General features: G+C 45.4%; 19 protein-coding genes and 3 long non-coding RNA genes across 70 annotated transcripts in view; 8 read left to right on the top strand and 14 right to left on the bottom strand.

Moving 5' to 3' along the window:
- Positions 1–9,883, top strand: part of acvr2ab (activin A receptor type 2Ab) — a 44,045-nt gene extending 34,162 nt beyond the window's left edge. For both annotated transcript variants that reach the window (XM_086041553.1, XM_086041561.1), the window contains 6 exons: positions 196–339; positions 2,846–2,991; positions 3,142–3,256; positions 3,327–3,465; positions 3,558–3,688; positions 5,268–9,883. In XM_086041553.1, coding sequence (XP_085897679.1) covers positions 196–339; positions 2,846–2,991; positions 3,142–3,256; positions 3,327–3,465; positions 3,558–3,688; positions 5,268–5,462 — 870 coding nt within the window. In that variant the 3' untranslated portion in view covers positions 5,463–9,883. The remainder of the gene's footprint in view (positions 1–195; positions 340–2,845; positions 2,992–3,141; positions 3,257–3,326; positions 3,466–3,557; positions 3,689–5,267) is intronic.
- Positions 9,884–12,325: 2,442 nt separating this feature from the next.
- orc4 (origin recognition complex, subunit 4) lies at positions 12,326–16,124 on the bottom strand. The gene is made up of 14 exons (XM_086045573.1): positions 15,983–16,124; positions 15,457–15,525; positions 15,298–15,374; positions 15,126–15,216; positions 14,958–15,033; positions 14,790–14,875; positions 13,968–14,016; positions 13,725–13,876; positions 13,351–13,524; positions 13,187–13,273; positions 12,984–13,092; positions 12,819–12,914; positions 12,680–12,747; positions 12,326–12,601 (listed from the first exon to the last, which is right to left on the bottom strand). The coding sequence occupies exons 2-14, from the start codon at positions 15,511–15,513 to the stop codon at positions 12,419–12,421; spliced, it is 1,305 nt and encodes a 434-aa protein (XP_085901699.1). The 5' UTR covers positions 15,514–15,525; positions 15,983–16,124; the 3' UTR covers positions 12,326–12,418.
- A 1,607-nt stretch (positions 16,125–17,731) lies between these two features.
- mbd5 (methyl-CpG binding domain protein 5) lies at positions 17,732–37,964 on the top strand. Of its 4 annotated transcripts, none has more exons than XM_086041526.1 (10): positions 17,789–17,938; positions 19,970–20,215; positions 20,331–20,501; positions 23,547–23,649; positions 26,724–26,898; positions 27,080–29,428; positions 33,823–34,007; positions 34,088–35,200; positions 36,182–36,255; positions 36,361–37,964. In XM_086041526.1, exons 3-10 carry the CDS (start codon positions 20,392–20,394, stop codon positions 36,587–36,589), a joined length of 4,338 nt encoding a protein of 1,445 aa, XP_085897652.1. In that variant the 5' UTR covers positions 17,789–17,938; positions 19,970–20,215; positions 20,331–20,391; the 3' UTR covers positions 36,590–37,964. The 4 variants fall into 4 exon arrangements, with proteins under 4 accessions (XP_085897658.1, XP_085897652.1, XP_085897666.1 ...); XM_086041540.1 differs by having other exon boundaries at positions 19,970–20,501; positions 36,361–36,436; positions 36,527–37,964; XM_086041532.1 differs by having other exon boundaries at positions 17,732–17,842; positions 19,970–20,501.
- Positions 37,965–41,684: 3,720 nt separating this feature from the next.
- Positions 41,685–78,075, bottom strand: LOC147154111 (plakophilin-4-like). 4 transcript variants are annotated; one of them, XM_086041505.1, is made up of 22 exons: positions 77,772–78,075; positions 76,704–76,941; positions 71,241–71,353; positions 70,775–70,809; positions 70,074–70,184; positions 67,876–68,033; positions 65,776–66,232; positions 64,568–64,738; positions 63,645–63,846; positions 62,805–62,937; positions 61,509–61,722; positions 60,186–60,369; positions 47,975–48,092; positions 47,073–47,312; positions 46,824–46,997; positions 46,524–46,674; positions 45,221–45,413; positions 45,059–45,143; positions 44,023–44,140; positions 43,820–43,951; positions 43,371–43,444; positions 41,685–42,776 (listed from the first exon to the last, which is right to left on the bottom strand). In XM_086041505.1, the coding sequence occupies exons 2-22, from the start codon at positions 76,833–76,835 to the stop codon at positions 42,522–42,524; spliced, it is 3,450 nt and encodes a 1,149-aa protein (XP_085897631.1). In that variant the 5' UTR covers positions 76,836–76,941; positions 77,772–78,075; the 3' UTR covers positions 41,685–42,521. The 4 variants fall into 4 exon arrangements, with proteins under 4 accessions (XP_085897631.1, XP_085897612.1, XP_085897604.1 ...); XM_086041486.1 differs by having other exon boundaries at positions 47,118–47,312; positions 76,704–77,049; positions 77,772–78,074; XM_086041478.1 differs by having other exon boundaries at positions 47,118–47,312; positions 77,772–78,074.
- A 1,115-nt stretch (positions 78,076–79,190) lies between these two features.
- On the bottom strand, positions 79,191–83,436 carry c1h7orf57 (chromosome 1 C7orf57 homolog). The gene is made up of 8 exons (XM_086041464.1): positions 83,347–83,436; positions 81,835–81,889; positions 81,570–81,743; positions 81,404–81,491; positions 80,919–81,048; positions 80,588–80,652; positions 80,403–80,503; positions 79,191–80,099 (listed from the first exon to the last, which is right to left on the bottom strand). The coding sequence occupies exons 2-8, from the start codon at positions 81,875–81,877 to the stop codon at positions 80,041–80,043; spliced, it is 660 nt and encodes a 219-aa protein (XP_085897590.1). The 5' UTR covers positions 81,878–81,889; positions 83,347–83,436; the 3' UTR covers positions 79,191–80,040.
- Positions 83,437–84,816: 1,380 nt separating this feature from the next.
- LOC147154109 (four and a half LIM domains protein 2-like) lies at positions 84,817–87,939 on the bottom strand. Of its 2 annotated transcripts, XM_086041435.1 has the most exons (5): positions 87,366–87,939; positions 87,113–87,290; positions 86,171–86,340; positions 85,486–85,672; positions 84,817–85,216 (listed from the first exon to the last, which is right to left on the bottom strand). In XM_086041435.1, exons 1-5 carry the CDS (start codon positions 87,519–87,521, stop codon positions 85,065–85,067), a joined length of 843 nt encoding a protein of 280 aa, XP_085897561.1. In that variant the 5' UTR covers positions 87,522–87,939; the 3' UTR covers positions 84,817–85,064. The 2 variants fall into 2 exon arrangements, with proteins under 2 accessions (XP_085897561.1, XP_085897551.1); XM_086041425.1 differs by having other exon boundaries at positions 87,113–87,939.
- Positions 87,940–88,080: 141 nt separating this feature from the next.
- LOC147154107 (collagen alpha-1(XVIII) chain-like) lies at positions 88,081–109,038 on the bottom strand. 2 transcript variants are annotated; one of them, XM_086041286.1, is made up of 41 exons: positions 108,132–109,038; positions 102,215–102,756; positions 100,853–100,936; positions 100,707–100,766; positions 100,527–100,602; positions 99,788–99,918; positions 99,686–99,703; positions 99,397–99,585; positions 99,289–99,315; positions 99,151–99,213; positions 98,991–99,074; positions 98,850–98,900; positions 98,401–98,541; positions 98,272–98,325; positions 98,129–98,173; positions 96,821–96,952; positions 96,576–96,623; positions 96,465–96,491; positions 96,258–96,356; positions 96,100–96,135; positions 95,450–95,533; positions 95,256–95,288; positions 95,131–95,166; positions 94,983–95,042; positions 94,272–94,349; positions 94,143–94,178; positions 93,984–94,037; positions 93,474–93,545; positions 93,344–93,394; positions 93,169–93,199; positions 93,041–93,094; positions 92,923–92,957; positions 92,707–92,832; positions 91,738–91,888; positions 91,592–91,659; positions 91,192–91,320; positions 91,068–91,100; positions 90,341–90,766; positions 90,057–90,254; positions 89,786–89,895; positions 88,081–89,388 (listed from the first exon to the last, which is right to left on the bottom strand). In XM_086041286.1, the coding sequence occupies exons 1-41, from the start codon at positions 108,976–108,978 to the stop codon at positions 89,175–89,177; spliced, it is 4,833 nt and encodes a 1,610-aa protein (XP_085897412.1). In that variant the 5' UTR covers positions 108,979–109,038; the 3' UTR covers positions 88,081–89,174. The 2 variants fall into 2 exon arrangements, with proteins under 2 accessions (XP_085897412.1, XP_085897422.1); XM_086041296.1 differs by lacking the exon at positions 95,256–95,288.
- Positions 97,930–99,133, top strand: LOC147154108 (uncharacterized). Its single transcript, XR_015088199.1, has 2 exons — positions 97,930–98,050; positions 98,292–99,133. It is a non-coding gene; the product is annotated as an uncharacterized LOC147154108 (long non-coding RNA).
- An 8,538-nt stretch (positions 109,039–117,576) lies between the features above and the next one.
- On the bottom strand, positions 117,577–132,087 carry abi2b (abl-interactor 2b). Of its 13 annotated transcripts, XM_086041325.1 has the most exons (13): positions 131,651–132,087; positions 131,341–131,532; positions 128,186–128,353; positions 127,842–128,018; positions 126,924–126,941; positions 126,507–126,610; positions 125,373–125,519; positions 124,589–124,713; positions 124,190–124,390; positions 123,549–123,713; positions 122,862–122,945; positions 120,820–121,005; positions 117,577–119,228 (listed from the first exon to the last, which is right to left on the bottom strand). In XM_086041325.1, exons 1-13 carry the CDS (start codon positions 131,723–131,725, stop codon positions 119,053–119,055), a joined length of 1,818 nt encoding a protein of 605 aa, XP_085897451.1. In that variant the 5' UTR covers positions 131,726–132,087; the 3' UTR covers positions 117,577–119,052. The 13 variants fall into 13 exon arrangements, with proteins under 13 accessions (XP_085897451.1, XP_085897436.1, XP_085897466.1 ...); XM_086041310.1 differs by lacking the exon at positions 131,651–132,087 and having other exon boundaries at positions 124,589–124,710; positions 131,341–131,541; XM_086041340.1 differs by lacking the exons at positions 125,373–125,519; positions 131,651–132,087 and having other exon boundaries at positions 131,341–131,541.
- On the top strand, positions 131,016–133,235 carry LOC147154105 (uncharacterized). The gene is made up of 3 exons (XR_015088198.1): positions 131,016–131,280; positions 132,367–132,466; positions 133,073–133,235. It is a non-coding gene; the product is annotated as an uncharacterized LOC147154105 (long non-coding RNA).
- cyp20a1 (cytochrome P450, family 20, subfamily A, polypeptide 1) lies at positions 132,462–137,769 on the bottom strand. The gene is made up of 13 exons (XM_086041413.1): positions 137,524–137,769; positions 136,555–136,604; positions 136,261–136,427; positions 136,036–136,181; positions 135,758–135,925; positions 135,579–135,657; positions 134,455–134,567; positions 134,307–134,361; positions 134,103–134,223; positions 133,897–134,008; positions 133,510–133,574; positions 133,273–133,362; positions 132,462–133,195 (listed from the first exon to the last, which is right to left on the bottom strand). Exons 1-13 carry the CDS (start codon positions 137,593–137,595, stop codon positions 133,039–133,041), a joined length of 1,395 nt encoding a protein of 464 aa, XP_085897539.1. The 5' UTR covers positions 137,596–137,769; the 3' UTR covers positions 132,462–133,038.
- A 706-nt stretch (positions 137,770–138,475) lies between these two features.
- On the bottom strand, positions 138,476–146,026 carry LOC147154103 (transmembrane protein 237B-like). 4 transcript variants are annotated; one of them, XM_086041255.1, is made up of 14 exons: positions 145,853–146,026; positions 145,584–145,619; positions 144,088–144,119; positions 143,975–143,988; positions 143,830–143,892; positions 143,623–143,751; positions 142,939–143,029; positions 142,707–142,864; positions 141,599–141,731; positions 140,495–140,686; positions 139,123–139,196; positions 138,943–139,030; positions 138,692–138,813; positions 138,476–138,619 (listed from the first exon to the last, which is right to left on the bottom strand). In XM_086041255.1, the coding sequence occupies exons 1-14, from the start codon at positions 145,871–145,873 to the stop codon at positions 138,555–138,557; spliced, it is 1,218 nt and encodes a 405-aa protein (XP_085897381.1). In that variant the 5' UTR covers positions 145,874–146,026; the 3' UTR covers positions 138,476–138,554. The 4 variants fall into 4 exon arrangements, with proteins under 4 accessions (XP_085897381.1, XP_085897372.1, XP_085897392.1 ...); XM_086041246.1 differs by lacking the exons at positions 145,584–145,619; positions 145,853–146,026 and adding an exon at positions 144,210–144,288 and having other exon boundaries at positions 144,084–144,119; XM_086041266.1 differs by lacking the exons at positions 145,584–145,619; positions 145,853–146,026 and adding an exon at positions 144,210–144,277.
- Positions 146,027–146,080: 54 nt separating this feature from the next.
- On the bottom strand, positions 146,081–157,029 carry mpp4b (MAGUK p55 scaffold protein 4b). Of its 5 annotated transcripts, none has more exons than XM_086041216.1 (22): positions 156,763–157,006; positions 156,197–156,297; positions 155,953–156,074; positions 155,633–155,710; positions 155,472–155,555; positions 155,255–155,386; positions 153,069–153,150; positions 151,859–151,944; positions 151,094–151,165; positions 150,342–150,538; positions 150,207–150,256; positions 149,398–149,415; positions 149,277–149,318; positions 149,179–149,199; positions 149,032–149,046; positions 148,698–148,739; positions 148,409–148,582; positions 148,248–148,328; positions 148,024–148,117; positions 147,279–147,387; positions 147,054–147,188; positions 146,081–146,955 (listed from the first exon to the last, which is right to left on the bottom strand). In XM_086041216.1, exons 2-22 carry the CDS (start codon positions 156,258–156,260, stop codon positions 146,764–146,766), a joined length of 1,890 nt encoding a protein of 629 aa, XP_085897342.1. In that variant the 5' UTR covers positions 156,261–156,297; positions 156,763–157,006; the 3' UTR covers positions 146,081–146,763. The 5 variants fall into 5 exon arrangements, 3 of the variants coding, with proteins under 3 accessions (XP_085897342.1, XP_085897332.1, XP_085897351.1); XM_086041206.1 differs by having other exon boundaries at positions 151,094–151,168; positions 156,763–157,005; XM_086041225.1 differs by lacking the exon at positions 149,398–149,415 and having other exon boundaries at positions 151,094–151,168; positions 156,763–157,005.
- Positions 157,030–157,261: 232 nt separating this feature from the next.
- als2b (alsin Rho guanine nucleotide exchange factor ALS2 b) lies at positions 157,262–186,062 on the bottom strand. 4 transcript variants are annotated; one of them, XM_086041163.1, is made up of 34 exons: positions 185,879–186,062; positions 185,578–185,708; positions 182,361–182,506; positions 181,304–182,283; positions 180,283–180,619; positions 179,045–179,219; positions 178,858–178,954; positions 177,954–178,031; positions 177,642–177,857; positions 177,123–177,294; positions 176,858–177,047; positions 176,686–176,751; positions 175,568–175,730; positions 174,728–174,859; positions 173,513–173,641; positions 173,375–173,398; positions 172,659–172,729; positions 172,490–172,559; positions 172,221–172,393; positions 172,093–172,158; positions 171,920–172,018; positions 170,832–170,996; positions 170,633–170,744; positions 168,322–168,399; positions 166,493–166,626; positions 163,571–163,735; positions 163,362–163,479; positions 162,800–162,957; positions 162,268–162,582; positions 162,136–162,187; positions 161,998–162,059; positions 161,056–161,205; positions 160,870–160,966; positions 157,262–159,532 (listed from the first exon to the last, which is right to left on the bottom strand). In XM_086041163.1, exons 2-34 carry the CDS (start codon positions 185,595–185,597, stop codon positions 159,494–159,496), a joined length of 5,049 nt encoding a protein of 1,682 aa, XP_085897289.1. In that variant the 5' UTR covers positions 185,598–185,708; positions 185,879–186,062; the 3' UTR covers positions 157,262–159,493. The 4 variants fall into 4 exon arrangements, with proteins under 4 accessions (XP_085897289.1, XP_085897299.1, XP_085897308.1 ...); XM_086041173.1 differs by having other exon boundaries at positions 172,490–172,556; XM_086041182.1 differs by lacking the exon at positions 173,375–173,398.
- Positions 186,063–189,482: 3,420 nt separating this feature from the next.
- On the bottom strand, positions 189,483–194,120 carry LOC147154100 (D-beta-hydroxybutyrate dehydrogenase, mitochondrial-like). Of its 5 annotated transcripts, XM_086041152.1 has the most exons (6): positions 192,916–193,160; positions 192,667–192,724; positions 191,876–192,289; positions 191,596–191,748; positions 191,375–191,508; positions 189,483–190,227 (listed from the first exon to the last, which is right to left on the bottom strand). In XM_086041152.1, the coding sequence occupies exons 3-6, from the start codon at positions 192,228–192,230 to the stop codon at positions 189,862–189,864; spliced, it is 1,008 nt and encodes a 335-aa protein (XP_085897278.1). In that variant the 5' UTR covers positions 192,231–192,289; positions 192,667–192,724; positions 192,916–193,160; the 3' UTR covers positions 189,483–189,861. The 5 variants fall into 5 exon arrangements, with proteins under 5 accessions (XP_085897278.1, XP_085897270.1, XP_085897243.1 ...); XM_086041144.1 differs by lacking the exons at positions 192,667–192,724; positions 192,916–193,160 and adding an exon at positions 193,439–194,120; XM_086041117.1 differs by lacking the exons at positions 192,667–192,724; positions 192,916–193,160 and adding an exon at positions 193,167–193,406.
- A 132-nt stretch (positions 194,121–194,252) lies between these two features.
- Positions 194,253–220,190, bottom strand: LOC147154099 (inositol polyphosphate-4-phosphatase type I A-like). Of its 9 annotated transcripts, none has more exons than XM_086041069.1 (27): positions 220,042–220,190; positions 216,149–216,243; positions 212,908–213,152; positions 212,323–212,367; positions 212,121–212,239; positions 211,911–212,027; positions 211,746–211,825; positions 211,562–211,673; positions 211,358–211,448; positions 208,888–209,035; positions 208,677–208,807; positions 207,767–207,871; positions 207,568–207,676; positions 207,357–207,374; positions 205,874–206,060; positions 205,573–205,788; positions 204,972–205,113; positions 204,295–204,462; positions 203,763–203,837; positions 202,527–202,699; positions 202,281–202,404; positions 201,754–201,821; positions 201,309–201,508; positions 200,990–201,087; positions 200,794–200,906; positions 199,485–199,639; positions 194,253–195,978 (listed from the first exon to the last, which is right to left on the bottom strand). In XM_086041069.1, the coding sequence occupies exons 3-27, from the start codon at positions 213,011–213,013 to the stop codon at positions 195,846–195,848; spliced, it is 3,033 nt and encodes a 1,010-aa protein (XP_085897195.1). In that variant the 5' UTR covers positions 213,014–213,152; positions 216,149–216,243; positions 220,042–220,190; the 3' UTR covers positions 194,253–195,845. The 9 variants fall into 9 exon arrangements, with proteins under 9 accessions (XP_085897195.1, XP_085897231.1, XP_085897212.1 ...); XM_086041105.1 differs by having other exon boundaries at positions 205,874–206,057; XM_086041037.1 differs by lacking the exon at positions 194,253–195,978 and adding an exon at positions 196,186–198,291.
- A 1,684-nt stretch (positions 220,191–221,874) lies between these two features.
- LOC147154098 (sodium/hydrogen exchanger 2-like) lies at positions 221,875–228,676 on the top strand. The gene is made up of 13 exons (XM_086040965.1): positions 221,875–222,377; positions 222,473–222,798; positions 222,913–223,050; positions 223,287–223,537; positions 224,970–225,187; positions 225,255–225,454; positions 225,520–225,609; positions 225,690–225,760; positions 225,843–226,010; positions 227,342–227,447; positions 227,730–227,846; positions 227,947–228,040; positions 228,111–228,676. The coding sequence occupies exons 1-13, from the start codon at positions 222,101–222,103 to the stop codon at positions 228,455–228,457; spliced, it is 2,403 nt and encodes an 800-aa protein (XP_085897091.1). The 5' UTR covers positions 221,875–222,100; the 3' UTR covers positions 228,458–228,676.
- Positions 228,677–228,841: 165 nt separating this feature from the next.
- LOC147154097 (inactive dipeptidyl peptidase 10-like) lies at positions 228,842–254,106 on the top strand. 5 transcript variants are annotated; one of them, XM_086040990.1, is made up of 27 exons: positions 228,842–230,279; positions 238,510–238,624; positions 239,098–239,193; positions 243,751–243,845; positions 243,940–244,014; positions 244,472–244,524; positions 244,615–244,696; positions 245,408–245,528; positions 246,204–246,358; positions 246,776–246,873; positions 246,940–247,063; positions 247,236–247,274; positions 247,357–247,464; positions 247,539–247,624; positions 248,235–248,282; positions 248,372–248,490; positions 248,615–248,662; positions 249,268–249,366; positions 249,451–249,520; positions 249,953–250,081; positions 250,174–250,239; positions 250,455–250,509; positions 251,018–251,117; positions 251,246–251,304; positions 252,180–252,252; positions 252,375–252,448; positions 252,529–254,106. In XM_086040990.1, the coding sequence occupies exons 1-27, from the start codon at positions 230,220–230,222 to the stop codon at positions 252,658–252,660; spliced, it is 2,379 nt and encodes a 792-aa protein (XP_085897116.1). In that variant the 5' UTR covers positions 228,842–230,219; the 3' UTR covers positions 252,661–254,106. The 5 variants fall into 5 exon arrangements, with proteins under 5 accessions (XP_085897116.1, XP_085897102.1, XP_085897133.1 ...); XM_086040976.1 differs by having other exon boundaries at positions 249,448–249,520; XM_086040999.1 differs by lacking the exon at positions 228,842–230,279 and adding an exon at positions 236,221–236,394.
- Positions 254,107–254,819: 713 nt separating this feature from the next.
- On the bottom strand, positions 254,820–260,292 carry LOC147154096 (tubulin alpha chain-like). Its single transcript, XM_086041019.1, has 4 exons — positions 260,117–260,292; positions 258,056–258,278; positions 257,119–257,267; positions 254,820–255,991 (listed from the first exon to the last, which is right to left on the bottom strand). Exons 1-4 carry the CDS (start codon positions 260,117–260,119, stop codon positions 255,014–255,016), a joined length of 1,353 nt encoding a protein of 450 aa, XP_085897145.1. The 5' UTR covers positions 260,120–260,292; the 3' UTR covers positions 254,820–255,013.
- Positions 258,539–260,487, top strand: LOC147154095 (uncharacterized). Its single transcript, XR_015088161.1, has 3 exons — positions 258,539–258,624; positions 258,805–258,890; positions 258,993–260,487. It is a non-coding gene; the product is annotated as an uncharacterized LOC147154095 (long non-coding RNA).
- Positions 260,488–265,734: 5,247 nt separating this feature from the next.
- LOC147154094 (nuclear receptor subfamily 4 group A member 2-like) lies at positions 265,735–271,650 on the bottom strand. Its single transcript, XM_086045559.1, has 7 exons — positions 271,514–271,650; positions 270,314–271,131; positions 268,554–268,683; positions 268,316–268,473; positions 268,037–268,236; positions 267,367–267,545; positions 265,735–266,429 (listed from the first exon to the last, which is right to left on the bottom strand). The coding sequence occupies exons 2-7, from the start codon at positions 271,124–271,126 to the stop codon at positions 266,182–266,184; spliced, it is 1,728 nt and encodes a 575-aa protein (XP_085901685.1). The 5' UTR covers positions 271,127–271,131; positions 271,514–271,650; the 3' UTR covers positions 265,735–266,181.
- A 2,640-nt stretch (positions 271,651–274,290) lies between these two features.
- Positions 274,291–277,973, top strand: part of gpd2 (glycerol-3-phosphate dehydrogenase 2 (mitochondrial)) — a 16,840-nt gene continuing 13,157 nt past the window's right edge. Inside the window, exons 1-3 of one of the 2 annotated variants that reach the window (XM_086040936.1) lie at positions 274,291–274,402; positions 275,954–276,077; positions 277,120–277,226. In XM_086040936.1, the coding sequence (XP_085897062.1) occupies positions 277,125–277,226 (102 nt within the window). In that variant the 5' untranslated portion in view covers positions 274,291–274,402; positions 275,954–276,077; positions 277,120–277,124. The remainder of the gene's footprint in view (positions 274,403–275,953; positions 276,078–277,119; positions 277,227–277,973) is intronic. The other variant, XM_086040943.1, reaches the window with a different exon arrangement.

Raw genomic sequence — 277,973 nt, 5'->3', positions numbered from 1 at the left:
GGGATAGAATGAGTTAAGAGTTCAAGCTTCAATTTTCTAAGGTCCTAGTTTATTCCAATGTTTTCCCACAGCAAATTTTCCAGCTTTGAGAACTGCCTCAATTTGGCAACCGCTCCAAACGTCATGTTGAAAACCCCAACTTTGCTTTTGTGACTTGACCGCAGGCATATAACAGCCTTGTCTTGAATCTTGTAGGACAAGCTGTCTTGGCAGAACGAGTACGAGATTTACAGCGTGAGTGGCATGAAGCATGAAAATATCCTCCACTTCATCGGCGTGGAGAAGAGGAACAACAACCTGGACTTGGAGCTGTGGCTCATCACCACCTACCATGACAAGGTGGGCTGCCTGGAAAACGTTCTTCTCCTGTTCAAGTTAAATCGTGTGACGCCAGTCAAGTCACACAAATCGTATATTCAAACAAAATGACAAACTGAATAATATGAAGTTCAGATCTTCCTTAGACAACCGCCGTTATGCCGTTCTTAATATTCAATAAAATAAAAAAAAAACACAACGAAACGCAAATTCCAAAATGATTTACCGGTAATAATAATTGACTAAGAATGTCAAAGTATATATTTTTTCATGAATCTGACTGGATGGGCAGTCTGTCAATCTGGGTGGGCCTGTGCACACATCATTGTGCCTGTGCACCATTGTAGCTATGCCACCTTCTTGATTTGAAAGATTCTAGGCGCACTGTATCGTGCACTCGTCTTTCTACTTGGAAAACATTTGCGTTGAAGGACTTTTTGGCAAGGTTGCACTCAACGGAGTACATCACAGTGAAGTGGCTCGTAAATCAGCCCCTGTAATTGTTTTCTCAGCAGGGATCTTTTGAGGATTCATAACTCAGATCTACACAGCTCCTCCTTCGTGCAATTTTCAAGAGCGGCCCTGAAAATGCTGAAATGTTCATCAGCCATCAGTTGGTTGGAGCCGGGATTGTTCGTGACTCCTGACCGATGATTTATGCTTGAGTAGGTTCGGGTGCAAGGGTCGAATATAACATGTAGCGGCTCACCGACAAAGCCGCATGGACCGACCTGCAAACGAGCCTCTCTTTTGCTTTTTCTGGCCCAGTTCCCGTCCGGACACGTGGGCTTGTTCTGGGAACTCAGGTCATCTGCGTACAAAACGGTCTTTTCAAAGTTATTTGAAACAAACAAAAACAAAAAAATGCATATTTTGTTCAAAACAGAACAACAAAGGGATGAGTGGAATCTCCACAGAGACTGCTTGCCCTCTTGTGGTCACAGGTGTAGAAACATCAGCATTGAACTGCCAGAAGAAATTCTTTGTGGAATTTGACCTAACACTGCCGATGCATGAGTGTTTGTAACCGCCCTATTATCTTTGGGCTCAATTGACGCCATTTCATGTCGATCATCTCTCGGTTGACATTTGTCTTTTCTTCTTGTTTCTTGACTTTCCCTTATTTAATGGGGACAACTGTGTTGACAGAAAATGAAGATATGGTTTCAGTGTCCTGTTCAATTTGTCCCCCAGCGTTTCTGTAGCTGTAAAAAAAAAAAAACACACACACACACACACACACACACACTTAAAGACCTTTAGGGCGTAAACAGAACCATAACTGTATGTTCAATTTTGTCCCCAAGCGTTTCTGTAGCTGTAAAAAAAAAAAAAAAAAAACCCACATTTAAACATCTTAAGGGTTCTAATAGAACCATAACTGTAACTCATAGTTTACACATTCATTGACTGATTCTAAAGCATTTCTCTAGGTGCTGTTTTTCTCTTTCTACTCTCAACTGATAATGGCATCGAAGAAATGTTTTCCATCAGTAGTACGTGTCACAGTGACAGAAAGGAGAATATTTTTCTGTCTGTTTACAATAAGCCTCCTCCTCCGATAAGAGCGATGCCATTACTGTGCCATTGTCTAGCGACAACCGGCAAACGCTGTACTTCGGCTGCACGTTGTGAAAATGGAAAGTTGTGGTCCGTCTCCCAACTTGAACAACAGGGTGGACTTTGAGGTGCTTAATGACATCCAAATGGTTCCAGATAAGCACAGTCAGCAATGTCCAAGACATAAGATCACCATTTGAGGTCTTCACAACGCAATAAATTGAAAAAGATTGACTGGACGTGACCATTTGTAGGCAAGGTGCGTGCAGCGGGGACACTTGAAAAGACTTGGATGGGACCCACTTGAAATCGTAGATTGGGTTGCTCATTTTTGACACAGTTGGTGTGAAAGGGTGAACGTTTAAAAGACTGGAAGGGCAGAATTTTGAACAAGCATGCCTCTCCTCTCAACCCAATCTGTATCCTAAACTTTGAAAACAGACGAAATATTTAGTATTGCATAGAGCAATCCGTGAGTCAGTGCACAAATGTACTTTTTTAAAAAAAAATTTTTATCCTGAACAGAATACATGTTACTATTCTTGATAACAGTATTTCATTCCCAATTGATGTTTTTCCATTTGTCTAAGATGTTTTATTTACAGTTCTTCATTTCAGGGCTAATGTTCAATATTTTGGAGAACTAACGGTTCATTTCTCTTTTGAATTAGTATGCTCGAATATCATTATATCAGTGGCAAAACATCAACGATGACATCGTTTGCTGAGATAAAATAGTCAATATATTGCCCCCCAAAATTTGCGACGGGTCTATCTGACGGAAAATTGGCCAACAGTTTGATATATGAGCACTCTCTGGAAATGTCAATTGCTGAAAAAACGGTCAACTTTCTCGTCAATTTAAAGGCAATAGGGAACTAAATAATAAATGTTCAACTTTGGATATGGATATGATGTGATGGATCGAGCAGCCGAGCAAAGAGTGACGGATGGCTCCCACTGACAGGGCTCCCTGACAGACTATCTGAAGGCCAACGTGGTGTCCTGGAATGAGCTGTGCCACATCACTCAGACGGCCGCCCGAGGTCTGGCCTACCTCCACGAAGACATCCCCGGACACAAAGACGGACACAAGCCCTCCGTTGCTCACAGGTGCTCCGGCCGGACCTCTCAATCAGTCTATCGTTTGCTTTTATTTCATTTTTGAAATGGCAATTGAAAAGCAGGAAAATGACAAAGACTGGATTGAGAGTTGCTACTTGGTGCTTGCTGTCATCCTCGACCTCGGCGCTTGCGTTTCAGGGACATCAAGAGCAAGAACGTGCTCCTGAAGAACAACCTCACGGCTTGCATCGCTGATTTTGGTCTTGCGCTAAAATTCGAAGCCGGAAAATCGGCAGGGGACACACATGGCCAGGTATGCTTCGGAGACATCCCTCGCGCCGTGCGCCTCGGACCTTCTAAGCGTGTCTGCTTTGGGCCTGCAGGTGGGTACGCGGCGTTACATGGCTCCTGAGGTCCTGGAGGGAGCCATCAACTTCCAGCGGGACTCCTTTCTGCGCATTGACATGTACGCCTTCGGCCTTGTCCTGTGGGAGCTGGCGTCGCGATGCACTGCTGCGGACGGTGAGCCGCGTTGCCTGCCGATTGGCCCTCGCCGGGCGCCGCGAGGTTGTAACGATACAGCCGAGGTTAATCGGGGAATCGTGCGCCGCCAGGCCCGGTCGACGAGTACATGCTGCCGTTCGAGGAGGAGGTGGGTCAGCATCCGTCTCTGGAGGACATGCAGGAGGTGGTTGTGCACAAGAAGCTGCGACCCTGCCTTCGAGACTGCTGGCAGAAACACACGGTGCCAACGCTCTTTTTTTTCTTATTGCACTTTGTCTTCATCCTTTTTTTTTTTTGCAGCAGCAGCAGCATTTTCAACATACACTGCTCAAGAAAAGTTTGGGAAATTGGGCTTTTGGGTGAAATTTTCCGGATAAATCTAAAATGCACGATAGCCTTTACAGCTCAACTGAATTTGACCATCTCTCCACTTGTGAATGCACGTCCAACTGTTCCATGTTTCAGGAGTTGGCTGTTTGATTCACGAATGAACCCGTACATTTCCTGGTTCAATTCAAATTGGAAGCTGTGCCGCCCCAGCTGACAATTGGTTCGGAGTGCCTCGCCGTCAAACAGGATGATGTCAGAGTGAAATGGCTACTTTGTTTGCCGCTTTATTCTTTTATTTACGGCAAGTCGCAAACCATGTTAATCTTCAATCACGGTACACGTTAAATTTCTTTTGGCCGTTTATTGTCGCTCTCGACAGCTCAATACCACCATACGGCCACAACCGCTGCGGCCATCGAAGCCTCGCCAAGAAAAATAGACTCATGACGGACCGAATAAGGAGTTTGCGTCAATGCTTAATACGTCTAGTTTAAATGTATTTCCGTCAACCGTCAGCGGTGGATAGACGGACCGGTCGGTCCATCAGAGAGATGGAAGGCCCGGCCGGCTCTGTGTTTTAGGGATTGCTATGATATGACCGCCGAAAGTCAGAAAGCCGTGTAAGCGGAGGTCCTTACTATCAGACACTGACTAGCTGGTCATGTGCATTCAAACGTTTAGGTCAGGTCAAATGAACTTCGCCTGTCAAGGTTAAGCCATTAAGGACGGGAGCGCATGAGCGCATTGCTACCACTAGAGCAGGGAGCGCTGTTGTCATTCTACCTTCAAAGCCGGGAGAGCGGATACGTCGGTGTCTTTTTTGAATCCAATTCTCCGTCTCTTAGCCAATTGAATGCATCAGAATATACACGTGAGGGTGGCGCGAGACCGCGAAGGATGTCGTGGAATTTTTTCGAGCCGTAGGTAGGCTAATGGCGGACGCCGTCGATGGCCCGGAGCTCTGATTAAAGTAAGTAACGGCAGTGCTATACAGACGACGTGCACGACCAGCGGAACCAGTCGAACGTGATATGATAGGGTTTGTTGACAATGACGATATTGAAGTCTTTGTAACGGAATAGATGGTAATCACCACTTGATTTTTTTTTTATTAAAATGGTGCTTCACTTGCACTGACACGTTATTTTTACATCTTCGATTGAAACAGCAAATAATAATCAATTCTGCCTGTGTGAAAGCCACATGTCTAAGCTTGAATTCTTTTGGAATGATGTTTCTGTCTGCTACAGGGGCGGAGATATGAATCATTTTGTAAGTGTTGCATTTCCGGGAGAACTTCAGGTTTTCAAGGGCAATTCCAAAGGCCACCGACGGTTTTGGGGAGCTGTTGAGAAAGGCGCTTTAGTCCTCAATGGGTTAAAGTGCATTTGAGGCTCATGCCCAAAGCTGAATAGCCTTCGCTTGCAAAGAGTGTAGATGCCACATGTTTCTGTCTGTGACAGTCCTGTTGATCTCGTGGCGTCCCTCAGGGTCTCGCCATGCTCTGCGAAACCATCGAAGACTGCTGGGACCACGAGGCCGAAGCCCGACTGTCCGCCGGCTGCGTAGAGGAGCGCATCGGCCAAATGCAGCGACAGGCTCCAATCAACGGGCCCGAGGAGATCGTCACCGTCGTCACCATGGTGACCAACGTGGACCTCCCGCCCAAGGAGTCCAGCTTATGATCAGCCAACGCGCCACCGGACGAGCATCAGTTGAGGGGGACGAGAAGCCGACCCTGGTTGGTCGGTTGGCCGGCCGGCTGGCTGGCCGGCCGAGGCCGCGTTTTCTTTGGTCGTTCTGGTTTGGTCGTCCTTTTTGTTTTTTGGGGGCTTTCTTTTTGTCAAGTACCGGCCGCTACTCGCGCTCAGGACATACCATGTGCCCACCTCACCGCATCAAATGATCTCCACCTCATGTCGACGTGTGTGCCTGAAGACTTGAACACTTTCCACCAGTCGGGCGATTTAGGACGGAGCGAGCGAGCGAGCGAGTGACGGCGCCGAAACGGCGAGAGACTCAACAGACAAGACAGTTGGATCGTGTTTTTATGTACAACCCGTCGGAGGGTCAACTGGATCTTCTACGGTGAGAAAAGACCTTGCGCATTTGCAGAATTTCACCAAACTCTCAAAAAAAGAAAGAAAATGGGCATGTGGCTCGATACCGTCGCTGTTTTCTTGTGCGTGTTTTTTGTTTTTGAAGTATCGACTAACATTCTGCCAATAAGCAACGGCGTTTGAATGTTTCTAGTGTAATGCTGCTGTACATAGTGTATTATGAACCCAGTCAACTTGTTAATCCATCTTATTTTAAGGGAGCGGGGTGGGATGGGGTGGAAGGGGCCGGGGTGACCCATTTTTCAAGCATTGCGATGATAAAAACCATAGACCTCCTTCAACCGGGTATACCTCAGTTCAGATGGACACATGTGATTAGTCCCTCTCACTGTTCACAGTTTCTGCTCACGCACGCACCCTTTCCACACAAGCTTCATTGCATCCTAACCGTATAGCCCTTGTTGGTGCTCATGGGTAATGTAGTCAGCAGACGTGGCCGCACAACAGCGAGTGTTCCCGCTCCTTTGCTTGTCCATTGAAGCCGAAGTCAACCCCAACATTTTCTTTGCGAGAATATGTTCTAGGCAGGCCCACCGGTGGAAACGGGACATTCAGATTAATATTGCGTTTGTGGAATGTGACTTGAGCGGCAAAATGCACCTGTTTTTTGGCCGTCTCAGGGGCCGGCCGTTTTGCCGCCCGCTGTCGACTGAAAATGACGTCGCAGTTGCTCGGGGCTCAGCTTCAGAAAACAGGTGCGCCGAGGTGAGCCACTGCGATGTCATTTTCGGTCGACAGCAAGCGACGAAACGGCCGCCCCCGGAGTTGGCCGAGAATGGGCGGATTTCGCTGCTTAACTCCTATTGCACAAACACAGTATTAATCAGAAGGCCACGTTTAGACTTGCGAAGGCGCAGACGACAAGAATTTTGACTTCTCCGTAAATACCCTGCCCATTTTGTTAGCTCGCATTGTTTTTTTTCTTACAGTTGATTAGTTTAGCGCTGCCCTCGGCAAAAGGTAGTAGTCAAAATCTTAGAGCACTGTCAAGTTTTTCCTTTCATTTGTAAAATTGTTAGTGTTGTCTGATTTTTTTATTATTATTATTATATAGCCTAAATGACAAGAGTTAATCACCCCTTGTTTGTTTTCGAGGTTTCAGGTTTGAAGTGCGTTTTTGAGGAAGGTTCCGAAGGTGCCAGCCCTTTTTTGGACACGTATTCAGCAGAGCCAGCTCGATTGCTCGATTGCACACATCTCATTTGACTACTATTAAGGGTTTTCGCTCTCTGTTTATACGCCTCAGGAATCTTTGCTAGCCATCCTCACTGTCGCCCTTCTCAGAGCCGACCGAGTTTGTCAGGTCGCGACTCGTTGCTCTTCTTCTCGCCTCATCTCGACACAAATGCTGGACGGAAAAGTCACAGGACTGCCGGTCATTGTTCAATTCAGGTTCCGGCGTGAGCTGGCCGACCGAGGCGTCGTACCGGGTCTGGCTTCCGCACTGGTTGTGACTTTTAACGCCGCGCCTTTCATCGTCAAATCAAGTCACCCGAATCGTAACTATCCAGGTTGGGTTCGCGCCAAACAAAACTGCCAGTCATGTCGCCGTTTTCTTAGCGCAAGTCGCCGCCCCAAACCAAACACGTCACGTCACGTCACGTCTGTGCTGCCATCAGACGAGAGCAGACAGGGAGCGCATCTTTCATCCTGGTGCCATTTCTTCCACCGTAGTTCCTCTTGTAGATGTCAGGCCAAACGGATGTATCTGTCGCTGCTGTAGGAGCAACAGCGGCTTTTTTTTTTTTTCTTCTTCTTCTTCTTCTTAATATACACCCCCAACTTTTTCTTTGCTCCGATGGACATCAAACACTGGTGCCGGTAAAACTGCAGTCTCTCCTCGAGCTTTGGGTTTGTTTCACATGATGCGGTTTCAAATCAGTAGATGAGATGGGGGGGCCTTTTTGAAGGCAGACACAGTTTGCCCTTTTGAAAGCATCTAAAAATGAGCAGAGCTGTGGACTGTTCCTTTGTTCGTTTGTTTGTTTGTTTGTTTGTTTTCCCGCCATGATTCAAAACTACCGGTAAAGTCAGGCAGATCCCAAACTTGGAATGAAACGTATGCACATTTCAGCAGCGCGGTAGACCTGAAGGAAGTCAAAGCCATCAATGTACATTGTTACTGTAGCATGATCTTTGTATCAGCGCAACTTCTTCTTCTTCTGCTGCTGCTGCTGTTGCTGCTCCTTGATTGGCCGATAGTTTATTGCCCTCTGAAAGCTTGGCACTACCTCACTCACAGGGATTTCAGGAAGTGTGGCAAGGAAACCAAATTGAAAACTCTCCTGTGCTCAAGTCTTGACAATTTCAAATAGCTCCCAGCTCGTCTCGCTCCCCTTTAGAAAGCAAAATGACGATGATGATGAGCGCTTCAAAGCACGTCTTCTTTCCGGCATCTGCCTGTTCAGTGACTTCAAACTGCATCAGTGAAACTGTCCCAAAACAGCATTCAGGGATTCAGTACTATGCTTTTCTACCTTCTGGCAAGTTATATGCAACCAGTGCCGCAAACGACTCAACACTTGAGCTGCAAGAGTGACTCTCAGTACACACACAAACAACTTGTAGCATTCAATTTTGATTTTAGTCCTTGCATATTGATGTGATGTATTTATTTTTTACTCAAAGACCTGAAGTTAGGGGCACGTAGCTCAGTTGCAACTCAAACTCTGCAGAGTTGGCACGGGTTCAGCTTGTTGTTTGGGGGATCCTTGCGTGTAATTCAGGACGTACGTACTTCAGTTGGTTCGTTCAGAACAGATGCAAACTGCTCCTTCCTCTTTAGTCTCCGTACAAAGACCGCAGATGAATGTTGTTGCGACTCGTAGGTTGCGGTTTGCTGTACTTTTTTTCGCCGTTGTGGTAGAAAACAGTAAAACTGTCGCGGGTTCATTCATACGCCTCCTGACGAAACCGCAATCGGCCGGTGGCTCATCCGATCAAACCGCGGGGGGAAGCGATTCAAAATGAGGTCACGGGAGGACAATCTCACAAATCGGCCCGACTCTTGGCTCCGCTGCCGTTCAGTAGGAATAGTTCAAGGTGTCCGAATGGATTTTCCCAGCCAGAAGCTTGACATTTTCTATCCTGACTTCCTCTCGGCCAGCAGCCGACCTTGCTGCGCTTCTGAATACCAGTCAATCGTTTGTGTCTTGTTGCCCTGCTATTTGAAACAGTCGAGGACCTGTACAGACATGAGAACATATTAAATCAAGTATATACTCTGAGCTGAATCTTTATAAGTGTGTGTGAAAAATCTGTGTTTCCTATACAGTACATTCATTTATTCTTCTTGTATTTTGCTTTCAACTGTCCATCACAGTTGAGCTTTGTGTAAGCTAGAGGCTCATTGGAGTACTTTGCAAATGATTCCAGAAAGCACCTTCGGCGGTGTTCCTCGGGGAACCCGAGCAGGTTCCCCAGACAGTTGCAATACTCTAGATGTGATCATGAAATCATCTGCTCCCGGTGTTCCATTCCACCGCCTCAACTTCCTGCTTGTCCCTGCTGTCGCTACCAATTCAAGAGGAAGCATTGATCTCCAATGACCTCATTACTAAGACTGTGATGGTTTGGTTGCCAGATCGGAAGTTTGTTTAAAAAAAAAGAAAAAAAAGAAAGAAAAACAAAAAACACTACAAGTTTATGACCCCACTATTCCTGAGGTTCTCTGAAATGCAGCGCTGATCGAAGACATGCAACCTCTCATGGGGAGAACACAAAAGGTTTTCTTGTTCCCCTTTAGAACTCTTACACAGGATCGTTTTCTTTGGGCTCACCGGTCATGGTAGATAGATACGAGATGGAATGTGTGTGTATTTTCATGTCGGTGACAAAAGAGACGAAAGCCAATCGGCAACTTTGGACTCATCCTGGAAGAGACTAGACTGATCTGTGATCGGCGCTGTAACTGGTGTGAGCCGGTGGAGGTTTTTAATCCGTTGAAGTGATCCACGTGATGTAAATAAATGTTTCTAGATTGTGAATTTTGATGTTTGCCTTTTTTCCTGCATGCACACATGTCCAAAATGTCGATTTTTTTTTTTTTTTTTTTTCGTCACACTTCACATCTCTTTATGCAGAGCCAAAAATACGTATTTGTAATGTGACACCCAAATACGTTAGGTACGCTGGCACAATCTAATGAGGGCTTTTCTGTATAAAAACCCCCAAAAATTCTTTCTTTACAAAACTGTGAATGCTTAGTTTTTTTGTTTGTTTTTTTACTGCGATAGATTCCAGAATGTTAATATGTTGCATCGTGATGCAAATTGAAGCTATTCTACCTCAATATGAAGGATTGGGTTCTCGTCTCATGTCCTGCAAAAAAACGACTTAGGTTCCCCGAAGACTCTAAATTGTCTGTGGTCCAGATGTACCCCGCCACTCACACCGTTGCCTCCTCCCTCTAATTCTCTCTTAGTTGGCAAATGTGGTTTTAGGTTTGTGGTTTGGATCGCCACGGCATTACGCTGTGACTTGTTTCTAATATTTTGACTCTCAACTGTTGCTGAATGATATTGACAAATTATTTAAAACAGCCTTCAGCATGATACAGTTCGATGACTAGAAAGTACAACCATAATAAATATTGGTCATTACAGAATTGTTTTTTGCAAACCAGACCTTATATTCTAATTTGATTCGGCCTGAACCAACCGTCAATAGATGACAATTTTGAAAAAAGATGTGAAAAATAGATGGACTTACTTTAGTTTAGCCATGGTTACAGCAATTAGCTTGATGGTTTTATTTAGTCATGTTCCTCACTTTTTCTCTTCCGCCAGATGGCTAAATAGCTAACAGGTGTGTGTTGAGCCAACTTGATAGTGTCAGGTTTGTTGTGGTTTTTTTGTTTGTTGTTGTTGTTGTTGTTTGTTTCATGTTTTGCTCTGTGTTTCTGTGTCTGCCTCGTCATGATTATTGTGTCCACCTGTGTGCCTTCCACTTCCTAGTGTTAGCCAATCAGCTCCGTCCTACCCCCTGTGTCTTGTGCACGTATTTCTTGTTGTCTCGTCAGTATGCTTGTACGGAATTGAAGTTCCTAGTTTTTGTTCAGTCCCTGTCGGGTCAGTGTCTTAGCTGGTCTTTGGGTGTGTGTGTGTGTGTGTGTGTGTGTGTGTGTGTGGGTGCGCGTGCGCGTGCGTGTGCGTGTCTCCGAGTTTTATGGATTGCTTTATTCAGAGTTCAGCCATGCTTCCCCGGTCACGTCAAGCTCTGCTTCCTCCCAGTCAGGCCAAGCCCATTTCCCCCGGTCACGTCATGCCCCGCGTCCTGAGACACGTCCATCCCTGCTTCTCCAGTCACGTCCAGCTCCACTTCTTCTGTCACGTATTGTTAAAAACACCCAAACCAACCCCCTACCTCACAAATTCCTGCATTTGGCTCCTCCACATCAGTCCGAACCCGAGCGTGACAGAGAGCATAATTGCTGATTTGAATGTTGTATATCATCGCTGTCCTGTGAAAAACACTTGTCCATTTTTTTAAATTCATTTTCATATTTTTACGTGATGTTCCTGCATTACAGACATTGCATTGAAGTGAAAATTAGAAAAAAAAAAAAATAACATAAATGCTTTTCTCAGGACAGCGCCGATATGCAAGTTTGCCATCAAGAGGGAGGGAAGACTTCGACTACTTGTAAACGTCTGTTGCTGTATTTTGGCATGAATTATTTGAAATTGATTTTTGAATTTGAAAGCCTTTGCTGTTCGGACCCCAGTGCTTTGGTATGCCCTACCCACGAATATTAGAGGTGCTACCTCAGTAGAGCTAAACTAACTAAAGACGTATTTGTACACTTCTGCATTTAGTTGAACTATTTGTTTTGGCCTCTTGACTGCCGCTTCTATTCCTTTCTCTGCCCCCTTTTGCCAGGCTTGGGAATTAGGTGATGAGGACCGAAATGGAGGTCGCTCTTTCGATCCCACAGCAACTGAGCGCTGCAAGATCGGAGGTTGACCACATCCTCGGAGGCGCTGCTATGGGAGGTGTCTACATTGACCAACTGGGCAGGGACCCGCTTCGCCAAAGTCGTCTTCCTGCAGCACTTCATTCGATTGACTTATTTTAACCAACATTCTGGAGTATCATAATTTGGGCTCCTGTTTTGTACTGATGTCGCCCACTCGGCATCCATTGCAGCCTCACCATCCCGGAAGGGGGGTTCCCCCCATCTGTGGTCCCTACTCAAGGTTTGTTCCCCAGATGTTTTTTTTTTTTTTTAATGTTTTTCCTTGCCCGTCTGGGGGTTAAGACCAGTGGATGTCGTTAATATGTTGGCAGCTATGGGCATGTGAAGCCCTTTGAGACGTTCTTGTGATTAAGTGGTTTCTAAATAAATTTGAGTTGACTTGAAAAAACGTGGAGGGGTGTGGGGGTCATTCAGGAATGCCCCTTACATTAAAACCTCCCTGACAGCATCATTGGAAAAGTAACTTTATTATTTTAGAAAGAAAATAGTACAATGCTAAAATGACACATTCTCTCTCTCTCTGACACTTGTGAGGATTTGGATCCTAACCGAACGCAGACATGCCCCACTGTTTGATATCTGTGGGGCACTGCGGGTACTTGTGCAGGGCCTCTATGATCTGACTGCCGTCCAGTGCCAGTTTCATCAGCTGGTATTCCCGCTGCGTTTTGGCTGAAGAGGCGTCAACAGGTCGGATCACCTCCAGCTGCTGGAGGTGCTCAAAGGCCTGCGGGAAGCAAAAAAAAAAAAAAGGCGCTGGTAACAAATGCTTGCGGGTTAGAGAAGCTCGGGCGTTTGCGGCCACCTTCATGACAACAGGCTGCTCAAAGTTGTACATGGAGTTGGACTTTCTCTGCAGGAACTTCTTGAACTCTGGAAATAACAAGGGGTCAAAGAAAGAGAAGCGGAGCCATCGCGTTTGTTGGCATGTTAATCACGCGCACCGTTGTGAACCATCTGGAAGTTGAAGGGCTCGCCTTCGTAGACGTCATTGAGGTGCTTCATGGCGATGGCCAGGCACAGCTCCAGGATGGAAAGACCTGAAGGCAAGCGGGATGAGCGGCGGCCGATGTCAAACGTCAACGACGGCCTTCCGGCGGCTATTTTACCACGGAGCATATTGGACTTGGCATCGCTGAAACACAGTCTGCCGGCTTCCAGTACGTCAGCAGGCTTAATGGTGGGATGTACGCTGGAGATGCGACTCAAACACAACATCTGGAAGGGAAAGGGGGGAAAAAAAGAAAAGTGCCTCGAGATGTACCCCGGAGAATTTTGGAGAAAGCCACGTCAGAGGTTCTGATTCCCTCACCAGCAGCGTGTGCAAAGAGCGCAAGTCTTTACTGGAGTTAAAATGTCTGCGCAAAATCTCCTCCGCCGCTTTGTCTTGACAAACGCTCTGGAGACAAAACACGAGCGCAAACGCTGACAAGACTCTTGCTGACGTTTGAGCGCGCCGCCGTCTGTTTGCCGTACCTGCACGCCGCGGTTCCAGTCCTGCGCGAACCTCCCGTCGGGGAAGTCGTCGGGCAGGCTGAGCTGGGCTGCCACTCGCTCCAGGTACTGAGTGAAGCTCAGGCCGCTCAGCAGGTGGATCTGACGATGGGAAAAGCGCGATTTGACCCGCTTCTCCAGCAACTCCAGCACATCCTGGCAACAACCGCAAACACCTCCGCTCACGTCATCGTGCGATGATGCATTTCATTTCCTGGGGACCTCAACGGCACTGATTCAATGGAATGAACGGCCACTCCCATTTAAAAAAAAAAAAAAAAAAAGTATTTTTTTTTTTTTTCCCCAAGAAACATTGTCAGAATTTTGAATGTAAAAAAAGAAGAATGTGAACTGACCAGCCTGCAGGTGAGGCCGACCACAGCGACCGGCGCCTGAGCCGACTGAGACACATCCAACAAGTTGTAGAGCAGAGTTTGGTTCTTGTGGTGAGCGAACAGGTCAAACTCATCCAGGACGAACAAGACGGGTCGCGTGTTGCTGCGGTCTCCTGCGCACAAAGTGGTGTCAAAGCAGCGACGGCGGGAGAAAAAAACCAACGCCACAGATTCACTTGCGGCATCTGCCAGTTGCCATCTGACCTTTCTTCAGCGCCTCCAGCAGGAAGACCAAGTTCTCGGCAAAGCTCCCCTGAAAGCAATCGCATTCACGTCAACGTCCATGTAGCGCTTGACTTGTTTTATGTTGTCCCCATTTCTTGAAACAGCGGAGCCGTGGAGCATTTCATCATGTCCGTAAACGACGGCCACCACTTCCAACGGGACAGGATGGGAAGCAAACCTATAGGCGGTTCCGTTTACTTGTGTTGCAATCGGTTAAAGCGCCGCCTTTTGCCACCGAGATGTTTGTGTGATGACTTGACGTCGGACGGCAGAGGGAAGAAGCAATGGATGCCCGCACAGTCGGTCGTCTATTGTCGTTGCAATAACTTGCAAAAATCAAGAAAAGGCAAGGGCTGTCTGTACATTTGAATGTGCAGACATAACATGGAGTGTTTCTTCCAGGAGCAAAGTCAGCATGCAGCAAAAATGAGACAATTCCACATGTTCAGTCAGGGGTGTTCTCACTTTTGTTGCACGGACATGAATGGCTGTGTTGACTTCAAATTTAAGGGGATAGTACATTTACAGATGTACAAGTTGTACGCTTTCCACATAATTGGTACAGGTGGGAACACCTTTTCAAACATATACGCCATACATTGCGAATCTGCACGGCCAATGTCGATTTCATCATGTTTCCTTTTTTTTTTTTCTTCCACGTTTGTGCGAAGTTGTAAATGTAGGGGTGGGGAATTTTGTATTCTCCAATCTAAAAAAAAAACCTGTTACCCAACAGAAAGTAACCTCATATGACATTGTTATATTACATTCACTTTTTCACTGAATACTGCCGACACTCACGAACACTTTGTCCCCAACAACATTTTCCAGGTTGAGTTGTCGCGTTATTTCTTTCATGGCTATTCGGTCGTCAGTCTGCAAGAGGCCTGCGCCGACAGACAAAAGATGTGTTGAACTGGACTGGAGCAAGGGAGAGCTCAATATACTGGGACGAATCAGGCGACATACCGTTGAGATGGACCTGCAGGAGGTTCTCCTGCACTTCCTTGTCCTGCAGCAGGTCTCTTAACACGCACTTGAGGAGCTGCGGACAAAAGCACAACAACGGTGAATGGGACTGAACCACGCCCAGATGGAGAAAAAAAAAGTGCGTTGGCGGTTCTGATGTGATCTCACCGCAGTTTTCCCTGATGCCCTGGGACCTACGATGAGTACAGAGTTACTTTCTCCGTGGATGGCAGTTCGCTGGAGCAACCCCAGCAAGTGTCTGCAATGACGACATGAATTCGGAGAGATGCGATCAGGTGCACAGCACGACGCTCCGGACAGAGAGCAAGTTCAAATGTACTTGTGCTGGGCCTCTGATGCCTCAAGCCTACTGGGGAGCTGATCGTGGCAAAGTCGCTCCCTCAGACACTTGTGAAGCTGTGATCGAAAACACACATTGAAGACGCTCAGTCACTCTTGCTGCAGATGAGGAGCCGTACTCGAAAGAAAGTCAACAGACCTCTGTAATACATTCTTCGATTGGCTTCCGAGCACTTTTGGCCTTTCGTTTACTCATGATCACGTGACTCTGGAAGGAACGTGCCAAGGGAAAAAAAGAGAACATTTGAGAAAAATGACAGATTTATATTGAATAGAACCTTGCATGCAATGCCACCGTTCAAATACACTCTGTCAGCAAGAAACATCTGCCCATTTCTCCTTAAGCGAGGTCATACTATGACTCAACACACATGAACAGCCAGTTATCCTCATCACAAAGTGACATATTGATCGATGTCTTATTACGCCAATTTTACATTTTGAACAAGCTTTTGGTGGCACGTCCATGCAAACGTGTTTTCGGATCGATCCTTTCTAAATGCATCCTTTCTAAATTAACTCGTACCACGTTGCCATAGTCACGTTGACATTTTGAACAAGCTTTTGGCGGAGCGCCCATGCAAACGTGTTTTCGGTTCGATCTTTTCTAAATATATTCTTTCTAAATTAACTCGTACCACGTTGACACATTCACGTTGATTTACCCAAAATCACTCGTCAGGTCCTAATCCAAAACACACCCAAATATAGTGACTCAATCTCCCAGAGTCTGAAAACAAAACTTGGCGGGGGAGAAATTAAATACAGTACGTCTATGTACTTCCTGCTTTTTACTGCAGTTCCGTTGTTGTCGTCGCTGATTGGCTGCGAATCGTCCCTGCGACATCGTCCCGCCCACTTGGAAATGTAACAACACACAAATGAAAACGAGTTCATGAGGACCACATGTAGTTCCCCTTAATGTCCACACCATAGCGCTGTGCGTAAACGCTTTCGATTACAATGGGGGAAGAAACTATTAACCGCACAGTACTTGTAGTTCTTCATTATGGCCCCACGATGGCGCAAATTAACCCAATTGGAATAAGGTAGATCCCGTCACCAAACATTTTGAAACTGATGGCTTACTACACAGGTGTCAAGCTCCGGGCCTAGAGGGCCGCTTTCCTGCATGTTTCCCAATTCTTGCTGCAACACACCTGTTTCAAATGATCAGGATAGTATCAGGCTCCTTCAGAGCTGGCTGACGAGCTTGATCATTTGAATCGGGTATGTTGCAGCAAGGAGAGATGGAAAACATGCAGGAAAGCGGCAGAAACCCCTTGTGGACCCGAGTTTGACACCTATGGCTGACTGCGTGGGTACGGTTTAATGTGACGGGGGGGGGGGGGGGGGTACCAGTTTAATTGAACACTTCTAAAATAAATTAGCTCCAAATACTTTTGATAATCTTGTTATTAACATATTTCTTTACGTGAAGACGAAAATCATCATAAAGCTTCTGCATAAATGATTGGGAAAGTGATCAATACGTAACATTTTATTTTATTTTATCTCAATTTATAAATCTCTGCCAGTGTTCACCTTTTTAAATGATCACATCTACAACATTCCTTGCCAATCATAATGTCCCATCACGAGTGAGCTATTTGCAGAACAGACCCGCGGGTTTCTGGTCCTTGGGAGTTACCTGGTGCCCGTGGGCATCATCAGGTGGGTGACCCCTGATATATTCATTCCTTGAGGGAAATTGGATCGTCTAAAAAACGCAAAATTCACAATGACACACAAAAAAGAGCAGCCAAGAAAGACAAACAAATACAAAACCAGCACTTAAGGGGTCCCAATGAAACATGTACATCAATCTGAGCCAGAAGAAAGAGTACACAGATAATTACAGTGTTACCTGTTGGCCGTATAAGTATAAACACAGCCCAATTGCCATCTCAAAGGCCAAACATTAGAAGGAATACTGTAATGACAGTGAATATGTAATGACGTACATACATACATAATAACAACATAATAAAACAATATATATTGACATATAAAAGCCACTAAAATCAAATCAAACATGAGAGTATTTGACTCCAGAGAGTTCAATGGCATGCTGTGATTGATTTAAATGGCAAATATGTGTTTCAACAGGTCATCGAGTTGGTTACTATGCTTTGAGATTAGTTCATTCCCCCTTTGTGACTACTGTAATATTTATTGTATGTATGAGCCTTACATGATTATATTACACATGTATCGTGATTCCCAATACAATTGCTATTATATTTATGAGATCATTTTGTGTATTATTATTATTGTTATTATTATTGTTATTATTATTATTATTGTTATTATTATTATTATTATTATGATTATTATTATTATATTCTTAGGAAGGGTATTCAATCAATTTAGTCAGATAGATGGCTAGCTGATGGCGTGTTGGGGGAGCATCACCTCTTCTCTGTGCTGGCCGTCGCCAGCACGCATGCGCAGTCGGGCTCTCCATCATTTCCAAGATCCCAGTGTTGGAGAACCAGCAGAGGCAGATAGAACAGAACTAATGGGTAGGTTGCCTTTTCTCCCAACCTTAAGATCAGAAAGAGCCCTCGCTTGGACTATTCGCTCTTCTATGGCCACTGTGCATTCACTGCGGGACTCGGGTAAGAACGAAGTGTACCGTGGGGACGTGTTTGACGAGGGCATTGAACCGCTGTAGCTGAAAGCGTCTCTTGTGTGTCTGCAGACGCAAAGGCTTTGCACGGCTAGCTAATGGCAGCTAGTCGGGCCTAGCCGTGGCCTTGCGTTGGCCCCTCGGCTCCAAAGCCGTCGCGGGCCAGGCTACGCTCCTCTTCGACATTTTCACGTCGGAATATAGCACAGGCGTCTCCCCGCTCCACCCCGGCGACGGCTCGCTGAACGCAGGCGTCGTGGACGTTGTCCACTTGGGCCACGGTGCGTTTTGGTTCCATCGAGCTATCGCTGGGCTAACGGCGGCTAGACAGCTGACGCTTGGCATGCTAACCCCCAGCTAGCCCCAGTAGTGACCACTGCATCGGAGACGAGCCTGCTCGTGTTTTGTTGACACCGTCACTTGCTCCGACTGTGGCGTTGGCTCCTTAAGCGATCATTGTACCGCGACGCAATTCAGAGAATCACACACCGTGCATAGGATGTTCTTGGCAGCACCTGGCTGGCTAATGCTAAATTGCTAAGTGGGAACTCTTTGGTCCCAATTGTTGGTGAACGAAAGACATTTGGGCTTCGTTCACCTGCTGGCGGACAGTTGACTGCTCGAGTTGCCTCTCACTCTCGCGTTTGCGTTAGCCTCGCCTCGCTAAAGGTGAGCTCTGTACTGCGATGATCGCCTTATCACTTTGCTTGCTCAAATGACTTGTCAGGATAATGAGCAGCTCACTGACAACATTAAACTAGCAAACACCTTTATTTCACTGTGCTTGCTTAACCTTGGCCACCGAGGCCACACACGAGAAGAAGTGATGACGTCTCTAGGGCCCATAATGTGTAGAAAATTGAATTTTGAGGTCGGGCTGCAGCTATTGAATATTTTAGGCATCAAGTATCTTCGGAATTTTCAAACAGCTTAACTGAAAATAATATTTTTGCTTGGTTAAAGAGCAATCATGAATGGACAATACAAAATAAGACATTTCGCTCACTAATGATTGGCCAATTGGTTTCATCTATTTTATTTTATTTTTTTTAGACAATCAACCGTTTTTATTCAGTTAAAATCTTTGCTCTTTCAACCCGCCATGCTCAATAGCTGTGGCTATCCTGTAATGGTCCTTCCAAGATACATTTGTCAGCCGAAAAAGACAAAAAATAATGAGCTAATTTGCATTACTTTGACTAAAATGACATAATAGTACAGAAGGTTCATGACTGTGCGTTTATGGTGTTTACCTGACGGGAATAATACTAATATCCCTCATAAGATATTGATGTTTTGCTGCGTTCAAAGTCAAATCAAGACACCTGCTGTACATTGCAGCGAATGTATCCATCACCCAAGAGTGGACCACTCTTTCTTGTTCCACCACACAATGCTTTCTGCGAGAAGTGATCAACTACAAACTGCTCTGTTAACTTTACCATGTTTTTATTGTCATCTTTTTCACTCTACAGCTATTAAACGCTATCCTTTAACATATTCCAAATATCCTTCAACTCTGATAGACCTGTTACGATCATTTTTGTTGCATTCGACATACTCTGAATAGTTTCGCCCCTATTTTTTGAGTCCCAGGTGGCACCCCTCTTTAAGTGTACAATTCAGAGAGTTGTTGAGTGAGCGTATTTTCTCTGACATGAATGATAACAAAATCATTTTGATTGTTTTCTTCATTGAATAGTGGTGCTTTCTCTGATCACCGGCTGCCACGCTTACTGCTACATTTCTTACCAGCACAAGGCCCCCCCCTCCCCTCTTGTGTAGTTGTATTGCTGGCTTTGCTGCCAGCCAGCCGCTCCACTTATGAGTCAGCAGCACCAGCGGTTGCGGGGATGCTTTGTCACTCACAGACTCAAACAAGCAGCTCGCTATAGCAGGCCGAAAACATTTCCTGCAGACTGTTTGCCCCCCCCCCCCTCCTCCAAATACAAGATCATATGATTACATATGTTACATTTCCACTTTGTCTAATTGATGTACACTTGTTCGACCCGTACAGGAACCGTGGGAATACCACTACCCAGCTGCCTCTGGGAAGCAACATGTTGAACTCGGCCCGCTTGTTCATCTGACACAAAGGACAAATGGTACCAAAAATTTAAGGTGCAGGTGTGCGTGTGTGGGGGGCCGTGTCGAGCGCGCCCGTTCCTGATCATCTTTCCGAGTGGGATGGCTCTGAAGGACAAGAGGCAGTAATGGAGGTCTGTGTGGCAATCGACACTGCAACCATGAAGCAGCTAAAAGGGTAGGGTCAACCTACCCGACCGTCGCCACCCCCCGCCGCCCCAGCCCACCCTCAAGAGTCCTCTACTGTAGCCACCCTGCTGACTATTGGAAGACAAAGATGGCGTGCGTTGCAGAGACGGTGGTGGATGTCTGACAGAAGTACCTCTGAGGTGTGAGCGCAAATCCAGTTGAGCAATGAATGGCGGAAAGGAGTGTGAGGCGGGTGATGAGAGGCAGGCCGTCCCTGTCCAAGTCCCCATTGGCTGGCAGCGCAAGAGGGAGCATGGCGGCATCCTGTATGTCAGGTAGGAACAGCATGCATCCTCAAGGGAAAGTTGCCTTACACACCATATAACACCTGATCAACATCGTGCATGTGGTATTACAAATGCATCCATGTTTCTGAATGATTTCAATACTGTATTTGAAGGAATACCATTACAATGGCATGAAATAGTAAATAGCACTTGAGTGCTGGTCGCTCATTGTTTGACACGACGTCGTCATGGCCTTGCTAAGCTTTCACAATGTAGGCCACGTCATAATGTTTGTAATCAATAAGTGGCAGGATACCTCCTGGTGGCAAGAAAATGATTGATGACCACTGACCTGAACTGAAATACTATGACAAAAACGTGTTGTGTTTGGGGTAGCGGCATCCGATATCCCCATAATTGTATTTTTTAATGTTTTTGATTTTTTTTTGGGGGGGGGGGGGGGGATATTTCAACTTATTTATTTCAAAATAAATAAAGCAGGACCTGTGAGGTAGGAGGACAAAGGTATCCATTTCTAAAGGGACAACCTGGGAACCAAAACTCCATTGTCTGTTTTGTGGAAGGTATTTTCTCTCAGGTATGTCGAAAGTGATTGAATGGCTTGTCTTTGACTGTGTCCAAATTCGTCTGCTGCGTCTTCCAAAGGACCTTCGAATAAACCGTGGCGACTTTGGACAGGCCTTTAGTTTATTTGAGCTCATCCACGCGTGTCCGTTTGGAGTGGAAACGCAAATTCGGATTCTGTCACTCGGGAATTTTCACAGCCGGCCAATCAGCAGCCAGCGTCAGGCGGGGGCGGGACTTTACTGCGCGTACTGCCATGCTATTGCCGTTGACAAATGAGGCAGCGTAGAAGAAGGGCGGAGCATCGTAGGCTAGGAAAGTGTGCTTTAAAGCAGCCTTGGCTCAGGACCGTCTCCATGGAAACGAAGGCCAAATTTGAAGGCTGCATTTGAAGGCCGACTGAAATTGAACAACGTCGTGCGGTTGAGGCGCACCGGACGTTACGTCATATGGCCATCAAATTCGGCCTTTGGAGGACAAACGTGGACACAGCCTTCGAGTACTTGAGCACAACACAATAGCGTGACTGTTAGCTAATGTCAGCCCTACAGCTCGCTGTGCATTCCACCATCAAAAGAGCACCTCTGTGCCAACACAAGCAAATTAAGTAGCCCGTCCTTCAATAATCATGTTAACTATGTCAGATTTTTCCACCGCCTTTTTGAATCAACTTACCCGTTCAAATGTACATTACAGACGACGTTCCGTCCCTGCAAAGCAATTGGCGTCACGAAATATCTTTTATTTTTACAACTGACGCGACACTTTCAAACTACAAGGCTAACGCCATTCAATCCATTCAGCCCGTTTATTCAATTGCGCTGCCTATCAAATGACATGTAAGTTTTGTATTTTTTTAACTTGTGGTGGGATGGAAGAACGCTTGCGTCATTTCCCAACTGGGCGTTTGTGTGACGTCATGTATAAATGATGCAAACCGTAAAGATTTGACAGTGCCAGCAGTCACCTAACGCTACAAATGTGGCAGCTAGTTTACAAGCCACAGTCACAATCACTTTGCTTTGTCTTTTCAAATAAAATCCCCTAAATCGTTACCGGAGAAAACAGACCTGGGGTCTACATGGGGCTTCCAGGCCACAAGCCAGAAAGCAAGCTGTGGGTTCAATTCCCACTGACAAGTGCTTTCCTTTTTTTTCAATTGTCTTATTATTGATCATGTTACAGCACTTATTGCTCTCTACCAACACACCAAACTTGTAGTCTGTATTTTCTTTCAATATTGTCAAGGTTTGAGGTCTTGCCACCTGGTATCGGTTGCACGATTACCGCACTGAGGGACAAGACAAGACAAGTGAGGCCAAGTTGTATACAGCTCCTGTTTTGTACTGATAATGTTTTCCAGAAGCAAACTTGTCTATGTTCCTTTGAAAGATATGTTACTAGAGCCCTCTTCAACCCACAGGTGGGGGAGACCTCTCCATTGGGTTAGGGAAAAATGTCCAATTTTTCCTCAGTGAATGGCCTCCACTCTAGTAGACACCCTACTTCAAGTTATCAACAGCTCCTCCACATTTCTCCTCACACAAAAAAAATGCACTAGAAAAGAGAGAGCCGTTCATATTTTTTTGACTGTCATGTAACTATTTTAGGATAACAAAATATTAGACACAGCACAGCTCTTGTATTGGTTGATATTGTCAAATATATAATTAGAGTCATTAATTGTCGGGGAGAAAAAGTACAAAAAGGAATTTGGGCAAATAAAGAAATTCCCTTCTGCCTTTCAGTTAATAAAAAAATTATGATCAATCGTTACTTTTATTACTACTACGACATATTCTTGTGAGATCATTTGATTGTTGTGTGGTGTATTCAGCATCCACATTTTCTTGAGGCGGGTGGTGAACGTTGTTTTTTTTTTTTATTGTAATTTTTTTTTGCTGCAACCTGAAGACCGCAGCTCTCCAGTTTTGAGCACATCTGAATCCAGTCATAATCCACTCAGCTGCCACTGATGGTGTCGGCCTGACGGTTGTGTCGCTGGCAGGCCTCATGTCGTCTTGAACACGCTGTTTCGCTCATCATAATGAGCGAAACAGTTGGCCAGCGTCAAGTTTATTTTTAGTGCTGGAAAGAATCCCGTCTGCATCTTTGACCGTGGCCTGAAACTGTCACTATGCGCATGCACACACATTGACTCGTGTTTTTGTATGTTGCATATATGCGGTTGAATAAAAATCACAGCCCAACTCGTTTGAGTTAAAGCGTTGGATTGCTCCATTCGCAGTTTTGGATGCACAAATGCAAACATGCCAATGTAACACAACAGATGTAAATAGGAACGCTCATTGTCTTGGTGATTTTTTTTTTTCTCCCCCCCCCCCTTCTTCCCAGTTAAGTATTTCACTCACAGTCAAGTCTTGTTCTGTGCAGAAATAGAAAACCTTGAATGCAAATCATTTTCATTGAATTTTCAAATTTTCTGAACGGTGTGTTCTGAATATAGCATGTATGTTTCATTTCTTATTTTTTTTGTACTGCGTGCAGTCCCAGTGGCTCAGTGCTCTCCAGTTTGGATCAGGTGAAGAACTACCTTCTAACAGATGGAACCTGCAAATGTGGTCTGGAATGCCCACTCATCCTCCACAAGGTAATTTACTGCAACCTCTTATGCAATATTACGTTAGAAATATGCAAATCACTGGAATGCATCCAGCATTTGAAAGCTATGTGTGTGGTGTCATAACTGCTAGAATATGTGTTTGGATAATTTTCTGATGCTTCAATTGGAAAAGGTAAGAATCTAATACAGGCAGTCCTCGAATTACGACGTACGCGACCTACGATGTTTCGACTTTATGACGCCCGTGCCTCCTCCTCCATCTTGTCCCCGGCACCATAGTGACTACGTTTACATGCAGTCAATATTCGGGTTGAAGTCAAAATTCCGATTTCTGAAGCATTCTGAAAATCCCGTTTACATGATTGAGCGGACAGAGCTGCTCCTGCATTTGAATGAGCCACTGTGTACGGCGACGCACAGCGTCGTGACTCAAACCGATGTCATTTCCGCTTGTTACTTTCAACAGTCAATAAAACACTTGACATTCATGTCACTCACCACACGAATGAAGCTGCCGGTTTCCTCCTCGCTCCAAAAGTGTGCTTTTGTGTTGCGTCTCTGAGCTCGTTTACCTCTGCTTGTGTATTTGCGATGGATTTTGCGCCAAACAAGGCATTTCCGCATACAAGCACTTCTTGTACTACAAAGACCGGCATTCCTTGCGGTTGAGCCATGAGCATGCGCAGAGCGTCTCGATCGTGTCTGTTAGCGCACCGGTAGTATCGTTGCCAATTTCGCCCTCCTCTCCTCCTTCTCTATCCACTTCTCAGCAGTAATGCTAAGTACAGCATCTTCTGTTTTTTATTTTAATGTATTTTCATTTTTTATACAAAGTATTTTGACGTAAATTTAAACTTGAACGATGAAATCCGTTATATGCGGAAATTTGTGTTACATCGCCAGTGTAGGAACGGAACTCGTTCGTAAAATGAGGACTCCCTGTACACATAAAAATCCAATCAATTTTGCACCTTTGTGAAATTCAGGGGTGCACATAACTGGTGCGCATTATAGGCTGACATTTATCCCGCGGGTCCCCGGAATCCCATGGGATGGTAGTCAACTTTACTTTAATCACGGGACTGTACAGGATAAAAAGTGGACTGAAGTTAGCCAAAAGAACTGCACGGCCCACAGGGCAATGGTGCTTCCTGTTGCATGGAATTAGGGTCAATGATCCATCAGTTAGGCTCACAGAATTGGCAGGGAAATCACAAGTGAGTAAACTGAAAAATTTAGTCTTTATTTTATTTTATTTTTATTTTTTTTTTATATAGCTGACCTCCAAAATGTTAGCTGTACGGAAGTGGCAGTCATTGTGAACGGGAGCAGGATGGGATGGGAGTTGATTTCAGGAGACAGGATGGGGAAGGTTTTGGTCATATCTAGGCCTGCACGATATGTCGTTTGAACATCGCAATTGCGATGTGCGCATGCGTGATCGTCACATCGTAAGACGTGCGATGTTTTAACTTTTTTTTTTTTTTCTTAGAACAAGCAAACTTTTGTTTTGCTTCATAAAAGCAGCAAGCTACTCCGTGCTCTTACACAGCCTGTCTCGCTCACGCCCTCCCTCCTGCCAATCAGTCACCGGCCCCTCCCCCTCCACTCTCACAGCCGCTGCTGTCTGCTCTGAGACGACATGGAGGAGGAGGAGACGACGGCAGAAGCGGCAGTGGATTTAGTCAACATCCGAAATATGAAAGTATTTTGCCTATAAAAAGGAAGATTCGGAACAAAAAAAACATCCTTTGCCAACAGTGTCTCACCGACCGTTGTTGCTGCACTCGCCATCACAAGCCCCTGTATGAGCAGTTCAAACTAAGAAGTGGGACCCGAGGTGAAACTTCATCCGCTCAAAAAACAATCACAGACGCCTTTGCCAGCATAACTCCTCACGATAAGAAGTCCAAACAGCACCGAAAAATCACGGATGCAATATGTTTTACATACCGTTTTAGTTATGGTTATATTTTTGTAAAACAACTCGGGCGCTAGTACACCTGCTTTTGAATTTTTAAATATTTTATAGTTTAGTTTAAAGATGTTTATAACTCTGCTTCTGCTTTAGAGGTTTTTTATTTTCTTCTATTTTTTGAAATGACTCAAGGGACTGGTGCACCTGCTATTTTTTTGTTTTGTTTTGTTTAAAATGTTTAATATTTTGCTGCTGTTTACATTGAAGTGTGAAACGCAATGTTAAATAATCTATTATGTTACAGAGACATGGCCTCCGTGATCCCTTTTTTTACAGCAATCCTTAGTCTGGATTAAACGATATTATATGAATACAATGATGCCATGGCGAGTTAAACAAATGATTCCCAAACAAATCTATTCAAGTCATCTGGTGAAAATTCTTCTACTTTAAATATCGCAATATATATCGCAAACCCCCCCAAAAATCGCAATGTCATTTTTTTCCAATATCGTGCAGCCTAGTCACATCGTGGTTTCGTCCAGAACGGGACAGGATTTTTTTCTGTGGGAGTGGGATGGGACAGGAGTGAAAATCTTCTTTTAGTCATCTGAAGCAGTTCAGTTATCAGCACGTCGTGTGTTAGATGAACTGACTTTATGAACACAAAACAAGACAGCCCTCTTCTCTACTCATCCTCAGTCGCCGAGGCAAACCAATTTATTCACATTTCTGAGATTTAAAGATGCTCAAAATGCTTCTTAATACTCCCGCGGGCGACATCCGCGAGCCGGGGCAAACTGTACTTCACCGTTCGCAATGAGTGCAAATGACTACCTGCTTATTTATTGTTTCATCTGTATTTTTGAAGAATATGAATTCCCCACCCACAGGGCTTGACTCTTGACACACGCACGCGTCCCCTCTGCTGCTCACTGCACTGCACTGAGCGGGATTATGCACGGCCGGTCATTCTGCGCATGCGTCAAATATTTTGATGGCATCAATTAACAAGATTACAAAACGTAATTACCGCCGGATAATGCGATACGTTTGACAAGCACTACCGCAAATAAACTGAAAAACATCAAGCACCACACCAGCGGAATATTCCTCTCTCCTCAAAGAAATGTATGTATGGATTGATTGAATTGATCCCCGAGTCAGCATTCTCATTGGTCAGGTGTTCAACTTTGACCCGGGGGCGATGGTCAAGCAGAGGACAGCGGAGGATGTGAAATCGGACGAGGACGTCACCAAACTTTGCATTCACAAGAGGAAACTTCTGGCGGTGGCTACGCTGCACAAGAGCATGGAGAGTCACCCTCCCCTCACGCTAACAACAAGTCCTGTCGGAGGTACGTCTCGACTCTCGAGCATGGGAAGGTTTCTCCGGAGAGAGAGGACGCACAGCCGGCTTCTCGGAGGTCCTCTCGCTCATCGAAAAAGAGTCCAAACATGCGGCGTCGGTCACTTTGTCTGTTTTGTGCCAAGATGTCAGCATGACATCCAATTGACTGTGCTTTGTTTGGCTTGAAGGTACGTCGTCCGTGGTTGTGTCGCATTCCGCGAGTCATCGAGCAATAAGGACGAAATGCCACGATGCGCTGCCCAACGCTGCCGGCCCCGACTGCATCAATGCGTACAAGATGGCGATGGCAGCCGGCCACCAGCAGCTGATGTTTCCGCCTCAGGAGCTCGGCGGAGGCCAGCAGCCAGATCTCTGCGCCGGCTACTCCAGGCCGCAGAGGTTGCCCGGCAGTGATCCGGGCCCCAAATCCCCATACCGGGTTGGCTACGGAGGCATGTTGAGCCCACCCATCTCCAACGCTAAACATTGTGGCGATGGCTCCCAGTCCCCCTGTACGGACACTCTGGCTAGCCCAGACGGCTTTCAAAGAACCAATCCTTGTGCATTTACAGGCGCTGGCAGTCCCAGCTCGGCTTCCATCCACGGCAACTCCAGGATGCCTCTTTCTCCACCTGGCATGATGCTCCACGGCTCCCCTGTGAGCCAAGCGGCCTGTGCCATGACGAGAAGGACTAGCACACCGCTCTCCCCCACAGCCACTGCCAAAAGCCCCGTCATGAACAATATGCCGCGTGGAAACTTCCCCTACGGTATGGACATGCCCGCTGCAGCCTTCCACCACAAGGCACAGCCTCCTGTGCATCCCGTACCGCCGCCGCCGCCGCCGCTGCCGCTGCCGCTGCCGCCGCCACCACCTGCTCCTTCTGTGCCACCCTCCTGTGTCCTGCAGAAAAGGCAGTTGACATCTGAAAAGGACCCCTTGGGTATCCTGGACCCGATCCCCAGCAAGCCTCTTAGCCAGCCCCCAGCCAACACCCCAAACTTCCAGCCTAACATCCACACTCAGGTATCAATGATGAATGTAAACATCCCCCCTCCTGCCATTGTCCCCTTGCCAAGTAACTTACCTTTGCCCACGGTCAAGCCCGGGCCTGTGGGCCACGGTGGCCAAGTTCCAAGGACTCAACAGAGTGGTGCCGCGTCCTCCGTGTCGCCATCCCCGGTCACCTCCCCAGTTCACATGGCGGGATCGGCCCTTGGACGAGTGGAAGCTTCGCCCCATCGCTCGCGCTCCTCTTCGACCTCTTCTGACCACGGGAACTTTGCCGTGCCGTCGGGGCACCAGGCTCCGTGCGGCACCCTGAAGGTCCCCCCTCGATCCCCCAGGTCGGCCATGGGCTCTCCCAGGCCGGCCCTGCCCTCCAGCCCCTCCGCCAACAAAACGGACTCGCTCCACCAGTACAGAGATCCGCAGCTGCTTTCGTCCGTCGGCGCCCTTCAGCACAACAACGCCACATACTCACCCACCTCCTCGTCCTCCTCTTCCTCTTTGCCCGCACCTAGCGCTTCCCAGAAGGGCCAGGCAGGACTGCTGAGGATGCCGCTAAACCAGATTCTCAACCAACAGAATGCCGCCTCCTTCCCGGCCAGCAGCCTCCTGTCAGCAGCGGCCAAAGCACAGCTAGCACATCAAAACAAACACAGCACTACTGGTGCGGCTGCCGCCGGTCTCGCGGGCGCCGGAGCAAACGGAGGGGGCGGCGGTCACCCCGGCATGGAAGGACACAGCACTTTAAACTCTATGCTCCCGCCAAACTTCACCATGCTGCTCAACTGCCCCGAGGGTCAGAGCGGTCGAGCGGCTCTGCGGGACAAGCTGATGGCTCAGCAGAGGGACCCCGTGCGCAAACGAAAGCAATCATCAGGTAGCGCGTCCGTCAACCACCACGACAACAGTAACATGGTCTACAACGCGCTGAACAAAGCGAGCATGGGCGGAGCCCAAATGGCAGCTCCCGGCGCAGAGCAGATGCGTAAGGTCAGCCGTCTTGGGAACCTCCCAGCCAACACCTCCATGGCCCAACTGCTGCAGTCCATGAGCGGCCAGAGCCCCCACAACATCGGCGGCAACAGCCACCACCCTGGCCTCAGCCCAGGCCCTTCTCCTCAAGGAGGTGCTCAGCTCCACTACAGTGACTCCGCCTCCAAGGTCCCCGGCGGCCCCCAGCAGAACCTCATGAGCCAACAGAGGCTGAGGCTCCAAGTCGATGGCATGCAGCGCTGTCCGAATACGGACGCCGCGGGAGGTCACTTGGGCTCGCGGCCAGCTCAGTTCCCTGACGTGATGGCCCAGATGAAGGCCTCCACCTTGAGTAACTGCGGGCCTCGCGCTCCCGCGAGCGCACTGCTAGGCCCCGACGGCAGGCCACCGGGACGCCCGCACGCCAATCCCCCGCCGCTATCCCATTCTGGGCCTCGCCCCTCGCAGCACAACCTCCATCACAGTGTAGGGCAGGCCAACATGGCGGTCATGCCGGGCGGAGACGGAGGCTGCGCCAAGAACATGTCGGACGCAGGTGAGAAGCGACAATCTCAAGCTGTGATCTTTCGTCACATCGCAGCGGTGTTTGTGTCTTGGCTTGCTGACGTAACAATTTAACCACAACCGGCGCAAGCGTGTGACTGTAGACTTGCCGTCTGTCGTCGTTCCACAAGTCCACTCCCCGTTTTCATCATAATCCGCCAGCGGCGTCAATGTGTTTGTCGGTTTGCGAGCCAAAACCAAACCAAAGGATTTAGCGGTGTCATTCAGGCTCCGCCAGTCATTCTGAGCTAACGAGTCGGCCCAACATCAGTTGGGGCTACTTGTTTGTCAGTCAGTCAGTCAGTGTGTCTCTTGGTTGGTCTTTGCATGCTTGTTGACCAGCACTCGACGGTATAAAAAGATGGACGTAAAAGCCGCATCATGCTTTAAGGAAAATGGCCCACATAGGCCACCCCATCGAGCTTCTTGTAGCGGGTCGCTATAGCAACGATAGACCCTGACTAGGGAGCAGAGTGAAGCCTTTGACGAGGGTTTGAAGCATACTGTTTGTATGAGGTAGCGTGCGCAACACTGACAACTTGAGCTTGTGCTTACATCTTTTGAATCTCTTCGATTGTTTTGACGGGACCGATTTATTTATTTATTTTTTCCGACCGCTGTAGAAGTGAACGTACTCATTGTGCACCTTGTGCTTGTCCTTGTACGCTTTATATTGGAAATGTGGTATAATCTGAGTTTTGCTGTCGGACGTGCTTGGTCACCTATTCTCACTATGCCAGTCAAGTAATTGAAATTCAGGTGGTCCTTTTGGGGTCAGGATATAATGTCGTTTGTTACATGTAGGGGGCATGTTAAAGGCTTATGGGGAGTGCATTGCACAAAGTGGACATCTGCATATTAATTGACCCTTTAAATCTTATTATACTTTTACCCATCGAAGGCGAACGCGTTAATTCATTAACAAAATTGAATTCCCTGCACGACAACCTCCGCAAAAAAGACAAAAATTGTTTAACCAAATGGTGCATATATATCTGCTGCAGACGGTTCAGATGAGTCATGATGCCACCGTTCAAGAGCATTGAAAGCTCTTTGCAACTAGCTTTTTAGCATTAGCCTCTGTAGCCATCTGTGTCTCAGTCATCAGCAAATACCCCAAAGAACTGGGGGTGGGGGGTTACAATGAACGTTGTAAACCCCCAGCCACAGACACCCCGCCACCTAGCTGACCAGCCCACATCCCCCCAGCAGGCGAAAATCACACTGGCTGACCCCCAACCACCCCCAACCCCCACCCCACCCCCCAAGCAAACTCTACCGACAAGCTTCCTGGCAGCGGACAGCACCACCAATCATCACTCGGTTTCCATGGTAACATCCCCCGGCAACAGCCGTCACTATATCATAGCAGTGGCGGAGGAAGGGGGAAGGGGGTCGGCCGTGTCGTTGCTCCTAGCGTCGGGAAGGAAGAAAAGAGGAGGGGAAAAAAAAAAAAAAAGAACACACACAGCTGCCCTTCAGCTACGCGGTATCATACCAGCTGCTCTCTCGCCACCGCACACACGCTTGTCTGCTTCGGCTTTGTCTGCGGAACACTGCTGCTCCGTTGGCTTCATTTACAAATGCCTGATGCTTTTTTTTTTTCCCCTCCCCCCCAAATGCTTACTAGTTGTACTGGACAATTAGCCATCACGGACTCGTCCAGAAATAATTCAAAATAGGACTGGTGTTCAGCGATATTAGTCAACAAACACACGACACGGTGCAGAAAGAACAAAAAGATGGGAGTTTCTATGTGCAACTTTCACCTTTTGTGTTCTTCAACTAGATTGTCTCCCGGCCCGTTTGTCTCAAGGCGACGTCCTGTGGACCGACCGGGTAAAGCCTCTCTCATATTGAGTGTGCAGCAAGCAAGCGTCAGCAAATGTACAACATTTTATTTAAAGCACCGCTGTGTCATATGTCAGTTTTTGTTGATTATGGCGGCGCCATGTGGACAAAAGCGGTAGTGTTCTGACAAAAGTCAACCACATTCCATGTGCTTCAGCGCGTAGTGTTGAAATCCTGAGCTCTCGCTGGCTTGCAAGTTGGACTGAATGCCATTTCTATTTCCAGTGGCTGAGTGAAAGATGAATGGCAATGAGCTAATGAATCTAATTTTGTTCAAACAATACTTTTTGTTTTGTTTTGGGGCTTCTGCCGTGACACCAGTAATATCGCGTAGACGTTCGAATTGACTTCTGTCCTTATAGCGAAAGGAGGAAGTGAGTGCCGTAAAGCAATTGAGGACATCTGTATTTTTTTGGGGGTGTGCCAGGGTTGCTCCCATCCTCCTCAAAGTTGCCTATTGCCAGTAAAATTGATACAGACCCCTCTAGGGCATGACAAAAGTCCCATTCAACTACTTGTAAGTCAATGTTTCATCGAAGGAGTTGTGAAAACATTTTATTACGGTCGAATTCTTGCCCAGTGCTGCTTTAACACAAAAGAATGACAGTCACATAACCAGCTTTTAGTTAAAAACAAATAATTACATCCATAACTAGACAAAACAATGTGATCAAACACACATGGACCATTTGCTGTATTTCCTCTCAGTGCAAAAATGAAACCCAGGAACCTTTTGTGTGCGTCTGCAACTCTTCAGCTGTACGGCAAATTTAGCGTGCACGCTGCACACACACACACACACACAGGCAGAATACAATACAATACAATTTTATTTATACAGCTAGAGCTGTCACAAAGCACTTTACAAACAATACAATAAATAGAACAAAAACAATAAAAGGCTGTGATACATGTATGTAGCGTCAGTTGAAAAAGGCACTTGGCTTTGGCTCAAAATAACATCATGTATGCAAATTCACATCCAGGATTTTTTCGCTGTTGCTCTTGTCACAAATGCATTTGGACATTCTCGTGCTTTCCATCACAAAGAAAAGTTGATCGTTGAATATTATCGCCAGTAGTTCACAGACTCTTTAGTAAAATGCACGACGGCAAGGTGCTCAGCTGAGACGGCAAGTAAGTTAGCGAAGGCTTTTGCTTTTCAGTGCATAAGCAGACCGACTTATGCCCTCGTCAGACTACACGAATGTAGTCCGACTTTGGGCCGACAGACGTGTCGTGTCGCAGGCAAACGTAGTGTTGTTGTCGTTTTCAGAGGTGGGAAATCCAGGTCCAGAAAGTCAAAAGCCTGCCACATCTTGTCTTGAGCCACAGGCGCTTCGAATCCACTGAGCTCGTTTAGCTGCCGGTTGAGTGGAAGCACCTGCGGCTCAAGCCGAACCGTGGCAGGCTTTTGACTTTCCGGACCTCTGGTCGGTTTGAGTTGTCTTGGCGCTTCGTAGCCTGTGCAGTGTGACATGCTCAACGATTGGTCGTTTGGCATCTGTGACGCTTCACGACCACCTCCGCGAAAGTCTGGCATGTCAGAAATGTTGCACGTCTTGCCGCGTATTGTGACTTGTCTTACGTCAGCCTTCCATCGGTTCTTCGGCATTGGCCACTAGCAAGACGAAGTCGTCCCACTACTTATGACGAGCGACTGTCGGGGATGTGGGGCGCACAAACAAACAAGCACGGTGTCATTAACTCATTCGCTGCCAGACATTTTCAGACCCTCTTTTACACTCAGGTTTGAAAAAAAAATACATCTAAGTTCCTGGGATTGAATGGCTGGACTGTAAAAAGACAAGAAAATTCGTCAGTGGCTGTGAATGATTTAAACGCATTTGTTACCTCAAGTTCTTTTTGGAGGATACGCAGTCTGTGCTGCCCCCTCCCCACCATCCAGGAACGGGTCCGTAGTCTTTTTTTTTTTTTTTTTTTTGCCTTTTCTGAACTTCTGAACAACGCGCATGCGCACAACAACGCCTCCATTGACATGACTGACAGCTGCTTGTCCCGCCTCCGCGATGGGCCTGCGCCGGTGGACAGAATCCTGACTGAAGCACGCGACGATTGGGCGGGGTCTGATCGGTGACGGAATTGTAGTGTGACGTCCCGTCCGGTCCAACACACAGAACGATATCATCTTTTAGTCTGACAGGGCGACAAAAAAGTGGCACAGTCTGAGAAGGCCTTCACACGTTCCAAGTACGCTCTCTCGTCTTTATAAACAACTACCTACCTTGTCCTCTCGTTGTATGTCTTGTGTGAGCCGTATCCGAGTTTGTCTGTTGATGTATCCGCTGCCAAGGATGTCAAATCATCTTTCCTCAGTCCAGCAAAGTCTTACAAAATATCACTCGGTTTAGCTCGGATGAACCGATGTCGTTGTCTTCTCGGCGTTTCTGCCTTAATCGTTTCCTATGACCGACCCTGCTTTCCTGCATGTTGCGTCCAGCGCACTGCCGGAAAGCAGCGTGGCCTTTGCCCGCCATGTCTGACGTGTGCTACGCGGTCCTCGTTACTCGGCAGGAACCCCGCCTTCCCTCGGCCTTCAGCCTCACGTCAACAGCGGCAGAGGACGGCTGTACAAGCACCAGGGCGGGGCCCCCCTTCCCGCCTACCAGGCTCAGCAGCACTTCCCCGACAAGCCGCCTTACGCGGACGGCGGCAATGGCAACGTTGACTCCATGGTTTGCCTCTACCAGACTTACCAGGTGGGATGACTGGTTTGCTTTTGAGGGCTGCGCCAACCTGCGCAGGCGTTCCGTGCTAAATATGCTTTTGCGATTTACAGCAGGGGATGATGCCACACCCCCAGTTCAGCGAGGGGCAGCCACACCAGGGCGAAGTCTTGCGGGCCGGAACGCCCGGCTCCGACAGGGCCCCGCCCGGCAGAGGCTCGGAGTCTGTGGATGCCATCTACAGGGCTGTGGTGGACGCCGCCAGTAAGGGGATGCAAGTGACCATCACCACCACAGTAAGTGGGAGCACACAGTCCGGCCCCGTGCCTGCCCTCAGCGCCATGAGTGCCTTCACTGCCTCCATCGGGGAGCCCGTCAACCTCCCCCAGGTGGTCAGTGCGGTTGTGCGCGGGGAAGGCGAGCTTTTGCCCCAGCCAGCCAGGACCAGGCAGGTGAGGCCAATGGAAGGTCAAAAGAACACGGATGCGGGCAAGGGCACTCCGGAGGCCGGCGACTACTTCCGCTCGCCCGGCCGTGGAACTCCAAGGGGGCAGTGGGACGGGGAAGTCCATCGCGGCGGCGGCGGCGGCTTCGATGCGCACGGCAACAGCGGCGTCTGGGGTGGGGAGGAGTTCCTGGAGTGCTCCACCCAGGTTCGCAGCAGCCCCCGCATGGAGCGCCGCACGCCCCCCTGCTCCACCAACGGCTCCAATGACCACAGTGTGGCCTCGGCTCACGGCAAGAGCTTCCTTGACGACGGCTACCGCTTCAACAACTGCAGCCGGACACCCTCCAACTACAAGGAGCGTCTGGAGCAGACGGTGGAGCGTTGCGCTCACATGAACGGCACCGCCCCGCTCTTCAACAGCCGGGCTTACGGAGAGGTTCTCGGGCCCCCCCGGCAGGAACCGACGGCTGACGACCAGTCTCCCAGCTCCTCGACCAGCCTCGAGGGGCCGCTAGCCAGCGCCAAAGATTACAGCCACTACAACGGCCACTTCAACGGCATGGCGCCCAGCCCCTCGGACACCAAGAGCCTGAGCAGCGAGGAGGACCTGCGGCAGCCCGACTCGCCTTCCTCAGAGCTGCTCCACTACCGGTCCAGGACCTTCAACATGGGAGAGCTGGTGTGGGGCCAGCTGAAGGGCTTCCCCCCTTGGCCGGCCAAGCTGGCCGGGGATGAGCAGGTGCACGGTGCTGCCGTGCAACTGCGAGATCAGGCCAAGGTGAGACAACTGCTCTGCCACAGATTTCGCACATCGCCGCTTTTCGCTTTGCTCACATATGTGAAGCCCTTTGAGACTCTCCTGTGATTAAGGGCTAGATAAATACATTTGACTTGACTTGACTCACCGCACACAAGATCAACAAAGTTGGAACTCGCGGACGCGACACGAGTTAGCAGCGACACATATTGGCTCTTTTAGCCAATCAAGGTAGATGGAAACAAAGCTTTTCGGCTAGTCAAAAGCATGCAAAAGTGAGACAGTGGCCTCAGGTTTGACGCATTATGGAGAACGTTTCTTTTCAGACAAAAGCTTTCAACTGGCACAGCGTGTTCCGCAGACTTCAACGGTACTGTGAGAACTTCCGCTTCTGCTTTTGTATGTACAGTGCATAGGCAAAGTCTACACACCCCTGTTCGAATGGCAGGTTTTTGTGATGTGGAAAAAAAACGCATTTAGTCCGGCAACGGTGAGGCGTCCATGCCGTGATGAGTCGTTCGTTTCGAATATTGCCCGGCGGGGGCGGGGGGTGCTAGTGGTAGTTTGTCGAAGTTGGTCATTGCAAACGCTAACGGTAGCCCATTTCAAATGATAGGCGGACCGGCCTATAGGCGATTACTCATTGGTCTGGACGGACAAAACGGCAGATAAGCAGACGGCAATAAACAAACTGTGAATTTTGAGTAAAATGCCCAGCTCGATGTGCTTACCCTCTCAATTTTTTTTTCTTTCTTTTCTTTTCCAATTGCTACAGCAAAATTGAACTGGATGTCATTTTCTTGAATCAGAAAAACCTGGTGTTTGAACAGGGGTGTGTAGACTTTTACTCTACACTGTATGTCTATGATGAGAGACTGCTCAAAATCCTCTTATGTAATTCAGATCATGTGAATTGCGGATGGGAGTCATTTTTAGTCCGTTGACTCACGGATGGGAGGAGCCGTAGGACAAACGATGACGTGTGGTCTTGTGTCCACCCAGGTTGAGCCCGAGAAGCTGAAAACTTTAACACACGACTTGGAGGCACTTGACCGCGCTGCCAAAAGAGGCTTGAAGTAAGCAGCATCGCCGCGACCTCCCGCAGCCGCGCAACATCAAACGAGAACGCGTCCCGCTAGACGGAATGTCAATGAAGTCGTTCGTAAATGTTTGTTTACCAGGCCGGGGAAACTGAATAATCACTTGGAAGCTGCTATCCACGAGGCCATGAGCGAGCTGGACAAAATGTCGGCCACGGTGAGCCCAGCGGCCGAGTTGTTGCCTGTTTTGCGGGGTGCTCCCGTCTTTCTCTGTTCTCGGTCACGTTCTTGCTCTCCCTGCCGCCAGATCCCGTCAAGAGATAGACAGGCCAAGATGCCCAAGCCCAAGAGGAGGAAGATCTCCAGATAGCAATGAATGTGTCATCCTTCTCCTCCTCCTCCTCCTCCTCATCATCATCGTCATGCTGCCGTCTGAGCTGTCCCAGGTGCTACACAATGACGCTGCGTGTCCCCTCGCTGCGCCGCGACGTCATCATTGACTTGACTTGCTGACTTTTGAGGTGCTGGAACGTCCAATCACCATTTTTACTGTCGTACAAAGAAAGAAATGGAAAGAACCGTCAAAAAGGTTGCAATTTGTCTACAGCTTACTGAAGTAACTATTTTTTTCTAGGATAAGACAATTAAAAAAGACAAAAAAAATAATAATAAAGAAGCTATGAGCGTTACCTTACATATTTAAGACAAATAGACAGTCCAAATATTTCTGATACATTTTCATGATGTAAATAGGCAATCCTGAAATGTCATATTATTAAGAAATGTATGTAAATATTGTAAGATGTACTGTACAAGCGTACCTAATGCACATTTTATCTTTTGTTGTACAAAAACAAAGCAGAAGTGTACCAATGTCTTGGTTTCTATTCAGACGTGCGTTTGCATCGGACCGCACGTGCGCGATAAAAACACAAACGGCTTTTATATGACAAGCACTACGACCGTTGCTTTGAGTTTGCTTTTGTACACCGGCCGTGGACAAAGTTCTGTTTCTTCATACCTGAAAGTGTTCATGGAAAAAAAAAAAAAATACAGAATGAACTTTACCAGCAGAAAGTGTTCAGCCTTTCCGCAAATGCGAATGTTGCTAAAGCTTCTTCACAAAGCAGAATCATCATCATCATCATCATCATCATCAACATCATCATCATCGTCGCCGTCGTCATCATCGTGACCGGTCTTGCACTTCCAGAGTTTCATGACTTGAAAATTTGGGGATTTCTCTACTTTGATGTTTGAGGTCACAATTGCTTTTTTTTGTGTGTGGATTGTTGCGTTTTGTCCAAACTTGTCATTCAAATGTCATTGTTTTTTTTCCCTACGTTAATGATGATCAAAATTAACACTCAAGGGGTGAGAGATTCTCACATTTTGGGGCCTTGTATTCCGTTTTCCTCAGTTTGCTTGTTGTAAATTATTCCTGTACAGTTCTTCATATTTATTTTAAGCTTTACAAATACCCTAGATGGCAATAACACTACCAAGAGTTAAAAACTCAAGCCTTATATGTGTATATGTATGTTGTTGTTTTTGTTTTTTACAGAAGACTAGATCACATATTCATTCTTAAGGTCCCCTTTTTTATTTAAGAAGTGAGCTTAACAGAAGACACTTTGTCAACAAGGCTACTTGTTTTTGTCCCATAATGTTTTATTTATGAAAATGCTTATGTGAGAAAGGAGGAGGACGCTGTCCACGTTGGTAATAAATGTCGTTTTACACTACTTCGAGTTCCAAGTAGACGTCATGGCTTGTTCAGTCACATCCTAGCCAACCACCTGAAATCACCACAGAATGAAATAAGTGCAATAAACCAGTGAGAGGAGATCAAAGCTCGCCTCCAACACTGCTCACACGAGTCATCGATGTCCTTTTCAATACATTCAAGAATGTCGTTTAGCTGGTACTGCCTCAACGTCGAACCTCTGCAAAGAGCAACAGTACTTGCCCTTCCCTGGCCCAGTAGTGTATTCGTGTGCACTCCTCACACGGGGACTTCCACTTGGCCGATAAGCGAATTTGTTCCCCGTCGAACAAAAAGTGCAGCGGCGCCTCGAGGTCCCAACTCAATCACCACAGACAAACGAAGGCGCGCTTTGAGGAACAAACAACAGTCCCGAGGCGACGGTCGTGTGCAACTTGAAGACATTTATGGCTAAATCTCAACCTGACGTCCACAGCCACCAGTGGAAGTCCTCAAAGTGTTCACCTTAAAGCCATAGTCAACTCAAACGCATTTTTTTTTTCAAGAATATGTTCCCAGCAGGCCCACTGGTTGAAACACGCCATTCTGATTAGTATTGCATTTGTGGAATATGAGTTAAGCAGTAAAATCCAGCCCTTTTTTTAGCCATCTCGGGGGCGCGGCCATTTTGTCACTTCTGTCAACTGAAGATGATGTCACAACTGCTCAGGACTCAGGTAACGACCAATCGCGGCTAAGCTTCAGACAACAGATGAGCCGTGATTGGTCGTTACCTGAGCAACTGTGATGTCATTTTCAGTGACAGAAAAAATGGCCGCCCCCGGAGATGGCTAAAAATGGGCGGATTAACTCTTATTCCACGAACACAATATTTATCAGAATGCCTTGTTTCAACTAGTGGGATTGCATCGTACATATTCTTGAAAAAAATCTGCTTGGGTTGACTTCCTCGTTAAAATGCATCGGCATAGTCGAGGTCGAGGAAATCATCCAGCTGTTTTGGTGAACACAAAACTCTTTGGGTAAAGTTCATTCTGTCTCCCGTGTGTGTTTGTTGACATGTGCTCCAGCTCAAAGTTGCTGAGCGTGCAGGTGTTTGTTGACCGCGACTTTTTTTCCTTTTTTTTTTTTTTTTTTAGTCCTTTTCACTTTGAATCATCCTCTTCCAACCTGTCATTGTCAGTATTTATGTTTTCAACCTGTGAGTATATATTGCCTCACTAATATATACTTGACAGACGAGATTTGTGTGAGGTATGATGTGCGCTTGATTGCTCCAATTCTTTTCTGCATTTCTATGGCCTAGATTTACAGTATAGTTTGTCAAGAGTCCATTATTTTGATATTGTTTGGACTTTTTTAATGGTTTGATGTACGCATCATTTTTGTAAATATTGGGACACATGACAGATCATGCAGTGATGTAACATTTGGAACGATGTTGCACAGATGTCTTAAGATATTAAAAAATGGTCACACTTACAACCTGCTTGCTTTTTTCGTTTCCCTTTCGGTATTGCACTTGATGGGTGGCTCTCATTGTCTTCCAATATTGAATTGCTCTGGTCAACGTCTCTCTGAGCAATTGGGGGGCTTTTCTCGATGAAGGTACGCAAACGAAACAACACGTACAAATGCACAAAAGGTAGCATCTCTTTTCGTTCTGCGCCCTCTCGTGTCCGAAGTGTGGATTGACTACTGTTGTCCCTGAAGACTTGTTGGCAAAGTGGGTATAGAAACAGTACTGTGCATTTGATGAGAGATGTATATAAATGTGGATGTATATATACACACACACACACATATATATATGTATGTATGTATATATATATGTATGTATATATATATATATATATATATATATATATATATATATATATATATATATATATATTTGGTTTAGAGGAAAGGAACGTAATTTAAATATACCATGTTTTCTGTGTTAAATCAACCCCTTTGTTGCATATCGTGAAAACGACATCTTCATCTTCAACACCGCTTATCATTTTCAGAAAATTTCGGGTTTTCCTCGTTTTCTACTGCACTACAGTGGCGCAAATGAATGACGCAATCCCGAGTTTGAGAAGTAGATTTGCATTCTGCTGACTGTGGAGAAGTACATTCCTGCTCACTGTTATTGGCACGGCTTCATTTTTTTTTTTTTTGCATGATGTCTACAATATAAATACAGGGGAATGTATCAAATTTATATCATCAGGATCTTTTAATTGGATGTCCAAACTCATTTACTGACAAAAACGTTTTTATATGTCTTTTCAAAGTCCAGCCACTCAATCCCAGGAATTTATTTATAATTTCTTTCAAACAGTAGGGGTAAAAGAGGGGTCTGAAAATGTCTGGCAGTTAATGAGTTAAGAATTTTTTTTTCGATTAATATTGTAATTTCAAAGAAGAAACAATCGGTGATGAAAGCTTCCAAATGTTTCTTGAGCCATCCATACGTTTCTTTCACTTGTCAGCTGCTATTTTCTCCCAGTCTTCCTTTGCAAGTTGTTCAAAGTCTCGAATTTTTCCAGGTTTCTTTTCCCCAATAGCAGATCGCAGCTCATAGCAAAGATTTTCAATCGGAAAGAGGCTTTCTCGTTAAGACCACTTTTGTCCTGCCTAGAGGACATCAAAGACCGGATGTCCCTGAATTTCCTAAATTTCAACGAAAAGAAAACAGAACTTATGGTGTTTGGTCCCAGTGGCTCGTCTCCATCCCACCCTGTTGACCTAGGCCCCCTGTCTTCATATCTAAAGCCAACAATCCCAAACTTGGGTTTTAAAATGGACAGTGATTTTAAATTGGACCAGCAAATCAGCACTGTTGTAAAGTCGAGCTTCTTTCACCTTAGACAGCCGGCGAAGGTAAAGCCCCTCCTTTCCCATCGGCACTTAGAAAAAGTCACCCATGCCTTTGTTACATCTCGGCTAGATGACTGCAATGCGCTTTATTTTGGAGTCAGCCAGTCCTCCCTCAAACGTCTCCAGTTGGTCCAAAATGCTGCTGCCCGCCTACTAAGCGGAGCTCGGAAGATGGAGCGCATAGCACCGATTCTGGCCTCCCTTCACTGGCTCCCAGTGCATTTCAGGGTTCCATTTAAGATTCTCCTATTTGTCTTGAAACCATGAAATGGCCTGGCCCCGGCGTACCTCTCCGAGCTCCTCCAGCCCTACGCGTGCACCTTTCCGCAACCTCAGGTCTGCGGACCAGGCGCTGCTCGAGGTGCCGAGGACCAAGCGGAGCCTCAGAGGGGGTCGAGCCTTTTCGACTGCTGGTCCTTCCCACTGGAATGAGCTCCCATTGGTTGTTAGGCAAGCCCCCTCTCTCTGTCCATTTTTAAAACCCGGTTGAAGACGCATTTCTATATTCTCGGGCTTTTGATCAGACCTGGAATTTTGGGCTCTTTTCCGGTGTCAATCGTATTTGTGGTTTATGTTCATTTATTGGCTTTGTTTATTTATATTCTATATATTATTTATTTATAGCTATATTAATACGTGTATCACAGCCTTTATTGTTTTATATTTATTTATTGTCTACTGTTTGTAAAGTGCTTGGTTACAGCTCTAGCTGTTACGAAATGCCTACGAGCAATACTGTAAAAGAGCGTTAGACTGTGGTACAGTGCTACTGTACCAATAAGAAATCATTCTTGAGGTTGCCTTAACAACCTGCACAATGTCCAAACTGGAATTGAAGTTTTAAAAAATGAAAGCAAACAAACAAAAAAAGCATAATTTGCCATTTTTATTTGATCATTTTGTCACATCTTTTTTCACTACTCATATACACTATTTCCATTTGTAAGACTGCACGTAATCTTCGTCAGCAGTTTTTCGACAGAACAGACAGCTTTGTTAGCTTGCTTGGGTCACAAGTAAATAATAAATAATTCATAAATAATATAAAAGTCTTTTTTCACATGGTCACATATAAAGTATTACAGATTGAATACAACAATTCAACATGATGGTTCCAACGTCGGATTTGTACAAATAGATATTTTTCCACATACTTGGATATACTACTGCACTTTTGGCCAACAGACACGAAAGCGACGAGTTCTCTCTTTCTCTCCTCATCGGCGAGTGTATTCCCTTCAAAGCTGGGGCAGAAAACCTTGAAACACTTTTGGGGGTGACTTGGGATCAAGTCTGCCGCTGTTGCACGACGCGGCGGCCTCCCCTCTCCAATTCCCAATTTTGGTGGCGGGGTCGCCCCGCCTGCCCACTCTGACATGATTCGCGTTAATGAAGCCAAAAGACTGCACATTTTCACCGCAGAGAAAAAGGTTGCATTAGACAAACACAAAGTCAGGCCCGGCTTTGGAAGAGCACCTTCCACCGAGCTCTTTGGACCCGATTGACGACTTGAGAGAAATGAGCTTTTTGAAGACTGGCCGCTAAGTGAAGCCTTACTTCCAACGCTCGCCAGCAGGAGACAGACACAAACTGCTGCCGTTTTGCTTCACATTTTCGTACTAGTCTAAGGAACGTGTGGTTGAACATTTGCTGACATTTGGAGCGCTGAGCAGTCGGCAGTCTTATGCGCCGGGCAGACGTTGTCTTTTTACACCCAGGAGTCGGGGGATCCGCTGAACTTGTTGGCCCTGTTTGAAGGCCTCCGTGTGGTGGAGTAGAAGTCCACGTAGTTGGTGTTGCTTTTGAATTGGAGTGGCTGGCCGCCGCCGTAGCTGTCGGGGGAGGGCGGGCTCAGGTGGACCGCGTCGTCCTCGTACCGCTCCGCCCCGTAATCTTGCGGGGACGACAGGTACAGTCTGTTGTAGTTCTTCCTGTCTGGTTCATCGTAGAACGGCTCCGAGTGCTGGGGGCGGGGGGGGGGGGGCAAACGGTGGTCAGTTTCATTTAAATCACAACACCAGTATACTTTAAAGTGGAGGTCAACCCAAACATATTTTTCCAGAATAGCCCGCTAGTTGAAATACGGCATTCTGACGAATATTGCATTTGTGGGACAGAAGTTAAGCAGCAAAATGCGCCCGCTTTTAACCATCTCAGGGGGCGGCCATTTTGTCTCTTGTGCCGACTGAAGATGACATCACAGTTGCTCAGGGCTCGGGTAATCAGCAATCACGGCTCACCTGTTTTCTGAAGCTGAGCTATGATTGGTCGCTATCTTAGCCCTGAGCAAGTGCGACGTCATCTTCAGTCGACATAAGTGACAAAATGGCCGCCCCCTGAGCTAGCTAAAAACGGGTGGATTTCTCATCTTCCGCAAATGCAATAATAGCCAGAATGCCGTGTTTAGACTCGTAGAACATATTTTTGTAAAGAATTTTTGGGGATTGACTTCCCCGTCAACTAGTGCGTTAGCATACTTGGAGGTAGACTCGGTAGTCCACTAAAAGAGCCTGTGCGCAAGCTTTTAATAAGAACCGTGTACACTTTCTTTTCTTACCTGGGCCCTTCTTAGCTCGTCTCCAGACTGCGAGCTGTATGTGCCGATGAAATAAGCGTTTTTCTTCTCAGACCCTGAATAATCACAAACACAAATGTGATACGACCTGCCATGAAAAGAGTGAGTGCTTCGCAATAAGATGAAACGAGGTGATACAGTCAAGAAAACACAGGTCGAATCTTTGTGTGCAACCATTTCCAAAAGACCTTTTCAAAATGTTGGCAAACAGCAGGCACCAGGCAGTGTTTATATTCCTCCCAGCCTGTCTTGATGAAAAGATTTTGACAGTTGAACTTTGATGTCGAACACAATCTGCCGCAGGACGCTGGTCGACCTCCAAACAATTTTTTTTTTAGTTTCCGGGGTCAAATTAGAATACAGGCAACTTCCGAAATGAGTTTGACCGAAAAAAGAAAAAAGAAAAAAAAAAGGCCAAAATTCATCCAAACCTGTGTACTGATGTTTGTGTAAATTGTTGTCGCCGTAGTAGGTGTCGAGTTGCATAGATGACTGCGCTCTGGGGTAGTTTGAGCTGTGCCTCCTGATGCCCAGCATCGCCGGCGAGGATGTGGCGCTACCGCCTGAGGAAGCACAGAGCGCATTCAGAGCAGAGACCACGCCGCGATTGTCTTCGGCCGGACGGTTCTCTCACCGGACTGGATGACGGGCGACATGTGAATGGGGCTGGTGGGCAGCGTCGGCTGCGAGCGGTAGCGGTCTCGCTCCAAAGTGGACACCGGTGTGACAAAGTGAGTGTAGCTCCATCCGTCCTGCGCGGAAGAGTGCAAGTCATCGGTTTCGCGCCTCACGTTAAAGCCACCAAAGCGAGTCAAATCCCGACGAAATGACTGTCAAGCAAGTTGAGTCATTACTTAGGTTAACCCCCCCCCCAAAATTCTTTACAGTAAAATGTTGTATGCAGCTCCACTGGCCTAAGCACGGCATTCTGATTACAAATGCGTTTGTGGAATATGAGTTAAGCAGTAAAATGCACCCCTTTTAGTCCATCTCACGGGGCGGCCATTTTGTCACTTGCTGTCGACTGAAAATGACATCGCAACGACACGGAACGACCGATCACAGCTCGCCTGTTTTCTAAAGCTGAGCCGTGATTGGTCGTTACCTGAGCAGTTGTGATGTCATTTTCAGTAAAGCGTAAGTGACAAAATGGATAAAAACACATCCACATTTTGGTGTTTAATTTGTATTCCACAAACAATATTGATCAGCATATGGCGTTTGGACTAGTGAGGCTGCATAGAACATGTTATTGGTAAGAACATGTTTGGGGTGAAGGTTAGGCTAAAATGGTTAACCCTAACCCTTATTCATATCTTTTTCAAAAGTATGACAAATTGCAGCAGCATATTACGCAACATGCAAGTCCAATTTGGGATTTCCAAAAAAAAAAAAAAAAAAATCACATTAAAACGGAAGTGAAACCAAACATATTTTTTTCAACAATATGTTGCCAGCAGGCCCACTAGATTAACGCGATGTCTGTAACGCGGATTCACGTAAAAAGAAGCAAAATGCAAAAAAAAAAAAGAGGTGGGAGAGGTGTTTTTCACAGGCCAGCGACGATTGAGTGGATTCACTCAAGATGAAGCTGAATGTAAAACCGGGCCGAAAGTCTCCCACGCAGCGGCGCCTTCCGTTGCCATTTGTTTTGCGCGGAGGCCTCTGACCTGTTTGTAGAGACTCCTCAGCTCTCTGTACTGCCACAGCGTGTTCAACACTTGAGCAGCCGCCTTCATAAGCTTCATGGAGTACCTGCAACAGGATGATGACATGTGTTGTTTCTTTGGGACTTGACGGCAGCGTCCCAACGCTCGGCTGCCGCGGCGCACCCTTTGCCGCGTCCTTTGCTGATCTCCACCAGCTTCTCGATGCCGCCGCTGTCGGCCAGCGCTTTGGCGTTCTCCATGTTGCGGCTGGCGACCTCGTGCAGGGTGCAGCAGACGGACGCCACCGTGTCATCGGACAGCGCCGACGGATTTGCGCCAGGCAGCCGGTTGATCAGATCCCGCATCGCGTACTTCCCTGAAACACGTCACCTCTTTGTGTTCCGGCACTAAGTCGTTACTTTGCCGCTGCTCGTGCGGAACAGGCTCACGCGGGTAGGTCACTTTGAAACACGATCCACTCGTCTAAAGTCTCGTTGTCTTTTTGACCATGCAAACATGCTCCGTCAGCAGCCCGGGTACCCATCCGTCATCCGTCATCCGTCGTCCGTCATCCGTCACCCGTCCATCCGTCCATCCGTCAATCCGCCATCCGTCACCCGTCACCCGTCATTCGTCATTCGTTTATTTTTCTGCCGGGCCAAACATCTGTCAGTCAGTCTGTCATGTTATGTTATGTTATTTTGACCCCGCTTCCGTCAGTAAAAATCAAAGGTCCACCAGTGCGTCAATCGCCACGCCGGAAAAAAAGGCCCAACAGATGAAAAATCCGTCCATGTTCTGAACCGATTTGATGAAAATGGTAAATGGAGCGCACGCTCTACATTATAATGTGCGGGCTTGCTGCTCGGACAGCATTACACTCACATACATTTGACATTTCACATAGCCAACGCTTTGTATTGAAGTGCAGCCTGCTGCAGATTTAACTCTTAAAAGTTTGCTTGCTTCCTTAACCAGAATCCCGTGCCACATTGTTGCCAAAGGTACAATCCCGGTGGATTAAAATGCTTCCTAGTGTGCATACCGAAGCGAAATAATGACAAAATGTTTTATTTCCGTCTCTCTTCAGTAAAACGGGCATCCGTCATTGACGGATAGACGGACCGGTCCGTCGGTCAGACGGAGTGCCCAGCTCTGCTTGCTTCACATATCTTTACATCTTTACGAAGTCTCATATCACCTTTTCGAAATCAAGAATGGGTGAAGAACAACAGAAAATGGCCCTTCCGTTATCCTTCCGTTTTTCTGTTTCGGGCCCTTGTTCGAAAACGTTCGGACACCCTCCCCTTGATGTTGCTCGGTAATTCTACGTCGTGCTTCCCGTAAATCGATCCTTGTCTTCTCCCGGGGCTAGCTTTTGAGACGAAAAGCTTGCCGGGAAAGAAATGTAGGAAAATCAGCGACGCATTGAGTTGAGAACGATCAACAATGAGAAAATCGGTTTCAAACGCGGCTTTGCGCCTACCTATGAGCTCCTTGTTGCGTCCGTCGAGCGCCATGTTGCGCAGGGCGGTGGCGACGGAGCAGACGACGCGGTCGTTGTCCATCCTCAGCAGCTCCACCAGGATGGGCAAACCTTTCTCCTTGCGCACCGCCGCTCGCATGTAGGCCGAGAACTGGAAACAAGAGCAGGGAAAGTCATCGCACCGCTTTTCTCGCGCTCTTAGAAGCAACTAGAGCGTACTTGCACTTTTTCTCAAGACTGTACAGTAAACTTTTGCTGGTGGAAAAGCAAGTGAACGTGAATAGTGTATTCATAGGAGACCTTCCAGTTTCCTGCCGAGAGGTTTTGCAGCGATCCGGCGGCCCCCTCCAGCGTGGCGGCATTGGAGCTCTCGGCCAGCAAGTTGAGGTACGGTTTGACCACCGTTGGGTGCCACAGCAGCTCGGCGCCCCTCAGCGCCTGAGGAAAGCCGGGAATGGGCCCCGGGCCGTCCCACTGCTCAGAACAGGCGCACAAACAACATCCTGCTTGGTGCCTGGTAAAGTCGTTCAAAAATCACACTCGGACAACGTGAGGAAACTCGGGAGCGGCGATGATATTATCTTGTCGGTTCACTTTTTCCTCGGGCCAGTCGCTCCTCTTCCTCCCGCGCCTCCTCTTCCCCCAGCAGATGTAGTCCAAGTCCTTGGCCGTGGACGAGAACCCCAAGAGGGCGTCCAGCTCCTGGTTGCCGAGGAGACGAGAGGACGGCATCTCCACCTCCAGCCGGTAGGAGAGGTTCCTCAGCGTGCACACGCTGTTCTCCACGATCTGAGGAGGGTTCAAGAAAAACAAGACCATTCGGCGGACGCCAACAATCTTCCGGGTGGCGGGAAAGTCGTTGACCTGAACGGAAACCATCCCCCAAAAAACAGATCTAGTCCAAAAAGGTTGACTTTTTCATTTTCTTGCGTGGCGCATATCCTGAGTGGATGTCTTGAGCGGTTGAAGAGAGAAGCTCGCCGGACTGCCTTTTAAAAGATTCGCTTGGCCCGTCAGAGTCATTCAGCGAAACGCAACGTGGAGCCGGCCGGCTCCCGGGAGGCCGCAGCATCCGAAGAGCGCCACTGCGCCATTCGCCCGAGCGACAGAAAAGGCTATTTATTATTAGCCACGCCCACAACGTGAATGGTTACCACCACGTCTATTGTTATATTCAACTCGTTTTTGTATCGTTTGCTGATTCCTTTCCGAGCACTTCAGCTTATGTAACATCTTCTTTCTCACGGACGCCTCGCACATTTCAACTAGCGAAAAAGGCAAAAGCCAATCAAACGGAGCAGGACGTTTGCACTGGTGCGGTGCCGTCGGGGAAAGCGGAGGCGTTTCTACTGCGTTCCGTCGCAGGATTAGTTCAAGTCTTGCTTTTCTCCTTCGTGCGCTTTCCATGGAGCAAATGCAAGTGGGCATGCGCGCGCGCGCGTTTGCGTCACCTTGCTGTCGTAGTCGGAGGTATTGACGCAGGCTTTCAGGATGTGAAGCAGGGAGTCTACCAGACCCTCACAGCAGCGCAGCTGACCCCTCGCCTCTTCGCCTGCCGAGCTCAAGTTCCTGCGGCGCGCACGCACAAACACAGAGAAAAAGACGGCGGAAACGCTGAAAGTCTGTTCCAACAGCTCCGCTAACTTCATCCTTTATTGCTGTTATGGGACCATTTCACATTTATTGTGTTATGCTTTAAATCATAATTATAATATTTATACCAATAATAAAAATAACACCTGTATTTATATTGGATCAATAAAAAATATATACGCAACACTTAGGGTTTGAAACTAGGGTTAGAGTTTCAAAGTAGGGTTTGAAATTAGGGTTAGGGTTTCAGAGTAGGGTTTGAAACGAGGGTTAGGGTTTCAAAGTAGGGTTTGAAACTAGGGTTAGGGTTTCATAGTAGGGTTTGAAACTAGGGTTAGGGTTTCAAAGTAGGGTTTGAAACTAGGGTTAGGGTTTCAAAGTATGGTTTGAAACTAGGGTTAGGGTTTCAAAGTAGGGTTTGAAACTAGGGTTAGGGTTTCAAAGTATGGTTTGAAATTAGGGTTAGGGTTTCAAATTAAGGTTTGAAACTAGGGTTAGGGTTTGAAACTAGGATTAGGGTTTCAAAGTAGGGTTTGAAACTAAGACAAAGGTTTCAAGGTAGGGTTTGAAACTTGGGTTAGGGTTTCAAAGTAGGGTTTGAAATTAGGGTTAGGGTTTCAAATTAAGGTTTGAAACTAGGGTTAGGGTTGGAAAGTAGGGTTTGAAACTAGGGTTAGGGTTTCAAATTAGGGTTTGAAACTAGGGTTAGGGTTTCAAAGTATGGTTTGAAACTAGGGTTAAGGTTTCAAAGTAGGGTTTGAAACTAGGGTTAGGGTTGGAAAGTAGGGTTTGAAACTAGGGTTAGGGTTTCAAAGTAGGGTTTGAAACTAGGGGTAGGGTTTCAAAGTAGGGTTTGAAACTAGGGGTAGGGTTTCAAAGTAGGGTTTGAAACTAGGGTTAGGGTTTCAAAGTAGGGTTTGAAACTAGGGTTAGGGTTTCAAAGTAGGGTTTGAAATTAGGGTTAGGGTTTCAAATTACAGTTTGAAACTAGGGTTAGGGTTTCAAAGTAGGGTTTGAAACTAGGGTTAGGGTTTGAAAGTAGGGTTTGAAATTAGGGTTAGGGTTTCATAGTAGGGTTTGAAACTAGGGTTAGGGTTTCAAAGTAGGGTTTGAAACTAAGACAAAGGTTTCAAGGTAGGGTTTGAAACTAGGGTTAGGGTTTCAAAGTAGGGTTTGACATTAGGGTTAGGGTTTCAAAGTAGGGTTTGAAACTAGGGTTAGGGTTTCATAGTAGGGTTTGAAACTAGGGTTAGGGTTTCAAAGTAGGGTTTGAAACTAGGGTTAGGGTTTCAAAGTATGGTTTGAAACTAGGGTTAGGGTTTCAAAGTAGGGTTTGAAACTAGGGTTAGGGTTTCAAAGTAGGGTTTGAAACTAGGATTAAGGTTTCAAAGTAGGGTTTGAAACTAAGACAAAGGTTTCAAGGTAGGGTTTGAAACTAGGGTTAGGGTTTCAAAGTAGGGTTTGACATTAGGGTTAGGGTTTCAAATTAAGGTTTGAAACTAGGGTTAGGGTTTCAAAGTAGGGTTTGAAACTAGGGTTAGGGTTTCATAGTAGGGTTTGAAACTAGGGTTAGGGTTTCAAAGTAGGGTTTGAAACTAGGGTTAGGGTTTCAAAGTATGGTTTGAAACTAGGGTTAGGGTTTCAAAGTAGGGTTTGAAACTAGGGTTAGGGTTTCAAAGTATGGTTTGAAATTAGGGTTAGGGTTTCAAAGTAGGGTTTGAAATTAGGGTTAGGGTTTCAAAGTAGGGTTTGAAACTAGGGTTAGGGTTTCAAAGTAGGGTTTGAAACTAGGTTTAGGGTTTGAAAGTAGGGTTTGAAACTAGGGTTAGGGTTTCAAAGTAGGGTTTGAAACTAGGGTTAGGGTTTGAAAGTAGGGTTTGAAACTAGGGTTAGGGTTTCAAAGTAGGGTTTGAAACTAGGGTTAGGGTTTCAAAGTTCAATTTGAAACTAGGGTTAGGGTTTCAAATTAGGGTTTGAAACAAGGGTTAGGGTTTCAAAGTACAGTTTGAAACTAGGATTAAGGTTTCAAAGTAGGGTTTGAAACTAGGGTTAGGGGTTCAAAGTAGGGTTGGAAACTAGGGTTAGGGTTTCAAATTAGGGTTTGAAACAAGGGTTAGGGTTTCAAAGTACAGTTTGAAACTAGGATTAAGGTTTCAAAGTAGGGTTTGAAACTAGGGTTAGGGTTTCAAAGTAGGGTTTGAAACTAGGGTTAGGGGTTCAAAGTAGGGTTTGAAACTAGGGTTAGGGTTTCAAAGTAGGGTTTGAAATTAGGGTTAGGGTTTCAAAGTAGGGTTTGAAACTAGGGTTAGGGGTTCAAAGTAGGGTTGGAAACTAGGGTTAGGGTTTCAAAGTAGGGTTTGAAAATAGGGTTAGGGTTTCAAAGTAGGGTTTGAAACTAGGGTTAGGGGTTCAAAGTACAATTTGAAACTAGGGTTAGGGTTTCAAATTAGGGTTTGAAACTAGGGTTAGGGTTTCAAAGTAGGGTTTGAAATTAGAGTTAGGGTTTCAAATTAGGGTTTGAAACTAGGGTTAGGGTTTGAAAGTAGGGTTTGAAACTAGGGTTAGGGTTTCAAAGTAGGGTTTGAAACTAGGGTTAGGGTTTCAAATTAGGGTTTGAAACAAGGGTTAGGGTTTCAAATTAGGGTTTGAAACAAGGGTTCGGATTTAAAAGTAGGGTTTGAAAATAGGGTTAGGGTTTCAAAGTAGGGTTTGAAACTAGGGTTAGGGGTTCAAAGTAGGGTTTGAAACTAGGGTTAGGGTTTCAAATTAGGGTTTGAAACTAGGGTTAGGGTTTCAAAGTAGGGTTTGAAACTAGGGTTAGGGGTTCAAAGTAGGGTTTGAAATTAGGGTTAGGGTTTCAAAGTAGGGTTTGAAACTAGGGTTAGGGTTTCAAAGTAGGGTTTGAAAATAGGGTTAGGGTTTCAAAGTAGGGTTTGAAAATAGGGTTAGGGTTTCAAAGTAGGGTTTGAAACTAGGGTTAGAGTTTCAAATTAGGGTTTGAAACTAGGGTTAGGGTTTCAAAGTAGGGTTTGAAATTAGAGTTAGGGTTTCAAATTAGGGTTTGAAACTAGGGTAAGGGTTTGAAAGTAGGGTTTGAAACTAGGGTTAGGGTTTCAAAGTAGGGTTTGAAACTAGGGTTAGGGTTTCAAATTAGGGTTTGAAACAAGGGTTAGGGTTTCAAATTAGGGTTTGAAACAAGGGTTCGGATTTAAAAGTAGGGTTTGAAACTAGGGTTAGGGGTTCAAAGTAGGATTTGAAACTAGGGTTCGGATTTAAGAGTAGGGTTTGAAACTAGGGTTAGGGGTTCAAAGTAGGGTTTGAAACTAGGGTTAGGGTTTCAAATTAGGGTTTGAAACTAGGGTTAGGGTTTCAAAGTAGGGTTTGAAACTAGGGTTAGGGTTTCAAAGTAGGGTTTGAAATTAGGGTTAGGGTTTCAAAATAGGGTTTGAAACTAGGGTTAGGGTTTCAAAGTAGGGTTTGAAACTAGGGTTAGGGGTTCAAAGTAGGGTTTGAAACTAGGGTTAGGGTTTCAAAGTAGGGTTTGAAATTAGGGTTAGGGTTTCAAATTACAGTTTGAAACTAGGGTTAGGGTTTCAAAGTAGGGTTTGAAACTAGGGTTAGGGTTTGAAATTAGGGTTTGAAATTAGGGTTAGGGTTTCATAGTAGGGTTTGAAACTAGGGTTAGGGTTTCAAAGTAGGGTTTGAAACTAAGACAAAGGTTTCAAGGTAGGGTTTGAAACTAGGGTTAGGGTTTCAAAGTAGGGTTTGACATTAGGGTTAGGGTTTCAAAGTAGGGTTTGAAACTAGGGTTAGGGTTTCATAGTAGGGTTTGAAACTAGGGTTAGGGTTTCAAAGTAGGGTTTGAAACTAGGGTTAGGGTTTCAAAGTATGGTTTGAAACTAGGGTTAGGGTTTCAAAGTAGGGTTTGAAACTAGGGTTAGGGTTTCAAAGTATGGTTTGAAATTAGGGTTAGGGTTTCAAATTAAGGTTTGAAACTAGGGTTAGGGTTTCAAAGTAGGGTTTGAAACTAGGGTTAGGGTTTCATAGTAGGGTTTGAAACTAGGGTTAGGGTTTCAAAGTAGGGTTTGAAACTAGGGTTAGGGTTTCAAAGTATGGTTTGAAACTAGGGTTAGGGTTTCAAAGTAGGGTTTGAAACTAGGGTTAGGGTTTCAAAGTAGGGTTTGAAACTAGGATTAAGGTTTCAAAGTAGGGTTTGAAACTAAGACAAAGGTTTCAAGGTAGGGTTTGAAACTAGGGTTAGGGTTTCAAAGTAGGGTTTGACATTAGGGTTAGGGTTTCAAATTAAGGTTTGAAACTAGGGTTAGGGTTTCAAAGTAGGGTTTGAAACTAGGGTTAGGGTTTCATAGTAGGGTTTGAAACTAGGGTTAGGGTTTCAAAGTAGGGTTTGAAACTAGGGTTAGGGTTTCAAAGTATGGTTTGAAACTAGGGTTAGGGTTTCAAAGTAGGGTTTGAAACTAGGGTTAGGGTTTCAAAGTATGGTTTGAAATTAGGGTTAGGGTTTCAAAGTAGGGTTTGAAATTAGGGTTAGGGTTTCAAAGTAGGGTTTGAAACTAGGGTTAGGGTTTCAAAGTAGGGTTTGAAACTAGGTTTAGGGTTTGAAAGTAGGGTTTGAAACTAGGGTTAGGGTTTCAAAGTAGGGTTTGAAACTAGGGTTAGGGTTTGAAAGTAGGGTTTGAAACTAGGGTTAGGGTTTCAAATTAGGGTTTGAAACAAGGGTTAGGGTTTCAAAGTACAGTTTGAAACTAGGATTAAGGTTTCAAAGTAGGGTTTGAAACTAGGGTTAGGGTTTGAAAGTAGGGTTTGAAACTAGGGTTAGGGTTTCAAATTAGGGTTTGAAACAAGGGTTAGGGTTTCAAAGTACAGTTTGAAACTAGGATTAAGGTTTCAAAGTAGGGTTTGAAAATAGGGTTAAGGTTTCAAAGTAGGGTTTGAAACTAGGGTTAGGGGTTCAAAGTACAATTTGAAACTAGGGTTAGGGTTTCAAATTAGGGTTTGAAACTAGGGTTAGGGTATCAAAGTAGGGTTTAAAACTAGGGTTAGGGGTTCAAAGTAGGGTTTGAAACTAGGGTTAGGGTTTCAAAGTAGGGTTTGAAAATAGGGTTAGGGTTTCAAAGTAGGGTTTGAAACTAGGGTTAGGGGTTCAAAGTAGGGTTTGAAACTAGGGTTAGGGTTTCAAATTAGGGTTTGAAACTAGGGTTAGGGTTTCAAAGTAGGGTTTGAAACTAGGGTTAGGGGTTCAAAGTAGGGTTTGAAATTAGGGTTAGGGTTTCAAAGTAGGGTTTGAAACTAGGGTTAGGGTTTCAAAGTAGGGTTTGAAAATAGGGTTAGGGTTTCAAAGTAGGGTTTGAAAATAGGGTTAGGGTTTCAAAGTAGGGTTTGAAACTAGGGTTAGAGTTTCAAATTAGGGTTTGAAACTAGGGTTAGGGTTTCAAAGTAGGGTTTGAAATTAGAGTTAGGGTTTCAAATTAGGGTTTGAAACTAGGGTTAGGGTTTGAAAGTAGGGTTTGAAACTAGGGTTAGGGTTTCAAAGTAGGGTTTGAAACTAGGGTTAGGGTTTCAAATTAGGGTTTGAAACAAGGGTTAGGGTTTCAAATTAGGGTTTGAAACAAGGGTTCGGATTTAAAAGTAGGGTTTGAAACTAGGGTTAGGGGTTCAAAGTAGGATTTGAAACTAGGGTTCGGATTTAAGAGTAGGGTTTGAAACTAGGGTTAGGGTTTCAAAGTAGGGTTTGAAACTAGGGTTAGGGTTTCAAAGTAGGGTTTGAAACTAGGGTTAGGGTTTCAAAGTAGGGTTTGAAACTAGGGTTAGGGTTTCAAAGTTCAATTTGAAACTAGGGTTAGGGTTTCAAATTAGGGTTTGAAACAAGGGTTAGGGTTTCAAAGTACAGTTTGAAACTAGGATTAAGGTTTCAAAGTAGGGTTTGAAACTAGGGTTAGGGGTTCAAAGTAGGGTTGGAAACTAGGGTTAGGGTTTCAAATTAGGGTTTGAAACAAGGGTTAGGGTTTCAAAGTACAGTTTGGAACTAGGATTAAGGTTTCAAAGTAGGGTTTGAAACTAGGGTTAGGGTTTCAAAGTAGGGTTTGAAACTAGGGTTAGGGTTTCAAATTAGGGTTTGAAACAAGGGTTAGGGTTGCAAAGTACGGTTTGAAACTAGGATTAAGGTTTCAAAGTAGGGTTTGAAACTAGGGTTAGGGGTTCAAATTAGGGTTTGAAACTAGGGTTAGGGTTTCAAAGTACGGTTTGAAACTAGGGTTAAGGTTTGAAAGTAGGGTTTGAAACTGGGGTTAGGGTTTCAAAGTACAGTTTGAAACTAGGATTAAGGTTTCAAAGTAGGGTTTGAAAATAGGGTTAAGGTTTCAAAGTAGGGTTTGAAACTAGGGTTAGGGGTTCAAAGTACAATTTGAAACTAGGGTTAGGGTTTCAAATTAGGGTTTGAAACTAGGGTTAGGGTATCAAAGTAGGGTTTAAAACTAGGGTTAGGGGTTCAAAGTAGGGTTTGAAACTAGGGTTAGGGTTTCAAAGTAGGGTTTGAAAATAGGGTTAGGGTTTCAAAGTAGGGTTTGAAACTAGGGTTAGGGGTTCAAAGTAGGGTTTGAAACTAGGGTTAGGGTTTCAAATTAGGGTTTGAAACTAGGGTTAGGGTTTCAAAGTAGGGTTTGAAACTAGGGTTAGGGGTTCAAAGTAGGGTTTGAAATTAGGGTTAGGGTTTCAAAGTAGGGTTTGAAACTAGGGTTAGGGTTTCAAAGTAGGGTTTGAAAATAGGGTTAGGGTTTCAAAGTAGGGTTTGAAAATAGGGTTAGGGTTTCAAAGTAGGGTTTGAAACTAGGGTTAGAGTTTCAAATTAGGGTTTGAAACTAGGGTTAGGGTTTCAAAGTAGGGTTTGAAATTAGAGTTAGGGTTTCAAATTAGGGTTTGAAACTAGGGTTAGGGTTTGAAAGTAGGGTTTGAAACTAGGGTTAGGGTTTCAAAGTAGGGTTTGAAACTAGGGTTAGGGTTTCAAATTAGGGTTTGAAACAAGGGTTAGGGTTTCAAATTAGGGTTTGAAACAAGGGTTCGGATTTAAAAGTAGGGTTTGAAACTAGGGTTAGGGGTTCAAAGTAGGATTTGAAACTAGGGTTCGGATTTAAGAGTAGGGTTTGAAACTAGGGTTAGGGTTTCAAAGTAGGGTTTGAAACTAGGGTTAGGGTTTCAAAGTAGGGTTTGAAACTAGGGTTAGGGTTTCAAAGTAGGGTTTGAAACTAGGGTTAGGGTTTCAAAGTTCAATTTGAAACTAGGGTTAGGGTTTCAAATTAGGGTTTGAAACAAGGGTTAGGGTTTCAAAGTACAGTTTGAAACTAGGATTAAGGTTTCAAAGTAGGGTTTGAAACTAGGGTTAGGGGTTCAAAGTAGGGTTGGAAACTAGGGTTAGGGTTTCAAATTAGGGTTTGAAACAAGGGTTAGGGTTTCAAAGTACAGTTTGGAACTAGGATTAAGGTTTCAAAGTAGGGTTTGAAACTAGGGTTAGGGTTTCAAAGTAGGGTTTGAAACTAGGGTTAGGGTTTCAAATTAGGGTTTGAAACAAGGGTTAGGGTTTCAAAGTACGGTTTGAAACTAGGATTAAGGTTTCAAAGTAGGGTTTGAAACTAGGGTTAGGGGTTCAAATTAGGGTTTGAAACTAGGGTTAGGGTTTCAAAGTACGGTTTGAAACTAGGGTTAAGGTTTGAAAGTAGGGTTTGAAACTGGGGTTAGGGTTTCAAATTAGGGTTTGAAACTAGGGTTAGGGTTTCAAAGTAGGATTTGAAACTAGGGTTCGGATTTAAAAGTAGGGTTTGAAACTAGGGTTAGGGGTTCAAAGTAGGATTTGAAACTAGGGTTCGGATTTAAGAGTAGGGTTTGAAACTAGGGTTAGGGGTTCAAAGTAGGGTTTGAAACTAGGGTTAGGGTTTCAAATTAGGGTTTGAAACTAGGGTTAGGGTTTCAAAGTAGGGTTTGAAACTAGGGATAGGGTTTCAAAGTAGGGTTTGAAATTAGGGTTAGGGTTTCAAAGTAGGGTTTGAAACTAGGGTTAGGGTTTCAAAGTAGGGTTTGAAACTAGGGTTAGGGGTTCAAAGTAGGGTTTGAAACTAGGGTTAGGGTTTCAAAGTAGGGTTTGAAATTAGGGTTAGGGTTTCAAAGTAGGGTTTGAAACTAGGGTTAGGGTTTCAAAGTAGGGTTTGAAACTAGGGTTAGTGTTTCAAAGTACGGTTTGAATCTAGGGTTAAGGTTTGAAAGTAGGGTTTGAAACTGGGGTTAGGGTTTCAAATTAGGGCTTGAAACTAGGGTTAGGGTTTCAAAGTACAGTTTGAAACTAGGATTAAGGTTTCAAAGTAGGGTTTGAAACTAGGGTTAGGGGTTCAAAGTAGGGTTGGAAACTAGGGTTAGGGTTTCAAATTAGGGTTTGAAACAAGGGTTAGGGTTTCAAAGTACAGTTTGGAACTAGGATTAAGGTTTCAAAGTAGGGTTTGAAACGGGTTAGGGTTTCAAAGTAGGGTTTGAAACTAGGGTTAGGGTTTCAAATTAGGGTTTGAAACAAGGGTTAGGGTTTCAAAGTACGGTTTGAAACTAGGGTTAGGGTTTCAAAGTAGGGTTTGAAACTAGGGTTAGGGTTTCAAAGTAGGGTTTGAAACTAGGGTTAGGGTTTCAAAGTAGGGTTTGAAATTAGGGTTAGGGGTTCAAAGTAGGGTTTGAAACTAGGGTTAGGGTTTCAAAGTAGGGTTTGAAACTAGGTTTAGGGTTTGAAAGTAGGGTTTGAAACTAGGGTTAGGGTTTCAAAGTAGGGTTTGAAACTAGGGTTAGGGTTTCAAAGTAGGGTTTGAAACTAGGGTTAGGGGTTCAAAGTAGGGTTTGAAACTAGGGTTAGGGTTTCAAATTAGGGTTTGAAACTAGGGTTAGGGTTTCAAAGTAGGGTTTGAAACTAGGGTTAGGGGTTCAAAGTAGGGTTTGAAACTAGGGTTAGGGTTTCAAAGTAGGGTTTGAAATTAGGGTTAGGGTTTCAAAGTAGGGTTTGAAACTAGGGTTAGGGTTTCAAATTAGGGTTTGAAACTAGGGTTAGGGTTTCAAAGTAGGGTTTGAAACTAGGGTTAGGGTTTCAAAGTAGGGTTTGAAACTAGGGTTAGGGTTTCAAAGTAGGGTTTGAAATTAGGGTTAGGGTTTCAAAGTAGGGTTTGAAACTAGGGTTAGGGTTTCAAAGTAGGGTTTGAAACTAGGGTTAGGGTTTCAAAGTAGGGTTTGAAACTAGGTTTAGGGTTTGAAAGTAGGGTTTGAAACTAGGGTTAGGGTTTCAAAGTAGGGTTTGAAACTAGGGTTAGGGTTTCAAAGTAGGGTTTGAAACTAGGGTTAGGGGTTCAAAGTAGGGTTTGAAACTAGGGTTAGGGTTTCAAATTAGGGTTTGAAACTAGGGTTAGGGTTTCAAATTAGGGTTTGAAACTAGGGTTAGGGTTTCAAAGTAGGGTTTGAAACTAGGGTTAGGGTTTGAAAGTAGGGTTTGAAACTAGGGTTAGGGTTTCAAAGTAGGGTTTGAAACTAGGGTTAGGGTTTCAAAGTAGGGTTTGAAACTAGGTTTAGGGTTTGAAAGTAGGGTTTGAAACTAGGGTTAGGGTTTCAAAGTAGGGTTTGAAACTAGGGTTAGGGGTTCAAAGTAGGGTTTGAAACTAGGGTTAGGGTTTCAAAGTAGGGTTTGAAATTAGGGTTAGGGTTTCAAAGTAGGGTTTGAAACTAGGGTTAGGGTTTCAAAGTAGGGTTTGAAAATAGGGTTAGGGTTTCAAAGTAGGGTTTGAAACTAGGGTTAGGGTTTCAAAGTAGGGTTTGAAACTAGGGTTAGGGGTTCAAAGTAGGGTTTGAAACTAGGGTTAGGGTTTCAAAGTAGGGTTTGAAATTAGGGTTAGGGTTTCAAAGTAGGGTTTGAAACTAGGGTTAGGGGTTCAAAGTAGGGTTTGAAACTAGGGTTAGGGTTTCAAAGTAGGGTTTGAAACTAGGGTTAGGGTTTCAAAGAAGGGTTTGAAACTAGGGTTAGGGTTTCAAAGTAGGGTTTGAAAATAGGGTTAGGGTTTCAAAGTAGGGTTTGAAATTAGGGTTAGGGTTTCAAAGTAGGGTTTGAAACTAGGGTTAGGGGTTCAAAGTAGGGTTTGAAACTAGGGTTAGGGTTTCAAAGTAGGGTTTGAAACTAGGGTTAGGGTTTCAAAGTAGGGTTTGAAACTAGGGTTAGGGTTTCAAAGTAGGGTTTGAAAATAGGGTTAGGGTTTCAAAGTAGGGTTTGAAATTAGGGTTAGGGGTTCAAAGTAGGGTTTGAAACTAGGGTTAGGGTTTCAAAGTAGGGTTTGAAATTAGGGTTAGGGTTTCAAATTAGGGTTTGAAACTAGGGTTAGGGTTTCAAATTAGGGTTTGAAACTAGGGTTAGGGTTTCAAAGTAGGGTTTGAAACTAGGGTTAGGGTTTGAAAGTAGGGTTTGAAACTAGGGTTAGGGTTTCAAAGTAGGGTTTGAAACTAGGGTTAGGGTTTCAAAGTAGGGTTTGAAACTAGGTTTAGGGTTTGAAAGTAGGGTTTGAAACTAGGGTTAGGGTTTCAAAGTAGGGTTTGAAACTAGGGTTAGGGGTTCAAAGTAGGGTTTGAAACTAGGGTTAGGGTTTCAAAGTAGGGTTTGAAATTAGGGTTAGGGTTTCAAAGTAGGGTTTGAAACTAGGGTTAGGGTTTCAAAGTAGGGTTTGAAAATAGGGTTAGGGTTTCAAAGTAGGGTTTGAAACTAGGGTTAGGGTTTCAAAGTAGGGTTTGAAACTAGGGTTAGGGGTTCAAAGTAGGGTTTGAAACTAGGGTTAGGGTTTCAAAGTAGGGTTTGAAATTAGGGTTAGGGTTTCAAAGTAGGGTTTGAAACTAGGGTTAGGGGTTCAAAGTAGGGTTTGAAACTAGGGTTAGGGTTTCAAAGTAGGGTTTGAAACTAGGGTTAGGGTTTCAAAGAAGGGTTTGAAACTAGGGTTAGGGTTTCAAAGTAGGGTTTGAAAATAGGGTTAGGGTTTCAAAGTAGGGTTTGAAATTAGGGTTAGGGTTTCAAAGTAGGGTTTGAAACTAGGGTTAGGGGTTCAAAGTAGGGTTTGAAACTAGGGTTAGGGTTTCAAAGTAGGGTTTGAAACTAGGGTTAGGGTTTCAAAGTAGGGTTTGAAACTAGGGTTAGGGTTTCAAAGTAGGGTTTGAAAATAGGGTTAGGGTTTCAAAGTAGGGTTTGAAATTAGGGTTAGGGGTTCAAAGTAGGGTTTGAAACTAGGGTTAGGGTTTCAAAGTAGGGTTTGAAATTAGGGTTAGGGTTTCAAAGTAGGGTTTGAAACTAGGGTTAGGGTTTCAAAGTAGGGTTTGAAACTAGGGTTAGGGTTTCAAAGTAGGGTTTGAAAATAGGGTTAGGGTTTCAAAGTAGGGTTTGAAATTAGGGTTAGGGGTTCAAAGTAGGGTTTGAAACTAGGGTTAGGGTTTCAAATTAGGGTTTGAAACTAGGTTTAGGGGTTCAAAGTAAGGTTTGAAACTAGGGTTAGGGTTTCAAAGTAGGGTTTGAAACTAGGGTTAGGGTTTCAAAGTAGGGTTTGAAACTAGGGTTAGGGTTTGAAAGTAGGGTTTGAAACTAGGGTTAGGGTTTCAAAGTAGGGTTTGAAACTAGGGTTAGGGTTTCAAAGTAGGGTTTGAAACTAGGGTTAGGGTTTCAAAGTAGGGTTTGAAACTAGGGTTAGGGTTTCAAAGTTGGGTTTGAAACTAGGGTTAGGGTTTCAAAGTAGGGTTTGAAACTAGGTTTAGGGTTTGAAAGTAGGGTTTGAAACTAGGGTTAGGGTTTCAAAGTAGGGTTTGAAACTAGGGTTCGGATTTAAAAGTAGGGTTTGAAACTAGGGTTAGGGTTTCAAAGTAGGGTTTGAAACTAGGGTTAGGGTTTCAAATTAGGGTTTGAAACTAGGGTTCGCGTTTCAAAGTAGGGTTTGAAAGAAGATTAGTGGGGTTGAAACAAGATTTTTAAAAAACAGCGGTTTTGAATCACTGGATTTATGTGGTCTGTCTCACCTTAGGCAGCCGGTGGTGTTTCGCAGCAGCAGGGAAGACTGGAACTTGATCTTGTGTTGCTCACGGTGCGACAGGCTGCTCCAGCCTGAGTGCGGGATGACCACCGTGTTGGTCAGGGTGCTCAGGGCGTCGCGAATGATGGTCATCTTCACCGCGTCGCAGGAGGACAGGTTCCACAGGACCCCTGGACAAGTCAAGTCACGTTTATTCGTACAGCAGCACAAGTCAAATCACAAGCAAGCAATTCACAACGCAAAGTTAAAAAGGCACTTTGCACATTGACCAGGTCAAGAACAACCCTTGTCAAAAATAAAAGCGCCAGCCGCTTTCTACACTTTCTATACTTTCTACATTGCATCACTTTTTCTCCATAAAATAGTCAAGCCCCCCCTTGACTGCACTTAATGCTATGTCCGTCTTCAATGATGCTTTCCGACCAAAGGAAGGCCAAATGTGAAGAAGGAAACCACAAAATGGGATTTTAATCTGCATCCCGATTCAAACCTCGGTCTGATCAGGTCGTGGCCAACTGTCTACGGGATGTAAAAAGACTTCCCTGTGTTTTCAAATTGCGCCGCGAGTCACTTGGAGTGTCGGAACCGTCTGGTGTCTCCTGGTTTTAAGCGGCACGTGCGGCGTGGCTGCAAAGCTGTCACCAGCATCCTGTTTCGCCGCCACGTTATCTTGCATCTATTCTGATATGCACTCGCTCAAAACACAGCAGCCACTCTCGCCAGCCACAAAACAGCTGATGCGCACATTGCTGCACTCACTGCCAGTCTGGACATTGGACCACTGCTCAGCCAGTCTGCGTCACGCAGTTGTCTTCTTAAAACCTGGACCCTCTTTCTTGTGTGTTTTTGTACAGATACAAAACTACGCTCGAGAAAGGCATTCGGGGGTAGGTCACACACTGCTCCAATGCCGACCATAATGTCCAAGGGAATGATGCTCACAAAACTGCAAAGCCTAAGCCGTCAAATGCTCACCTGTTTTCTGAAGCTGAGCCACGATCGGTCGTTATCTGAGCCCTGAGCAACTTTGACGTCATCTTCAGTCGACAGAAGTGACAAAATGGCCGCCCCCTGAGCTAGCTAAAAATGGGCGGATTTCTCATATTCCACAAACGCAATATTAATCAGAATGCCGCGTTTCAACTAGTGGGCATGCAGAGAACATATTCTGAACCCAAAAAAAAAACCATGGGTCGAGAGAGCTTGAGGCTTGAGCGTTGAGCGATCACTTGGTGTCCGGCAGCATCCCAACTGTCGGGCGGTCAAACAGTTTCCAAAGGTTATGAAGCCATCGATGTTCCAGACGTACCAGTGACCAGCTCACGAACGTCATTGTCGGTGGTCTTCCTGAGGAGGCGCAAGAGTGCCGGCACGCCACCGCAGTTCCTCAGCGCCACCTTGTTGTTGTCTGTGGCTTTGCCGTACACAAGGTTCCTCAAAGCCCCGCAGGCACTCTTCTGCACTTCGCACGCCTTGTTGTCAAGCAGATCCACCAGGTGCTGGATCCCTCCCAGGTGACACACCTGCGGAGAGACCAAAGACCACTGAAGCTGTGGCTAACGTGCCTCCCCATGATGCCGACGCTGACTCGGTTCATACCATCTCCCGTGGCCGCAAAGTAATCACACGCGCCCAGTATCTGTCCTTGTGTTAGGCATCAGAGCTGTCACCAGCATCCTGTTTCACCGCCACCTTATCTTGCATCTATTCTGGCTGCAGTTATTTATTGCACGCAGGCATCTGTACCGAAAACATTCGCAATCTGGCGGCAAAACCGGTCTCTGTATTTACGATCACTTTCTTGTCTCCTCAAATAAACGCTTAACCGACACGGGCCTAGTCGTTGTTTGACCAGCTATCGCTTAGCTAAGTGTGCTTAGTGTGCTTATTGTGTGAATTGGGTCTGTTTTGTAGTGAAAGATTGTTAGTGTCTCTTGCAAAGCTTGCATTTTGCCATTTTTTTCCAAATCAGATTAAAAAACAAAACCCCCCAAAAAGACCCATAACTTTAGATTCAAACCGATTGAACTGCCTCCGTGAGAGCTAACCCCGACTAAACATGCTAATGATTACAGATGAGATATCCTAAGCATTCTCTCTGCATTCAATCCTGTCCGAAAGCATCTCTTTTCCCTACGAAAAGCGACGTGTTCCCAGACGGCTGGCGGCCAAGGACGCATCAGACGTCGACGTGCGACCAACCGAACCAAATGGAGTGTCCCGTCACACAAGGCTGCCGATTGGACTGCAGTTATTTATTGCACAGGAATGAGATGACAGGGAAGAGTATCAGAGCGCAGACAGCTTTGGCGACAATCTTTTCTAAATTTTAGTTGGAGCAGATGGTGCTTTGGCTGAGTGAGGATGCCAGCATCTCACAAAAGTTAGAAAAAAAAAAGCTCAGGCAGAGAATGTACTTTGAGGATGACGGACTAGCATGCGCCATTCCGTCTGCATATTTGAACCATTCATTTGACTTTTTTCCTCCCGGCGTTGCTTACGGACATTCTTGCACTTGAATTTCTTAAAGGTGCTAAAAACAATGCAAGTGCAAGAGATCCAATTTGAATGTGAAACATGGCCTTTTCCGCGCCTGCCGCCTCACCTCGACTTTGACCCTGTTGTCTCCGAAACACAGGTGCTGCAGATAAGCGGCGGCATTGGCCTGCACCGACGCAAAATGGTGCTGCAGCATGTGGATGACCTCTGGCAGCTCGGGGTCTCGCCACGCAAACTCCCTTGGCGGGCAAAAAGAGCAAAAGGATGCATTGAGTTCCTCTTTATCTTCGTTGCACACCTGTTCGACCAAGTCGGCGCTACCTGACTGATGACTTCAATTCAGTCAGTGACCGTGCTCGGAACTCATACAGTTGTATTGGCATGGAGCGTATCGCAAGTACAGAGCAACAAAACTCATTTTACAGTTTCAACCCGCCCAAGGAACATGAACAGTGACAGCTGGAACGGGAGGACTGACGGGTGGCCCACTGGTCCCCCAATTCCTTAGTTGAGGAAAAGGGAAATAGACGATGACATAGATGGAAAAAAAAAAAAAGGGCTTCCCACTATGCTGGGTCTGACTATTTTTTTTCAAGTTTCCCTTCTATCGCTTATCGCCTACAAAATGGCCGTCCGTCATAGGCGGATAGGCGGACCGGTCGGTCACATCGGCGGAATGCTCAGCTCTGCTGATATCTCCTAAAAATGTCACATTCGATTGACTTCAACTTCAGTACACAAAATGGCAACCAATTTCAATCAAATCTTCAACCCAGTCTGCTGGGTCAAAATGATGAACCCGGCTTTGGGTAAGTCACTCTGCTCAAAATCCACAGCTACCCAGCAAGTGGCTTAGGAAAACACGGCTCCATTTTGTTTTGTGCGTACTGAAACCTGGCCAAATGTGAGCACTTGGTTTTTTGTTTTGTTTTTTTCACATGTGCACCTGGGGTCTTTGTGGATGCTCTCGATGGATGGCGTGCGGGTGACCATCCGCTCCACCAGCTCCGAGTGCTGATGCGAGTAGAGCGGCTCGCCGGGGACCCTGAAGGAGTCCACGTACACGGCCGCATTGCTCGGCCCGTAGCTGCTTCTTTGGTATGGCAGAGTGCTGCAATGGCTTGTGGCCCGGCGCAGGGTCCCGACACCTGGACCAAAACAATCAGACAAAGATATACCGGGTTGAAACGAAAGGTCATCTTCTGCTCTCTTGAGGCTCCAAAGTCCCATGAGAGCAGCTCACAAATGTATCTTGTATATTTTTCTAAAAAAGTCACACCAAAACACATCAAGTCAAGTGACATTGTTCTCTAAACAAGCATGTGGCAAAAGAGATGCTTTCAGACTATATGGACAAGAGTAATTCAGTTTGGCAACAATGACTCGTGTGTGTGTGTGTGTGTGTATACAATTAAAATCTTTTATGACACATGATAATATAAACCAGTTCAAAGCATTCAAAGAAGAATCAAGTAGAATTATTCAATCTGGTTTGCGTCAGCATTTCTGTTTTTTTTGTCGTCAAGACTCTCTTCAACATTTCTGCAAGTGTTAACTGGTAGTACTAAAGGTACATGCAATGTAATGCCCTAGCTTTTAAGCAACTTTGCGTGTTTGATAACACTTGGCCATCGAAAATCGAGTGGTCCGTATGCTCATGACACCATTTTCAGTATTTTGTTCTTTTTCAGCTCCTCCCATTAAGGATAATGTCACGGTTTGACATTGGTAAGCAGGAATTTCTTTCATTTCATATGAAGGGGGGGGGGGGGGGGGTAAGGGGTAGGGGAGGGAACAAGAAAATTGGAATCGGAACAAATCGGACACCAACCGGCACCTTAAAGATGGAGATGGGTAGCGTTGCAGTACCTGCGCCTGTCCCGTAGAGGGAGCCCTGCAGTTCTTGGGAGGGGCTGTGATACAAGGGGCTGTGGAAGGAGTGGTCATCGAAAACTGGGGTCATGTGAGAATCCGGAGACAACGCCGCCCTCAGGTCCGGGTCAATCCCGCCTGACTGACCGGCATAGGAGCTGTGAAGGCCTGCGGGAGCACACGCAACAAACACATACTTGTTCACGCTGCATACAGAGCAGCACATCGGACAAACTGCGTTCACCCAAAATCCTCAGCAGATCAATATGAATAAATAAAGGATGTAGCCACGCTGCTCTAAAACATTTGGGGGGGGGAGTATAGACTTATGTCTTTCCTGTCCTTTTTTTTTTTAACATATGCTCCAGAGAATAATGTGGAAAAAAAAGTTTTTGGCAGCTCTCAATCTTGTTACCTAATCTATTGTACCAGTGCTGAGCAATCACATTTGAAGTACAGTATGTGCATCCGTCTATTGCTCATCTTCTCTCTGTAATCCGGGATGATGCTGGACGTCATAAACAACCGGGAATAAGGACTTCGATGACGTGTTAGGCCACTTAGTAGAAAACCACTCAGCTGGAGGACAGGAGGCATTTCATTGTAGTTGACTGCCTCTCAAACATACACACACACTCATCTTTCTCCTCCTTTCTCGCTCGCGTGCTCAAGCACAACAAATGCGTCCGAAGGGTGCGAGAGCGCATGTGCGCTGGGCACTGTGAACACCAAGAAGAAAGAGCGCAAGTATAATAAAGCCCATGCCGATGGCCGTCTAAAGCCTTTGGCGGCGGCCGGATGACAATCGGCTGATGGCTTTGTGACAGAGACCTCGCTATGTGGGTCAGCGGGAGAGGCTTAGCGATGTGACCGAAGAGCCAATGGCTGCTGCGGCACGAGCCGCGGCCTACAACTACAACTGAAGCACAATCCGATGTATGATTCAAAAGGGCGACTTTGGTTGCCATCATAATCATCATCCGGATTGTCTTTTACGTGAAAAGCCTCCCGGCGCGAGATAGTTGACACGTGCGAACGTCTGTCTCGGCCATTTGGGTTGCGAGCGAGAGCAACTGGATAGAGGGGCTGAGCCAGGAGACAACAATGGGCACAACACGGCAGTCGTGACAACAACAAAAGCAACGATATCGCGCGTCTCAGTTTCAGCTGACTTGAATTTGTGGCATCACATGATCTTGACCGACCGATGAGGCTGTCGGGGCGGGGCAGGGCGCTCCTCTGGTACAGGCCATACGGGTCAGCTCCGTAGGCCAGGGACTGGCTCTGTCTGGGCAGCGTGGAGCCGTAATGCTGCGGGACCGCCGTCATGCCAGAGCGCAGGGGTGAGCCCAGCAAACCCCTCCCCTCGATGAGGGAGAGGGTGGAGCCCAGGCGGCCGCCGGCGCCGCCCGCTCCTCGGCCGCCGAGGCCCGCTGCGCCGTCGCCCGGCGAGGAGGGTGACGGGCAGGAGGGCGGCATGCTGCTTCCGGGGAAAACCGTGGCCAGCGGCTTGGGCTCTGAGAGGATGGGGGAGTCGTAGGTGCTGCCCTGGGACGTTCGCAACGATATGCGAGACGGCGAGACCGTGCCGGCGGTGGCGAAGCCGGGAGACTGGCTCCTGGAAGGGACGGATGCCATCCGGCGCAGCATTCGGCCAGACGGCTGCCGGGAGAAAGACAAAAAAAAAATGGATTCTGATTTTCAAACCACAATTACGCTTTGGGCTTCTTGCTGGTCACAACTCGCTTTCATTTTTTTTTTTTTTGGAACCCTTTCACCTCTGTTAATGACACTTCCCAAGATTTAAAGCGGAAGTCAACGCAAACATGTTTTTTTGAAAATATGTTCTATGCAAGCCCACTAGTTGAAACAAGGCATTCTGATTAACATTGCGTTTGTGGAATAAGAGTTAATCAGCCCGTTTTTCTCATTGGGCGGCCACTTTGTCACTTGTGTCGACTGAAAATGACATCACAGATGCTCAGGGCTCAGATAACAACCAATGGCGGCTCAGCTTCAGAAAACAGGTGAGCCGTGAATGCTCGTTACCTGAGCCCCGAGCAGTTGTGATGTCATTTTCAGTTGACAGAAGTCACAAAATGGCCGCCCCCTGAGATGGCCAACAACGGGTGGATTTCTCATATTCTACAAATGCAATATGAATCAGAATGCCATATTTGAACTATTGGGCCTGCATGGAACATATTCTTGAAAAAAATAGGTTTGGGTTGACTTCCCCTTACATAAGTCTGTTATTGTAATTTCCAACTACAGCTCTTTAAATATCAATCGTATAGTATAGTATAGTGCTTGCATCAAATTGTGCCTGTGGCTTTGCCTTGAGCACTTTTGGCCAATTGAAACTCAGGAAACCTCATTTGGATTGAGTCATACAATTTGCATGAAATGATTTTCTTTCTAGAGTCAACACTTGAAAGTTTTTGTAGTTCTTCTACCTGAGAACATCACTTATCAAGGGAACACTCTCATGTAATAGTCTTGGTTTCCAAAAGAGACATTTAGTGGCTTACTACACTCCAACAGAGAAAATTAATGACTCAATTTTGATTTTACGAAGTGGAGATGGAGAAGAATTACATGCAGTCTAATTTAAGATAGGGAAGCTCTCTCTGCTGGTTGTAGAAAGACCATAGCATTACCATTATAAAAAAAAATAATAATAAAACGTGGCCATGATTGTTTTCCAATCTTTGCATTGTGCAAACAAACTGGAATTGCAAGGGTTAAATATACACAATATATATATATATATATATATATATATATATATATATATATACATTTTATACTAATGTTAGGTCATAACTGTATGCCACAAATAAGTGAAAAATGATACACTACAGCGGTGCCTTGAGATACAAGTGCCTTAATGAAGGAGTCAATCTAGATACAAGCTGTCCCTTGGCCAATTATTTGTCTTGCGACGCTAGCAAACATTTGGCGGCAGCAAACTTCACATTACCCAGCCACCGTCCGTTCACATTGGTTTGCTTGCGGTGGAAGGACAATATCAGTTTGGCCGGTTTGCACCAAAGAAGAAGAACAGCTACAAGGACGGGTAAACGTCAAGTTTTGGGTGTTATGAGGAGAGCAACTCTTATTACTGTGTGGCTTTCCGCAGTACAACACGGAAGAGAGCAATTTTTATTGAGAAAACATGAAAGGAAAAACAATGTCGGCTGCGCCACTGCATGCCTCTTTGCATGGCCAAAAATGGCCACGTAAAAAAAATGGTAGGGGAAGAAAACTCCAACCAGCCTTCATCGCAGTCAGACCGAACCCACCTGCCCGGCGGACGCTTGACCCTCGGCTCTTGGGCTTCTCGAAAGGGAGGCCCGGGGCTCGGAACGCACAACGTTCTGGTTGCTGTAGTAACTGACGCTGCTGTCCTGATAGCCGCTGTCTGAATAGGACGTCACGTGAGCCGAGTGGCCGCCCGAGCCTGCGAGGGGAGCAGGAAACATCGCTCAGACAGCAGCGGGCAGCGGGCAGCGGGTTTGACTCGTTAGCATTTCATCTCACTTGGCTCGAAAGGTGCAAAAGGCAAGGACGCGATACGGACATCTGCATTAAGCCTCCATGCTCGCACGGTGACAATGTGCGCCGCGCACGCAGCTCGGTGGCTGGCCTACTTTCCACTGAAGCCAAAGCAGGAGTAAGCTTGCGGGGGATGTTTTTATTTCCGGACGCAGGACGGAATCAAATGAGAGCAAATGCGCTATCAAAGCTTTGCTCAGCAGATGTCGTATGATTACTTCTCAGCTTGTGACGGTCCCATGATGCTGAAATCTGATGAAAGAGTTGAAAAATCTGTTTCATCCCGTTTTATAGGCTGTTCAAAGGCTCTGGCAAAACGTACAACCGGAGGTCTTCAAACATGAGACGACATCGCAGTTTCTGCCGTCCTCCGAAAGAAGCGGCGCCGTTCTTTTGCCAGATTCAGGCCAACTGCTCACATCCTGATCTTATCCATCCCGCCCGCTTTCCTTGTCCTTCAACTTCTCCTTCCACGCTCATGTGTTCCAAGCAACCTGGAGGTCGCCGTGTGCGCTTCTTTCTGCGTATCCGGGTCTTCCTCCGCTGCGCAACAAAGCAGAGAATCTTTCTCTGTTCCTCATACGCTTTGGGGAGCCAAATGATGGCTCTTCTTGTCTTTCCAACTGATTGTGCAGCGACATAGCCGCAACTCAGAGGCCTCAAGCAAATACTCCGCACTAAAGATTTGAGCAGTTGTTTGTTTAGTTTCAATTTCAGATGGATCTCTTTTGGCTTCCAGAATCCAATTCGCTGACTGGTGGCATTTTGTGCATCTGCTAATCGGCCATCAATCTCAGGGTGGATCGTCCGTATCCATTCTGATCAAGGAGCAAACGTACTTCAAACGTATTTCATTCCACTCGGGTGCATTCTCCAAAAAATCAAATGTACGGACCACCTTTCTTTAATTTTGTGGAAAATGACATTGAGTCAAGGTGAGATGAAAAGCTGCTTTGTTCCCCTCAACATGGGAAGAGACAGCACGGTAGACTAACTTTGACACCACTTTTCATGCAACGGCGAGTTTCGCTGATGGAAATCTCCAGCGTGAAACATCTTTGGTGGCCTGTTGCTTTAAATCATGCTGCCGTAAACTATTAGGAGTGAAATGCATCACCGTTCTCTTTGCAAACGTTGGTCGGCGCCAACCTATGCTTCAGGTGGGTTAAAGGTCGCATCAAGGCGCCTTTGTTAAAGCGGAAATCAACTCAAAAATGGTCTTCTATGTGCCTCCGCTAGTCCAAACACGGCATTCCGATGAATGTTGCGTTTGTGGAATATGAGTTAAGCAGCTAAATCCACCCGTTTTCATCCATCTCAGGGGGCGGCCATTTTGTCACGCGCTGTCGACTGAAAATGACATCACAGTCGCTCAGGGCTCAGGTAACGACCAATCACGGCTCAACCTCCGAAAACATTAGAGCCGTCATTGGTTGTTACCTGAGCCCTGAGCAGTTGTAATGTCATTTTCAGTCAACAGCAAGTGACAAAATGGCAATGGAGAAAAATGGGTGGATATTCCGCAAACACAATATCGCTCAGAATGCCATGTTTCAACACGTGGGTCTGCATAGAACATGTTCTTGAATAAAATATCTTTGGGTTGACTTCCCCTTGAAGCATTTTTACAATTCAAACAACTTTTGGGGTCCTTGTTCATTGCTTCCATGCACATGAATTTGTGTGTGTCCCAAAAGTCCTTCTAAATTCCTCGAAAGCGCCGCGCATGGCCTCAATCCTGTTTTTGAGCATGCAATCCCAGTCATGTCATAGCGGATAGCCCACGTCGCTCGTCCACCTACAAATGCGGTGGGACGTGCTCCGGTCTCTTTCACCTGTCTGCCGGTGACGCATCACCCCCAACGGGAATCCGTCGCGTGTGGCATTCCCGTTTCGGGGTTGAGATTTCAGCGCTAGGGTGACCGCGTGTGCACAAGCGACAGACCCTCACTGTCATGCAGGGATGCGCGGTCCGCTTCAGGCGGGTACAGTCCCTCCTCTGCCTCCGCGCGACGGCCTTGGCGTGCCGATGACACCGTGCCCTGCGAGTCTCCTCCTGCAAACGCACGCAGACATCGCAGCTCAAAAAGACACGTTTTTACGTCCACATTTCATGGTGATTTTTCTCTGTAAAATGATGTTTGCAAAATCTGTAAAAAGTCCATCTCATCGTCTGAATTCTGCAAATCCGACAAATGGAAAGCTGGTTTGAAATATTTTCCAGTGGTGCTGTTTGACAGCAGGTGAGAAGTGGATGTGCTTTCCAGCTTTGATTGTGTCTCAACTGTACCCTCCAAAAACAGTTGGCTTAAAAATAACACAATTTGGGTCGAAAATATGGACCAATCCACTCCTTGGGTCAATTTGAGCCAAGGTTATGGGTTGTTTTTGCAGAAAACGACCCCAAAATTGGGCTGTTTTATACAAAACAACGGAAAAAAGTGGGTCAAATGACCCAATTAATGGATCGGTCCATTTTTGACTGAAAATTGTGTTATTTTTGATCCAACTGTTTTTAGAGTGTAGAATAGTTATGTGAGAGAAATATGTAAAAAAAAAAAAAAAAATACAGATTTTAGGGGATTGCAGTATATGTTTTATGAAAAATACTACGACAAATGTGTAACAGAAAGAGAGAATTCATACCCGCAGATCTCCAAGCAAATGACTTCTCAGACGAGCTTGAGCAAGAAGACAGAAAGTTGTCAGTGTGAATCAAAGCTCATTATGAATCTGCAGACCCCCAAAATACAATTGTGTGCTCCGGAACACTCAAACCTCCGAGGTCAAAGGCATTCGATGATCTGGAGGTCAACCAAAGCCGATCCAGTACACCAAGTCACACCAAAACCCAGAGTTCAAAGCATCACATGCATGAGACAGTTCAGCGAGGGCTTCACATTCAACAACTCAGGAACTGAATTGACCACTATTGAATAAAACGATGTGCATGGATGTTTTTAGTGTGTGTGTGTCTTTCTGTGATGCAAGCACAGAATGGTATGAATGGTTGAAGATGTGAACAAATTTGAAGAAATGTGAGGTCATTCCAGAAGTGATTTTGTCCAGCCTCAGAGGCTCCACTACACTTTGCAGAAAAAGAAGTTGTTACCTGCTGCTGTCTGCCACCGGCGACTCGGCTCCCAGCATGCAGCGCTCCAGCTGGCTCGCCACGATCTGACGCTCTTCCTCCAACTCCCGCGTCAGACGCTCAAACTGCAGCTCCTGTGGGCGCACATCCACAGCCGTGATGTGCGTTGGAAGCATCCGTCGACAGGCCCACTTGATGCCTATTATTTCTTGAACCCTTACATAGACTTCATTTTCAATTCACTTGTCAAGAGAACCTGTCCTACGATGCAGGAACGCAGGCAAGGAGGGGCGATTGTCAGTGCGCCCCAGTGTGGTGCTTTGGGGCTTCCGTGCTCTGCTCAATGGCACTTGGGCATTTCTCAGGAGGCAGCAGTCCCAACCGCCATATTTTGTCGTCTAGAACACCATTCAAGCATTCTACCCTCGGCTCCTATATGGACTAAGTAAACAGAAGACTGAAATGCATCTATAGTACTTACAATTAATCCAATCAAGTGAACTCTTGGACGGACAGTTTGAATAACTGACGATCTAGAGCTCACTGGAAAAACATACAATTCTGGAATTTTACGCGATAATTACGTAAGCGCCTCGTGTTCGTGCACTCCAAAGTCCCAAAAGAGACCTAAATCCAGTTTCCATCTCAGGGTAGACGCATTGTTGTATTTGGGTCGGCTGCTCATGTGATAAACGCAACCTTGACAGTGTCGGATGGCGTGCGGCCGTCGCCGTGCTCGTCGCAAAAGGTTGCGTGGACCTTCGAAGTGGCAGCCGGTGGCAAGTTGCTGCAGGCTTGCATGACTTTTGGGTTTTGGTTTCTTTAAAAACAATTTATAAATGAAAATGGACTTGTTTGCTAATAAAATCAACTGATATGTCCGATCAATAGAGTATTTCATTATCTAGTGGTGGGTCGCATGGGGGAAAAAACACCTACGGACAAGCACGACTCTAATCTCATCAAAATTCAGGAAATTCAATTTGTTAATAGTCAGTAAAGAGATCCTGTTTTTGTCTGGTATTTACAAAGGACACTAGAAGGACCACCATAAGGACACTAAGGACACCTATTCAATAATTATTTGATCAACCGAAGGTTGGACTGAACCCCTTGGTTTCATTCCCCCTCAATCGTAATTCTTCATTCTTCAATTCTTCACTCACCCGCTTATATTTTTTGACAATTCTGTCCTTCACACGGACGTCTTTGTATTCGACGGCCTGATGATGCCGCATCAAGACCAACTCGGGTTCAGCATCTTTCTCAAGGACACTTCGACATGGTCACAGGGGCGGGGGTTGTATCCAAGTAGGCACGTCGGTTGCACTTTCCATTTAGCCTTTTGCTGGAAACCTTGGCATCACTTCAATATTACATTTAGAGGCCATCAATTTGGGAATGACTTGACCATATCTTGGAGATCAAGAAGCTCCTCGGACACAGCCTTTCAAAAGTCACAGAAACCACAGTTAAGCTTGTTCCAAATGTTCACATTTTCACGGGAGCGCTGTTGCGTCATTCTACCTTTAAAGCCGGGAGAGCGGATACGCCGGTGTCTTTTTTTAATTCAATTCTCCGTCTCCTAGCCAATTAAATGCATCAGAATATACACGTGAGGGTGTCGCGAGACCTCGGAGGATGTCGTGGAGTTTTTCGAGCCGTAGGGAGGCTAATGGCGGACGTCGTCGATCGCCCGGAGCTCTGATAAGTAACGGCAGTGCCATACAGACGACCAGCGGAACCGGTCGAACGTGATATGATACGGTTTGTAGACAATGACGATATTGACTTCTTTGTAACAGAATAGAGGATGGTAATTACCACTCGATTTTTTTTTTGTAATTAAAATCAGTCAGTCTATTGCACTGTCACGTTATTTTTACATCTTCGATTGAAACAGTAAATAATCATCAATTCTGCCTGTGTGAAAGCCACGTCTAAGCTCTTTAATTCTTTTGGAATGATGTTTCTGTCTGCTACAGGGGCAGAAATATGAATCATTTTGTAAGTGTTGAATTTCTGGGAGAACTTCAGGTTTTCAAGGGTAATTCCAAAGGCGACGGACGGTTTTGGGGAACTGTTGAGACAGGCGCTTTAGTCCTTAATGGGTTAAAGGAAGAGAAAATAATAATTCACTCTTAAGGTCTTGGGGCTACTCTTGCTTTGTAAGCCCAAAAGCCTGGACACAGTGGCTATTTGTATTGTTTGCGTGCTCGTGTTCATCGTAAATGTCCGGTAATGGGAGAAATCACAAGAGGGAAAGCAGCTGCGTCGCCCACGTTCACCTTGATGGAGAAAAATGCAACACATGCCTGCTTTCCGCTTCGCTATCCCTCCACTCTGTCTACCCACAAACATGACCCACTGATGCACTCAAACACTTTTGATTTTCCAAACGCCCACCTTTTAATGGAAAGCAACAGGCACGCCTCTCTGAACAAGTGAAAAGGCATTTGGAGAGCTGGGAGAAGTCAGTAAGTGGATGCGCCAGGCAGAGGCTGGGGCCCGGAGTCACATGACACAACATTTTTCGCTCGTGCAGAATGTTTATTATTCAATTGGAATTCCTCCTTAGCCATCTAAGTTACACGTCAAAGATCACCAACGGATAGCAAACAAGTGTATAGATCTTGGAAGGCAAGTATTTTCCTCGAAATGCTTGTGACTGTCATGCTGTTTGTTTCTGTTTCCAAGGCTCAAAATAAGCGGTTTATGATCGCAGTTTGGGAGTCAAAATGAGCATTTTACACCTCATCAAAACACATTGAATAGCAAAACTGAGAATCAACTGCCAAGGCGGTGACAAAAAGCTTCGCTGGCCCGGACGCCCCTTGAATGGAACCGCCCTGGCGGCATGGCACAACAATTGGGGGATGGATGCCCTGATGCGCACGGATGCACGGTTGTGGGTGTAAGGCGGTCTCCAATTGCACACATGCACAGTTGACGACATCATCGGCAAGGGGAGATCTTGCAGTTTAGCTGCCAATGTTTGGCACAAACCCCAGCGAGTCTATTTGAGTTTCCACAATGTCAAGCGCGGCTTGCCCTGCGACTGCCCCGATTTTAATGCAAATGAGGGATGCCTGTACGACTCGGCTAGGTTCCATCCCACAACGGCGCAAACTCCCCGTTACGTCCAATTCTTCTTGACTTGCTTGCTCAAACTTGTTCATGCTTTTATTTTCAGTAGGCCATATTTGGTGTTTTTATAGGTCTTCATCAAAAATCAATCAGGCAACTGCAGCTGAGCCAAAATGCTGCCGCCAGAGTCCTTACAAACACCAGGAAAGTGGACCACATCACACCTGTCCTCAAATCACTACGCCGGCTTCCTGTGAGTCAAAGAATTGATTTGAAAATCTTGCTGCTGGTTTATACATCTCGAAATGGTCTTGGAGCAAAATACATGCAAGATGTGTTAGTAGCCTGTGACGCATCCGGACCCCTTAGGTGGTCTGGGACAGGCCTCGTCACTTGTGTGTTCCCAGAACCACAACTAAACAAAGTGAAGCCGCATTTACTCACCGCGCTCCTCACCATTCATTCTCATGACTCGATGCTTGATTCTGTTGTTTTCACCCTCATTTGCACACTCTCTTTTCATTTAGCGAAACTGATGCTTGGTTTATATCATTTGAATCGAATTATTTTAGATGATTTTGTTCTGATGTTTGATCTTGTTAGGATCTTAAGATTCTGTTTCTCTTTCGCTAATGCCTTTAATGTTTTACGTAAAGCACTTTGAACATGAAATCCATCCATTATCCAAAGCGCTTCTCCTCAGGGGCGTCGCGACGTGCTGGAGCCTGCCAATCACGCTCACAATCACACCGAGGGGCAATTTAGAGAGTCCAATCAACCTAGCATGCATGTTTTTGCAATGTGGGAGGAAACCGCAGTACCCGGAGAAAAGCCACGCAGGCACGGGGGAAATATGCAAACTCCACACACTCCTAGCTTGATTTTTGCCACATGCTTGTAACTTGAAGGTTAAGACGCGAGACTTGCGCCTCTGGCGCCAGGTAACTTGCGGCGACCGACGAGGTCTTGCGACCTGGAGTCAGCGGGAAGCTGTGGTTTGCAGCGGCGCCACGTGAGAGCCAGTCATCCGGCTCTGTTCAAGCAAGGTCAAGGTTCTGTGCGCCGATGTGACCCTGCCGTTGCTCTATTGAACCCCCTCAAGAGCTTTTAGCTGAGTGCGCACGTTGTTTTTTTCAAGCACCATGCATCTTTTTCTTACATTGTGAGCGTGCATTGATCTCCAGATCTGGCCTACATCTGCTTGCCGATGCTGGCCATCTGATAACACTGCAGCTTATTTTCTCCACAACTAAGATTACTGGCTTCAGTTTATCTGAGCAGAGTGCAATATCGACTTCTGAGAGAATGATGGTGACTTTATGGCATCGATTTCACTCCCTGGCCGGGACGTCTGCCTGTACCTCAAAAGGAGTAAAAAGCAAAGAAATAGTGCCATGTGTGGGAACTTGGAGGTACTAATGATACGTCTATGATCCATTCGACAAGGCAAAAATGTCATCCTAAGCAAAGGCCGTTTAGATTCAACATCAGAGCTACAGTTTGATCATCTGACAGCAGTGTGTGAAGGAGTGATGGTTGATCAGGCGCGTGCGTCCCTGCGACTTTGGACACGGCGAGCCGACTGTGGATCTGAAAACACTGCGAATGCGTAGGGCCGCGTGCGCATACTCTCAAAAGCCCAGAATTGAATTGAATACGCCAAAGACCACCCTTGTCTTGATTAGCTTCACTATTCTTCTTCCTTTCAGTCAAGTCAAGTGGTATCTCAAAGGCAATTCACAACACAAGTTATCTCAAGGTAACCTGACACATAGAGCGAGCCAAGAACAACACGCCTCACATATTAACTCCTTCACTGCCGGACATTTTCAGACCCTCTTTAACCTTAACGTTTGAAATAAATATAAATACGTCCCTGAGATTGAATGGCTGGACTGTGAAAAAACAAATAAATATGTCCTCGGCAGTGAATGAGTTCAAGAAAACCAACCTAACCCCGCATGAGCAAGCACTTGCAAGCAGGGAAAACTTCCTGGAAGGAAGAACCCTCCAACGGAACCCAAACTCCGCGGGATGGAAAGAAAGAGTCGAGGGACAGCGGGTAGACCGATGAGAAAAGCCATGAGCCACCGGTGGAGGGATAAGAGAACAATGGGCACAACAACAGATGTTCCAGCAACAGTCCCATAATGACAATGTTTATTCACACAAAACATCAAACTGCCTTAAAGGATGCAAAGTTTGATCCAAATATGGAACTGAAATCATCAGAACCTGAAACGTGTATGGGACTTGCTACATGCGTACATTTGACAGAGGCGCAGCTTCCTCCGGGAGATGAAGACAAGGATGCGGGCGGGTGGCGCGGACGTGCACGCAAGCACGGCGAGGGAGTCCAATCCACAGCGAGCGTGCATGCGTGTGTTGCCATCTCACCTGTTCCTTGACGGAAGCCAGCAGGTTGGTGGTGGTGGTGGTGGTGGTGTTGTTGTTGACGTTGGAGGCGCCGCCGCCCGGCCCGTCTCCCACCGCCATCGGCCCTTCTCCTTGTGAGTGCACTTCCTCCATCTCTGCTACCTTGAGGCCGTCCAGTCCAGACTCGGGCTGCTGCTGCTGCTGCTGCTGCTGCTGCGGCGGCGGCGGCTGCTGCTGCTGCTGCTGCTGAGGTGGCGTCCTTGAGACGGAAAGAACGTGTGGACTTGGGCGTCTTTCAATTTACACAGGCTATGGAGCTTTTTGTGATTCAGCCACCGTCGTAATCCTGCTGGGATTCATTCGGACGCTTCAGAAAAAATGAGAAAAAGACTCACTGGTCAACCTCATGTAATGTCCAAATTCTTAATCCTTTGCATCCCCGCAGGTTTATGTTTTCAATGGCACATGTGATCGCATACAGCCCTGGGGGGCGGGAATACAATAAAATGAATAAACCACTGCAAAATGATGTGTTTCTACAAACAAATGCCCTGCCAACAAACCATCACCGAGATGCAAAGAAACTAAAGTGTCATTTTTTGTAGACGTCTATATGGTTGTGACACACAAAACCAGTAGCATTATTAAGAAGTCCTCTTATTATTCTTACGTGGATTTTTTTTTCCCCGAGCTGTCTCAATCAATCAATAAGACTAGATGTGAAGCATATACAATGACTGCTGCAAGTGCAGTCGTGCACGCACACTACACGGAGGGCATTTTATTTCGCGAAGCGTCCTCCGGCAAAGCAAGGACGAGGTCGCCAACGACTCGCCGGAGCCGACGCGAGGAAGGCAGCTGCAGTGAAACGGAGCCTCCATGCCTCCATGCCTGTTTGCCCGTTTGCCCGTTTGCCCGTTTGCCCGTTTGCCCGTTTGACCGTTTGCCTGGCTGGCCGGCCGGCTGGCTGGCCGGCTGGACGGCCGGCCGGCTGGCTGGCCGGCTGGATCGTCCCTCCCCGGGCCGCCCCGCGCTCGTTCGCACACGCCGAAGAGTCTGCCTGGCAAAGCGGCTGTCGGTGCGACTCACCAGCCAGATGTTGCTGTTGGAAGCAGGCCACACCTGGCACGCTCCGTCCACTTAGGCAGCCATCCTCCTCATCCTCCACAGCCGCGACAGCGGCTACATTTCCAAAACGACCAAAAAATCCAAATAAAAACAAGTATCCGCACGCTGTAATTGCGCCTTATTGTATGTTGTACGTTTCAAACAGAGCCCGACTCTGCGCGTGCGTCCACGGGTTGTAATAATGAATAACGATATACTGTATGCACTTCAACCTCTGGTGGCGTCCGCGCGGAAATCTGCCGCCCGCCCACCAACCGCGGAGCCAGTGTTACCGATGAGCGGCGTGACGTCACCATGCGGCGATGGATTGTTTTCTGATCAGTGGGTCGATCGACCGTCGATTCGCCTTTGCAAGTTTGCAGAGGACGCGTGCCCGCACTGGAAAATGCATTTAACGTGATATCGAATAATAATAATAATAATAATAATAATAATAATAATGATTTGATTTATGAAACAAAATATATCGTAAACATCTCATTTTGATACAGCAGCACCTACTATATACACATTAACAGTATGCTTTTTTTTCAGGACTCAACCGCCTAGTGAGAAGTTAGAACTAAAAATATCAAATGTGGACTTTTCCGCTTTTGTATGAAATTCGATCAATGCGACGTTTTACGATCACGTAAAACAAACTGAAATGGACTTTTGTGAAAACTTTTAACACTAATATATGGAATCCTCTTTGCTCCTCTCTGGACCGTAGGACCTTAATTATGTTGCCAAACGGATATTGAACTTGCCGGGCATAATTCCAAAAAGGTACAATATATTTGATGCTAATCATCAAAAGAACGCCCTACCTAGAGTGACGCATGCGCGGTGGAAGAATCATGCTTTGGGGTTGTTGTTTCTTTCAGCTGGAACTGGGGTCTTAGTCAAGGTAGATCATGGAATTATGAACAGTTTCAAATAGGTGGTGTTGGCACATAACCAAACGCTCAGGCTTCTGCTAGAAAGCATGTCAGGAAAAGCATACTCAAACAGCTCAAATGGATGTGTGGCTATTTTGAGGCCCTTTACTCAGTGGCTGACTACCATGTCAAATGAGTTTGTGATTGGCTAATTCTGCACACAGCCATTATTTCGGTTCTTTTTCCCCCCAGTCCAGTTGTACAGCAGCTTATAGGTAACATTAATGGTGGAAAAACATTTGGAAATGATTTATCTTGGTCTCATTTCATCTCAGTCATAAACCCATTTGAAAGATGCTAGCGTTGTGATTTGGTATGAAAAAAAAATTAAATCGGCATGTTTTGTGATTAGAAATGGGAATGCTTTAAGTCTTAGTATTCCCAGTGAGGCCATGTAGTAAAATGAGGAACACCAAATGAGACTAACACTGGTAATAACGATGGAGAAAGACGAAAGCAGTACATGCACATGCCCATTTATTGAAATAAAACGTGTGTGTGACGAAGCACATATAGGTGAGTCAGTCCAGGTGTGTGTGCTTTCCCACTTTGGTTAGTTCCAACTTGTCACAGTTCAACTAGTGAATTACACAAACGGTAAATTAAATAGTGCTTCAAAAAAAATAAAACCCTCAAACCTACTTAACGAATAAGAAGAGAAGATGAACATCATTGCACTGTATATGTGTGTGGTTACAGGGCTGTTCAATGCATGTTTAGCTTGTCGGTCTGCAAAATATCAGTCAGTAAGTAAGACAATGTCGCCATCGAACACTTGGCGCAGCCGCATCTCTACTATGACTCATTTTTATTCTGCTTACAGACAGAACAGGAGACATCGGGTGAATACAGCATTAAACAAATATTTTGCAGAAGTGGAATCTAAACATCACTTTGCTGGAGCGGCTTTGCAGTCAGCTCGCAACTGCAGCTCAAACACACACACACACACACACACACACAGACTTAATTTTACTTCACTTGAACGCAAATAAATTAGCACAGCACATCAAGAACGGACTTGCTGGATCTTGGCACGATTAGGCCGGCCAATTGAGCAGCTCAAAAAGCATGCTTGGAGATGGAAACGTTTTAAGAGAACCAAACGATTAGTTGTCCGCACGGCTCGCAAGTGACCTGTCAAATGGAGGAACTGCGTTACAAAAACAAAACAACATCACCACATCTACTCAATTAAATGCTTTATCCAAAGCAAAGCAAATCAACGGAAGGGCTCATCCCTCTGCATAAACATGAGCACAAACAGTCAGTGTTTGAGCGAGTCAGTGTGAGAACAGCGACTGGATGCACTAATCCAGGTCATCCGCATCCTCCGTCGCTACGGTGCTCGTTTGCTCCGAGGTCACACCTGCAAAACAACCCCACAAAGACACATGAGTTCCGGGTGATTGCAATGACTACGCGATCAAACATACATAATGAACCTGATTTACTGAAGGTTCGCATGTGCAAAAAGACAGGAGCAAACTTGATTGCGCAAGCAAAAAGATGCGGAAGTTGATCGACCGACCGACCGACCGCGCGCTCCCAAAAACGCTTTTGCCAAACAGGCAAAATTGCCGCGCAGTTTTTTTTGTGAGCGCGCAAATTTAGCGCCCGCTATTTGGGATCTTTGTAAACCAGGCCCAAAACGTCGTGACGTATGTCGTACTTGAGGCATCGTCGTCATTGGGAGACTTCTTTTTCTCCTCCACGTAGCCGTGACTCAGCAGCTTGGACATGCTGACGGGGGCCGTTTGCTTAATGTGAGAACTGTGCAGACAAGAGAGAAAGGCAAACTTCAGCGAAACCCTCATCCCGTCATCTCCATCCGTGTGGCCGTGGGGTCGTACTCACGTTCTCTTGTACTTGTTGCTCACAGACAGCCCCTCCATCTGAGTGGCGGGACCATCAGGGGACATCTGCAGGAGGAAAAGGTGAGCCGGCTTATCGTGCAATCACTTCACTGACATGCATGATGGGGGGCGCGGGGGGGGGGGGGGGGGGGAAGTGTGGCGATGGACCATGAATGATGAAGCAACTGACTACGGATGAAAGTAAACAGGAAACACAGCCTGTGGTGACACCATGATGATGGAGCAAACTCATATTAGCAGCAAAACGGAGGGCAACGGGGGAGGGAGGCCAATAATGAAAGAAAACAGGGCGACTCTTTTGACGTCTTCACCTTATCTTTATCATGAGTAAATATATCAGTCTCTCTTTCCCAGGACGAACTGTTATCAGTGCCAAACGGTGCAAGCAAAGGCTGCTTGCCGCCCTTCGCCTGGCCGTTGGGAGACGTTGCGTTGCTGCCGCTGTAAATACAAAACCACCGTGACAAACCATGAGCCGCACATCGCATTCTGCGGCTTGGAAATGTCATCAATGTGCACGCCGGCTCAAGTTGCCCGCCGACAATTTGTGAAAAAGGCTTTTATCTTTTGTCTCGGGCCTACCAATGAGCGGCACTGTGACGTAAGGACGCATCATACAAGATCACACATTTTTTTTAAATCCACAACAAAAAAGACTTTTGTCGATACGTTAAACTCCCTTAACATTAATAATGTGGCATCTATCTATCCATTTATCTATCTTGTTTAGTGGCACTTTTGTTTTTTTTCCCCCCATGTTGAGATGAAGCAAGAAGTTCCCTTTGTTAAGATTTACCTGTTTGAGTCGTCACCTGAGAACCAGTTGTTGGGATTGTAGGCTGCCTTGGGCCTGTCATCCGCGTCGGCGTCATGGCTCAACAGCCCTACGGCGCACAAATAATCACATTTCCAAACATTTCATCACAGTAAGTAGCACCACGTAGTCAATGAATTAGGATTACCTTTATGCCCGCCTTGCTTTGCAAGTTTGACGTAGTCGGAGTCGGATTCAAAGATGCCAACCCGCCGTCCGCTGATCCTCTCGACCGCCGTGCTTTCCTCAGCAGTCTGGGACAGACCGGGAATCTGAGACGTTGGTCCAGTCGCGCCACTGGCTGCCGCTCCTGGCTTTATGCCTGCAATGAAGTGACAATTTCTATTTGATCCAAACCAAACCATAAAATGTCAGCTTCGAGCCAGAAAATTTAGGGGGTTTTGTATTATTACCTCCAGGCTTGGTCCTTCGATGGTTGGGTACAACAGCACTCATAGTGAGATAAATCTGAGGACCAAAGTGGGCATTACATAATTTAAGGAATTTAGTAACAAAATTAAATAAAATACATACGTACTTGTACCGTATAGATGTACAGTATAAAACAAGTGTGCCTGCAGACCAAAACCGGCCGGTCGAAAAAAGGGTTACTGCGGTACTCAGGTGATCTGCCACTTTCTTATTCATTTTAAATGGTTCTCACTTCATGTGGTTCAGGTGGCAATTTAAGTTGTGATCATTAATATGCACATGTAGAAAATGGAGTTAAAATAATTCCTAAATATTGAAGTTATTTCCTTTTATGCTACAATGCTATATCAAATTGGTGACTTCATGTTTTGTGACTATATACAATTATTGTGTGTGTTATAATGCACACAATAAACTTTAGGAAATCACACATTCTTCTTAAACAATATCTGAGGTTGTTTATATGTTGTATCAGGATAGCTCACTAAAAATAGACCTGTAATTATACATGGACTCGTAAAAATGCTCCACTACTACAAATTATACTACTGAAATTATGAATGGCTAAAAAAATTAACAATTCTTTTGATTGCTACGCTGTAACTTGGTTAACTATGGCAGGTTTATAGTAGAAATAATACATAACACTCTTGCTGAAAATATTTCAAAATGTTTGATTAAAACACAACACATTTTCATCATTGAAAGACATTATCAAGTATCGGTACACTGTACTGGCAAGTACTCAATTTAAAGTACTAGCACTCGGTCTGAAAAAAGTGGTATTGGTGCAAACCTCATAAAACAAATATATCCCTAATGTACTTGTACAAAGGGAAGCCCACCACTTTATAGTTAATATCATTAATGCTAAGAAATGACTGACATCAAATTCGGCCGGATGTGAAGTTTTATACAGTACAGTATTGCGTTTTGTATTACGCAACGGTAGAGCAACAGGCGCCCCCTGTCGGCGGTTTACCGAACCTCCTAACCAAGAAGACGTTCATCATGCTATTGAATTGATGAAAATTTGAATGAATAAAGAAAGCTTGCAAAATATGTGTTTGATGAAGGAAAGCAAAACAAATACCCGCCCCCCAAAAAGGTTTTGAAGCAGTAAAAAAAAAGCAATGATGTACTGTACTAACGTGTAATGACATCATGCTGGTGAGATTACTTTCGGCTCATTTAATTTAATTTTGACCGGGTGAAATGATCAAACGTCTCCCTGAAAACTGCAATCGAACAAGAAAGGGCAACAATGCTAACGACAGCTCAGTTTCGTTGGAGGAGCAGCCGCAACATATTGTAGAGACACTAATAGAGTGCTATATGAAACAATGCCTTGTTAATGCGTTTAGCCGCCTAGTAGCTGGCCCGTCAGCGCAGAAACGACGCAATCAGTCAGTACGTGCAACAACATAAATATATTGCATAATCGCTTGATAAAAGAATTGCTGTAATGCAGATGCACTGTTGGAGAAATTTACCGTCTGCTGCTTGTTAGTCTGCAAAGAAAAGGGACGAGCGAATATGGGCAGAAGCCACTTCCTGTCACTTCAGCGACAACTTCCGTTACAAGTCAAAGATCGCCTACTAAAATAAGACCTCTCTTAGTTTGATTATTCTCTGTTCAAGTTGGCGTTCCCACAAATGCCATTGAAAATTGGTCACTAGTGACTCATCTTTCAACTTGTCTTCATATTAAAACAGACATATTATCCCCCCCACACACACACGTTTGAAACCATTTCCCAGGTGTCTTCGAACAAAATATATAATAATATTATTTTATTTTTATTTTGAGGGGGGGGGGGGATTTCGAATCTGCTCTCCTTTTTTTCTGCCTTGAAAATTGCGAATAGAACTGAAGCAGAGTCATGCAGAGAGACGAGCTGTCATTGTGAAGAACAGGTGTCTGAGCAAGCACAAAAGCAATCAGCCCAAAACAGCTCCTTGTCACAGAATTCACCCTCATGCCCTGCGGCTGGCGTGACTGTCCTTGTGTGGCCTAACTGAGGACAAACAGACACTCCAAGTCTTTTGATTCCTTCTTCCCAACTGCTCACTGACTCCCCTCATTTTCAGTGAATTGTTTTTCTTTTAAGTGTTCGTATTTGTTCTGTGTTGCATCGTCTTGTTCTTTCTTTTTTATCTCATTGGAACCATTTCTTTGTTTATTTCAACCTGTCCCGTGAGTAAAATAATTATTGACGTAATGACCTTGTCCTATTCTTTGCTGAGGCTGAATGTGCATTGGACCTGGAAGTTGCAAATCAATTGTCCACGCCAAGACCAATCAACTTGTCTGTATCTGAATTGCCCAACACAAACACCAAATTTCCACGCCATTTGTCATTCTCACCGGCGGGTTCAGATGGATTCATTTTGATTTTTTAACTGGGTTTTTTTTCTTCTATGAAAATGATAAATTCCAAAACCTTTGGGGAATGTCAGACAGTGCATCTCCGAACACAACACATTTTCATCATTTTCAAGACAGCCGATCACGTTTTTCCCGCAGGAAGTATCCTGGCGTCTATTATTTGCACGGACCGTGACAGCATTATTGTACTTTGCTTTTGGGCTCGCTTAACTCTATTCAGAGTTATCAAATGATCCACTTGCATCCCTCCCGATTGGCTGCATCTCCTGCTCTCAGGCCACTTCTCTGCAAGTCTTCCCGGACCCTCACATCCATAAATCTTTGCTTTGCCTCACAGGACTTTTCAGGTAGACTATACTATAGGGAGCTAACTCCAATTGTACTTGGTCGCTGATTTAATTTCACACTTGTGGTTGACCAGGTACTGCGCAGACCCAGATGTTTGTACACGAGCAAATAACAAGTCGGTGATGTCCCCTAAAGCTAATGTTGATTTTCTGTGATTAGCAGCAATATTTTCACAAATGATGACACAAGGCTGACTTTGCTCTGGTCTTTATTTATTGCAATAAAAATGATGCCACAAGAACGAATAGAGCACTACGGTTTCTAATTTCAAACTACATATGTAAACAGACTGATTATGATCTAAAGCACAACTTGTGACAAACAAGCATTTCTTATTAATAGGACTGCAGTCGGTGCATGCAAAACAAGCGATCACGCAGGGCCTAACGTGTGAGAAAGCAATCGCGGACACTAAAAAGGAAGCAAATGTGAGGGCCGAAGAATTTGGCTGGAGCTTGTGTCACAGCCACTCGGTCACATGTCTTTGCCGCAGTCGAGGCAGAAGACGTCATCGCCGAATGTCAGGAAACCTCGGCCCACCAGGGACACGCAGCACCTCTTGCAGTTGAAGCAGTTGTTGTGCCATTGGCGCTCCTGGAACGAGATGTACTTGCTGCCCCCGAGACCTGGAACAAAAGCGCATTTGTGATGAGGCTCGAGCTCGGACACGCGCTCACGACATCGTCTCCCCATCACAATAATGCAATCAGTCGGAATTCACTATTATCCCCCGTCATCAAAAGGCAAGCGTGTCAACTGTCGTCACAAGTCAGTTCAACGTAATGGAGCAGTTCAAGCGCAGTGGTAATCAGAATTTTAGTGGAATCAAATAGCATTTATCAACATAATTATTCAGGTTCTTTGTTCGGCATTAAAGCGACAGGCGCTCGTTCACCGCTGATTGGGGTGGTGCAGTAGGCACATTTCTTCGCAAAGAGGTTGCCGAAACAGTCGAAGCAGAAGGCCAGCTCGTCTCGAGAAGTGAAACGTTGCCCCGCTAGTTGCTGCTTGCATCCATTGCAAACAAAGCATTCTTTATGCCAGGGCTGGGCGCGGTAGTTCACTCCTCCAGTGGTGATGGGCTGAAAGAAAAACACAGCACACAGTGGACATGCGTGTCCCCCTCAGTCATTCAGCTCCTGAAGCGCTCAACGTTTTTCAAGGAGACTGCCTGACACTTTGGAGCAAAATAGAAAGGATGGCTATATTTGATATGCTCTGGGAACTTTGTTCTTTCGGCCCACCGAACAACATTTTTTTCGGAAGATGTCTTTTTAATGAAGACATATCACTGAAATGTATAAAGTACATCATCAAAGTGGTTTTATGACTTATAATTATTGTACGTTGGGACAAGCTGAAAGTGGCAACGGTAACAATTGCGCGCGTGTTAGGTCATGCACCGGCCGTCCAACCGCTGCAGGCTTCGAGGCCGGTCCCTAGAAAAAGGTTGACCGATAATAGACACCGCCACTATTGCGAAAACTGATAAGATGGAGTACTTGGAAGTCAAGGTAGCTGTGTAATTGGCAAACAAGTCATGCGCTGTGTGTGTGTGTGTGCGTGTGCGTTTGTCCTACCTTCTTACAGCGGACGCATTGTTGAGCAAAGTGCTCCTCGTAGCAGCGCAGGCAGTAGTTGTTGGCAGCCTTCTGGACAAAGCTCCTGGTGCCGATGGGCTGCTGGCAGCTTTTGCAAATGAAGCAACTCTCATGCCAGCTGAGGCCCTTATGCTCCATCTTCTTCGAGCCTTTGAAGAAATGGTGTGGAACCGGCAACGAGTAGAAATGGCCTCAAATGACAAGTACCTACTCAACAATTCGGTCGGCTAACCTTTATTGAGCCGAGGCACATAGTTCACATTGGAAAAAAAAAAAATCACGGCACCAGTGTGTCAAAATTACCCGTTGATACTTATTTGAACCAACAGTGATTCTTTTCTCTTTGTAAAAAATCTTTTTAATGCATCTGTGCCAACCACGTATGGTAACAAGCAGAACAATGAAACGCTCTGCCAGGAGGTAGAAAATTATTTACGAGTTTTTCCGATGTGAAATATGTGCCTTGGCCACGGTCTAATTGATATCTTGAGAAATCACCAACATGGTCAGTGACTTCTTTTAAATTATAAGGTTAAAATAATTTGAGGAAATGTGTCATTTCAGAAGAGAGTATCAACGGGTAGCCTTTTGCATTATTCACTACCCAAGAAGTAACTATAGCTGAGTTTGAAAAAGGTTGGTGACCCCTGCACGGTGGTATTTGAAAATAAAATTACAAATTTTCGCACTGAAACGATACAAAAAAAAAAAAAAGCGAATCCAATGTCAGCAAACGTTTGAGCTGTGAATTTCTTGAGAGGGGGTTATAGTAACTTCTTCCTGAGTTTGCCGTGTTGTTTTTTTCTTTTCTGCTTCTATCATCCAGTGGCATCCGCAACCACTTTGTGGGCCTCTGATTGTTGTTCGAATTACTCAAAGGAAATATAAATATGCAAACGCGCGGGCAAAGGCCCGTCTCACCTGGCATTATAGTCCTTAGGCATTGGTGGCACTTTGCTGAGAACTCGTTGGTGTAGCATGTGGAGCAGATGAGCGCGTCCTCGCTGGTGGCGGCGAAAGCCCGATCCACCAGAGACCGGCTGCACCGGACGCAGCGGAAACATTCACCGTGCCAGTGGAGGCCCTTGAAGGACACATCCTGGTGGAGAGGCGGAAGGCAAGCCGTCGGTTTGCCAAGCGGTGGGCAGGCGGGCGCGGAGCGTCGGCGGCTCACCTTGCTGGTGCAGCCGATGAGCTGGTGGCACTCCTCGCAGCTGCTGCACCACAACGTCTCGTAGCATTTGATGCAGTGTGGCGTTTCGGCCTTCAGGACAAACTTTTGCCCATAAAGGGACTCTTTACACTCGCTGCACTTGGGAGCTTCAGCCATCTACATCCAAACGTTTGTGAAACAATACTTGGGTTGTCATTGATTCGCTGTGACAATTAGAAGGAGAGCTGCGCAAATCTATAAGCAGTATGTTAGCATTTTCCAAAATCCGTACCACCATTTTCTTTCCATTCTAACTTACAATGTACGTTTGCCTTACATTGGCTGACCTGCTTCAAATATCTGCTTGAGTATTGTTGGCGCGCAGGTCCTGTTTGATTAAGTCAGAGAACGAAGAAGGCAGAAGGAGGATTCTTGGGACAACCAATGCATACGCTGCTTTCGCCGTGTGTTAAATTGTCCCTTTCTGCAAGAATTTCCGATCATCTTGAAGCTCAGCCCGCATGGCCACATACATCTCATCGAGGCAATTTTCTCTCTAAGCTTTTTTAGCATCCTACTCTTCATCACGACGCATGTGCTCGTCCCTTCCTGCAGTCAAGTATAAAGCGAAGCATTGAAAAGCCAAGTAGAGGTCATACCTGTTGGCAGGCAGCTGCAGTCGGAGCAAACGCAGAGCCATGCGCTCCTTTGCCTTATAAGAGTGGAGGGGCCGGGACAGTGGTTGACAGACATATTTTAATTCAAGTCAAGTGTTTGGTCAGAAGTACAAAAGATGGAATAATTGTATTCACAATTTCTGCAGAATTGGCCTCTAATTATATAATAGTACCAAGAATTTAGTTTGATAAGTGGCATATTAAGAAATATTTGTCACGAGCAGTCAATTCCCCTTTTTTGGACAGCTGCTCTACTGTCCTCCCCTTTGAAAGCCAGGCACCAAACTAGATACAAGCTGCTTTACAAATTATTACAAAATTGGCTGGATTGTCAGGTATGGAAGTGCTCATTTATCACGTGTGCGTGCGTGCGTGCGTGCGTGTGATACAAAGGCTACAACGTGTCACTAACTGCAGTGTATTTACTGCTCCCAATTGAGAGACAGCGCTTTCATGGGTTTACACATTTTTGGGTCGTCATCATCATCATCATCATCATCAACCTGGCTAATGGATGAACCATAGCTGATTTTTTTTTTTTTTTGTAAAAAGACAAACGTAAAATAAGAAAAGGCACTCTTGTAGAAAAAATATTTTAAAAAAGCCCTCTTATTCCATACAGTATATGCTTCTTTTTTTTCAACCACTGAGTTCTACAAATTGCTTTTCTTGTTCAGTTACTGATTTGTTCTCCCAATTCCTTGCATCTACAGCTCTGGAAAAAAAGAAAGAAAACGAGCCCCCCCAAAAAATTTTTGGAACCTTTTTTGGTATCTTGACAGTTTCTGCAAATGAAAGTCCTGAATGAGAGTATTTGAAATTTGCAAGTGATGATACCAGTAGTTTATAGAATAAAACGACATTTTTGATTTTACTCAAACATAAAATGTACCTATAAATAGCAAAATCAGAGAAAGTCATAGTTTTGGAGTGGTCTCTTCTTTTTTTTTTCCCCCTAGAGCTGTCGGCGACACTTTAGTCGCCTCCTTGGAACGGCAGGACACTGTTCGCTCACATATACGATCGTCTTGTTTAGCACCATCTAATCTACTTGCAATGCAAAAACAAAAAAAAAACAACAATTGTAAATCAAGAAAACAAACACCATGTGTAGTCCCAAGCAGGTTTCTCTCCATGCCATGCACGTGTGCGTTTATCTCCTGCCGTGGCCAATATAGCTGTTCTCCACGCACAGCACCGCGTAGGAGCTGGAACAGCTGCTGGAAGTCTGCTGGAGCAGACCGCCGCTGTGCAGCGGCGACGCCTTGCCGCTCAGTACGTGACTACTCATGCGCCACGACTCGCAGAAGCCGTCGACCTGCCGCTGACCGTTGCCGGCCGAGCCGTGCCACATCATCTTCTCGGGCCTGGCAAAAGCGCACAACACACACTTCTGGTTGAGAAGATGCAATTTCTGCAAACGTCCTTGTCAGTGTCAGTAGGTCATGTAACTCAAGCTGAACTCGTGCCTGCATGCGAAATGCCCTCAAACGATGACTTTCATGCCCAGGGATCGAAATACGCGAGCGCAACTGTTCTGTATGTTAGCTTCCCTGATTTCAAAATGGTCCGAAGGTTCTGGCCATGTGTCAAGCCCGTGCTTGATGAGCGGGTGTACCGTGCTTCTCCCCCTAAATCGTTTTGGGATTGTAATTCCACTTCATCTGCCCTGAGAGCCTCAGCAGGACAAGTGCTTGTAATTGTTAGTAATGATGAAGAAAATGCAAAAGTGTTCGACGGCGTGATGTTGTGGAGCAGACGTACCATGTGCTGTCGCGGAGCACATCTTTCCCATCAAAAGAGTAGATTGGGACGCTGTCCTTGATAGTGCCACCGTTAAAAATTGCGTCCCAGTTGTCAAACAAAACCTCATCCTGACGAGACAAAACAATCGTTTTTTTTGTGTGTGTGTGTGGGGGGGGCACTTTTAACATTTAAAAAGCACAGACATGTTCACCATGAATACACACTCAAATATACAAAGCAGCTGATCAGTGGTCATCGAATATTGGCCATTTGTTAGCGTTTGATGTACCTTCAAGTTGACTATCGGCATCTGGTCTCGGTCCGCTTTGCGGACAATGCTGTGGAGATCTTGCAGCTTGGAGGACAAGAAGGCCCGGAATGTTCCCTTCATGCCGATGCTTTGAGCCTGGCTGAAGCACAGGAAGTCGGCGCCCCGGATGCCCCGCATGGATCCCGTCTGCGGCTGGTTCAAGGCGATAAGATGGAGCTGGTGGAGAAACACCCCCCCCCCAAACCTGTCGTTACTCTCCGTACAATCCAAGCAGAGCACCTGCGAGTGGCAGCTCGCCTTACCCCTGGACCGGATGTGTGACGGTGGACGGGATTCTGGGCCACAGGTGGGGGGGGCCTTCGCTGAGGGGTCACGGCGTAGTACGGCGGGTGTTCATGGGCTGGGTGGACCGCATGACGACCGTCTTGGTTATTGACCCGGTCGGTGTAACTGGGGTATCTGGGGTCTGTCGGGGCTGGGTATCGGGGATCCGGCTGCGCTGTGTGTCGAGTGTCAGGGTGGGATCTGCTATCGGGGAGGCTCTGCCCTCTGCCCTCGGGGTTCGTTTGGTACGGGTACAGCTGACTTGAGTGGTGTGGGTCAGGCGGGGAAATGCGGTCGGGGCTCACTTGGTCTGGCCTCTCCGCTGGCCCGCGGGAGTGGTTGGAGTTGCTGTGCGGGGAGTACGGAAGGACCGGTGGGGGCTCCACCGCTGCCACCTCATTGGCCTGCAAAAAGTGTTCAGCCAAGATGTCAAAGCTACTCTTTGGACCTTTTCACACCAAAGGCACCAGGGTACCTCCGGGTGGCACAACCAGCGTGACTAATTTAGAAAGGCCAGTTATCTGGCCAATGTGAGCTGTACAGTAGCTTTTCCATTTCGCCACCAAAAAGGCATGCCTGTGCCATTCATTTGAGCAACAGAACAGTCAAATGATTAGCCTTTGTCTACGACTTTTTTGCCACCTGGATGGTAAAACGCTCCATTTTGGAAATAGAATCTTTTGGAAAATGATGCAGGACACTCACATTCTCACTTGGTAATGGAATATAGCCCCCAAGCTGAAAAAGAAGGTGAAAGGTGGGTAAAAAGTTGATTGAAAAGCTGCTTCTGCGATTCTTTTTAAAAAAGAGAAGAAAAGGTTCTTCTTACCTGCACTTGACGAAGCCCATCTCTGACTCGCAGGTAAAGGTCCGTCCGGTCTATGACGTAGACCAGTGAGCCTTCGGGTTGTCTTCTAGCGGTGGCTGTCATGATGTCATAGGATTGCAAGACTGTCACCTGCGTGTCAAATAAAGGAAAACAAAACAAAAACCTCTCAGCATGGTGTTGCCCGAGAGCTACACGTGGGCACGGACGTAAGGCACAGCGAGGCATGAACGTGTTTTGCCAGTCGCCACTTGTGTGGGATCAATACGATGGAGATGGCAAGAAGAGAGCAAAAATGACCAAAAATACGTCAGCCGACCGTCCACCATCGGTGAAGGTGAGCCGAGAAATCGCCGGGATTGCGACCGGACTCTTTCTTGAGTTGACGTTCTCGTTTTCTCACCCCGGAAGAGTGTCCGGGTGTGCCAGGTGCTCCAGGCGGCCCAGGCGGTCCGGGAATGCTGATCGTCGCTATTCAAGAGGCAAAGGGCACAAATGATGTCCGTACGACTGATATATTGAAATTGAAATGATTGTTCTGCAACTTACTGTGCGTGCCCCTGTGAGGTCCAGGGAAGGAGGGGATACCGGGGGGTCCAGGTGGGCCGGGTGGTCCGGGGCGGCCATCGTAGCCTCTACCCGGCGGACCAGCTGGCCCCTGGGGACCCGGCGGGCCGGGAATGGAGTCCCCTCTGGGGCCCTGCCGGCAAAGTGGTCAAATCGAATGCATGTCACGTCTACAAAGACCAGTGAAGTGACACTTTTTGTGCTGCACAAACGATTAAAACCAATCATTTCACAACTGCGATTTGTTCTTAAAAGTAGCTATACAAAGACAGAGCAGGTTGCTAAAAGTGGAAGTCAACCCAAATGTATTTTTTTCCAGAATAGGTTCTATGCAGGCCCACCCGTTCAAACGAGGCATTCTGATAAATATGGTGTTTGTGGAATTTTTGTGGACGTTTTTAGCCATCTCTGGGGTCGGCCATTTTGTCACTTTTGTCGACTGAAAATGACATCGCAGGTGCTCAGGGCTCAGCTTCAGAAAACAGCTCAACTGTTACCTGAGCCCGGAGCAGTTGTGATGTCATTTTCAGTCGACAGAAGTGACAAAATGGCCGCCCCCGCAGATGGCTAAAACAGGTGGATTAACGAGCTTATTCCACAAACCCCATATTTATCAAAATGCCTTGTTTCAACTATTCTTGAAAAAATAGGTTTGGGTTGACTTCCACTTTAAGTGTCCTCACTGTTAAATCGACCATGTGCGAAGCTCCCTTGGATTTGATTGTCGCACGTCAGGAAGTCCATCGAGATCAGATATGCATTACTTGGAGTGAATCCGATTTACTTGACGTCAATGTGTTGGCTAATGTTGAATGCTGAGCTTTAATGTGATGTTGGAATGAGTGCACTCTTGTTTGCATTCCGATGTGATGATCTCAAATATTTCCGCACATTGAACAACCGCAGGTGTTTGTGAGCTTTGTATTTACAAGCACGGTAATATGATCTCACAGGAGGTCCAGGGACTCCCGGCGCGCCGACGCCGCTTGCTCCGTATCGCGGGTCGTAATATCCACCGCCTGGTTCTCCTTTCTCTCCTTTCGAACCCGAATTTCCCGGTTCACCCTTCAATTCAGTCTAGGCACACAATAGTTGAGAAATTTCCAGCGTCCACGCTGCCCGTCAAAGCATTTTTGTGTCGACATGCATTCAACGGAGGAGGCTTACCTTTAGGGCGTAAATGTCAACGTTTGAGCCGACACCTGAATCACAAGCGAGATGTTCATCTTACGTTTGGTCTCGACACAACAAGAGCATGTTTGCAGTCCGCGGCGAGCCGCGCTACCTGGTGGGCCGGGTAATCCTGCTGTCCCGGGGTCACCTTTCTCTCCTTTCGTAGCTATTACAGAAAGAATGGAGAGTTGAAATGAAGGCGACCCAGACGACAACTAACTGGCTGTGTCGTGCACTCACCTTGATAATGCCTGGAATAGTCGTCATATGCCTACAACGACAAAGGGACAGCGGTGAGAGGGGTCGGAACGTTTTCATTTCCGTATCATCCTATTCAATGGAAGCGAGGCCAGTGCAGATGACTTTTGAGGGTCTGCAAGAATGCTCCTACTTCAGCATTGACATCGTAACTTACTCTGGATGGTGGTCCGGGAGGTCCGGGTGGGCCCGGTGGACCTGGAGGTCCCTGCATCAAAACGCCGTGCGCTTACTTGGGTTGGCCAAAGTTCCAGTTCCCCGCAATCACCTTGTGAGAATATACTCACAAAGTAGGTGCTTCCGGACCCGCCGCCTGCCTCTCCTTTTTGTCCTTGGATGCCGTTTAGTCCCGGTCGACCCTACAAAGCAAAATGCACGGACGGATGCTATGAGACTAGTATCTCACCAAAATGAGTACACCCGTCACATTTTTGACAAACTGTCTTTAGTGTGAGAGCGATTACACCAAATTTCACACACCGGCTTCCCTACTCCCACCTGGAACCTACTTGATGAGTCCCATGACACCTGGGAGGGAAAATAAATGGACCCAATGTGGGTTTTTTATCTTCGGGGTGTACCGTACTCGCTTTTCTTGCCAACGGTTGAGACATGAATAGCTTTGTGTTATTGTTTTGAGAGGACCCTCAATTTGACGGACTCGATACGATAACAATACATCGATATAATGAAATAGTCACAAGAATGTGAAGGGTGTGCTCACTTTTGTTAAAGAATGTATTTTGATGTTGATTAATAATCATAACACTGTAATTAAAAGCAGAACAACTACTCACTGGTCTACCTGGAAGTCCAATTTCTCCTTTTTGACCATGAGGGCCATAAGAGCCCTGCAGAGAAAAAGGTTTCTACAGGTTTGTGCCATTCAAAAGAGTGCAAAGCCTTTAGGTAACAACGTGTACTGAGAGTATGTAATAGTGTACGCATATACATACTGGAGGTCCAACGGGGCCCGGGGGTCCCATATCTCCCTGCGGGCAGAACACGCAGCGATATTAACATCGTGTAGCCCTCTATAAATGCAATGGTATTGAATGGAAAAGAACACATGACGTCATAGTTACTGGTTTCCCTGTCAGGCCCCCCAGGTAGAGAGGTCGCCCATCGGGACCCATGATGAGACCGGGCTCGCCTTTTTCACCCTGAACAAATCACAGGCATTTCCATATTTACAGTACACACCACTCAGAAAACTCACTCAGGAAATTTGGGTTTGAGGTGAAATTGCAGGATGAACCTAAAAGGCCATCCAACTTTCACAGGTCAGCTAAATTTGCTTCCTCGAAACATTTGAATGCACATGTGCCACTAGTCAACGATGCAAAATTCCCCACAGGTGTTTGCTTCAGAATGGACCCATACATTTCCTAGTTGGAGTTTAAACAGCCCGCTTCATGCTGTTCACATACAGTACTGAAATCATCAGACCAAGGTAAGCCAAAACAAATGATCAATCAAGGCAACGTGTCTTTAAAGCGGAAGTGGCCACTGAGGCTAGCGTGTCACACAGTGTCATCAGCAGGTTGCAACGGGGAGACTACAAAAGTGGTGGAAAGGCACGCAAGCGGACATCCTTTTTCAACAATTAAACACCTGTTGTGAATTTTGCTGTTAGAGCACAGCAGGTTCGTGTACGGAAACATTGGACGGCTGGATGAGCATTCAAAGCTTTAGAGAAGATCAAATTCAGTTCTATTGTGCACTTGAAGTTCATCCTGAAATTGTACCCAAGACCTCATATCACTTACGCTTCAATCCCGGGTGGATTGTCTTACCTTGGGAGCAAACCCCGGGAGACCCGTGTCGCCTTTTTCCCCCTTTGGTCCTATGGGCCCCTAAAATAAATCAAGCCACAAAACACACGGACTTATCTCTTGTTTTGTGACATCCGGCAAAGCCTACCGCGATTGCAATTTAACTCACAGGAAACCCAGCCTGGCCCGGAATTCCTGCTCCCGTCTGACAGAACAGACAGACAGAAAGAAAAAGGTGTGAATGCATGTTGACCATGTGCCGTTGCTTGTGGGACAACATCTGCATCCACTCACCTGCATGCCTTCACTCCAATAAAGGTTGTCATACTAACTACAGCAAGACATAGTTGGGTTAGTGGGGATGAAGGTGAACACACACAGTCGGGCAAAGGCGGTGTGCTGGTTAGTGAAGGGGGGTTAGCGAGCGGGCTGCTACCCGAGGATTAAGGCTGTGTGGCCATACTATGACACATTGACCTCTGACTCACGTCACCAGTGGGATAAATGATCCGCCCCGGAGGTCCCGGAGGGCCCGGGGGTCCGGGTTGCCCTCCGTCACGGCCTGGCAGACCCTGTGATGTCGGCCAACATACGCAACATTTTAGGGCTGTGCAATTCCAAATTCAAGCACGATAATTGTGGATTATTACACGCCACCATTACAAAATTGGCAGAATCATTCCAAAAACGATTGCTAATATGCATTTATATGCAAACCACTATGTTTGTTTGCAGAAGGAATTTATACTCAAATGTGTACGTTTGCACCTTTTTAAAATGTTATAAGAACAGATTTGATCAATTTGGTTTGCTCCAAAAGGAATTTGCTTACATTTGTTTGTCTTTTGTTTTTTACGTTTAAACATGTTCTTGTTTTGTACCCAAAAAGAAATAATCGTTTGAATAATCGTGATTTCAATTATTACCAATTCATGATGAATATTTTGGTCATAATCGAGCAGCCCTACTACTACATTGGTATCGCTATGTGCTGTTTAGAAGCTGTTGCAAAGTATATCTTTGATGACTTAAGATCAGGGGATGTCGTTGATATGCTGTCGGGCATGTGAAGCCCTTTGAGACGTTCCCGTGATTAAGGGCTATAGAAATAAATTTGACTTGACTTGATTTGACTTACTTGTTCTCCCTTCTCGCCCGTATCCCCCTTGGGCCCCTGAATTGAAACAATGAAACATTTAATTTGGTGATTTCACTCAATTTCTACCATTTGGTGTATTTTTACTCATGCATACTAAAGCGACTGCACAAAAATAGGGAATTCATCTGCCAGCCTACCATGTGTCCGGGAAAGCCATCCAGACCTGGAATTCCAGGAGGACCCCTTGGCCCCTCTGATCCTTTGTCGCCATTGCTTCCGGGTAAACCTGGCCGACCCTAAAAAGCCACACAATTGAACTCGGAATTGTACAACTCATTCGGTAAATTTCCCAAATTGTTTTTTTCATTGAGTTGAGAGAGAAGAAAGATAAGATGACGGCTTACCGGCACCCCCGCAATACCTGGAGGACCCTGGAAAACATGACACAGGACATATTTATTGCTGGTGTGTTTTGAGTGAGGCGACAGGATGCTGAGGTATGACGCAAGCAATACCTGCGGTCCTGGTGAGCCAGCATTCGTCTCAAAGCCCTCCCGGTCAGCCTGCGGAACATGTGGATGGATTACAGTACCTTTTTTTTTTTTTCACTTTTTACACTTTTTACATGTGTGAGGAAAACGAAATTGCATGGAGTTGCCCCTTAATCGTGGGGCAGCGCATTCTCTGAGTCATGTCGGGTTCCTGTCGTTAATAGACAAAATGACCGATGACAAAGTGAAAATGTGGACGGTATCCTCACATAGCCAAAGGGGTTTGACGGCCCAGGTGGCCCCGGTCGTCCTGGAGGTCCAGGTGGGCCCATGGGACCTGGAAGTCCTGCTAGCCCAGTCTGTCCTGGTGGTCCTGGCAGTCCGGCGTCACCGCGAGAACCCTGGAGAACCTTTGCGTGTCGGTGTTACTCACATCCCGTTACATGGCTACACTACTCACAAAAAGTTGGGGATATTCGGCTTTGGGAGCATAGCAACTTCAAATGCAGTCATAACCTCTGGGAGTGAACTTCATTGACCTTCTTGAAACTTTTCAATGCAATGCTGCATGTCCAACTCTTCAGTGTTTCTGTAGTGTGTTTCGCACAACTTTCTATTCCATAACAAGGAGTGAGCTCAACGGCAAAATTCACGACAGCTGTTTGATCCATGAATCAACCAACCGACTTGCGAGGACGTCCACTGTGTCTCTCTCGACCTTGTTTTAGTGTTTTATTGTGTTGACTGTTTTGTTATCAATGTTTGATATGTCATAGTTGTACTTTCTGTGCTGCACTTTGTATGCAGCTGTGATTGTTTTGAAAGTGACTTCTAAATAAAAGTGAGTTGAGTGGAGTTTCTGTGACTCTTTCAGTCTCGTTATTTATTTCTCAAACGCTGATGACGCTGTGACATTGTAAGCTCGGGTGGCCACCTGTGGTTTAAGATGGTCTCACTCATCGTGTCAAAATGTGAACAGCATGAGGAATTTGAATACCAGTTCTAATTGAAGCAGAAAATTCCTTCATCCATTCATGGATCAAACATCTGTGGGAATTTTGCCACTAAGCTCCTTGTTGGAGATCAGCAAAAAGTACTGAAACAATGAGCAGTTGGACATGTGGATTCTAAAGTTTGTCAAAGGTCAAATTAAGTTCACCTGGAAACGTTTTAGTGCATTTGGCGTTCATCCTGAAATGATACTCAAAAGCACAATATCGCTAACTTTATTCATCCCGTGAGGGAATTGCAGAGACGCAGCGATGGGAAATCCAGGTCCAGAAAGTCAAAACCTTGCCACAGTTTGGTTTTAGCCACAGGTGATTCTCATCAACCGGCAGGTAAATGAGCTCAGTTGAGTAGAAGCACCTGTGGCTCACTTTCTGGAACTCAATTCCTGAATTTTCCCGTCCCTGCCGGGATGAGAAAAGAGAGTAAGCCACCAGAGAGACACAACTATTTGCAAAGGATGACCCTCCCTGAAAGGGTTCCTATTACGGGTATTGTATTATTTATTTATTTATTTATGTAATTATGTATTTTTCCACATCCAAAGAGTGCAAATGTCCACAACCCACCTCCTCGGCAGCTCCTCCGTGAGAGTTGAGCTCACCACAGTCGCCCTTTGGAGACCATTTGGAAGATGTTCAGATTACAAGACTGAAGCCGCCCACATGCTTGCGTTTTTTGGTTGTTCTTTTTTTTTTTTTTTTAATCTAACCTTCTCTCCCCTGAGTCCAGGTTGACCCGGTAGACCACGCAGCCCAGGAGAACCCTGGAACAGCACACAGGATTATTGGGCTGCAAAAAGTGGAGCTCGACATGTTAGAAAGTAAAGGCTGTTACACACCGGGAGACCTGGCGCTCCGTGCCTTCCAGGTGGTCCAGGAGGTCCAAAGGCAATTGCGCCATCGGACCCAAGTGCAACTGATGTACCAGGGACCCCGGGTGGGCCTGGAGGGCCTGGGAGGCCCGGAGGACCAACAAGACCCTGAAAAACAAACAAACAAACAAACAACAACATGAGACATTTCCAAATTCTTCCGCTTTGTATGTTTTGGGCTGCACTTTCACTGGTCCAGTTTTTTTTTGTACTGTACTGCGGCAAGATGACCCGGTCGCCCCCCATAACCGGCCGTTGTGTATGGCCAATTGTGGCACGCCCAGGCCCGCCTCTTCCAAATGAGCACTCATGCTAGTCAAAACGAGGGGATTTGACAGTGGGTGTCAAGCATGCCCAAGCGTGGCACCAAGTGGCTAGTGGGAGTGCGCCCCGAGTGTGACAACGCCTCATCATACCCGCATCTTCTCCCATTCTGGGAATCCTGAGCCCTCCATGTCAACAAATGTCTGTGGAAGAACACAATCACCAATAACATTGTTGTGATACTGAGATCGGGTGTGTGGGTGTGTGTGTGTGTGTGGGGGGGGGGGGCATACTGGATGACTTCCGGATCCTGGACCAGGAGGTCCTGGAAGCCCCGGGGGACCTCTGGGTCCTGGTTGTCCCTCGCTCCGATCACCCTGAAGTTCAGAGGTCAAAAAGTCAATGTCGTGTGATTAAAATACAAGCTTGACTGTAATTCAAATGAAACGGGACCTTTTCCCCTTTAGCGCCAGGAATTCCAGGCGTTCCTGGGAAACCTTGCGGCCCTGCAGGACCCTGAAAAAGACCAATCACAATGAAATGTACTCTGTCGATGTGTTTGCGCACGCATCGATTGACGTCAACACTTACAGTTTTTCCATCCTCTCCTGGGTCCCCCTGGAAATCAATTATCATCAGTGAGCCGCACGTCTAAAGCAATAAAAGCAGCAAGTCATCACGTTTGTGAAATTGTCTCACAGGCTCTCCGTCAGCTCCCGCTGGACCAGGCAATCCGTCTCGGCCCGGAGATCCAGGGGGTCCGGCCAAATGCGGCACGAAAGAGCCACCCCCAGTAGGGGCGGTCTCGGATGCAGCTCCGGGGCGGCCGGGGGGCCCTGGGGGCCCCTGAGCACCGCGCTCTCCTTTACTTCCAAAGGTTGTGCTACCCTAGTGATGAGGAGCAAAAATACAAAAAGCTCTTTGTCATTTTTCTTTTATTCTGCCATTTTTGTAACAAATGTGGGAAAACAGGACAAAGTTGACAGACCTTATCTCCCTTTTCGCCCTAAAAAGACACATTGATTGATGCAGTTAGAATAAATGAAATGTGGCTAACAAGATATCAAAGAAGGCTGCTGTGACATTCCACCTTCTGTCCGCCGCCTCCAGCTTGTGAGGGGAAGCCCGAACCCGGGTCTCCCTTCGGTCCCGCGTGGCCTCTGTCCCCTCGGGTGCCTTTCTCTCCTCTGTCCCCTTTTTCTCCTTTGGCCCCACTTAAACCTGAAAGATATTAAGCGTGCATAACAACAGCCTCACGTAGCGCACCGATCGGGTGTATCGTGTATGCATCTGCCAATAATATGAGACTTCCAAGCTTTGCATATATTTGATTCAAAATGTCACCAAAATAATCAGACTAGACTAGACTTTTTTTTTTAACTCACCAGTCACCACATACCAACATGCAAGGTCTTATTCTGCCGTTTTCTTTATTTATTCATTTTCTTGCTTCAATTGGATTTGCCGCACATTGCTTTGAATTCCTCATCAATGCCGCTCTCGTATTTGTTTTTATGAAGACGGTTGTTTCTACATTGTAAATACGTGTGTGTGTATACATGTGGATACTGCTGCTGTGACGATTCCATTTTATTGGATGAATAAAGTATCTCTATCTCTATTTATGAGGTAAATGTTCAGGATGACAGACAGAGAGAGAGAAAGATTTACTCTATTTCCACAAATCCCTGAGTAGTCTTATATTATTGGCAGTAAGCATGCAAAACAAATGTCTTTTTTAAGTGAGTAATTCCTCTCCAACAATCTCAACAGGGGGAGCCATTTTCCCATTCCACTGGTTTGCAATTTCAAGAGTAAGCTTAAGTTACCTGATTCTTGAAGTCTGCTCCCTTTCGAGGCCATCAGTGGGGGCTCGGGCACCGGCCTGAAGGATGCAGGAGTGGTCTGGTGGTAGGATATGACGCCGTCAAGGCTGTTCAACTCTTACGTACCGTAGCGCGCATCCAAAAGCAAAGATTGAAAAAGGACGTTGTTCACCATGCACTGACCTTGACTTTGCCTCCCGTCTGGCTCCTGCTGCCTTCGCCGCTGCCAAAGTCGCCGGAAGCCTGCGAGACAAGCGGGTGGCATGTGAGCGTTCAGACGTCAGGTCTGACCCGGGGGGGGGGGGGGTGGAAACGCTTGGAATACTCACAGCATCAGAGTCGTCGTCGATGTCGTCACACAAGCGCTCGGCTGCCTGAGAGTTTCCCACCAGCCTCAGCTCAGCAATATCACCCTAAAGACAGACAAGTGGCTGAAGGTCAGAGATCATACATAGAGTTAGGAAACAAAATACATTGGAGCAAACATAAAAAAGAATAATAATAACAGAAATGATTGTGTCATTCATCTAAAGTGCATTTTTTCATTTGTTTTATTTTTTTTTTTTAAATGTCCCCCTTCAAATATGCTTGTTCCCTCACAGTTCTGAGTGTCAATCAGCATTTGGGAACATAGGAAGAAAGAATGCCAGGAGCAATAGAAGGAGGAAAAAGAAAGACCACGGTAGGTCAGAAGCCGCGAAAAAGAGTCAATGAAAGGAAAAAGAAATGACAAGAGGAGAAGAAGGTCAAAATAGTGTACAATTGTGATGATAAACCAGTCCAAGTTCTCAAATCAAGGCCACGGTGCAATGCCGGGGGGGGGGGGGGGTCGCATGCGGCCTCAAGGGACATATTTTTTTTTGTTTTTGTTTTTTGAGGTACTAGAATAAAGTGTAATCGCATGTCCACTACAGTAGGTGGCAGTGACAAAAAAAAAAGGAAAAGCACTGTAATAAAATCTATTTTGACTTAGTATAAATGTCTAAATAAACTTTTGATTGGGATCAAATCAAAATACAAAGTTTGAACTAAATCATAAATACTGCATAACTGAAGACAAACTCAAAAATATAGCTGTAATAAATTAGATGATTTTTTTTGTTGGTCTAGAGCAGTGTTTTTCAAACTTTTTTGAGTCAAGGCACATTTCCTTCATTGAAAAAGTTCCGCGGCACACCAGCAGCTGAAATTGTGGAGAAAAAAAAGCTTATTTTAACAATATGAGTGTTATATTGTTTCTATAAGCATTTTTTTAACATTGAAGAATGGCGTTGTATTATAACGTCTTGAATAGGAATTAAATAAACACAAAGAAAATCATATTTTATAATGTTTCATATTGGTACTTACTCAGTGTGAAACATGGGCCTGTTTGGATAAACATGCGTCACTAATTCGCTTGTCTCTAAACAAAGACAATTAGCTATCTGCTGCTGCTGCTGCTGCCACCTGCTGGTATGGAAGAGTACTACAACGTAGTAACGACATGATTACGCTGACGGGCTCTGGACCGCACAGGCAGACAAATTTGATCATTTCCCACGGCACACCTGACAATATCTCGGGAACACAGTTTGAAAAACACTGCTTCCAGAGTATCATTTTTTTCATAGAGCTATTCAAGATATATGAGATAAGATATCATTGAGACTTTTGCAGTTCTATCACACGCTCCGTGCGGCCTTGCTCACCTGGAACTTGTCCTGGTCGGCCCCACCGGCCTGAGCGACAAAGATCCCGGCCCCCGGGTCAAGGTCCATGGGGTCCGGGGAACGCTCAAACTTCACCACCCGCGGCACCGCCTCACAGTCCTGGTAGAAGGTCACCCGCTCCTCAAAGACCGACAGCGAGAAACGGGTCCATTTGCCCACCAGGCTCGGCACGTCGAAGCCGGCGGCCTCGTACGACGCCTCCGAATCGGGCTCGGTGTAGAAGAACTGCACCCTCTGGCGACCCGACCGCACGGCGCTCAGCTTGACGGCCACATACATGAGCCTCTGCGGTCCGTCGGTGATGGAGAAGAGGACGGAGGCGGCCGACGTGGACGGCTTGACGTGAAAGAGGAGGGAGAAGTGGCGGTAGAACGGGTTGGGCACGTGGGCCAGAGCCGGCTGGCCCGACACGGCCGCAGAGGTGAAGGCGAAGGCCGGGGCGCCGCCGGGCCCCGTGACACGACCGATCTCATCGGGTGGCGGATCTCCGATTAGCTGGAGCAGAGACAAACTGCCCTGCTCTGCACCGGAAGGAGAAGACGGACAAAGTTAGAACCTTGCAGCGATGTCATGGACTATATGCACGGAGCGGGGTGACCTATTTACGGTCAAATCTCACAAAGTTGAGAGCTGGTCAATCAATGACGTCGTCCATCGGACCCGCAAAATAAAACATTACAACAAACACAATCTTGTTCACCCCAAGGATGTTGTTCTGTGCAGTCACTGTTAATAGTCCAACGTTTCTCAGCATAAACAGTCTTTGGAACAGTCGGATCCAATATTTTTTTTTGGCCAGGATTCCTCCCCATTTTCCGTGTATGGAATGTTTATCGGCATTTTGGGGAGAATTTGGGGGATTTAACTGTTGCATTGCATTTCAATGGGCATCATTATAACGCAAATTTGTGGGCCGGGCCGGGCCCAATCCTCTGCGAACAGTGGTGGTCGACTGTGTTCCATGTTCTGATTGGACATCTTCCTCTTTTTGAACTCGCCGATTGGTAATCGGCTCCAGAATCCCGATCAAGTAAAGCCTACCTTTCACAAATAACTTGAACAATAATGCATACTTACCCTTAATAATGCATTTGGTTAAATGTGCAAAATTGAGGTCAAGAACTAAAGTTCATCCCTCCAAGCATTTTCAGCCCTGGACTGGTTGCCGGTCAAGTACAGGCCACACACAAGCAACCACTCAAACTCACATTCCCACATAAGGACGATTTGGAGTCTTCAGTTGACCCAGCATATTTTTGAAATGACCTGGGAACTGTGAGGCGGATGCGCTGATTCATAAATAAATAAATACACATTTTGGAAATCTTTTGACATGCATTCAGTTCTATCACTTATACGACAGCATGAAAATGTCGTCTTCCTCGGTGGTCAACCCTGACTGCATTTTTGTCCGTGTACTTCTTGACTGCACAAACGTGCAACAAACAGAAACAAATGTGTGGGCCAGATTACTGGAAAAGTGCTGACATTACAGTTCCCATACAAGAAAATTGTCTTGAGGCCAACAAGCCAAACTCTCACAAGGCATCACCACAAGGGAGGAAGGTTTTGGCCCCGCAGACGCTTTCATTGGGGAGGGGGCAGCGCCTTTGTGGCAGATTCGTGAGAGAAACTGAAAAGTGAATTCTGTGCATTAAGGGGGTCACAGAGGTCAACGCTTTCCAAGTGATGTGAAGAGCGTCGTGCGTACGGTCGCAGGGGGGAATCCATAACTCACATAAGAAAACAAATTGGGGGAAACTCGACATGACGTTTTGGTGGGTGAAGAGTGAAGTCAGTTTTCAGCGCCAAGTGCAGAGTGGCGGAACGGAGCTCAAACAAGCGTTGATCCCGGAACATGTTTTCACACACTCATCGCGGCTCTGGTGGCCAAGTGGATGTGGAAGGAGGCGTGCGGGGTGGTCCGCTCAGTGCTCCCGATGGGTAGCACCTGCTTTCCTGCTTCGGGTTCCCGCGGCGCCGACACAGCTCCCGCAGCTGCCGTCCGAAATGATCTGAATGAATGAACGCTTGACTAGCGCTCCAGCAGCTTGCCGATGTCAGGTGGTGAAAGTTTCATGACCGTGCACATCTGGAAGTGGTCCAGGCCACTGCTTGCCTGCGCCATATTGCGTAACACAACAACACAGACTTTTTTCTCGTCTTTGTCAAGGTTTGCAATCTCTGCCACCGGCCTTTATACAAAGCGCAACTCGCTCGGTGTTACTGACTGGTGGCAAGTTGCTGTGCTTAGAATAAGTGGATTCTTCAGGTATCTCAACTTGTTTTCGTATTTAATTTTCTCCTTGTTTTGGGTCACCCCAAAATGGACAACCTTCATTCCATCAGTGGCTATCTGGGGCAATTGTGAGAAACAAATTATTAGGCTCATTGCTACCACTAGAGCATATGGTTAGCTAGCTAGCTATACCTATATGCCGAAAATGTGACAATTTATTTACACAACAACCTTTTGTCATTATTCCCAATTGTTTTGTATTTTGTGTGATATTCAGGCTAACATAATATGCTGAAATGTAAAGCATAATGAGTATATAGAGTATAACTCCCAATATTAGCATGTGCTCAAATGTCTGCCATGTGTGAGCCACCGGCTAAATGACATGTCGCGCCGTGTTTAATAAATACCGTAGTTGACTTTCCCTGAAGTGTCTCTGCTAGGTGGACCTACACACCGACACCACACCAGGCGAGGCGGTGACGTATTATACGCGCCCACCGCTGGCCCGGGACGTCCGGAAGCCTGTTAGCACGCGAGCTAGCTAGTCACTAGCGCCGCTACGCGAAGACTCGGTGGGATAATCCAGCCAACGGAGGCATTCAGCAGACATATTTTGGGAGCCCAAACATTTCGGGATGTGTAGGCATAAGAAAGATGTAAAAACATATTGGATTGACGATTGAGAATTGAGCAGGGAGTGACTTGAGCGCATCCGGCAGACAAACCAACAGCTTCTGAGAGCTGAGAGAAGTGCTTGTTTTTCATGAATTTGGTGATATTTTTTTATTTATTCAAATTTGGCAGGTTTGTTAATCAATAAAAGATGGAAACTATTTCCGCACTGAGAGGTTTGTTGTCATTTCTTCTTTTTTTACACATGTTTCTGAACTTCTACCGAAGTACACGGTAGGAGTATTTTTGCCACCTCTGGTGTCAGCCATGAAGATCGAATCAGGGTCGTCATCTGCCAGATGGATGCTGGTATGATGTGCACGAATGGGAAACCGTGGCAAGATACCCCCAGATGTTCCCCGCTGGCTTCTTGCCTTGAAACAACAATGTGGTGCATATTTCCCAGCAAACAAAGTGACCTCATGTTCCTGCAGATTACACGAGGACCATGTTTCAGTAATCCGGCGCCTTTGGAACAACTGGCAGCAGCGCAGGGAGATGGATGGATGGGCAGATGGAGGCGGAGGAAGGAAATGCTTGTCAGATGTGCATGGGAAAGCGGACCGCAGGGGACCTGAAGCGCACGGGATCCGATATGGCTGACTGTGGAACTAATGCCTTTCAGCAGGGCAAAGGAAATGAACTCCAAGCAATGTTTTATTATACTCCCACACACGCAACTATATTACCAGCATGATCCCAAAATGCGAGACGCCGCAGATGAGCCAAATAACGGACATTAGAAATACATGAACATCTGAAGTTCTGTTACACAGGCTGATCCACATTAACGCGCCTCCAGGGACCCCAGCAAGTAGATTTGGCACGTCTTGGGGGATTGTCGACCAAGCTGCAGCAGCTGTGACACCCGTCAGATGTTCATCCGTCTTTGAATAACTACGGAGCCGATTCAAGTCCACTGTTGCAGGATCAGCGAGCTCATATGTGCAGGATAGGAACACGGCTCGTCTTTTTGACTCCAAGCACAGGCACGCTTGCCTGCGACTATTTGAACAAGTTGATTCTTACTCTCCAGCACTCGGAAACAAAAGACATCCTGAAGATTCGACATGGCTGGCTGCATGCCCGCAAAATAGACAAATGGTCTCCAAGATTCGAGATCATCAAAAAGGCCCCAAAAGTCATTTAAATGCGACTTTGTGCATATTTTGGGAATCGGCTCCCTGTGTAAGAATACGGGTGATTTCCCAGCGGCATGAATGTCTCTTTCACACTCTCACTGACTGCCTCTTCTTCTTCTTCTTCTTCAATTAGGACAAGACGAGTCACTGGTTTGGCACGGTGGGCAACGTGATCTTTGCGCTTAGTGGAGGCCCCGTCTCGTCCCGATCACAAAGATCCTTTGTTACAAGCCGTGCCGCTGTCAGCCTCCCTCCCACACGGAGGACACATTTTGCCGTCCACAAATGCCACCAGAAATGCCGCCCGCCCGCTGCCACAGATGCCCCCATTGTTCCCTTTTTTGTGAGCGACTGTGACGAAAGCCCGCTCGTCCAGAAAGGCCCACGCAATGATCGCAAATGGAGAAAGCAAATGCAAACCGATGGACAACTCGCTCGATAGGTGACGGTCGCAACTGAACGATGCTCATCATCGGCGAGCTTGCAAGGGCCAAAAACGCCAAAAGCTTGGCTGCAAGCAACCCAGCAAGTGTTGTCGCGTACTTCTTACTCAAATACACACAATGACGTGCTCTTCAAATGGACGACGTGCTCGAAGGCATTGGGTTAAAAGTATATTTTCGGAAATCCAAACTTGCAAAGCGGGCTTGTGTGGGGGACATGCAACAGTGACCGCAGCAGCAGCAGCAGCAGCAGCAGCAGCGCAAAGCTGTTCATGAGTCAGCCTGCAAAGCAAACGGACGCTACTCACAAAAACGTTTCAGGATGACCTGAAAACTAGAACCTTTACACTGCAAAAGTGCATTTGACCTTCTCTGAACGTTAGACCTGTTCAATGTTTCCACCGTTTTTGAAGAACGTGCCCTTCTCGAACAAGGAGCTGAACGGCAACGTTCAAGACTGCCATTTGATCCGCAAATTGTTCTCTGTTCACATTTTGACTTTACGAGAACAGCACAACGCCAAATTATTGATAGTTAGTGCCTTGCCTTTGGGAGGCTTCAAACTGGAAGTGGCCGCTGAGTGCAGAATGTCACTGAATAGCCATCCATCCATACCGCCTATCCCGGCTGTCTTCGGGCAGTAGGCGGGCGGCACCCTGAATTGGTTGCCAGCCAATCGCAGAGCACACAGAGACAAACATGAGCATTCACAATCATACCTAGGGGCAATTTAGAGAGTCCAATCAACTTACCACTTGGCACGTTTTTGGAATGTGGGAGGAAACCGGAGTACCCGGAGAAAAGCCACGCAGGCAGGCACGGGGAGAACATGCAAACTCCACACAGGGAGGCCGGAGCCGGGATCGAACCCACGACCTCTGAACTGTGAGGCGGACGTGCTAACCGGTCGACCACCGTGCTGCGTCACTGAATATATTATGATTAATATTATAAAATGATAATACCAGTGGATGTCCTTAGAATAAAAAAAAACGTTTTGCCATTCATGTCCTTTTTGGAGAACAGAAAGTTGGGCAAAAAGTCCTGAACCACTGAACAGACACACACAGAAGGTCAAATTATAAGTTTCCTAGTGAAGGCTATTTAGGTTCATCCTGAAATGTCCCCTAAAAGCTGAATGATCAAACTTTTTTTGTGAGTGGTGTACTTCAGTTCCTACTACTTTGAGCGAAAATCAGTCTGCAAATTGGAAGCAATAAAAGCAGACACCAGATGGACCCCCCCAACTAAGGTGGCCCGGTGAACCGTGGCAAAGTTCAGCTGCTGCATCACCCGAGCAGCCAAAAACATGCAAAGTGGCGTTTCAGGCCCCAAAAGCGACAACGTGCGCTCAAGCAGAGTCAGGAAGCAGCACACGGGATGCGGTTGCAGGTTACCTTCCGAGTAACTAAGAGCCGCGCAGGCGGGGCGCCCGGGCTCCTGCGCCCCGTCAGGCAGGAGGCCACACTCCAGCGGAAGCGCCGTACCGTCGGCCGACGCCCGGCAGCTGTCCTGCACTTGGTGGCAAAAGCTGCGACAGGGCAGGCGCAGGGGGGCCCGGGTGGGCGAGGGGCACCCGGGCGCCAGCAGGAGGCACGGCAGCCACTCCGCGCGCCGGCGGCAGCCCGCCCGGGTCAGCCCGGCCCACTCTCGCAGGGCCGCCTCCACCTGCTCCACGGACGTGTGCTTGAAAAAATTGGGCAAGGTGAAGAACCGTCGGCGCTTTCCGGAGCACGCGTGCCAACCGGATGGCACGGGCAAGCAAAGTGGAGCGGAGCCGGCTTGGAGAGTAGCGTTGTTCACATCGGCTAAGTTACTGGAAAAGATGACCGATTGGACACCGGGGCCGAGATCTTGCCTGGACCCCGATCCCGATCCCGATCCCGATCCCGATCCCGACGCATCGCTTTCAGAAATTCCAGACCCTTCCTCCCCCCCTCCCAAGCCGTCAGTATTACCCGTCACATTGGGCTTGGCGCCGTCCGCCGTCAGGGAGCCTTGAGTAGTCCCGGGGCTGATGGTCACGTCCCACGTCTTGACCAAGTTATGGATTCCGGTGGCCGCATTGACCATTTCTTCTCCAACCCCGGACGGATCCTCATCCTCCTGGTCCAGCTTCTTTGCGCCACCGGTTGTTGCCGCGGCACTTGTCGGGGGCGCCGTGGTGGCGGCTTGCGGGTCAGCGCGCCAGAACCAGGCCTCCGAGCCACCAACGCACACGGCCAGGAGCAGGATCCTCAACATCGCGCTCGCCGCCTCGCCGCTCCAAGGTCCGAGTGTGCTGCGCTGCGCTGCTACTTGCGCCCTTTAAGTCACGTTGGGCCAGAACAAAGATGGAAAAAGTGCTCCGGCTTCGCAGATCTTCCCACTGGAAGGGCACACCCCCCTCACCAAAAAAAAAAAAAAAAAAAAAAAAGCCCTCAACATGGATTGAGGGGGCCCGCACACGAGGAGGTTGGCTTTGACCCCGGTCACTCGCATCTTCGCCAACGCCCTAAAACTCCTCCTCTCCATCTTCCTCTGCTCTTCATCTTCGTCAAGCTGACAAGTTCACTTTGCACATATTCCAAATACACCTCGATGGATGTAGACTAAACGATCGTTTAAAGAGAGGACTCGAGGCAGTTTGTGAAGGAATTGCACGCGAGTGCTGAAGAGCTGACGTTGAACACAAATGGCGTGGAATCAGTTCAACTGCTGCAATGGAGCCGAACGTCGCACGTCACAATCTTGCTCCATTTTTTTTCTCAAATCCGTACGATTGCTCAGTCCGCGAGTGTGCGCGTGTGTGCGTCTTCGGACAAAATGTTGACCAATCAAAAAGTGTTGAAAACAGCTTGCTCTCTTTGATGATGCAACCTTGACGGTTGAACAAAAATGCCGTTTTGGCTCTCCCGAGAAGTGCTGATTTTGGAGGGACGAGGATTTTGCTTGGTGCCAGCGATAGGTAAAATGCATGTCTTCATTTGGGAATCTTGGTTTTGGTTTGTTTTTTTAGATGTGGGACTTTTGGGAATAGCAATAGTTCCTAAGATGTCCAGACTGTGCAGAACAGTTTGAAGGTTTTGAATCGGTTATGAAAAACGTCAATACGATATGCTACAAGATCATTTACATTTGAGAATATTATTGCGAAATTTGTAGCGTTTGGAACGAAGAAATTGGGGAATGTGATCCTTCTTGGAATGCGGGAAATTCCCAAGCTCTTCTGAATGAGCAAAACTGCATGTTGACGCTGGCTTACTTGAGGGGTTTTGTGGTTTATGCACCTGTGGCGCTTTACGCCAAAAGAGTGTTGGTGCTCCAAACATAGTTCCAATAAACAGTAATCAGAAACAATAAACTTTGAATCTGAATGTGAACTGTTGGAATTTGGAATGCTTTAAAATCGTTGAAGGAATGTGCACGTGTGCGGTGAACACCGTATGCTACAATACCATTGAATGAAAGGTGAGAATGTTAAATTGTGACAATTTGAACATTTTCCTTGTGGAAAAAAGAATTTGGGGAATGTGGGAATTCTAGGAATTCTTGGGCGGTGCAAAACTTCCAAGATGCTTAACAGTTTGAATTTGGAATTGGAAAATGCCAAACTCATACACTTGAATGTTGTTTTTAGTGAATGATGTGGAACGCATATCCTGCATTTGGTGAAGATACCTACTTTCCAAAAGTTTGAACCAGTTGAGAAAAGTGGAAGGAGTAGAATGTCAAGAAAGTGTAGTCAAAAGCTTTTTGGGTGTCAAATAACAAATGTGAGCACATGAGCGGTGATGACCGATGAAAGATGAGAACGAGATGCTGCAAGGGGAAGTAGGCGTGAGGGGAGGGTGTGTGTGTGTGTGTGTGTGCGTACCGGACTGGCTGGTTGGGGGTTGGGAACTAGGGGTGGAAGTCCGATGGGATGCTCTCATAATCGCCTCCCCTCGCAAGCCCGTGAGCTCATTGCCGAAAATCCCCCGAACGGTTTCCATTTGCAACTTCTCACAGAGGGCCGATCGGGGAAGGATGCAAGGGGGGAACCCCCTCGCCCCACCCGCCCCATCTGCCACGTTAGGACAACCAGCTGTTCCACATTCCAGCCCTCACATCTCCCACGCCACATCACATTGGGAGACAACTTGCTCATCCGCGCGTCCTTTGACCAATTGCAACGCCGGCGACGGCGGCGGCTCCGCGACCTGCGCGGACTGACGGGAGGGGACACCTGGGCTGCTCATTCCAATGACTCACCCGCATAAGGTGAATTCCAGCAGAGGTTCACATCCTGCAGCTGCACGTTTCATTCCGGAGGGAATATAAATCCAGTGCTGACATAAGATACGACTTGAACTCATTCACTGCCAGACATTTTCAGACTCTCTTTTACCCTAACGTTCGAAAAAATATATAAATACATTCCTGGGATTCAATGGCTGGTCTGTGAAAATGCAAATAAATACGTCAACGGCAGTGAATGAGTTAAATGGTTCCATGACCAGTAACTCAAAACACTTCAATCCAAAATCATCACCCGTTGAAATGAACGATTGCCTGCTTCCTCTGAAAACTTTTTGTTTGGAATGCATTTTCAATACGGAAAATAGCACTGCATTACATTCTACTTTACATAAACATGTAGCGATAACACAGTCAAAGAAAATATAAAGAATAAAGCAGTTCATTGTGTTCCTCCTTCCGGTGTGTGCACCTTAGCCACATGGGGGCAGTATAATACCGACCTACACACGGTCGCAAATCCTCACTAAGATGCAGTAGTAGTGCTTTAGCTGTTTTTGGCAAAGAATAGATACCCGCGAGTACTGTTATATTGTCTGTGTGCATGTGTTGCTCCACCGTTTGTGTTTAAATATGCGTCGGTTAGTCCATCTATGGCATTTTTCATTGTTCTTTAGTATTAAACAAAGCAGACTTTCCCAAGGCAAAGCTTTTCTTGTTTCAAATGCATCACGTGTAATTCTCTTTGTTTCACATTTAGGTTGACAGTCAACTTGAACCGGGAGTGGCATTTCGCAACATGAAGCCTCTTTTTGGAAGAAGTATTGACTAATTGGAGCTGCCAAATTGCTGCTTGTTGTGACGGGAGTGGAGATGATTCCAAAAAGTTTGGTTTGATTCATAAATCAATCCAGATTTAGTTCTTAGTTTTGTTGGTGCTGTAAGAAGTTTCATTTGATTCTAATCATTAAGTTCTGTTGATTCATTTTTGGCACACATTTGATTCCATTAAAAAACACATTTTAAATATCGGCATCAACTTGTATGTCGGAAAACGTACTACGTTGGTTGACTCATATCTCAAGGCGGCGAACGCTGCACGGCATTAAACCTCGTCGAGCTTGTCCTCTAGCAACGCCACTAAAAATGTTCCGAAACATGACAATATTTACAAAGCGGAGACAGCTTTCTGAAACACTTTTTCTGTTCATGCTTGAGAGTCTGCCGGCCAAGCATGCACATGCAGCCCACTGCAGGCAGATGGTGGTCTTACTGCAGCCGTGAGAAACCAAGGTCAAGGTCAAGGTCGAGGTGAACTTGATCATCCCCCAAAGGGCAATTCCTTTTACAGCCAGCAGTCAACATCAACAAACATCGACGTATACCAGTGTTATGCCATACAATTTAAAAGGGCAATGGGAACTGGTATGAATGAGTTCTTAAATCTGTTTGTATCTGCGCTCTGATGGCGACGGTTTATATCCAGCAGACAGAGGATGACGGCAGTCTGTGGTGATGGAACGGGCCTGCCTTTGCTGATACTCTCGCTCAATAAAGAGAGGAAAGTTCCCGGAAATTCAGGCCTCCAACCTTACTGCACACCTTAACAATGTGGTGCAAGCACTTTTGGTTTTTACAACCGAAAACGACTGCTAAATCGCAAGCAAAATGCAGGCGGATCAAATCGATCATTTAGTCCACGATGTGTTTTTCTCCAGAGCAATGCAGTCCTGTTTTTAGTGCGTGTGTGTTTATGTGTCGGTTGGGTGCGTTACAAACATATTGGTTGGTTCCCAGACAAGCGTCCCCAGCTCTGGAGAAATACTGTTGCCATGGTGATTGCTTGAAGTTTAGGGTTGTTGTTTTTTTGTCCATTTTTAGGATTTAGAGACTCCCCTGTTGGTAATTTAGCACAGATGACCGCTTCTCTCCCGTTGCAACGCCCTCAGTCTTTCACTCCCTTCTCACTACATTGTAGAACAAACGTTCGAATCCACGTCTGATGCGACACGCACTATCGCACCGTTTTAGAATGGAAAGTGTTTCATTTGTGCAAATTGCCAGGGCATGACTTCGACAGCAGTACATCCGTTTGCCAGCAGAAGGCAGCAGTAAACCGTCTAAATACAGTACCCAGCTCCTGTGGAACTCGTCACAATACTGCAATACGGTGCAGTACAAGTACTCGTCGTGTCCTCCCTGTTTGCAGCTACCAACTAGTTAAGGCACACGGAAAGCTCTTTGGGTATTTATTGCGTAAGGTACATGTACTAGTATGCACTTTGTTCACACTGGTAAGATAAATCAAATTCAGCACACTAGTTGAACTCCGGGCACACTTTTATAACGACTGCTTGCCGCTAGTTACATTTTTTTTTTTAAATACTGGTGCCATTTTCCCTACCAGCACATGGCTAAACCTCACTAGTAAACTACTACAGTTTTGCCTCACTAGTCGCATATAATCGCAGAGGCTCAAAATTGCGCTAATAGTACATTATCATACGTTAATAGTTAAGCACAAGAACCTTAAGCTGGATATCAATAATATTGAATAAATGGTCAACTCTAATGTTCGAATGTGACGCTACACGTGGTTGACGTCCACGCCAGCAAGTACAAGCGTATGATGGAACGAGCTGGAGCAACACTTCGGCCTTGCCACAGATCATAACGACTGACGCGGTCAGGGTCCTTCTGACCCCCGTCAGGTCTGCGAATACATCTTTGGAAATACATCTTTGATTTCATTCTGCTGGTGAAGTTGATCATGGTGTGATTATCCGTGTGAGACTTGCTCGTGTCACGTGCCTGGAATTCGTCGCAACAAAGACGAGAAGTTGATGCCGTTGGGTAGCTCGGCAGAAATCAACACCGCTACGTCGATTGATCAAAATTGAACTAGATACCATTCGGGCCCATGTTGACATACCAAATAAACACAAAACACCAACGTGCCACCATATAATCGTATGCTCGGTCCATAAAAAGCGACGACAGGTGCAGCAAACAAACGAAATCCAACACAGACTATCCTGGTGGGAGCCAAATGAGATCCAAGCGTATATTGTATTTGTCGACATTATTTCCTATTTACGAGCGCTGCAATGACCTGGCAGAGACCCTGATGGCTCGTGCAAACAGCAGCTACTGTATTATTCTGCAGGAGCCGCCATGGAAGTCCGCCAAAGATGCGAGCAGGTGCGATCTTCAAGAGCACAGCGTGGATAGCAGAAGCGGTGCTGCAACTGGTTTAGGCAGGCACAGCATGAGACCAAAACGAGACAGCATCTCAAGCGTTGTCCCTCACTCGACACACCGAGGTAGAAGAAATTGAGGAAGACCCAAGGCCGCCTGACGTCGCAACGTCGAGGAGGCAATGAAATCGATAGAGCAGACATGGGCAACGGCCCGGAAGCGGGCAGAGCGGAGGAGGACCTCGGTTGCTGTCCCACATGCCAGTAGACACAATGGACACTACCCAAGTAAGTAAGATTTGAAAGAGGCCGGCAGCTAAAGGCAACCACCATCTTTCCTAGCACTGCAGCTGGAAAACAAACCACGGCCGTGCAGTCCCACAGTTGAGATGGCAGATGTGATAGAAGCAAATGGAAGATGCGGAACAAAACACCCTTTCAAGCCCAAGTGTGAGCTCATCACTCTGCTTCCTCGCGCTCTTTGACTGTCACGCTCAAATGGCACAAAACACTGCAACCGCCGCCGCGTTTTCAACATCTTTGACAACATTTCAATTCATGCCACAATTTCATGTACCAAGTCACTTATACCAGCAAATACTTGCTTATTTGGACAATTTCTTTCTCTTGTCTGCTAAAATATAGTTGCTGTTTTTCAGCGCCTGGAAGTCATGCCGCCGTGGTGGCAAATGCCAATGGATGCGACAGAGCAAAGTACGTACTGGATCAATCAAGTTGTTGATTGTGCAACAGGAAGAGCGCAGACAGTTGCCTACAATGTTGGCCTCGCTCGCTCGCCACAAATTTACAGCCGCCATTCAAGCTCCCACATGTCCCAGAATGCTTTTCAAAGACAAACTAAACATGCACACCAACTCTGCGTGTGTCTGTTTGTGTGTGCACGCGTGTGCGTCTGAGTGTGTGCACATGCGTCTGTATTCCTGCTGGGAGGAACACACGAGAGGGGAAAATCTAAGCAAACCGCAAATCCCAACCTGCAAATCCCCTTTGCACCTTCCAGCTGTATCGGATCTTTACTGAAATCCTAAGTGGTGATGCACAGAACATCTGGAACAAGAACACACTTGAATGTGCATGGCCACACACATGCACGCACATGCGCAGGTACCAAAGCATTGCAGATGACTGCTGGATTAGATGAAGATCCTGTTTGGATAGCATTTGAGCAAAGCAAACAAGGCGCGATTGAAACGGTAAAATGGATGCTTGGAGCTATTCATGAGTCCGACCCCCCCCCCCCCCCCCACACACACACACACACACACACAAATCCACAATCCACACTATATAACTGTAAAATAGATAGATTACATAGTTTAGATACACAGGACAGATAGAAATCCCAAATAATTTGCACACTATATAAATCCAATTTCAATTACCATATTAGTTGTACATCTTCGGTGTATGGTTCAACATTTGTAGTTCACAGAAAAATAATCTTATTCTAGGATCAAAGAACGCTATTAGAACAGCCTTTGAATAGAAATGTACTTTAAAAATTATTTCCACATTAATGCCAAGATTTTACTCAAGTAGATATCTGTTCCAAGCTTTGTAAAAAGAATTGGAGTCGAAAAATATGATTAATTGCAATCAATTATGGAAAATGTTCCCATTAATTAGTCAAAAAAATGTAATCGACTGACAGCACTATACATATATGTATACATATATATACTGTGTGTATATATATATATATATATATATATATACACATACATATATACTGTATATACATATATATATACATATAGATATAACATTTATTTATTCATACACATATGCATTAAATCACTTTGTTTCTTGGTGAATTGTCATTTGCTGTTAGATCTAATCATAAATCCTAAAAGCTAAAATCATGAGCTATTTCATTCGGTGTGCAGTAGAGGATGAGTTTTACTTGTTGAATGAAAATCACAGTCACAGATGGACGGCATACAGATGTGTTTAGCGTGTTGTATTGTTTTGCTAAAGGTAATCTCGTGCATGTAAGTGAATGTTACGGTGGTTACCTGTGTACTGGGTGTGCGTCCTCTGGAGCCCCAACAGCAGGATGATAATGATGCTGCAGCAGGTCTGCAGGGTCAACCACCTGCTGCGTCCACACATTCTTGCAGCCACTTCAATTGTAGGGTTTCCCCCCCCTCCCGCCCCAGAGAGAACAAAGAGGATTTCCTGTCAGAAACTTGAGGGAGGACGACCGGTCATTCCCGGGTGACCGTTGAGCCGTTTCTGGGGAGAAATCAATCACAGAGGGGACATTTCCCGACCCTGCGTCCACCCATGCAGTTTGAGCTCCCACCGACACGCCAGTGTCAAGCTGGAGTCGTATGACAACTTCCTTTGAGATGTTTTTCAAAGTAAGTGCTCAATTGCCAGCGGCTGTCACTGCAAATGCTCCTCGTGAACCTCAATGGAATGTGGACTCTATATTTGCGATGCAGGCGGCTGATAAGCAGCGTTTTTTTCTTGTTTGTTTGTTGTTGTTTTTTTACAAATAACACACCTTACAAAAGGTGAGGGCTCTTTTAGGATGAAACTAAAACACACTATCAACCTTTCTACACAACTTGCTCTAGCAGGAAGCTGTTTAGGGCACTTTCAACCATCATTTTTAAAAAAACTAAAAAATGAATATAGGATGATTGAAGAGATTTTCTTGAATAGTACTTAAGCGAAATAAATCCATTCACCCCCCATTATATTAAACCAAAATAACAACAACAACAACAATAAAAAGGCATTTTCCAGGTGAGGTCTAATCAGCCAGCGAACAGCTCAGGAGACCAAACGTGAGCATTTTCCATACGCCCGACTGTGTGTTGTTCAATTGTTCAGACATGTCTTCCACTCCAGTACCTGTCTAAGGTGAAAAGTAGGGCTGCATTCTTTCCAGAGAAAAGCTCATGAAAGACAACTCGGGCGAAATAAAAACGTCTGACGTCTTCTCCAGTCGAGTTCCAGCAAATTAACTCGCCCCTCAACTTTTAACAAGGAAAATGAGGCTGCAGGTAATTGATGGTTTTGCTTGCTAGCTAGACATCATCTTTTGGATTGAGTGTCGGGCAGAAGGCAGATGGCGGTCGGCGCAGAAGATTGTTGGAACATGTCCTCTCTAAGAGCTAAAGAACACAAATATCCCTTTTCGCTCCAGCTCTACGTCTTGAGTGTCAGTACTCTGTCTGCACACGTCAAGCCCACTTTTCATCGCTGTCGACTCGTTCCCCACCTCGGGGCCTCCACACAAAACCGACATTTAAATCCCATCATCTCTGTCCTCGTTGCCAGTTGTTTATAGGCGCAATCTCTAAATGAGGTCTGCATGCATTCGCTCTGTCGGGAGTATGCGACACGACATACGCATTTGTAATGGATTCTCAATCTCCAAGACAAAGCCAACCGGTGCGATTGAATCCTTACATCTTTATTGTCTTTGTTCTCTGGATTTTTACAAATATGACTCTTTCAAATCAACTTCAAAATGTGCAACACGATGGCATCATGGACCGTTCCTGGTGCGCCCGTCAGGTTCTCTCTCCTCAGCGATTCCCCCCGCAAGTCGTCGGATGTGAGCTCACAAGGAACTTGAAAAGGCCACAACTGCTTCTTTTTCCAATGTCTCATCTTGCCATGTGGGTTTTGGGGAAAGCACAGATAATAATGGCATGCAAGAATCACATACAGACCCACTGGAATAATTTTCTCTCTCCTTTTTTCTTTTTTTTTTAATATAGAAAATAAAATTTCTGGCTTAAGTACTGAGGCCACGCTTAAGCTGGACACCTCAAAGCGCATTTAAGATGATACACCCTTCAAACTGCCGTCCAAACCATTTCAACACAGGAGCTGTCTTTCCGTATTCAATACATCTGGTCGAAGGACACAATACGTCACTCTTATATTAGTTCTTCTTCTACATCGCTTCACTACAAATGCATGTTCTTTTGATTAAAACAACTTGAAAAAGTGGAAGGGGGGCGGGCAGCCATTCCACTCTATCCAACTGCAACACACATCTCAATATGGCACAAGTGTCTTCAAAATGACCTAAATGCATCATCACTGGTGGGGAGGGGAAAAAAAAGTCACACCATATCTAAAAATATTAAGACATTAATCATCACACTAGAGCCTTTTTTTTCCTTCAAGAAGAAACATGCCACTCTGCAAATTCTTTTCAAGACATAAAACAAAAGGTCAATCATCGGCACCGCTTAAGAACATTGCCAGTGAGCAACTCCGAGCTGGAGGCTGAGCTTAACACTCCGGCTGCGAAAACTTCGGGCATGCTGCACACTGTGCAACGGAGGATTTCACTCCTCACTCCTTTGGAAGGTCACGTGACCGTCCCTTGGCGTAAACATAAAAGGATAAAACGCATTTTCTGCCTTCTTTGAGCGACCCCGCCTCCATGTGCCGGCTGCACCGGATGTGCTTATCATGACCGTCGGTGCGGCGCTCCAGCATGAGCCGCCCCCACCCCCCCACCCCTCCCCGTAACAAACACTTGTTGCATGTTTCCATGCTTGTCCAAGGGGAAATTTCTGTCCAATGCCTCTAGCCCGCAAAAACGTTCCCCTCCCGCTTGCCCGCACACAAAAATCCAAATAAATATTCAACTGTAAAATCAGGGCAATTTGGCTGAAGAAATTCAAAGAAAATGCCTGGCCGTGTAACACTAACCCTCCAAATCAAGCATCGGCCAAAAAGAAACACGAAAGGAAAAAGTAGTGGTTGTTTCGGTGGAGAAGATGACTGGGCGTCGTCTCTCCTCGGCATCCCATCCCGGAGGTGATCATGCTCTGTCTGTTCAAAGTCTTTGACCTTTAACCCTTGGCTCCTCCTCTTCCCTACGCAGAGGAGGGGCGAGGGGTGCGTTTCAATCGGCGTAGTGCATGATGGATTCGACGTAGTTGCCCGGGAAGAGGCCCGTGGTTCCGTTCATCACGCCCTCGTACCAGCCGTCGTCGTTCTTCTTGATCACGTAGATGATGGCGCCCTCCTGGAAGGACAGCTCGTCTTCTTTGTCCCGACTGTAGTCGTAGATGGCCACCACTGTGGGACAATCCGAGGAGGAGGGTCACCTTCGTGTCAACAGCTTACGCTCGCAGCCAGTTAAGCAAGTGCACCACAAAAAAAACATTCACTTTCACTTATCGGAACCTTCTGGGTTCACTGGGCTGGCCGTTTGTGTCCACTGCACCTATTGTTTTTTTTTTGTTTTTTTTTTAAAACATTTTAGCTGTGGTAAAGCAAACATATGAAACATCCCATTGGTTTTGTAATCTGCAACTTTAGCTTGCAAGAATAAACTACAGTGGTTACGTTCAATTGTATCTTTTGGCTCTACTGTGCACACTTTGGGCCAAATGAGACCCATGAAAACTTTCTGAAAAGTTTGGAAACTTTTCATTATTAACTATTGTCTTGAAACATCCTACTTTGATCAAATGTGTTTGATTCTAGACTCAACAATTAAACTTTTTGCTTTTCTATCTCATCATTCGTCAATTTTTGGACAAGGGAGGTATTGCATGTAATAATCTTAGTGTGTGGTGGCTTACTCCACTCCAATGGAGCAAATTTTGACATCCCCCCTTTGTGGAGTTCGCATGCTCTCCCCCGTGCCTGAGTGGCTTTTCTCCGGGTACTCAGGTTTCCTCCCACATTCCAAAAACATGCATGGTAAGTTGATTGGACACTCTAAATTGCCCCTAGGTGTGATTGTGAGTTTGTTTGTCTCTGTGTGCCCTGCGATTGGCTGCCAACCAATTCGGGGTGTGCCCCGCCTACTGCCCGAAGACAGCTGGGATAGGCTCCAGCATTCTCCGCGACCCTTGTGAGGACAAGCGGTATCGATAACGGAGGGATGGATGGATGAAGTGGAAGCTCCCTCTGCTGGCTGTAGAAAGACATTTCCAATACAGTGGACCTCCACATACTCGCGGTTAGGCAGATTTTGTTTGAAATTTTACCCCACTCCACCCGAGCATATACTGAATGTTTATCAGCTATTTTTTTTTCAAGATTTTTTGGGGGTTAAGAAATAAAATTATTTAATGCATTTTAGTGGGCATCAATTAAACGTGGATTTTACCCGTTGAGGGCCGGACAGCTGCCTATCCTGCTAGAAGGGTTAAAAATAATGACTTTCATCCTAATGGCTAGAATTGTTAGTTAAAAACTCATAAGTGAAAATCAAAAATATGTACAATGACATATTATTGTGTGTCAAAATGGCCATGAGCAAGCTGAAAGTTAAAATAGAACAAGGCCTGAGTGTTAGGTGGTCTTAAACTTCCTATACATTTACTACAAATACCATATTTTGTTCATCCACCTATGCCAGTGATGTAGAGCGACAGGCAGAGTAATGAAACGCTTTTCCACTAGATGGCAGACAAATCTGTGTATCCACCTGTGGCCATTCATGCAACAGAATTTCAAAGCTACGGCTTTTTGTGTTCATCGGCTGAACAGGACCACATTTCACACGGAATAAGTACATTTGAGAGTACACTGAGACCAGATCATGACTATTTCAGTATATATACTTTTGGTGGTGTGCAATGATATTGTCACAACGCAACCATGTCCCAATCAAGGTTGGCAAGCACCGAAAGAACCGATGCGGCGTGCGCCCGACCTTTCTCCATGTAGCTGCGTGGCGCCCAGGGCGGGTCCTCCTCGGCGTACGGATCGCTATACTCCACCACCGCCGACTCCTCTTCTTCCTCATCGTCCTCGTAGTCCTCCGGTGGGGGAGGAGGAGGTGTCGGGTCCTCAAAGACTGGCTCGTCTGCAAGGGGCGGTGGGGGTGGCACATCTGAGACTAGTTTCGGGGTGGGGACGAGGGGCGGAAATAAATTGAAATGCATTAGCACATGACTATAACCAAGTATCATTTGGAATAGACATGAGAAGTGGGCATTCCCATGCAATGGAGGAAAGGATGATCACATGCTGGTTTTGTCCCACCAAGAAGAGGACATACATGGAACAAAAAGGTCAAATTCGCATTTAGAGAAGTCAATAAAGCAAAAACATGCTTTTTAGTCACTCATCTAACATATAAACGAGGAACACTGCTAAATGGCATTGTCTTTTGCCCATTTTCCGCTACCTACTCAGATCTTCTACAGTTGCACTTGGCTGTAGACGCCCCAGTTTGGGGCGGGCCACTTTACGATAGAAAAGAGGACACATTTCAAATTGCATCAGTCAACAAACAACAACAATGGAATGACATGATCTAGTAAATGTAGAATTGCAACTTCAAACTTTAAGGCAAACATGCTAAATGGGCTGACACTTGTATAGCGCTTTTCCACCTCCGGTACTCAAAGTGCTTCACAGTGCACTTCATCTACCTACTGATGACGCAGCATCAGGAACAACTGGGGGTTCAGTATCTTGCTCAAGGATACTTCGACATGGTCACAATGGCCGGGGATCGAACCAACAACCTCTGGGTTGGGAGACGACCACTCTACCACTGAGCCCCCAAAACGTACATTTACAAGCAAAACAAATGTTTCTGACATCACGCCGCCGCCATCGAGTAGAATGTTTCAATGCGAGGGGATTTGCCGTGGTGGCAGTCGTCCCGAGTATGCCCAGCGCCGCCCAGCAACGCTCCTTTCTTGTGGCGCGCTGCATGTTCAAAGCGGAAAGGTCGTTAAAGAAACCGGGAAAAGAGCCGCAAGCAGCTCGCGAGACGCGGGTTGGCCAGGCCTGATATAGCGCCTCCATAATGGCGAATGCTGCAACTGAAGTTAAATTACGCTGTTGCCGCAGACATCAATCGCACCGCGTTGGGCAATATCGAACGTTCTGGCTGGTGGCGGCACAAAATTAGCTGGAGGTGACCGCCTCGCAATTTTGAACGCAGGAAAAACCCTGAAAAGGGTTATTGACTGCCTGTGAACATAGTCAATGAGGCAGACGGCACGCCAACTGTTAATTTAAACTTTGAATAATCTTTAACATGACTGAAAGTGCGGCATGTTACAAGAAAGCAATATGAGCATCATAAAGCACACGAGCATAACAAACGTTTGCAAGCTGGATTCGAGCCTAACTTCAAGTAGAAAAAAGTTTGGTACTGCAGAATTAAACCCATCGCTTCTTTTGCCTTATTAATAGGCACTTGTCTTAACTGCTGCCCAATTTCTAAAAATGTTTTTTTTTTTCCTAGCTGTATCCTCAAACTTTAGTGCTAAACTCTACTAAGCTAGACGCGCCAATGAGGAATCTGTTCCAACCAATGAGCAACCAGTGGTAGTTTATATCGCCAAAACGTGCATCTGGACAACCCGCTTGGAAGCACAACTACCTAATACTGTATGTCGTAGTATGCTAGAGTACCAAATACTGACAGTGGAAACGCATCTGTGACTGAGGAGGTAGCAGCTACATGTTGTGGAAAAGGGGCTCTAATGTTCAGTTATTCAGCAAGAGAGAGCAAGGATGACACCTAGAGGCAGGGCATGCTAATTTCAAGCACGTCTGAACACAACAGACTGGTTGTTGAAGGGAAATGGCACCCTTGAATCACAACACTTTGCAGAGATTGTGATGGAGAAAAGTTCCTTTCAGACTAACGTTGGCCACAACAGCACATGTTGACACACTAATGACAACGCGTGCAAAGAAGGAGCCCGTGCAGAAGGTACTCAAACCACTTACTGGTCTCTTGAACGCGGGCCACAAAGCCCATCAGGGGCAGCTGAGGGGTGATCTGCATGGAGGGGGGAGGGGGCGCAAGTGGGCCTGCAATTGCCAAAACAGGGTTCAAATACAGAAGAGGTGGGGGTACGATCAGAAGACTTTCAACTGATTGGAAAATGTCCTATCGAACAGTGCTGGGCCACATATTCACAATTTACTATTCATGGATTCACATGTGCGCACATTTCTTTCTAACCTATTCTTTGTTATTTGATGCATTTGCCGTTTGTGTGTTCTGCCCAAAGCCTGGTACAATATAAAGGATTGCTTTGGCACTTTTTTGTGTCACTTGAGTGCCAAGCAACTACGTTGCAATGCATTGAGCTTCATGAATTGCTTTGTCGCCATCTTGTGGCAATTATAAACCCATTTAGAGCCAACGGAATACTCTTATTGGACAAAAAGCACCATTATGTAGAAGAGTCAAGAAGAATGCAATGGTGGTCAGGACAGCAGGGAGATGAAAAACAAAACATCCATCCCGGACATGAAATAATAATATTGCACAATATTTCTTTAAAAAGGTCTGAGAGAGTCTCAATTTTGAACAGAGGCTGGAGCTGATTTTACCCAAACACTTGAAAAAAGGAATCCGAGCTGCGCAACGCACGTACAAAGACACAAACGAGAAGATATCGTCTCTACCTTGATTCTGGCCAAAGTGCGGGCCGCCGTTGAGCTGGTTCTGATTCGGTGCCGCGTTAGGCTGGCCGGTGACAGACGAGGGGCGGCGGTACGGCAGCGATCCTCCCACGTGGGCGTTCTGTGGCGGCTGCACCGGGCGGTTCATGCTGTAGAACTGAGGAGCACCTGCAGGGAAGCCAAGCGCCACCAAGAGGCAACAAACAACATTCAGAGGGCGTTTTGTCTTCTCCCTTTGAGAGAGCTTTGGGGGGGTGCGGGGGTGATTAGGGAAGCGCCACTTTGGAATAATTGCACAACACCCCCAAAAAAATAAAATAAATAAATACATAAAAAAAAATAAAAAAAAAGAAGTACTTGCACAAGCACAGAAAGGCTGAGTTCTCATGCGCAATACATCACCATGACAAAACGCTTGCAAATATGCAGTGGGCTCGTGGGCACAGAGGCAGCATTAACCAGACATGCGATTCCAACACATACGCATCTCCAAGAGCACCCCCAGAGCTTCTACAAATACTTTGCCTTCATGAGATGAGAATGTTCTGATCATATTTACAGCTTCACAAGTTGGTTTATGGATCATAAAACTCAGCCGAGGTGACGGGTGGTTGGGCGGGCTTTCCACTTTGGGTTACACTCACCTTGTGCAGCGTTTCCATAAGTAGCGGGTCCTGTGCCAGTGGGGGCTGTGGAAGTGGGGAGCTGGGGAGGGGGCGGGGGCACATGCGGGATCTCGGCAGGTGGGTTAGGGGCCTGGGGGGGGCCGTCAAGGACGAGGGGGGTGGGACCAGGGGTGGTGATAGTGCTGGGTATAGGTTTCGTTGTGTTGGATGGGGCAGGGGCTGAGGGAGTGTTGAGGTTGTGAAAAAGGTGAGAGAAAAGAGGAGGAAGAGGAGAAAAGTGAGGGAGAGGAGGAAGCTCCTACAATCTTTAGGGATTCATTCACATTCTTATCTGACTTTGAGTCTCAAGAGTGTGCAGAAGCCAGACACTAAGCAGTTTAGTCACTATGTCTGTGAGCAGGCAAACGCGGGTCGTACCTGGGAAGGCAGTGGGCGGGGCCGGGGTGGGCACGGCGATGGGCACGCCCACACTGCCGCTGCCGCTGTTCTCCCGGCTGCTGCTGCGGCTGCTGCTGGGGTGGCTGCCTCCGCTGCTGCCGCTGCTGGAGGCGGGTCAGCAAAGACGTCAGGACACACACAAACGACCGTCGCCCTCACGCCGCCACATTGCCATTTCAGCTCAATCGCTACCATTTTGGACTCTTTTGCTATAGCACCAAGCATCACGGAGCTACGCACTCCGGTGATGTCACAGATATCGAAAGCAGCCTCGCAAAAGACGCGCGGCAACGTCAGCACACAAAAGACAAGACGTGACGCGCTGGTATAGCAGGAAGCAGAGTAGCAGTGAGATGAGGATGGATGAAGCTGCAAATATTCAAAACCTTTCGTCGCCTTTCACTTTATTGCCATTGCTCTTGTACGACGCAGCAGCAGAGGGAGACGCGTTCTTTTTTTTGTTATTCCGCACCAAACGAATGTCTTGAATAAGGCTTTCATCTTGGAGACGATACATTACACGGCCGCTCAGTATTCTGATATTTGCCTCAGTCCCGCACAGGCCATGGCAGTCTGAGTATTCACCATGTGAGGAATAATTAGGAGACGGGGATTAAAGTCAGGACTCCAAACAAGGACTAGTCAGTGGTGGGTCAGGTTTAAGTGTAGGAAAGGAGACGAATAAAAGGGCAGGGGGAAGGAAGCCCGACAGGGCCTGTGTTCGACACACATAGCGAGGCATGCTGGGAAGGGGAGGGGGTACCTGTACGTGCGGTTCCTCTGATTAACAGATGCATTGCGTGCTGGGCTTGGCAGGGGGTGCGCCATGTTGCGCGTCGGGCTTGAGACGTAGTCGTTAGGGACAACGGGCGGACGCACCGGCTCGAGCGTCCTATATGGGGAGTGTCTCCTGTGAGAGGGTCAGGAGTCGGGGGAGGGGGTGGGGGTCATCCACAGAGAATTGTAGGAGAGGGGGAGGGGGAGAGTGGGAAACAAACAAGTGCAAACTTAAAGAAAATGGGGAACGACAGGTGGAACATTGGGGCGGGCTGGTGTGAATCCACAGGTAGCAACAGCTGGGCCGAATCAATGCATAACTACACTGCCTGAAACAAGAGTCAGTCTAAAGCTTTTAAATCTAGAGCATAATGCTAATATGCTCAAAAGACAAAACAATACAAGTCACACTGTATTTCAACGGGGGGGGGAGAAAAAAAAAAACTCCTGTAAAGAGGATAGTTAGCGGTTCAGGTGTAAAGCTATTGTCATGGCAAAATGTTGCTATGAAGAAAATGCGGCAGCCAAGAGTGGGCAAGCCGGAACCAAACAAGTGAAGGAGAGTAAAAAAAAAAACAAACAAAAAAAACAATGTCAGTCTTTCGCCAACGACTGCAGCATTGGCTCCATGATGGAGGTGTAAGCTGTGGTCACATGCTTCTTGCAGCGACAAACACCAAGAACACACTTCAGAAAGTCACTGAGCAGATGGGACGCAGTCACTCACAAACCCAGCAGACAATTTGTGAAGATCAGCCACACGCAGATACACAGACAAAGACGGTGCCTGACGCTCAGCAAGGTCCCCAAAGTGACAACGACGCACGCAGGTTTTTCCAGACACATCCAACAATCCAACACACATAAGAAAAACGTGGGGAATAGCGGCTGCTTTGAAAGCTTTTGCGTCGGATGGCAAAATGCGCTGCCCGGGTAAAAACAAGTACACTCTGCATTCCAGGTCCTTGTTTTGTTTCTTCTTTACTCGGTGACAGAGCAAGTGGCTGGGCCAATTGTTGACTTCCTGTCATCTGTGCGCAGGGAAAGGCAAGTGGGCTGGACAAGGACCACAAACAACATTGGGTTTTTTTTTTTCCCCCTGAACAATCAGACGACGTACCCAAGGGTCCCTTTCCCGCTCATAGGTGGGCTGGGCGGCTTCTGTGTCGGGGGGTTCGTGCGAGGGAGTCCACCAGCGCCGGCTTTCAGGCTCTGAGCACTGGCCTGCAAACAGACAAGTGCTATGAAAAGGTGGCCATCTCGTAGTAGGAGAAGTCAAGAAACAAACAAACAAAAACACTTTTAAAGGAGTGGTTAGCAACTTTAAAAATCACAACTTGATGTTTCTTTTGGTACAAGTGATGGATGAAATCCAGGAGAGAGGATTTTTTGATTTGGAAAAAATATCCAACTACTCCTTAAAAAGAAAAATCCAAGTACTTCCACAGCAATTTCCAACAACAACAACAAACAACAAAAGCATCATTCAGAAATCATAAGACCTTCTTTCTTGAGGGGCTAGCTTTGAGAATCTTACCTTAAACCTTTGCAACCACTACGGTTGATTACAAAGATTAAATAAGGTGAGCAGAGAGAGAAAGAAAGAGAAAGAAAATCAGCAGATTAGTGCGCAATAGAAAAGAGGAAACAACACACCAAAAGCCTTAACAAACATCTAAAATAAGTATTTTAAATAATCGTAAAAAAAAAAAAAAAAAGAAAAAGCAAGAATGAAAAAAAAAAAAGGTCCGCTTATGGTCAGTCAAGCTAACATGAAGCTGACACTAGAATCCAAATTATTATTGTAAAATTATATCTACAAAGCATTAGCGTAACAGATAAATGGTTGATATGGCCACCCAATTTTGCGGATCAAAATCAAAAAAGCAAAATCAGTAACATTCGATGCTTCTCATTAATCACCCAAGGTCCAACATGAAGCCTTTTGAGGTGGTGGCCCCACGTTGCCATGAACCGGCACTGGCCGATACATGATTCAATGATTATTTCAGATTTCGTGTCTTTATACAAGAAAAAAAAGACAAGTTGCTTTTTGCGCATGTTTTGTTTTTCTTTGCAGTATGAAACCTAAATGAATATTCAACATCTGACATTTTCTGGGCTTTATATCATGTCATTTCTTATGGAAGGATTTAACCAGACGCAAACAAAATGTGCAGTGCGGTAAAAAAAAGATCAATGGTGATTGATCAATTCAGGGGGATGAAACTTCAAATATTGAATATTTAAAAAGCTTCATTGTATTTATTTACTGTGAATGTAGAAGAACCCTGTCATCGGTTCCAAACGTTTTGTTGACTATACAAACTGCACTTCATTGAAACTAATAAGTCACTAGAGTCTGGACCACAACAAGGTCACGGTGACGTCAAAAGCAGAGGCATGCGTTTGAAAGACACTCCAAATAATGCTAGCCCTTTTGCTTTCCATTTACCTTGACTCCATGGCCCATGTCGTCCAACAGGCTGTAGTCGATAGGCTTGCGGATGTAGCGCACAGGCCTCTCCTGATTGGCCGGGGCGATGATCTTGTGTGTGCGCGATGTGTTCTTGTTGGTGGTGAGGATGCCAATCTCCCGCCTGGCCACCTTCTCTTTGTGAATGTCCACCGTCTGAGCACATGAACACGTTTTTCTTTCGTCAGAACTGTAAACGCTCACTTGCTGCTCTCCCGGTTTGAAAGGTAGAAAAACGCAACAGCGCTAGAACAGTGGTAGAAACGCGGTTATGCGCTCCCGGGCTTAACGGGTTATTGGCATGTCAGCAGCCTAGGGCCCACCTGAGAGATGTGGTTGATGGAAGACTCCATGCGGCGAAGCTGCGAGGCCTGGATGTCCAGCATCTGCAGGACATTGTTGGCCAGCGTGTTGATCAGGTAGGCCACGCTGGCCAGTGACTGAGTGGTGTAGTTCTTGGTCTCCTCCAGCGCTCGTTGCTTATCTGGAGACTGGAAGAGGCAGTGTGACGTTGCATATTTCAATGGACGTATACAATTGTATTGATATTCAACGTCTAGCACACAAACATGAACTTCCATCCATTTTTAGACCACATTTGTCCACACCAGAATCACACGTAAAGGCCTAGATGGACCAATCTGACGTTGGCCAACTGTGACCGACGCTTACCCCCCGCGGCGCCGGGCCGACTGTCGGCACGTCGCGCCGGAAACATACACCGCAACGACAGACAGCGACGCCGACCATTAAATTACCTTGTGCGCATGCGTGAGATGTAATATCATCGGGGAACCGGAAAGCTTTTGGCCGGGGGCGGAAAATAATAACGTAAACAATGCATTCAGATTGATTTTTCGCTCATGATGAACTCCCACGCAAAGCCAACTCTCACGTTCTTGACACCGTATCGTGAAATACTTACATTGTCAAGCCTCGCTCTTGTACTTGGAAGATTGAGGCAGCGAAGGCGTGCTCACTGTTTGTCGCTTCCTGTGCTTGCCCAATGCGCTAATTCGCTAGCTAACAGCCAATCAGATTGACCAAATGTCACGACTTACGACGCCCATTCAACATGCTGAAACGCCCACCAGATGATTCCTGACGGGGTCCTTTGTTACGACGGTGTTCGCTACATCAATCAGACGGCGCAATCCGACGCTTAATGACATCGGATTGGTGTATCCGGGCCTTAATAAACTGTAGCCCCAATCCCACCTGACTTTGGACTAAAGGCAGGCTACACTCTTGACTGATCGCTAGCTAATCACAGGGGCACACCTATGAACAATTTAGTCTTCAATCAATCTGCCAGGCATGTTTTTTGAAATGCAGGAGGAAGCCAAAGAACATGCAAACTCCACACAGAAGACCAAAGCAGAGACACACGCGTTTTTAACCAGTAGACCTCCATGCTGCCTACTACCATTAAAAGGTCCTAGAAAATGAATTCAGAGATTTGTTTATAAATATTATACATCAGGGGACACCAACATGGTCTCCGCAAGCATCAGGTAGCCCCCGAGGAACACATGAGTAGCCCATTGGCTTGTTCTAAAAGTACTTCAGTGTTGTGATATTGTGATTTTAGGAGCGATCGTTTGAAAATGTAATCGCTTGCAGAGATTTCTAGAAATTCTAAAAAAAAAAAAAAAAAAAACATTGATATTTATCTGTTTCCCCAATTGTTATGAGAAATCATTAACATGATCAGTGTCCAAACGGATGCGAATAACAATGTTAATAATATGCGCAGTAATGCTATCAAAAGTAATTTGAGTAAATTTGTTATTTTCATAAGTGCGTATCAAAATGGTAACCTTTCGCATTAATCAGTTCCCAAGAAGTAGTAATTCCCAGTTATCAAAAGGTTGGTGACTCCTGTTATACATGTTTGAAGATACTGCTGAAAACAAGTGCAAAGAGCGACAACGGCATAGTAGTCAATTGTGGAGATGCATCGCTAAACAATTTTTCCCCCGTTTCAGTTTTCCTGACTTTTGGGGTGCGGCTAAAACGGCACCCAGTGACACGCCTGGGCATTCGTCACACCTCCCCACTTTATAAAAACAGAGTCAGCGTGCCTTCATTTTGTCAGCGGCCGGCTATGCAGGCAATTGCGAATTACTTAGTCGTAATTGCTTGGCCCATTCCGACCACTACAGCGCGCAGTAGACTATCTCGCAGTGGCAGATGAGACAAATGTTGGCTTCAAGCAATTAAGCAGGCTAGATAACTGACTCATTTGATAATATAACAAAAACATCTTTCTCAGAAAAATATTAAACACTTAACAGAGGAAGGTAAACATAATGGAACTGATCTGGCAACTGCTAAAGAAATGCTTGGAGGCAACTGGTGTAGGCATCCACGGGAAGCAGTGTTTCCACTTCCCTGCTGACACTAAGGGCAGCACTATCAATAGGATGGAGTGAAAGAGAATGCTGTCTAAAGAAGCTGCCCACTTGACTGTGAAACTGCCAGAACTCAATTGTGACGCTAAACCCAAACAAGTGACCATGTTGTCAATGAGGGAAGTTGTCTAGAAGGAAACGATTCATTGCGAGAAGTTAAACAATATGGCATTGACTGTGTAGTCCTAGGAAAGCCTATGGGGTGTGAATAAAAAAAAAAAAAAAAAATCAAAGCAGTACTAGTCACTAGACAAGAGCAACCTGTCAGACCTGCTCTTCCAGGGTAAAAAAAAAAAGTAATCTTCTGAAACCCTCGTTTTTGGTAATATACTAATCGCTATGGAAAATGCCTTTTATTTTACTATACGGTTAATTGCCAAGCACATCATAGTTTAGATTACATCAGCCAGACATCATCATGAAAAGGAGGTGAGAGGGTTTAAGTACATTTACATACAAAAGCATAAAAATGTCACAGACGCCGCCATACCAACTTGATTTTGAATGTCATAAGAATTGATATAAGAACAGCTACAGTGAAAATAGGCAACGTGACAAGCCCCTCATGAGTCGCAGCACAAGATCATAAATCAGCCGACTGCCACGGTTATAACAATGTGTCGAGCAAAGATGAGCAGAAATTCATCTGGCTTCTCGTCCTCTATCCACACTCGCTCAGTTCACAAGCTGCTCGCGGTTGTATCGGAGAACCCAGTGATCCAATCAATTGATCATCAACGCAATTTCAAACGTAGCTGTCTGATGGGGGCAGCTGCAAGCTATCAAGCTAAGGCGATAGCCCACAGCGATTGTAAAAGTCACAAAGGCGTTTGTGCCGTACAGACATTTCGAGACCGTGTGCGTTTAACGCACGTCGGGTCACGAGAAAGAGCCTGTGAGTCGCACCAAACCCCGTATTGTTTTCTCCCCCTTTTTTCGCCTTTATCCCAGCATGGCTAACGCCGCATCTCGTCGAAAGCACTAGCAACAGCTACCCGAGCGAGGTCTGTGGTGCCTGCGAATTGCCGTCAACGAAACGTGTTCTCGTACCGGGAAATGCTTACCTGGACATAGTTGCTCTCGCAATATTCAGCGACTCTTTCCAAATTAGTGAAACTATCCAGCAGAGCGCTGCGACCTGCTGGAATCTCCTCTTCCAAAAGCATTTGTAGCTCCGCCATTTTCACATCTTTAGCGGGGCAGCGTGGGCTCACTGGCGCCGCCACCGTTGCGTGCGGTACTGCAGCTAACACTGCCTGAAGGGGTGGATGTCGAGAGTACAGTACTGTACTTGTACAGTACTTTGTAACGCGGTCAATTTGGCTCGTTTAAAGATGTTATTACTTGCATTATATTTTGCAATTTAAATAATACCTGATGCAAGCAGCTGAGCTGAGATGGGTCCTCCGTGCGTCCGGCCCTTCCTGAGAGAGAGATAAAGAAGTGCATGAGGGCTCAAAGTCGAGCTCCGGCATCGAGAGGAGCCAGATGAGGTGGCTTGGGCATCTGGTTAGGGCGGCTCCCTGGTGAGGTGTTCTCGCCTCCGGACATACTGTGGACACTCCCGGTTAGCCTGGGAACACCTAGGGATTCCACCTGAAGGAGCTGGATGAAGTGGCTGGGCTTCCCTGCTTAAGTTGCTGCCTCACAACCTGAGCTCGGATAAATGGAAGAAGATGGATTGATGGAGGAATGTGTTCTCCTGCTGTTGTGTCAAAATGTGCAAGATTAATTTTAAGGTGTACCGCCAACGGTACTACCTGTAATTCTTCCCTTTTGTTATTGCTCGCCGCAGGAAGGTAAATGTCATTACTGCCACAAAATTCTTTTGTCCGTTTTCATTTACAAGGTTCCCCCTGTAGGCAGTGGTAGTTTCTGGTTTGTACAATATGTGTGCATGGCTTCAAAGGGCAGCATTTCTGTGCCCCCGCCCCCGAAAAAAACAAACAATGAAATGGTTTACTCTTGGCATCGTAACATACAAAACATTTGTATGGCGAACTTGCACCCCCTTGTGGAATTGCCCTCTGAAAAAGAAAATGCGAGAACAAGGTGTGTGTGTGTGTGTGTGTGTGTTTTGGCAAATGTAGCTTTCTATTGAACACATGGAGAGGAAAAGGTCAACGCCATCAGGTGCGCAATTTCTAAACAAAAGGAAAGAGGAGGAGGAGAAACAAGCAAAGGATGCAGGTATGTATGAACAGTTTTATTTTGTGTTATTTTATGGTTGGAGGTGGCTCCCAACTTGAAATTTTCAATAAACTGTCATGTAACATTTATTAGGCAAGATGCTTGATTGCTTCAGATACCTTTTTTTTTGTTTGTTTTTATTTCAAATGATGAACTGACATTTGAAAGACAAGCAAGAGTATGATCGAAACCTAGATGTGAGGAGCGGTTTGCAGCTGTTGATAGAGCGCCCCCAGGCCCCAATCCATTTGCCTCTCGCCAAAACCCTTGCGCACAAAAAGCAAGTGAAACACATGACCCTTCATCTTCAAGCTCATCTCATTCATCCAAAGCCTTAGAGCATCATCAAGTTTTGTCATTCGGAATCTCATCTTTTTTTCAGTATTTACTGAAAAACTTTTTTAAAGCACAGTATTTTCCATTTTCAGTACACCGTTCTTGTATTCTGAAATGTCAAAGGCAACGATGCAAAAATATGGTGAACGATACGGAGCGGGCATACCAAAGATTGAGTATGCAACTCTGCAAGTCAAGTTGATCAGAGCTGTCACGAACCCAAATTTGGCAGAAGACTAATCTGAACTTCTCCTGCTAACGGTGATCCAGGTTTCATCCTTTGGTGCTGAAACCAGCTCGGATTTCACCTCCAGGACTTGACCCTCCAACCGGTGAAGCTTCAGCTGCCGCACCAGTGTGCTGAGCAGCACAGTGGCTATCGTGTATGCAAATCTGTCAGCAAAAGGCACAATAAAACAAATTGAAGACCGGTGTTTGGTTTGGCTTTGTGCTTTAATTGTGATCATTACCTGAGCTCCGGACACGTCTGATTCCCAGAGAAACCAAGCAGAGAGAAACTTGTTCTGGTTGAATCATCCTCAAAGCGATCCGGGTCAAATCTGACAGTGAATCAGAGTCAGTATGTTTAAAACATCCACCAAACCCCTTCAGTTTAAAATAAAATGTACTTGACTACTCGACAGTACTTTGAATCCATCAAACAATAATTATGATAGATGTCATTCAATTAAGCATGTAAAACAGACCTGCTCGCCGCGTTCCAGGTGTTGGAATCTTGCAGCACTACACCCAAAGCATAGATCACGAGGGTCTGCAATATGGCAAGATATGACTTTTTTGATGATACGCAACACTTTTTGTCTCAAGGTGTCCCCGCCCACCCCGAGCGATTTTCTGTCCTCTGTTTGCGCGTGTAATGCCGGGCTCCTTTGACCTCAAAAGCAATGTGGAATAGAGCCCAGCTATGCCACTGCGTGGCGCACAAAGTTCTCACAATCAGAGAGAAGTCCTACAAGTGCAATTTGAAGCCGCACCAAAATAATGCTTTTCTACCTCCTACTGGGTGAGTGGGTGAGTGAGTGAGTGAGTGAGTGACGGGCCGTGGAAATCAGGACACCAAATAGTCTACGTACCTCTTTGGGGATGACATGCTCATCGACTTTTCCATCCAATCCTTGAAGTCGGGCAGCAACGGGAGTCAACTTTGCGGTTCTCACTGTCTCATTGAGGACCTGCTGGCAGTATCTGTTCGAGGACAGAAATGTGACAATGTCCATCTAGAACTCAAATCAAAAGCTAACAAATGCATTGTTGGTTTAATAAACAATGAAACGCTGACTTGAGCTGGGGGATCTTGTTTAAGGAAACGGGATCTGAACCCAAGACATCTTGCAGCTCTTGATACAGCTTGTCCTGGACTTCTTCGGAAGTGGACAGGAAGTGAAGAGCCCAGATGCACACTGCCAAAGAGTTTTGCCGTTTATTTGGGAGGATGAGACTTGACTATTGCTTTGCATGAAAGGCAGCGAGAGGCAGCACGCACAGTTGGCAGTGATGACGCATCCAGCCAAAGTGAACACCATACAGTCCTCCATGATCTGAAACAACAAATCTCGTGCAAATACTCCACACTAATCCTGTGCGCTTTATTAAAAACAAACAACAAAAAAAGTCCTCGGCTCAGTACTCACCTGTCGCTCCGTGAGAGTCGACTTTAGCAGCATGTCCACAAACACCATCTGCTTCGGACTGGCTTTTCTCTCCTTGGCCACAGACAGCAACACAGACTCCATCTCTGACAGAGCTAAAAACACACAAAGACTAGAACGCGAGACACCTGATTTTCACGCCAAAAAAAAAAAACAACAACCAAAAAAACCCCACAGCTAATTCAGGGGTGGACAATTTCCTCAAAGTTACCATTAAATTTCCAAGGGAACTTAAGATGGGGAATTGGAGAAATATTCCAAATTGGAAAAATTCCATGAGAATTAATTGGGAATTGATTGTTATTTCTTAGAAAGGTATCATATACAGCATATATTCCGATGCATTTTTTTTGTCATAAGCAAAAGAGATAGTTCTCCTTCCTCGAATGCGAGGCATTGCAGTACTTTAAATGCTAAATAAAAAAAATGGTAAATTGGGTACCTCATATGTCAAGGTACCACTGTACTTGCATGAAATCTAGTTGGTTTAGTTGGGATTATCAATATATTTACCATATTACCTTAAAGTTCCCTATTAAGAGTAATTTTGTGAATTCAAGATTTGTTTCCATAAATTTCCATTGAAAGTTTCTTGACTTGGGAAGTTCTAAGAATTTTACAACCTTCACTCATTCACTTTGGCAGACATTTATATTTGTCAACAGGAATCCACCGACAAATAGATTTGTCAAGTACATTTTTCGATGGGTAGGCATGGAAGAGGGTCGCTTCCGGCTTGGCTACAATGGAGGTTTGTAAACCACCGTTAATGATTAACACATCCCGCTTTGGGCAGCTTTTGAGTAGAACATCAAGAATAGGGTGTGAGCCTTAACCAGTCACATTCAATTAATCAATTATGAGGGAAATAAATGCCAATGCATTGGAAGTGGGACAAGTTTCTGTGAAAAAAGATGACGCAGTTCATGGAGTGAATGATGAACGCCATGTACAAAATCCACTGATGTTTAACTCGAGCCATGTGGTGACTCAGTTTTGCTCACAACATGTTTCATAGTTGTATATCTGATCAATTATTATTTTGCCATCAAGAGCCCTATTTCAGTTTTGTTTTTTTACAATGTGACAATGTGAATGATGTTCACCTGTGGTATAATGCGTCTTCCTGCTGCTGCTCTTCTCCTGGGCGCCGTCCAAGTAGCCTTTCCCAATTTCGGACCAGATCTGACGGGATGAAAACATAAACACATCTTCACCTTTCCCCCCCAGAAAATTGCTTATTTCTCCTGTGGACACTTGGAGTGGTTTCATCTGCATTTCGCACCGCGTCATGATTCTTGCGGAAGGATATGACTTGGGCATCATCACTGAAGCGCTCGCCAAGGCCCAGCTGGGTGACTGTCTTCATGGAGAGACCCAACAGGTGGGCACATAGTGGGATGTGCTGAGCCTCTGGGAATGACACCCACTTTCCAACCAGCTCCTCAACTAACTGGAAAACAAGAGAGAGAAATTGGAAGAATTTTGAGGTTTAAAAAAAAAACACAAAAAAAACAGGACGAGAGGCCAGTGAGAAGTTTACGCCTGTTCTGAAAGCCATACCTTGAGAACCAATGAGAAATTCTTCTTGAGAGTCTCGTTGATGGCGTTGTCATACATCTTTTTTCGAATGACGGCCTCATTGACCCCTCCACCCGTCCCTGATTGGTAACCGAGTAACGACTTCAACATCGTTTCAAACGAGTCAGCTGTGGAAAGCAGAGGAAACCTCAAAATGAAGGACAAAACACAATTGAGCTGTTCTCCTGTTGCACTTGTTGCACCTACTTGTGTGGTTTGGGTTGATGTGCTGCCGAAGCTGGTTGACGGAGGCCAGGCTCACCACGAGCCGCCGACCGAACCAGAACGACGCCACCGAGCCAAACTCCTCATGCAAAGCCACCAAGAATTCATGCAGACCGCCTCTGTTCACAATGTCTTGCAAGTTGCCATCTCTAACGAAACGACACCCAAAACCACGTACTCATCTTTCAACGGTATCCAGAGATTCGAAAACTTGAATTTGATTGACATTGTGTATGAAAGTAACAGAATGATGACAATGACATGCAACTTGCTTACTTCTCATCGGTGGGATTCAGACCTGGGATGTCAGATGATCTTCTGGATGACTGAAAACCACACGTTATTAGACTCTTGATAATCATAATCATCACATCAACTCTTAAAATACTGTTGACATGCATATCGCTGGCGTCGGGCCAAAACCTCAAGTCACATTTTGGGTGAATTTGATATTTTTCCAACAGCACAGATGACATTTAATGTGGGAGCAGACCATGAGACTATAAAACAAAACAAGGAGCGGAGCTAACCTCATACTAAGATGTTCAGCAGAGACCTGATCTAAGCCACTCACTTTTTTGTTGTCATTTGGCAGAGTAGTAATTGCCTCAAAGAATCATTGTCAACATAATCTCCTCTGTACGGTTAACTAATGTGATTAAACAAGGAAGGTGCTATAATGTTTTTTCCAGAGTGCTACAATATTATCAGATCCAGATATTCCTTCAGCTCAACAGGGAAAAGTTATTTTGCAGATATTGAGACTTTCACTCAATGTCATTATTATTCAAGAGAATACAATTCTGTCCCCGCATGTTGTTTAATGTTAATTAACACAACTATAGTATATGCCATACTCCGCTACTGTATTTTAATGTTGGCCATTACGGTTGGAATATAGAAGTTTGCAAAGTAATTTTCCCCATTCAGAGGCTTTACGATAACGAATTAGAAAACGTGGGAGATTGCCCGAACGGTAGAAGTACAAACTGGTCCCCATGCCTTGTGCACACGTTTGAAAAAAAAAAAAAAAGTGTGAGCAGCACAAGAGACACAAACTGAATCGGTTTAACATGGTACGTTATTCCCAACATTCAGGTTTAGAGGAATGTTGAAATGCTTGGCTGGGAGTTTTTAGTTAGCGGTGCGCGTGTTTGCAAGGGGAACGTTACATTCATATTTACTGCATAAGCACAACAAAGCCATGCACTTAGCGAATTTTCAGCTAATTTGCGGCTAACTTACCGGGTACAAATACACAACTGCGCCAACCAAAACGACAATAAACGTCACAGCAAATATAGCAAAATCCAGCATGACTGTTCCCGACTAAAGCACCGTTTTAGGCAATAATAGCGACTTGAAGTGAAATCAGACTCCACGTCAACAAAGTGTCGGAGTCTTTCTGTGTTCGATTGTAAAGGCCAGTTTAAACTAATCCATCTCAGAGAGCATCGATGCCCGAACCTGATCCCGCCTCTCCAGTGCTACCTTTGAAAATTACTCAAACCGTAAAACTATATCGTATGTCATCCTGTTATACTTCATCTTGAAGTGAAGTGTTAACTAACACCAACTATATACCATACGGTCAAAAAGTTTAACCTTGGTTTCTTAAAAGTGCCCCATTTTCCCTCAGGCATTTGGGAGATTTCAAGGTTTTTTTCTTTATAAAATAAAGCACTCAATCCCATATACCTTATATGAAGGGGCTGGAGATTGTTGTCACGTGTACTGATCAGCCAGTACATGCCAGAAATGTCCGCAGCTCCTTCAAGTGTTGCTTTCGGCCTCACCCTGACCAGTTCCCTTCTCATCTTTTAATCGGTTTCAGAGGGAAATCCAGTTTTTGGTAGTGTCACTGCTGTGCCATATTTTCTCCACTTGATTGTCGTCACCGTGTTTTATGGTATATTCAATACCATGGAAATGATACCCTCCTACGTTTTGAAATGATCTTGCTCTAATGCTCTCATTTCTTCCATCACAAAACCTGTAAGTTGAACAGGGGTGTGTAGACTGTAGACTATATACAATTATTCAATATTCCTCACATCTTACATGTTCAAAAGGTGTAGGATGAGTTAAAAACATCTAGTCTTACCCCTAGAATGTAAAAAAGCTATAATGGATAAAACTGAATAGTGTATTTTAAAGACATGCACAGTTCCACAGCAAGAACACACACGCAAAAAAATCAAGACATTGGGATTTATTTGTATGGAGCAAAAAATGTGCAAAAATGACAAATGCTGTCCAGTATCAGTCTGTGATAGTCAGGCGCTCATTTCTGATTTGTCGTCCCCCTTGGGGGGCTCAATTTGCATGGCAATCAGATAGTCTGAGGAAGAGAAAGCGAATGTGACCATTCTGAATCCATTCAATAACATCGCCGGATCTTCTCTTGACATACCTTCAGTGTAATCCGTCTCAGTTCGGATGGAGATGAAGAGCCAGGCCAGGCCCACCAGCAGCGCCACCACAAGGTTGACTGTCACCCAAGCGTGGAGAATTTGATGCTCGGACCCCGCTCGCCTTGAGACATCATTATCGTAAGAGCCAACTTTCACTGTTGTACATTTGTGGTGTGGTCACATAAATTCCGGTTCATTTTTCAAAATGTAGTGACAGCCCATTTTCCATTTACCATTTAAGGTAGCTTACCATAATGTCGCGTTGGTGTCTGGGTACAGGTTGATGCGATCACTTGTCATCTGCTGGCTGAGGGAGAGCACCAATGCTGAGAAATACACTGCAGTGTTGAATGGAACCGGGAGGCGGAGAAGTTGTTAAAAAAGAAAAAACAAATACAAAAACAAGCGCAATGGAGGGGTAAATACGCACAGAATGAGGCGAGAGCAACTGGGTCGAGTGTGACCAGCTCCTGCAGCGCCATGGAGCTCTTTGCCAGGTTTACTCTACAACGACAAAGGTTTACAGTCATTTTACTTCAATCAAGAGTTCATAGTGTGTAGTCGCTAGTCACCCTCCGCAAATAATGGCTTTGACAAAAAGGATTTTTGTTGCATGAATCATCTCCTCATGATGCTGGCCACGTCTGCAATTCTATCTGCATGTCAGAAGTTATTGATAAGTATATCATATTCAGGATTAGATTTTCTGGAAAAATAAAAGAGAAAAAGTTTTAAGCCACTATTTTAGAAGGTGACGACACACTGCAAAGGAGGCACAAAATGTAATCGTATGAGAATGATGTAACAGCATATACACCATTGTAATACAATGAGCACAAATTCAATTCAATTGTATTTATGTAGCGCCAAATCACAACACACGGATGAGAACACACGACAAAAATCGAATCTTCTGAGTGGCCAGTTGGGGGCATTGAAGTGGAAAGCATTTGACTTTCTTAACCCTCAGGCCTCGGTGGATTTTGCTACACTTTCATCTTGTTTGGGGCCATTAATAATCTGCAATTTTGAGGATTTTTGAAAAATGTTTTTGCTTCTTTTATGGCCTAGAATTTTCAAATGACATTACTGGTAGTTCTTGTCAGTATAAAAGATTGATTCTTTCTATTTTTCAACCCAACAAATTCCAGTTTGTGTGCACAATGTGCAGGCTGTAAAACAACCTTGCCATGACTTTTTGTTTCAAATATACTCATAGCCCCACCTTTTATTCTTATACGTAAAAAAAAAAAAAAGCAGAGTCTTACTAAGGCCGGCATTCCAAGCTGCCACTTCTTAAATCAAAATGTAATTCTACACCGTCATGTCCACTCCAAATCAAAATCGTGTCATTCATTTGCTAAGTGGACAGCAGTAAACGCCTCATTCGGAAACAGAGACTATTGCGTGAAATTGCTCCCTCGTCGAAAAACTGATGTCAACGACACAGGCGTTCAATCTAGAATGAAACTCATTTTACTCAAGTTGTTTGATTTAACCCCGTGAATGACAAGGAATTTAAAAATGGCCCTTTCATGGGTTGCAACTGGCTAAAATTGGCCCAGTCAAATGGTATGCTTCAATGTAAACAGAATATTGTTGATGCATTTAAACCGAAAGTTTGAAATTACATTATATTAAATCCGACCAAAATCAACACACTTGGGAAGTTTCCTAACATTTTCATGAACACGAGTAAAACGGTAAACAAATAAATAAGTAAAAGAAGAAGAAAGGCGTACACAAACGGACTACGCATTCCATCAATGTGAGAGTAAAAACGGGCAGGTCTTGGTTGGTACCTGTCAAAGGCGGCCACGGTGCTGATGGCGAGCAGCATGTAAAGCAGAGACTGCGACGGGTAGGCCAGGCTGTGGTATTGCTCCAGCAGGTTGGACAACGCTGTGAGGTGCTGCCCAGCTAACACGAATATCACAATTATGTTCCACACTGCAAATCCTGCCAGGAAGCCGTGACAGTATAGAGCCAAAATCCTGAATCAGACCAAAGAGACAAAAGATATGCTGGAGTGGTACAATGCATACCAAAGTTGAAAGCCATCCACATGCAGCCATCTTGCGGGTTACAAATCGCAGGGCACTTTTGACAGTTTTTCATATCCAGGGACAATTTTCAGTCTTCAAGTTTGGAATGCGGGAGGAACATGCAAACTCCACCAAAGACTCGATACAAACAAAAGGATTTCCCCCACCCCAAAAAATATTTCAAAAGAGTTGGCCACCACAGTGACCGTTTGGCTGCGACGTGTGTGTCAGGTCCAAATCGGGCTACAATCGTGTCGACTGAGCTCGGCATATTACTAAAACTAAAACGGAGCATAAATTAAAACTACTTAAAACTAATTCAAATGTACTAAATTAAAAACAACAAACCAAAGTGAAAACAAAATAAAAACTAACGAGAATCCAAAAATATTCTAAACTGTTGAGAACTGCGCAAGTTACGACTTTTCCATTCATCCACGATCCAAACCGCTTATGCTCACAAGGGTCGCAGGAGTTATGCCTTTTCAAAAGTCAAAATATGTAAATAAGTAAATATGAATATTCTCCTATGTTTGAATTCTTCTTAGTAAGTCACCGGTGAGCTATTTTACAACCGACTTGTGGAATACTCATGCTGTCCTTGGGTCTCACTCGTACGCGCTGGCAGCACGTTTTTCTCTCTTTTTTTTAGGACAATGCACATTAATCGACTAAGCAAAAAACATCTGTGTAAGTCTCCTCCCCCTCCTCCCTCCTGCGTATGTAACTGCTCATCCCTCCCCTCTCGGGCCTAAGGAAGACCGTAGCCCAGAGTTGACCACCGACCTCAGAATTGGAAGGCAGAAGTGCTGACCACTGGTAGCAATTCGAACAATCTTATGCAGTCTTATTAGGTTGTACCTGAAATTCTTGTGCACGCTGATAGAAACATCTCTGGTGGTCCAGCGAGGTTGCATGGACTGGAATTGGTTCAGGTTTTCCATGTGGTCACTGGTCTTCTTCCAGTCCGACCGCTCTGCTGCCTGGAAGCGCTCTGGACAGTAGCAGATGCACAATCAGCAGTGGGGGCAGCTAACCAAGTGCAAATGTACTTAACTCGATCTTTACAGTATCTGTACTTTCTGTATTAATGCTCTGCTGAATCTTTACTTACTTTCAAACACAGACATTTGTACTTTCTACTACTCAGGCAAAATAGGTTGATTGCTTTTTCCATCCTCCACGGAAGATGACGCAATGCAAAAGACAAAGGGAACGAGGTAAAGGCAACTGCAGTTGAGCTTGATTGACTGGTTGAAATGTTGGGGTCTTGTAAGGCGTACAAAACGGGGACGGCAGCAACATGGAGGAACGTGACTCAGGGAGCATCTATGAGCGTAACGTCACGTAACATTTTCAGGGAAGCAGGAAAATCACCTTCCATGCCATTAATTAAGAGAATTGTTTGATGTGGGCTACAGTGGTGCATAGTGAATCTTCTGCCGATTTCAAAATTACCACCTTCTGCCTTTGAATCATTCTTAGTCCATTCAGAAAAATCATTGATAGGTAAGGTGTATTCATTCTTATCATAAGCTAACAAAGCATTTGTTGTTAAATGTTGTTTAGTTTTGCTCATGGCATCTGCTGGCAGACAGAAACTATTTTGTGTGCAGAGAATTATTTTTTTCCCCCACTGTGCCATTTGATCAAAAGAGGATCTATATAGAAATATATAATTGACAGTCATTTTCTAAAAAATTATTTATATCACATTACTAGTTCTATCAGTTTCATTCTTTTTTTTAAAAATTTTTTTTACATAGTGTCTGTACAGTGGACAGTCGCTATTTGCTAATGGTTTTCTAACAGCTGGGATAGGGGGCGAGCGACCTGAGAATGACTGAAATCACCCCATGAAAAATGGGGGTTGCCCCACCCCCACAAAATATACATTGAAAAAAAAAATCTGCCAATATTTGCAAAAACTGTAAATGCGTAGCAGTCTAAAAGCCATTCCATCACTCACTGTTCCGCTCTACAAAGACCTTTCCCACGGGATGACTCGGTCCTTGTGGGGCAGAGAACAGGGAATGCTGCGGAATGTGAGCAGTCATGTCTGTGATGATGTCATCCTCTTCGACATCCAATCCATCAGGAAGTGACGATTCCAGAACTTTTGACTTCCTGGAAGCATGCGAACAAGGTGGGTTCCACAGACAACACCCGTCCAAATCAAAACGACCGAAGAAGTTGCTTACTTCTTCTTTTTGTTTTTTTGAACTACTTCTTCATCGGTGGTCTGATCCACTGCGTCTCCGTTCACCAGGTCAGCTTGGTCATCTTCAAGATCTCAACGTGCAAACAAAAACACAAGTTCGTTATCTGTCATTTGCAGGCTGCGATCCCAATCTTGTGTTTTAGGCTGGATTAACAAGTGACACAATTCCCATTTTATGCTCTCAATTCAGTGTGTGTCAATATGTTACGGCAGCGTTGAGACTTAAAAAAAAAAAAAATCTGAATCAGTCCTCCAAATAGGAGTAAAAATACAATAGATCTCTGCCAATGTGAGTGCACTGTAAATGCACAGATCAGATATACGCCAATTAGTCATGTAAGACACACCCACATCTGCTCAAACAGAACAAATAAGCACCCCCCCAAAAAAAAAAAAAAACACCACCATCAACACAACTGGCTCTGACTCTGAACTACAGTGAAGGCATCGACAATTAAATGGTCTAAATATGGGACATTAGACGTGTTTCCATCATAAGGAAAAGAATTACTGATGTGACTTGAAACCTACATGTAAATAACATGTAAATAGACAGACTTCTATTAGCACTGACTCAGAATAGGGCACTTGGCCCAGAAGTGTAAATCCGGCCTCTGAGGCGGCACTATTTGAAGATCATTCCTCACACTTGATCTGACTCTACCTATAGTTGGTGTCTTTTTCTTCTTCCTCTTCCTCTGAGGGGGCGCATCCGTCGCCGTTTCAAGCGAAAGATGGTCACTGACCTCAGAAGTCCTTCTGCTGCCCCGGCCTTCCATCTCCAGTCCCTGATCTAAACAGGACGCATAACAGTTAAATGTGCATGAGCTGATGTGACATCAGTTGCATTCAATGTGAGCACTGTTCGCACCGTCTACATCAGCCGCTCCATTCGCCTCTTTTCTCCCTTTCTTCTTCTTGTGCTTGGGCACCTCTGTTACAATGGCATCGTTAAGTCAGACTCATGCTTTCATTAAAATTGTCAATGATGTATTTTCTGTCAGTTTGTTACTCACCAGGTGACTCTCCACTTCAGTGTCCACATATAAGAGAAAACACAGGACCGCGTTTGTCAAAGTCACATAAAGACACCTTTGTTTCAAAGTTTTCAAGAAACGGGCTTACCTACCTTGGCCCTGTGGGAAGAGCCCTTTGTCCTCGCTACAGAAAGGGAGAGAAGCACAGGTCACTTATGTGTATTTGTATCAATCATCATTTAAGCAGATGACGAGGACAAGAAAGAAACTTCACCGGTGTCTTTCTGGCCATTCCACACAAGAATCAGGCAAGAGTGGAATGAAGCTGTACATTACGTCCTGTTGTTAAATCCTTGGCTAAATCTGTGGTCAAGCATCTGCCAGAAGTAAGGATTACTCGGGGCACAGGTCAAAGCCTCTCTTACTTTGTGGGTGGGTGGGCGGCTTGATGCTTAATAAAACAAGTGACGACTATAATACAAGAGTCCTCAGGTCAGATGTCATTTTGATCTTTCTACTATATAATAGTGCAGGGGCTGATCTGGGGCAGCAACAGCTCATCTGTGTGGACTTGAGCTTTGCAAACAGAAGGTCATGATTTCAATCCTGTTGCATACATAGAAATGAAAAAAAAAAAAAAAAAAAAACCAACAACTAGCTGTTGGAAAGATGTGAGTCCACTTGCCAACTAACTACTGTCAAGGGGCCTGACATCCATCTCGCTGCACGTGTGTGATCTGGTTAAAAATATACACACTGTGGAATTGAATGTCCCCTTGAGGGCTTAAGAAATTACAATTAATAGTCAAATAATACAAAAACAAAACTCAGCAAGCACTTGTAGTTACTACAGCGTTGGGAGTTTTGAGTTTAATTAGCAATTTTTGTGGGAATCGTTTGTGAATGCTGAAACGGTGACGCTGAACAGAGGTGTTGAAATGTAGAATGTGACACTTACAAGTCAATCAATACATGTGGAAGGAGGTAAATATGTAAAATGTCTCTGAGTTGGGAAATTGTACTGTGAAAATATGGGACATTTGGGGATGTGACTAATGCAGTACGGCCCACGATTGCCCTGAATGAGCTGAATGCATTGAAGTTGTATTGTTGGGATCGGTCAAGAAATGTGGACACTGGTGGTAGATTAACTCTTAAATGTAAGCAATTATGGTGAAAAAAGTGGAATTTTAGACTTGTAGAAAATAGTTTCCAAGATCTTATAAATGAGCTGTACAGTTTGAATTCAGTGAGGGAACCGAGCAACGGTTTTTTTTTCGCATAACATTCACTTGAATGGGAGCTTTGAGGGGGGAATGCGGAATTCTGGGGAATCTATACATTTTGAGAACGTGCAAAGTAATGTCCAGCATGCCCTGAATGAGGCGAATACAGTAGATTCAAGTTGGAATAGTTGGAATCGGTGGGAAAAAAATGTATAAGGAGCAGAATGACGAAAAAATGCTGAACGCTAATTTAAATAGTACACATATTTTCCATTCAAGTATTGTTTATTGCTTAAGGTATCCAACTGCAAGCAAATGTGGAGAATGTCCAGATTGAATGAGTCCAGCAGAAAATAAAAATCATTCAAACATTCCTCAGTGATTTTGAAGTGAATATACAGTATTGACAATTTGACACTGACCTTCGGCAGAGGCGGGAGCTCCCTTGGTCGGGTTGTCTACAAAAGTAAACAAGAGTACAAGCATCACGTACGTCACGTATCAAACGTGTGCTGTACTGTATACTATTTCAGAGCTTGTCGGTCAGCTGTTTTACTTACCTCAAAATATGGACACATTTTAGCCAACAGATCACCCGTTTGTATCTTATTAGCCAGAAATGCACTAAATGTAGTCCAGACTGAGGTTGCATGGTATACAGTACTTCTAAATAAAGGCGTTCGTTCGTTACCTTGGGGGGCTCGTTGTCCATGTTCCGTTCAAATTTCCCGGAATGAACTTGTTTTTCTTCTTTTTTTTAATTCATGGTGTATGATAGTCAGAACACATTCAAAGCCTGGAGTATTTCTTTTGTTTATTCTGTGCGCCACATTGAAGCACAGCTACCGAACCGGAGGTAGCACGTAGCCTACTATAACGAGCATCCGGTGTTGTCAAAATAAAAGCTCACAAAAGCCAGTCAAACTTGACAGTTTTATTATTGTCACAAAGACTTCATCATTTCAAACGGTAAACAAATCGGCAATGCAGAGTGTCACAATTTAATCTTAACAATGTAAACAACACGTTTTGACCATCAATTTTAACGTGTTTTGGCATGCATTGCACGCAGTGCCCCATTTTAAAATGCGATATGAACAAAAAACAAAAACAAAGAATAACAAATTACCTCAAAGCCTAAAGTGTAAACGTTGAACAGAGTAAGCCATGGTTTTTATTTTATTCATAGTTCAAACCTCAGTTCCGGCCTTCCTGTGTAGCCTATGTTCCCACGATTGCATGGGTTATGTCAGAGTATTCCAGTTTCCTTCTGACTAATTTACCCATAGGCGTGAACGTCTTCTTTATAATGTGTGACCTGAGTTTGAGTGTGAAAGTTTAATCGGACTCGCCGACAAATGGCCGTGTAAAATTATAGGCTGACCCACCTTTAGACGGGTACCATTATCCTACCCCCAGAAAAACAGGCGAATGACGGACGACAGAAGGCTACCCACGCTGCAGACGGATGACGACTAACGGACGCTCAAATTGTAGTCAAATTCCCAGCTTTGCTCTTTAACATGTACTGATCAGAAAACAATGATCATAGGAAATTGCTACCATGATAACAGGGGCTACATTTCTCTTTCAAAATGTTGTCTACGAGTCCGTGGTGGGTCGTATCCAGTTGGTGGGGACCCACTGCGGCTCATCCTGCGCCTTCCGAACTGCGGCCAGCAACTGGACGCAGGACTCCTCCAAGTCACTGTTGACGACCACGCAATCAAAGAACTGCGAGTAGTGGGACTCGAGCTTCCGCGCAGCCTCCTCCATCTCCTGGAAGTCTTCATCCTAGTGGATAAAGGTTACGTCACATCACAATCCCTCAGCTCTGTCCCATTAACATCTTGTATACAGATTGCCATGCACTATCACATCCACACACTCACTTTGAATGGGCGGTTGACATAGTAGTCGGTGGTTACGTACGAGTCCTTCCTCGTCTCTCTTAGTTGCTCCGGCGGTGGTGGCTTCACATAGATGATATAAGCCCGCAGGTCATGTGTTCTAACAGCTTGAATGGCCTAAATATGGTGAAGGCAAGTAGGGCAATCCATTTATTCGTTGGAGAAAAGTATTCACAGTTTTGCATGCGAGTATGGCCATCCACTCACATTTGGTTCAATGTCAATGACGCAGATCTTGCCACTGTTCAAAACGTCGCTCACAGCTTCTCTGCTGGTGCCATACAGATTTCCTTTGTACTCACCGTATTCCAAGAACCTGCAGGCCATTTGTGGAACAGGCAAAACACAAGAAAAGTAAGCCCTTGCTCTTCCGCGCCTGGTGACCAGCGAAGGAAACTACTCAAGGAACTACATTTTGGACACAACTAAAGGCTGTGGTGATCTACGACCAAACAGTATTTACTGTTATAAACAGCGTTTAAAGGGGAAATCAACCCAAAGACATTTTTTTCAAGAGTATCTTCTATGCAGCCCCACGAGTTGAAAGACGGCATTCGGATGAATATTGCTTTTGTGGAATATGAGTTAAGCAGCAAAATACACCCGTTTTTAGCCATCTCTGGGGGCAGCCATTTTGCCAAAATCGAAAATGACATCCCAGTTGTTCAGGGCTCAGGTAACGACCAATCAAAGCCCTGCTTCAGAATATAGGTGAGCCGTGATCGGTCATTACGTGAGCCCTGAGCAACTGGGATGTCATTTTCAGTCGACAGCAAGTGGCAAAATGTCCACCCCTGAAATGTACAAAAACGGGTGGATTTGACTACTTACCTCATATTCCACAAACGCAACATTAATCAAGAGTGTCATGTTTCGACAAGTGGGGATGGATGTTACATATTGTCAAGAAATTGTTTGGGTTGACTTCCCTTTACTCAAGGCGCAGCCACACCTGCTTTTGTAAACCATGTGGTCAAAGACCTCTCGGCTGGTGAAGTGATACTCTCTGCCAGGCTCCTCGTACCCTTTGGGTGCTCTGGTGGTATCTGGCAGCGGCAAATGGAAAACACTGACATCTCAGATGACCCGTTCCTCTTTGACTCAAACAAATGTGGGTTTTTTTCAGGACTTTAACCGTATGCGCTATGGTCAAGAACACGAGCGGCGGTCACATACAAGGTACCGCTCCTCGGAATGTGTTAGGATTCATTTGAATCAAGCGTCGGCGAAGCTCATTCACACCCACACCTGATGGGCCTGTATGACAGAAGACGGTTACATTTTTCAACACTTCAGCCGAAGTATTTGTTATTTGTAGAAAGTGAAAGGTCGGGTGCCTAATAGGGCAATGAGGCGATGCACATCACTGGAAGTGCGCTGGTAGCGCACCACCTCCTCGTAGGCACAGTTGAGGGCACTGCTGCAGTTGTTGGAACACTTGGCGGGGCAGGACATTTGGGCGGTGCTGTGAAAGCGTCTGCGGCATAGACGCAAGCTGTGCCTGAAGCCAGCTGAGGGGAAAACAAAAGAAGAAAAAACAATCTTACACAAAAGAAGAAAAAACAATCTTACACAAAATCTAACGATCCACGGCGTTTAAATGCAGATGAGCGATTGATGACACACCAAGGTAGACTCCGTCAACGCTGCTACTGAAATCGTCCTCCTCTTTAACGCAAAGTCAAAGGAAACGTAGAATGAATACAGAAATGTACAATAATGAAGGCAAGTATAGTCCAGGTCACATTGTATGTCCATTAGCATGTCTCAATTAAGCACCCTGCTGAGAAACAAAATGTAAATGTACATCTTCAACATCAAGTGTACGAATAACCAAAGGAGGGGTGCGTTCAAAGTGTTTTCAAAGAACTGAATGAATCCGCCAATTTCAATTGTGTAACTTTTCAGGCATCCTCTGAATTTAATCACGTGTATTCACGTCATCGCTTTGATCGCTCACCGACTCTGAGCTCGTCTGGTATTCATGAAAGCATGTGAAAAGAAAAGAAACAAGAGGTAAAAGATTACTATTCGCAGGAAAGGGTTGCGGCAAACCACGTACATGAGAACAAATCAGAACAGATGAAGTCAACAAAGACTTACCTACCAGATTCAAAAGCCTCCTCGTCTGGCAGGGAGAAAGAGAGAAAATCACACAGTCAACGTCGAATTTGACAGCACATGCCGGGCTGCGTGAACATTTACCTGCTTCAACACATTTCTCATCAATGGCCATCAGGTCCTCCTCTGTGGGCAGAAAATTGAAATAGCATACGTGAAATGAGAAATGTGTCATGTTCAATTGAAAGTGGCAACTGAGCAGTACCTTCCTCCACCGTGCTCACTTCAGCAAAGCAAGAGGGTGGAGAGACACAATTACATACATTTAGGATGTACTCGTGGAAGGCCTGATTTACTAAGTGCCCAAATAGCGGCAGCTAACTTGCGTGCTTATTCACTCTAACTGACCGTGCATACCAGTGGTGACATGCTATTATTCTTTGTCCGTGCTGTTGCAGACCACAAAAAAAAAAATAAAACAGTCAGCCGGAATACGAGTCCATGTTCTCTAAGAGGACCGCAGCCATCTCTCCCACTCCAAATTGAGCCCACGGGAGACTTCTCTCCGTTTTAGGTGATATGGCGTGACTCCTTCCTGCACAATACGGAATTGACTATGCGCTGAAATTTATAGCTATGATATCTCAGAAAAGAAGTCCACCTGTTGCTGAACCTTCACTTCATTCATAAATATGACTAAATTATGACTATATTGCATATTATTATTATTATTGTATTTTTGAAAAGCTGATGTACGAGAGAATAAAAAACTAGAGCAGATTCAGAATTAGTGCAGAAAAAAAAATCTAAAAAGTTTATTTGCAACCATCCATCCATCCACCCGTCCGCTAGTTGAAGTGTGATTTTGGTTTCTGGCATTTCAGAAACATTTACATGAGCGCAAAAGACTGACACTCATATTGCCTTCATCCCGTGTCCCTGCCACGCAATTTAACAGCAATTTTCAAAGGGACAAAATCCAACAGCATCAATTTTGAAGCACTTGCAAACCTTGAGTAAATCAGGCCCATTCTGTGCAGGGGATATGAATGCTGCAATATTGGGTGAACTCACGTATGTGTATACAGGTGTGCGGCTGATAAGGCAACAAGTCCCTCTGCTTCCTGTGACAGCGTGCACGTCGACATGTGAGTCGGGCTGATTGCACTTCTCTGCGTTGCGTGTGAGAAGGCAGAGGGCCTAACTGACCGCTTGAGTAGGTTGCCGGAGGGGATAAGGCCTGCGCAAGCCACGTTGCTGGGCAGTTTCTTGGCCTGCCACCACAGAGCGTCCGTCTGGTCCACGATCTCCAGGACTTGGCCCTTCCTGAAGCTCACGCCGGCGTCCGTGCAGGGGATGCTGGGATCTTGCTGAGGGTTGTAGTCCACCATGGCGCGCACGTAAAGCTGACGTGTGGCAGGACGATGTCCAGGAGTCAGCAGAGGAGCCGTGTGGTGAGGGTAGAAGCGGGAAGAGAGCGGCATTATAGTCACTGGGGATTTGTCGTTATATCTGATTGATTATATTTGATTTCGATTGGACTTTTGTTTTTGGAATTTGGTAACTTTTGATTACTTTTTAAAGCAAGTTTTTTCCTTGTTAATGGTTTTGATTAGTTTGCATAATGCTTTGTTTTAGTTTAGTTTTTACGTCCTTTACGATATGGAGTGTTTATCAAGTGCAAGAAGTATTTTATCATAAAGTAAACTACAATTTCCAAAAGACTGTTTGACCTTCCTTCTTCTGTACGAACGTACCGGCAATATCGCAATATGAACCCTTGAAGCTGATGTATGATATTAATTGACAAAGCGGAAACACAAGATGTACTTTCAGTTGGTTTGCGTTTTTTAAAAGCATTTTCGTTTTCGTGAACAAACATATTTTTCCAATTTTGATTTGAGTTATTTCGCCACTTTTCGTTGACTATGATGATAACCTTGGAAGAGAAGACAACTCACCATGGTATGGTTGTGAATGGGCCTGTCGGTGATGGGAACCACTTTGAACATGATGGTTCCCTGTGCTCTGGCCTGCTGGTTGGAACAACGGCAAAAAAATCAGTGGAGACACTTTGGCGATGCACCCATGTTTACAGCATTAAAAAGTTTGTGTAAAGAGTTTGCATGCTCTCCCTCCCTGTGCTTGCGCGGCTTTCTCCCGGATACTCCGGCTACTTCCCACATTCCAAAAACATGCACGCTAATGTTCACTGAAGACCGCAAAGGTGCGAATTGAATGTTTTTGTCCAGAAGTGCCCTGCGATTGACTGGTGACCGATTAAAGACTTCCCCCTTTCATTCAGGATGTCCCCCATCTCTTGCCCGGATTTCGGTGGGCTCGTGTTGAACTTTACACCATTTCATTGTTTTTACATGACTCTAATTTACTTCAATAACCGCATCACTAAGTCATGAAAGTTCAGGAGGAAGAGTACACCATTTACTAGTCTTTGTCATGATTAACAGTGGTTATTATCTTTACACGTGTACGGCAGAAAAAGAAAGTCAAATGTTGCTTAAAAAGTGGTTTTATGATAGTGAGAGTTGGCTGGAAATGATTTGCTGTATTTTCAATTTCTTTTCCAAATCTGAACAAATGAAAAGTTGACTGCAAAGGATTGTGTTCAACCTCAAAGGTACGGCTTTACTTTGATTAACAGTGACGTGTTAGTGAAAACGAGAGTTGATAACAGCCCCGCCTGCATATGAAATGCCAGCACCTACCACAACTTGAATGACTTGCTCCGGCTCCAAGCCGTCCACCGGAAAGCCGTTCACCTCGATGATGCGGTCCCCCGCGTGGAGCAAACCTGCTCACACAAAGCAGTAATTATTCAAACTTTCACTGGAAGCTTCAACGTATGACCTACATCGCTACTAACCTTAACCTTAACCTTGATCCCTACACTCAGAAAAAACACGGTGTGTTGAATTGACTCCGTTTCATTTTGTCAAGTGGTTGCACGAAATATGATCATGTAGACTTCAATAAAACTTTTTTATAAGTATCCTCCTACTACTACTACTCTATTTTCCATGCTCCCCTAACAGTACGAATGTTCAGGCAGGGCCAATTTTGACCTGAGGCAAAAAATATCCTCATAACAATTGTCTATATTATGAAATTAGGAACTACAGATCTTTTCAAAATGTGTTAACAGCTTATCTGACACGAATAAACAGATGATTAAACCTTAATTAACATTTAAGAGAAAAAGGGAAGTTTAAAGGTTCTGCTACATGTTTTTGCAGGTGCAGATCTCGCGTCTGTGTGTCAAAGCACCGCTGACCTCTTTTATGACTTTTGTTCCTTATGTTACATTTGTAAGATCATTATCATGCTATTTTCCTCTTGGACTGTTTGGAGATTCCCCACAGAAACACAGGCAGTTGTTGGAACTGCTTCAACCTCACCACTGTCCCATAACAAATTCACACATCGATGGCATGTACAGTTTAACCGTTTCCAAATTTCCACCATTGCCACACACTGGGAAACCTAAAATCTGTTGTAGCAGACACATTCAAATTTGACCTGGAACAGCCTTCGTGGACACAAACGTTGTACCAAACGTCAAATCATGTCCAATTTGAATCTGAATAGTATGCAAGGCTTAAAGACAAAGTCAAGCCACAAAGCATATTTTTTTTCAAGAATATGTTCTATACAAGCCCACTAGTTAGAACATGATAAATATTGCGTTTGTGGAATAAGAGTTAATCCACTCGTTTTTAAGCCATCTGCGGGGACGGCCATTTTATCACTTCTGTCGACATCACAACTGCTCAAGGCTCAGGTAACAGGCTGACCTGTTTTCTGAAGCTGCGCCGTGATTGGTCATTACGAGTTAATCCACCTGCTTTTACTCTTCTCCAGGGGCAGCCACTTTGACACTTTTGTCGACTGAAAACTCTGAAAACTCACAGAACTCACCACTGCGATCAGCCAGGCCTCCGTGAATCACCCGAGCCACAAAAATCTCTCCGGTCATTTCGTTTCTCTTTATTGTTGCTCCCTAAACAAGAAAGAAGGAGAGCGCATAAGATGTGAGGCGCCATCGAGGTGCAAAGGCACAGCCAAAGGATTCACTTGAATGAAGAGTGCGGGTGGGCGCCCTGGCTGCAGTGAGATGGAACCAAACAACCACAAAAGACACAGCACAGAGCGCTTAGTGTACATAAGAATGCAGGCAAGCGAAGGAGATGGAGAATGAAATGAGCAAGTAATGATCCAACTAACACAAAGCAGCTTGCCAAGATCCAAGAGGTGTCTTTTTTCCTCTGCTCCGCCTCCTCACGTCGCTGTCTTCTTCGCTTTCCTTGGCTGGTTGGAGCGACCTCCTCTCACCGCAAAGGAAGCCTCCGTGGCTTCTCCCAAGATGCCATTAGTAAGAGGAGGCGAGAAAGGAGGATTTGGGGCCTCGCCGCGGGGCGACCCGTGACAGGATCCAGCCAGACAGCCGCCAGCCCGCGAGGTGGAGGGCACATCTGGGCAGCTGCTGAGGGAGCTGGAGGACGACGACGACATGAGCGAAGGCACCGAGGAAAGAGAAGCGCGACGCCGCGCTTTGCTCTTGACGGGAATCCGGTGCCGCTCGGCAGCTGCGCATTTGGCTAGCGGGGGGTTCCTCTCCGTCCTGCCGGTATTGAGGACCGCCTGAAGCCGATCGACCACCTGGCCGAGCAACGTCAAAGCCCGGGAGTTGTCGTGGACCGTTCCGGACATGAGCTCCGTCGCCGTCGCCATCTTCTCCCCGAGAAGCTGGATGTCCTTGGTGCTGCTCTCCATGGAGCTGGCGGCCAGCTGCACCGTGCTGCGCAGCTCGTCCAGACTCTCCTGCTTGGCGAGCTCCACGCCGGGAGCCTGAGGGACCTTCGCCGGCCGGTGGGGGCACACGGGGCTGGGGGGCGCCGTGCGAATCCACCGACGCGGGTTTCTCAGCCTTGGAGGCAGAGTCGGCTGCAGGTAGCGGTCCACGTTGGCGTAGTAGGGGACAGGGAGGCAGGGCGGGGACACGGCCCGGCGTCCGGGCGCCAGGGGGGACGATTGAGTCTCAGTCCTGCCATCTAACTCCTCAATGAAGTTGTCTCCCAAAAAGAAAAGAAATAAAAAAAAAGAAGACGAACCCCTGAGTTACAATCACCGAACAGCGATGGCCAACGCGATGGATGGAGGATGGACGAAGTGGTTGAGCATGGATGATGGTCTGATCATTTCTTACCAATCAGGACCGATCTGTAGACTGACGGAGAAGAGTGCGTGACATTGTGCTGCCAAACGAGGTCGGTGTAACAAACTCTGCACCGGCCGGTCGCTTTGCAATTGCGGCTCACGGCCGCGTAGCAAGGCGAGCCGTGCGGCCGAAGCGTTTGTTGACACGCGGCCTCTGCTGGCGGGTAGCTGCCTCTGCGCAAGCTACACACCGCCGAAGCTTCCTCATCCGGGCATGAGACGCGGCTGGAGCCCAACAAGCCCTCGAAGTGAAGCCTCTGGCGCGTGAGGCGCCTCACGGTGTCCCAGCGACTGCAGATCGCCGCTCTTGGGGTTTTGGCCACGGGAGGGGTCGTGGCAGGCAGTTGTGAACAAGTTCTCAGATGCTCGCAAAGCTGTGAAACGACAAAGGGACTCAAAGAAAACTGCTGCGGTCTGCTGAGCGTGCCGTCTGCAGCCTCACAACACAATCGCAGTGGCATGAATGCAGAGAAGAAACAAAAGCAAAATGCTGATGAATGACATCAAACAAAGTAGGTTGCATGTCACAAGGATTCATGCAGAAAAAAAGAATAAAGGGGGACTTTAGAAACCCCCAAATGTGACTGGAGCGCAGTTTCATGGAAGGTGGGGTCTAAATAATCAATCAGCCCAGACTTCAGCTGATGGAAACCTCAGAGATGGGCATTCCGTCCCAGGGACGGAACAGACGGCCGGCCATTTTGGGGACGGAGGACGACAAGTTTTTTTTTTTTTTTTGAAAGAACAGACAAGCAAGGACGGGAGTGGGTTTTCATCCATTCCTCTGTTTGTCCCTCACCGGGTCGAGTACCGACCGACGTGTTGTGTTGGCTTCTTTTAAGAGAAACCTAATTTACAGGAAGAAGGTTTTTCTCTCTGCAGCTCACCAGCGGCTGCTTGTTCTTGACCAGGCACACGATCCTGGTGGCCTCCTCTTCGTCCGGAACGTCAGCTGACATTGGCGGCAACACCGGCTCGTAGTTCTTCTGGGCCACGGTGTCGTGCGCAGAAAGCAGAGCCTGCATGGACAATGCAAAATGCTCATAGTGTGGCAGAAAAAACAACAACAAAAAAACACAAAATAAACGCAGCAGCCGTGAGTACCTGTAGATGAGGCTGGCGCAGGAGTCGGTCTAGCTCCTTAGCGTCCTCGGAGGAGCCTGGCAATGCCTTGATGTCAATCAGCAACTGCACAGGAAGGACAAAGTCCGCTCAGAGCAAACTTCCAGCAACACAAGAGCATCCCAAGAAAAGTGGAGTGAAACCTGAAATGAGAGTCCGGAGGCGTAGTCCAGAACTGGTTCCGGCGAGTCTCGCAGGTATCGTTGAAGACACTCATACACCTGTTAAAAGTGTGACATCATTAGTCCACAGTCAACGTGCAGCGTCAGGCCTTTCTCCTTCCTGGGGCAGGAGATGATGCTGAAGGTCGACTCTGCTGATACAAAGACAACTTCATTTTCAGCCGGCAAGTATCGGATCAAGCCGTGAAGAGCCGGAGAGCTCCGGTCGAGTGCTAACCCCGACTTTGCAGCACGGGTGCCCGAATGTGCTCGAGTGTGCGCGCGTGTGTGTCAGCGTGCACCTTGAGCAGTGACTGCAACCAGGAGGCGTTGAGCAGACTGTGCAGAATCTCTGCCCCATCGATGTCCTGATTGAGTGTACGCCTCACCTCTTCGACCACATCTGTCAGGATCTGCCGAAGTCCTGCAACAACAGCCCATACAAGCAACAGTGAGACACAGATGGCTACAGTGCTGTTTGTGGGAGAGGGAATAATAAAAAAAAAAAAAAAAAAAAAGAAGCCCGACACTATTCTCCCTACTCACCCTGCTCTCCCAGTTCACAGTGGGGGCTTAATACCTGAGCCTCCACCGCCTGCCTCATGGTCATTGGAGCCTTGACCTTTGACCCCGAGCAGCTGAAGAATCTGAGAATTTTACAAATAGAAGACTTAAATTGGCACAATTGAGGTTTCTTGGACCTCACCACCATATCCTCCCAAGGATCCACTGAAACCTTCGGGGGCTGTCTGTGACTGCTGACCCTTCTTTCTAATGGTAATCCATTCTTGAGCTGGTTGTTGGTGTGAACAGGTCAGAGGTTAATGGCACGCTTCACGCCGGTTGTAACGGCATCACCGCTACTAATACGAAGATGCGCAATGGCTGTTTACCATCATCAGATAATGGACACAAGCAAACCTAGGACATTTGATTCATTACGGGTTTTAATCGTATCCGCAGGCAAACAAGTGAAATGTTTGATCCTGTCAGATGTTGAACTGCATCGAACGAGCGTTCGACACAAGATATGGTCAAGCAAAGTGCAGTATTTCAAAAAGGAATTCATGACACGCATTCAAGTGAAAGTCATCACACGGGGTGCATCCTACCTCCTCGGCACAAAGGACACCAGAAGATTCTACTCTGCGGATGCGGCACTCTTCATCACTCCATCGCACGGATTGCACGCACACTCCCCAAAAAGTATTTGGTGGTAAATCATTCGCTGGAGACTGAGCGAAGAACACAACGCAGCAGTGTCATCAAGCTGAGAAGAGCGAGAGAGCTGTAATCTCCCCCGATCCCACTTAATCCCGGGCAAGTGAGCCCGTTGCCTGTGGCCACCGAAAGCCAGTTCCTCCCTCACCGGCTGGCTCGTTGCCAGGGAGCCGGCAAATCTTCTTAACTCTTTCGGACTCGGGTGTCATGCAGGCAAAGCTGTGGGCAGGATTCAGGTGTCAACAGACTTCAGTAGCTGGACTCTGCGGTCGGCCAAATGACGCGTTCGTTTCTTCTGCCGCACTTGTTTTCTTCACGTGATAAGAAGCGGCTCAAAACACCGGCTAAAAGACGAGCTCCGTTTCATGAACCGGTAAACAACAAAAAGGCTTCAACAAAACACAGACAGATTTTTATTGTCACATATCGTTGGTTTCCATGAGGACATTAGAGCACTTCATACATTTGTTTTACAGTCATTGTTTAGCAGCAACCGGGACTCAAAGCGCAAGTCAGCCCAAACATATTTCTTCCCGTATATGTTCTACGCAGGCCCACTAGTCTAAACACGGCGCTCTGATTGATAATTGCGTTTGTGGAATATGAGAAATCCACCCGCTTTTAGCTAGCTCACGGGGCGGCCATTTTGTCACCTCTGTCGACCGAATATGACATCACAGTGGCTCGGGTAACGACCAATCACGGCTCAGCTCCCCCGGCGATGGCTAAAAACGGGTGGGTTAACTCTTAATTCCACATATACAACATTTATCGGAATGCCGTCTTTCAACTAGTGGGACTGCTGGGAACATATTCTGGAAAAAAAAATGTTTGGGTTGACTTCTGCTTCAAGATTCATATCACTACCAGTAAACATTTGCTTCACATCGTTACACATGCAGTAGATAGTAGTCTGCACACACCTGTTCAAATGTCGGACCAAAATAATTCCTTTCAACGCTTTTTCTACTATTAATGTGACCTGTACAACTCGATTGAATTTTATCGGACCATGACGATATCTCCAAATTGTACGCAGGAAAATACTGGAGCAGACAAAGCTTGGCTTGCTTTGTTTCCTTTTCCACAGCTTGTATTCCTGTCGTCAACACGCGTCTTGACGATGGGCTTGCCTTCTTGTTCCGGCCCCGCTGACAAACCACGTCGGCGTCAACACGCACGAAGGCCGAGGGACTCGATCTGCTCAGAGTCCAAACCTGCTAGCCGATATGTCGCCAGTCAGCTTCACTTCTCAAGTCCAGGACATCTTGCAATTTCCACGATAGTCTATAACGTGGTCGTTGTATATATATATTTTTTTTATTTTTTTTTATTTTCTGAAGACCAAAACGTATCTTGTCATTAACAAAATAAAGTGCAACTTCTCTGAGGTAACAGACAACATTTGATCTAATCAAGTTAGAGGTCGCGGTTGCATTGGTAATTTGATCTGCACGCACTTTGCATTCAGCAAGTCTTTGGTTGTGTCGCTGGGTAAAGTTTTTAAAAGCGCAAGCTATAACAAGCTGCAGGAGCCTGTCGCTCCATGCTGGTGATTGTGTGTTGCCTACTCTATTCCATTAACACTTGACATTGCTCGGGCGCACGGAAAGGTAGGGAGAGAGAGGGAGGGATTCCCAGTTATAAAAGATTACGCACAGTTGTGCAACAACATGATTTCAGTTTTTTTTATCCCCCCGCTCAAAATAGATTACGACAAAATCTCCAAATGGGATGTAACAGGTTAGAGGTCACATTAACAGTGGAAAACGTTTTGAAGTGATTTATCATCACCTCTGCTTTTTCTCCTCCCGATCACAAAAACCTGGCATGTGAGTAGGGGCGTGTAGACTTTTTATATCCACCGTACGCAGCTTCTCAGTCAAGTTGAGAAAGATGTGAACTGAGGAAAAATGGCATCTGATTTTAGTGTCATTCGTGGGAAGGTCTCAGTCAGCAGCGGCTGAAATCACTTCCATGGTTAAATCATCAGAGAACGCAAAATAATCCCTCTCAAGCCTATTTAGGACAAAGCCGCGAAGCAACACAAAGACTAAACAATCTGTGTCGTGAACACTGACAAAAGGACAGAACATTTGTGAGAACTGGGGCCAAGTGCTAAACTTCAACAGCACGTGCATGCATCCGGTTTTGCGTCAGTTTGGGTATGCTTTCTGTACCACTTTTTGGTACCCGGAGCTCCGCTTGGTAGAAATATGGCTTGAATTGTTTTACAGGCTGCAAATATCCCACAGACAGAGTCACGTCATCGGACTCAAAGAAAAGCGGAATTACTGTCGTGTGGCGCGCGCTCAATTGTCCTCGCCTCCGGATGCCACCCGGAAAACTGTCAAGACACGTCATGGATTCACATGTGGACATTTGGAAGTAGCGCTGACGTACACGGCGCTAACAGCACTCACTCGGCAGCCGCTGGCGCTCAGCTCACTAAGGGGGAAGGTGGTCTCCTAGAAATGTCAGCAGCAGCAGATGGAGCGCTTAGCGACCTCAGCTGAGCCCCCGTGACAGGCTGATGGTGGGGGAGGAGCCACGGCGTCAGTGAAACAAGAAGAAGCTGCTGCTGCTGCTGCTGCTGCTGCTGCTGCTGCTGCTGCTGCTGCGTTAAGTGATCCTCTCGTGCTGGATCTGGTAGTAACAGGCCTGCAGGAGCACACCGACAAAAGCATCCCATTGGCTTGGAAGGATTTTCAGGACCTCAGAGTCACGTCAGTTTGCAAACGGTGATAATAACTGGAATTATGATTGGCGCGTCACAACCACACCAGTGGCACTCTGATGAAGGCTTAGGAAGTACACGCCGAAACATGTCGGGTAATAAAACCACCTCAAAATCTCGATTGTCCGTTATATATGAACCAACCAAAATATGGAATTATGATTGCCCCAATTTGGGAGTTTTTCAAGTTTTCAAAATAATAATAATACAATAGTTGGTAGTATTCATGAATTAAGGGTTAGGTTCAGCAACAGGTGGATTTTTTTTTCCTGAAACGTCATGGCTATAAAAAAACCTGTATTGCGCAAGCTTTTAAAATCGAATCTCCCAAAAACCTGCTGCATTTAAAAGACATTTTTGAAATGGGCATCAAAAACGCATTTAGGGACACATAAGGCCATCTCTGATTCCAATTTGCAGTTGACCAATGACGTATTTCCTTGCCGTCAAAGTCTACTGCTGTTGTGTTTGTCTGTTAATCTGCGTGTGCTGGCGCCTTGCTGACACTCTCCGCTGCTCCTCCCCGATCGGTGGCCCTCGTGCCACCAATCGGTGTCAAGGAAGGAGGCCCATTGGATCCCAGCATCATCACCGGCTGTACTGATGGGATTTGATGTGGACAGCCAGTCACTATGCCTCGCGTATGATATGGTACTTGTTTACCTTGCAAATTGGCTGTCCTCTTTCTGTTGGAGAAACGAGGATCACTTTATGTTCGATTAGACGGCATTATTTCATTTTGTATGTCAACTGCCGTCAGTAATGAAATGGCCACTTTTGTTCACCCGCAACGATTTATTCAATCCAAGTGCCTTCCTCCTCCTTATGTATTGAATGTATTGAACTTTTTACGAGCACAATTTTCCTGTATCTAGGCACAGTGTTCAAACTGTGCATTATGTTACTTGTAATAATATTATTTTCATCAACACCTAGACTTACGACACTACCGCGTTAATTACTACTGCTCATGATGGTGGTACTTGGAGCACACAGTCATTTTTAATTTTTATTTATTTATTTATTTTTTATCGGTGGTACTTAGTGTAAAATGTTTGAGGACAGTTGATGTATAGGTTTAGTCTCATTAAAAAGAAGTTACACATTTTTGGGGGATTCGGGAACAGATGAATGACATTTGCATTCGTGTCAATGGGGGAAGTCGATTTGTGCTGCAAGTCATTTGCAGAAAGAGCATGGTCACGGACACGGAACGCCTACGACTTGTACGTCACGCTACATTGTGGCGCGTCAAGGTTACCTTCAGAGTGGTGAACATGATTCCGTGCTCCCCATGCTGGACGCAGGGGTCCATCAGGTCTTCGGTCAGGTTGACCTCTGACCCGAGGTTCCTGATTCTAGTATGATAGACAAAAAGTATTTCGATGCCTTTCTTTGGCCCACTTGCACAAGTTTGACTGACGAAACCCGAAAAGTCGGCGCTCACCGAGCACGCAGCACCACGTAGAGGAAAACCGGAAATAGGTCATCCATGGACCACAGGAAGTCCTGCTTTAGCAGCGACTGCACTTCTTTTGTGATCTCCTCAAAGGTCAGCTGGATCACGTGCAGCTTGTCGGACGGGGTGAACGTTGTGCTGAAAACAGAGGACAAAGGAAACTTCTCAAAAGTGAATAAAAAAAGGGGAATACAATTGTTTTGTTCCAATTTGTTCACATTCCTACGGTGGCAACGTAACCCACGCCGTACGTAAATCGGAATGAGCCGTAATCTATGGCTAACATATGGTTGACTACAGTCAATATTTTCATGCTAAACACTTGTAGGCCATTAACTATCGAGTAATCATGAAAAACTGGTCATTATGACAGTGACCGGGGGTAACCCATTTCGCGCCGTGCCACAGCGTACGCCCAAACACGCTCATCAGGCACAGTTTGTAACTTGAAAATGTCACATATTATCTGTTCCTACACGGCTTGTGGGACTATTTATTTCAAGGAATATGGCTACCTCCACTGCTAATGCCAATTTTTGCAAACCCATTTTACATTGTATGTTTGCATTAAGGTGGCGGTGATTGTAACAAAGCTATTTGTTTGTAACACAAACTATATGTTAGATTTAAAAAGAACACTGTGCGTAATTCTTTGAGTTTTACGGGAACAGTTTTGCATTCGTGCGCCCATCCGTTCTTTCTTGTTGGGCTTGAATTTGAAATGCTGCAATAGTTAAGACTGTATATTTGCATTGGGCCAGCATATTTTGCAACTGGTGTGTTGATAAGAGGATGAAAAGAACCCTTGAAAATACATATTCTCATTGTACATTTTCAACAGAAAACCAATTGACAGCTCTAATATTTACATTTCACAACCCTGCAATTTTGCTTTATCAAAGCAAGCAGCGATTGCTACATAGGGCAAACCTGATTTGTTGTAGTGTTTCTACTGCAGAGGCAAAGCAAGTATCCTTGGTGGTAGACAGAACCTGGATGAGACACAGACCTTGTTACACTTACACCGGAGACGCATGCTAAGAACCCAAAGCGAACAAGCCAAAGTACCTGCAGGTTCTCCGCAGGTGCTGGCGTGGAGACGCAAACAGGCCAAAACTTCCTGAAAGAAAATGAGGCAAAGATTTCAAAAAGTGCATAAAAGCGCCTGTTGCGGCGCTCTTCCTATGTTGCGAGACATACTGCTGGACACCCAGAAAGGCCAGCAGGGCCAGGTCGGGCTGCTTGTTGAGACGGAGGACGCACTCCCAGTAGACATCGTCCTCTCGCTCCTTGTCAAGAGCGTAGAGGGTGAAGAGCGGCGGGTAGAGGCGGGGCAGCAGGACGGGAAGCAGCAGAGCCAGGCTGCTCACCACGTGGCTGCGGAGGGACCGCTCCACCTGCAGCTTCAAATTGTGCTCCGGCGAGCTTTCAACTTGCGCCTCGGACTCCTTTTCCTCAAGCCAGGGTGGCTCTCCAATTATACCGCCATCTTCTGGCAAGTCTGGGAACAGAAACCTGCACAGAGTTCCCAAGCAAACCAAGACAAACAAAACAACATGAAAAACATTTCAAAATCATTCTGCTTGCTCACGCTTGATTTTCTTTGATATGCCACGAATGCGGTTCTTGACCTGCTGCTCAATGCGCAAGTGCTGTGCGGTAAGGCCTGTTGTGAACTGCTGCTATATACCGTCAATGAAATGGACGCGAGTGGACCTCGGGGTACTTTTACCTTACGATCTGGAAAATGCGGTTGAGGTAAGATTTCAACTCGCTGACAGCCTGCGGCAGCAGCCGGCGGTTGGCGCCCACGCCAACGTACGTCATCCTGTAGACGGCCACCAAGGCTTCCACAAGCCTGCCCAGCGGGTGCAGCGGGGTGTCACATGCCTGCCGCGGTGACACAATTCAGGTTTTATGCCGGCTTGATTGGTTTGCAACCGGAAGGCTTAGTGCAGTGGAACACCGATGCGCAGTAACAATCAAAGACACCCGTTTCAGGGCCCATCGCTCTGTCATAAGTGATGGCGTGACGCTGTAATCTTACTACTTGGACTCCATGGATTATCTGCATACAGCATAGTGGTGTTCTCACATCACAGAAAAGACGGAAAACAACAAGCAGAGTACACCGCAGGCAAAGCTCATGTCAATGGGGTATGGCTAATAATGGTTCACCCTCTTTCGAGATTCGAGAGGTTTTGACTCAAAGCGCGGGTAGAATTGTATGACCTCAGGGGCACAAGACTTCAGGGGTTCCAGCGTAGGCGACTGTCTGGTCAAAGGGGCTGTACCTTGATGAGGTAAAGGTGGATAGCGTGATAGCGCTCCAGAGTAACGGGGCCGACGTGCTGCGGGATGACCTCTAAACTCTCCAGAGTTCTGCTGTGACTTCGAGACAGAAGTTCTGGACTGAGAGATGCGCAAACATTTTTGTGAATTCAAATGTGACAGAAGGAAACGAATAGCGCGCCACGGCAACGGCACGAAAGTGACAACGCACCTGTCCACAATGTGTCGTCGGTTGGCGGTGAGGGCCACCGCAATATTGTCCCACGCCCTGCCGTTGTCGCCCTGGCCAGGCGCCTCGCAGCCCAGTTGGCGCCAACACTCGTCAAACACCGCCTGCCACTTGTCCTCAGCGCTCACGCACAGACGGCCCAGCTTCCTGACACATTTCAAGCGCGCAAACACACTCAAGTCAAGTCCCTTTCATTTATAGGCTGCCGATCGGCGAGAGACGACATCACGGTGGCACAATGAACAGGTCAAGAAGCACACGCTTCAGCAATCGACAACATCCACCCGGGCTGCGTGGGATGAACGTCTGTCTCGGTCAGTTGGCTTGAGATGGAGCAGAGGCACAGAGAGTAGTTTTGCGTTGAAAGAACAGTTTGAGTGATGGGGAAGGCGCAAGAGAACGATTGGGCACAACATCTGGATCAACAACAGTAAGCAGGGGCGGAGCTAGGCGCTAAATGGCCTGTCACTTTTCTACCTCGGGTACTCAAAGCGCTTTACGCTCTACCTCGTCTACCTCCTGATGACGGAGCATCAGGGGCAACTGGGGCTTCAGTATCTTGCTCAAGGATACTTCCACATGGTCACAATGGCCGGGGATCGATACGACAACCTTCGGGTTGGGAAACGAGCACTCTAGCACTGAGCCTTGGTGGTGGCCGGGGATCACCCTGGACACCCCAATCTAGGGGGAAATTTGGATACCCGAGACCTTCCTGCCATTTTCACATGAATGCAATATTCTTAGATCACTTGATACTCTGCCACAATACATTCACATCAACTCTATATGGAAAGAACAAAAAATGACAATTAGTCGGAACGCAAACAAGAAATTTGGATTCTTACAGTCAATGTCAATCAAAATCATTACTTTCACTTGATAGCAAGCAAGCGTGGCTGAAAAGTCATTGTTTATCATAGCATCTAGTCATGCTTTCAGGAAATAAAACGCACACATTGTATAACAATCTCTTGCATAACACATTCAGAATAGAAGCAGGAACAATCTTAAGTAAAAAGCAATGTTTAGAGTTGTGAAGAAGTAAGACATTTTTGTGTTGGTCATCAATTGCAGCACGCTAAATGATGTCGGCCGCGTTGTGATTGGCTGTTAGCTAGCAAATCGGTGCGAGAGATAGAAGTAGACTATGAGATAATAGTACAGGAAAGCAAAGCAACGGATAATATTGTATTGGTTTTTAATTTTGTGTTAATTTAAATTTTATCCAAAAGGTTTTGTTTTTCCTCACTAGTATGCATAATTTAAAAGGAGTAAATCGATCTACACAATCAAAATGTCGATCGCGAAGATTGACAACATGCGCGTGGCTGAGCTCAAATGAACCGAGAAAAGAGAGAATCACTTCAGGAAGTGATCCATTCACTCACGTTCACTGAAAAGATTCGTTCTTTTTGAACGAATCGTTCGCGAACGATCCCAAACACTAGTGCGCTTCCTGCTTCGATGTCCACCACGGGCATAAACGCACAAGAGTTTTGGTTGTTAATCAACGCGAGTTTACTGAATAATGGCTGCTTAATCCATAGAAGATGCTACGACGTGTTGGCGTACCAAATAGGACATTGTGTTCCAGCGTTACATCAAACACACACCTGAACGTGTGTATGCTAACTGCAGCTAGCTTCTAGACACAACTGTGCCTCTGTCAAGACATGAAATCAGGCATAAGCACAAACTTGCTTCCTTTTTTCAAATGATCGGGCGTCCCCATCGTGCTGCCATGAAAGGCAGGTTTTCATTGTATTGAGTATATTTGGTGAAATGCGCCGTAACTTTCGGGACTCTGTTGCCAACATGAATTAGTCCTTACAGTGTAAGGCTTACACAATGCTTCTGTTTACATCACTCGGATTACCACCGCTGCGCATGTGCGTTGCAGATAGGAAAACAGCCAGCGGGAGAAGAGCCAGACGCGGCAGTCTCGAGAGAAAAATCAATATATAAATAAACGACGCGTCGACGATTAAAATGAATTGTCGACGATTTTGATCGTCGACGTCGTCGTGATTCGTCGACTAATCACGGCAGCCCTAATTATGAGTGTGGTGAGCAAGGTGTGCATTTTATTTCCTGAAACCCTGAAAGCGCATGGTAAGATAAACATTGACTTCTCAGAGTCAGGTTGATCAAGTAGACATTTCGTAACACAACAGCAATGAAGAGGAAGACACTCAGATCCTTGTTACCAGCTCATGAGGAGAACGGAGAAATAGCACCGTTTCTGCTTCCCGCTGTCCTTGTGAGGAGAAGGCCTCATAGGTTCTAACCTTGTCCCTCTTTATTAACTTTCAGGATTCCCTGGTTACATGGTTGTTTACAACCTAAGGGGCGGGGAACTTATGCAAGCCATTGGAAACACTTGGACTTGTTTCTCTATGTGTGTGTATGTGAGTGAAAGATTACTGTGTCCCTGCGTCATAATTACACCAAAGCATTACATTGTAAAAACATTCAGTCACATCCACAACCTTCTAAATCTTATCAGATGGTGTCAACAAGTCTGCTATTGATAGATATGAAGGCAGAAGCAATTTCTTCATTGCGAGCACATAAAAGAACGGAAGCAATATACTTCTTTGCAGGCAAATATTACATCGTTCTTGTATTTATTAGTTTACAATACACATATATACTGTCAACTAAATCACTCAAACAGATGTTCATTCAGCATAATCAGCAAATGTGTGATAACTATTTCATAATCATTCCTTCACTCACTTACAGAAAGAGGCGTACGCGTGCATGCGCTTATAGTCTTCCCTCGTGTCACCCTGGCCACCCCACTGAAAGATTTTGGGCTAGACCCCTGACGGAAATAGTGCATTCATTTCTATTTGCATGACACACTTGACACATTCAAGTAATTGAAGGTGAACTTACACTGGTCGAATCTTCTCCTTGTCACTTTCAAACAGGTGCGGCTTAAAGTAGGAGCCATTTACTTTGGGACCAGCGCCCCATTCACCATTGAAGGACCCCTCCAGGTAATCGCCGTTGGCCATCGTCAGCACTCCCTAAGGTCACAGATTTGTCAACATTGCCATTGTCCTCCTGGGGTCATCATCATAATTATGGGACGTACAATGGAAAGGAACGGGAGACTTCTAAAAGTGACAGCTACTGAATTGTCTCGTCAGGAGGGAAACCGCAAGAAAGAGGAGTAGGTATAGTGTTGGGCCCCAGAAATAGCGACAGTGTGTCCAAAAAGTCTCAGACAGAAGCATGACTTTGAAAAGGTAGACAAACGGGCACAACCATAATCCAGGTGCACATGCTCATTTACACGGTTGAGGAGGAAGCAACATGATTTGGAGTGGAGGATTGCATAAGGTAGGAAAGGGAGGAAAGGAACACTTTGTATGCAACATAACCTTGTAAAACACTTGGTGCATAACAACAACAACAACAACATAAGAGAAGGACGCAAACAAGGAAAAACCCTGGAGATACTGGATGATACCAAATTGATTAGAACAGTGTAATGCAGCAGTACAGATTTGCAATAAAAATATGCGCAAACTTACAAAGTAGCTGATGTTAACACAAATTACCACTTAGCAACGCAAATTATCTCTTAACTGGATTAACCTACCCGGAAAAAGTCAAAAGGACAAATGAAATATTCGGAATTTAAGAAGACAGCAACTCGAATGTGGGTAAAAGGTGAGAAAAAAGTCAGTATAAAGCAAGCTGCGTAGGGCTGCTCAATACATTTGAAAAAAAAAACATCGTAACGCAACCTTCAATGCACGTCGGCTTCTAATAGGAGAACAGTAGCGAGGGGCATTACTTGCACTAAAGAACTTCAGAAACGATATCGACATGTCGCGATTATCGACAGTTTTACAGATGTGCAATTCCATGAAGGCGCAAGATGACTCCTGTGTGGTCGCCTACCAAAGAGGACCAGAGAGTCTGGTTCATCACCAAGGCAGGGAGATGAGGAGCCCCTCCCGGCAACGCCAACGTTACACCGAACCCCGAAGAGCCGGAAATTCAACACATTTGTCGACACAGACTTCACACGCATACTTCAAAGGAGGAGACATCACACGGGGCTGCTTTTGTTTTGTTTAGGGTGGCGGTGACCCCTTGATGAACACGCCAAGAAGCAGAGACACAAGCCAGACACCGAGCTCAACAGTGTTGCTTTGCTCTGGCCACCCCAGAAGGGCAACCGCGAGAGCCGCAGATGTCTTCTTCAATCAAATATGAAACTTCCTGCGTATACTTATCATCTCGAAGCGCGTGAGGGGATGTCGAATCAACACCCGTATCGCATGTTTTCCCAATATCATTCAGCTCTAGTGCAAAGGAATAAATTGCCTATTGTAAAGAGGAAGCCCAAAAACTCTCGAATTACACATGAGATGCAAAAAGTGCAGGAAGGACCAACTGGAAGCGTGTGGCCAGAGAGGAGAGAAAAAGGATGCCTGGTGAACTCATTAATAAACTGAGAAGGGAGACCGACAAAGCCAAAGAAGATTGGTTAGAAGAGGAATGCAGGGAAAAGAGCCGAAAAGAACAGGGGCAACTAAGTGACGCCGATGCACACCAAACAAGTCGTCACAACCCGCAGTTGAGCTCATCGGCATCTCTATTTGATAAAGACAAGCATCAAGCTCAAAGTCAGCCGTGGAAGGCTCCAGCTCTCCCACAATAACAGGCACCATCGAAAATGGATGATTACTTAGTATAGTAGTAGTCACCTTGCCGTTCAGGGTCCAGTCATCAGAGAACTCTCCCTCGTATGTCGTATCGTCCTCGGACAGAAGGATTCCAACGCCCTGAAAGACAAAATCCCGCACCTCACTCCGCATGCCGGCTTTGCCTTATCACTGCTGAGCATCTTGTTGTTTCGCGCGTGTGTTGGCAGGGCTGTTGAAATTGTTTCGGAGTAAGCCAATTTTTATCAGCAAATGTTCCTCTTGCATTCACAGATGACCTGAGAGAAGTAAATTACCAAACTGACGGAAAAGGCCAGCGACAGCAGTGGGCTGACAATTCAATGTCCAAAAGCAACACCTAAAGTGTCGAGTCAAACATTTTGTTTGCAATATGTTCCATGTGCCCTCACTATTCTAAACATGCTATTCTGATTAACATTGTGTTTGTGGAATAAGAACAGGATCATCCACCGGTTTGTATCCATCTGAGCGGACGGCCGTTTTGTACTGTACTGTCACCTAGGGCTGCTCGATTATGAAAAAAATATGAATCCCGATTATTTTGGTAAAACAGTGGTACCCCTACTTACGAAATTAATTGGTGCTGGAAGAAATTTCTTAACTAGAAAATGTTGTAAGTAGAGACGCATTTTCCATGTAAATGCCCTAATCCGTTCCAAGCCCCCAAAATTCAGACACAAATGTTTTATAAAGCATAAAAAATGCATAGAAACATGTAACAAATACATGTCGCAATTCGATTATTGCACAATAAATGAGAGTTGTGCATAATGTAAAAAACAAAGAATAGAGTAAAGAACAATAATGATGGTCGTTTACCTTTTAATTGCTGTTCTCGTCGCTTTTTGCCCTCTTTGGTTCATGTTCTCTCTCACAAGGGCTTTTTGCCTGGCGTTTTGTAAACAACTGATTTAACAACGTGGCGACTGTCGATACATTACGCTCATATTCTTTGGCGAGATCAACCCAACGCATCCCTTTTTCATACTTTTCTATTATCTCTTGCTTTGTTTGTATGGTAAAAAAAAACAAAACGATTTTCTCCTTTTTTCTTTTCCTCGTTTCTAATTCACGTCAAACTATCGGAACACCTCATGGCCCGAGGGGCGAATGACGAGGACGCTGCATAGACATATCTATCACATATCTATCTACACGCATAGACACATACGGTAGAGGTCCCTCTTAGCCAATGGGATGCCAGGAAGATGCTAGGCTAGCCAATGGCAGAGCAGCTATGAGTATGTCGCGTTCAGGAAACTCCGGAGCTGTGAGTCGCAGCCCATACTGTATTTTTACCTTCCGTATCCTGAAATTTCTTTCGTAACAAGAGGCAACATTTTCCTGTTGAGGCGTTTCGTAACTTGAAAATTTCATATGACGATACGTTCGTAAGTAGAGGTACCACTGTCATTGAAATCACGATTATTCAAACGATCATTTCTTTTTTGGTACAAAACAACAAAATGTTTAAATGTAAAAAAAAAACACATTTCTTTCAAATATAATTATGCAAGTTTCAAACAAAATTTATAAAATTAGTTATTACAAAATAAAAGGTGCAAATGTATAAATTCAAGTATGATCTTCTTGTGTGTTAACAAACAGTGCTGGATATAAATACATGTTAAGAATCGTTTTTTACGATTATGCCAATTTTGGAATCGTGGAGTTGTAAGAATCGTAATTGTAATTGAATTTCCATGAATTGCACAACCCTACTGCCACCTGCTGTGAACGTCACAGCTCGCCTGTTTTCTGGGTTTGGTCACGTGATGTTTGCAAGAGGAACCTGTGGGCACAATGACGTCAATTTCACTCGACAGCAAGTGGCAGTGCAGGACGAAATGGCAGCCCCCTGACTCTGAGATGGATAAAATCGGGCGCATTATTATGCTTAAGTCCTATGTCAAAATGCTGATCGGAATACTGTGTTTAGATTAGTGGGGCGCACACGAGCATATTCTTGCAAAGAAAATGTTTGTCTTGACTTCAGCTTTAGGTGATGTCATCGGGCAGTGAATCATCTGGCTACTACTGTTATCAAGCACAAGTTGACACCTTGGTAACTGAGTTCAATAAGGCAACATTCTTTTCAACAAGAGCAAATTCTCCAGTTTTAGTCGCACAAATATGAATATTCTCGCAATAGTCCCCAGCCACCCCACTTTGTCCCCGGTGCCACACATCCCACCCGCCCAAACAAAGTACGTATTTATAGTGTGTAGTATTATTATTTCTATTAGGAGTCGTTTCTGAGTGGACATGTGAAACATTAGACACATTTTCACTGCATGGAAAACGTATGTTTTCTCATCATCTTTTCTCCTACCATCATCTTATTGTCTTTGAAGGATCCTTCGTAGTAAAGACCGAACTGCGTGACTACGACCCCGGTGCCTTGCCGCATGTTGTCCTGCCACATGCCAATGTACTTCTCGCCTCTGACAGAGCAAACGCACACACACAAAGCTGTCGCTGTGAATGTCGACAGGAAACTCCGGCACGCTCCGACGGACGGCGCAACGTACTTGGTGATGTCGTCAAAGACGCCGTAGCCAGTCTTCTTGTCGTGTAGCCACTGGCCAATGAATACGCTGGGCGAGGACGTGTTGAGCTTGCCGCTGCGCAGCATCCCATGGCCGTGCCGCAGGCCCTCCTGGTAGGATCCATCGTAGACCTCGGCGCTGGCATACCTGAGAATAGAAAATAGGGCCTGCTCAATTAATAGGCCGATACTAGCTCTTTTTAAATCTGCAAAACTTGCTTGGGCGATTCCTTTTTTTCAACACATTATAAGACAAAGATAATTACTTACACCCCCGCAAACCTCTCCCACACACACAAACAACCCTCCCATCAACCAAAACCATAAAAAAGAATTAGCCGACTTTTCTCTGTTGTAAAGTTAAACGAACACTAAAGGGCAAAGTAATGTAAAGCAGTAAAGTGTCAAAAAGTCATTGGATATTTTTTAATTAATGCCCGATTAATCAGTTATCGGAATGTTATTCTGCCTACTACCGGAATCTGCCTAAAAAAAAATACACATTGATCAGGCCATAAGTGAGAAGGCAATGGTCAATGTATTTATTATTATTTATTGAACTTATGTATTTACTTTCCAGTGGTTCATTGACTTATGAGTAGAATTAGTTCCACGAGTAAGCTCATAACTCAATTTACTTGTATATCAAATCAACTGTTCCCATTGAAATCAGTTAGAATGCCAGCTCCAGACCCCATCAAAACACCACGATGCCTTTCTTGTATTTTAAAAAAAAGAAAACTAGCACTGTATGGTAAACTATAAAAATAAACTGGTGTTATAACGCGTAATTAAGACGATACTCCAAAAAACCCACACTGCAGTACATTAGTGTGTTGTGTGTTTAAAAGGGGTGTGGCCTAGTCAGTGATGTCAGGAGCTGCGGTCTTGCTGGGCGTTTTCATTTTGTATTTGGGTGTTGGACTGTGATTTCACTGCACTCGGCCTCGGCGTATTGGAAGTTCGCATCTAATTTAGGCTCAAATATGCTGGTTCCCTTATTGAGCTCCAAATACAAGAAACATCACTCAGAAATGCTGTCAAAGCTTTTCAAAAGCAGAACACGCCCACCTGTATGTGCCCACACCATGCATTTTGCCGTCCTTCCAATGACCTTGATAGTGATCGTTTTTGTTCAGGATCTTATTTGGAGCCACAAATTCACCAAAACTAAACAAACAAAAAATATGTTGAGGACAGGATGTGACCTCTCATCCGTGATCATCATATTGGCTCAAACTCACCCATCCTCCTGCCCATTCTTAAACGAGCCAGTGTAAATCCTCCCATCAGGCCATTTGATCACACCTCTGAAAAGAGCAACAGTGTCTAGCAAGAATCTTGGCGGCGGGGGGTAGTCAACAAGTCATACCTTCCGTGGGGCTTTCCGGCCAGCCATCGGCCTTCATACGTGGCCTCTTTGAGCCGCCCGTCCTTGTAAAACGTGTAGGTGGCGCTCCTACAAATGGGAGGCTCAAACGTTTGTCCCTCACCTAAGCTGAGGGCCTGAGACACTGCTTGGTTAATGCAGCGGATCCACTTCGCCTGTCAATTGAGCACTGGAAATGAGGACTTCCACCAAGTCTTCATCTGCATCATCATCTCATCACATCCACCGTTCTAATCATTCATTTCATCTACCTTCTCCATGGCCGAGCTGGCTAACAGGGTGAACATCTCTTCTGGTGTGATCAGTTTCAGCCCGTAACTCCTCAAAGAAGACAATGAAACAAGGCAAAGTATCAATTCAGTCGGCGTAATAAAAAAACATATTGGATCGTAAATCTACATGTCAAAAGAAGTCACTCACAGGCCAGTGTTGTCCTCTGGAATAGGCTCCACCCACAGCGTGGCCAAGGGGAAGACATGATGGGTGGAGAACTGCGTGGTAGGAGGAAATGAAGGTCAGTCAGATGATGAGCGCCACATGCTCCTTTTTTCAACTTTGTACAGGTTCGGATGACTGCAGAGCTTTTATGCTGAACAATGACGGCAAGGTGAGGGAGGGAGGAAATGACAATAGGCAGAGAGGGGAAGGGGATGTGCACAAGACAGACTCACGCCATACTAAAAAAAATAAAAATAAAAAAAAAAGCCATCCATAAGAGCGGCTTTTACAAAAAGCCTTTTTTAAAAAAAAAAAAAAAAAAAAAAAGAAAACATGCTTGGCCAGAGAGGTGACCCGCTAATCCCTTTTCGGTAAACAAATAAAAGCTTGAAACTGTTGACGTCAACTACAGGTTATCTGAGTTTGATTTTGTCAAGTGACTAAACAGGCTGTGCATCACACAAACATTGCTTTGCCTGTTCTCAGTTGTCTTTGGTTTTCCTTGAGGACCTAAGTTGAGAATCCTTTGACAGTTCTTGGGAAAGAGTCGGCGAGAAACAACGCACGCTATTTATTATGATAGTGCTTCTTTTAAACATTCACCAATTCCCAGGCAAGGTAAAAAAAAAAATCCCCATTTTTTTTTTCCATCCACAGTGTTCACACACAATCACACACACGCAGAGCTTCATACTTACGAGGTTTTTACAAGGCGCCATGCCCTGAGAGCATGAGGGCAAGCAAGCACACACAAATGCTTGAAAACACACCAGGTTACATTACGTGAAAGAGTGCACACGTGCGTTTGTTTGTTTGTTTGTTTGTGCGGAGCTGACCTGTGCATGGACAAGAGCATCATTAAAAAGGATGAACCAGTTGACAGAGAAGCGTCCAGCATTCTGCAACGTCAGCGCTTTGTTGCTACTCTCGCAGATGAGGCGGCGGTGAGCCTTTCGTAGAGAGTCCTAACAATAACAAATTGGGGGGGGGGTGGGGGATGGGGAAGAAAAGCTTAGGCCAAAGCCATGTACTGTATGTACGTTAGGGTCACTGAAGCCTTCAAACTGTCCTTGGCTGTGAATGGTTTGTCTATGTCAGCGGTTCTCAAACATTTTACATCAGGTACCACCTTGAAAAAAGACTTAGCTCTCCATGTACCAATAAAATAATCAACATTTAAAAGCTGTAGCGTAGTAGGCACGAGCGTTTATCGCAAATGAAGTGAGGGAGAGGTTTAAGTCCTCAAAAGTATGGTTAATATTAGTGTAGGCCATTGTAACACTACGCACAGGTTGAACATTAACATTAGCATTTTGACAAACAGGAAATTAAGAACACTCGACTTAAATAATGATTCAATTAAAATGTACTGCACGTAAAAGTTCAATAATAATTGTGCCCAAAATAAACGACTGAAAACAAACTGTCGTAAAAGATTAAGTATAAATGCATTATACTTTAAAGTTAAATACAACTCATTTCACAAATGTACTGGACTGGACTTAAAAAACAGGGCTCGAAGATTTAGAGGTGTGGTCAAGTCACTAATATTCTTTGCAATAATACGTTCTGTGCGGCCTCACTAGTCTAGACACGGCATTCAGATTGCGATATGTCAATTCAACTGTTTTATCCATTTCAGGGGGGGCGGCCATTTTGTTCTGCCACTACCTTTGGGCTGAAAATGACATCGCAGTGCCCAAGGGCTCAGCTTTCGAACATCCCGTGACCAAAGCCATAAAACAGGTGAGCCATGATTGTTACCGGAGCCCTTAGGCACTCTGATGTCATTTAAAGTCCACGGCAAGAGGCAAAAACGGGGGCGTTGAACGTATGACTTCATTTTCCCCTTCAATTCAGATTTTTTTTTCCACATACCACAAGAGGCAGCCTGTGAACCACACTAGGAGAATTATTGGCCTATATACAAGATTCTCTTTGTGACAAGTGAGTGACAGATGATCAGCCAGTCAGCGGGATAAGAATAGCCCGACGCCTGTGTGTGCGTGCGCAGCGATGTAGACTTTTGGTCAAGAAACAGGCTCGTTTACCGTCATCTTTCCAGGGAAGCCTTTCCAGAAGAGAAAGGTGTATTCCGCTTCCTTCCTCTTCTTCTTCAGCAGAAGATCCAAAGCTTCAAACTTGGAGCAGCTCTCCTGCAGTCGTTGGTATTCGTCCGAGGACTGAGAAAGCAAGCACCGCATGGAAAACAGAAACACACGTTTCATCGAGAGGGATCAAAGTCTGTTTACAGGGCAACGGTTTGCTGAGGTCCACCCCCCATGACTCGCTCAAACGTGAATGAAGTTGACCATCGCAGCACGACAATGACGACAAAACAACGTTATTTTCGGAAACTCATAACGTTATTCAAATGTGCCGTCCATTTAGTCTGAGTCATGCCGGATAACAGGAGGGTACAGTACAACAGCTGTGTTGACAAGTTGCGAGCAGAGTGCGCTCTGCCTCCCGGCAAGGACGACAACGCATCGGCTGATCAAGTGTGAAAGTGTTTGTTAGTTTTGTCTTAAAACAGCTTACCTTAACTCGAATCCCGCGTTGCATCTTATGCAAAGGACCTTGTTGTTGTTATTGGGCAAAGAGAAAGTTAAGGCATGATTGCCTCTGGCGACCGCGCTGCTTCTTTGTTTTTAAAAGGGGGAGGAAGCGATGAAGAAGCGGCAACGACGGCAGCAGTGCCACTTTCGCTTTGCACAACGACGACAAGTGTTTAAAAGTGCAGGTTACAGCTAGCACCCAGAAAAATGTTTTTGTGTAGTTTTGATTGGCTGTGATTGTTACATCTGTGACGTTGTGACACAGTCATGAGAAGTAGCGCACGACAGTCGAGTGAGTTTGAGAGCGTGAAGTGGTCCGAGCATTTGACCTACTACTTCAAAGCACGTAGACAGTTTGAGCAGCAGTCGTCCATACTCCTGGAGATGAAGCATTGGGAGGCAGAAGAGCGCTAGCAGCAGGTCCACCATGGCGAGGTTCCCCTCACTGCACTCCGCCAACCTCTGGAGGAGCTCAGGGCTCTTCCCAAAAAGATCTCTTCAGAAAAAAAGGATAGCTTGTTGATAGAAATTCAACAAATTAGTCATGAATCACACGCTCGCTCCTGTCAAATGCTGTTTTACAGACTTCGAGAAAGTTAGTATCTATTCCACTTAACGCGGAATTACCATGGTGTGGTTTTTAATTTCTAGGTAAAAAAATAAAAGCATGTCAATTTTTTGGGGACTTTGACCAGCATTCTAACGAATCCCTGAAATGTCTTAAGATTCATCATCCTGTGATTCTTTCCTTCTTTGCTGAAATATTGTACAAACCCCCCAAAAATACAGACATTGAAACGAGCGGTAATTCCAGTTGCCAGGAAAATTGAAATCAAATAGGCTTTGAGTTGAAAAGCCAAAACTAATAGTCTTATCACAATTCCAACAACACAAAAAACACTTTACAAGCATTTTCACTTGTGCACTCACAATTCTTCAAGCGCACCACCGTTTGTGACTCAACAGACCTTTTCCTTTTCGACTGTCTAAATCTGATTTCCATGTTTTAATGGAAATGCACGCTCTACATTCTATTTGAGCGTCATTGCGCAAATTACGTAACACGCCCAATGAAGGTGTTTTCATTGATATCATTCTGCACCATGAAAAAAGAAACACTGAAAAAAATAAACCTCGTGTTTAAAATTAGATACTGTAATACCCTAAAGCCCTTTTTTAAATAACTTTTCTCATTTGTTTATTTAATAATGCTTCTTTTTAATGATAATGCATGCCTTTGCACTGCCTTTTGCTTTTTCCTTTTGCAGTGACCTTCCCTGCTGCTCATCTCACTCCACTTTGATGGTTTATGCGCTCGTTCAAGCGAAAACTGACACTATTATTAAACGACAAAATGACATCATATTTTTGGGACAGGCTGTATTACGTCAGAAGCATCCGTCACATTTGGACATATTCATTTAAAGGTTCCATTATGGCAATGTACTCACAGCGAGGGTTTAGTAAGGGTCAGGTAGCCTCCCATCACCTGGAAGTCGTCCATCGTGCTGCTGTATCTTCAAAGACGTGAGCATAAAATCACCATTATTATTATTATGTTGTACATCAATCACAGTCCTGATCAAGACTCGAAATGGTCAGTTATTGATTATGGACACATACTCATTGTAGGAGTCCAAGAAGATTCGGGCGTGGTCGAGGATAAACAGACTTTTAATATTGCGGCTGCGCCGAAGGTTGGCGGTGAGACTGACCGCATGCTGCCCGGTCAGGTGACACAAGTGCCCAAACTGACTGGCAAGCGTCTGCATGAGCTTAAAGGTCACCGGGCCAAGGTAGGCACTCAAAGATTCTACAAAATAAATACACACAATTTATTAACCATGAGATGAGATGAGCAGGTTTTTTTTGCACGCGTCACTCTTACCAAGACCCAGCAAGGGGCTTAAGACCTGTGTCCTGATGCTACACAGTTTGCAGTAGAATTTCCTCTCAATGGATGCCAGCTCATGGAGGCTGGCGATGAAGCCCATCACATTCTTGTCTGAGAGTGCCACGCACTGCTGGCCGCCAGCAAAAACGCTGCTCACAAATCCTAACTGGGAAACACAAGCGGTACAACCCATGTGCTCACTAGATAACCTCAACTCTATAGCACCTTTAAAATAAAGTGCTGAAACAAAACAGGAGAGCATAAATGTTTACCATCACAAGTATAAAGACCCAAAGAAACAATAGCAACTTCCATTGGACCCATCATTTCAAACCCGTTGGGAACCCAAGTAGTAAAAGAACACCACATGCACCGGACCAGGGGGGCTGATTGATGTAGGTCAGTAAAAAAGAAGAAAAGAAAAGGAGATGTCGACAGGGAAAAAAATAAAATAAAAAAAATCCAGTCCGAGTTTTAAGAAGTGATTTAAAGGAGCAAACATTTTGTTCTTACATTCATGCAGAAGGGAAGCAGCACAGGTTGCTGTGTGTAGCCCTCAGGCGACTCCTTCTTCTTCTCTCCGTCCTCCTCTTTCGTGCACTCGCGGGCGCCTTCTTTCACCTGCTCTCCACTGTAGTAAATGATGGGCTGGATGCAGTCCCCATCAGCAAGCAGTAGCGTGTGACGCTCTCCGGCGCTCACATCCCACACCCGGATGCCCTCTGACAGCTGTGGCAGGAGACAAACGTGTGTGCGTGGTGACACCCGGACGGCAAGCTACAGTATACCGAGATATGGATTCGAAATCAAAAGTGGCTACTGCACCTTGGCGAGGCGAGGGACTGTGCTGGGGGACTCCATGTGGCCCAGCTGACCGTGGCTATTACTTCCCCATGACAACAACTTGAAGACACACAGAGACAAAGCAAGTTGCGATATAGGACATTTCACCTGGATACTCTTCCTTGTGTTGGAAGCTGATGGGACCACTAGTAAACAAACCTTTAGTCATATGACCAATCCAAAGTGATTGACAAAACAGACTGAATGGCTTGAATAATGATTTTTAGCCTCCTGCAACAGCGTGGTCCCAATGTGTCACTTAAAAGGATGGTAGGAACATTAACAACACTGTTTGAAATACCGTCCTGTTTTTGTAGAACAAAGGGATGGCCATTTGGATTGCATGTCTTTTATCTGATTTCATCAAGGAATAAAAAAAAAAAAAGGATTAAAATAGTGGTTAGTGAGCCGCTCTAAAATTGAAAAACATGCGGCTAATCCATGTGATCGGAATCGGCAGCATAAAACTCTGATCGGAACTGCCCTTGCATTAAGCTTGATCAAGTGTGTCCTACCAACATCCTTAAATGAGCGTAGCCTACCACCGATTGGCTCTCGTCGTTTGACGTAATACTTTTTGTCTGTCGATGGTCGATGGTGATATTAGATTTCCTTGTTTACTAACACCGAAGGCTATGATGTGTGCTGTAAATCTATCAGGGACAAATCGGCCATTTTATACATGACTGTGACTATATATTTAGGCTGGATTGATTTATTTTCAAGGAAATAGAAAACAACCTGAACCTTCCGTAGTCTACCTGGTGGCGCACCCCCAAACAACACATTTGGTTCAGCGCGAGGCTTTGTGCCTGCCTGGCTGGGACCTTGTTTACCAACATTGCGAAATGTCCTGTACACAGTCCCGTGACGGCTGTTGACTGACCTGCGACTGGGCAGTCAGAGCGAGGGAATGATGAGAGCCGGCCGCCACTCGCACCACCTCCTTACAATTGAGACTTTTGATGCAGAGTGGCTGCAATCTGCAAACATCACACTTTTGGCGTTACGCAGCAGTGTGCTCACATGAACAAAAAAAAAAGCTCAGCGTGCTCGACGGCGGCATTCCCAACCTGTCCAAGTTGTCCCCGTGGCCGAGCTGACCGTGTTGGCCGTGGCCCCAGCTCCACACTTCGGTTTGCAGGGAGGGCAGCACCTCTTGATCCTCTGGGGCCGCCACGCCCCATGACGCGAGGGCCTCGGCGCCCAGCTTACAACGGCCAGCCTTACGTAGCAGCCGTGGGGACACTGCAGGTGAGCGGAAGCAAAACAAAAACGAGCGTCATTTCCAACGTCATGCACTCTTTCAAGGTGATTTCGCATAGGGATGGCAGGAAAAGCAGCCGCTCATCACCCGACCAATTCCAAGCTGTGGGGATATTTTTCAGTGGAAGGAACTTTGAGACAAGTCAGGATTGAGGGAAAGATAAATAAAGCAGCGCACGGAGACATCCTGGACGACAACCTGCTCCAGAGTGCTCAGGGCCTCAAACCGGGGTGAAGATTTACTGTATCTTGCAACAGGACAACAAAAGTAAGCACAGCCAAGACAACGAAGGCGTCGCTTCAGGACAACTCTGTCAATGTCTTGGAATGGCCCAGCCAGAGCCCAGACTTGAATCCGATCGAACATCTCTGGACACATCTGAAAAGGTCAGTGCCCCGACGCTCCCCATTCGACCTGATGACGCGTAAGAGGTGCTGCAAAGAGGAATGGGCAAACCTACGAAAAGATACTGTCGGGGCGTGCCAAGCGTCTGGCATCATTTTCAAAAAGGCTCCAAAGTGTAATTACTGCCAAAGGTTCATCAACAAAGTATTGCGCAAAGGCCCTATGTGCATTGGATGTCTTAGTTTTTGATTTTTCACACATTTGGAAACATTAAAAAAGGGAAAATAATGTATTGGATTTTGGAATGAGGCTAAGATTGCTGTTCTTGTTCTCTGTTGTTTTTGCTCTGTTCACCATTTTCTCTCTGTCTGTCTCCAGAAGTACAACTGGCACCCCAATGATAGAAAAGCCCTACCCTAACCCGAACCCTTCATATATTTTGAGACTCTTTAGAATGGAAATGGAGTAAAATATGAACCATACTGAACGGGTGAAAAAAAAGCAAGGTGTGAACCACAATGTGAGTATAAGAAAGAAAAGAATGTACATGTAGTGGCCGTTGAATGGATGCGAGGTGACACCAACAACACAATGAAGTGGGACAAAAGCATGCACTTGACGCCAACATGCATGGGCACGAGGCGTACTTACACCGCAGCAGCCCATAGGAGGAGGATAAGAGGTGAACAGCGTATCTACCCTGTGAGAGGAGTCCCGGGAGCGACAGGCGACGATGCAGGCGTTCCGCCTCCCCCTCGTGGATGTCGCCAGTGCTGGAACTCTTCTTGGCCTGCACAGAGTCTTCCTCTCGGACACGCTCGGGGGTGTTCTCACCCGCTTCGGGACCGGCCGCCGTTTGTCTGACTGACCCGCCTGACCTCAGTGCTCCAGCGGGAAGATACAAGTTCATCATTTTTTTGAGGGACAACGCCTCATAGGTGGAGGCAACCCTTTCGCCGACGGCCGAAGCGCATGAGGCCACCAGGTTGTTGAGGGGATTGCTGGAGGAGGCGCTGATGAGTCCGGCTGCTGAGGGCTAACACAAACAAAAGACAGACAAGACAAAGCAGGAATGTCTGTCGGACAACCCGGACGATACCGTATTCATTCCTTCACTTTCTACAAATAAAATCATTTTGTATAATCGTTGGAATCCTCTCAACAACTACTGGGTCAATCTTGAAAAAAAACAACAGGTATTTCTGAAAAGGGAATTCAACAAGGATTACAAATCTACAAGAGATTACATTTCATGAAAACTTTAGTCAAGGTCACGTGATCCACAAGGTCAATTTCAAGGTCAAATTATAGGTCGAAAGGCCAAGTTACTAAAATACGCACGGATCGTCACAACGATTGCAGATTTGGAATCGTTGTTGAATTCCCCTTCCAAAAACACCTTTTTCGCGTTTTTCTTATGGTTGATCTGGCATGGAACGAGCCAAGGGAGTAAAGTCACGCAAGCATGGGGAGAGCATGCAAACGGCACACCGAAAGACACAAAGAAGTTGTTGGGTTTTTTTTTTCCAAATAGAACTGAATGCTTGATTAAGCACGCCCCTGAGCGACTGGTTACCAGTCCAGGGTGTAACCTGCCTTTCGCCCAGAGTGAGCTGGCATCGGGGGCTCCACCTCCCCACAAGCCTGAATAGGATCAGCGGTTTACAAAATGGACCGATCGCTAACCTGAAATGTGTGTTTTTCTAATAGCAACACTTACCAGCAGGGTGTGCAGTCCTCCAATTGTCACCTTGGGTGTTTTTTCAGCCTGAGTGCTATCAGAGAGCTTCTTCAGGTACTCTTTGACCGCTTGCTCATCCGGATAAGGTGACGATTTGGCACACGGGGCCCCACTAGACTTGGTCCCGGAGAGGTCAAAGTCTGAAGCGGGCATTTCCTCCTCAGCCAGAGATGCCGCTTGATTCTCCACACTTTGTAATTGAGAGGGGTCACTGTTGCTGACCGGTGCCGGAGACACCACTGGAGGGGGCGATGTAGACGTTTTGGAAGAAAGGGCAGGCTCTGATGGAGACATTTTAAGCACAGGATTCGCAGAAGGTGTTTTGAGCCTCTCCTCCTCCTGAGGCCGCTCGAAGCAAGGGAGGCAGTAGTGACTGTCGGAGATGATGACGTGATCCTCTTTGTCCGTCATGGTGTAGAGCAGCTGCTTACACTGCCCGCATTTGTCCGCGGGGGGCCGTCGGATGTCCTGGGGGCCCAGGCAGCGCACCAGAGCCAGGCTGTGCTTTGCCCCGCAGGCCACTTGAAGTACAAACCTGCCCGCGAGGAGCTCCACCTTTTGCGGTTTGCAGACAGGAAAAGCTGCGGCAGCGAGGCCCAGCTGGCAACCGCTGCCCCAAGCCCACGCTTCCTGCTGCGCCGAGAGTGCCAAAGTGTGCCGGTCGCCACAGGCGAGCTCCAGTACAGCTACCGTCGGCAAGGAGCCACAGTCAGAGTCGGCCAGAGCGATCGGCGTCGGGTTGGGGACGGAACTGAGGCCCGACAAACCACACTGTCCGGCAGCGTTGTCGCCCCACATGTGGACGCCGCCGTCCTCTGTCACCGCCCCGCTGTGGAAGCTTCCGGCAGCCACAGCGACAACCCGTTGCCCGCTGAGTGCGCTCTCCAAAGCGGGCGCCGCAAACTCTGCCACTTGACTCTGCTTCCACGGACAGTGTCCGAAAGTGAACACCTGACCGCCTGATTGTGCACAACAAGAACTTTAAATAAACAGGCAGCACATGCGTTTCGAACGCCGCAAACCGCACACTGCTTACCTTCCGCCAGCAAAACTCCATGATTTCTACCCAGAGCGACCTGGAGAACAGACTGGGGGAGGAGCAGTTTCTCGGGGGCCACGCAGTAAGAGTAGCCCTTCCAGATATGGAGCAGGCCTCGCCCTCCACCTCCATCATCTCCAGAGCTGCGAGATCCAGGAGCATACGCTAGTAATCGCTCAGTTCACATCATTGTGTAACTAACAGATTTTAGGAGCAGGGTTGCAAAATTCCATGTATTTTCAAAGATGGAAACTTTCCATGGGAATTAAGAGGAATTGGTGTTAACCAGAATAAACAAGGCATTTGCAAAACTGCCGGTTGGCTCTGAACAGGATATGAGGAAAAGACTTCTCAACAAAATCCTGATTTCTTGTAACACACGTATGATTCGATAAAGACTGCTTTATAGGCAAGGGGGTTCTTTTCATTTATCAGTGGGAAGCTATTGCTACTTTTTTGACAGCGGGTGCATGTTTTTGTTCTTCAATGAAAGAACAGAGTGTTCACAGACGCGTCACAATCAGATTGACGGCTAGCTGGAATTGAAAACAATGATTCAAAGTTGTTGCGTTTTTTTCCCGGTGCCGACTCTTGGAAATTGCCGCCCTGACGCACGTCATTTGGAGGTTACGAACGGCTTACTCTGTCTGCACTGTTATTGCTATGCAACACTAGCACTGAATTTCAAGTTTCGGCCAGCAGTGGGAAATAACAAAAAATACTTTGCACTCATCTATGCAGTAATGTTTGTCTTTTAAAGTCCTACAAATTAAGTTAGGTGGAGTTGAGAAGAATTTTAAGGTATCTACAATTTACTTTGGTATTGTTTTGGACAATTTTTTAAATTTAGTCCATACATCATTTCTACTCCTAATTTTGTCAAAATAAGCTTGTTTTTTTCCACCGCCACAGGTGAGGACAAGATGTATTCAAAAAAAAAAAAAAAAAAGAGGTTAAGCCAATTGAGATGTTGTAGATCTTTGGGTATTTTGTTACCCAGTTCACAACATCAGCAGAACTATGGGAAGGGAACACAATTGTATTGATAACATCAAAAGTTGAAGCAGACACTAACTAGCTCTTAAACAACAATACGCAATATGATGTTTTTCCTCTTCTAATCAGAGTGCAACGTAATTTAATAAAATTGTGAAAAGATTTTGCGAGTTGGTTTTTGTTGTTCCTTGTGTCAAATTACCAATATGGGAATTGTATATTACTGAGTGACAGAAAATATTCTTTTTGACTTTGGTCCTTAAGAACATTTCACAGTCTGCACTTTTGTTTACTTATATGTACTGGAGTTGAACCAGTACTTCTACTTTTACCAGTCGTTTTTTTCAACACAAATATCTGAAAGTCTACCTTAACCCATTTAGGCCAGGAGTGCATTACTGCGAGGAATCACACTCCTCAGCCTCCCTGGTAAGGTCTATTCAGGGGCGCTGGAGAGGAGGGCCCGTCGGGAGGTCAAATCTCGGATTCAGGAGGAGCGATGTGGTTTTCGTCCCGGCCGTGGAACACTGGACCAGCTCTACACCCTCAGCAGGGTCCTCGAGGGTGCACGGGAGTTCGCCCGACCAGTCTACAAGTGTTTTGTGGACTTAGAGAAGGCGTTCGACCGTGTCCCTCGGGGAGTTCTGTGGGGGGGTGCTTCGGGAGTACAGGGTACCGAGCCCCCTTATAAAGTGCTGTCCGGTCTCTGTACCACCAATGTCAGAGTTTGGTCCGCATTGCCGGCAGTAAATCGGATTCGTTTTCAGTGAGGATTAGACTCCGCCAAGGCTGCCCCTTGTCACCGATTCTGTTCAGAACTTTTATGGACAGAATATGTAGGCGCAGCCGAGGTGTCGAGGGGGTCCGGTTTGGTGCCCTCAGTATTGCATCCCTGCTTTTTGCGGATTATGTAGTGCTGTCAGCTTCTTCAAGCCGCGATCTCAAACTTTCACGTTTAGCGGTTCGCAGCAGAGTGTGAAGCGGTTGGAATGAAAATCAGCACCTCCAAATCTGAGACCATGGTCCTCAGTCGGAAAAGGGTGGCGTGCCCTCTCCGGGGTGCGGAGGGGTTCAAGTATCTTGGGGTCTTGTTCGCAAGTGAGGGTAGGACGGGATGGGAGATGGACAAGCGGATCGGTGCAGCATCTGCTGTGTGCGGTGTGCTCAGGCTGATCTCGGCCGCTCGGGAGGACCTCCGACCTCAAATCGGGGATACTTAACATGTTGGATTGTTTTGGCCCGACTTGGCATCGTGTGAGGTGTGCCCCGACGACAAACGAGCATGCAGCCGGTTGACAGTGACGTGCAGCCTATCAGAAAGCAAGGAGACGGGGCGGCGGGGAAGCGTCTTTTCTTTTTGTGTCATTTTTTTCCACTCAAAATAATTGACAAACTAGCGCCACCGTCAAGATGACACCCCTGCTGCCTCTAAATCCGCCATGGTTGTTTACTCCAAAGTCTGGTTAAATCTCGAGGGGTTTTGCGAGATTTTCTTCTGACATGAAAATATCGGTGAATGAATCGGTTTGTGCATGGTGTTGATCTTGCTGCGTGGCTGCACACCACACACGGTATGTTCAAAACTGTAATATGCGTGATTTTCTCGTCATGTGCGGGGGTCTCTCAAAGTCGGCCGACAATTTTAAAATCCTGCCGTGTGAACCAGGCTTCAGTTTTCCGATCTCACCTCACAATGTCTTCCTATGATTATGGTTGATGTTATCATATAGATGTTTTTGTATTGTACAAATAAATGAGGTCTCACACACTGTCACTGATTGTATGGTGCTGGTGCAATGAAAGAGGGGACAATAAAACAAAATTGGGGACTGTTTTGTATGACACCATAGTGTTCATAATTTTATGAACTATTGTGTGGTTTGGCCTTTTTAATTTAAGTCCAATTTACATTTTATATTGGATTGCAATGTTGCTGAAGCGCTCAACTGGAGACTGCAGTTGAGAATTAGCATTAGCTATAAATTTTAGATGCATCACATCAGTTGCAATCTTGTAGCTATGTTTGATTACATTTTCCCGTGTCAAATTAATATTGTATTACAGCGTTTTTTAATCATCTTTGATGACCAACAGTATAGAATAGAAACATTAACTAGGATTTTAATGCGGATGTTTTTGGTGTAGATACTGCAGGCGGCCGTGGGTGGTGGTCACATGGTGATCACAAGCCAGCAAACAGCACATAAATCCTCCTTACCCCTTCCTCTGGCTTTCCATTCGTGGCCTTTATTTCTCCATGAGCGTCTCATTAAAAAAAAGAAAGAAAGAAAAGAAAAGAAAAGAAAAATCTCCCTCGCTGCCCGTCAACCTGTCCAACACGTTGACGGTCTGTCGGGGAGAAGAAAATGGAACAAGTCAGTAGCGCTCCCAAAGCAAACACGCACTCTGACGTTAGGCAGGTGTCATCATCATCATCATCATCATCATCATCATGCTAGTAACTGGAGCCGACTGTCACTGGCGAACTCATTCAACTCAAAACGCAAGCACATACTTACGGTGGTCGTGCGAGTACCATGTCACATCGCAAAAGTGATCCTTATAAGCTCGTTTTTTTCTTCATGGTTTATGTTGAACCGGCGAGCGTTTGTGTGGCAGGTAAAAGCTAACGTGGAGGCTAGGCTAAGCTAACAGAGGCAGCAGGCAGGCAGACTCATTTGTTGACGACGCCAACAGCAAAGATCGTGTATGACGGAGACAACTCCTCTCTTAGCGGTCCGAAGATGTACTATCGGTACCACCGCTAACGGGGATAATAATTGAATCCATTTACATTTCAAAATTTAAACATAATATTGATACAGAATGTCACCATTATGTCATTATTTTTGAGGGTTAAAACCTTGACCCCCAAAACAATGGAACGCAAATTAAACGCAGAGTGATATGTCAGTTGTAACCAAAGCTGTTATCATCCAATACGGAAGCCGAAGAAACAAATATGTTGTCCCTTTGATTAATTAAAAAAAATACAATTTAAAAACTTATATTTGATTTTTGTTTTTCAACCTACCCCCAAAATCCATTCATTGAAAACCGCTGCTAAAAATTATAAATAAGTTTCCGGTGGTAAACTGGGGTAATTGGGGGGGAAAAAAAACAAATATATATATATATATATATATATATATATATATATATATATATATATATATCACGGATGTTGATGCTGAACTGTGACGCATCAACTGTGGATTTTAAGTTGTAATATCATCATTCACCACTAGATGGCAGACATTAGTTGCACTTACACTAACACTGCCCTATACGACAGCTTGAGTGGGGCCTAATTCTTTTGTGGGTTTGGAAGGATATGCAGACAAACATAGTTCGTTGGTGAAATGATTTGTAGGTCTCGAGTCCATAAGCCCAATTAGCAATTTACAAAACAACTACTTACTCAATGCGTGTTCGTTTTCTCTTTCAAGAAGGTATCCAATGTAAATAAAGACTCACACAAGTCGATTGAATTTTCTCATCAGTTTTCTTTTCCATCTGAAGTTCAGGAATCATACAATAATCAGATCTGGGCAGCTTTTCCATCCTCGCGAATGCTTCTCACCCGAGACGGCCGAGGGCAGAAAAGGGGCACGGTCTGACATGCAGCCCTCACTGCATACTGTCTTCAAAATCTAAACATAATGTGGGCTGGTCTCCTCCCTGGCTGGCCCTGCCTATGGGGCTGATCTTCTCCAGCTGGTCCCGTGCTCAGATCAGGGCATGCTGACTGAGACTTTTAACTGATTATGCGATGTGTAATTCCCATTTTGGTTTTTGGTTAACCTGTTGGCTAGTATAAAGCCACTCATATAGATTTAGATCCTTCAACGTCAATAATTTCAAAATTTTGAGTGAGTTAATTTTTGTAACCCTAGCGACAGAGCAAATGGTTGTATAGTCCACCGATATACAACTCTCGGTAAAGGCAAAAGTTCCTATAACGGCAAAACCTAAAAAGCTTCATAGAAACCATGCAAGCTGCACATTTTCCATGTGTTACGTTTCAAACTCTGCAGATAAAAGCGCATAAGTGATCCGAATTGCTTATTAAACCCAATGCACTTTTGTCTCTTATACAATATAGCTCTTTATACAGTCTCAATAACAGTAAATAGATGACAAGTTCACAAATTCATGCATAGCTCATAAATGACACCAATGACTTTGCTGTCTGTTGTTGTGTGAATGCAAATTAATCATCCCGGCACGTCAGATCATAGATCCCTCTGGTTTATTGCGACAACATTATGAGGCTCTTGCCGTGGCACTAACGGTATAAAGACAGCTGGAGTGCCAAAGATGGACCGCTTGTAAAAGAACACCATCAACAAAAGAACTCTGAACACACTCAAACGCATGTTGCCATTGAAAAACGCATAGTAAGCAATTTTGAGACAAATGCTGTAAACCCTGTAGCATCTTCATAACACATTTTGCAAATCATGAAATTATGTTAGGACACATAACGGTAAAGACATTTTGGCATTAAACGTTTTAGAAAATATATTACTTTACATTTTTTGTGGTTGTCTTTAGAAGCAATTATTACAGTTGGAATGATGACAACTACCGATAATTCAAATACTCACGTCGGTAAAATGGACTCATTTTCAAAAGGAAATTCATTGAGCAATATTATTGATCAAGTGAAATAAAATTAACCCTTTACTCTTTGCTGGAACTCCCCACACAAAGACTTGATATGAAGCAGTTGTGTAACCAGTTTTGCCGTTTACTGAGAACGCATTTTCATCCCGCAGCCTTCTGGTCTGTCTCCAGGAATCTGGGGTCCCTGTGAAAAAGCACTTCCCACCACTTCAATGCGGAAAAGATTGAGAGTGAGCACTCCGGCTTCTTTTGTAAATGAGTACACGCAGATGTTTTACAATTCCCTGCAGCTGGTGAGATCAGATGCCTTGATTCCGGGTAGCAACCTGGGCAGGAAATCACCAGACATTCCCTTTAAGATGATTACATAGGAACAGGATTTCTTTTCCTGAGAAGTCTGGATGACTAAAAAGGCAGTCATGGGTCTAACGGGTATAGTGCATTTGGTACCTTGGCCTTCAGCGGGGAGTGGACTGACCTGACTTAACGACCTTGTGTGAAGTAAACGTGGCCAACCATCTATTGACGGACTGTACATCATCGATAGCGGTTCAAAATCAATATTTATCTGATAAAAGGACGAAAATCAGTGACACGAAATCCACCATACTCACCAAGTGAACTGCATTGTTCCAGTGGTGGTGCAGTGCAAATGACATGGGGCAACGATATTGATTCTCAAGGCCCTGTGCAGATGGCACGGCTTCACGCAGAGCAGTGGTTCTCGACCTTTTTTTGGCGCATGTACCCGCGAACCTTTTTTTCATCCCGTGAATACCCGCCTTCACTCATACGTGTTGAAGGGTCTCCTGAAGTATAAAGTAGCACAACTGATCATGAAATGAAAATCATTTTTGTTTCCTTTCCTGAATTTTAACATTTAATTCTCAGGAATTGTCTTCTTTTCAACTCCAATCAAACAAAAATAAGTTGAACGTTGCCTTGAAATTAAGTGAGGACTAATCGAAATGAAGAAAACCCTGCCTATGTAATGTATAACGGCATTTACCAATAAAACTCCTTTGAACAAATCCCCTTCAAACAGGGGAACAAACCACTGATCAAGAGTAATATTCAGACCTCACTATAGCAGATTGACTTTGTTTTCATCAGTCATCCGAGTTTTAGCTAATGAGACTTGATTTGTGGCTGCTGTGATTTTGGAGCAGCTGCGCCACAGGTCGTTGAGGTTGGAAAATATGAAATGTTTCCACATATTTGCAATGTGTTTGTGTACCCCTGCTGGGAAACGCTGTACAGAGATCTGTTGACTAAAAGCTGACAGCCCCCCCAAAAAACTCATGCTTTCACACATCATGAATGGAGGTTTTGTTTTCACGCTGACCATTTTATGAACAGCGTCTCCTGAGGTGTGGTGGAGCGCCACGGCGGAGGAGAGAAGTCTTCATTACCAGACAAAGCCAGTCATTTTTCCCAATTTGCCAGGAAACGTGTTATTCAATACAAACAAAAAACAAACGTGAACCCCATCAAAAGATCAAACTCGTTCCAGCAATTTTATTCGCTTTCGCAAATGAAGAGCATCACAAAGGGCAGGATGTCAAATGGATTTCAAGACACTTGCTTGGAGTACAGAACAAAGAGCATGGAAAAAATGAATACACAAAACGTACAGATCAGATCCAGAGTGTCACAGGCCTTTGTTAGGCCACCCTACCCGCCAAGTGAAAAAGGCCAATGAATAGCCCCTTTCGCCGAAGCGTCACAAATGTCTAGTTGCGCTCGAGCGCATCTTAGCCTAATTCTACGTGACGTAGCCTTAAAAGAGATTTGCTACTAAAGTTGAGTACATGTCACTTACACTCCCAACAGATTTGACCACAGTGATCCAAAAAAAAAAAAAAGTCTTGCCCTACTTCACATAGAGCATTTCTTTCCTTTTAGCATATATAGAGCTAAGAGAAAACACAGAGTCAGTGAGAGCAGTGGGGAGAAAAGGGTAGAGTTGGAAGAACGCCCGATCCATGGCCGAGACCACCATGTACCTCCGTCGCGGGCGGGGGGCCGTCAGGGCGTGCAGCATGGCAGCGATGACCTTGTCTGCGTTGGTGAAGCCCATCTTGCACGCCGAGACAAAGTACTCGATGGCCAGCTCGATGTAGTCGCGGTTGAAGGTCTGCTTGCGCTCCTCATCGAACTTTCTCCAAATATCCGACAGGGTCTTCATCTTTACAATGTTGGTGGCTTGGCCGAAGTTACCCGGCTGAACGATGCTGACCTGAGAGGGGAAACAAGGTTCGCGTTGAAAAGTTTGTCTTGGCGCAAAGGGACAGCCGCATACATGAAGACAAACTCACTGAGTGGCCAGTGATTGCAGGGTAGCAAATGTTTGGTTTTGTCAGGCCTCCTAAAAACATGTTTTCCTTCTCGCCTACAGTGGCAAAGCAGTCGTTGGCCATTTCCTAAACTGCCGTCAGTCCTTTTTGATGATTCGCCAGTACCGGAAACCACAACGCCAGCCACGCTGCCTCAAACATCCACGGAAGCCCCGAGAATGTGCTTTCACAGGTGACACACTTGTACACTTGTTTTGGGCTGCAAACGACTGTCATGTTGTCCCTTGCAGAGAGGCCTCTGCTCTTCGACGGCAGCAGCGCGTTTGGCCTCTTCCTGGCGCAAATTCATTTGCATATTTTCTAATACGTTGTAAGCAATTACCGAAACGTTCCTACACGCCACGCGGCTGATTAGTAGAGGGCAGACGGCTCCTCTAGCTCCGTGCTTTGTCCTGCACTGGCCATTTTTTTCTTCCATTTGTCTTGAGCTACTACTTCTAACAACAAATGGGGCGGCCGCTTGGTCTCAGGCGTTGACTTTTTTTTTTTTTTTTTTTTTTTCCTCTCAGACGTATTCGTCTTAGCACCGCGTGCACCGCAGCGTGAAGTGTACGGAACGAATACAAAAAGCGTTACACCCCTAGTAACAACCAATCACAGCTCACCTGTCTTCTGAAGCCCAGCCACGATTGGTTGTGAGCTGAAACCTGAGTTTTATTGCCAAGAATTTTTGGGGGTCGACTTGCCCTTTAATGAAGCGAGGAATGAGCCAGGTCGTGTAGCCGTTCTCTTTGCAAAGTTGCATTTTGAATCTTTGGCCTGATTTGACTCGTTCAGTTCAGTATTAATACAGTGGATCTGGTGAGATTTTTTTTTTGTTTTTGTTTTTTTTTTGGAAGCTTCTTTCACTGCCTGTTCACCACAAAAGCGCCGCAAAGAGAAATGGAAAACCAATGTTAATTCACGCCGGTTTTATACAGCATTAGCGCACCAAAGACGAGCCTTTGTGGAAATGCGATGGCTTGCACATACATCATTCTTCCCTCAACGTCGCATGATTTGACTGCGGTTTTGTTTTCGTGAAAGTACCTTCACACCAAAGCTGTCCATTTCCACCCGTAAGCAGTCAGCAAAGGCTTCCAGCCCTCGCTTGGACACGCTGTAGCTCCCCATGTTCGGGCAGTTGAAGAACGAGAAGATGCTCGACACAAAGACCATCCGGCCTGCCGCAGTCGGGAGCGACAATAAATGAGCCAAGGGCGCCGTGACTAGAATGCCAGGGACGTGTCAAAGCCGGGTTTGCACCGTACCTTTTGCCGCACGCACCAAGGGCAGGAAGGCCACCGAGATCCTGATGCAGCCAAAGAGGTTGATGTCCACCATGTGGCGGAAGTCTTCAATCGTGCTCCACTCGATCTCGGCCCAGTCTGAGACGCCGGCGTTGTTCACCACTGCCCACAGGCCTGCGGACAAGCAGAGACTCTGTTCGCTCAAAAGCATCATGAGCAGCCGCGCTCTCGGAGCACCTCTTTGATGATGCGCTCCCTTGACCAACGTGTGACCAGAAATAACGCGGTTTTCTCTTCTCACCTTTATGCGGCAGATTGTCCTTGACAATCCTCTTTGCCTGCTGCACGTCCTCGTCACTGGTGACGTCCAGTTTGAGGATTTTCAAATTGGCGGAGCTCTCTCTGGCCAGGTTCTGGGCACCCATTCCATGTGGAAACAAACAACCGGCGAAGACCACAAAGCCCCTGTGGTCCAAGCACCGAGCCAGCTCGTAGCCAAAGCCGCTGTCGCAGCCCGTTATCAGCACGGCCGAGCCGGGACCATCCTTAGGGGGACTGGAGTGACGGCGGGAAAAAAGTTTCCCGAAGGCGAGGAGCAGGACGGCCAAGATGGGGACGATGGCCAGGAGTTGGTAAGTGGATAAGGAGGCGTTCATGTCGGCCAGGCGTCTGTGAGTCACTCTCTGCCGTCAAGCCCGGCAGCTGCTGCTTTATACTGATGTGAAAGTTATGATGACACCATTTTGTTCAGGTCTGCATGTGACTTCAATGCCTCAATTGACACCAGACTTCATTTAATTGCTGTGGCATGTCCAATCAGACCAGCGCGCTGGAACACCCCACTCAACACACCTCTCAAGTACATCATCATCATCATCATCACCATCATCATCATCATCACCGTCATCATCGTCCTATTTTGCCATTTTCTTTTCCAAAGTTGTGGGCGTATTGTCAAAGCAATCTCACCGCTTCATGCTTAAAAACCAGAACAAAACATGTCGCTCATTCGTAGCACGAGTGCTTTCACAGTAAAAACATGTTTCAATTCATACATGAGAAAAAGACCAGAAACTACAGCAAAATTGTTACCGTCTGATTGTGCCATTTGGAGGCATCCGTGTGCTTTTCAACGACCACAGATACAAATCTAGAAAGATTGACATATAAAATGATCAAATAAAGTGAACGCAGTATATAAAGCCCACTCCCTGCTCTCTGTACCACCTTCTAAAAGGCAGACAACTAAGCAATGCATTTGACATCGAATAAGACGTAAACCAACACATTGACCCAACGTGCATTGTTCGAGAAAAGACCACTTGACAACAACATTCTTACCTCAACTTGGATCGTTTGCTGCTTATTTTCAGCAGCACTAGGCTTTCATATTAGCACGCGCTTATCGTCGCTGTCCTGTGAAAAACACCCCATTCTCATACAAAAAATGAAAAAAAAATACACACAAGAGTTTTTCACAGGAGAGCGAAATTCTCGCTGCAATCAAAAAGGAGAGTGGCAGGTCTACTGTGTGACCGACCACCTGTAACATTTCCTAGCTTGAAAAAAAAAACCCTTCACTTAACACCTACCTAGCAACACGACTGCACCACAAACGCAGCAAAAAAAGCACCGACAATCAGATGGTGATTGATGCATCCAACAGTTTGGCTTTCAGCGACAGGTGCTTCACAAGTGTGCCCACTCAAGCGGCAGGTCAACGAGCTCCCGAGAAGCACCTGTGGCACGATTTCTACCTTCTGAACCAGGGGCCAGTTTACCAAAGCAGGGCAGCTAAGAGCTCTGAGCAGCCCTCACTGGCAAGACAACAAAACATTTCATGAGTCACAAATAGACCACGCACCTCAGAGTTTGGAGTTTTCGCTAAAGCTGCTTTGTGAAACGGACCGCTGGATGTTTCACCTCTGTTGATAATCATGTGTTGTAGCGAGTGGTAGAAGATGAGAAATGTGCCACATACCCTTGTTAAAGCAAGGACCACTTTACCAATTCACTTGAGCGAGCTACGGGCAGCACTGCAATCAGTGCGCACATTAGCCAATGTGCTCACCGCTCACGAACAGGTGGGACAGGTGAGGTGGCTCAAACTATTGAAGCAAACGGGGCTGCATTGGATTTTTGCTGTTAAACTATTACATTTCAGCCATGCAAGTACTGTATGTTTTTTTGAGGGAGTGCTTCTTTCTCCTGAAAGGTCAGAGTCTATTCTTTCATTTGGCTTCTTTGAAGTAAAAGTACTCGGAACAACATTCTGTGGGCCTTGGGGGGGAAAAAAACAAAACACAGGCACTCCAGTTGTGGTCAGTGCAAATGGCTGGCATTTCATGATTTAATGTGCTCTAGAAATAAAATTGAGTTGCATTATCGGATCACAAGTGATTCGACTTCACTCCAAAGAGTTCTAAGCCAAAGGTTCCCGAACTTGATAAATGTTGAAATATTTTGAAAAGCTTTTATGTAGAGGGACAGAGAGGTACTGTAAGCCTTAAGTATCGTGTCATTTGAATTTGATTCCATCATGCCTCTGAGTCATCATTCAGGGCAAGGGGAGTTTGAGCACAGTATTAAAGGCTTAAAAAAAACAGTGACATCACATGGGTTTAAAAAACAGACACATTTGATCAAATTGATTTGATGGGACTTTTTTTTCTATCTATTTAATAATTTAGATTACAAGAAAGAGGAAGATTCATCAGGAAAGCGTTATTCGTAGTACATCAATGGCTCGCCACTTGGCGCTTCGAGTTTCGTGGCCTCAGTGCATCGCGACTTTTTCAAAAGGTATTCATCCAAAAATGAAAAATGGGCTAAGCGTCACATAATTGATCACTTCCGTCATACCAAAGTCTTGTGGAAATCAGACGCAATGTAAAATAAGCACATCGTGCCAGATTTGTTAGAAAACAAAGTTTTCGTGCAAGCTCAGTACTTTCTATGCCGCGATGATTTAAAACTACAACATTTTCACGGATTGCAAATGACCAATGTGCACACACGACTTCCTTTTTTGGGGTAAAAATTCATGTAATGTGTAAAACAAAAAAAAAAAGTCAATAGCAATGAACGTCTAGCAAAGCTACATTTTAACATTTTAGATCTAAAAAAAAAGTTCACAGGCACTGAACTACAGGCGGGCTCAGTCATCATCAAAACGTTTGGAAATTGTTGCTGTGTTAAATGTGAAATAAAAGCTTAAAAGCTGTCAAAGAGGGGCTACTCATTTATGTTGACCATTGTAATCTATGATAAGAACAAATAATCTTTATTAGTCCCACAGTGGGGATATTTGTAAAATTGCACATATTTTGTACATGTTTGTAGAATTCCTCCTGCATCTGTAAAGATGGAATCAATTTTAACAGTGCTATACTGTATCATTAACATTGGCCAATGCGACCGGCATGAAGCAACGGCTCCCTCGTGTGGTCAAGATAGTTGTTGCAGATACAGTATAACTCTTATAGCCTGCGCTTGAAAATGAGGGTTGTTTAAAACCAAAGAGCCACTTGCCTGTTCACAACATTTTAGCTCCGCCCCATTCGCCATGCTAATGAACGCCCAATGACCTCATATAACAAGGCGGGTGAAGACAGCACCCCCAAAAAACGAGTGATTTCAAGTCAAGTGTAAGCAAGTAGTAACGATATTTTGACCGAATAATGTCAGAGAGCATTTATTTAAAACCTGGCAACTGCTTTAAATTGTTAAAAAAACAACAACAACATCAAGAACACGTATGTCTTCTTTTTGACACAAATTACATGAAGAAAACACTTCAAGATACACTGGATGAATGTGACTTTTTTCCCCTCGAGATCTACGTGCATTTAAGATGCTTGTACATAAAAACTTAGCTATCATGGCAGCAAGGTGAGGGAAAAAAGAGAGGGAAAAACATTCTTCCATGAATTTGACATAAGTGGGAAGTAAATGTACACATTTGACAGCATAGCTTTGAGAAAATATAAATATCGCAAGTCTTTCTGCTTCCCGATTGCAACCGCGTGCCATTGATTTTGAGCTGAAGCAGTTTTTGTGTCATACATCATTGAAACAAATTCCACACATCTGTGCGATCAAATGCATTCGGTCGTACGCACCGTGGGGAAAAGAAGCAACCACAGTTACACACCACGAAGGCTTTCATGACCAAGGCACTGTACAGCAGTGAGGCCCAGCAGCGTTTGAACTCGTGAGCACGTGACCACTGACCATTTGAGCATTTTTACCCCGAAGGCAGCGGATTCCCGTCAGGTTTCCACCTTCCCGTAGGTGCCGTCGGGCGGCCGGTAGTGTCTTGGGAAGGCTTTGAGTTGCAGACAGTTGAAGGCGTACTTTCTGGAGCCCACGTTCTTCACTGTGTTCTCACGTCTGCAGCCCTCACTGGCAAGACAAGAAACATTTGCTGAGTCACAAATAAACCACTCACCGGTGGTGTGCCCAAAGGGTGAGAGCACATCAACAGCAACTACATTCATGGGGACATGGGGGGGGGGGGGGGGGTGTTATCTTTTTTTCTATCTTAACAAAAACATTTTACAGCTGCTGTTCTTCCAACAAACAAACAAAAACACACAAAAACTTCCTATTAACGGAGCAATACAGCTTTATTGCATAAGCATCATAATCCAGCTCAAGATCTTAAATATTTGTATACTATGTATATGTCTCATATACTGTATGTTTCAATAAAAGCATTTAAATCCATTTCCTGTACAACAGCACAAGTACTTCCTAATCAACAATGTCACTGTTTTTAAAGACAAGAAAAATAAACTGCATTTTGTGTTTTATAGCCTTTTTAAATAATCGAAGGGGGAGCACTTAAGTGTCATTACACATGTGACCAAAAGAGGACCACAGTATTACCAATAATACACACAAATGGTTTCACTTCATTCTCGTATTTTCATTGATTTGACATACACACTCAAAGTGTCTCTCAGAGGTAGTTCGGCGCAAGCGAGCACGCGTACAACAAAATAGAATACAGAACTTAGACAGAAATATTTCATTTGGACATTTCAAATGAACAGAAAAATGTCATGGGCGAGGTCGTAACCTTTTGGGAGACAGCTCACCATAAATTACTTCATGCTCCGAGTCATTTCTGATTGTTTTAATGCCTTTCCTAAAAGAAATTGGCCAAGCTAGCCTTCATTTAGCCAATCACTCACTCTCATAATGTAAGTTGACTGTCCATCGCAGGCTACGGTTTGATAGCTCATCCGCACCAGTCGTAAATCTAAATCAGCAAAAAACAACATTGCGGCAACCTACAACTAAAGCCTTTCTCGACACGCAACAAACTACAGCGGCAATTTAGATTTCATTTACTCAACTGCCTATAGTGTGGAGGAAGCTGTCTATTAAGTGGCATCTAGGAGAGAAACCTTTATTCTTAGCTTCGATTTATATCATTCTTCTCATCAATAAAAATAAGGGTTGCCTAAATCATTTGAAATTGAAACTTAACTCCAGTATATGCAAAATGAGTATTACGGACGGTCAAACAGAAACTTTAAGAAAGGAATAAAGATGCGTATTGTACCTTCACAAAACAAACACGGACGCGCAAACTAACGAGGGGCGAGCACATGAGAGTTGACTGGAAAGTCAAGTGTAGTCTCCACATGGAGTAAAATTAGTTTGAATAAAGGTTGCCTGTCTCAAAGTGTGATTCGGCCCAAGTGAGTTGAGATAGCAATCGCATTCCATGTGATCTTGAGGCTACCGGGCTACAAAAGGAATGGGGGAACAGAAAACTGCTGGGGAAATGTTGTCCATCGCTTTCTGGATGATATACTGGAAATATCTCCGTGTCATTTCCTCCTCTACATATCGTCAGAGCTAATGGCTTGGTAGTCATTTTTAAATACAAAATCATCTAAGGTGCATTTATCGACAACAACAGAAACTAGTGGGTCAAAAATGTATTTTCATAAACTACAGCCTACCTTCCTTTAGCGTCATTGTAAACATTCTGTTGCACCAAGATTATGTGCAAAAGTGCATGAAGACAAGACAAGCAGCTATGTCAACCTAACTGTCGTATTTGTAAATGAGTTTCCTTGTGGATTATTTGCCAGTTTTGGGGCGGAGTCTTTCAACAAGCCATCCGCCCAAAAATATGTAATACATAACAAACCGTTAAGGTCACCTGACACCATTTTCTGTATGCTGTCAATCATCCAAAGTGCTTTTCAAAACCGTAGTGGGCACACAAAACAGTTGCGAGCGTGGCCACAGGTTGCTCATGGAGAGTCTGACAATGAAATAACTACCGGTACTGTCTGTCTATTTGTGATACTACGGTCAGGTCGGAAAAGGATCATGTTCCCGGGGATGAGGCATCAGTTGGACATGCAGCAGAGTTAGCGCAGGACGATGGCACGGGACCGGAACCACGTCCAAGCGCCATCCCACCGTCCCGCCCTCCCTCCCTCCTGTGGTGAGTATGGCGATCGCACAAAATTGGGCCGGGCGCTACTGAACACGTGATTCTCAGAGAGTCAGCAGCAGCAGCGGAGTCTTGCCAAGATAAAAGTCACGCTGAGGAAGATCCAAGCCACCAGGAGGTTGGGACTGAGGGCCAGCAGGGGCAGCGAGTACAGGAGGCTGGAGTCCACGCGGAAGTCACGCACCGGCAGTAAGCCGCTCAGGTTCTTCTGGATCACACCCTCCCTTGTCCCAACGCTGAGGTGGAGGGCGCAGGAGGGGTACGCAGACATGAATTGCGGAAAGGTGCGTGACAGAGGAACAAGCGGGAAGAAGTGAAGGGGATGAGGGGACGGCAAAATAAACATATGGACAGGTGATGCAATAACAGACACCAATGTCAGAAAAAGAACATGAATGCCCATGAAGAGCTCATAAAAAAAAAAAAAAAAAAATCACATGATAGTCAAACGCAGAGGAAACAGGAAGCGGGAAAAAAAGAGAGAGAGAAAATAAGAGAAAATTCAGAAAGATGAATATTAGTAAATGTAAATATATTGTACTGCCAAGATTCTCTTTTTATACGATTCCCTAATAACGTTGGGAAGCGTGTGTGAGAGGCTCCACTTCAAATCAATGAGCGAGACTTTGGTTCTCATGCTTGGTGGCTGATGAACAATTGTAGAGTGGGCTTGTGAAAAAGTAGAGCGGTGAGAGGGCTGCCAACTAAACAGAGGTCAAGCCGGCTGGGACGCAACATCCTGTTTTTGCATTTGATGAAACTACCATACAGTGAACCCCCGCTATTAATGACCACTATTGTGAAAATCCAAAAACTGACACCGCCTACGAAAAGGACTTTGTAACTGCTTCCAGATTCCTCAAGATGGCAGCAACGTAGAAAAAACGGACACACGTATTCCATTTGGATTGATGTATGACCTGAGATTGAAGGTCAAGCAGCAAAGCAGCAACAGCAGCATGCGTCGGGCACGTACACAAGCGTGAACAATTGTATTCAGTCGTTGAATTTTCAACACAAACAAACCACCTTCACATGAGGCTCGTCAGCAGTATTTGCTAGCATACTAGCCTACATCACATGCTAGGAAAAACCAGCGTGACATCATGGTGAAAACAAATATGCACCATTGTACTCTTAGTGAATAACGGCTGACAGGTTGGGGGCAAAAAAAAATTCCACAAACACACGCAAGGGTTCACTGTAGCACATTTGCTTGTTCAAATCCACATTGGTGATTTCGCACTCTTCACTGGGCATGTGATAGTAAAAAGAACAATAAATAGCCGGAGTGGGGGAGGAAGTAGGAACAAGTTATGATGGTGGGCAAAATGATATCTACAGTAAATCTTTAAAAAAGAAAAAAGCCCGAGCCATATTCCAAGCAGTGCAGCACGACAACGGCAGCCGAAGAAAGTGTCTGTCCTACCTGCGCATGCAGTCCAGCGCCTGAGTGAAGACCTGTGGCGCCATGCCATGCTCGTGCTGCAGGATCAGGCATTGCTCCAGGGTGACCGACATGGCCGTCCGGTCCTTGGCGCTCTTGCAGCTCGTGAAACGAACCCCGTTAAGGCGCCGACAGACCTGACATCAGCAGACAAGGCCGACGATGAGATGAAATCAGACGGAAAGTCTGACGGCTCATCGGAACGGTCGTGAGCGATAAAGCGGAAGGAGATAGCAAAGGATTCCACCCGGGCGCAGAACCTTTGTGACCTCCAACCTTTTCGGATTACCGTGACCTTGATGACTGACAATCTACAAAGACATGTTGGATAGAACAGTTTCCAACCATGTGCATCAAATCCATTTCTTTGTTATTATTTGGGTTCTTTAAACAATCTGCTGTCTGCAGCTTTAATGCTGGTCAAACCAAAGGCGAATTGAACTAATTTCGTGACGTGATTACCAGAGCTGGGCATTTGACAAAAAAATTGCGGTCCGTTTATCACCTTCCACCTACAGCCGGGTACCCTTCCGCTCCGCCGGCCGCCATTTTGTCTGGCCGGACCAAATAGTAATCGCCTATATGCCAGTCGGAGTATCACTTTAAACGGGCTTTAAACTCCGAACGTCAACAAACTACCACTAGCACCCCCATTGACTCCCCAGCGCAAATTTGTGCCAGGCGGTACAATTGATGCACTAGGCGCAGGACGCGAGTAGAGGCGAGCCAAATCGCTTGCGTTAGGAAATTTGAACTGCAAGACACACATCGCGTGGTGACAGCCAGTCGGCACTGGCAATTTCCTTCCTATGTCACACAAAAAGCGCACTCACGGCGTGCTGCGCAGGTAGCGTGGAGAAACCACGGCAGATTATTTCCATCGTTGCAGTCTGCGGGCACCCACAACGGTCCAACACAGCCAGCTTCCAATATTGGGACCGAGCCAAAAAAGGAACAGGCTTGCAGAATGCGCAACAAGGAAGTTGGCCTATCTAGCCGGTGTCGTTACTTGTTGGCAGCTGTTGAAATGTTAACCAAGCGGTAGCGTTTAGCATTAGCCCAAGTTTGAGCACAACCACCGGCCACCTGATTGACTAGCGATGTTCGTCCCTTTTTTTTCCGACCGAGGAGGAAGCCCAGCTCTTCTCGGCTGCGGCGCGGCGCGAACGAAGCAGCTGCGTTCGTACGACACCACGATCAAAGTCCCGCGAGAAGCGTGCGGCAAAGCCACAATTGCGCCAGTTGAATTTCACCTCTGATGATCATCTTATCTTGAGAAAAGGAATTTCACCTCGGCCGCCTGCCACAGGATGTCCACGTTCTTGTTCTTCCTCGCCTCCACGTTCTTCCCCAAAAACCTGAGCAGCTCCGGAAGACAAGTCTGAGAACGAGACCTCGGGAGGCCTGTGGGTCGGAGGACAATTTATTGGCGTCAGCGTGGTGATGGATTGTGTGAGCTTTCTTGAAATGTATTACTGAACTCTTACAGTCCTCAGGCAGGACCTCTTTAAACTGTTCATAGTAAGAAATGAGCCTCGTCAAACTCTCCATGTTGATGAGCTCCTGAAGGGACGTGTCTCCAAACCTGAAACACGCACACACACTTTTCTAGTCCAAAAGCACCCACAAATACCAATACTAGTAGCTTGATTTCAGAGTTTAAATTCATGCCATCGCCAGGCGTGTAACTGAAATCAATTTTCACATGAAAAGTCATGAATCGGTTCCAGTCTGGAAAAAAACACCACCATTTTTGTACACGCAAGTCAATGTGAGGCTGTACGAACTCTCCTCCTCCTCGCTCACTTTTCTGCCAGCGTCTGCTGCTCGTTGATGCCGACGTTGAAGTGCACCGGCTGGACCCTCAGCAGCATGCCGCTCTGGATTTCCCGTGGCAACGCATCAAACATGGTTGCCGGCAGAGGGATGCGGACGTTGAAGCCGTCGCGGTTGCCCGTGATGATGGGCAGCATATCGAGGGCGGAGCTGCCCGTCGCCTGGGTGACCTTCAACATCACAGCAAATGTTGCTATTCGTCATGTGTGGATTTGCGGCAAGCACAGACTTGATGAATACGCCACCGATATTATGTCCACTCACACACAACTACAATTCACACACAATTGAATTCTGTTCTACACATCCACAACTGAAACGCCGCTACTCACAAAACAGATTTTTTTTTTTTAAAGGTCGTCCTGGAATGAGTCCCTGACGGCCCCTCAGCAACACGGGTCAATGGTCACCCTACCTTGAAGGTAACATTTCGCAGATCCATGATACCGACGCTCATGTCCTCCAACATGGCCAGCTCCTCTCCTAAAAACACATGCCAGATCTTAAGATAACATAGTTTATACACTTTTTTCAAAGATCCCATTCAAACACTCTTCAAATAAATTTTCCTGCCCCTTACAGCTGAGATAAATTGCATATACAAATAAATACAAAGCTTAGAACCCTGTGAGAAGACTCAGCAATCACAAACATGAATTAAAACAAGAATTATATATAGTATACATATACACAGTATATATACAGTATATATATATATATATATATATATATATATATATATATATATATATATATATATATATATATATATATATATATATATATATATATATACATACGGTACAGTATATATATGCACACATATATATAAACACATACATACACTTTTTACCACTCAGTAAAAAGGGTACCTCTGCCAACTGCCATACTGGCATTACATTTGCAGAATCGAGCGGCATAATGAGTAACGCATGATTGTACCATATGTGCTGAGTAGGGACTCAAACTCAGCCAACAAGCCAATGGTGTACAGCTGCCGAAGGAATCCATTATCACGTAGACAGTTCCTCAGTTTGATAATGAAGCCGCAGACCAGAGCAGTAAGCTGCAACACACACGCACGCACCCCCGCACACGCACACACACACACACACAAACCCACACCCACACATGTCAACTTGTTGCAGATGTGTGCAGACACAACCCTCACGGTAACAATCAGCTGACCGTCTGGCAGAATACAACGTCACGGCGGTACTGCAGGGACACGTCCATGGCGATGGTGGGGGCAATGTCCTGCATGAGCAGAAAGACCATGGACTTTTTGGCCTTGTCGCTCATCATGGCGACGCAGTCGGTGAGAGTGGTGAGGAGAGGATACAGCGCCTCACTCCACTCTCCTGCAATCACACACAAAGTCCTCTTTAGAGACCGTTGCTCAAGTACAACTCCAAGTACTCATTTCAGTCCATCGCCTTACAAAAAAGAGCAATGAGGACCATTCACCGAGGAGGATGTCTGGAAAATGCTCATTCGGGAATTTTAAAATGAAATCTCTTCAAATTCACAGATATTGAATCATATCAAATAGCTCAACTTATGCACATGGCCAAAAACAACAACCTGCCCCCAACCAGTTTCGGAATAGGGAAGGCACAGACCATTTGTGGGCTCCACACAACTTTAAAACATGAAACATATACGCACAGGCAGGAAAACGGTGTTTTTGTCCATTTGTGGTGTGAAACTGTGGAAAGCTAGGAGTGAGGAATTAAAGCAAGGCCCAAGCGTACATACGTACCCCAATTAAAAAGAACGCACACATAAATGCCACACATTTATGAGTATGAGGGAAAGTGGGATAGATGTACACTACACTCTACAAACACTACTTGGGTCAATTTGACCCAACTTTCTTTTCACACTTTATTTTCAAAATTTGGGGTTGTTTTAAAGAAAATGAGCCCCTTTTTTGTGCCACAAAACCCAGAAAGTTGGATCAAAGTGACCCAAGTGTGGTCGATCCATTTTTGACCCAGATTGGGCTATTTGGGACTGAACTGTTTTTAGAGTCCATATATGTACATTTGCATAGGAACAATTGGGTATGTAGGTTTCTATGCATAAGTATTGCTAATCTTTGGTTATCTAAATTATTCTATGTGGAAATTATGCATAATATGAATGACACTTTTTGTTAAATTATCGTTGGTAATTGTGAAGGGGTAGGATTGAAATAAGTTTGTACTTTTTCCTACACTTTGTCAGACCGCAGTACATTGTGTCTCAGTACGGGATATTAATTTGTCGATTTTTTTTCATTTCCTTCTTTGTTTGTACACGTTGGAAAAAAAAACATTCATTTGAACAGTGAATTCAAAAGGAACAGAGCCGAGACAGGGACAGCCACGATAGTAGAACGTCGTGGTGTACTGGGGAGGCTTCCTGACATTCCTTACTTACCGGGGTACGCCTCCTCAACGTTGGGGCTTCCATCTGGAAGAAGGGATGAGGTGCGGCATGCATGATTGGCGGGCACTGTAAGCCATACAAATGCACACAAAAATCAATGTGGACCATAGATAGAGGTACCCAAAAGCTCTTGATCAAAAAGAAAAAGGACCGTAAAACAGTTGTAGTTGTAGTAAAACATTCATACTGTAATTACTGTACAGTTAAAAAGAAAAAACTTATACGATCCAAGAACTGATAACTATCCACTGTTTGATCAACACTGTGTATGGCCTTTTATTGTTTATTATTATTATTGTTAATTATTATTATCATCTATTATTTATTATTGTTTATTGTTTGTAAAGTGCTTTGTTACAGCTCCAGCTGTTATGAAATGCGCTATATAAATAAAATTGTATTGTATTGTATTGTATAATAAAGACAGATTTCAAAACACAACAAGAGGACACTTGAACGAGGTGATGGAAACAGAGAAACAGATAGAAGCAAAAAAAAGTGCACACAAGTATAATAAACCTACAGCTGTTTTGTTCGGGGTTCGGAGGGCAAACGGATGAGAAAGCAGGCAAAGTGGATGATGATGATGAGGAGGGTGAGGATGGGTGAGGCAATGGTGCTGATAATGAAGATGGACATTCTACTAATGAACTTCCCGGGTTGATCCAGAAAGCTCGTCTTTTCCCACCACCTTTGCACAGGCACACAGAGCGAAGTTACGCCAGTGAATCACTTCAAGGAGACATATTGCGCAATTTTTCATCATCAGTTTTGCGCATCTGACAAAACTCACTGCAGCTCTGCTTACCTTTTGGCTTTTACTAAGTGTTTTAGACAACGCAGCTAGGTTATCGTTTGAAAGTGGCAGATCATCACTCATCCTAGCCCCCAAAAACTTGAGAAACTTGACACAGAAAGTCACGAAATTTGTCATAAGCCACTCCTGCCTCAGAAAAGTCTAAAAAATAGTGACAATATCGCTAAATGGGCAACACTGAGGAAATGATGTACATTTGAATGGCTTGCTCGCAAAACCTGGTGGGTGGGGCTGCCTGCAGAACCCCGACCGACTACCTGTACTTCCACAAAGCAATTAGAGAGCCCATCCATCCAACTGAACTGGTCAATTTAAAAGTGCGTTTTCCACAATATGTCCCCTTGCAGTGTGGAACTCTTTGTGTCCGTGTGCGCTTGTGTTACCTTTGTGAACGCAAGCGTCCTGCAGGTCCGCGTGGACTCTGCCTTGAATGGCGTCGCCTGGCTTCCTTTCTTTCTGGAGCAGCTTGTCCACACGCTGGATGATGCACTCCAGAGACTTGTCCACGTTCAGCCACACTTTCTCCTGGCAGCGCACCAAAAATACATCACGTACATGCCTGCTCATCTTCGACGGCAGAGAAGGAAATTCAGTCACGTAAACGTCCCCTCGGAATTCGACTGGAAGCTAAATGGACGGATGAATCACATCGATGTGCAAATCATTGGGCCTGCCGCACTTATTTTGTCAGCATTTACGCAAATGTCGCGCTCAGATCCAATTCTGGTCCAAAGCAACAGTACAGACCTGGGCCAGTAGGGCATGGATCATTTGACACTGGACTGGACTGCACGGAATGAGTTGAAAAGCAATTAGCACAATGAAGACCAAGCTCAGGGTTGCCACAGATTTTGCATTTTGGTGGGAGAAATTCATGATGGACTTTAAAATGCTTTTCTGTGTGTGTTTGTTTCCAGATTTGTGAGGACATTTGTGACAGATCGCCAGCGTAATGCTCTTTTTTTTGTTTGGAGTGTCACGCACCCACTCCTCCTCATGCCAGTCGACATGCAGCGACGATCGACCGCTGTTGCCGCTCCACTTGGCAAGCAGCGTGTCCTGGTCATTGCGGAGGACTACTTGGTCCGACTCGGCGGAGGGAGACGACTTGGAGGCGATGTACTCCGGCCGTGCGGCATTCAGGGCCTGAATGGCCGACGCCAGCAGCTTACAGTCGCACACTGTCACCAGCTGTCGAGTCTGAAGGGCGAAATAGCACGTGCGCTCATGTGATCTTGGCAACGTGGCTGCCGCTCTGCTACATGACATGATGCCGCTCAAGTACCTTATCGGCCAGCGTGGCAAGTGTCCTTTCCAGTCCGCTAGCAGACCGGTCCTTCGCAGCTCTAGAAAGCCTCTCGGCATAATAGTTGACCTGCGTTTTCAGGGTGTTGATGTGCGCGATGATCTCTTTGGCCCGAACCACATCCTGAGGAATGAAGACGATAGACTGCGAGCTGGAGAGGGCGCTGCTGCAGAGAGAACATTTCGGCTCTTAGAAGCTAGTTTGGGACTGATGCCTTGGATGTACAGTTGACTTATGGGATATGGCAGGGGTGTCCAAAACTATGGCTTTTTTAAATATGCAAAAATGTAAAAAAAAGACTTTCCAACCAAAATATTTCCTTCATAATGGCCTAGGACCGGTTTGATTTGTGAACATTCGAAAATAAGGCTCTCAAGCAACTGTTTTAAAAATGATTACAGATTGCTCTTCTTTTGGGTCTGACTGTGGAAATGTGATTTGGAGTTTGCGGATTGCTGGGGCGGATTCATTGTAGTGGGATAGAGGGCGGGCGGCGAGACACAAAAAAAATGGGAAAAATCCTCCAAAACGATTTGCCTTATCAACAGAAAGCTGTGTCGTTTCCAAACAAGTATAATATAGTCACGATGTATATCATTTCATGATGGACTGGTTTTGGAATGTCAAAGTGGCCCTTGCATCCTTCCAATTATCTGTTTGTGGCCCTTGGAGGAAAAGTTTGGACACCCCTGGTATACCGTACAAGAGTCTCATGAAAAAATAACAAGCTATTCTACTCAGCAAAAATGCTTAGTACACATCGTCGGCCACTTTGCATAATTGTCCAAGTCATTTTTCAATATTTTGGGGAAAAAAAGGAAAAAGGAATTTTTAGAACACACATTTTTAAAAATGTATTGATATTGTAACAGAAACTTCCAGCCAGATGGGTGATCAAGTAAGTGAAAGGAAAACGACCCAATAAAAAATGCGTGTTCCAAAAATGATGTTTTTTCTTGTTTTTCAAAAAAGAAAGAAAAGACCTTCAGCAAGTATGTTACGTGGCCGCCTATATGCATTCTTCTCTTTTGCAGGCACATAAGACGGCATGCACAACAATCCAAACAATGCAAGAGTTAAACACTCAAATCAGCCGACTTTTGACAGACACAATTTTAAACACTTATTCTCAAGGCCCTTCCTCTGTGTAGTTCTTACTGCAGGTGTTCTGGCTGTGTTTCCACCCCCCCGCCCCCCGAGTACTCCAACTTCCTCCCGCATTCCAAAAACAGTACAATAAATTGCCCACAGGTGTGAACGCGAGTGACCAGTCTAGGGTAGGGCGTACCCTGCCTCTTGATCCAAGTCAGCAGGATAACTGCAGTACGGTATTGATTTTGATCATAGGACTGTTCAAAACAGCCAAACTAGTGAGTCTCTTGTGCTGTGGAGTGATGACTGAAGGGATGCGTGTTATCGTTGCTCAAAACACAGACAAATGAAAAGAAGCAAAGCAACTCACCAAACCTCCTCAAATGCGCTGACCACAAAAGTCACAAAAACAAAACGATTACAAGGAGGCTACCGGATAACAGAACTGCAGAAATAATGCAATAATTCACAAAGTAAATGCGACTGCAGCCAAATTATAGATTGAGTGAATAGAACGAAAAGTATATCACCATGATTGAGTGAAGAGAAACGAGTCTTTTGCAAACAGTCTGTGAACTCACTGTTTCTTTGCCTCTTCAAACTTTTGAGTAAGTTTCCTCAGGCCACCGCTTTTAAAGCCCTGGCAGTGCGCAGCCGGGGCCCCAACAGTGATGATGTCATACGTGTGCTCTGGGAGCAAAGGTGCAAACAAACGTGAGTACTCTACACGAGTAGAGGGCAACGATAGCAAGTGCGTGAATGCAAGCAGAATAGTCTAACCGAAGCCCAAATCGTCCTGAACCCTCATCCTCTGAATGTGCAGGTTGGTAGGCATGAACTCCATCTTCTTGTCGGCCTTCCGGCTGCTGGCTTTGAATGACGGACCTGGCGGGGGGCAGGGAGAGGAAGCGTTTTTCATCGTTCTTAATTTGATTTTGCAAAGGAGTGTGCTAACTTCATAGCAGATGCGGAAGCGGTTCTACTAAGCGTGTCTCCGAAACCGCTCATTTCGGGTGTTCCGGGAGGCATATACTGTATGTGTGTGCGTGCAAATAGTTGTGTCTGATTTTGCGTCTTTAAAAACAGCCGTCGCGACTTTGCCAAACGAGAGGTGATGGGGAGAACAGATCTTTCCCCTCAATATTTTTGAAACGCCAGAAACAAAAATAATGGCGCCCTACGATCCGCTTGTATTCAACAATGCAATTTCGGAGTTTCTGAATAATCTAAAGGCTGACTTCTCAGCCAGTCACATGAAGGCATTGTTTTGCAGTTTGCAGTGGTCATTGCAGTCCACAATTGGTAGTGGCTTCTCTCAGAGCAGTTTTGCGGGACAAGTTAAAATGCATAATCCAACATGGCTGGCTTCCCCAAAATGATCAGCGCAATATTTTTCGGTTCTGTAGCTCATATGTTAGTTTGCCTCTTCCACTTCCTATTCCATCACTTCAGACTTCATTTTGCGCTCCTAAATTTTGCAGGGTGAATACCATCGGAGATATTCATACTGTAGGGCTCCAGCGAACATGCAATTTAGCACCCGCTATTTGGAATCTTGTGAACCGGCCACTAAATATGCACAGCTCGGTGCTGATCCGAATTACGATTGTTTGACCTTAGCGGAGGTCTTTGTTCTAAAAAGTGCTGTCAAGTTTTCCATGCGACAATCAGCTGCCACGAGGGTTCGAACCTCTGTAGTTACTCAGGTCAGACAGTGTTTCTTGGTACGAGACTGTGAGTGTTTGGTAGTGCGAGACGATCTGTCGTCGTAGGTTCTCCCAGCAGGGTGACAATTCGCCCAGCTCCTCCAGCTCACCAACCCTGCCAGGGAAGGAGGTGGCGTTAGGGTGGAACGGAACACGCGACACAAAACATCTTCATGCAAGCACGTGTCTTCGTACCGGGCTGCGTCCTCCTCCAGTAGCAATTTGACAAACTGTCTGGGCATGTTCAGGGACAGGATGCTCTCGGCCATCTGCTCGAGCACCCGCAGGTGGCTGGCATCCGTTGTTGGGAAGCGGTACATTCTGGACATTGTGCCGCCAAACACTGAGGAGACAACGGCATTATTCATTTGCATGTGCCTTATTCTTAGAGCTTTATCGTCAGTCCAGTAAGCAGATTCCCGACACTCATGGGAGGAATTAATAAATACACTCCTTCTTGATCGTGCGATTGGTGACGTGACGTACGGTACAGGAAGTCCTCGATTTACAAACGAGTTCCGTTCCCACACTGGCGATGTGACCTGAATTTCGGCGCATGTCGGATTTCACCGTAAAGTCGAAATTTACATCAAAATGCTTGGTATAAAAAAGCAAAAATACATTCAAATAAAAACACAGGATGCTGTACTCCGCATTACTGCTGAGAAGACGCAGATAGCAAAAGATGTTAAATCAATGTTGAATTAGGGTTAAGAAGGTTGATTTTTGGTATTAGTTGAAGACTGATGTTTAATCAACATTGGTTCAACAATATTTTGTCAGCATTGAAGTTTGTGATTCAAAGATACTGTTGAATCTACATTGTATTTTGCTTGAATTAAAAAAATGGAATGGTCACAGTTGAATTAATGTTGAATCTACCTTCTCTATTTTTCTACTTCTGTGGAGGGAGGTGGGAAGGGGGCACATTGTGAGGGGGACAGGCCTTTTTCAACCGCAAAAGTGTGTGGACTGTATCTCTCTCTCTCTCTCTCTCTCCCGCTCTCACTCGCTATCGCTCTCATTCGCTGTCGCTCTCCACATACACATTTTATTTTATTTTTTTTAGCCACTTTTTTCGGACTGATTTTTTGGGGTTGTTGCCCTGAGCACACGGGTGTCGGTCCTGTTTCATGAAACCTTTTCATTTCTTCGCCATTTCCGCACACTATTTTGATCTCTTCCAATACATTTTTGAATATTAAACATGATTTCTGTCATAGGTTTTTCATACATTTGGTTAAAGGAAAAGCTAATTTTGTAGTGGACTAAGCCAATGTTTTTGTCACAGCGGGGTGGCATGGCTCATTGGTAGGGTGGTCGTTTTTCCCAACCCGGAGGTTGCGGGATCGATCCCCGGCCATTGTGACCATGACCGAGTTTCCTTGAGCAAGATACTGAATGCTGCTCCTGATGCTGCATCATCACTAGGTAGATGAGGTACAGTCTGTAGCGCTTTGAGGACCAAAGGACGAAAAGCCGCAGCGCTATATAAGTGACGGCCCATTTACCGTATTTTAATTCCAATTTAGATGATGGTTGCATCAACATTGATGTCGTGTGATATATGGTTGAAAAGCAAACGTTGACCCAACATTTTATCAGCCTTGCGCTTTATGTATAATTTCTACTTTAGGTTTCAACGTAGATTCAACACTCAAGCCGAACATTGATTTCAACATTGATTCACCCGTATTTTGCAATCTGGGCAGGATGCAAAAGATAGAGAGGAAGGTGAAAAAGGCAAACATACTGCCGGCGCCTGGATACGATTGAGACACTTTGCGCCTGCACAACCGCAAGGAATGCTGCTCTTTGCTGTACAGGAAGTGCTTGCATTCGGAAGTATACACGAGCAGATGTAAACAAGCTCAGAGAGCACACTTTTGGAGGGAGCGAGGAGGAAACCGGCTGCTTCATTCATGTGCTGAGTGGCATGAATATCAAGTGTTTTATTGACAGTTGAAAGTAACACGCGGCAATGACGTTCGTTTGAGTCACGACGCCGTGTGCCGCTCTCACAGTGGCTTATTCAGATGCTGGGGCAACTCTGTCCGCTCATTCATGTTCACCGGTTATTCAGAATGTCGCAGAAATGGGAATTTTGAGCTTAACCTCAAAATTGACTACATGTAAACGTAGTCACTTTAGTGCTGGGGACAAAATGGCGGAGGAGGCACGGAAAGTCAAAACGTCGTAGGTCGCGTTGGGAAGACTGTTGAGTGTGACTGTTTATGTGTGTTGTATTGTACTGGCAGCTGTGGCCAGTGAGCCCGAGCCAAAGTTCCCATTTGGGACATTGAGTTGATCTTATCTTAATTTGAGGACTTCCTGTATACATCCTCTACCGAGGGGTCGGGACAGATGGAGGACAGCAGGATAGCAATTAGAAAATAGCCAATTCAAGTCAGAGAATGAGGGCAATCCAAGATTGAATTCTGCTGTAGAGCTTGAATATAGAACCTGGACTTTGTATTGGGGGGACACTAGTTTGCTTCCTGAGCACTCAATACAAAGCCAAAGGGTGCCTGAACTGCTGTGTTGCACTGCCAGCAAGACATCACTCCCTCACCCGCAAACCCAGTGAATCGATTGGTGTATTTGTGTGTGAAATAATAGGAGAAAATCGCGGAGGAGACGTTGTTGCTGAGCGTGGTCCTTCTACCTGCGCGCAAGAGGGGGTCTCGGCACAGTGAGGCATACTTGATTCGTACTCCCATCGCCTCCGTTAGGCTCCGGTCAACCGGCAGCACCGTCTACAGGGAACAACGGCAGAGGTCAGCGGCATGACGGGGGTCGGCTATACGCTTCGTTGTGAAAAACGATTTGCAGCAGATAGCCCAGGTCTTTCAGAAACGCGGCGTCTTACCCGGCCATTGATACTGTCCGGGAGGCGGCTAACCCCAAGTCTGGGATCTGCTTTCCCCTCCATCTTCCATGCGGCCACAGAGATGTTCCCCACCCGCTTGTTCTCCGCTGACCTGTGTATTGAAATCAATCCAGACAGGTGAGCACTTTTGCACGAGGAACAAAGCGCTGCCTGCATGTGCTACCTGACTTCCATCTCTAATTTGTGGTCTTTGTCCTGCAACAACTCCTTCACAGGGAAAAGTGCTGAGCCCAACATGTACATCTGAACAGACACAAAAGCAGAAGTGCTTTTCCGTTCCATGCGCAAGCAAAGACGACTGCGAGCAGGGATGTACTGCATGTCACACCGTGCCCTGGGAACGGTCCTTCACGTCGTACACGGCCAGCTTGACCTGCGTCTGATGGTTGATGTTAGAATCCTGGAAGAAGGCGATGCTGCTGAGGAAGATGGGGTTGCTTGTCCCCTGTTGACAACGTTGGCGACGTCGTGTGAAGAACAAGGTGAACGAACCGGTGGCTGAAAAACATGCTTTCGCAAGTGGCTCTGTGTGTCTCACCTCTATGACTTCGGTCTGGGCATGTTTGGTCCAGAAAGCCTGCGGTGGCGTTGTGCAGCTCACTGCTACAAAACTGTTGGGTTTCCGATCCAAACCAGGATTCAGTAATTCTGTGCAAGCTGCTCAATCACGCACACAGTCAACAATTACCCTGTCAAACTTAGCAATGTTTTCTTATGCTTTTTTGTTTTGTTTGACTCACCAATACTGAACTCGAGCACAGGTTCATCTGGGTCTTGACTGTTTCCTGGAACACAATGTACAACCTCACAAGAGTGCAGCTGCGGATCATTCCTGATGTAAAATGTTGACCGGTGAATAATGGAATCATTGAGGCTGGATCTGGGCTCATGCAGCAGGGCCAGTGTTACGTGCAATTTCCGAGGAAGACGTTTTCAATTTTGACATTTGATCAAATGGAGAATCTCACTCACATTTAGCATAATCCTCAATGACTGTATTCAATATACAGCAAAATCACAACTATTTTTTTTCCCCCTTCAACTTCCTATCATCATCCTATTCAGTCCAAAAAAAAAACAAAAAAAAACAGACTTGCTTTGGCACCATCTTGTGGCATCTTAATGTATTTTGATGTGAGTTGAAGAGTTTCATTCAGTGCTTTGCCGCCGTCCTGCGGTATAAGTGGGCAATTACGCACCTCTAGTATTTACTTGCAGATTTTCGCTTTTACCAACAGGGCTGGTTCCCTATTCCACAGTTCACAGTATATGACATGCTTGTCTACGGTGATGTTCCACAACGACTGTAATCTTATTTTCCTCACCTGCTAGGGCCAAGCCAATCATCTCACTGGACAACTGGAACGTGTTGGCCCGGTAGACTGACCACGGCCTCTGGGCCCGGCCAGTGCGCTCTCTGCCCCCTGCCATGCTGGCTGGTTGGGGACGAGGCGGTGGTGGCAGGAGGCCTCAACACGCAGCCTGAAGCACAAGCTGTCACACACTCCCATGTGACTTGGTCGCTCCCCCAGTCAGGATCCGCGGTACCTTATTGAAGAAGATCACCTTTCTACATGAGACACATACAATACAATTGTATTTATATAGCGCATTTCAGAACAGCTAGGGCTGTAACAAAGCACTTTACAATACAATAAATCAAATGAAGACATGAATATAGACATAAATAATATATAAAATATGAATAAATAAAGCCAATAAATTGACATAAAACATTATATACAATTGACACCGGAAAACAAAAAGAACAATGCAGTTGTTTACAATAACAGTTAAAGTAGGGGGAAAAAAAATCATGTTCATGAGAACATTGAAATAATCACTGTTCCACTCTCACAGCTCTTCTTGTTGTAGAAAAAAAAGAGGAACACGTCAGACCACAAAAGGAGATTTAGTAAACAAAGAAGGAAGAGCTTGTGAAACTTAGCTATAGAAAAAAAGAACCGGTAAAGTCCACACAGTCCAAGTCCAAGTTAAGTCCCAGAGATACTCAATGACCAAGAAAGGAAAAAAAACAACAACACCGTGCATCACGTTAGCTAACCTGTTGATGCTTCCTCCTTGTGTCTCTCCACTGTGGCAGGTCAAAACGGAAGATGAGTGACTAGAAATGACCAGTTGTGTTTTTATATGGAAAAAGCAGAGCCCAACCAATTAGGGCCCCCACACCAAAAGACTCTTTCACTGTCCTAATGTATTTTTCGAATTTTAAATTTGTCTTTCAATACAGAAATCTTATTAACCCCAAAGCAACTCATAGCCACCCCCCGCATACTCGCTTTTCGCCACCCGCGATTCAATATTTCTTGTTTTTGGGTCTGTAAAAATACAGGAATGAATAATTTCCTTCATGCATTTTAATGGACAATTTTTGTTATTTGCGGGACGGCCCGGTCCCTATTCAATGCTAATAGCAGGGGTCAACTGTACTCCAAGGCTAGTAGGTCTCCCGAGATACTGTCGATAAACAGAGTAAGAGTGGAACTAGCGATCGTTACGTAACCATTAACGCAAAACATCGCAAACGGTATTCAAGATGATTAAAGTGAGCAGTATTTATTTGTACAAAGTGCAAACAAAATATTCTTAGGGCTGCACGTCACCAGCAGCTAAAATTCGCTGCTCAAATGCTCCTCTGGAAAACAAACTAGAAAATTGGGTCAGTAGCCATGATGTGAGCACCGTCTTCTTGTGGGTGGTCACCACACACTTTCATACTATGCATTTCCAGCCTTCTTGGGTGAGGGACGTTTGACTGCCCACGGAGTGAAGATTTATATCTTTTCAGTGTAGTTTCAAGAAAGAGCATTTGCATTTGCATTTGATATGAGAAAAGATTCCTCGGCGTGAGAAGGATCCAATCCAATTCAAAATGTGCTACTAGGTTAATGGCTGGTGGCCTACTTGCTGACAACTGGTCCACACACATCTCTTGGCGAAACCTGACGCGTCCCACTTTGATTCGCAACACCGACATCAGCGAAGGCCGACTGAAAATCATCACCTGTCTCATTTACAATGTCAGTCTTCCTGGCACACATTTGCTTTTAATTGGCTAAATGCTCTTAATCAGCACACACTTGGATATTCCCCGCGAAAAGAATGCGGGCCAAGGCAAGAAGCGCTTGCGTCCAAATGAGGCGCTGGTGAATCAGGAAAACGAGAAAACCATTGAGTACAATTTGGCGGCTAATGGAAAAAAAAAAAAACTCCTTTGAATGAAACGTTGGTAGTGACCTAAAACAGCTTCCAAGTCGGCAAGGCCAAAATGAATTTAAAAAAAAAAAAATAAAATAAACACAGACCTGCTTTTAAAGAACATGGCTTGCTTGAATCATTCTTTTAGTGCTAAGGGAAAAGCAAAAGGTTGCCATATATGGGCGCTCCGAATGGAGCTCCTTGTGCCAAGTGTGTGTATATACTTTCCGAGTCACGCGTGCGCACGGGATTTAGTCGATGGAAAATCTGGGACAGAGACTCCTGACACTTTCATTCATTTTCTACCACTTATCCTGTTCAGAGTCCACGGTAAGCTGCATGAGCCTATCTCAGCTGACCGGCCGCCAGCCGATTTCAAACACAGACAAAAGCCATTCACACTTACGGGCAATTTCGAGCCTTTTCGTAAGCGAGCATGCCTGTGTGAGCAATAGAGGAAAAACCCAGTAAAATGTGGAAAACACACAACACCTCTTGACTGTGAGGCAGACGCGGCGCTAACATGTTTCCCAGTGTGGCTTCTGACACAAACAACTTTGTGGCGCGTCACTCAAATGCGCATTTGTTTTATTTAGGTTTGTCTCTCTCTTACCTGGTTTGTGACTCCAGGGCTCATCTCCTTCAAGTGTAAAAGCGTGTGTGCGTGTGTGTGTGTGCGTGTGTGTGTGTGCGTGTGCGTGTGCGTGGGTGTGTGTGTGTGTGTGTGTGTGTGTGTCAGACTGTCAAGTGTGTTTGGACTGTGTCCAGTTCACCAAACATGGTAAAGGGACTTTTACTGGGTTGTCTTTGGCAAAATGAGCAAGAGCAAGTCCGTCCAATTGTCTCCTAAATCTGCTTTATATGTGGCAAATGCACAAGTTGCTTTATTCATTAGCTCACATCTTCGCTTTTATAGTGAAATGGATACTAATGGATCATTTGCAGCTGTAAAACGTTAGTATTTTGTCTATAAACCTCCATTATTTTTCATGTAGAATCAACTTTTTTAAAAGCACAGTTTTCCACTTGCTGTTGACTGAAAATGACATTACAGGGCTCAGGTAACAACCAATTACAGCTCACCTAGCGTTCACAAGCGTAGCCGTGATTGGTTGTGACCTGAGCCCTCAACACATGCGATGTCATTTTCAGTCGACAGTGAGTGGCAAAACGCGTCTTTAAAGTTGCTAATTGTATGTGAAAAATAATGAAGCTATCAAATTCATTATAGACAAAGTATTAATTTTTTTACGGCGGAAAATTGCAAAATATCCCTTTAAGGTACAACTATGATTTCAGTTGTGTTATTATTTTTCCTCAAGAAAGACAAAATAAATATGTCATTACAATTTTGAGGAGTCCTTGCAGTCTCTTTTTTCCCGGAGGTGAAACCGGATCGTCAAGAGGACAAATGATGAAGCAGGCTAGCAGCGGGTCACAATCTGATGAGAAAACACAAGTAAAGTTTTAAAGCACGTTGGCCTGTCAGCTTACACGTTGACAAAACTAAAAAGCTCAGCGAAAACAGTCTATCGGCGCCCCCATGTTGGTAGAGACAAATACTAGCGCAGTGTGCGTATGTGTGCCATCTGTGCGTTGAAGAGACTAAAGCGTGAATAATGTCTCGGGACAGACAAAGCAGCTGTAAGCCTTTCACATGATAATGACCATCGGCAAGCTCCAACCATTACTCGGAGTCACCTTCTCACTGCTTCTCCTCTAGTTTTCTGTAAGGCGCAGATTGGGCTTGCTGACTCAAAGGGAATATCTTGTGTGCCGACATGCACGCGTCTTGTCTGTATTGCTCAAGTTAGCAGCACTTCCTTACGTTGGTCTGCAGAAACACTAGATGACTGCAATATCGGCAAAACGCATCAGGACGTGCATGCTTGTATTCATTCTTTTTGGGCATAACGTATTCCCTAAACAGAGGGAGGCATTTTTCTGGCAGACTCATGCAGTGTATGATGACATGTCATCAGTATGAAAAGACTTGCGGCATCTGCACTTTGGAGGGATGTACAATGTGCTAGACGTGAAAAACAAAAATGTGACTGTCGCCCAGCTGCTAGCGCACACCATGATGATGCACTTTCCTCAAAATGTCCAAACACAGCTCAGCCTCCAGTGAGCGGATGCCAACACGAGGTCATGAACAGCGTGAATCAGTGTTGCTATTTCATTTCCACACGTACCCGAGGATGCTCACTCTTGCGGCGTCTGCCAACGATGCATGTAAACAAAGTCACGTTGCGGAGAGCATCACGAGGCAAAGACACAGCTGCAGTCTCAGCCCCTCTCCTCTTCCTCTGACACGCCAGACTTTTAACTCTTTCACCTCGGCAAAAACGGAATCACGTCGACATCGACGTCCGTCCTGTGGCAACTGCTTACGTCTTCATTATTTGCATGGAAGCTTCAGGGCAATGAATGCTGTATTATATATATATATATATATATATATATATATATATATATATATATATATATATATATATATATATATATATATATATATATATATTATATTACATTACATTACAGGCATTACACTTGAAGCATTATTTAAAAACTGTTTTTTCACCCCTTACATTTAACAGCAGTATTAATGTTGACATTGCATAGTTTTGCAATGGCTAACAATAGTATTAAAACTATTTTTAGGAATAAAACCTGTCTTCATTCTGATAAATTTGATGTTTTATTTTTCAAAGTGGTACTTGGTGTTAAAAGTTTGAGAACCACTGCTGTACAGGGTGTCATATTTAGTTGAGTGACTGTGTCTTTCAGTCTTAGGATGACAGAAACCTGGTGTTGTTATTAGCATCTACTCAGTTTTTTCCCCCATACACGCCCAATTTTTTTTCCACATTACGGGTGATGCGCCTACACACATGCACACACACACTTCACAGCTTTGACTCTTCTTTTTTAATCCACCTCCGTTCCCCTTGATGCTCATTAATGATTCATTAGACTGGACCCTGAGAGATCCAATATCATGCTCCAGAGGGTTTCTGTGTCACAGTCCCTCAGCTAAGAGATGTATTACTTCAAATCCTGCTACCTTACACACCTCACATTTTTTACTCTTAAGTATTCAGCAGCTTGCACAAACATTTTGCTAGATTTATCCTTATTTATTTAAAATAGATGTTTATCATTTGGCTAAAAATTCTCATTAAATGGTTGAGATGTTACATAATGGTTAAAATGTTTTTGTATTTTTATCATTGCACTTTTTTTCAATCAATGGAACTAAATATGGGAAAACATATGAAATAAACGCATCTGTATAGTGTAGCCTTTAAAGAAAAAAACACGGTTTTCCAAACAGTTGAACTGGTATCGACGGTTCTTGCTCTGCTCTATACTGATTGATCAAGTTAATGGGATATATTAAGCATCACTAAATTGCATCAGTGAACAGCGAGACTTCAATTTAGAACAATAGTTTGTGATGCATAATGTGCACATCATGTTTCTCATATGGTATTTGTTTTGATTCATTTGAGGTTCTACTGTGGCCAGAAAACAGACATGACCTGCTCAGTCAGTTTACAGAAGCAGCATCCATCTCCTCCTTATTTAGGAGCACCCGTTTGTTCATTTCTCACTATTTGTTAGCAAACAGACAGGTCAGAGCTCAAAACACCTCTCATACGCAGGTCTGGGGTGGCCGACAAGGTGCCTGCCCACAAATTGCTTCTGCTCAAAACTCAGTAGCTGAGTGGGCGAGTATGATGAGTGGCACAAACAGAATCTATATAAAGATTCATGAGGTCAGAAGTACAAGTCAGAATAAGTTAGCCTGCTAGTTCAATGAGGAAATGTAGTGTATATAGTTGTAGATAAAAGAGGGGTTTCCTGCAAGTATATCAGCTTTGTGTTCTATTAAACAGACAGAAAACTAAAGAGAGAAAAGATCATCATTATTGCAGTAGTAGTGTTTGTTTGGTGGTCTGCCACAAGATATTCCTGATGTAAAATGGGTGCCTTAATTGGCTCAGTGAAGGTTGGGAAACACTGAACGACAGACACATTCCTATAATCTTTGTTTCTGGCATTTAAAAAATGTTTGAAAAATAAGCAGAAAAGACCAGTTCTCCTCGTCGCCTCCCACTTGGCCAGCGCCTCGCCAATGTGACTCCAGTCACTGTCACGCACACCAATGCAGGTTGCACCTGCCTTTCAGGCAAGCTGTTTAATCAGACACCTCAATTCATTTCAGGTTTGATCAATCACATTTTCCATGCTAATAACATTTATTTGCATCTACTCCTCCCAAAACCAACTTTGCGGCAATATTTCCCATTTGGCAGATGCAATTCTGTGTGCAATGAGTTAGCGTTTCGCTTTCACATCTTCTAGATTTGTTATGCATAGCTTTCACATCTGTTTGGAGAAGCAATCACCTTTGGGCAAGCAATCGAGTTTGCACGACTTTTTGCACATATAAACACTTAATAAATCAGGCCCTAAGAGTATGGCAGAAACAAGCAAGTACAGTAATAACATTGATTAAATGTCCATGAAATATGTGTATGGTGCTCTCTGTAAGATGTTCTCAAAACTTGTACAAATCCAAGCTCGGCAAGCTCAACAACATTTTCATGTTCACATAATCAGGTCGTCTGCAGATGACCTTCACGACATACACAGTGAAACCCGATGAAAGATCAAAACGTGCGGAAAACATCTGCAGATTTTCAAAAAGACACACTTTCCCATATGCAGACATATCCAATGTCAAATATGCAGCAAAACGTGTTGCCATGTGTAGCAAGGATGTAAAACGCAACATCACACACACACCCACACACACACGCACACGCACAGAAAGAGAAAGAGAAATCAAATCAATGTGTCTCAAGAGGGAAAAAATAGTGTTTCCTAACTATGTTACGTAATGTCGCTCAAGACTGTGACCTGGCTGACACAATGCAGGCACAAACTGCACACTTGAGTCATTTCCTGCCAGAGACTCAAGAACATGCATCTTCACGTATATTTCATCCATGTTTGACCTGATCTTTTTCGCGAAGTTAACCATGACGCAAACGTCACGCGTAAACAGAACAGCTTGACATGTTCCCTAACAATACAAAACACTCAACTTTCCTAAAAAGCTCTTTTTCCCAAAGATGTAAACACTAAAAAGCAACAACACAGGAAAGTCCACATCACAGCAATTGCGATATCATTTGAGTCCGAATAAGTACTGTGTGGCAATTACTTACATTCTGCGTTTCAAAACATAATAGATTATCCACTTATGGTATGGAACAAGACTTTAATTCGTCGTCGGAATGTCTTTGCGACTGCAGCAGAAGTGACAGCCGAGCGGACTAGTTCCGCCTCCTGCGTGACATCGTCGACGTCATCACGCTACCGTACGTTCCGCAACGTCACTTTCTTTCGATATGAACTCAACTTAAATCAACAACGATGAATTTATTTTCTTAGTTTTATTTTATTTTATGTTATTATAATTCTTATTTTTAATGTAAAATTGTATTTTGATAGTACGTATTGTATATGTATGCAAAGATGTTAATTGGATTGCCGGATTACTATGTTGTATTTTGTTGTCTATATTTTGTTAAATAAAAAAAATTAAAAAAATTAAAAAATCTAATAAAATCAACTAAGAAAAGACCAAATAAAAGCAGAATGTATATTTGATGTCCTGGGTCCCCAAAATAAAGAAACATATATATATATGTATAGAAGGTGGTTTTTTTTTTTTTTTTTTTCCCCAGAAGGATATGCTCATGATAACCCCGCAACAAACTTTTTACTGCCCATATGTATGTACACACACACACACACCCAGACGCACACACGCACCCCCACACCCCCCCACACACAGAGCCACACACACACACACACACCCACACACACACACACACACACACACCCACACTTACACACACCCACGCCCCCCCCCCCCCCCCCCACACACACACGCACACGCACACACAAACACAAAAAACTGCCACTACAGCCATCATGGCCAAAATACATTAACATTAGCAGGCTGTGTTCTATCAAAGTTAATCAAGGGTTCATTTCATGTCATTGTAAACAGTTGCATCATTGTGCGCTGATTAAAGATGAAGTGAACCCAAACATATATTTTTTTAAGGAATATGTTCTATGCAAGCCCACTAATTGAAACAAGGCATTCTGATAAATATTACGTTTGTGGAATAAGAGTTAATCCACTCGTTTTTAGCCATCTCTGGGGGCGGCCATTTTGTCACTTCTGTCGACTGAAAATGACATCACAACTGCTCATGGCCCAGGTAACGACCAATCACGGCTGACCTGTTTTCTGAAGGTGAGCCGTGATTGGTCGTTACCTGAGCCCTGAGTAGTTGTGATGTCATTTTCAGTCGACAGAAATGCCAAAATGGCCGCCCCCTGAGATGGGTAAAAACGGGTGGATTTTTCTGCTGAACTCATATTCCACAAACGCAATATTAATTAGAATGCCGTGTTTCAACTAGTGGGCCTGTTGGGAACATATTCTTGAAAAAAACATGTTTGGGTTGATTTCTACTTTAAAATAGGACTTGCTATTTGTTGAAAATGTTTTCATTCGTTTGTTTCTACGTTTGTTGTCTGTTTCAATTGTTTTGAATGTTTTAGATGTATTTTATCCTATTTGTATTATTCGGTCGCCCGCCTCTCTGAAAAAAGGTATTTCATGCACCACTAGAGGGAGCCCGCTTACCACAATTATAACACTTGGGAAATCACTGCATTGTAGTTGCTGGAGTGTCATACTCCTCTGTCAGTCCTCTTCAAATCAAATTTGAATTAGGCTCCTCTTGCACCATCCTGTGGACAAAGGTTGTAATTTTCAGTTTTATTTGAAGCTTTCGCGCTAGCAGCGCTGAATCGGTGTCCATGCTTGATGAACTTTTTGATTAGGTTCGAGACTTTTTTTTTGAGCTGGCGTAGCCTGTGAAAAAGGGAAACAACATAGAAAAGAAATGTCACAACGTTGGTTTGCTCCACCCACTAGGCAAGCAGGTTGAACAACAGTTGAAACCAGAATTGCATTTCACCTGAAACAGCACAGAGAGAGGAGTTACTTTTTTTGTTTTCAATTATTATTTTATTTAAAATGCAAGTGTATTGCATACGTTTTTTCATGAATAAAAGAAGCGCAAATGGGGTATATTGGCCCATTTGGTGATATTTGTGTGTTTTTTTTTCCTTTAATGGTTAGCGTCTCCTGATGCTGGCATTTTATTTGTCCGGACTTGCGATCTGTGTCAACCTGTGGAAATGTGCGCCCCGGTTTTGTTTGACAGACGAGGCCTACGCGCGCTCCTTCTTTTGTCTCTCTGCTACTACGGAGGCAAATGTGAAATTGAAAAATCCGAATCTTCGGTGTCACCCGGCCTGCCGACCGTCAAACCTTTCCACAATGAAATCGATCAACCCCAGGCCTTCCCTGACGAGGAGCGGGCCAGTCTGCCTGTGTTTACGATGGACTATCCCCGGATACAAGTCCCCTTTGAATTCACACTCTGGGTACTGCTGGCCTCCTTTGCCAAAATCGGTAAGTTTGATTTGCGTCCCTGCATTCATACTTAAAGACGGAATGTTTTAAAGCAACATTGATCAAGCGTCACGCTATGTCTCCTGCTTCTCCAGGTTTCCATATTTACCAAAAAATCACAATCTGGATCCCCGAGTCCTGCCTGCTGATTGCCATCGGCCTTATTGTTGGCGCCATCATGCACTCCGTTAAAGAGGAACCGCCGGCTGTGCTCACCTCCAATGTCTTCTTCCTCTACATGCTCCCGCTCATAGTCCTGGAAAATGGCTACTTCATGCCCACTCGGCCCTTTTTCGAGAATGTCGGCACGGTGCTGTGGTATGCCGTGGTGGGAACTCTGTGGAACAGCATTGGCATCGGCCTCTCGCTCTTCGCCATTTGTCAGTTTGAAGTCTTCGGCGTTCAAGATATCAACCTGCAGGTTAGTGACGAGAACTCGCAGCAGCAGGCGGTTCACAGCGGAGGTCTATTCGGATACAAAGGTCAAAGGTCGACGACGCGTGACTTGTTCATGTGAAGTTTGTGCTTCCGGCAGGAAAATTTGCTCTTTGCGTCCATCATCTCTGCCGTGGACCCCGTGGCTGTGCTGGCCGTGTTTGATGACATCGATGTTAATGAGCAGATACACATTGTCATCTTTGGCGAGGGACTCTTTAATGACGCCGTCACTGTGGTGAGTTTTCCCTTTTGGAATAGCAACAGCATAGGGGCGCTATTTATAGGCAGTGAAATTCCTCAATGTCTCGTGGAAGCTAGCGAGGCGATCGGCTTGACCATTGACGTGCACTAATACTTTTCCCTGTATCCTTGTTCAGGAATATTTGACCTTTGACACCAACCTGATGTCTTACTGTCCATCTCAACTGCCTGAAACGGCTTTTTTTGTTGTTGTTGTTGTTGTCATTGCAGGTACTTTACAGCATGTTTTCCTTTGTGGCGGACATGTCGGCCTTCGAATCCACCGACGTGTTTTTGGGCGTGGCTCGGTTCTTTGTGGTGGGGGCTGGGGGTCTCTTCTTCGGCCTTGTGTTTGGCTTTGTGGCGGCGTTCACCACCCGTTTCACCCACAATGCCCGACAAATCGAGCCCCTCTTTGTCTTCATGTTCAGCTACCTGGCCTACCTGGCGGCCGAGCTGTTTGCCATCTCCAGCGTCCTTGCGTAAGTAGAGCAAGCACACCACGCACAGAACTGCATCTACCGGTGCGCGCATCCTTACGTGATGCCGGGAGGTCAATGCAGTCCCATTATAGACTCATTCGATTAGTCCAATTCATTTTGCTACTCTACTGACTGCCTGAAGTGATTTGTAACGTATGAATCTCCAAATTCTTGCAGCCTGACCGAACATGTCAAACTTGCTCTTCCTCTTTCAAGAAGGAGAGGGTTCAATGTCATTTGTACACACTGCTTACTTAAACATGACAAAACATGCACTGTTGTGGTTGAATCTTTTTTTTAAATTGCCCTGCTGCATGCGCCCACTGGCCCATTTCATAAGGCACACCTGCAAAATTTTGATGGCAACCAATACAAAAGCAGCATTAAGGTTAACCCTAACAGAATGGAAAAAAAATGCTGCTTTTGATGACAATGTTTACTAATGCATGTGCGGTACAAAGTAGAATGGCTTACTCCATCTTGGAAGTAGAATAAAGACCGTACTCTGGAGAGCACAGACCTCCTGCAAGTTTGAACTGTTCACAGCAGTCGAAATGTTTTGGTTTGTCCGACCACATCTTGTAAGGCCACAGCTTCAGTGTTTCAGCGAAGGGAAAAATGTGAAGCATTTAGTAGGCACAAGACAGGAGAAGCACTTTAAGAATAAATAGAGGTAGCATGTCATTCAAACTTGCAGCAACGAGACAGTTCGGATACAACGTGATCATCTGCCTCATGCAACTGCCACTGCAACCACAAACACCTTGCTTTGTCTCACAGGAAAGTGATTATACAACATGACGAGGAGAGAGAGAGAGAGAGAGAGAGAGAGAGAGAGAGAGAGGAACAATATCTGCAAACTCATCCTCCCACGAAACCAAATAATTATATGAGGTTATAATTGACAAAGAATACTTTTTCAAAGTGCAAAGACATCTATTGTTCTAAGTTCCCACGATTAACAGTGTGAAGTCTGGCAAGAATGAGGGTGATTGATAACTCAAGGTGTTGAAATGTCCTGATGAAGCTCAACAAGAGAAATTCTCATGTGTGTAGTGGTACGGTACACTGAGAAAAAAGGTGCGCTGAATTTTCTCAACTGTATTTCTTCAAGTGGTTGCACGAAATAAAATTCTCTAGATACAGATACGTTTTTACGTCGATGTATAGCCTATTTAAAGAAAAAAATCTGGATTCAGATGATTTTATTTCTTGCAACCACTTGACGAAATAAAATGGAGTAAATGCAGCGCAGCATTTTTTTCATCGAAGGCAGGGGGGATTCTTTCACAATGACACAGACAGCAAAAGGAAAAGAACCTTCAAATACCTTTGGTTTGTCTTCTTTTTCAATAAGATAACCGCTTGCTGCCTCTTTGGAAAGTGCAACCATTGCATGAGCGCATGCGTGTGTGTCCCCCCCCCCCCGCAGGATTATAACATGTGCAATTACTATGAAGTACTACGTTGAGGAGAATGTGTCCCAGAGGTCCTGCACTACCATCCGCCATGTGATCAAGATGTTGGCCACCATCTCCGAAACGCTCATCTTCTTCTTCCTGGGGGTGGTGACCATCACGACTGAGCACGAGTGGAACTGGGCCTACATCCTGTTCACGCTCCTGTTTGCCCTCCTCTGGAGAGGAATTGGTGAGCGCAGCCCGAAGACAGGCACGGGCTTTCCATCATCGGCGTGAGCCTTTTCTTTTCCCCGCAGGCATCCTGGTTCTGTCCCAGATCGTCAACCCGTTCCGCACCATCCAGTTCACGTTCAAGGACCAGTTTGGTCTGGCCTACGGAGGCGTTCGAGGGGCCATCTGCTTCGCTCTGGTCTTCACTCTGCCTGACAGCATCAACAGGAAGAATTTGTTTGTCACCGCTTCCATCGCCATAATCATATTCACCGTGTTCATACAGGTGGGGGCTGTTGCTAGGCTTGGCCTTTGGAGTGCCCTGAAGTCATGTTTTTTTCCTCTCGGCAGGGTATCAGCATTCGTCCCATCATAGAGTACATAAATATCCGGAGGACCAACAAAGACTTGGGCACCATCAATGTAGAAATACACAACAGGGTAAAACGTGTCCGTTAGCAGCGTTCCACGTCATCGTTTGTCTGTTCTGCTTGTTTCACCTGATTCAATGTTGTGCCAAGGTGATGGAGCACATTGTGTGCGGCGTTGAGGACTTGTGCGGGCAATGGAGTCACTACTATTGGAAAGACAAGTAGGCTTGCCGATGCATACTAAAGGCTTTGAGAATTTACTCGGTGATCATCCATGCTTTGTGTTTTCAACGTGTGGCTCAGGTTTAAAAAGTTTAACGATCGCTTTTTGAGACGCATCCTGCTTCGAGACAGCAGGGCAGAGTCCAGTATCGTCTCTCTGTACAAGAAACTTGAGCTGCAGACAGCCATTGAGTTGCTGGACACACCTGTGGGCGACCTGAGTGCGGCACCGTCCATCGTATCGTTACAGTAAGTGGGACAGCCTCATAATATGTTTTTATATAGAGATTTAAATATATATATATATATATATATATATACATATATATATATTAGGTTGTATATTATAGGTATATTATGAATGTTTTGATTTTTCAGTGTTGATTCATTTTGAAAACCCACTATTAATTTCAAAAACATGTTCTATCACATCAATGTGTGCATATATGTAATCGTAGGTGAAGTCATCTCTAATTATATTACAAATATTATATTACAGCCTGGCGGCACGGTGGCCGACTGGTTAGCACGTCCGCCTCACAGTTCAGAGGTCGTGGGTTCGATCCCGGCTCCGGCCTCCCTGTGCGGAGTTTGCATGTTCTCCCCGTGCCTGCGTGGGTTTTCTCCGGGCACTCCGGTTTCCTCCCACATTCCAAAAACATGCATGGTAAGTTGATTGGATACTCTAAATTGCCCCTAGGTGTGATTGTGAGTGCGGATGTTTGTCTCTGTGTGCCCTGCGATTGGCTGGCAACCAGTTCAGGGTGTCCCCCGCCTACTGCCCAAAGAGAGCTGGGATAGGCTCCAGCATGCCCCGCGACCCTTGTGAGGAGAAGCGGTACAGATAATGGATGGATGGATATTACAGCCTCCCCTACAGGAGGCTGCCATGCTTTGCCGCCATTTTTCTGCTCCGGATATCCAAAAAAGACAAACGTAGTGAACATAGTTCCTGAAAGATCAGGCACTCACTTTGTCACTCAAAGGATTACAAGAAGTCGGTTGTGATGACCTTCTCCTCTGCTGAAGAAATTGGTGGTGGGCTTGCAAAATGTGGTCCCTCTCTGAGGCACCGCAGTTTGTGTGCTTCAAAATGCACGCGCTTGGAGCTTAGGTCGTATCGTTCTATTCGTTCGCCACCAAATGCCACTAAATTCTACGCATTGGACCTTCGTGTACTTGGAATCTCAAAATACACAAACTTGAACTTTCTTCATCTGAATATTGTGTTGCATTCTCAATAATCGATTTAATGTCAAGGCGGCACGGTGGGGGACTGGTTAGCACGTCCGCCTCACAGTTCAGAGGTCGTGGGTTCGATCCCGGCCCCGCCCTCCCTGTGTGGAGTTTGCATGTTCTCCCCGTGCCTGCCTGCGTGGCTTTTCTCCGGGTACTCCGGTTTCCTCCCACATTCCAAAAACATGCATGGTAAGTTGATTGGATACTCTACTGCCCGAAGACTGCTGGGATAGGCTCCAGCACGCCCCGCGACCCTTGTGAGGAGAAGCGCTATAGATAATGGATGGATTTAATGTCAATTTAGAAATCATGAGTCTCTGGCTGTTCATTTTCCTCCTCAGCGACGAGAGGAAAAATTCTTCTCAACCGAAAAAGAGTTTCCTGACTGCCGATGTGAGGAAGATGCATGACATCCTGTCAAAGAACATGTACAAGATAAGAGAGAGGGTAAGAGGCGTGGGTCCAATTTCCAAGCCCTTTCATGACAGTACTTCAGGGCTCTCCAAGCTTCTAAATGGTTGCTCGGCAATGAAATGAATCTCCCGATAGCGTACCAATTGCTGAATTTTTGAGAATTATCGTGGGAGGGAATTCACATGATCCCTGTCTTCATGTAGATAAATACCATTATATAATTGAAGGTAGCCCGTTGCGTTAATCAGCACCGAAGCGGAAAGTCTCGAAAAGTCAAAAGGTTGTTGACCCCTGCTGTACCTGCTTCCTGCGCAGACGATGGCTTACACCAACAAATTCAACCAGCCTGCCAACAGCCACGCCAGGGAGATTTTGATTCGCCGACACGCCAGCATCAGACGCAGCCTCCGATCTGCGAGCTTCCGTGACATGGTGGGTTTCTTTTGTTTTTTGAAGTGAGAGCCACAAACACAGAGGTCAAACAGCCCTCAAAGAGCTCCACTTCCTACAGTCCTGATTCTTCCTCTTCCAGCCTGCTCAGAATGTGGCCAAATCCCAGAAATACTACTCCCTGCAACCAGGAGTGGATCCAGAGGTTGCTTTGGCGCTCAGAAGGCGAAGCCATGGTGAGTTGGGAAAAATCGCACCTCTTTGCAACAAGAGTGGCTTTTTGATGAGCCTGACCATGCGTTTCAGTCGTCAGCGGCGAATTAGGCCGCCAGCGACCACACTCCTCTTCGCGCTCCATAATTCCTCTGAGAAGGTTGAACACTGTCAAGGAAACGAGACGTGCAGCAGCCGGTCAGCCTGATTCATCTCCTGAGGGCGACGTTCCGGGGGGCCGTCCAGTCGCGGCTTCGCGGGGGCTCCGCTCCCAACGGGACCAAACTCCGGGGGGGCCGCCGAAGGAAGCCGCGGCTCCGCCCCCGTTACCGGTGCCCCCCGGCTGGGTTGCCGACAGCCGGAACATCGGGGAGGACGGGACTGGCGATCCACTACTCGGACACTTGCCGCAGGGGGCTCAAGGCTCCGGGAGGTCCTGAAAGGTTACACTTGGGTAACTTAACAACCTTGAACACACACGCCGATGGAAACAACTGACAAGTTTCGCAAGAAGAAATATGATCGGTTCCCCAAAATATGCTCATTATCCGGAAGAGAAAGTGTTGAATAATGACACTTTGCCCGAGCAGGTAAAGAAAAGAATATTTCAGTGTTGACCAGTATGAGATTTGCAAGTAATTGACGTGTCGCCCCCCCCCCCCCCCCCCAAAAAAAAAGCAAAGTGGTTGATTGCCCATACGTAGATGCCACGAGATAGTGGTTAAGCTCTTCTTGATGTCTAAATGAATGTGCGTCAACTCACTGCTGGATAATTACTTGACACCAAGATGCCACCAGATGGTGCTAAAGCATGACTGTTACTTTTGGGAGGGCCTCAACACAAAAACAGCAAAAAGGCGAGTTTTTCAGCCAAGAGCAGAGGATCGATTCCCCCCAAAATCTGAAAATTTGTGACTGCTGAACCATACCAAGCTGAATGGCACAGTGTGCAGACCTCCAGTAATGCCAAATAATCCTGAAGATATCTACCATGGCCGTTCCACTCCGGCCGTGGTTGTATTTTTTTCTTTTTTTTAGCACAGTGCTCTGTAGCTGACCTTCAGATGGATGAACAGGGGAGACATTTTCAGATGGGTGCTTCACTTTATTTCATCCCTTCAGTTACCCTGTGCAGTTAACTTTGAAAAATGTGAAAACTAACTACAAAAGCACCATTTGGAAGATGATGACTCATCACCACTAGGTTGAGGTTGTTGAACTGAGCTATTTGTAAAGAGCCTACAGATAAGTTTTGTTTGAATTGTGCTATATAAAATGAAATTGACTCGACTTGTTCAAAGTTTTAGCAGTTTCAGAGGTGAAATCGCAAGTTGGCATGCTAGTAGCGCTATGCGATTAAGGCAGGGCGACGTCATCCGTCAAAAAGGGCTCAATTTTACCCCTTTGTCCTCCATTTCAAAATTACAGGAGATTATTGCTGTGTGGCGCTTTTATCATAGTCCATTTTCAAAACCAAATTTTGTTTTGAGTTCGTTTAATTTAGATACAGCCGGTGCGAGTCCTTGTAAATTGTTTTCCTAATACAGTAAAGTTGATTATTCAAATTAAAGCCATTGACTATAATTTACACACAGCCATGCAGAGTGCACAACACACACACGCGCACACACACACACACACACACGGCATGCTTTTGAATGACAATAGCTGTTTCTGGTCAGGTACAACAACAAATCCGAAGAGCATGTCGTTTTTTGGCATCCTTTCTTTTCCCTTTCTTTCCTCTATAGAACAAACTGCATGGGGCGCTTGCGGGTCCGACAATTGAAATGCCTCAGTGCACATTGGAAAAACATGCTGCCCAAACGTCCTTGGAACACGCACGCATCGTGCTGGGAGATGCTGTGTGTCAAGTGTGTGAATGCCAGCCCGCAATGTCTTTGCCTCAAGTGTACATGCCGATCACGAGACATCTTCCAACTGTATGTGGGAGGCATTGGCCGACCTCCTGAGTTTGACTCCACAAGCGCACAGTACGGGAGGGAGGCCGTCAAGTGACAACCATTCACCGCTCGAGGGATAGCAGAGTGTGTGTTCAGCCTGGGATGTAGCTCAAAGGCGTTGCAACGTCAGTGGGAAGGAGCCTTCGGAGCCCGCGGCAGGCACCGCCGACTTGTTGCCGGAGGAAGGAAACCTCAACCGATTGGATAAAGCGGCAGTCCACGAACGTGAGCTGCAAAGATGAACCAGACGGCATCCGTCTCTCATCAGATTGAGTGTCACCCCACCAAGGATGTCAAGGTGGGATGCTTTGTTCTTGTCATCCATGCTTACTTTGCACTCTCACAACAGCCTGGGAAGCACATTTAATCTATTAGAGGAATCGCTAATGTGCTCAGTGTTAAATGAGTGTCAGTGCAAATGATTCTGTTGCGCTAAGTGGCGTAGAAGAACTGCAAAATGAAGTGTGTGGCACTTGTTGCAGGTCCGGGATTATGTAAGACGGGGGACGTCATCGCGTGTGATTTATTTTGGGTGTGTCCGCATGTACACGTGTGTTTGAAACAAAATAAATGGCAAGACCGATGTTGCTCTCCAAAAGGGTCCCCCAAAAGACTCCAGACTCACATTGTTGAACTTCGGTCTAGACTCGGGTGGGATACGCAGCAGAATGTTATTACAATGCAGCTGGCCAAACTATTTCAAAACAAACTGAAATAATAGCCTTATTTTGAAAACTGATACACATCAGTCACCAACATTCATGTCAGCTCAAGTAAAGCTGAGAACTATTGAATGATATGAACTCCATGAGAATAAAGAGAGGCCATTTTTTTTTTTCTTCATTACAAAAATGTAATGTGATCCAAATGAAACTGTGACTCGTGTTCTACTCACAAAAAAATGAGTTTGCACAGCCCACACTGCAAGCTGGGGCATCCTTGCCAAGTTACAGGAGGAGTGGGGGTGGGGGTGCGGTGGGGTTCCTGCTTGCTTACATCCATTGCTCTTTGGAGATCAACTTCTTCACATGACTGCTATTACTTCTACTTCTATGCCATCTATTGCTTGGAAGAAAGAAAGAAAGAAAGAAAGAACCAAACACTGCTATTAGAGCCACAAAAAAAGTCAGCCCCTGACTCTCCTCCTCAACATGTTATTACTAGACAATAATATGATGTTGTTTTATGAATCTGCGGCTTACAGGTCAAGCAAGACCCTTCACCTCAAGGCATCGCTGTACTTGAGTAGCACATTTTGCAACAGTAGAGGGCGGCCTGGAGGAGAGGCAATTGGATTTTTTTCGGTGGGGGGGCGGACGCTGTCATTATGTACTGGTATTTATGGACAGAATCACCACGAAGACTCATCAAGTTTAACACTTGTGAATTGGCCACATCGAGGTAACCTGAATGCAGAGGGATGAAAAAAACGATAAAGGAAAGACGAAACAGCACTGCAATATCGCAGACAAATACAAAGCTTTTTCCTTAATCAATAGTGAACCCTGTGATCCATGGCTGGTCTCCAGGGAATAGCACAAAAGGTTGCAGACACATCTTTGTATTGATTGATTTATTTCTTTATTTTGGGAGGTTGTAGGAAGCTCTTATCATGATTGAAACGGTCATTTCAAGGCTTATCTTCTATTTAACCATTTCATGCACAAATGCTGATCTTTTTAAGAAGATTCTTTCATATGGGGCAAGGCAACTTTTGAATAGCCTTTCTCTGTATTGAGCGCTGTCTGGGAAAGCAGCAGAGGAGACGTGTGAGTCAAAACAAAGATGCAACAATCCCGAGCTCTAATCAACATGTTTGATTCCGCCGTGGACAAAGTCACCTTGCTCCTTTGCGGGGAAGCCTTCATCTGCAATATCTGACCTCACATCCCACTCAAATTCACCTTCTCCTTTGGCGCGCCAGCACCTCTCATTCGATTTGCTAAATTAGCTTGAGCACATCGCCTTGACTTTGAGCTCCTGCTGTAAGTCAGACATGACGTCGCGCTTTGATTCATTTCTTCACGACCAAACTCTTTCATCTCCGTGAATCGGGATTCTTGAGCAGCTGCAAATAGTCCTTTTCAAATCAGTCTTTCTTTCTTAACTTGGATCGTAAGTATTGAGTTCAACGGGCCTGACCAGGCAAATCCCCTCTGACACAGAATTAGATCACCAGACTGAGGATGCCAAGTGAAACTGGGTTGACTGATTTTACTCATGAATGACACCATTTTTTTTTTTTTTTTTTTGAAAGTAGTAAAAGCAGCGCCGAGCAGGAGGGGTTCTCCTGCGTGTTTACCGAGGGGAGAGAAGCTCGACAGATGCCCGTGACGAGAGCGCAAGAGCTTTTGCTGTCCTTGTCTCTGTCATTTTGGGCTTGTGACAAGCGAGGGAAGGAAGCGTTGGATGCTTCTCGGCTGATTCGCTGACGAGCGAGCAAGATGATGGAGCCTGAACTGAGATTCCTGGAGGTGAGGCGTCAACTCGGACTTTTCTGTTCTTGTTGTTGCTCAGTTGCTAGTTCTTTTTAGTCAAGGCGTCTTAGTTGTGAAAATGAAGTCTGTTTATCTGGTTTGCACCTATCCGAGGCAAACATCCTCCTCTCGGCTCTGCATACGTCAGATCGGCTGGCTCAAGTCTGTTTTGATGAGATCTGAAGTGGTGCACCAGGAAACACTTTCCTCAGGCTTTTGTTCGCAGACGTCTTTGCAAGCGAGGCTTAGCGCCTCTTTCATCCAACAATATTTCAGCAAAACAGTTCTGTATGCAGGTTTTCAGCTTTAAGGATTTGGGCAAATGTGCAGGTATAGGCCTTGGTGTTGTGGAGTTAAAAAAAAAAAAAAAAAGCATCAACTTGCGGCATTGTGGGTAGCGGTTGACACATTGTCCTATTTTCTTGACACATCTCCTTCTGGGCCGTGATCCCAGCGTCTAATCTCCCCAGAATGGTCAAGCTCGTCACCAAGATTGTTCTGTGCGCGGCTTCCAAGTGTTTTCTCCATCAGTAACGTAAATCCGCAGGGGCCTCCATAGTTGGGAATCTTTTTTTGGGGGGGTTTCTCAGGGTATTAGAAAATTGTGATTTGCATGTATGGCCATTTGCATCCTGAATCCCTGCACAAGCATATTGTGTTACTATATATTCATGCATACATGCTGTAGAGTATATAATGATGGAGGTGGCCAGCCAATAACTTTGAGGGGAAAATAGGCACTTTGAGGGGAAAGTAGGCATGCTGTACAGTATATAATGATGGAGGTGGCCAGCCAATAACTTTGAGGGGAAAGTAGGCAGTGTTTTCATTTGGATTTCGAGATGCAAGAATGTAAGTAACACCTGTTGCACTTTTCTGCTCTGAAGAGAGCGAGTGAGAGTTGTCATGGATACTGATCAGGATAAAACTAAACATACAGCTCTGGAAAAACAAACAAACAAAAAGGGGAGACTATAAGATTAAACTTTGTAACAAAAAAAAACTATAAGAGGACTTTGAAATGACAGACTGACTTTGGGCCCAGTGTTGCTTACTGTGCTTGTGTCACATTCATGAACACAGAATGACATTTCTGAATCGGAATGAAGATTTGTTGGGATGCTGACAATGATAAGAACTTCCAGAGGTGAATGTGTTTGCATTCAGATGATCTTGTCAAAAGCGTGACAACCTTCTATTACTGTACAATAGGAGAAATGTCATATTTGGGGGGGGGGGGTGGATGCATGAAATATGAAACTAAATTGGGACACTTCTGTTGGATAAAATGTCAGGGGACAGCGCTCCCTTCTGATTTGGAATTGCTTTTCTAATCAATTCCTGACCCGAAGAGCTTCGCAGCTTTCTTGTCTTATGTGATGAGTTTCTGGCAAACTTTGGTGCCTTTAGCTGTGCATCCCGTGGGCCTTCCGTGCTGCCCTCAGGTTAATTACACTCACCTGCCATTCCAGGCAGAAACCCATCCATTATTTGATGGCAGGAGTAAATCCCACATGGGTTCGACGAGGGAAGTTCTATTACATTTAAGAAAGGTGTTGCTACGGTGGTCACTTGACTAACATGTGAACATGCTATGCGGCTGATCATGAATGTTCACAGTTCACGTGCATCTTGTCGTACTCCCTCATGTCTTTTTACTCTTCCACCGGCAACTGTTGTGTTTGTGCCAAACATATCTTTTAGATTCTTGGCCAGGAAGTTCAACCATTAAAAAAAAGAAAGAAAAAAAAAAGAAAAAGAAATCTCCGAAAGACATGTGGGAAATGTGTTATTATGGTCCAATCAACCAAGATGGAACTTTTGGGCCATAATTCCAACAGGTTTAAAAACAGAACTGTTCATCACCAAAAGAACAACTTGGTGACAGTGAAGCATGATGGTGGCAGCATCAATTCAAAGGGGCTTGTTGTTTTTTTTTTTAATGAACAATTTCAAATAGCAGTCATTGTTATGACAAAGGCTTTTATAATTACAAGGTATATGTACAAGGAAGCAGAATTAAATAAAAACAGGAAACACCTACTAGAACATCTAAACTATATTTGCTGTTAATCAGAGGCACTTTAAATGGCGACGGGTGTGTGCTAAATGTGATTAGTTAATTGTGAACACCTATCCCAGTTTTTAGAGGGTGTGCACACTTGTGCAACCACATTGTTTCAGAAAAAAATGACTTCCCTTCTTTTACAGGTTAGTCACATGAATGGTGTAAAACGTTTTGAAATGAGACACACATACACACAATTAGAACATTCTCCTACTAGTTGTCTTCTTTTTTCCATAGCTGAGTGTATTTAGAGCTCCTTGAGCAGCTTTACAACAATTTCAGGTTTGAAAGTAACATAGCAACATAGAGCAATAGCATTCATCTGTCTTGATGCCATTTTCCCTCCCTTGACTTATTTTTAGGCTTCCTGCACAGCGTGTGAGTGTCCTGAGGGCTTTGTTTGTAACACCGAACATTTTGCATCCAGGCACTTAAAGCGGCAACGGCGAGGCCATGAAGTGACGAAATGCATCATGATCCCAGAAATGTAAATCTCTCGAAATGATGACTGCGTTGGTGAGAAAAATGTTTCCATTATCATCAGCGGGCACCATTATCATTTAACTGCGATTATGCTAAAAGACTATATTATTAAGTCTCCTTTTCAGTCTGCTGAAGCTAATACATCGGACTCGGCCTTGTGGTATTTTTCTTTGCTTTGGTTGTTGGTCTTCAAAAATTATATTTCACACTGTTTTTCATGCAAGTGCCCCCTCTTGTTACAAATCTAGTCATCGCATCATTATCTTTGCGGCACCAGGACAGCATCAAATCAATTCAATGATATACTGCACTGTAGTCCAGTATTTCTGAGTCCAATATTTCTTTCACTGAGCCAAGCAGAAAAATCTCAGTACCTTCAGTCAACTGTGCCGGCACATGTACCGACACTTCACTTCATTTACTCGATGGCGCCATCAAGTGCTCAATAAAATGTACAATAACAGTGGCAAGTATAGCAGATGAAATCTTGAAATGCTTCTAAGTACAATTCAAATGATGAAAGAATATCCCAAGATGGCGAAATTAAGCTTAATGAATCACTGAGGCTTTCCAGCCAATTGGTTTGCACATGGTTTTAAGCACTCTTGTTTCATTTGCTCTATGGCGTCATCAAGCAGTAAGACAGAAGTGTACACGGAATGAAATAAGATTTAACAGTTACTAAATGACCATAAGTAGCAGTATTACAGTTTTAGCAGTCAGTGCAAACATGGAGTCAAGAATAAACTCGCGATTCGCACAATGTTTATGAATAACCATAAATCATTTAGAATTTAGAAGATCAAGGGAGGGTCGTTCCTCCGACCTCTATTTTAAAATGTTACCCGTCATTCGTCAACCGTCAGCAAAACGGGCGTACGTCATAGGCGGATAGACGGACCGGTCCGTCACATAGACGGAATGCCCAGCTCTGTGTCCTATTCTACATTAGATTATATACCTCAACCCAATTGACGCACCTGCACCTGAGTCTGTGAGTCACAATTTAAAAACAAATAAACCCCAAAACCTATTAACAATTCCATTAACTTAATAAACAAACCTTACAAGTATTTTGTCAACTTAATTTAAAAGCATTTGACAATTGATTGAAAAAAACAACAACCTATGTATTTTCCCTCATCGCCCACGGGAATAAAATGGAACTACTCGGCAGCCGACCTTTATTTTGGTAGCAACCTCCGGAAGTGCTGCTCATCAGTCTAGCGGGCAACTTGATCTAGCCGTTAAACAGACTCCCAGGCAGGTTTGGATGTTATTACCGGGAGGATTCGGTGGAGAATTTGGCCAAAGGAGGACTCGGTGCAATGACAGCCTCGAAGGATCCGAGCAAGAAGAAATCGAAGGAGGAGCAGCAAGATGAGGTACATTCATGTAATAAGAGTACTCTCATGAACTTACTGCAGTGATCCGTTGTGCGCTCTCCTCGATGAGACAATTAATTAAGGCGCAAAATGTGTCTGCCTGCCTGCCTGCCTGCCTGCCTGCCTACTAGATGACGGGGTACAAGTGAGAACGGGCGCCTGTGATGTTGTTCAACATGTGTTGGACGCTGCCTGTGTCACATCCTCTTCTCTTGCATGGAGTTGTGACGTATCTTGCCGAGCTCGCATTTGGGTGATTGAATGTGAGCAGGTGCGATAAGTGAAAATGTGGAATCGCTCACTGTATGACGCGTTACATAAACGCAGATTAAGTCATGAACAGCAGGAGCTGGATGCTCAAAAGCATCACTATAATGCGCTTTGATTCAGAAGGTGGGACATGGGAAGAGCGATCCATGTGCACGAGCTGGCAGCAACACAAGTAAATCCTGTCAACTTCATTTGTGACCTGTTGAAAATGAGCTTCGGCCGGGGTACAGACAAGCAACATTTGGACAACTCGAGTGATTGTCATTGGCACTTTGCAGAGACGGAAATGTGTGACTTCTGATGAATGGTGCTTGATGCCTCCGGTTTCTTTGGGAACCTTTTGCAAGAATAAGTCCAGAGTGGTTGTGGGCTCCAGTGTGCAGATCCCACAGATTTTCTTGCTTAATTGTGCATCAACTTCGTCCTTAATCAGGGCAGCACATTTTGCATGTTCTGTCTGGGCTTCCATGTTTTTTTTTTTTTTTCTCGAGCTATAAAAACATGTTGGATTTTAGCAGAGATTCTCATACATTTGTACAGTTCGGTTGTATTTAACTTTATCATTTGCACCGAACCTTTCAGAACAGCTTTTTATAGGGACCATTTTCACACACGCAGAATTGCCAAGTCATTCTCTCTCGCCCTGTAACAGGTGAAGCCAGTCAGCGCAGCCGCCGGTCACGCGAGTCCCCTGAAAAAGACAGTTGATTTGCATGGAAAGTTTCCAACTTTGAAACTTTCCAGAATTTTGCAACTCTGTTTGTCAGTTTGTCCCGTGAGGATCGATTCACAATAAATCGTTCACAAACGTGGGTTTCAGACTTGCAACAGTCCGCCCTGCGATTGACTGTGGACCCATCCGGCGTGTTGTTGCACAGTCAGCCGAGATTGAACATTGAAAATGGATTCAAGCGAAGCTGAAATCAGGTCTTCTTCTTTTTCGTCTGGCGCTCTCTCTCACACACTTGAAGCCTTCCCTCGCTTTGCAGTCAGCTTCATTGAGTGCGAGCGGCCAAGTGTGTCTCTGCAGACTTTGATACACAGCGCACACAATTGAGCACCAGATCACAGAAGTCGAACTAATAGTCAGAGAGCGGTCCGTGGCTCAGTGGTGTGTGAGGAACACTCGGCCGTGTGTGTCCGCGCCGTCAATTAAATGCTCTACTTTCCACCTCGCCGGTTGCAAGTGTGATACAGATGGACCCACGGCTGCCCGTAGACTCATCGGGACCGTGAGTGATAACGATGCTTACATAACATTTTGCTCAAACTTGAGTGTTTTTGACATTTGACAGTTAGAAAGATAGACTGATGATCATTCTTTCATCTGAAAGTCGATGGCTTATCTCAGACCCAAAATGCACATGTATGAAAATATAAAATGTCATTCTTTTAGTCTTCTGCAGCTGCTTCAAAAATTGTATACACCGAGGCTGTTCCGGTTCGTATTTTACCAGTGTCTACTTAAATGGGTTTTAAATGGACCACTTTGTTGTTTTAGGCAAAACGGTTGGCATGGTGAAACTGTCGTGCCGGCACGCGCCGTAAATGTGTACAATATTTTTGATGGCACACGGGGGGGGGGGGGCTTGAATGGTTGCTGCTTCAAGCACAAACGTGGTTTTGTTGCTCTTAGCAAGGAAGTTCATGCAGGAATCTTGAGGCAATCAGAGAGTTTGATGTACTCCACTTGCCTAATAGAGCCAATCTTCATTTTCTGCTTTAATCCCATTGATTGCCGTAAATTCCCATGGAGAAAACGTTGAAAATTCCTACACCCAACGATCTGAAGTTGCCACGTGTGTGCACGTGTGTGCACGTGTGTGCGCGTGTCCTTGTCCGCAGGAGTTTGTGGACATCAGCACCCCGCAGAGGAACTGGAAGGGCATCGCCATCTCTCTGCTGGTCATTGTGGCCGTCTGCTCGCTCATCGGCATGTCCGTGGTGGTCCTCACGCCTGGTAAAACCCCCACACAGCAAAATGTCATGAATCGCCGTGGACCATAATCCCAAAGCATAGTAACGGACATGCTAAAAGTTGAATATGAAATATGTTGATCTATTGTGTATATAGTTATGTTGAATTCATTCACTGCCATTGACGAATTTATTTGTCTTCACAGTCTAGCCATTAAATCCCAGGAATTGACTTTTTTTTTTTTCAAATTTTTTTCAAACATTAGGGTAAAAGAGGGTCTGAAAATGCCTGGCAGCGAATGAGTTCATTTAATCGTTAGCCAGTACGGCTAGGAAATTTCCATTAAATTTCCATGGGAAATTAAGATGGAGAATTTGGAAATATGTTTTCCTCCAGCTAGTCACACAGCTTTGATTTTCCCAGGGGAAGTTTCCAACTTTGACATTTCCTGGAATTTTCCTGGAACTCGATTGGTCAGTTTGTCCCGCGAGGCGTCATTTTCTCTATTTCCCCAGCCGATCTCCCCGGCAGCCTCAAGTCTGCGCTGACTGTAGACGATCTGTTCTCTTCAGAGTTCGCTGTGCACCACCCAGAAGTCACATGGAGAAGTGGTGAGCATGCAAGAGAAAAAAAAATCCACATGTTAAGTGCCATTAGAGAATTGGCAACTAATAATCTGCCTGCAAATGGGGCTAATTCACATACCATGCGCATGGTACACACATCAAGAGTTTTCAAATTTTAAACAAATTTCTATCTGTGACAGACCCCCTCACACATACAGAATCGTTTTTTGTGCTTCAAATAGTTTGGCGACAGCGTCCCGAACACTCTGCAGTGAGAAGGACTGCTGAGAGTCGCGTTGAAATGTCCGAATGTTCATTGACACACTTTGACTTGCTGGAGGCTTTGCTTTGGACGTTGTCTCTGCAGGTGACTGATTGTTGCAATTAAAGTCATTCGTCATGGCTGCTGCTCTCAGTTCACGAGACACATTGTCGGCATCTTGTGCTGAAATGAACTAAACTCATCTCTTCTCCACACAAGCACACCTTTTGAGGACAGGTTTGCCATATTCACTTATTAGATCGACAGCAAAATATTTGTCGATCACATTTCAGCCAGTCAAGCTATTGACTATGGTTCTGTACAGTTGCAAATGTCTCGTTTCCGATGAGGCCTCTTGAAATTGCACTGCCTAACAACCATCTCTATACAGTGGTACCTCTACTTACGAACGTCTCTTCATACGAAATTTTCAAGTTACGAAACGCCTCAACGGGAAAATGTTGCCTCTTGTTACGAAAGAAATTTCAGGATACGAAAGGTCAAAATACAGTATGGGCTTCTACTTGCAGCTCCAGGGTTGACTGAGCGCGACATACTCATAGCTGCTCTGCCATTGGCTAGCCTAGCATCTTTCTGGCATGCCATTGGCTAAGAGGGACCTCTACACTATTTGTCTATGTGTGTAGAGAGACAGGTAGATAGATAGATATGTGATAGATATGTCTATGCAGCGTCCTCGTTATTCGCCCCTCGAGGCATGAGGTGTTCCGATAGTTTGACATGAATTAAAAACGAGGAAAAGAAAAAAAGGAGAAAATCGTTTTTTTTTGTCCATACAAACAAAGCAAGAGATAATAGAAAAGTATGAAAGGGGGATGCGCTTGGTTGATCTCACCAAAGAATATGAGCGTAATGTATCGACAGTCGCCACGTTATTAAATCAATTGTTTACAAAACGCCAGGCAAAAAGCACTTGTGAGAGAGAACATGAACCAAAGAGGGCAAAAAACGACGAGGACAGCAATTAAAAGGTAAACGACCATCATTTTTGTTCCTTACTCTATTCTTTGTTTTTTTTTTTACGCTATGCACAACTCTCATTTATTGTGCAATAATCTAATTGTAACATGTATTTGTTACATATTTTGATGCATTTTTATGCTTTTCAAAACATTTGTGTCTGAATTTTGGGGGCTTGGAACGGATTAGGGCATTTACATGGAAAACGCGTCTCTACGTAAGTAGAGCTACCGCTGTACTTTAGCATTTTAAGAGAGTATGCAACCCCAATGCGTACACTTAAAGGGGAAGTCAACATAAACATATTTTTTTCAAGAATATGTTCCCAGCAGGCCCACGAGTTGAAACACTTCATTCTGGTTAATTTTGCGTTTGTGGAATACAAATTAAGCAGCAAAATGCACCTGTTTTTAGCCATCTCTGGGGGTGGCCATTTTGTCACTTCTGTCCACTGACATCACAACTGCTCACAACGACCCATCACGGCTGACCTATTTTCTGAATTTGAACAGTGATTGGTGATTGGCTAATATTGCGTTTATGGAATTGAGCAAGATGCACCTGTTTTTAGCCATCTCTGGGGGCGGCCATTTTGTCAGTTCTGTCGACCGAAAATGACATCACGGTTGCTCTGGGCTCAGGTAACGACCAATCACGGCTCACCTGTATTGTGAAGCTGAGCCACGATTGGTCGTTATCTGAGCCGGGAGCAACTGTGATGTCATTTTCAGTTGACAGAAGTCACAAAATGGCCGCCCCTAGAGATGGCTAAAAAGGGCTGGATTTTGCTGCTTAACTCTTAGCCCACAAACGCAATACTAATCAGAATGCTGTGTTTCGACTAGTGAGCTTGCATAGAACATATTCTGGGGGAAAAAAAACTATTTGGGTTGACTTCCGCTTTAAGCCCATTGTCTTGAATGAGAGACTACAGTATCATCAGCATGAAGATCACATCCTAATCAAAGTTTGATTATACAGAAAATGCAGCTGTGTTTTATCATCCTATTGACAATCTGTCCTTAGAAAAGATCAATACGACGTGCCCGTGATGAAGATTTAGAAACACAGAGGCTAATTTGTGTTGCAGAAAGATTATGAAAGGAAAGGAAATGATGTAATGATGGTGGTCCTTTTAGTTGCCGGTTGAGGTGGATGATGCGGGAATGCGAGGCAGGGAAGGGCCGGCAACCCTTGTGGCAACATTTCAACTCAACTGCTACGGCATTTGACCTCTTCCAGCCGCGTAGACTCATCCAGGCACAAGATACCTGAAAAATACAACTTCAAACAGAAGACGAGCTTCGCATCCCCTCCGGTGATTCAAATCCTGTCCGGGCCCCTTCAGAGAAATGAAGCTGCGATTGTGTGCTCATCGAAGCCCGCGCATGCCAATCAAAGCTTGGATACCAACAAGTTGTGATGTCTCGGCGTCACTAACCACAGCAAAATATTGCAGCAAGTCGTCTTTGGCACAGCACGTTCCACCTAAGTGGACGGCTGCGTGCGGCGTGATTGGCTGACGACCGGTCATGGGTGCAGCCCGCCTACGAGTCATCTGCGGCAGGCTACAGCCCGCTCTCGATGCGTAACCAGGACAAGCGGTGTTGAGAACGGATCGACCAATGGTAGCACACGAACGAGCCACGTCTCAAAGGCAAATGAGTTGAGGCTCAGGTGAAAGTTGATGTGCAGCACAAGACTTCAAGGCTGCCTTCAGCTGCTCTGCAACGGGCATTATTAAATCCACTGGTTTGAAATCGGCTTCCGCACTGTCGCCACCAACACAAGCGTGGTGAGATGTGCAAGTGATCAGCATGTTGCACGCTTCGGTGGTTCCATAACTTGCTCGAGGATACTTCCACAGCGGGATTTGGATGTGGATCAAAATCTGACAGACAAAGGACCGGCTGGAGGCTGAGTGTCGCACGGCCTTCATCTACTTTTCAGTTCAAGTCTTTCTGTGTTAAAATCGTTGCCATGTCGTCCTAAAACTGGCGGCTGCGCGCACCACCCACGAAACAGTAAATGAACAGTGTAAAAGTGAGGACACAGTCGTTTCTTTGGATTGGGCGGAGCTGTTGCTTAGAGAGGAGGAACGAGCAGTAGTGATAGACCGATATGCCTTTTTCAGGGCCCATAGCGATTATTAGTCGCGAAGGTGGCCGATAGCTGATATTCATTTGCTGTAAAAGTGAGAATATTGGCGTCAAATTAAAAAAACAACAATTTGCCACTAAACCTGTTTCTTGAAACAACTTTTCACATTTTCAACAGGTTGAAGGTTTTCATTTTACTTTTAAACATATAAACGGCTTTAGTTTAAAATTCTAACAAGAAGTTCAGGCAGCTTTCATTACCATGTCTTAAGCTAAATGAAAAACTAAAAAAGTAAATAGCTCCCCAAAGGTTTTCTACAGTTAAATAGTTTCCCCAAATCTCAAAATAACTGAAATGTTACACTTTCACTTATTTTGGTTTTATTTTCTAACAAAAATAAAAAGTGCAGCAAGTTCCCAGCATCAGCAGCTTTTTTTTTTATAATGTTAAAGTAAAAATTGGAATAAATACATATATAAAAAGTACCCTGAAGTTAACCCTGTTTACAATTGATCTCTTCAGCAGTATCTCACTGAGTGGTGAATGCTTGCGAACATATGGTTTATTTATTTATTTTTTTCCATCAGGGTTCATAAATGGTTGCAAAATGTGGCAAAGATGTTCACAGACTCTCTGAACATGTTATAATTTTTTTTCTTTGCGACATAAAAAGAACGGTTTGAAGCCACCTGTGAAACATCTTTGCAACCTTTTCCGAACCCTGACGAGAACCCCAAATTTGCCAAGCGTTTGCTGCTCACTGACATAGCAATTTTATCGACCTTCAGATGAAAAAGTCAGATGCCGATATTGACGGCGTTATCGGCGCCGGTAATTCGGCCGGGCCAATAATCGATCTATCTCTAATGAGCAGGAATACTCAGAGATGGCTGAATGGAAGAAAACACCGCTTTGGGTGAGCAATTGGCGTTTTAACATGGCTAAACGCTTCAAAAAAGAAAAAAAGTCAATTTTGCATGATATGGCCCCTTTATGTAATCATTATGTTGCCGTAGGCTTTGTTCACTTCCCTCTCATTGGCTGTAGTTTTCGTGCTTAAAAGCACTTGGCCAATCAAAGCTGCTCCGCATGTCAAAACAATTGTTACTTTGAAGGAACATGGCACACGTGCATACTTGTCGCTACGGTCAAATACGCGATGCGGAGACGAGAACCCAATGCACGTTTCATGTTGCTACCTACCCAGAAATCACATAATACTCTTTTTTTTTTTTTTTTTTTTTTTTTTGCTGTCTCAGATTCGGAGGTAGTCTTCAGGAACCGAGATAAGCATGTTGTGAAATTTGATTTCATCCGCAACGAGACTCAAATCCTGCTCAGCAATACGACCTTTGTAAGTTGTTTCTCTGACCTTCGTACTTTGTTGATCCATTTCTGAGAGCTCGATCCTTCGCTTGCATTTGCTCAAGCTTTGTTTTACTCATCAGGTGGCGTTCAAGGTGGCAAAGTACTCGCTGTCAGCGGACCTTCAATTTGCGCTCTTTGCGTATGACGTCAAACAGGTGGGCATCGTCATCACTCTTCATTTGTGTTCACTTTTGTCGTCAGCACTTCTCACTCTGTGCGTCGCCACAATATTGCAATTGACTTGAATCAAAGAAGGAGTCTGGCGTATGCGTTCTCTTTTGTTTTTATAACCAGCCACGTCCACACACGCGCGCGCGCCGGCTGTGAAAATAATCCTGCCACCTGCGCTCAACAGATGTGCACTGATTTCTGAGTGCGCGTTTTGTTTGTCTTATTATTTATATTTCATTTCTTGTTGATACGTTTCACAGTTGACTCTTTGGCGTGTTCCCGTTTATAGCGAGTCCCCCAAGCATAAGGCTTTCTTTTCTCCTCACACACAAGCCGGAGAGGTCGCACAGTCAATTCTAATGACGCCTTGCACAATGTGGGTCACCTTCATGTGTCGACACCCTGCAGGAGATTTGGATGATTTATTTGCTCTCCTTACAGATGTACAGATATTCCTACCAGGCTTCCTACATCGTCTACAACATATACACTCGGTAGGTTTGCGCGCGCGTATGTGTGTGCGCACGTGCACACGCGCGCGCTTTTGCCTGATGGTGTTTGTTCCTATTTGGGTGTTGTTTTAGGGAGGTTTGGGAACTGAACCCTCCCGAAGTTTCCAATGCTGTGCTGCAGCATGCGGCCTGGGGGAAACAAGGACAACAACTGGTAGGGATGATGCACCAGCACGAGGGGTGTGCATCTCTCCACAAAAGACGTTTCCATACGTCAGGTGCAAAAATGATTCGAGATAGTATGGCTCAGTTCGATAGTGTATGACACAATTACTTTTTTGTTATTTTACACATAGTTGAATTTGTCAGTACTGTAAATGTGCCAATCCCTTCGAAGATTGTGTGAAGACGATTCGATAATTATCCCGTATACATTTCAAAGTGGAACGATTCGACGTAATGCACTCGCACCTTTTAAATCCAAAAACGGTTTTCCGGGATAAAACCGTTTTTTGTTACACCCGCAAATCAGCACTTTTTCTTTTTTTTTTGAAGAAGTGGAATAAGAGTACAAGTAGAGTACTTTTACACTGGAGTATTCCCTAATACCGATGACTTGATCATGCCATTATGTTTTGCAGGTATGACGCAAATGTTTTATTTGAAACGAAAATTGTTCCAAAAAATGGTACCATTTTTTTTTTTTTTTTTAGAATAACAACTTGACATGACGGACATTTTACCATCCAACTGCATGTTTTTCCAGAACTCACCAGCCTCACTCTGTAGCGAGGAGTTCATTCATGCTTCCTTTTCCGCAAGGTCTTTTGCCAGTGATGAATCCCATCTGAGTGTCGTTTGAGCCCGCTGTTGTGTTGTGGTCAAATTTTGAAGTGAACGTGCCATGCCTGCTCTTCCTTGCAAGATGTACATTTTTGAGAACAACATCTACTACCAGTCGGACGTGAGGAGCAACTCCCTGAGGATCACCTCTTCTGGCACGGAGGGCGTCATCTTCAACGGGCTTGCCGACTGGCTTTATGAAGGTGTGAGTCATCCACGACCTTTAATGGTCTCGCTCACCAATGAAATGACCAACTAGACAAGGACGTTTCTTTTAGGCACACATTCCGCTCGATAGGTTTTAGTTTCGACTTTTAATTTTGCCGAAATGAAGCTGCTCAACTCATTTCAACATCGCTTCTTGGCACAAAGATACCACAAGATGGTGGCTAAGCACTCATTTTGTCTAAATGAAGCTCCTCAACTCACTTAAACGTTGCACGTTTCACCAGACAGCGAGTGGGTGGGTTTTTTCAGTAAATGACAGAGGGTAGGTTCCCCGCCTCCCCCAGCTAATCTGTGACGGTGTGAATTCATCAATGAATGAATGAATGAATACACAGGGGGTTCATTGCACTGCCTTGGCTTGAAAATAGCACATCTTCAACCCGGCCTAACTGGTCATGTCACAGGCTACAAACTCGGCAGGGATGGTTATTTTGAATTAGCACCCCTGTTATGTAACAGTGGGCCCAAATGCAAAGCAGCACATGTTTTGAAATAGGTAGATTAAAAAAAAAAAGACGAGTCATTCATCTGTTATATGTCCCCTTTAGCAATTTTGATTGGGGCAATGCACTCATACTAGAAAGACCCAAAGAATTCTTCAAAAAGGGAAGCTTCATGAAAGAGTAACAAACGTGTATGTTTGCCCCCAGAGGAAATCCTGCACTCGCACTTGGCCCACTGGTGGTCCCCCGGTGGCGAGAAACTGGCTTTCCTCACCATCAACGACACATCGGTACCCAACATGGCTTTGGCGCAGTTCACTGGCAGCACCTACCCCCGAGGACTTCAGTACCCGTATCCCATGGTGAGAGCAAAACACGCGCATGGATGTTTTAGCGATCGGGGGCACATCGTTGATCGATCGGCAATTTATGACATTGCTGCCGCGAGCGCAGATTTAGCACGAAATGCAAAACATCTGACAATCACATCTGCGTAAAGTCATTGAACAAAAATATATTTTTGTGCTATAAATGTTCATTGCCTCATTAAGTATGTAACCCCCCATAAACACACTCACACACACCTATATTTGATCGCCGTGTTGATGTTCAAACTGCTACAGAGGCTTACAATGACATGAAATAGGTTTTATTCCTAAAATCAACACTTGGCTACCCTACTTTATTTTAATGTCGGTTACGACGTCGTTACTTTAAGTGGACTTTTTGGGTGGTACTCGGTGTGAAACAACTAGTCATCTACAGTATTGCTCCATCAGGCCGGCCAGACAAACCCTGCGGTCAAGCTGTCTGTGGTCCATCTTTTTGGGGTGACGCACACTGTGGAGCTGCAACCTCCCAGTCAGCTCAGGCTAAGGTAACACAAATCAAAGTCGTAGCGCCGCAAAACACTAAAACCCTCCGCCTCGTCCCTCGTCTGCAGGGATTTCTACATCACCATGGTGAAGTGGATCGGTAACACGCGGCTGGCCGTGCGCTGGCTGACTCGGGCCCAGAATGCGTCGGTGCTGACCGTGTGCGATGCCGCCGAAGGACTCTGCCTGCCGGTGCGTGCTTCTCATTCCGCTCACGTTTCACGGGGGATTCCACGCATCGCTTGTAGACGACGACGCCTTTACGCTGATGGCGTCGCCCTTGCTTGCGCTTTTTTCCTGTCAAACGCGATACCGATTTCAGACCGCACTGCGCGTTTAACTGGCACTTTCATTTGGGCTTCAGAGGCATGGTGACTCTTCAGATTCATGGATCTCCAGGCAGGTAAGTCTGCAGCGCTGCCATCGCCACCTCCTCACATTCCTCTGAGGGCATCACAAAGTGTCGCCCGCCCCCACCCCGGCAGAACCAGGAGCCTTTCTTTGGTAAAGACGCAAGCAGGTTTTTTCTTACCGTTCCTTTGAGACAAGGAGGTCAAGGTGACTTCCACCATATCGCCATGTTCACCAAAAAGGTGCAGAAATGAAACGGGACACAATGTAAAAATGAATGAATGAACAAGACAACAACTTGCTTTCTTATCTGCAGGGCAACGAGGACGAGATGGAGCACATTACGTCCGGAGCCTGGGAGGTGACGCAAATTGTGTCTTACGATGAAAACAAGCGGCTCATGTATGTTTCCTTTGTCTCTTTTATGTCCTGGCTCCAAAACGTTTTTATTTGTGTGGTTAAGCTTGTCCTTTCCGCTGGTGTGTTTACATATTAAAAAAGCGGGCCGAGGTGCATCAAAAACCTTTCACAATTGAAATATGAACCTTTGTGGCCTGATAAAGGGAATACAGTTTGAGCGGATGTAGTGAATAAGCTGCCTCTTGTTTTCGTTCCCTAGATGGAGAGAAAAAAAAAAAAGTTAAAAGTTTACAAGGCCGCATCTATTCTAGTGGGTTACGGGGCTGCTGGCCACTCAAAAAGCTTGAAAATACTTCATTTTGTTTCATCACCTAGTGTTTTTTTTCTCCTTTTTTCATTCTCCACTTCCTTTTTCCAATTTCATTTTGGGTGCCATTCAGGCAGACGTGATGCCATCCGCATTTGTAAGCATATCGTGGTCTGTCGGAATGACACCTGAAACGAAATATAATAAAGCGGAGTGACTTTTAAGTTTACTTTCCAGGTGAATGCGAGTGGCCCTTGCGTCCTTGGATATGATTTTTTTTCCCAGAGTAAATAGTTTGGCCGCCTCTGTTTGTAAGGTGCAATTGAGCTGCTGTCTTCCACTCAGATACTTCCTGAGCACAGAAGTTTCTGCACAAGAGAGGCATTTATACAGGTAAGCATGCACTCCTTGCACTTGCCATGTCCGTTGCCTTTGGCTCCTCCTCCTCCTCCTGCTCCTCCTTCCAACGTGCTCTCTGTCAGTGTGTCCACCCTGGGCGTGTTTCCACGACAATGCCTCACGTGTGGACTGCGTGAGGCGTGCACCTTCTTTGAGGCTAGCATCAGCCCCGACGCGGAGCGCGCCATCCTGCATTGCAAAGGCAAATCTCTCACCGTCACCTTGACCTTGACCTTGATCTTTTCATAGAGATGACTTGCCATTGTTTTCTACATCACCAAGACACGTTTACCATCTCTGCTTTTCTCATCTTGTGGCACCCGTAGGTCCGGGAATTCCAGCGGTACTGCTTCTCAGTTTGGACAAGGTGGACTGTGAGTGTTTTCATCCGGACTGACAAATGTTTGCAAAACCGGATGCCCGTTTGTGCCAGTTTTGTGTTTGGACACGCCTCCTAATCAATTCAGAAATGGTTTATTTATAATGGGTGGTCACAGCAAACACTGAATTTGAGCACCAATTTACCAAATGAATGACCCAACTACTTGGAAGTTGCTAAGTGGACCCCTGTTATAATTCTTGGAATTATTTTAGGGCAGCTGTGCCAGTAAGGCATGCTGGGACTTGAGTTTGTTGTGGAGGGACTTCAGAGCACTGACCTCAACCCCATCAAACACATTTGAGACGAACTGGAACAGAAATGCTGAGCCACCTCTGACCAATTGTTCTTCTGAACGAATCGACATTGCTTCCCACAGACACAAAAATGGAAATCTTGTAGAACGTCATTCCCGAAAAGTGCAGGGGTATCAACTCAAATTTAATACAGTGCACTTTGCATCACGCTTTATAATTAAAGAGCAAGTAAGGTAATCCGACTATTGAGTTCTACTTTTCAAGAAGTGTCTTTTATTGTCTATTTATTTAAATTTCCCCCTTTTTTTTGTCATGTATTTATCTTCTTCTCTTCTTCCATCAGCCTATTTCATCCTGGAGAACAATCGCCCTCTGTGGTCCATATTGTCCACCAAAAGAATGGTTCATTCCCAAACCCACACCGTCCATCGGAGCAACTCCGGTAGGAATGTGATGCGCATGCAAAGTTTTCATACACTTCTGCGAGACGGAGTGACACGCATGTGCTCTCTCACGTATACAGTAGAGCTGCCGCTGAAGCTCATCCTTCCTCTTGACTTCTCCGAGTCCTTCCTCTATGGCCTTCTGCTCATTGTGTGAGGATCGCGTTTGCATTCGCTGCACCATCCACTCTGGCCTTCACACTCTCTGATGTGCCACCGTAGCTGCAGGCTGTGCATCTCGCAAAATAACTGGGGGGGGCGTCTCATACCGGGACTTTACTAGTCCGGACGTGTAGCCTTCTGAAAATTGGAATTTCAACTCTGCCACAATATGAGACGCTAGCTATTTTAAGCACATCTTATACTCATTAGCACTGACTGTAATTTGTTAGCGGCAATTCCGCTAATGGCGCAGGCAGAGGTTACTTTCTACTATTCAATCCATTGTGCCATTTAAGGGGTTTGAGAAACATTTTCCCCAATTAGTGTAACTGCAGTTATTTTCTTAACGATGATCGTGATAGCTTTAGCTGTTCGCAGGTTGTTGTTTTGTCTTTGTTCGCTAACGAGGCTTTGTTCCAATAGCGGCAGCTCTCCTGGTGATCAGGCGGTCACGGAGGAGTTTCGGCTGGACTGGGACTGGGTGCTGGTGGGGTCGGAGCAGGTGGTCGTGGCTCGGCTGGACGGTCGGGGTTCTGCCTTCCGAGGTCAAAGGTATGTGCGTTTTGTTTTTTTTCCCAAGCTTGAAGATGTCCACGCAACGTCCAGCAGGACGTGCGTCGCTCACGACGGCCTTGGCATGACAGGATGTTGCATCAGCTCCACCAGAACATTGGGCAGCTGGACGTCGAGGACCAGATGGCGGCTCTGGCGTACGTACTTTTTCAAGAAAAACAAATACACAAAGCACGCTCATTGGAAGAAATGTTCAGTCAGTTATTGTGAAGGCATTTGGATGGCAAATTTCACATTTTCTCAAAGTCATTTGTTTTTAAGATGAATATCAAAGGATTAATGCCTTTTGGGTTTTATTTCCTTATAATCATGAAACAACCTCTTGATGGACTGACGAGTCGTTTCTGTCCAGGTACTTGGTGAAGCTTCCCTTCATCGATCCAACTCGGGTTGGCGTTTTCGGAGAGGTAGCCCAACTGCTCATATTGCTTCTCTCTTCATCTCGATTGTACAAAGCCCGCCCCCCCCCAAAAAATCTTGGTAATAAATGTAGAGAGACTGAACACACAGCATGCAGGTGAGAAAACACTCAATAGTAGCTCGATGTTATGAAGTTTGCTGCTGCCATCTAGTGTGTGATGGTCTAAAGTGCACCCAGATTTTTGCTGCAGCTCAGCACATGAAAATCGACCAAGCAACGGCTCATATTTAGAAAATCTCAAAGCATTTGTATCTCAAGGCACTGCTGTCTCTTGACCGGGAATAAATGAATATAACAATTGCTATACGGACAAACGGTTCGGGTTGCTTTCTTCTTCCTTTAGTATTTGACCATTGGAGCTGCGGTAGCATTGAAGGAAATGCATTGTAATGGTTTTCTCCACGTAGCATATATTAGTAGCCCACCAGAACGCTTCCGAGGTGCATGTAAATGTTAAAGTGAACCATAATCCAACGAGAACATTCCTCGTGCAGGACTACGGCGGTTACCTGACGCTGATGCTGCTCAAGTCGACCGAGGGGATGATCCGCTGCGCTGCGGCTCAGGCTCCTGTCGTTGACTGGACCATGTATGGTGAGTCGGGCTCCTTCAGATCCTCCACAATGGAGATCGGACTAAAATTCCCGTGTTGATGTGCTTCTTATCTGTAGAGAATCCCAAAGTGCAACCTGTTTTTTTGTCTGCCTCTCTATTGCGTGCAGCTTCAGCGTTCTCAGAGCGATATTTGGGCACGCCTTCAACTGAGGAGAACAGATATCAAGTGAGCTGCTCCTAGCTACCAATTTCCATTGTAGTTCGTCCCAAAGAGGTTTGAGGTCAGGGTTTTAAAGTTCTTCACCTCCAAACTAATCCAAGCACGCCTTTCTGGACCTTGCCTTGTGGTGTCACAGAAAATGTGTCTGACATATGGACACAATTGTTGTTGTCTTAAGGTCAAAGAGGAAGATGTGGCAAATGTGCCCTTTTGACGAGGGGGAATGCGAGTGCACTCGGCACAAATACACAACGGCCTACAAATTGAAGGTCGCAGACATTTTTTTTTTTTTTTTTTCTCTCTTCTTCTAAGTGGGCTTCAATGAATTGGGCCAGAGTGCTCTATTTCGGTGACGGCGGGAGGGGCGGTTGCTCTTCAAGTGACATCCAGAGACTGAGGACGAGGTGAACGGACAATAATCATCAGGAAAGGAAAGAGAGGACGCTGCCTTGAGGCAGCTGCCTCCGTGTCGGCCCTGACGGAATCCCAGCTGTGTGCTTTGAGATTTAGTTTCCACCCTCCCTCAGCAATGTATCCATGGCAAACGGCTGCTAGTCTGTAGTAGAGAAAAAAAAAAGACAGACGCACGCAGCAGTTTGGCAGCCATTTCACATTCCACTTTCATTTCCAGTTAGGTAGCTGCAATTTTTATTTATTTTTTTACTTTTCAAGACATTTATTCCATTCACCAATGATATTTGAGTCCTATTTACATTTTTGGTGCCTTTCCTCTGCACAAGCTTCACTTCCGTGCCACCTTTGTTCTTGCATCTGAAATATTCACGATCAATGTGTTTCATGGTAAAATTGTTTGAACAAACGTGGTCATAAAAGAGTGCCAGGCTTTTGTTACCACATGTGTTTGCTTTTCATCGGCACAGATGTCCAAAGTTCTCCCAGACATGAAAGGCCTGCAGGGAGGAACTCTGTTTCTCGCCCACGGGACCGCCGACGGTAGGCACACGCGTTTCTATTCCCTTTGCCGTTAGATTTACGACTTGCAGGCCGTTACTGCTCGGCTGAGCTGCGAGCGCTCGTCCGGCAGCCGATGCAATCAGCCGCGTTCTTCTCCACAGCAAACGTTCACTTTCAGCACTCAGCGGAGCTCATCAAGCACTTGATCGGGGTGGGCGCCAACTACAGCATGCAGGTAGCACAAATGTCGGAAGAGACGGCGTGAGCAAAGAGGTCCTGGAAAATATATGCTGTACTTGTTGCTTTCTGGCACAGATCTACCCTGATGAGGGCCACTTCCTGTCAAGACGCAGCCAGATTCAGCTCAAGCACTCTTTGATTGGCTATTTTAGAGGTTGTCTGTTGGAGGCATCATCACTACTGGACAAGCAAGCGGAAGATGAGTGAGGAGCTCCGCAGACGAATAGTGTGTGTGTGTGTGTGTGTGTTTTTTATACTCTTAGCACAATTTTCGATGGATGAGTAACTGAGGATTTAGAGCAGGGCTGTCCAAACTTTCCTTCGAGGGTCGCTAACCCGACAGAAAAACTGAAGGACACGGTGGCTACTGAAACATTCTCCAGCCTTAATGTATTAAAGCAGAAGGCAACCCCCAAATTTTCTTTACAATCATGTGTTGTATGCGCCCCCACTAGTCTAAACACGGCATTCTGAGTGATATTGTGGTTGGGGAATAAGAGTCAAGGAGCAGAGGTGGGCATTTTACTCAAATTTATTGTCATCCGCCTGCAGCTTGCGCCGTCCGTCTATCCGCCTTTTTGTCAAGCCGGACCAAATAGTAATCGCCTATCAGTTGGTACGTGTATCATTTTAAACGCACTCCCGTCGGCCAACTTAGCCCTGCGTCGCTATTGGTGGTTACCTGAGCCCTGTTCAACTGTTCAACAAGTTTAGACTAGTAAGGCTACATAGAATATATTATAAAAAAACCCATTTGGGTTGACTTCCGCTTTAAGCATGTTAAAACCAATCCAGCATTTATATATTGATGTGATCCCCACCATTTTCAAAATAAAATTGCAGCCCATGTTGAATTTTAGTGGTTGATATAGGCTGTGAGCTAAGAAAAGAAAAAAAAAAAAAGGGAACGGCGGGCTGCAAATGACCCTCAGCTGTAGTTTGGACACCCTTGATTTAGAAACTAAATAAAACAAAAAACTATATCCCTCTTCTGGGATTTACATAATCAGACAATGTTTTAGCACCTAAAAAGTGTTGTTTAAAGATATAATGCTATGTGCAGAGCGTGAGACCAAAACTGATCAGCGATGGCCACCGTGCACTTGTTTTTGTAGACTGTGTCGTTAAAAGCGGTCGGCTCGGTCCGGAGAATGTACATTTCGTTAAGTGTGTTATGTTAAATGCGCTCAGTGTTGGGGTTGACATTTTTGTGAATGTGGAACTACTGTGTTTCGCTTTCGTTACTGTATTCATGTTTTTATGTTCACGCCACATTGCTGATTGCCCTTTAACAGATGACCGTGTTTGTGAAAAGGTCTTACCCTTCAAAGCTGTCCTTTTCCAAAAGAATAAACTCAGTTAATTCCCAGTTCTGTTGGTCGTTTCCAGAAAGATGGCGACGGGCGACAGCTCTTGTGATTGATAGCAACGTTGAAAGGGGGAATCCAAACTCTTGTCTGACAGAACAAGTTATTCAACAAATTCACAAGAACAGAAAGCTGATAAGATGGATACGAGGGTCTGAATTTAGCGTCTCATTTGTGTTGTGGAAATATTTTCATGTACATTGTTAATAGTTTATGAATTAGGAACGTAATGTGAAAATGCCTACGATGATATCACACTTGCTGTAATTAAATTAATGTAAAACAAAAAAAACTGTCATTTTTCTTTTGTTGAATGCATCGCTTGGATGCTCACACCCAGCTTAGTGTAGGAGAAAAAAAACACGAGATGACTAATGTTGACTCATTGAACAGTGTGACTGTGCAGGGTGTTGACATGCCCACCAGTTTGGTATCATTTCGCAAGACATATTCACACTTTTACATTTTCCAACTCAAGAGAGAGTAACTCATCGCAGGAGCTAACATTTACCTTCCACATTGTCCTTTGCGGCCTTTAGAAATCGCCCGTGTGTGCAGCCTTCATCGCCTCAAACCAATTACAGTGCCAGCTCGAAGGTCTCCTCCAGTCAGCAAGCACGGAAAAAAGCGGCAGCGTGCACTCGCAGTTCCCGGCGGTGCGAGTTTGGTCTGAACTTTTTCCTCTCTGTAGCAGAGGAGATTCACCATGCCGGACAGCAAATTATTTATTTTTAATGTTCGTGATCAGAGGTGAGCTGGAGCCTTTAACTTTGGCTGAGATGTTGAGGGAGGGCGGTAGTCGCGATAAAGTTAAAGTTGGTTGGGATTACTCACACAATTGACATAAGTTCCAATGTATTTTTATTGCCCGAGTCTTTTGAAAAAAAAAAAAAAAAAGTTCCTAATATCTATTCTCTCCTGCGGTGTGTCTGTCCATCCATGCATCGTAACCTACATTTATCTCTCAATCCACGGTAACAGACTTGCTGAAAACCAGAGGCAAATGTAAGTGATTTTTATTTGAAAAGAGGGCACAAACATGTTCTTTGCTTCAAAGGAGAGTCACACTCAAGGGAAGCAAACATGATGGGATTGCGCAAGCGCGCTCTTACATACATGAGACTAGCGGTAACGTTGACATGGCAGCCGTGAAAAGGGGCGCCACGGGATGCGAAGCCGTTCCACTTGCTTTTCTAGAACTCCTCCCCATCTTCTTCGTCTTGCTCCAGCGAGTCGATGCCCACCTCCTCGTAGTCCTTCTCCAGGGCGGCCATGTCCTCCCTGGCCTCGGAGAACTCGCCCTCCTCCATCCCCTCGCCGACGTACCAGTGCACAAAGGCCCTCTTGGCGTACATCAGGTCAAACTTGTGGTCCAGCCGGGCCCAGGCCTCGGCGATGGCCGTGGTGTTGCTCAGCATGCACACGGCCCTTTGCACCTTGGCCAGGTCTCCTCCTGGAACCACAGTGGGAGGCTGGTAGTTGATGCCCACCTTGAAGCCGGTGGGACACCAGTCCACAAACTGGATGGAGCGCTTGGTTTTGATGTTGCTAATGGCCACGTTCACATCCTTGGGCACGACGTCGCCGCGGTACAGCAGACAGCACGCCATGTACTTGCCGTGCCGAGGGTCGCATTTCACCATCTGGTTGGCCGGCTCGAAGCAGGAGTTGGTGATCTCTGCCACGGTCAGCTGCTCGTGGTACGCCTTCTCCGCCGAGATGACCGGGGCGTAGGTCGCCAGAGGGAAGTGGATGCGCGGGTAGGGCACCAGGTTGGTCTGAAACTCGGTCAGGTCCACGTTGAGGGCTCCGTCAAAGCGCAGCGAGGCGGTGATGGAGGACACGATCTGACTGATCAGTCGGTTCAGGTTGGTGTAGGACGGGCGGTCGATGTCCAGGTTCCTGCGGCAGATATCGTAGATGGCCTCGTTGTCCACCATGAAGGCGCAGTCCGAGTGCTCCAGGGTGGTGTGCGTTGTCAGGATGGAGTTGTACGGCTCCACCACGGCAGTCGACACCTGAGGAGCCGGATAGATGGCGAACTCCAGCTTGGACTTCTTGCCAAAGTCCACTGAGAGGCGCTCCATCAGCAGGGAAGTGAAGCCGGAGCCGGTTCCTCCGCCAAAGGAGTGGAACACCAGGAAACCTTGGAGGCCAGTGCACTGGTCAGACTGAAAGACAACGATACATTTTCCATCAGTGAGGGGGTGATGTGCATATTCTTGAAAAATCATTTTTGAATGAATTGTATACAACAACATTTGTGTCGCCGGAGTGCCTGTCCTCCCGTCAAGTGTGAAACATAACCAAGTTAAACCTTTCACAGCTCCCAGTTTATGAAAATGTGTCTGTGTTAAGTGCGTTGCAATGCATTTATTAAAACGCCCGGGCCCGGAGTGGGAATCTGGCAATTTCCTGGCGGGTTCCAGCGTGCACCTTAATTTCCTCTATCCTGCGGATCAGTTTTGAAATCAGTCAATAAAGTGTGTTCCAGATATTCAAATGTATTACCGCCTTCTCATACAAATGTACTGATACACAGATAGGCAGTCACAAGTTGTGCTTGGAAAGGCAACAACGTACGTGTGCTGGCAGAGTCTGTTGCTGTGTGACGATCGTAAATTTTGTCTGTCCGCTAAGTAGTGCGGCGGAAGCGGTATGAGAAGGTTTCAGATAAGAGCGCTAACAAGTGTCGGGCTAGCTGCCTAAATGTTGCTGACTCACTGTAGAAGGGGTTGATAAATCTTGCCTCGCTAAACATGAAATCAACCCAAACCTTTTTTTTTTTGCCAAGAATGTGTTCTATGCAGGCCCACTAGTCGAAAGACGGCATTCTGATTAATATTGCATTTGTGAAATAGGAGTTAAGCAGCAAAATCCACCCGTTTTTAGCCATCTCAAGGGGGCGGCCACTTTGACACTTCTGTCGAGTGAACATGACATCACAGTTGCTCAGGGCTCAGGCAACGACCAATCACGGCTCAGCTTCAGAAAACAGGTCAGCTGTCATTGGTCGTTACCTGGGTCCGGAGAAACTGTGACGTCATCTTCAGGTGACAGAAGTGACAAAATGGAAAATTGGCCTGAAGATTTCCCCACTCGTGGTAAAACCTCAACCCTCAAAAGTAATCAACTGAGGGGCTACTCACTTACATGTCCATAGAGTTTGGGAAGAAATTAAAAGATAGAAATTGCAGAACATCTGCATCCTTTGTGTGCTTGATTGACCCTTTAGTGAGATTGCTTTTTAAACGTGAAAACGAGAAAGTCCTTTTGGAAATGGTTTGCCTCATCTCACCAGCTTGCGGATCCTGCCCAGTACAGAGTCAATGTGCTCCTTTCCAACTGTGTAGTGACCACGGGCGTAGTTGTTGGCAGCGTCCTCCTTCCCAGAGATGAGCTGTTCGGGGTGGAAGAGCTGACGATACGTACCTGTGCGTACCTCATCTGCAAGAGGATAGCCAAGTCGGACAAAAGTAAGTCAATAAAGAGAAACTACTAATTGCAATAACCATCACATTTATTCGGATTAAAATCCTGATTGGAATAAAAATGCTTCATGTACACACCCCATTCGGAATATTGTGACCCGATCGAGCCCATGTACTCAACCAGAATGTTCATGTACTTGACTTTGTTATTGATATTTTTGGCGGTGATGGATGAGATCTGCCCAGAGTTCCTAAAGACTCTGGATGTTGTGGGGCTCAGGGTAGAAAAGCTGCTCCTACGCTTTGAAAGGAGCCAGATGAGGGGGCTTGGGCATCTGGTTAGAATGCCTCCCGGACACCTCCCCGATGAGGCGTTCCGGGCACGTCGCACCGGGAGGAGGCCCCGAGGACGACCAAGGACACGCTGAAGAGACAATATCTCCCGGCTGGCCCGGGAACGCCAACGAAGTGGCTGGGGAGAGGCAAGTGTGGGCTTCCCTACTACAAGGAGCCACGGCTTCACGGAAGGAGCCATTCTGCCACGGATAGGTGGTAGAAATTGGATGGATGATAAAATTCTAACCACTATTTTATAAGAATACATTTACTTCCAATACAATTCATATCAGAAAATGACTTTTGATGCCAAAATACAGCAAATGTCAGCTAGTGTACCTCAAGACACTCGCGCCAGTAATATCCCTCAACCTGGCTTTAGCATCTACCGAAGCGATTTCATTTCAAGATACTTTTACGCAAGTGTTGCCTTCAGGGACTTCACACGAGACCGACGGTCCAACTTACCAATGACGGTGGGCTCCAGGTCGACAAAGATGGCTCGGGGCACATACTTGCCCGTGCCGGTCTCACTGAAAAAAGTGGTGAAGGAGTCGTCGGCGCCTCCCGCCGGCCTGGTGTTGGGCATGTGGCCGTCCGGCTGGATGCCGTGCTCCAAACAGTACAGCTCCCAGCAGGTGTTGCCCATCTGGACGCCAGCCTGACCGACATGGATGGAGATACACTCGCGCTGCAGAGGACGGAGGACAGGACAGTCTCAAGACAGGCACGGGTTTTTCACTATTTTCAGTACACAGCAACTTCACGGCGAGGAGGTGGTACAGGGACTTGACCGTCAAAAGCGAGATGCGGTGATTAGCACATAGCCCTATTTGGGCCTATGCCCTCCACACCCTGCTGAAGAATTTTGAAGTTCTTTTTGAAAGGGGAGGAGGAGAGACGTGCAGGAATGGCGTGATCAAACAAGTCGAGTGTCATCATTTGGGAGTAGTTGGGCCTGAAGCAGTCAACTGCAAGAGCTTAGGATTCTTCATCAGATCAAAAATCTTCAAGTGTTTCCAGTGTCACTGTGCAATGTAAGCGCCTCTCTTGCTTTGAACAACAACAAATTGTGAATGTTTTGCCTTGTGACTTCATTCTCTTGAAAGGGGAGGGGGCATGACTCACGGAAATGTTTGTGTTGTTGTGAAATTCCTTTCTCTCTCTCTCTCTCTCTCTCTGTCTGTCTGTCTCTCTCCCTCTCCACCCCACTGCAGATAGTCAAGCTGAAAACATGTCCACAAAGAATCTCATTGTGTTTTTCCACTGGCGCTACAAGGGGAGCAGCGTCACAGGCTGCCTGGTGTGCATCCAAACTTTGCAAAGCGACACAGAATCACTTGCAGAAGATTCTCTTTTCTATTTCCTAGCCTTGACCTTTAACCCTCTCTTGCCCTCCCAATAGGAGCCCGCCAAGTATGGCGGCGGCGGCGGCGGACAGCTCGGCTATTTTGAGGCATTCATGCTGCAGCTGCGCCCCATGTGGATGCCATTATCTTCAACAACATCTACTTTTCACCTAATAGCTCTCTGAAATGACCAACTGCAAAAATAAGAACGGAAAGGTGTAGAATACAACGGAATAGAAAAGCTTTATTGTTGCTGTAACAACAACCAACGCAAACGTACCCGCCAGTCCGTGTAAATGAAAGCATGACAAGGCTAATTGAAAAAATAATAACGCACGGAGCCTTAAAATATCGCCAGTGGCCGCGTTAGTCGGGCCAGACTTTGGTCAGGGCGTTTGTCAAAGTTGGCTAAAAACTCAAATTCAACTCTTTCCACACCCGCCCGATGTTCCCAATTGCAGCCCATGAGTGTGGCTAACTGCTTCTTGTCTCTCAACCTGTCTGAAAAAAACCCACCCAAAACGTTTGAAGTAGTAGTCTCAACATGGAGGAGAAATGATAAGGTAAATCCTCAGCAATGGCTTTCGGCGCCACCCAGCATTTCCTACACACAGGAAGTGTCAACTGACTCAAGCTGCACCAATCATCGGGCTTTCTCAACAAGCTGTAAATGTTACAACACACTCCGATCCCGCCTGAAGTCGAGGTCAGCGCCCTGCTCGACTAAAACTGAACAATGAATGCGAGTCTCTTTCGGCCTTGAACGAATCCCGATCCACCGCTTGAGCACATTGACTTGCAAATCGAGCTCATTTGCTTTTGAAGCGTGAATTCGGCAAACCAAGTTCAGCGGGTTGATGGCAAACAAGACAAAAAGAATTTATGACAGCCTGTGTGGACAGAAAGCATATCAACGTCGGCAAAGACGCGCAAGCCCTCCCGCCAGGCCTCAAGCCCGCATATGGAAAGCGTTAACCTTCACTGAAGACACAGTCACATGCCTGGAGGCGCCTTTCCACTGCGCCGCTTCCTGCGCTTTTCTGCTTCACACACATACTTGTATTCTGTGGGTGAGCTGATGTGGCACTTTCAGGCCAATAAGAGGAGAACAAACACAGAGAAGTCCAATGTCTCAACACCGAACGCTGACAAGAGTAACAAACAGGGACAACAAACTCACCATTCTGTCGTGTGTCTGGCGTGTCCTTTTTGGCAAAAAGTTAACAAGCGGATGGTCCTCACAGTGCACCGATAATGAGATCTCTGTGAGTGAAGTGCCATCAGTGTGTAGCACACATATACTTTTATAAGTGACGCAGGGGGAGGAGGAAGAGGTGGAGCCAGCAGTTGCATTTCCACCCAGTTTGGCCTCCACTGTGAGAGAACACTTCCTGCACTTCCTTCCCTGACCAAAAGCAAATTGGTGACATTTGCTGATTCCTTTGCTCACACTTGCTGGGAGGGAGGCCTTGGACTTTTATGACGCCTGCCTGCCTGCCTGCCTGCCTGCCTGCCTGCCTGCCTGCCTGCCTGCCGGTCCAGAAAACAATAAACACATATCTTCGTCCGTTTCAGAATCGGAGGACAATTTCGGCACCAACATTTGGGGAAAAACAAGCCACCTCTTTTAAAATACCTCTGTTCTGATTTGATTTCAATAAAAGCAGATAATAAAGCATCATATTGGGTTCCCGAAAATGTCGCTATACATAGCCTACTCTTCCCTTTTTCTCTTTCGGTGCAGGTATGATTGTGACAGATGTGAGGCCGTCAACATTTGCCCGTTTAGGCTTTGCAAGTTTATAAACATCCTCCCCTTGCTTGTGGCCATTGGAGCAGCGTTGCAAAGTGGCCGTCCGTCACCACACAACTCAACTCAACTTCGAGAGCAGCTGCCCCCGCTAAGACAGAGAAAGTCCACGTGGAATGCCGCAATGGAACTGGAACATCAACAAAAGCTTGAGTCAGTGGATGATTTGGAGAGTGATTAAGATTTACCCGGATTGGCTTCAGGCTGTTCAAAGGACTCGTATGGAAGATTACGATGCTCATACTGCACACAAAGATTCATTGAACACTTAGCTCTCATTTTTCAGGAGTTGAACTAAAAGACCGAAAACATTTTCTACAGACACAAAAGGCCCATTTTTCTCTAATATTGTTCAAAAATATGCCTAAATTTGTTCGTGAGCACGTCTACTTTGCCAGGATAATCCAACATCCTCACAAGTGCGACATATCAATATTAGACTATTGTAACATCATCCAGGAGGGGTGGGGCGCGGGGGTGGCGTTTAAAATTAGAGGCGGGCCGGCCTATAGACTACTATTCCCCCCCGCCCCCCCTTATAAAAAGTCAAATGACGGACGACGGAAGGGTACCCACGCTGCAGACGGATGTCGAATTACGGCCCCTCGATTTTTAGTAAAATGCCCAGCTTTGGTATTGTAAGTAGTTTACAATGACATTATTGAGATACTTCTTCAGTAAGCATCATGATCTAAATGCATTCATATTTATTGCAACCAGCGGGGGGTAGTAACGAGTTACATTTACTCCGTTACATTTACTTGAGTAAGTTTGGGGAAATTTTGTACTTCTAGAAGTAGTTTTACATCACTATACTTTTTACTTTTACTTGAGTAGATTTGTGAAGAAGAAACTGTACTCTTACGCCGCTACATTAGGCTACATTGAACCCGTTACTTAAATCCCCTCTGCGTAAGTACGCGTCTCTCTCTCTCTCTCTCTCTCTCTCTCTCTCTCTCTCTCTCTCTCTCTCTCTCTCTCTCTCTCTCTCTCTCTCTGTCTGTCTCTCTCTCTCTCTCTGAGAAAGGCGCATTTACTTTGTCAGAGACCTGCGCCAGGCTCTAGCACCATGTGACTGTGTTTCACCAATCAAACGTAGCCTATGGCCGTATAGCCATGCAGTCTCGTCACGTGGTCATATTCAACTTCAGCTGCGGGAAAGTTATTTTCGGATGAAACGGATCGAAAATGTCACGCAGCAATGCCGACTACGCAGACACAGAAGAGGAGGTTCTTTAGGAAAAATGGTTGTTTTTGCATGTTTTGTCACGTACACGCAAACTGAAATACAAACACCCCCCCCCCCCCCCCCCACACACACACACTCACACTAGCAACGCCCCCCCCACCCACACACACACACACACACACATACGAGGTCATGGGCTACTTTGTTGTTCTGCCTGCGGATCCTGTTAAAAAAAAGTACAGGGGCCGAAATTTTCTGCTACTTGTGCTTAATTTATTCCTTTTATTTATAATATTCTTATTTTATTGTTTATTAAAGTACTTGACTTTACCTTAAGATTATTTTAAGATAATCCTTAATTAAATGTTACTCATTTTATTGACTGGATGGACTTTAATTTGCCTGAAGTTGATTATTTTGTATTTTCGTATGATTTAATGGTTGTTTTAAAAAAAATAAAAAATGAGACGTTGCTACAGTTACTCAGTACTTGAGTAGTTTTTTCACCAAGTACTTTTTTACTTTTAATTAATTCATTAATTAATTTAATTGTAATTATTTGGATGACTACCTTTTACTTCTACTTGAGTCATATTATTCTGAAGTAACAGTACTTTTACTTGAGTACAGTTTTTGGCTACTCTACCCACCTCTGATTGCAACCAACGAAAAGGGTTACCGCTTGCTGCTAATTGAGTTTTTGCTCAAAAGGGATGGGAGAAAAAAGTGATACACTAAGGCTTCGGCACGTGTTACCTCAAGTCCAAATTAATGGTCGTCACGAGTAACGTTCATCATCATGTCTCCAATTGTTCAAAACGTCACACCCGCGACCCTCGTGAGGAAGGTTAACCCAGAGGGTGGAATGGATGGATGGATGGATGGATGCTTTGTTTGCGCCACTTGTTGTAATATGAGCTATGGCCACCAGATAGCGCCCTCGGCACAGTTTGTTCTCCTTTTCCTCCCCCAACCTCCAATTGGCAGAAGTAGAAGAGGAATTCGAAACTCTCTATTTTCCCTCAGCCCCAGCGCCCCTCGAGGAATTTTCTTGATACGCCATGAAATATTTGACATTAGAATAGCCAACGACTAACTCGATGGAGACTTCTATGCCCTGCCCATCGCTGTGTGCAGAGATGCAGAACTTGGCTCGTGACCTTTGGAGGTCTTCTGCAGCTTATGTCCAGCTGTGGAATGGAAACATCCTCATAATCCTCAAACAAAGTATTGTAGCCTCCAGACTTTATCCCCCGGATTCCTCTTCAAACGACCCCTGAGAAACTCGTGGAAAGAGGAGATGCTTTTGTGATAAACAATTTGTTTGTTCCTCCTCGCCTTTCAGATCCAGAGATTACCTTTCCTTTGTTTAGTATTTCTTTCTCATCTTCCACTAAAACGGAGAGGAAATAAATCCCTCCCACATTGGAATAATTATCACCCGTTGGGTAATTAGCTTCAGGTGGAAACGAGATATTTGGGGATCTTGAGTCACCCTGGACCCTCCGTTATTCTTTTGTGTGCGCGGGTGCGCGTGTGTTTGGTGTTTGTGCCGGTGTGTGTGCGCGTGTGTGAGTGTTTGCAATAATCCGATCTTTTGATTCAAGTGTTTGGACCCCTCCTGTCACACATTTCATGTGCAATTGAGCGATTTATTGAAGGATTATCCATGTAAAACTGAACGCTCCCAATGTTTTGTGTGTTTTCTGAAGTGGCCACTTCATGTCAAACTACTAACCTCTTCAACAGAAAATCCACTCAATATTTTGGGTAGACTAATATCACTCCTTGTAGTCAATTATGTAGAGGACAATGCAGCACAACATTTGTTTTTACAATGAAAATGTGGATATTATATATCTTTAGTCAAAGATATGACGCATTCTTCTCAATTTGAAACAGTCCCGTTCTGCTTTAAGGGTTTGGTCCTCTTCAAATTATCCACAGGGTGAAGCTGCATGACCACCAGAAGTGGTCTTGGTTTTTGAATAGAAGCGAACGGCGAGGGAGAAAAAAGTGAGAGCCTATAACACAGGTGTCAAAGTCAAGGCCTTGACCTCATTTTTCATGTGGCCCGCAAAGGCAAATCATGCGCGTCAACTTCACGTTTCTTCCAAATTGTTTTCACTTTTAACAACACTGAGATATGAGATACTGAAATGTGTGTATTTGTTACCAATCCTCCACTTTAAAAAGAAATGGAAAAATAATGGAACAAACAATTACTTACCGGCTTTTAATTTCTATGTATATGTGATCTTATAAGGCGATCATACATTTAAATGGATTCACAGTCATAATGACACCATAACTACGATATGGCCCCCGACAAAAAATGAGTTTGACACCCCTGGCCTATAAGGACATTAAAGTGAAGGCAACAATACTTTCACTCGTGGAGCCAGAAGGTAGTCACCAAGTCAATTGTCCACAATATTTCTCCCTTAAAACAGAAAGTCGACATCCCATCGTCCTCAATTCCACAAAGCGTTGTGGAAATTGTTTGAAGCTTTTGTGACAAAGTCTCATTGCATGTTTCCGAAATCATAACCGCCCCCTTGGCATGTATTATAGAGCCAAGCAGACCAATCCACCTGCTGCTGCTGCTGCTGCTGCATGTGTAGATGCGTGCGTCGAAATGACCAAAGCAAACCTCAATTTATTGGTTTTCTCCCACTGTTACTCACTCCTCTGCAGTATGAAACATCTCTTTCTTTCCAGATTCCATGAGCAGCTTCTTCGTCACATCACCCCAATTTTCGCCTCACTTGGCTTTCAGTTAGTTTTACAATTGATTTGAAGATTTTACTGATTCCTTTTCAAGCATGGCTTTTATCCCCGTATAATCCAGCGCGCGGCCTCGGTTCCTCGGGTGACGGCTTGCCGGTTGTTCCAACGTCAAGGCTAAAGGTAATTGTGCAGTCGTCATCATGGCGCATTCGCTTTGGAACACGACTAAGAAGAAAAAAACGTCTGCAACATCTTTTAAATCACTTCTTTAAACTCACTTTTACAGACTTACTTCTAGGTTGTTTATTTATGTATTTGTTTGTTTGCTTCTATTTTACCACCCCACATGAGCAACTAAGAGAAGCATGGATTTGATATGGTACCGCTTGTGTTGGTTGGTATCTTTTGTTCCTGTGTAATTACATTCAGGATTGTGTCTCATTTTGTTTCAAGTGCGCTTTTGTTTTGTCAAAGCATTTCTGTCAATGTGTTTTTCAAAGCTCTACATAAGAAAGATGACCATAATTAGAATGTCTATCTTCCAAAATTCACTGGGATGGACCTACAGTATCCTCCAGGGCGCACCAAACCACATCTATGTTTGCTCGTCAACAAACACGCAGGTGCAACCCGCTCAAGCATCCGTGCACCTGATGGGTAATTGGTTCTAATCTGCGATGGACGACATGTCGAAAGTCAGCAGGGGGCCGAGCCTTTTGACCTATCGGCGGTGGTCTGGTGCTCAGGGGGCTCTGTGCTGCTGTTGATAAGGCTTTAAGCTGTATTGATGCCGGATGGGTGCAGAGATGAAAGCCAGAACTGACAAACTGATGAAATATTATTTGATGTTTGCGTGTGGCCTCAAGCAGCTCGGCCCGAAGTCTGCGGTCTTGAGTATGCTTGAGGAAAAGAAAAAACTTATTTTTGACATCCAGAAGGTCGGGAAGTGGTGAGTACGGCGGCGACTGAGGCTCTTCAATCAGTTCAATCAATTATTCCCACCAATAAAGACAACATAACCCCATCATATATTAGTAGGAGACTAGTACAATATCAGACATTGCAACAATTGAAGCAACGCTTTATATTTGAATCAGTAGAATGCCGTCAGCAGTGTCCATCCACTCATTTTCTCCAATTTTATGTCCGGACAGGTGACCCCTTGCATGTAGAGTTGACCCTATTTTGGAGCTTCTAATGTGCCTAATGAGCTCAGCAACTCTCAAAGGGTTATTTATTCAATAAAACAAGACAAGACGATTTCAAATATAAACAAATCCTCCTGAGGACACTTCACAGGATATTCACATGTATGTTTAGACGTCAAAGTTGAATTTGCAAAGAAGTTGCAAAAAAAAAAAAAAAAAAAATCACAATCAAATCAAAATTCACATTTAACATTGAGAGGTAAACAAGATTCAAAATGATTTTTTTTCTGTGCTCAAATCTCAAATAAATCCTTAATCTACACGGGATAAACTTGTGACGATGTCCTTGAACGCATCATCTGCTGTCTTCAAAAGGGCAACGTGTCGAGGAATAATTTATCTACTATTGCGGGTGGCGGCACCAGATCCTCCAACTTTAAATAAAAAATCCTCTGCAGGCCTTGAATGCACAAAGTGCGAAGTTCAGGAAGCTTTCCCACCAGTCTGTACAAATGGTTGGAGTCTCTGTCTGCGTACATGCTGCCATCCTTTAAACATTTGACAACGCGACTCTGCAGCTCCTCCACCTTCCTCGCTTCCTTCAGTCCGTGTCGCTCTATCCAAGAACACACATTACAATTGACGGTTAGCAGAGTTTTGGTTATGCATAAAGCCCAGCATAGCTAATCCTCCCGCATTTAAAGAGAAGGCCAAAACAGGTGGAGTATTTGTGTTTTTTTTTGGCGGGGAAGAGTTGAAATAAGGAATTCTGATTAACTCCTTCATCCCAAAGACATATTTATATGTCTTTTCACAGTCCAGCCATTCAATCCCAGGAACTTATTTATATAATAAAATACCTGTTTAACTCATATTCCACAAACACAATATTCATCCGAATGCCTTGTTTCAATTAGTGGGCCTGCATAGAACATTTTCTTGAAAAGAAAAATATTTGGGTTGACTTTCCCTTTAACAGATACTGTACTTAGACCTTCTTGGAGGGTTGGTTAAGCTAAACTGAAAAAAGTATTTGTCCATTTTTTTCTCCATTTTTTTTTAACATAGATCTATAGTCTACTTACAAAATATATCTGGATCCAGATGGTTTTATTTTGTGCAACCACTTGCTGAAATAACATTGAGTAAAGTCAACACACCGTTTTTTCAGTGTACCTACAAGGTGTAATAAGAAAATAAGAAGTGTGGGTGTTTTTTGTCACCATGTTAGGGCTTTCGAATTCTTCGACCCCATTTTAAAGAGCCACTCGGATGTGGTGAAGACTCTTCGTGGCTTCCCCTAAAAACCTGTGCTAAACTTAGCTCCTCCCCAACATACAAAGATCTTAGAACAGTCGTGATTTACTGTAGCACTTCAACACACTTCCTTGACACCAATTGCTACTTTCCCGTGATCTGGTGCTTTGGCAGCAACTTCGGACGTTACAGAAAGAATAGATGCATTTGAGAATAGGCAGAGGTTCACTGTATTCACGTCAAAGGCAGAAATGTCAAAAAAAGAGGTTGCGGCACTTGAATGCGGGGCGCCTCACCGGTGACCAGAGCGAGGGCACATATGCAGGAGAAGGTGGAGATGTCCAGATTCATTCTGTGTAGATTGGTGGAGAACTCCACAATGCTGTCAATCCACTCGCCAAAGCCCCGCAGACATTGGAGGCGGTGCCACACGGAGCCGTCGCAGAATATCAACTTGCCTTCATCGGGGTTCGATCTGAGACAAAACAAACAGTGCACATCAGCTATTTGTAAATAAAAAAATGCTGTGCATCATTTGCTCCATTTCATTTCGTCAAGTGGTTGCACGGAATAAAACCATCTGAATCCACTGGATTTTTAAAGCAGACAATATATCTGCATTAAAAATCTTTCTGGATACAGATGATTTTATTTTGTGCGACCACTTGACGAAATGAAAGTGAATAAATTCAACACACCGTTTTTTTTTTTTTTTTCATGGTAACAATGTTTTCATGTCTACTTAGACCGAGCACGTCCAGGGTCACGTAGGGAAGTTGTCGCCTATCCAAAACCTTTTGCATCAATCTGGTTCTATGAACAAAAGCAATGTGAACCACAGCGGCGCATATTTCTTTCTGTCACGTCATCGCTGAGAGTCGAACGAGCGCCGTTGCTGGAAAATGTCCCGGAACCTCGTCGGGGCCCGTGAGAATCGCGCTCACCCGACACCTGCGCCGTGTTTACCTGTAGGACAGACGTAGCACAAAGAGCTCCAAGAATGACGAGTAGAACAGGAGCTCTTGGTCATGTTTGGTCAGGGAGGCAAATCCCGGTATCTTCTGCGCCCACGTCCGAATCACCTCCATGGATCCGGTCAGGAGGTCGTAAAACTGCCGCACGTGCTGAGCGTCATCCCCTGGAGGGCTTTCCGGACTTTCTTTGAACTCCACAAAGCCACAACAAGCGACGACGTGAATGTTCGGCGCAAGGAAATCTCCCTCTGAGGCGAAGACGGTTTCTTACTTTGCCGTAATCAAGCCGCGAGGGCGAAGGGTTGGTCTCCACATGCGCTCGGACGAGGGAGCTCAGCAGCGTGTTGACCGGCGAGGACGGGTCGGGATGAACCTTAGCTTTGGAGGGAAGGCGACCCCTGCGGCCTTTTAGACTGTCTGTCCGCACCACTGCGGAGCAGGACGGGAAACAGCCAAAAGTCAAACAATGCAACCTGACAAGAATCTTGCTGGCGACATTCAAAGCTTACCTTCTTTGACCATTCCGGCCGCAAGGCATTTCTGGAAGCGACAGTATTGGCAGCGGTTCCTCCGCCGTTTGTCGACGGGGCAACTCTTGGCCGCCAAACACACATACTTGGCATTTTTCTGCACTGTGCGCTGGAGGAAGATTACAACATTTTGTCAGCGCACAAATGTTCTCTATGACATGATGTGGAACCACGGGGTCTACGGTCGATGTTTTGAAACAAACTATGTCGTGGGTATTCTTGTTTTTGTGGTTTGGTGAGGAGACCATCAGCATTGAAACGAGAATTATAATCATCGATGTCCCATTGGGTTTTGAGGTTCTCGTTTGTGAGTGACAAAGAAATTCCATAAAAAGGAAAGCTAAAAGCCTCTTTGAAAATGAGCCCTAGCCTTCTTGATCCTGTGGGATTTGCGAGGCGCTGCGTGGCATACGGTGAGCGGACTGGTCAGTCTGGGTAAATACAGGGTCAGGGGCGCTCATAATTGAGCCAATTGTCCTGGGAATCTTGATCAAAGAGGGGAGAGGAGGCTTTCTTATTCGCAGCACGTCAATGGCAAGTTTCAAACAGGACATTTGGCCCCAGGAAGGTTCAGGGCAAGAGGTCAAAAGCAGGCATGTGAGGCAAAATCTGTCCATCTATTTTCTGTCACTTATCTTGTTCAGGGTCACAGGTGAGCTGGAGTCTGCGCCCGCTGACTTTGACTGCAGGTGAGCTACGCCCTGGGCTGTGACAGTCAATCAAGGCATGGGCACACGCAGGCAAACAGACATTAGCACTGACATTCAAATCTACGGATAATTTAAAGTCTGCCGTTAACCTAGTTGGTGTGTTTTTGGTGCGTGGGAGGAAGACAGAGTAACCGGGGACAACGAAAGAAACATTTACATGGAAGGGCCGGAGCGCAGATTCAAACACAGAAATTGGAGGCATATACGTGCTCTCCATGACATGATGGGACCAACCACCCAAACAACCACTTTTTCCACATGCCGGTTTAGCGTGCAGACAATACGCTGTGAATCAACCTTATGATGATCAATTAAATGTTTTGAAAGTAGAAAAAGAAAGAAAGAAAGAAAGAATGAAAGAAAGAAAGACAGAAAGAAAGAGAGAAAGAAAGAAAGACAAGAAAGGAAGAAAGAGCAAAAGAAAGAAAGAAAGAAAAAAAGAAAGAAAGAAAGATTAGTTATTAATATGAGTGTTATACTGTATATTGTAACATAAATGTATTTTTATTTTTGAATTAAAAACCTGCCTTTTATCTTGGAAGATTCAACTTTTCCATTTTCACTTTTAATTAAACAAAATGTATTTATGTTTCTAAAATAAAAATATGGATGAAATCTTTCGATATTCTACTTTTTTGTTTGTTTACAGTTTTAAATAAAAAACGGTGATGAATTTTCCTTGAACTCATTTTTTTTTTTTTTACATTTTCATAACATTAATTAAAAATACAAAATCTGGTACCATTCAAATGTGATATCCATGATTGTATTTGAAAAAAATAGCGTGATATCTTTCAACATATTAACTCTTTGTCATGACTTTCTGATGTGGGCCGTTGGACACCTCCCCTGCTACAGATAAATGTCGCCCCTTCATTTTTCCATATGATGCTTATACCTTCACTCTAAATGAAAATGAAAGGTTCTTCATAGTTTCTGAGGCTTGTGCGCATATCCCGTAGCTCATAGCACCAAATGTGAACCAAATGATTCTTGGACAGTAATTCTAATGTATCATGCATCCCCCACCTTGAAGAATCCTTTGCATCCCTCGCAAGTTCGCACTCCGTAGTGCTGGCAGGCTGCGTTGTCCCCGCACACGGCGCACAATCCCTCCGCGCTCGGTCGTCCTCGGCCGCTGGTGTACGCGAGGGGACTGACGTTGTTCCTCAAGTGCTGACTGTGGGCCAGCCGCAAAGGGTGAAACCCCGCACACGGCTGCTTTCCCAGTCCAGCGCAGCAAGGAGGACCGGAAGAGTCCGGTGCTTGGTCCACGTTGGTGGACACGTGGAACGGTCGGTCAAATTTCATCGGACTGCCAGTGGGAAAGCTCTGGTTGCCTTCTTGTGTCTGTTTGATGGAAAAGAGTGAGAATCTGGATAAGGCGTTTTTCCTCTGCGCCGCCACCAAATAGTCTTGACGAATCAGAGAACCGGAGTCCTCCCACATCGGCGGAGTTTGGAAGTTGGCCACGATGGGTGCGCGCGACGATGGAGACTGGTAATAGTAAACGGAACTGGCGGAGGACAGCAGGTCAGCCGCCTGCAGGTGCTGACTGCAGGGCTGAAATCGCGCCGGGCAATTGCGCGCGTCCTCCGTCTTGACGCATGACAGCTCCCCGTGAAGCGGCATTTGGAACAGACACGGGGGCTTCGCGTCATAGCCACAACCGTAGGCTTCTGCGCCCGGCGGCGAAGCTGATATTTCGCTGTTAGCGAGGTCCATGCTGAACTTGACGAATTCCGGAGTGAGGAAGTCACAGCTCCGCTCTCCGACTGCGCTCTGAGACGCCGGGCTGACTCCTGCAGGAGACGAGCTGCACTGCGTCTGGACGCACGGCATGTTCACTGCAATCACATTATACAAAAAAGAACAAGAAAGAAAGAAAGAAAGAAAGAAAGAAAGAAAGAAAGAAAGAAAGAAAGAAAGAAAGAAAGAAAGACAGAAAGAAAGAAAGAAAGAAAGAAAGAAAGAAAGAAAGAAAGAAAGAAAGAAAGACAGAAAGAAAGACAGAAAGAAAGAAAGAAAGAAAGAAAGAAAGAAAGAAAGAAAGAAAGATTATTTTATTCTACGCTGTAATTGTGAGCGGGTATGGAAACGCACAAGGTGCTATAGAAATGAATAAATCCACAAAAACAACTTGCAGCTAATACAAATTCAATGCTTATGGTTACTCTATAGCAGACACAAACGTATAGGGCAACGCTTGTCATTCTTCTGGTTATGTACCTTATCATCCAAAGCGCCTGCACGTCTTTTGCTGTGCAGCGATCATGAAGTCCACTTGATGGGCGCAAATGCAGGCGACGCGATGGCGACACTGCAACACGTCTCCCAAGCTTGCTTCAAGACTTGATTCCATGCAGGGACACCGACAATGTGCTTTGTTTACGTGCTGCCCACTGGTGTGCCACAACCATTACGCAGTATCTCGGCACCTCTCTCTCTCTCTCTCTCTCTCTTTCTCTCTCTCTCTCTCTCTCTCTCTCTCTCTCTCTCTCTCTCTCTCTCTCTCTCTCTCTCCCTGTCTCTCTCCCCTAACGCGCTCCCTCCTCTCTGTGCGTGCCCTGCAGTTACTGACCTAGCCAGTTATTGAAACATACTTGAGATTCATGTTCCAGTTCGATCAGGGATGGGCAACTTAAATGTTGGAGTGGGCCACAACGTTTAATCAGTGCCATGGGGGTCAATATAGGACCACACACTCCCTTTAGATGTATGGCAAACATGCTATTTTGAATATGGACAAAATAGCATGTATGCGTTGGTGCAAAAATATGTGCTCTTCATATATTTCATTTTGCATGTTTCAAAACATACAAGATCTATTCCCATCCAACAACAACAACAACAAAACAACAATGGGTTTGAAGCAAACAAAATGCAGAGTGCAAAGGACTCTCTTGCATTAAACCAATATTAACTGCACAAACTCATTTTGTACAACAAAATGTTAATTAATGAGTTGCGATATGTTGTCCTGCATGTCATTCCAAACCTACAAAAATGATTAGGCCTACTCACGTTGTAGTCTCGTTCAGAATAAGACCCAACTTTGAGCACGGCAAGGCATGTCTTCCATCTAGAGGTGATTGGTGATATTCCACCGTAAAACTAGTCGACCCTTGTATATTCGCAGGTTTCTACCTGCCTTTTTCCCCAATGTTTTTACATATTTTGCATTTTTTTCCAGTTTTTCAGGTGTTTACTCGCCAATTCCCACCATTTTCTGTGGAAAACGTACAATGAATGAGTGTGGAATGTTTTTCTGCATTTTTTTCATGAATTTTGTGTGTTTGTAATTTACCTTCCAAACACATGCAGGTTTATTGAAGACTCAAAATCAGCCATTTTCAAAAGAGTCACTGCCAAGAGTTCAGTTGTATTTAAGGTAGGTTTGCATGTAATCTTTAAAACTTGTTTTTAAACATTTGGGTATACATTTTTGTTTAAATTTGTTTTATCGCAATCAATGATCGAATTATTATTTAAGTAGGCTATTTCTTTATTTCCCTTTATTTCAGTGGCTTACAAATATGATGAAATATCAAACGTGTACCTTACCTTTACCTAAGGAGAGCTGTTCTAAATTTGGTAGGAGGTAGCTGGGTGTCAAATTGACATATTGTAATACCGGCCCCACACCAAGATTTGCTCATGCCTTGGCAGGTGGACTGGATGGAGATGTGCCATCTCCAAGTGATGGCCGGACAACATGGAAGCAGGAGCCACACCGATGATTTGGGCGCTCATCACTTTTTTCGCACCCGTGCACGGAAACGCGAAGCATGACAAAGCCGAAACATAAGCATAGCGTTATCATTATCACAGTTAGCTTCTGATAAGCGGCTCCTACTCAAATGCTCAGCAACACAGAGGATGTCTGGGCAGGTGGAGTATTTGTGTTTGGCAATGTGGTTGCCGGCATGCACCACATGCACAGATCTGCTCCAGTAATTGACACGTGGTGGCTTTGCGATTGACTGGCGACGAGTGTGTATCCGGCTAAAATAGGCTCTAGCATACCCGAGACTCTCATGGGACACATCCTAAAAATGGATGCATATGGATAATTCAGTGGCTTGGTGATGAAGTGCCACACAAATGTGTGAAAATACAATAGAGGCCTTTACTGTGCTCACTTTTTTCTTCTCGCTTTGAGCTAGTAAGCACACATCTTGCCGCAACCCTCTACCGCTGACCCTCGTGGTAAAAATAAATAAATACTGTTTATGGTTCCTTCCTGGCCCAACAGCAAGGTAAGCTGAGCTGGAAATGCAAATTGTTCTGTGAACTCTTTAAAATTATGAAATTAATGCATTATGTAACCCTTCAAGTAGTGATTTGCAAAGCGAAGGCTCACTCCCACTAAAGGTGTGCAAAAGAATTATTGAACCACATATTCAAACTGTGCATGATGCTCTTGGCACATAAACTTCTTTTTAATACAGTGTGGTACATTTATTAAGTACGCTTGTTTTTGGATATTTTTGTGCAACGTGTGTCAATTGAACATTATATAAGTGCATCTTTTAATTTTACTATATGTAAGTACAGTGTCAAAATTTTGCATAATGTGACTGTCTTGAAATAATATTAAATAATGAGAATAACACCCGTGTCTGGTGTGTGATGAACACTTGGGCCTCCTATGCTCTTTCATTTTAATGTTGGCATGGTGGTACTTGGGGTAACAAGTATGAGAACTACTTCTTTCAAAGATAAAACTGACTGAAATGCTGCCATCGTACAGTATATATAGCATGGTCCTTTTGTGTGACAGCTTCATGTGCCGAAAGACGACAGCTGGTGGCACTTGTGTCTTTATTATTATCCCGAGGAAGGACGCTGAGAGACTTGTGCAAGGGGGCGCTCCATTGACGTCACGTGCAGGCATGATCATCTATCTCGAAATATGATTGGACAAGAACACGGCACGCGCGTAGTCTGATTGGTGCAGCCGGACGTCACTCGAGCGTTGCTCCACTTCCTGGTTGTAGCTGCCTGTCAAACTCCGCGACCAGAGCAGACAGGCTAGGTCGGACAACAACCGATGCGTCGGTCTCCGCCCTGCATCGCCCTGAGCGACTGTGTATCAACCACAAAACAAGGCATTCTGTAAGTGGAAACCGCCTCACCTTGTCGTCTTTTACAAATGAAATCATTTTTCATTCTGTTTGTTGTCCGTATGTCAAAAGGCAACGCATAGTTTGCGGCTCGTACCCCAGTTCTGTAATAACCTTCCGTGTGTTGTTGTTACATTTGTTGGTAGCCTTTAAACTAAAAGCAACAACAGTAATAACAGCAAGAAAAATCAGAAAGGGTTTCTAGTAACGGTTCTGTTCTTGTCAGTAGCTGTGACGCGTGTTTTCACCCACATTTCGTTTGAACATCACTTAATCGTCAAGTGTTTGTCTCCCACAAAGATCAAACTGTTCGGCATCTTAATCCACAGCAAGATGTCAGCTCAAGACGACACCTCAGTAAGAGAGTTCTCGACACAATCACATGTTTGACATTAGGGCCATGCAGGAACACCCGCTTTCGACGCTGACTCATAATGAGTGTTGGCTGATGTAAGAAGTGGGGCTGGGAGTGGGGTGGGTCTGTCCCGGCATTGGCGCCATCCAATCAACTCAGCGACTGAAGAGAAGTGTGGACAAGCCGGCTCATCCAGCCTCTTCGTGCTCCCTCGGGCCTAATTACCACTATTTGTCAGTCCAGTGTATCATATAATGAGCCGCCTACTGTATCAAAGGTGTGAAAGCGGATATGCTGCTTGGGTTTAGATAAGGTGTCTTCAAGGCAGTGACGGAGCCAGAACGTGGCTCACGGGTGGGCCTGGAAAAATCAGGGTGGGCCTGAATATTTCCCTCACTGAGCACAATCCTCCTGTCCCGACACATCTTATATTCAAGGGGTCGGCAACCCGCCGCTGCGCAGCTGCGTGCGACTCTTTCATCCTTATCTTGCGGCTCTGCGTGGCTTGTGAAAATAGATTTGAAGTGTCCGATCGAAGTGTATTGTAACGTCTTCCAAAGACACGGCGTCACACGTACCTTAGTTATCTCCCTTTATATTATTCCAACACGGCTGCCTTTTGTTTATTCCAACTACGGTGCAACAACAGTTCTGTCGTCGTAAGTACACACAGATCTCTTCGTCCTCGCTCTCCGCTCATTCCTCACTCGCACCCGCCGTCCAGCGAGTCGCGTGATGCATTCAGGAAATTCTTGGAAACAACACAACTTTGCAAAACACAAACTTCACCACAATACAGATAACCCCATTTTTTAAAGCATGTTATATGTCTCAAAAACGTGCATCATGTCTTCTTGGTATGTCAAAGTTTTTAACTTCTTTCTTCAGACCTTGTGCAATTTCGGTGATCAGCATTCGCCTTCTTCAGAGACGTTTGACTTTTACAGCCCATGACGACATGTCGGCAGGAAGCCGACGTGCTCACAGCACAGCGACACTAACACGGCACAATATCTGAACAAAGTATTTTATTTGTGTTTTTTCGCTTGTTTGATTGTAGTTGTAAATTGTAACATTATTTGGACCCCGAAATATGAAAATAAAATGATATAGTCACTGTGAGCACGGTTGGGGCCATAATAGCTAAGTGGAAAGCCACTCATGCCACCATAAATTTGCCTCGATCAGGTGCTCCTCGCGAGACTTCTGACAGAGGAGTGCAACGAATCATCAGACGAGTAGTCCAAGAACCAAGGACCACCCGTGGAGAGCTTCAAAAAGACCGGGAATTAGCAGCTACTGTTGTCACAAAGTGAGTAATGCACTCCACTACCATGGCCTGCATGCTCATCACGCACGACCTCATTGCTGAAAAAAAAAAAGCATGGTCATTCGTCATGCGCGTTTAATTAAGTTTGCGGAACACCGTTTGGACAACCAGTTACATACTGGGAAAATATAGTCTAGTCTGTTCAGAGCATAATTGAGCTGTTTGGATGCCATAATGCACAGCACGTTTGGAGGAGAAATGCCACTGCACATCACCCACCCTAAAAACAGCAGACCAGCAGTCAAATTTGGCGGTGGGAACATGATGGTGTGTGGGGCTGCTTTTCAGCAAATGGTACCTGTAAACTTCACATCATTGAAGGAAAGCTGAATGGGCAAATGTACCGACACAAAAATCTGCTGCCATCTACGAGGATGATGAAAATGGAACGAGGTTGGACACTCAAGGAGGATCACGATCCAAAACATACCACCACTTGGTTTCAAAGAATAAAATAAATAAAGATGCTCAAATGGCCCAGCCAATCACCTGACTTGAATCCAATTGAAAATCTGTGGAAAGCACTGAAACTCAAGGCCCATCAAAGAAACTCACGGAACCTTCAAGATTCGAAGACTCTTTTCTTTGGAGGAATGGGCCAAAATCACACCAGAGCAATGCAGGTGTCTCGTTCCTTCATACAACAGGCGTCTTGAAGCTGTCATTGCAAACAAAGGCCTGTGAACAAAATAGGAAATATATATCATTCCACGCAACTTAATTTCTGAGCATATTTGCTCTGCTTTCTTTAGATGTATGGATTACTTGAGTTGTTTCTAACATCTGGTGAACATTTCATGTCACTTGGAAACATATTTAGTCATCAAAATGGTGACGTGTTAAATACTTACTTCAGCCACTGTATCTCGTGACAAAATGAAATGTTTCAACATAGAGTCGAGCGCCCTCATTTGTCATCCTTGCCAACTCTTGGGATCCTCCTTGCTCCATGTGAGTTTGGCACGCCTCCCCCACGCATTCGTCCGTCCCGTCGACGCCTCATAGCACGTTGCTCTCTCCGCAGGTAATATGGCGTTCCGGAAGGCCCTCAAACGGACAGCTCTTATAGGCGGCGGGGCCGCGGCCACCGTTCTTGGTCTGTCACAGCTCATGGAGTACAGGAAGAAGCAGGTAATGTGCAAACAAACACTGTTGTTAAGTTTGTGCTGTGAACAGTCTTCCCACACACAGCATGTCCTATCAGGGTTTTGGAATGTCGTGATGCCTTTAGGATACACTACTTCATGTGTTTGCCAGATGCTGCGTTCACTTAAAAATGTGGCCGTGGTGTTGTGGACTCCATGTTTCCTTACTGAAATTACAAGTAAATGTAAAACTTGTTTGTTGAGTTATTTAAGGTGTGGCTCATTGCTTGCAGGTCGCGGCGTTCATGAGGGGCTAATGTCACCGACTTACCAATGAATCACCTTGCAGGTCTTTTATTACCTTTGTGTGAAACACCAAAACGTTGAGTTTACTTTCAACATATTGGGAAGAATTGAGAATCGTCCGATCCTCCATCGGTTAGGATGAATTCAATACAATTGAACCTAGGTTACGAATGACCTGACAAATTGGCTCATGAAAAACATTTTCAAAGAAAAACGACCTTGATTTAGGCACAATATTTGTGTTACCAACCGTTTTGGCATGGACGCACGGATGTGCTTAGCTCTGTGCATGGAGAAATAAAAGGAAGTCATTGTCATATTGATCATAAATCAAATTTGCGTAGAGCTTTTCTCAAAATCCACAGACATTTAGCACAAGGAAGGTGACAAGTTGAACAAAAAAAGAAACTTGATGCTAGCTAGCCTTAAAGCGGAAGCCAACCCAAACATATTTTTTTAAGAATATGTTCTATGCAGGCCCACTAGT

Source organism: Filicampus tigris, chromosome 1 (genome assembly GCF_054856515.1).
Source record: "Filicampus tigris isolate MCC_2025a chromosome 1, RoL_Ftig_1.0, whole genome shotgun sequence".
NCBI lineage: Eukaryota > Metazoa > Chordata > Actinopteri > Syngnathiformes > Syngnathidae > Filicampus > Filicampus tigris.
This window is presented reverse-complemented; position numbering and strand designations above follow the sequence as displayed.

Bases quoted from the DNA above. Each gene is read 5' to 3' on its own strand.
- orc4 (XM_086045573.1), bottom strand. From the start codon at position 15,513: ATGAGTAAACGAAAGGCCAAAAGTGCTCGGAAGCCAATCGAAGAATGT. The intron at 12,748-12,818 runs GTGCGCGTGATT...TGTTATTTCCAG, and splicing joins CTTCCAGATGGTTCACAACG to AGTTCAAGAAGTTCCTGCAG. The intron at 12,602-12,679 runs GTGGCCGCAAAC...TGCTTCCCGCAG, and splicing joins AGCAGCCTGTTGTCATGAAG to GCCTTTGAGCACCTCCAGCA.
- mbd5 (XM_086041532.1), top strand. From the start codon at position 20,392: ATGAATGGCGGAAAGGAGTGTGAGGCGGGTGATGAGAGGCAGGCCGTC. The intron at 34,008-34,087 runs GTGGGATGACTG...TGCGATTTACAG, and splicing joins GCCTCTACCAGACTTACCAG to CAGGGGATGATGCCACACCC. The intron at 35,201-36,181 runs GTGAGACAACTG...GTGTCCACCCAG, and splicing joins AACTGCGAGATCAGGCCAAG to GTTGAGCCCGAGAAGCTGAA.
- LOC147154111 (XM_086041505.1), bottom strand. From the start codon at position 76,835: ATGGAGGAAGTGCACTCACAAGGAGAAGGGCCGATGGCGGTGGGAGAC. The intron at 68,034-70,073 runs GTCTGTCGCTTG...CTCCCCTCGCAG, and splicing joins ATCCCTGCATGACAGTGAGG to GCTCGGGCGGCCACTCGGCT. The intron at 45,144-45,220 runs GTGCGCCGCGGC...ATCCTGTTGCAG, and splicing joins AGCAAAGGACGCGGCAAAGG to GTACTCCATGAAGCTTATGA.
- c1h7orf57 (XM_086041464.1), bottom strand. From the start codon at position 81,877: ATGAGTGCTGTTGTACCCAACCATCGAAGGACCAAGCCTGGAG. The intron at 81,049-81,403 runs GTAAATCTTAAC...TTGTATTTACAG, and splicing joins TCAGGTGACGACTCAAACAG to CGGCAGCAACGCAACGTCTC. The intron at 80,100-80,402 runs GTACGACATACG...GTTGTTTTGCAG, and splicing joins CAATGACGACGATGCCTCAA to GTGTGACCTCGGAGCAAACG.
- LOC147154109 (XM_086041425.1), bottom strand. From the start codon at position 87,521: ATGGCTGAAGCTCCCAAGTGCAGCGAGTGTAAAGAGTCCCTTTATGGG. The intron at 85,673-86,170 runs GTAGGACAAACG...TTTTTCTTTCAG, and splicing joins AATGCGTCCGCTGTAAGAAG to CCCATCACCACTGGAGGAGT. The intron at 85,217-85,485 runs GTGAACGAGCGC...CTTTTGTTCCAG, and splicing joins CTGCACCACCCCAATCAGCG to GTCTCGGGGGCAGCAAGTAC.
- LOC147154107 (XM_086041286.1), bottom strand. From the start codon at position 108,978: ATGTTGAGGATCCTGCTCCTGGCCGTGTGCGTTGGTGGCTCGGAGGCC. The intron at 100,767-100,852 runs GTGAGTATTCCA...CTTGTCTCGCAG, and splicing joins TCGACGACGACTCTGATGCT to GCTTCCGGCGACTTTGGCAG. The intron at 90,767-91,067 runs GTGAGTGTCCTG...CACTTTTTGCAG, and splicing joins TTCCATTACCAAGTGAGAAT to GCCAATGAGGTGGCAGCGGT.
- abi2b (XM_086041325.1), bottom strand. From the start codon at position 131,725: ATGCACTTCTTTATCTCTCTCTCAGGAAGGGCCGGACGCACGGAGGAC. The intron at 128,019-128,185 runs GTGGGCCCTAGG...TCATGTGCTCAG, and splicing joins CCATCAACCACATCTCTCAG to ACGGTGGACATTCACAAAGA. The intron at 122,946-123,548 runs GTAGAGACGATA...TGGCAATTGCAG, and splicing joins GCACTTTGGCCAGAATCAAG to GCCCACTTGCGCCCCCTCCC.
- cyp20a1 (XM_086041413.1), bottom strand. From the start codon at position 137,595: ATGCTGGATTTTGCTATATTTGCTGTGACGTTTATTGTCGTTTTGGTT. The intron at 134,009-134,102 runs GTCAGCGTTTCA...GTCCTCGAACAG, and splicing joins AACAAGATCCCCCAGCTCAA to ATACTGCCAGCAGGTCCTCA. The intron at 133,575-133,896 runs GTACGTAGACTA...GCCATATTGCAG, and splicing joins AGCATGTCATCCCCAAAGAG to ACCCTCGTGATCTATGCTTT.
- LOC147154103 (XM_086041246.1), bottom strand. From the start codon at position 144,268: ATGTACAGCTTCATTCCACTCTTGCCTGATTCTTGTGTGGAATGGCCA. The intron at 141,732-142,706 runs GTGAGTGATGGA...GCTACTGTCCAG, and splicing joins GGTCTTTGTAGAGCGGAACA to AGCGCTTCCAGGCAGCAGAG. The intron at 138,620-138,691 runs GTATGTCAAGAG...TCTCTTCCTCAG, and splicing joins TGAGACGGATTACACTGAAG to ACTATCTGATTGCCATGCAA.
- mpp4b (XM_086041206.1), bottom strand. From the start codon at position 156,260: ATGACCATGAGGCAGGCGGTGGAGGCTCAGGTATTAAGCCCCCACTGT. The intron at 148,329-148,408 runs GCACCCGACCTT...TCTGTCATACAG, and splicing joins TCGCCTCATTGCCCTATTAG to GCCCATCAGGTGTGGGTGTG. The intron at 147,189-147,278 runs GTGAGTGGATGG...CACCATATTTAG, and splicing joins TCATTGACATTGAACCAAAT to GCCATTCAAGCTGTTAGAAC.
- als2b (XM_086041163.1), bottom strand. From the start codon at position 185,597: ATGGAAAGCCAGAGGAAGGG. The intron at 174,860-175,567 runs GTAGGTCAAATG...TTGCTTTCTCAG, and splicing joins TGTCTACGTGCTTTGAAGTA to TCCTCGGACGAATACCAACG. The intron at 172,394-172,489 runs GTAGATGAAATG...CTCAATTGACAG, and splicing joins CCAGCTCGGCCATGGAGAAG to GCGAAGTGGATCCGCTGCAT.
- LOC147154100 (XM_086041144.1), bottom strand. From the start codon at position 192,230: ATGAACGCCTCCTTATCCACTTACCAACTCCTGGCCATCGTCCCCATC. The intron at 191,509-191,595 runs GTACGGTGCAAA...CGACTGCGGCAG, and splicing joins CTTGGTGCGTGCGGCAAAAG to GCCGGATGGTCTTTGTGTCG. The intron at 190,228-191,374 runs GTACTTTCACGA...TTCCCCTCTCAG, and splicing joins TGGACAGCTTTGGTGTGAAG to GTCAGCATCGTTCAGCCGGG.
- LOC147154099 (XM_086041037.1), bottom strand. From the start codon at position 213,013: ATGGCAGGGGGCAGAGAGCGCACTGGCCGGGCCCAGAGGCCGTGGTCA. The intron at 207,677-207,766 runs GTTAGACTATTC...CTTTGCTCCCAG, and splicing joins TCAGGACGATTTGGGCTTCG to AGCACACGTATGACATCATC. The intron at 202,405-202,526 runs GTCAGCTGATTG...TGTGTGTTGCAG, and splicing joins ACGTTGTATTCTGCCAGACG to CTTACTGCTCTGGTCTGCGG.
- LOC147154098 (XM_086040965.1), top strand. From the start codon at position 222,101: ATGTGCGCCCCGGTTTTGTTTGACAGACGAGGCCTACGCGCGCTCCTT. The intron at 223,051-223,286 runs GTGAGTTTTCCC...TTGTCATTGCAG, and splicing joins TTAATGACGCCGTCACTGTG to GTACTTTACAGCATGTTTTC. The intron at 225,610-225,689 runs GTAAAACGTGTC...TGTTGTGCCAAG, and splicing joins ATGTAGAAATACACAACAGG to GTGATGGAGCACATTGTGTG.
- LOC147154097 (XM_086040976.1), top strand. From the start codon at position 230,220: ATGAACCAGACGGCATCCGTCTCTCATCAGATTGAGTGTCACCCCACC. The intron at 247,465-247,538 runs GTGCAGAAATGA...TCTTATCTGCAG, and splicing joins TCGCCATGTTCACCAAAAAG to GGCAACGAGGACGAGATGGA. The intron at 247,625-248,234 runs GTATGTTTCCTT...TCTTCCACTCAG, and splicing joins GATGAAAACAAGCGGCTCAT to ATACTTCCTGAGCACAGAAG.
- LOC147154096 (XM_086041019.1), bottom strand. The intron at 257,268-258,055 runs GTAAGTTGGACC...ATCCTCTTGCAG, and splicing joins CCTGGAGCCCACCGTCATTG to ATGAGGTACGCACAGGTACG. The intron at 255,992-257,118 runs GTGAGATGAGGC...GTTGTCTTTCAG, and splicing joins TGGGCAGGATCCGCAAGCTG to TCTGACCAGTGCACTGGCCT.
- LOC147154094 (XM_086045559.1), bottom strand. From the start codon at position 271,126: ATGCCGTGCGTCCAGACGCAGTGCAGCTCGTCTCCTGCAGGAGTCAGC. The intron at 267,546-268,036 runs GTAAACACGGCG...GTTTTGTCTCAG, and splicing joins GTGCTACGTCTGTCCTACAG to ATCGAACCCCGATGAAGGCA. The intron at 266,430-267,366 runs GTGAGGCGCCCC...GTTCTTGGATAG, and splicing joins TGCCCTCGCTCTGGTCACCG to AGCGACACGGACTGAAGGAA.